This window comes from Perca fluviatilis, chromosome 18 (genome assembly GCF_010015445.1).
Source record: "Perca fluviatilis chromosome 18, GENO_Pfluv_1.0, whole genome shotgun sequence".
NCBI lineage: Eukaryota > Metazoa > Chordata > Actinopteri > Perciformes > Percidae > Perca > Perca fluviatilis.
Genome location: NC_053129.1, coordinates 23,583,777 through 23,826,941, shown reverse-complemented (window position 1 = coordinate 23,826,941; position 243,165 = coordinate 23,583,777). Strand labels below are relative to the sequence as shown.

General features: G+C 40.3%; 8 protein-coding genes across 30 annotated transcripts in view; 4 read left to right on the top strand and 4 right to left on the bottom strand.

Moving 5' to 3' along the window:
* Positions 1 to 66,371: 66,371 nt before the first annotated feature.
* On the top strand, positions 66,372 to 161,089 carry gphnb (gephyrin b). 16 transcript variants are annotated; one of them, XM_039781620.1, is made up of 26 exons: positions 66,372 to 66,506; positions 93,469 to 93,547; positions 95,158 to 95,208; positions 103,047 to 103,104; positions 103,227 to 103,319; positions 111,960 to 112,054; positions 112,562 to 112,628; positions 117,573 to 117,845; positions 119,465 to 119,599; positions 134,408 to 134,449; positions 136,558 to 136,632; positions 141,458 to 141,514; positions 144,247 to 144,289; positions 146,072 to 146,209; positions 149,549 to 149,641; positions 151,941 to 151,996; positions 152,643 to 152,891; positions 153,077 to 153,135; positions 153,602 to 153,755; positions 155,399 to 155,520; positions 155,676 to 155,763; positions 156,003 to 156,076; positions 156,758 to 156,825; positions 156,945 to 157,048; positions 159,046 to 159,142; positions 159,814 to 161,089. In XM_039781620.1, exons 1-26 carry the CDS (start codon positions 66,443 to 66,445, stop codon positions 159,945 to 159,947), a joined length of 2,568 nt encoding a protein of 855 aa, XP_039637554.1. In that variant the 5' UTR covers positions 66,372 to 66,442; the 3' UTR covers positions 159,948 to 161,089. The 16 variants fall into 16 exon arrangements, with proteins under 16 accessions (XP_039637554.1, XP_039637556.1, XP_039637559.1 ...); XM_039781630.1 differs by having other exon boundaries at positions 66,373 to 66,506; positions 152,643 to 152,762; positions 156,758 to 156,822; XM_039781629.1 differs by having other exon boundaries at positions 66,373 to 66,506; positions 152,643 to 152,762.
* A 2,209-nt stretch (positions 161,090 to 163,298) lies between these two features.
* Positions 163,299 to 181,921, top strand: mpp5b (membrane protein, palmitoylated 5b (MAGUK p55 subfamily member 5)). Of its 4 annotated transcripts, XM_039781495.1 has the most exons (15): positions 163,299 to 163,504; positions 165,829 to 165,964; positions 166,480 to 166,950; positions 168,507 to 168,715; positions 172,263 to 172,340; positions 174,696 to 174,815; positions 176,468 to 176,629; positions 177,161 to 177,238; positions 177,332 to 177,515; positions 178,281 to 178,349; positions 178,532 to 178,603; positions 179,296 to 179,457; positions 179,735 to 179,937; positions 180,220 to 180,330; positions 180,789 to 181,921. In XM_039781495.1, exons 3-15 carry the CDS (start codon positions 166,611 to 166,613, stop codon positions 180,963 to 180,965), a joined length of 1,965 nt encoding a protein of 654 aa, XP_039637429.1. In that variant the 5' UTR covers positions 163,299 to 163,504; positions 165,829 to 165,964; positions 166,480 to 166,610; the 3' UTR covers positions 180,966 to 181,921. The 4 variants fall into 4 exon arrangements, with proteins under 4 accessions (XP_039637429.1, XP_039637431.1, XP_039637432.1 ...); XM_039781497.1 differs by lacking the exon at positions 165,829 to 165,964 and having other exon boundaries at positions 166,480 to 166,938; XM_039781498.1 differs by lacking the exon at positions 165,829 to 165,964 and having other exon boundaries at positions 174,708 to 174,815.
* Positions 181,922 to 182,297: 376 nt separating this feature from the next.
* atp6v1d (ATPase H+ transporting V1 subunit D) lies at positions 182,298 to 186,067 on the bottom strand. Its single transcript, XM_039781493.1, has 9 exons — positions 185,835 to 186,067; positions 184,384 to 184,501; positions 184,214 to 184,293; positions 184,066 to 184,133; positions 183,913 to 183,957; positions 183,741 to 183,844; positions 183,288 to 183,354; positions 183,119 to 183,197; positions 182,298 to 182,991 (listed from the first exon to the last, which is right to left on the bottom strand). The coding sequence occupies exons 1-9, from the start codon at positions 185,873 to 185,875 to the stop codon at positions 182,847 to 182,849; spliced, it is 747 nt and encodes a 248-aa protein (XP_039637427.1). The 5' UTR covers positions 185,876 to 186,067; the 3' UTR covers positions 182,298 to 182,846.
* Positions 186,068 to 186,134: 67 nt separating this feature from the next.
* On the top strand, positions 186,135 to 193,726 carry eif2s1b (eukaryotic translation initiation factor 2, subunit 1 alpha b). Its single transcript, XM_039781492.1, has 8 exons — positions 186,135 to 186,288; positions 187,500 to 187,742; positions 189,694 to 189,773; positions 190,027 to 190,178; positions 190,308 to 190,414; positions 190,560 to 190,657; positions 190,838 to 190,981; positions 193,053 to 193,726. Exons 2-8 carry the CDS (start codon positions 187,502 to 187,504, stop codon positions 193,176 to 193,178), a joined length of 948 nt encoding a protein of 315 aa, XP_039637426.1. The 5' UTR covers positions 186,135 to 186,288; positions 187,500 to 187,501; the 3' UTR covers positions 193,179 to 193,726.
* A 9,077-nt stretch (positions 193,727 to 202,803) lies between these two features.
* On the bottom strand, positions 202,804 to 215,933 carry rbm25b (RNA binding motif protein 25b). 2 transcript variants are annotated; one of them, XM_039781487.1, is made up of 17 exons: positions 215,785 to 215,933; positions 214,919 to 215,019; positions 214,460 to 214,671; positions 213,954 to 214,011; positions 213,608 to 213,768; positions 213,242 to 213,427; positions 213,061 to 213,144; positions 210,160 to 210,425; positions 209,490 to 209,601; positions 209,116 to 209,205; positions 208,613 to 208,686; positions 208,073 to 208,223; positions 207,449 to 207,854; positions 206,059 to 206,354; positions 205,632 to 205,730; positions 205,487 to 205,534; positions 202,804 to 203,740 (listed from the first exon to the last, which is right to left on the bottom strand). In XM_039781487.1, the coding sequence occupies exons 2-17, from the start codon at positions 214,995 to 214,997 to the stop codon at positions 203,648 to 203,650; spliced, it is 2,415 nt and encodes an 804-aa protein (XP_039637421.1). In that variant the 5' UTR covers positions 214,998 to 215,019; positions 215,785 to 215,933; the 3' UTR covers positions 202,804 to 203,647. The 2 variants fall into 2 exon arrangements, with proteins under 2 accessions (XP_039637421.1, XP_039637422.1); XM_039781488.1 differs by having other exon boundaries at positions 213,617 to 213,768.
* A 2,023-nt stretch (positions 215,934 to 217,956) lies between these two features.
* hsp90ab1 (heat shock protein 90, alpha (cytosolic), class B member 1) lies at positions 217,957 to 224,307 on the top strand. Of its 2 annotated transcripts, none has more exons than XM_039781490.1 (12): positions 217,957 to 218,113; positions 219,124 to 219,267; positions 219,462 to 219,668; positions 220,008 to 220,167; positions 220,509 to 220,642; positions 220,726 to 221,031; positions 221,127 to 221,292; positions 221,455 to 221,645; positions 222,153 to 222,300; positions 222,482 to 222,750; positions 222,854 to 222,883; positions 223,328 to 223,439. In XM_039781490.1, exons 2-11 carry the CDS (start codon positions 219,124 to 219,126, stop codon positions 222,860 to 222,862), a joined length of 1,734 nt encoding a protein of 577 aa, XP_039637424.1. In that variant the 5' UTR covers positions 217,957 to 218,113; the 3' UTR covers positions 222,863 to 222,883; positions 223,328 to 223,439. The 2 variants fall into 2 exon arrangements, with proteins under 2 accessions (XP_039637424.1, XP_039637423.1); XM_039781489.1 differs by lacking the exon at positions 222,854 to 222,883 and adding an exon at positions 223,754 to 224,307 and having other exon boundaries at positions 217,958 to 218,113; positions 223,328 to 223,661.
* A 5,235-nt stretch (positions 224,308 to 229,542) lies between these two features.
* On the bottom strand, positions 229,543 to 236,974 carry slc35b2 (solute carrier family 35 member B2). Its single transcript, XM_039781485.1, has 4 exons — positions 236,717 to 236,974; positions 234,557 to 234,744; positions 234,251 to 234,411; positions 229,543 to 231,543 (listed from the first exon to the last, which is right to left on the bottom strand). The coding sequence occupies exons 1-4, from the start codon at positions 236,773 to 236,775 to the stop codon at positions 230,611 to 230,613; spliced, it is 1,341 nt and encodes a 446-aa protein (XP_039637419.1). The 5' UTR covers positions 236,776 to 236,974; the 3' UTR covers positions 229,543 to 230,610.
* Positions 236,975 to 237,252: 278 nt separating this feature from the next.
* The window catches only part of nfkbie (nuclear factor of kappa light polypeptide gene enhancer in B-cells inhibitor, epsilon), an 11,312-nt gene continuing 5,399 nt past the window's right edge, over positions 237,253 to 243,165 (bottom strand). The window contains exons 2-7 of one of the 3 annotated variants that reach the window (XR_005636956.1): positions 242,977 to 243,079; positions 241,466 to 241,676; positions 240,768 to 240,856; positions 239,686 to 239,934; positions 238,950 to 239,311; positions 237,253 to 238,398 (exon numbers count right to left, since the gene is read on the bottom strand). Coding sequence is in view for 1 of the 3 variants with exons in the window: in XM_039782077.1 (XP_039638011.1) it covers positions 239,243 to 239,311; positions 239,686 to 239,934; positions 240,768 to 240,856; positions 241,466 to 241,676; positions 242,977 to 243,079 (721 nt within the window). In the remaining 2 variants the exon portion in view is untranslated. Of the gene's footprint in view, positions 238,399 to 238,427; positions 239,312 to 239,685; positions 239,935 to 240,767; positions 240,857 to 241,465; positions 241,677 to 242,976; positions 243,080 to 243,165 lie in introns of those variants that run through there. The other 2 variants (XR_005636955.1, XM_039782077.1) reach the window with 2 other exon arrangements.

Below are 243,165 nucleotides of genomic sequence, written 5' to 3'. Positions count from 1 at the left end.
TTTAGTTGTATACTCTGCCATGCATTGTGCCTAGATTATTTTTTACTAAAAGACGGAAAAGATTACATGTTTATATTTATGAAACATAGTAATAGCATTCAATAAAGGTTCCACATATTGCATTCATCCTGCAAGTACAGGTGATAAAGGTTAAAACACTTTTTTTCTTCTGTCAGAAATATCAGCAGAACACGCTTGACAGCAGTTTCCTGAGTTGCATGTACTAGCAGTGGAGTTGTTGACAGTTTCATGAAGAACACAGCTGGCCTCAGAGCTATGCGACATCACAGATAATGGAGCTGCAGTTACTCGACTCTCTGTAGCTTCCTTTGTTGTAAAACAGACAAAGCGCTTTGTATTACCAGCCTGATGAAGACCAAGTGTGTTATTAGCACTGTGACTATGATGTCATAACAGTGCATATTAATACATGGTAATGATGGCAGTGCATGTAGTATTGTGATAGCATATGAAGATATTTTAAAGGATAATTGTGGTTTATTATAAAGTCTTATTTTCATAGTTTTGGCCATCACTATCAGTAATTGTTGAGATATGGGAATGCATTTTTGAGCAGTCAGACAATTATCCAATTTGTTTGAAGGCTGTGAGGTCTTCGCTTCAAATTTTAAGTATTTCTCTATAACATTGAATATTCATGACTAAACACAAATCAGAGTTAAAAAAAAAAAACATCAACCTGTGCGTTTTTACAGTGATAGTGACCAAACAAAAGTGAAAAAAATGTAATGTCCGCAACACTGCTTTAAACTCCCATATTTAATACAAAAGCAACGTTTCGACCCTGCTGGGTCTTCTTCAGGCAAACAGTGGACACGTTTGATGAAGGGATATATGTAGGCCTTACAATCAGCTGACCCACCATATGACTTCAATTAGTTTGATTAGGTCTAAAAAGCCTAATAGCCCCACTCATGACTCAATTAAGAGAACACTTTCATACAGGTTTTTAACAGACTTATACATCTCAAAAGAGGGCTCCATATATATACAAGCCTACCCCATATATGGAACTGTTTCTTCCACTGATTGTTTTTCCTTTTCTTTTTCTTTTTTGTGGATAGCAATGTTATGTACTCCTTTGGGGATATTGAATTTTAAAGCCCTCTTTTGAGATGTATAAGTCTGTTAAAAAACTTTTCTGTATAAAGTATTCTCTTTATGTAGTCATGAGTACTAGGCTTTGTTAGACCTACAAAAATATAGTCGAGTCAGCTGTTGTATTAACAAACTTTCATCAAACATGTCCACCATTTGCCTGAAGAAGACCCAGCAGGGTCAAAACGTTGCTTTTGTATTAAATATGGGAGTTTAAAGCAGTGTTGCGGACATTACATTTTTTCACTTTAGTATTTTTCATTTGTCCTGCACCTGTCAGAAGGTGGGATGTGCACACAAATACTTTTATGTAATATATATAGTGACCAAACAACTTACCAACTGATCCAAATGTTGCTAAACTATGATTAGTGCATGGAAGTATGTGACATCACATTTTTCCAACGAAGCCCCACCCACTTCAAACCTGTGAGAAAAGCACAGAGGAAAAAGAGAAATACAGAAATCTGATGTGAAAAAACACTGCTGTATGTAACTTTGGCAGAAAAGACTGTGCTCATGTAAGAACCTACTGCTCATAGTAAGACGCCAACTGAGAAAATAAAGTAGGTTGTTAGAGTCTGAAATCAAAACCCCAGTTCAAACTTATTTTGGAGAGAAAATTAAGGCAACCTGTGAAATGATTCCCCAAATCGTACATAGTAAACATTCATGATGGTTTCAGACCAACTGCACTTACCACTGTTGATTTTCCTGTGCCATGAGGGATAATTGCCATTCAAAGTTTAGTTTTTACCATTAAATAAAGTGGTTTAGATCAATCGCCAGGCAACAGACCAGTACGGGACCATGGATCATATGTTACTGGGCTGCAGGGAAACAATATGGTTGGGGAATAAAAGCTGAATACTAATTATATAACGTAATACACTATTAAGGGCAATTCATTTTTTCATGGTGATTAACTTGATGCAGTCTGTCTGTTCTGCACTTTTGCGCATGACTCCCTGTACACAGATTTCTAACAACAGTAGGTCATCAGCATGCAAGGCAGACAGTCTGTCAAAAGCATTTAGCAGATGAAATCTGTGATGACAATATCTGAGTGTTGTTGGGAGGTCTACCTGTATTTGGTTAGTTTGTTTGGTGAAATACAGACCTAATAACGGCTCTTTTTTATGCTCATCTACACTCTCTCTCCCTCTCTCTCTCTCTCTCTCATGCTATCTCCTTTCTCCCTGTCTCTTTCTGTAATTGTCTAACTTGATATTAAGGATTGTGTGTTGGGAGGATAAACAAAGAGAGGTCACATCTGAACTAAAACGTACATGATTGGTGAACCTGTGTATGAACCCAAAAACAACCTACTGAGTTTTCTAACTTTATCTTCTTGCATGAAAAATGACTCACGTTAATTAGCCACCACAACTGTTGCGCCTGGTTTAGTTTAGTGAGTAAAATATTATCATAACCAATTAAAAATGATGGCCAAAACTCTTAAAATAGAATCCAAGTTGTAACAAACAAGAAGATTCCTTTAAAGTGAAGTCTTTGATGCTATAATTCTGCCTGGACAGGGATGTCACACTTTACAGTGACCTAATAGGCTTTGTGTCCGTTGGACTTCGGCTCTACTGTACAGCACAAAGACTAATGTTGCTGCTGAAACATCCACTATCCCTCTGAGTCTCCGTGTGAAGCCTGCAGCAGCAGCTGTGGAGAGGAGAGTCCACAGCTCCATCCCATGCCCCGCCTCCCCCTGCTGCTGCCTGCAGGGTTCAGCCCGCTGTGATGACCATTAGCGTCTGGCTGAGGCTGCAGGAGATAACAGGTGATTTAGGGCCCTGTACCCCAACACAGCCAGAGAGAAATGGCCGGCTGCTGCTTATCTTCCCCTCCGCCATATTCCACACACTTTTACATTAGGCTCCCCTATTCAAAGCCATCTGTCTTCCCAGTCAGGGTTTGATAAAACCGCCTGCGTACCACGCGAAGGGGGAGGAGTGGGAGACTGAGGAGACACACACCGCCACTCCGCCTGCATACTTATACACACAGCAATGCAGAGGATCACGGTGGAAGTCGACAACATCGTGCTTGCTGAATACTTTATCCACGCTGACTTAGAGCCCGGGGCGAAACAGTGGGACTCGACAACAATAGCTGAGCGCAGCACACAAGAGATACTGTACCTGGTTGTAAAAGAGAGACCGTATAAAAGTATGTAATATCACCCCTGGACTAATTGCAAATCAATGGTCTTGGTGAGATGAATGTGGTGGGGATAATCATCGCCCAGGGCTGCAGTACATCAACTATTCATGCACAGTGCCAAACCATAATCACAGTAGGCACATCAATAAAAGCTCCGGAGATGTTATCATTCCTCAACAGAAAAAGACATTATATGTCGTTGAGGGCTTTCTACCTCGGAGCAGGGCAACGACAATGACAGAAATATCATTCCTACTGATTGCTCAGAAGTCTTTGACATGCCAATAGACTGGTGATTAAACCTTAATGCTATAACATATTTGGCAGCCTCCAGCCGGAAACGGGATTACTTCATACTTGTTGGTTTTGCATATGAGGAAATATCCGCTATCTCTAGGGCATGAGAGAAAAATGCCTGTTATCTTCAGAAAAACACACTGACGATCCAGAGGAGATTGGATGTAAAGAGACTGTTAAATTCAGATGTGGAGCAGGAGTTGTATAATTGCCCCTGCTTGCTGATTTTCACCACTGTGGAGGCTAAGTGGGCAGTGGCTGTCTTCCTTTAGTCCCTGCTCTGTAATTATGGTGTCATTGTGTGACAGCAGAATAGCCTCAGCAGCAGCTAAAGGACAAAAAGTTATTGTGTGTGTGGACATACACTGAGAGAAGAGTGGGCTGTCTATCTAGCGTTCTTCTCTACGTCCATCTCTTTCCTGTCTTCTACCTCTCAGACCTCCATCTCCCTTTACTCGCTTTACCCTTTGTCCCCTCAAAAGCTGATGACCAAGCACACATTAAAAGTGCCCATGCAATTAACTGTATTGCACAGGTTAATACTTTCCTCCTGATGGCAGATTAGGGCCCAAGTCTTGAGTGCTTCCTCGTTCAAGTCTGTTTGACCCCTGCACTCGGGTGATCAGGCTGGATTGGTGCCAGGGTGGCTTAGTAGTTGGAAAACCCATCGAGTAACATCAAGACGATAAGTGTAAAAAAGACTTGTTATTTATGTTCGGGGTAACGGGGATCAGCCAATCAGTGCCTTTGTTTCGGAGTCACAGAGAGGACAAGTTAAGTTAAAGGTCCCATGACATGCTGCTTTTTGGATGCTTTTGTATAGGTCTTATTGGTCCCCTAATACCAGAGGTTAAATTGGGCCGGAGCGCAGCTCCGCCTCCTTCAGCACCAAACATTTTGCCGGGGCTTCAGCCCCGAATGTTTTGAGTGTAGCCCTGAATGTATTTTGAAAAGCTGACTGACAAATATGAAACCGGACGTCGCTTAGTGTCCACTCTCGTTGTAAAAAGCTGTGCAGCTTAAGGTTTATGGATGCGCTCTGCTGTCGACATGCTGCGGCAGATGTGTCACGTTTGAGCTTTGTGTATTTCTGCCGTAGTTTCGGGTTTCCACCTCCGATGTAGAGCAGCGTACAGCCACTTCCCTAAATGTTGTCTCATCCAGAGACCAGAGTCTCAAACGGGGCTCTGTGTCTGTCAGGAGGTCTGAGATCTACCGTATCAGCAGAGCAATCACGTAATGCACAGCAGACTATGGTGCAGGTAGATTATTTTCTGAAATATAGTGACTTTATTCTTGTAATAGCCAATTTTTACTTTATTTTTCACAAAATATCAGGATTCCTCCAAACTTCAGAGAACACAGATGGGAGGAGTTATATTTTGAATGTGCCCAAAGTTTTGGACATGAGCAGAAATCTTGCTCAAACATCTGAAATATTACAGTCCAGGGATTTATTAATAAATTAAAATGAATAATGTATCATTGAGGTGAATAATTGTCATATGCACATTTAAGGAGCTACATCCCCAACAAAAGATGCAAAAGAGGAGGGAAGAATAAATGATGCCTAAGCATGTGTGCTGACTCAGATATAATTAGAAAAGTCAATCTAAAGGAGAAGAAATAGATGAAAGCAATACAGAATGCCTAAGAGCCTTATTGCAATATATTCCGTTATGTGTTTATATTTGGTTTGTAATGTTTCCCTTTACATAAAGATATTTCAGGCATATTGATTCCAAAAAAGGTATAAATAGGTGCATAAAAATTCAACAAAATGCAGGAAATGAAGTGTTTAATGCTAAAAGAATTCTGGAGGTGGACCCCCAGACCCCCATTATGTTTATATTTGCCAACCAATATTTTCAAACATGTTCAATTTCATACATTTTTCGAGGGTGAAATCCGTTTCCTGCCTGTTAACATTAGGCTAAAGGTAAAAAATAATAATAAGTAAGTGAATTGTAAAGTATTTCTTTTGTTTGAATAACTAATCAACCCTACCTTATACATTAATACTGGAAAACGAGCCCCTTTGGTGTAAAAACACATTAAGTCATTTTAAGGCGCGATTTTGAATGATGACCATTCACCGTAAATAAGGGCTCCCCCTCCCTACAAAAGCCAATTTAACCACTGCCTAACTCTGTATCTGAAGTCTCATTCCCGAAATTCAGCCTTGGTGCAGAATTACAGCCACTAGAGCCACAATGAGCTTTCCTTAGTATGTGCCATTTCTGTGTCTGTAGCTTTAAATGCTATTGAGGAGGAGAGAGGGGGGGCAAGGTGGAGGGTGGGGGTGTGGCCTTGACCAACTGCCACTTTGCTTGTTTCCTATGGAATGCCGTTTTATTCACAATTAAATAAATGAATAAATATATAAATAAATGAATAAATACATAAATACATGAATTATTAAATAAATATGCCTTTGAAATACATCGTGAAATAAATAAATGGGGCAATAAATACATAAATAATTAAATACATTTAATTATTTCATGGTACTTTTATTTCATAAGTCCACATTTATTTATTTCAAGAGACTTTTATTTTCCTAATGCCACATTTATTTCACTCTCTATTTATTTCAAGTTCTTATATGCAAATCAGGGGGCGTGGCTATCTCTCACATTCAGAATAAGCATAGACAGTATATAATGGACCAACAGAGCCCGTTGCTCTGGACGGAGACCAGTGAAGGATATTAGAAGCACTTTTCCGGTGATGGCCAGCTTTACTGCGCAGCCTCCAACTGAGAGAGACGACGTAAATGTGACGTGAGCAACGTGTCTGAAAGTTGTAAGTCTTCTGGTAGCTGTGCCAAGAGAAATCTCAATCATTCCCAATCTTACAGAGACGGAGAGCATAGGTATATGTAAGGAGATAACATGGGCACAGGCTAATTATTGCTAACTAAAATGCTAGTTAACATTAGTAATTAATCCTAAACAGCTCATGTAAGTCCAAACTGCCTATCCTGTACTATACGGTAATTCCTCTACTATGTGACACAATCGTTAGCCTATTTTTACAAAAACGTCTGCTACGGAGCCATAACGTGAGGTACAAGGTAATGGAGCCTTTTATACATTGTCGTGTTTCTTTAGAAATAAACAATGGACAAATGGAGTCTTTAAACACTTCAGATGTAAAGTTATTCACTGTCAAGTGACGTCAAAATGAATGCTAGTCAGTGGAATGCTAACGGGAGGTGATGGCTTTGTAGCAACAAAATGGCGCCATAGGAGGTTAGAGTTCTGAAGCGAAGCTTACCCCCTTGAGAACAAGTTCAATGGGACTTCTTTGGCAGACCACAGGACAATTTTAACAATTTTCGCCATCTTATTCATCACTAAATTCACTTCTGACAACGTTTTAGGCGAGAAATTAACTGTTAACATTTCAAATATAGGCAGTCTTGCGAAAATTGATGCCGAATTGACAATTTGCTTCAATGTTTTCGGAGGTGGGAAGCTCCATGAAGTGAGGCGACAATCGGCAGGCGCCAGTCGGCAGGCGCCTGCCCCGGCCGCTTGCTCTACGTTCGGCCAGTCCTGCTCAGAAACTCCACTGAAAAGCTGGAGGTCTCTCAGACCGCTCTCGTAAATAAGAGGCTTTTATTTCTCCATTGACGGTTCGTTTGTTTAAATATCACAACACATGTCCATCATAAGATTAACGGGAACCTGTGGTTAACTGTCTTTTCGGAGTTAAACTCCACAAGCATGCCCTGCGGGCTTGACAACCTCGCTGTCCGGCCGTCACACACACACATCCACAGTGCAGCCGGCAGAGGTGGGGGAGAAAGAGATACCCGGTTCTCTTCGGGAGACTTGTTTAAATTATGACAAATGTGCTATATACATTAGATTTAGTATTTAGTTCATACTTTTTTGGTGTATTTGTTTTCTGATTTTAACACTATAAAGACCGTTGCCGTGCTTGCATCACAGTCTTACCCCTCCTATAGTCCCTATGGCCACTTGGCCAGTGCGAATGCAAATGGAAAAAAAACGGTTTTGGGGGAGAGTATAGTAGAACTGCTTAGAAATGGACTTTTCATATAATTACGTTCCTGTAACTACTTGGTCGGAAACCAAGTAGTAGGTGACTGTGGGCTGGACACACAGCACCGCAAACTGCCGGTTGTGGTGCTCCGTCAGGTCAGAGCTAGTTGGTGGTCTAGTTACCCCAGAATAGATGAACCGGTCGTGCACTCTCACTTCGCCAGCCTTTTTTTGCCCACGGCTCTGTTCTGAATGTGAGAGATAGCCACGCCCCCTGATTTGCATATAGGAACTTGAAATAAATAGAGAGTGAAATAAATAAATGTGGCATTAGGAAAATAAAAGTCTCTTGAAATAAATAAATGTGGACTTATGAAATAAAAGTCTCTTGAAATAAATAAATATGGACTTATGAAATAAAAGTACCATGAAATAATTAAATTTATTTAATTATTTATGTATTTATTGCCTCATTTATTTATTTCATGATGTATTTCAAAGGCATATTTATTTATTTATTCATGTATTTATTTATTCATGTATTTATTCATTTATTTATGTATTTATTCATTTATTTAATTGTGAATAAAACGGCATTCCATAGTTTCCAAGCCATGATGTCTCTCTCTCATGGGCCAAATTCTCTGGGCGGGCAAAGCAGAGAAAGGGGAGGTAACCTTGCTCCTTATGACCTCATAAGGAGAAGATTCCAGATCGGCCCATCTGAGCTTTCATTTTCTCAGATACCCAGGGCTCGGTTTACACCTATCGCCATTTCTAGCCACTGGGGGACCATAGGCAGGCTGGGGGAACTCATATTAATGTTAAAAAACCAAGTAAAGTGAAATTTTCATGCCATGGGACCTTTAAGTTTTGCTTCTAAATTAGTAGTGAGAGTGGCCGAGAGAAACACACCATAGATATTTCTGAAGTGTAGCCTGTAGTTGTCGTCTGTGCCGCCATCTGTGCATGCGTGCGTTCAGAGACATGTGAGTACACTGGTGTAAATGTTTACATATGTGTATTTGGTTTATATGAATGTTGTCTGTTCTGGGATACAGTTGAAATGCAGTATGTTAGCATAAAGTTCGCTAGCATCATGCTAATACTTTGTATTATTACCTCTCAAGTCTCACGCATTGGATGTGAGACACACGCATTTCAACCCGTTCACACTCTCACACGCAACACCTTGTATTTCTCACGCAGAGAAATTACCAGGATAACGCCCACCAAGTTGCGCCGCTATTTTTTAAACAGTGGAACAGGTAGAGGAATCAAGTGAGTTCCCCACATTGACATATATATAATGGACCAACAGAGCCCGTTGCTCTGGACGGAGACCAGTGAAGGCTATTAGAAGCACTTTTCCGGTGATGGCCAGCTTTACTGCGCAGCCTCCAACTGAGAGAGACCGCGTAAATGTGACGTGAGCAACGTGTCTGAAAGTTGTAAGTGTTCTGGTAGCTGTGCCAAAAGAAATCTCAATCATTCCCAATCTTACAGAGACGGAGAGTGTAGGTATATGTAAGGAGATAACATAAGCACAGGCTAATTATTGCTAACTAACATGCTAGTTAACATTAGTAATTAAACCTAAACAGCTAACGTAAGTCGAAACTGCCTGCGAGCTTCTACTGTACTATACGGTAATTCCTCTACTGTGCGACAGTAAGTCACTTGGTTATGACACAATCGTTAGCCTATTTTTACAAAAATGTCTGCTACGGAGCCATAACGTGAGATACAAGGTAATGGAGCCTTTTATACGTTGTTGTGTTTCTTTAGAACTAAACAATGGACAAATCGAGTCTTTAAACACTTTGGATGTAAAGTTATTCTCAGTCAAGTGACGTAAAAATAAAATGGCGGTCAGCGGAATGCTAACAGGAGGTGATGGCCAGTTAGCAACAAAATGGCGCCATGATGGCTCGAGTTCTGAAGCGAAGCTTACCCCCTTGGTTCCCCATAGAGTTCAGAAGGCCCTGACACGCACCAGCTGAGTGAGTGCGTATTTCAAGTTGCGGCTTTCGTCGCTGTTTGTCACTTTGCCTAAGATTGAGTGACAAGTGTACTCCGGGTGTACTCGCCCATTTGTTTATCTGGTTGCCATGACTTTGCGAATGATGACGTCCTGTCACTGTTCCAGTTGAGGGGAGAGAGAGCCAAGGGGGTAAGCGAGCGTCTGGAATACGTAGCTCCTATGGAGCCATTTTGATGCTAACAAGTGATCACCCGCCGTTAGCATTCCATTGACCGCCATTCATTTTGACGTCACTTTGACAGCGAATAACTTTACATCTGAAGCGTTTAAAGACTATTTGTCCATTGTTCATTTCTAAAGAAACACAACAATGTATAAAAGGCTCCATTACCTTGTACCTCACGTTATGGCTCCGTAGCAGATGTTTTTGTAAAAATAGGCTAATGATTGTGTCATAACCATGCGACTTACTGTCGCATAGTAGAGGAATTACCGTATAGTACAGGAGAAGCTCGCAGGCAGTTTGTACTTACATGAGCTGTTTAGGTTTAATTACTGATGTTAACTAGCATTTTAGTTAGCAATAATTAGCCTGTGCCCATGTTATCTCCTTACATATACCTACACTCTCTGTCTCTGTAAGATTGGGAATGATTGAGATTTCTCTTGGCACAGCTACCACAAGACTTACAACTTTCAGACACGTTGCTCACGTCACATTTACGTTGTCTCTCTCAGTTGGAGGCTGCGCGTAAAGCAAGTGATCACCGGAAAAGTGCTTCTAATAGCCTTCACTGGTCTCCGTCCAGAGCAACGGGATCTGTTGGTCCATTATATATATATATATATATGTGTATATATGTGTGTATGTGTATATATATATATATATATATATATGTATGTGTGTGTGTATATATATATATGTGTATATATATATGTGTATATATATATATATATATATATATGTATATATATATGTATGTATATATATATATATATATATATATATATATATATATATATATATATATATATATATGTGTATATGTATATGTGTGTATATATATATATATGTATATGTGTGTGTGTATATATATATATATATATATATATATATATATATGTATGTATATGTATATGTATGTCAATGGAGAGAGCGGATGACAGTTCGCTTGAGTTCAGTAGAGCACACGGCTCTGTAGAGTCGAGTAATTATGACTTTATATACATGTACATAGCGGAAGCCCTGTTGTGCGTCTGCCCTATTTCTGATACTGTGGCGGCAGAAATCAACATAGAGGAAACACTGGGGATCTTTTTGCGCCTATTATTATTATTATTATTATTATTATTATTATTAATTATTATTATTATTATTATTATTATTATAGCTACATGTTGAATCGGCTGCAGGGCTGCTCTGACAGTTTTATATTTTTATAAAGATACCCATTTTATAATAGGCCGACCCATAATACTTTTATAACAATACCCATAATAATTTGGAATATTTTTAGTTTTTAGTTTCCTTTTATTTTTACCGCACAACCTCCCGGCCCCCATTGTGAAAACCTTTGGCCTAGGCTATTTCATTATATTTTATCCAGAAAATGCATAGTATTGATTATTGCACACAAACACACACACACAAAGTAATGCAGAATTAAATAAACTTTTTTATTTGTACGAATTTATGTGTAATTTATCAGATCAGACCCACGTCCCCACCGAAGCCCCTGCCGCCAAAATCTCACTCTGAATTCTGTTCAAAACTTGAGAGCCCTGTTATTAGTGTTACACTACTGTGCTTATATGTGTGCACTCACATGACACTGTATAATTATTATCGTGTTTACAATGGTTTTGTATTAGAGAACTATGTTTGGGTTGCTGTTACTGAGATCCCAGCAGTAATAAGGAGCTGATGTGTGTTATTTGGTATATTATTTGGTTATTTTGATATAAGCAGCTGTAGCTACTCAAAGTGAAAGTTTTACTAATTATCATTTATTAGCCTTTCTAATTGCATCTTGTCAGCACTGTCGTTTTTACTTGTATGCAGATATTTCCCTTTTGTATTTGATTATAGTAGAACTACACACACACTCACAAAGACACAGACAATCATCGGCTGGCTGCCAATAAATCTATTGAAGAGCATCAGAGCATTCGACTGCATTCTTACCGATGCACCACAGTGGTCACCTATTCCCAACCAGCTACAGTTAAAGCCCTAGTTATCAAGTCTCCGTTACACTAAGAGTCTACAGCCTTGCTAGCAGCTCTGTCCTTGCAGCTAAATGCTCAATATGCTAGCAATGACAATTGTTACGGCAGGTCTTTTGAGTAGCAGTTTGTTGATGTTATGATATCAGTTTAGTGTCTTTTGAGTGGTGAGCTGATAGGGCAAATACTGACATGTGACATGAGAGGGCCTGTGTGTGCGATGCTTGATAAGCCAGATGTGCATGTGTGGAAGGGGAGATTCATGGTGGAGATTGAGTGAGGGGATTGCTTCGGGGCTGGGAGCAGTGGCAGAGAGCCTCAAGTGGAATGATTGCCACACCACAGACACAGTGAAGAATAACTCTCGGAGAAAGACTGTTCCAACAGAAAAGACTCAGCTTTCTTGTTTTCCCACAACCAGTCTTTGGTAAATACACCTAAATACACTAAAAGGCTTCCTCTACGATGCGTTTTGGATGCACTTCTAGATATAAAAACTTTGTCCTGCTAGTGGGGATAGATGAAACTTCAGAGCGTCAATAAAGTCATTAGGATTCATCCAATGGGGACCATGGATATTAACATCAAATTTCATGGCAATCCATCTAATCATTTTAGGAATATGTCACTAAAATAAAAAATGTAAACCTCATTGGGAGGAACTCAGGCGATCACCAATGGGTCATCCTCTGAATTGCAATGCAATCCTTCAAATAGTTGTTGGAATATTTCAGTCTGGCCTAAAGTGTTGGGCTGACCAACCGACATTGCCATCTCTAAAGCCAAGCCACTTGCATGCCTAAAAAGATCACAGCTCTGGTCCCTGCAGCAACCAGACTAGCTTGTCCAACTCTGCCTTTGCTTATTTTATCCGCCTTTTAACATCTACTTTACATTTCTCTCTGTCTCAAACGAGTAATGCAGAAAAGCAAAATTGTAATTGCACAGCATGGAGTATGATAATTGAAGTGCTCTAAAAAATGTCTTCCATTAACACTAGGGAAATGATGGACTGTGCTTGTGACATTTCAATGGAAAAGTAGGCACTTTTGCCAGTTGGCACCCAACCAGCCAAAGACCTATTCATTAATTTCTCCTGCTATGATAAATTCACTGCCAGGCTTTTCTTAATAGACCCCCCAAAAAACTTAACTGGTATGAGTTTCAAAACAAAGGTTTCAGTGTCATTGTGATTATGCGTAGTTTAATCAAATGTTAATTCAGGCACATCTGACATCACCCCACAATTATCCAGTTAATATTAGAGGAAGCGAGCGTTTAAAGGAGCCTTGCATGAAAGGTATTACCTATAAGCCTTCTAATGAATAAGCCCTAATGTTCCCATCCATGTTAGTCAGTGGATGTTTTCTCCATGATTTAGTTTTGTTTCTCTTTTAGCTATTTACAAGGTGTAACTGTTTGATTTCAAATAACTAAAAACCTCATATCTGAGTGAGTTTTGTTGTCTTTTTTTGTGTTCAGCTTCTCCATTGCTCTCCATTGGTTTGTAAGGAATATTCTCCTCTAAGACACGAGCATGGAGTTCTGGCTTTTGAAGCTTGGCTCGGTGAAGGTTGTATAATTCCAAGTGGAGCTTTTTCTCCCCCCATGCAGATGGGTGATGTCATGGAGTCTGAAGCTTTGATTAGACACGCTGTTAGATTACTGCCTCAAGCTCCAGTCTCCCTGTGATGATATAGCCTCGCCCTTGACCCAACACTTACCTGCTTCCCTGTGATCCTAGCCACTGTCATCTCGGGTACAGTAAAGGCTGCTGGCTGCAGACTGTGAGTGTGCTTACATGCGTAAGGATGGACACGTCTGCTGGGCAGAATGCGTCACACATGGATGAGCTCTCGGACTATTTTGTGTTTTCTTTTTTGTTGACCTGGAAAAATGTCATATTATCGCTGTCTTTCATCTCACCCGCCTGATCCCTCCAAGTTGTCTATTGTTAGCCCTGCAGATAGTACATTGGATCGTATTTTACTGTGGCCTTGGTGACAGTGTTTTCAAGATCGATGGGCCTTTTTGCTCGCTTTGTGGACGCTGTTGAAAGGACATACAGCAGTATAACTTTTTATTCTCACTGTGGTGCAATTTCACTCTTGACACACATTATAGTGGGTTTCAAATCACATTTTTACATTTGCTCATAAACCTAAATGAAGAAAAAAAAATGATATCAATTAATTCAACATTAATGCAATAATACTTTGCCAACACTCACACATGGCGTTCGTGGTGTTTTTATTGTCACGCCCCAATTCAAAGCAGTGAGACCTCGCCAGCCGCCCCTGTCGCCCCCTCTCAGCATGATAGCAAGTCGAAATTATGAGCAAGCATTTATTAGGATGCCTGAGCACGCTGTTCATCAGCCGCACAGTGGGGGTTATTTCATTTCCCAAGTTTTGTGGAAAATTCAGGTTATTCATATCATCCCAGATGTTTGCCAATTTACTTAACCGCCATAATACCCCAAAGCAAACAAGCACCCCGGCTAATCACAGGTTACTCACTGAGAGGCTGAGTCTAGCGCTGTCAGTTTCCATGCAATATGACATAATTCTAATGTCACCCAGCCAAAGGGGCACACAGCGGAGGTTTGGTAATGAGTTGGAGTGTAACAAACTGCATGCCGCAAACACCTTTTTACTCGAAGCTCTTCAAAGGGTCGTTCACCCAAATTATATAAAAATATATTTATTACGCTAACCTCCAGCATCTTGCCATACGGATAGTTTTGGTTTTCTTTGTCCTGGTTTTACTGCATGGTCTGCATCCACCCAGACACAAAGGTGGTGAATGCAATTTTGATTGTGGTGCTCACTGCAGTGTTACTCAATCCTGACGTGTCTTTCCAGAAACAATGAGCCTCATTCAGTAACTACTCATATGAACAGATTTGTTCTTACAGTAAGATGCATGTACAAGTGATTTAAAAGGACTTGTGACATTTACCAACTTTCTTGTATTTAGAATATTGAATGAATTTAGACTTCATTATGTTACCGAAATCAACTAAAAATAAAATAAAACTTAACGTTATTTTAAAATTCTGTTTAGTGTGATTTGGCTTGCCAGTTTGTTTGGACTGTGACAGCAGGGCTTTTGCTTTCAGCTTGTATTGGCATGAGTATTTTGGCATGACAGCTACAACAATTTCATATTTCATACTAGCTAGGAGATTTCTCACACTCCAATAGCTGCCTCAGGGTCCTCTTGCAAGTTGCTGTCAAGAGGAACTGAGGACTGTCACGTCCCCTTGACCACCATCCTATCTAAATTATGGACCACTTTGCTTTAGCAAGACATTCTTGGCATCTGACTTAATGTCAAACCATTCCTTCTTTATTTCTGTCACAGAACAGCTCTGCAATGACACAGTGTTGACATCTTTTGTAGTGTTTTTTGTCTTTTTGTTCCCAAATATCATGACTGGCAGTGCTAAATTTGTTTTTCTTCTCTGTTGATTTCAGATAAGACCACTTCAACCTCCACTGTGTAAAGTTCTTCTTTTTACTCTTGGGAGACATTTTTGTGAATGAAACCTCACCACAAATGGAGCAGAACACGTAGCCTTTAGGGTTGGGTACCTTTCGCATCTGAACCAATACTAGTCCCTATACCAGTACCTGAAATTCGGTTCCTGGTACCCAACGGTACTTTTTTCGGTACTTTCCCTTTTGTAATTACAAAAATAATATTTCAGTTGTAAAAATAATTCCAAACCTATTTACTTAGAACATTATGTTATTTATTTAGAATATTTTAAACTGACAGAAATTAAACAAAAATAAAACCCCTCCCTCTCTCCTCCCAAACCCATCCCTACAACCTATTAAATTGAATAATTATTAATTTCTTACTCACTGTAACTTTTATTCTTGTATTTGTATATTATTATATTTTAGCCTGTTTTGTTTTCATCATGACCATTTTTAATTGCTCTTTAATGTTTTATGTAAAGCACTTTGAATTGCCTTGTTGCTGAAAGGTGCAGAAATAAAGTTACCTTGCCTTACAACGTCAGCCTATCAGTCATTCCCCTGGGCACAGAAACCACCGTTGTGCCTGCTCGTCTCAGAGGAAGTGTAACATCGACTCGCGACTGCTTTTGGCTCGTCATTAATATCCTATCACAGTGAATGGTGTCTGCGTGAAGTTTTGAAAAACTGTGACCACACTTGAAACCACTTAATCGGCATCGCCGTGACTCACTGTGACTTCAACAAAACAGCAGAGCCGACGTAGTTTGCTCCGTCCGCACCTCTGCGCGTGCGCGCGTGTGTGTGTCAGACCACTGCTCTCTGTCAATAGGCAGAGAGGACAGATAACCTTGCGCTTACTCTCAGGTACCGAAATTTGGCACGGTTTGATTTTACGTGAACCAATACTCTGTAGTACCGATGTGATTCAGTCTGTACCGGTGAAAGTACAGGGTTCGGTACCCAACCCTAGTAGCCTTATATAGCATTTTGTGGGTGTCGATCAGTGGTGGAAAGTACTAAGTACATTTACTCAAATACTGTACTTACGTACACTTTTGAGGTACTTGTACTTAGTCAATCTGCATAATGACTACTTTTATTTTTAAATTTATTTTGATGCTAATAATTTTGTACTTTTACTTAAGTAGGATTTTGAATGCAGGACTTTTACTTGTAACGGAGTATTTTACACTGTGTTATTGCTACTTTTACTTAAGTAAAAGGTCTGAGGACTTCTTCCACCAATGTTGTTGATTATGCTAATGACCAAAACTCACAATTGGGCACCTTCTTACGAACAGGTGGTATTCATCAAGTTGAAACGGGGAATTTAATTTGTGCTGTTAAGAGGCTTTTTGAATTTGACTTGGAACACTTTGACGTGCAAACCTCACAAAAAAAAGTAAGAGCAGTTTAGAACAATGCAAAAATACATGAGGTCAAATGTTCCTGTTACTCTGGATAATCCATTTATACTGTTAGCTCATTGTAAACAGTTTTCATGGAAACTACTACTGAAGCTACAGTCTCTGAGGAAACAGTTGACAGCGAGCTCCATGGCTGGCTGGATACCACTAGTGGTAAGTGAGAAAAATGTGTTTGTTGTTATTTAAGTGAAGTGACACTTTTTCCCTTTATGGTTGGAAAAACCATGTTATTTCACACAATATCAAAATAGGGCTGCACGATATGACCTAAAGTCAAAATCATGATTAATTGCACATTTTACCTTAGTAACGATAAATGAATGATAATTAATCACGTTCTAAATTATCTTTTCTGAAGCCAAAATGTTTCCTGACGACGGACACTGTGTTTTTTGGGCACAAGTTGCTCAGTTGACTCTGACTCGGTGTTTGAGTTATCCTCCGTTATGCTTTCCATGCGGCTGACTGGTCCGGGCAAAGTCACGTGACTACACACACGGTAGAATGATTTTAAGGAGAAAGTAGGCCTATCAACAGAAATAAATTACTGAAATTATCATCATGGGAAAAATACGTCTTCAGCTTCAGAATTTCGATGTTGATACATTTTCGATTAATCGTCCAGCCCTAATATATATAATGTGTATCGACTTGTTCCAGCTCTTCATCTTAACTACGGATGTTTACTGAGTGAAATATTCAAACTTAACACACAAATATTGTAGCATAATTTTATACACTCTTCTCCAAAATTTAACCTGACACATTTGGTATCTTTTGAAACATTGGGATCTCCTCTGTTTCTGTGGGTTTGATAATACCTTGGCTGCACAGCATGAGTCTGCAGGTGAAGATTAAAGGGTTAAAATATGAGTGTGTACAATGTTTCCACTTCTAACATGCCTCTCAAAAACAGGACAATGTGTATTGTATTTGCAGATCAACATGTCTGTGATGGGTATACATACTATATGTGGAAATGCAACTAGAATAATGAGATGCAAAGCAGTAATTTGCAGAATTGTGTCTTCAGATTGTGACAGGATGAACTTAGTTGAGCCTTTATATATCCAGGGAATGTTTTTTGCTGAGCGGGCATGTTCTTTTGCATACTTGTTCTTTTTTAGCTCTGCTCTACTTCACAGTCCGACTCCTATATACAGTAGATGCCCACTGCAACTACGGTCTTCCACTGTAGGATGCTGAGCAGCTTCACTTGGGCAATTCAGTGTCAATTTGTGGCTCAAAAGCACCTTTGAAGCAGTTAGTCACTTGTGCAGTGAGGTAGAGTCTTATTTGTTCTCTGACAGGTTTTTTCCAGCTGGTCTGAGGAAGCCAAGAATGGTTTGTCTAGCCTGTGGGGCTAGGACAAGACAGAAAGTAAGCCTCAGTCTCTTTCTAGATTAATAATGCAGTGACTCTATTCAGAGTCTCTACGACTAATCCAAGCCCCTGAGAGTCCCACAGTATGTTGGTACCTGCATGTAAAAGCTTTTCCTGCTGTGCTTTGTGGGCCACCAAGCTTGCTTGGAGCTCATAACATGGAGCTAAAATCCCAGTCTAGCCGTTCTAAAAGAGTTCCTGCTGTGTGCCGCAGCTGCAGAGAAAGGCCTGCCACACAAGGGTGTCATGATCAATATTCCTGAGAGTGCTTGCCAAGGCCCCTCTGAGATGAGGTAAAGACAGATCTTATCTACTGTGTGTGTGTGTGTGTGTGTGTGTGTGTGTGTGTGTGTGTGTGTGTGTGTGTGTGTGTGTGTGTGTGTGTGTGTGTGTGTGTGTGTGTGTGTGTGTGTGTGTGTGTGTGTGTGTGTGTAAGAAGGAGTGGGGGTTGTGAGACAGAGCGAGTGAGAAAGACAGATGGAGTAAGAGTTAGATGGAGAGAGAGAGTTCGACACCGACTCAGCAGCCAGGCTCCATCGGAGATAAATGTTGGGGGATGCAGTCTGAATAATTTATACACGCCAAAAATAAAATCAAAAACCTTGTTCTCGCTCCTTACAGATAGATGAGTTCACTGGGATCCCGGGAGATCTGCAGACAAAGTAGCGAGGGTGGGAGACTGAGCTAGGACACGGTAGCAAGCAAGTCTCGCTATTAGTGTGTGTCTCATAACTGGTTAATTAACATTTATATTTCATCATGGAATTCATTGTGGTTCATTTGGCCTAACTTGTATGGATTTGGAATTGAATAATACAGAGGTGATCATGCATGAACATAATTTATAATAAGCAAAAGCTCTGCATCAGCTGTATCGACAGACTGTGCAGAATGACACCAAGGTGTGTTTTTTATCTGTCAGCGCTGATACAGGGATGAACTAGTGACATGTAACAAGGTAGATACCACATTTAAATGTCAAAAAGAGTCATTTTTATAAACTTGGTGATCTCTTAAGAATATCTGTGAAAAGAAATACATTTTCTGTGTTATTTAACAGCAGTCAGTTGTGTACACGTCTACATTATTTAGAGCAAATGTAGAATGAATGCAACATAAGCAGCACATAGTGGAAAAAGGTGCTCTTATTTGAAAAGAGGCTATATTCTGTTATCAAAGTTTTATTGCATTTATTAAAAAAGTACAAGGCACAGAGATGATACGTGATTATCTACATGATATTTTAACCAGACAAAGTAAAAAGCTAGTAAAACTAAATTAAAGCTTCATGTGGTATTCGGCAACACTAAATTACATTTTAAAATGATTAAAAATTCATGGTGCTTGGTGAAAAAAGATTAATATATCTTTTTAGACTTGCAGGAACTTTACACTAGTTGGGGCATCTTTAAGACTTCCAGTATTTTGAGAAAAAACAAAGATAACCCATGTTATATAGGTATCCAGTGCACTCAAGACACAACGAGGCCCTTAGGTAACTGCAGGTCATTGACACATATCAGCCAGGTGTAAGTGGGATGTCTTGACCAACAACAAGCTTCATAGTCTCATGAATTTCTAACCAGGGATTCTGACCTTATGGGCATCTCATTGCGCCTTTTTGTCGCTCTGTCCAATTTCTCAGGTCACAAAAGGCCTGCACAGAACAACTGCACAGTGACACGGCCAGCACTACAGTCAGCTTGTCAAGGATATCTCTGCTGAGGATATTTCAACACTTTCACTTACACACAGTGGAATTTCCCTAACAATCTCATGGATCATCTTTCATTGTAAATTGTACCTGCAAAGTTGGACATCCAGTGGTGTCCATCCTCATTTCTTACACATAATCTAAAGTGAATGGGTTTCCCCTTGCCTCTTTTTGCCTCTCTGACATTGGTAGGTAACAAAACCATATTTATTCTGGGGTTTATGAAGTTAATGTTGGAAAAACTTACTCATTCACATTTATTTCCTCTGTCACCTGTATCTCTACGTTCACAGGAACCAGCATCAAACATACTGAGCGGACATTTTAAACTTTATAAACACTATCTGTTGTCAGTTAAGACGCATTTTACATCAAAACATGCTTAGATCATGTCACCTTTTCTTTAACTTATAACATGTAATACTTTCCATGTGATAGCATCATGTTTGGAACCATTTCCATAAGGCAACAATTTAGTTCCAAATAAAGTGCGCCCTCTAATCCTTATCACCATATTTAAATGTGTTTTTTTCCATTCACATGAAAAAATGATCATCCACATACAATGTTAATCACGCAATGTAGTGTTTGAACTCTCCAGCAGCTATTCTACACTACCAAACCCAGCTGGAATTCAAGTATGTAGAGAATGTTTGGTTTGTTTTATCTGCAAATCTGAAACAGACTAGAAAAAGACACTGAAAGATATGCAGGAGAAATGATGAGAAAAGTTACCAAGAGATTCAAATACCAGATCCCTAATTGTGCTAAAAGTTATCACATAAATACCTTTACCCATCGCCCTAGTCTACCGCTTATTTGAAACACACTGCACACACATCACACTGATGCAGGTGCAGGTAAACAAAAGTAGGCAAGCCATAAAATGTAGCAATCAAAGCAAAAGTAGGGGAATAAAAACAACAGAACCAGTAGTCTCATGCCTTGTTAGTGATCCCAAGAGGCTGCAATGCTCATTACACACCATGGAAACAGAATTGTTGAAAGATTGGATTTTAATCTTTACCACTAGTGGGGCAAAACAAAATATGTCATATTGAGGGTGCAACTAGAAATACTAGGAAACTAGAAAAGGCCATGTTCCATTAATTTAAGGCTGCACATTGATCAACTTTGGACATTGCACAAAGCTCTACAATGTCAACTTTCATCAGTCTAATAATAATATTAGCTGTACTTAGGCTCAGGTGAGTTGAATGTGCAGATGCGGAGATGCACATGTTATGGTTTTATGGTATTTTATGGCATTTTGTTGTCTAGATATTTCACTCCGGACTAAGCAACTGATAAAAAATTGGTTCAATAAAATCACAAAGTATTGTGTGTGTATATATATCCACATCTATATATATATATATATAAATATCAAATATATATAAATATCAAATATATATATATATATATATATATATATCTCTATCTTAGGGCCTCCATGCTGAGTTCGACAAGGTTGATCTGGATTGAAAACCATATCTGGTATATTTATGAGCAATATATCATATCTGGTATATTTATGAGCAATATTATCCGGAGTAAAAAAGAAGAAAGTTACTACTGAGCCATGGACAAATTGAGCTACTTGCATGTGACTCAATTGGTAAACATTTAATAAACCATTTTAATGGAACTGAGGTAATGTCCGTATCTTGGTTTTGCAGATTTGTTATATTTTACTGCATGTTTCTGCTGCCTGACGATAAGTCGCACTATAGATGCGTGCTAGTCCAGACAGAATTTCAATAACTAATGAGAAGATAAGATATAGAATATAGAAAAATTGTTGCTTTTGTTAATGGGATGGTAAAATGTCCAAATGGTTTAGCCTCAGATGAATCCACAAACCCGACAGCATCTTTTAGAATATCATTATGACTTTTTGTTTTGACAATATCCAAGTCAAATTAGTGTCTGAGTTGTACAACCTCAGACAGCATAAAGCCTGTTTTTACCATATATTATACCTATCTTTCTTATATCTCTATATCCCACTCTTTGATACACTGGGTCTGAGTTCAATTTGATTAAAGTGTTTTACTTGCTGAGTCCTAAACTGATGGAGAAATGCCTTAAGCTGTTTTTTTTTTTTTTTTTTATGGTTTTTTTTTTAAAAGTGGCCCCCAAAAAAAAAAAAAAAAAAAAAAAAAAGCCTTTTTTTTTTAAAAAATTCTCAATAATTGCTATAACCAGCAATACATATCAGTAACACAATCCATTCAAAAAAAAAAAACAAAACCAACCCCCTAAATTTTTTAACCTACATTGATAGTCATCAATCTTTCAATTTACCTTAGTATTACACATTAGATTTGTTTTCAAGATTTGGATTTGGCACATTCAATAGAGAGGTCGCATAGAAAATAAAATAAAAAAAATGTTATTGCATGACTAGCGGTAGTGGAAAATGAAAATAAATTAAACAACATGATAGCCAATAGACAGCAGTGAATTCCTTCTTCTTGCTTCTTTATTTCGATGTGTGTAAATGTTCCCTAGGCTATCAGACAAACCAGATTATCAGACAAAACATGTAAACCTGGGTTATTAGGTATATTATGTGAATGCTCTAATTGAGCAATTACCTTTAGTGTGGTTATGCACAGTAATCAGTTGCTGTTTTCCCACTTGTCATGTGTTTGCTTTGTCCTCCTCGCAGTGTCTATTTCACATTCGATTTTATTCTCCCCTTCAGCCTTAAGGGGTCACTGAGTCATTTAAATTTTCAGATTTTCAATATTGGATTTTTGTCCCTGAGGGAAAAGCAACATAATGATTTAGTGCATTGAGGGTTTTAACTGCTGCCTGCGTCCACTAAAACTAGACAAGTGTCACTGCCCTGAAAGTCTCTGACAAGCCTGCTTTTAAAGTGTCCTTAAATCTGATGTTTCACCATTTCTGAGACTGTGCTCGGGAAGTGTGTTCTTAAATGAAGAAAACTCTTCTAGTTATAATAGCTCCCTGTTTGGCAAATCACGAAATAGGTAAAAGAATTTGTCTAAATCCTCCTTCACATGGAAACCCTAATGACGCCCCCTCCACTCCACCCCCCCCCCCCCACCACTCTTCCTGGGATCTGCTGAGTGTGGGTACACGTGTATTCTGCTGACAAATGGGAATCCAATTATTTGATCTAACACTAAAGTGCTGACTTCACAGAGACATAGAGAGGCTAGCCGTCTGCTGGATCCTGGCCTGGGGACACACAGGGGTCCATCTGCTGGGGGCATGGCCCTGAGGTGTGTGTGTGTGTGTGTGTGTGTGTGTGTGTGTGTGTGTGTGTGTGTGTGTGTGTGTGTGTGTGTGTGTGTGTGTGTGTGTGTGTGTGTATATACTTGTATCAATCATGTTGTGGGGACAAGTATCTATTCCCACGATAAGGGTACTCAACTCCAATGTGGGGACAAAAAGCCTTAAGGTTAACTACATTTTCGAGGCTGTCCTCGCAAGAAAATCCACAGCATTTGTTTTTGTTCAAATGCATCCTTGTGTAATTGCTGTCTTCTTTCAGATGCAAAGGTGGCAGAAGCATGTGCCACAAAACCTCTTAGAGTTGAGGTCAAGGTGGACGTTGTGATGTGCAAAGTGCCTCACTTTGACACCAGAGACTAATGCCAACCTGGCCACATTACCATCTTTTTAAATTCATATGGTGAAGACGTTATAGCAAACAGTTGCCTATCTACACATCCAGCAGACATGAAGGAACATTAGCATTTATATATAGTCCTGTTTCTCGCAACCTGATGAATGTGAGCCTATTATTAATTATTTTTTCTACACTAGCTCTGTTTTGGTCTCAACCAACTCAGCTGATGTATGATACACTATGTTCACCAGCTAGTTGCTAACTTTGTCTGTCTGCCGTTTGGTGCTGGGTTGCTGCCTGATACATCTGGAAATAAGGGTTGAGCGAGGGCCTGGGTAAACCGTGACGAACTTCTGGCAAATTTGAGATTTGCTCTGCAAGTCAGTCTGGCGAAGAGCCCATTGAAACCCATTTCCAATGTCCCCAAAATCGAGGCACCAATCACAACCATTGAGGCGGGTTTTATAGCGCAGCGACGGCGAGCAGCTTCAACATGACGGTTGAAGCGCAGCGTCACCTGGATCGTTGGTCTGATTGGTTGGACTATCCAATGCGCCCAGAGGCATTTACTTTTTGTTTAAGCATGATGATTCATTGAATTTAAGGGTTAAGTCTTGGTTTTTAGTTAGATTAGGATTAGTGTTTAGGGTGTAGGGGTTATGGTTATTGTAGTCCTGTATACATGAAAAGTATTTGTTGTATTCAAATAAAGCATTGAATGCGTGTGTGAGAAAGCAAAGTTGTTGACCTTTAGAGTGACGACAGTTTTGCAAAATACAGAAAGGACCATTACTCAGTTGTTCAAGGCACGGTTTATTGGCTAGACTGGTTTACAGTTAGAAGACTCGGGGAGCATCCTCACGTGTGTTTTTAAGTGTCTGCATCACTTTAGGGGGTCACAGACAGCACTCGTGATGTGGGACTGGTACTGTGCATTAAATCCAACTTTTGAAGGTCAATACTAAAGATGTAAAATGTATTCTAATCATATCTCTGAGAGAAATTACAGCATCCATATGTGAACAGGTAAGCTAACACACTACAGTATTATATGAATCATACATCATTTTTAAGGTTATTGTTTAGGTTATAGTTTCACCAGCTGTCTGCTACTGTACTAGCTTCCCAGGCAAGTAAAATGCTTGTGGTTATGAAAGACTTAATGAAAATGTTATGACCGTGGTTCTGACCCAGAACACAGAGAAACCACACACTGACACAGAGTAACGATTTTAAACCTTTTAATGAAAGTTAAAGTAGTAGCCAAGGAAGGAAGGTACAGGGCTTGAGGACTCAGGACTGGATCGATACTGAAGCGGGCAGGCAGTGGTGCGTCCAAACTGTCTCTCTTGTATCCGAGCAGGGAGGTTGCAAAGTCTGAGCGGTGTTGAGCTGGCGGAACAGCAGACAACAGCAGCAGGTCTTGAGGCGTAGGTCTGAACACAGAAGCAAGGACTTAACATAAGCACGAGAAATACAAGTCAAGAACAAAACTAGAAACTAACAAAGTTTTAGACTTGGAGCCAAGTTACCACATGGGTAGATGCAACAATCTGGCGCCGATGGAGAGTTCTGCCCGGGTGTAAGTATTGCAGGGTTGATTAGTGGAACAGGCCACAGCTGTGCAGGTAGGAAGGTTTGAACGGCCACGCCCATTGACCTACTTCCTGGCGGAGTCAGCAACAGCACACACAGACACACAAGGGAAAAGGAGAGAGAACACACACAGGACAGGGAAAAACAGCTGCCCACAGCTTCCCCCATAACAGAAAAGTTATTTTCCAGAATATCTATTACCAAAAGTAATCTGCAGAGGCACATATGAAACTTTCTTCATTGCTGGTTTCATCTCTCTGTCTTTCCTGTTCTTATGTTTTTTAAATCTACATAAATCATCAGAGTTTCCCTGCTCTTAAATTCTTTTTTCTCTGGTATCTGCAATTTCTCTTTTGTGTAGTGAAAGCATTTGACTCTGTCTGACCATATCTCATAGAAAGATAAGCCAAGCACAAGCCGTAGAGCAACTTTCTGGCAACTCTGAAAACTGGTCTTTTTTTTTCTTTTTTTTTATCAGTTCCCTAAACTTCAAAAAACGAGCTGAGGAAAAAAGGGTGCCAAAATGTCATGTCATCCTTTACCATATTACACCAACACAGGTGCTTTCACCTAATGTGAAATTATTAGACCTTATTTTCCTGATTGGCGTGTCAAGAAAGACAGTGCTTGATTGGCCCTTTTCTGACTTTCTGTTAGCTTTGTTGCACCTTAAGCTGGGTCAACTTACACCTTTATCATTTCCATGGTGAAGTCAGATGGATTTAGCTTCACATTCATTTCTATGTGGAACGGGCCAAGAAATATGGCCTCTTATTCAGAAATATTGTCATGTTTTTTTGTTTCGTATTCCTGTTTTATAACTGCATGGCGAAGCAATACAAGCATCACAGAAGGAGAGATGCTGCTTGGATGCAGATTACAAAGACAGTGACAGAGGTTAATGACAATAAAGTGTTTGATTAAACACTGTAATTTAAAACTTTGATTGCTGTTGTTAGCCTGAAAGCTAGCCCCCACAATTTGTGTTTAAACCCTGACCACGCCATTTCCTGTCTCCTCCTGCTTTTATCTACATGCGAGTAAATGTCTCCAGGCATAATTCGGTCTGACTGCAGCTTTAATGATACATCTACTGATAACTTTACATAAGTCCCAGTATAGCTCTACCCAACTTCAACCCAAGCAGAGGAAGAATAAGTGAACATTACACTGGAATATTGGATGTCATACTGCATTTAATTTTGTGTCCCACCAACTGGACTTCAGTGGATTGCTGTATGGCACAAAACAACAAGAGGTGGTAGTGGCAGAGATGGAGGTCAGTTAGTAATGGAAAAATCAATTTCAACACAGAGAAAACAACACTATAAAATTGGAAAAGAGACAGTATCAACACCCTTTTTGCAGCTCCAAGGGTGTATGGGTGTGACAACACTCTGGACAGGTGTTACTACTTTTTCTTTTCTTAAAAGGATTTTTACCTTTTGGAGGTGTTATTGTTTGGTTTGGTTTAGTACAGTACAAGAGGAGTTAATAAAAATACATAAAATATATATTTTTTAATTATTCTGTCTCTGGTTTGTCATCAAGAAACTATTTGTAAATCAGTTCCTAAATACTTTACTTAGTATTTTGTGTTCCTTATTGTAATGTGTTATTGGTTTGGTTATTTGGATCAATTGCATTTTTTACTTTGCTGCACCATCTTGTTTTCACTTTTTCATTTCTCATGTTTTCTTACTAACAGTTGTAACTCATGTTTGGACTCAACTTTTTGTTATACCCAGTTGTGAACAATTTGAAAGGTGGTTACATTTTGAAAAAACACTAGCACTGGTGTGACAGGCTACATTTGTTTATGGTCATCACACCCAGTGTTCAAAGCAGACAATGGTAAATTAACATGTGAAAATTCTCCATGATACAAATTTAAATCAAATGGAAAAACACACTTTAACAAATGGAATTAGTTTACTTATTTGCCTTATGTATTTGCCCTTTTTATACTTTAATTATTAAGGTATAATTCATATAAATACAAATAAAGATTATGGTTGTTATAATTAGAATGTTTTTCTTAGATGTTTCCCTCTTTTGGGGGACATTTTTGACAGTTGAGAGTTGACAGGAGTCAAACCAGTATATGGTCTCTGTCTTGACCAAAAAGCCATTTGGTTGTCCCAAGAGAGTAGACTACCATCTGCCTACTTTAACACACAGTATATACATTGGGACGGCATGCCATGTGTAAAGGTTCACACTTGCTCCATCTGTGGATGGAGCTTACCTCTTTCTTGACAGTGTGTACAGTTGTTGTGTATGGATGTTGGCAGAACAATGGTACAAGCCGAGATCATTGACCAGCATGATGCAAGCTTTTTTAGAGCCTCCAGTGGCTCCTCTGTCTCCCTGTTAATGATGGCTGAAGACATTCGATGAGTGGGATTTGTCAGACATGGTGGAGGAGCCTGATGAAAAATTCACTTGTCTCAGAGCAATTAAGCTCTTGGGAAGTTGGTGTCACACCAAAAGGTGAAGTAAGAAGTTGCTGCTAGGCTGTCAGAGAGTTTTTGTTACAGTGGACTGCAGAGATGGCAGTATTGTTAGAATGTGAGGTAGACGGTGAGCATAAAAAACCAGTGGAGGGCAGTTAGAAAAAGATATGCAGGATACAGCTTTACTTGTGGGGGTGGAGGTCCCTCGGGTTTATATTGATGATGATAAATGAAAGTCTGTTGTAACAGAGCCTGAACACCAATGGGTGTGAATAGGGTGGAGGAGATTCTTGATCAATTCACTGTGTTGGACACTTTTATAAAAGTATCCTGAGAAGAAAGGGTAGTATTCAAGTGTAATTAGGTCTTTTAAGTTTTTCCTGCAGAGCAAACTGGAGCAGGGCCCATGGACCCAACCATTTGGATTATATATACTTTATAGGTTTATGTAGATTTTCTCCAATCTTTTCTCTTTTTTTAAGATTTGTGTTTTTGGCATTTTATTTATTTGATAGGACAGCTCAGTGAAAAGGGGGAGAGAGAGAGGGGGAATGACATGCAGCAAAGGGCCGCAGGTCAGAATTGAACCTGCAGTGGCTGCGGCAAGGACTGAGCCTCTGTACATGGGGCGCACACTCTACCAGGTGAGCTATCCAGGCGCCCCTTCTCCAATCTTTTCCATTGTGAAATTTTATATCATTTTAAATGTTCAAAACTCTAAAAACTATTAAAATATAATATTCTGATAAGGAAACATCACGCTTTGGTGAACTGCTCACAACTCTCACACATAAGCAACCTGGGACGAGGAATCGAAAGCAGATTGTGTCACTTTAAGAGGAACCACGGGTATAAAGAAAGCCATAGAGAAATGTTTAGAGATAAAGTCTCTTGAGTGCAAGGCATGGTAATAAACACATTTATGATGTAAAGGTTAAAGGTTAGGTTATAGCTATTACTAAAATCACATTCTTGCCTGGAACGCATGTATATCAGTGCAATCATCTATGAAGCCTCCTATTATAGACGTAGCTTTAAAGCCACATGCACCTTCCAATCATATATAACTATGACCTCACTAAAACAGCTAGGCTATCCATATAAATAGATTTAATTCTTCCTCTACATTCTTCACAGTTCTGCATCCTTTTGCTTCCGCCACTGCCTGCTTTCCAGCAGTTTAAGGATTTAGATTTATGTGAACTCAGCATGTTTGTCAATTCAGTATAAGATTATATCCATTTAACTGTTGTGGATCTCTGCCATGGGGGTATTTAGCTTAGAGGAAAGTGTGTGCAGACTTTTGCTGGAGTAACAAACAAATGTATGTTATTGTTGCAAAGAAAAATGTATGATTGTGTCTTGACTAATTACCTTCAAATTAATCACTAAGGTTTTTATATTTGTACCATTTGTCTACATTTCTCTCCTCCCAACATTTGAGTTATTCATTATTTTATGGAGGGTCACTTTGATTCATTGCTCATGGGTTTTATGAAGCCCTTCGAGACTGCATCTGTGATAAAGGGCTCCACAAATAACCTTAACTGACATTATCTGTGCTTGTGTTTGCACGCAGTCAAGCCTAGTTGAATATAACAGGGTTTCCCCTCAGAAGAAGCAATGTGTTTCCAAAATTATTTTTACGAACATACGAAAATCAAGTTTCACAGAGTGGAATAATTTATTAATTTTAACAGGAAGCCTTCGTTTGGCTTTGCCAGTGGTTCTGTGTCCTTGCGAACTGTGTTTACTGTATATCATTGTACACATCATAACACAATCCTTATTCTGTTATTCTACTGAAACTTGAGATGCAGCCTCCACCAAGAAATGATCCCTCAAAACTTGTTGCATAATACTTCACACACATTCATATTTTTATTTTTAGGGCATTTTTTGCTAAGGCAGCAGTTATACATCTCAAGCTGTTTTGACAGCATAAAGTTTGTATTTTGAAAAGAAAAAATAGAAATGCATATATATATAAAACAGCCTGCAGATGAATAATATCAAGCAAAAATAAATAAATGAGGAAGACCTACTGAGGAACCCTGGCCAGATAAATCTGTCAGAAACACACTGAGCTAAAGAGAGTAATTTACTAGTACATTTAAGTTCATTTACTTTAGTATTTCCATGTTATGCTCCTTTAGGCCCCAATCAGACAGAGCGCGTTCTCAGACAGACTTGAAGCAGTTACAGCACCTAAAAACTTGAGCATTGTGACAAATTTGGTCAGTTTGTCCCTTTCACACATTACATATTTCTTACATGTTTGTTTAGCCAGTACCACCTATGGCATTGCTAGCACTTAGCCCATGTTTGTTAATGTTTAGCATTCTATTTTTTATTTTTTTTTAAGTTATCATCAAACCATTTCATGAAAACACAGATACGTATTGTTTAAGCTCATTTATTGTTTATTGTTTGCTGGAGTTTAACACTAGCTTCCTTTGTTCTACATATGCACCATGATTTCCTGGAGGGAAAAGGGGAGGCAACTAAACACTTCCTGCTTTTATGCTCTTGATGGCATCAACAATAATGTCATGGATTAAACAAAGTATTGGGGAGGAGGGGAGGGGTGTATTGAGTAACACATTATGTTGATAAGAAGTTGTTTATCATTATTAGAGTTTTCTTTTCAAAATGGAGAAAAGTTGAAATATTTAACCAATATGTTGACTTAAACAAGTAACATTTTGTCATTTACCTGTTGCAATGTGAGAGACCGAGACACCCCTGACAGAAATATGGTTCTGACTAAACTGATTGTGTAGTCGATTGTAGGGCCTATTTAAGGGGAGATGTTTGTCGGTCCGGAAAGAAGGAAGCCTTTGTAGCTGTGTGCATGAGATGTCATGCTTGACTTGAGTTTTTCCCATTTAAGCCTAGTTTGTGATTTCATAGTTTGTTGTTGACTTTTGTCACATGTGTAGTTTGGCTGCTCTGCTGTAAAACATCACCCTTTTTTAAAAGTCTTTGACAACTTCTGAGTCAGCCTCCTATCACCTTTCTAGACTCTCTGGTAAGGGCTTCTTCACAACCACAAAAGCTTATTCTTGACATTAGAAATAACTTAAAGTCCACTTCCTTTTTACAAATCTTCAACTTCAACAGTCTTCCTGAAACTCTACCTGCTCAGAAAGGACTACTAGTCTTTCCGATAAAAAAAAAACTTGAACTTAGTTTTTCTGTCAACCACATCTCAGGAAAATAAGTTGTTGAAAGCTTTAATTTAGGATTGAGATGATTTGTCAAACACCTGAAAAATTGGTTTTACATTGTATGCATTTCTCTAGCAAGAGACTAAATAAGCAACAATCAAAGTTAAAGTTTGACTCATCATAATTGTGTGAGCGTGGTCTCCTTAGCAACACTAACCACAAATGTCATCAGATTCAGTCTAATAAACTCCTGCCCACTTCAAACCAGGCAGAAAAACGTAGACAAAAATACAGAAATCTTTCATGGGAAGTACCAGTATGGGTTTACTTTTAGCTGATAATTGTGTGTTCTTGCAGGACCCCGTTGCTTATAATATAAAGCTGATTAAGACAATGGGGTTTTAGGGTCTTTAAGCTTACCTCCACCTGGACCAGCTGCAAAATTAAGCTGCTGTTTACACGTTAAGACATCAATTATTTAACACTCTGACTGTAGCCATTTTTCACGAGGCGTGCTTGAAGCACAACACTTTAGTACACTTTGCTGCAAATACTGTTAAGAAAAACTAAATGCAAAGCTTTTACTTGTAATGCAGAATTTCTACTTTAGCTCAAGTTAAGCATCTGAATACTTCCTCAGCATACAGGCCTGGAGGTGAACTCACTGCCAGGGAAGAGGCTCCAGCTGCAGCAGCAAGAGCCGGGAGTGAGCTGTTAACTCCCACACTTTTCACGAGCTGAAAGGACTGCAATGTTCACTTCTCAGGTATACGCACAGGTATTTCCACTCTGCTGCCTTCCATCTATTGTGTGTGACAGGTGCTGAGGCGCTGGCTTATGATGACATTGGTGTACACCTAGTTGTAGAAAGGGTGTGGGAAAGGGAATTGAAAACACTGGGCCCAGTTCCATTATGGGAAAATATATGGGAAAACCTGAGTAGTGCTTCAAAAAGTCTTGCGCATCAACTCATACACATGATACATCAGGCATATGCTACCCCATTGAATTGCTTCAAAATGAAATTAGTCCCAAATCCTATTTGCACTCACTTCCCAGACCGGGAACTTGGCACAACAATGCACATGTTTTCACGTTTCTGGACTGATGTATTTTCTATAGTGTCATCACTACTGGATGTTGTCATACAACCTAGTCCCTCCCTCTGCCTTCTTAACGATGATTCACTGCTATCTCTCACTCTCAACCAAAGTAGACTACTCCTGGCAGGGCTTAAGGCAGCAAAAAAGACCGTCTTAAGGCTTTGGTTCCACCCTAATCTACCCTTAACATAATACTGGCTAACTGCCTACCAGTATATTACTTCTCTTGAGTGTACAACTGCATGCCTCAACAAGGCCAAACTAACAACCATCCAGGCATGGTCGCAGATTACACTGTCCATCCAAGACCACCTTGTGAAACAGAAAATTCTGACCTGAATGTAGATTTGTGGGTGTTTCTTTTTGTTTATTTTATATTTATATTTATTTTTAATTTTATAAAAAAAAAAATCTTCTTTTTTCTGGGGAATGCTTTATACTTACTAGCTAATTTTGACATTGTAATTGCTATCTTTTATCTCCTTCACCATCTCACTCTTGTCTCTCATGAGCTATGTATTGAGTGTCATACTGTAGTTTGTGCTGTGTATGTTCAAAGTAAATGTGACTGTAAATGTAACATTTCAATCTTTTCAAATTGTTGATTACAAAAAAAATTAGGACATTTTTGTGGGGCCTGAGCAAGTGACAGAGCACGACGCCCAATCTATCGCTCATCTCTACTCCCCACATTTACACGCATGCACACATATCCTCTTCGTTGTCATCCTCACCTAATCATCTGAAGTATACCACACTCTCATTTTTATCCCCAAATGGTGCCTCCTCCTCTTCCTCCTCCTCCTGTCACAACCAACCAGGCTCCCAGGTGGCTGCTGGATTAGCCTCATGATGCTGCTTTATGGCACATGAATCAGGAATAATATTACAATGAAATGCGTAGTCTTGTAAGTAATTTCACATCGGAGTGATTTATAACACAGTGGTGGATTGAGACAGATACCTAGAGGTTTGCATTAGGGGGTGTGCTGTACATGTAAATATAGAGTCGCAAAGTGGGAGGAGGCACTGTCCCAGAATTATCCCTACTGTAAATTAGCATTTTAAAGATTTTCAATTGACGAAGAAGCTGCGGTAAGCCATTGCTAGGAGCAATTAGCTTAGTGTTTTCAACATCATTAAAAGAAATATGTCGATTTAAGTCATCCTTTAAAGCTGCAGTCTCATCTATGGTAAGCCATTTTTCTGATGCTATTTTTCATGGATGTTGCTAGTTAGATACAGTAGCTTTCTATGTAGAAAAATGACGCCCCCATTCTTGATACTGCCGACTGAGTTCTGACTGACTGTTTCTCCAACCCGAGGTAACAACAGTCAGTGGGCACAAGACCAGACCTATTTGAATCACTGAACAAATCATAAATGGGGGGGCAGAGATTCAGAGGTCTGGAACCAGGCTATCAACTACCTGCCACCTAACATTGTCTATGCAGGAAATGAATGTGACCTTTACATTTTACCTCCCACGTTGTTACTCCTGGATACGGCAGACTTTTTTTCACTTTAGTTTCACATTTGATGAAGATGTAATTCTACGAGTTAGAATCCAACATCACTTCTGACTACTATTTGTGTGCAATGGGCATCAATGCATGCTTGTGTGTGTTCTTGTCAGTCAACAAAAGCAGCTTCAAAGGAACTCCCTGTGCTTATAATCCTTCATGGCCTGAGTACAAATCCTGGATGAAGCTGGCTCTAACCGCAGCCTACATTAGCTCGGCCAGACTTTGATCCTCCCGTACGATGTTGACGTGTTAAACGCTTTCCTATCAGATTGTGAACACTGGGGCCAGAAACTACAGATCACATTTCATATTCCAGACACAGACATCCCACATGCCAGCATTAAGAACATTGTCTGCTGTCAATCCTCGCAAAGTTATGGCTAAGGGTGGAAAATAAAAAGCCCTCATAAATTCCTAAATGAAAAGGTAGGGCGCCATCAGAGATGACCAATGCTTGGGCGAATGGAAGTTTCTTGTGCTTTGGTGCGTTTCATCCCGAGTAATGAAAATTAGGTCCCTCAACACAGAAATGACCCCAAAGATGAGAAAACCCTTTATCTCCCGCTTTCATCCGACAAGGATTATTGATTCATGAATGTAAATGATCGTTCAGGGTTTGATGTGCCCTTGAAGGTAGTCTCTCTCTCTCTCTCCTTTGAATCTTTTATCAAGTCCATGTTAGCTGCAGTTGGGGGTATTCTTCATATCCTGCAATATTCATACCTTACTCTATTATTTTAGCTTTTTTCCCACCTCAATGGGAAATCCACATTTGTGAGCTGGTGCCTTCCCTTGCAGCTCTGCAATGTTGAAGGACAACAATGAATCTGATTATTTTTTTGTGCATCCGTTGACTAATCTCCTAATAATAAGGTCCAGCTGCGGCAGTGACAATAAGAACAGCACCTTCAATTTAATACTCTATCTTCGTTGACACAGACGGCATCATATTGCAAGACTAATCCACTGTCCGATGTCACGGCATCGTAAATCTAATTTACCATTCCATTTGGGACCCAGATATTGCTGTTGCTAGTACACCTGTTGATTGCTAACACTGCTCCCCTCATGCACCTGCCTGACGGTACACAACACACACATACACACACCCCTGTACACACTGCTCACTCTCCTTAAAATGGTTTCTCCCACATAGTTTCCATAGCAACAGTCCAGTTTTAGTGTTCTGTTGTTATTCTACAGACGGAGAGCTAATTTTTCAAAATGAGGATCTTTGATGATAAAGAAAGCTAGGTTGTGAGATTTACATAATGAATGGATGCCACGCTAGATCAGTCAGCACCTAGCACTGATGATTGCTTTTTGATGAATTTCTTTCCTCCATGTCCTTAGGTAGCTCAGCTGCGGCAGCCCTTTGTGTCCTAAAAGAGCAATACAACCATCCATCTATTTAGGTCAGTCTGTGTCTCTTTGTGCCACCCTAGCCTTACAATTGTAGTCAAATTGCACATACCCTGAGGGCAAATGTCAATGTGTCATTTGGCGTCTTACACCAGAGTCTTTATATGAGAAAATGGCCTATGAGTTTCTGTTTTACGATGGGAAGTTGGGCTTTTGAGGTCACGCATACAGACTTTGTACCTTGGGGTAAACATAACACTTCATGCTAACCTTTTCTCAGGCCTTGAACTCCTCACATTTCTTTTTTCTCATCTGCCTCCTGCCAAGCGCAAAGAGTGTGTTTAAGTGCATTTCTGTGTGTGTGTGTGAATATGTATGCGATCATATATGTTTGGGGTGGGTGATGTCAAGGGAATGGGAGAATTTAATCACACCCTGACAGATGTGTGCGGTGTTGATTTGTGGCTGTTGTGAGCACTGCTCCAGGCCCTGTGGGAGGGACATAAACTCCTCTGTCAAAGCAACCTCCCCTCATGGTTTGCAACGCACAAACACGGCGCTTTCCATTTGTGTGTGTAAGCGCATGTGCGTGTGTTTTTTGGGGGAGTACAAAGGTGAACCCGAAGTTCTTGTTAAACCACTCCATCCCTCACAGGGGAAATGTATAGTTCTCTAGATGGAAATGGTCGATTCCTCCCTCAGAGAAAGCAAACCTTCTAAATAACCAAAATTGGGATTAGGTACACGTTTCAGGGCACAAAATATTACAGCAGCAGCTAGGGCTCACTGAAAGAATTCCAAATGGTTAGGGAGTGTATTTCTTCACAGGCAAGCATCCTGAGTATTTGGCCTGGTTAGTGCTGGCTTTGATAAAAGGTTTTTACTTCCCCCATGATGACTGAAATTACATGACCTCTAATGTGAACTGATGCCAGTGTGATTCGACCCTTCCTGTCTCTTCTGCGTTTGTCTTTTCCAACTCGCCACTCCTTCATCCACACCCAAACACACTAACACATTTTGTATTACTCTCTAGTGGTGCTCGCCTCAGCAGCCAGGGGGGGAAGAAATGAAAGCAAAAAGTGTGACCCTCCCTTCACCTCCTTGCTGCCAAATGGATCGGAAAACAGGACTGTGTTTACTGCCATGGTAAATATCCTCGTTAACACTAATCTATGGGGAGTGTGAAAGACGGAGAAAAGGCGGGATGCTGTTCAAAAGAGAGAATGAGAAGGGTGGTATGGATGGAGAGTGAAGGAAGAACCAGACCTATATATTCAATACACACCCTACCACACAGATTCCCACATACATGCAAACAGATATGCTCATTAGCAAGCTAATGAAGTGGGCAAGCATCCACATATGATCTATTTCTTCATTAGACACACACACACACACACACACACACACACACACACACACACACACACACACACACACAAACACAGAGTCAATGGATCATTATGCTAAGTATGTTCTCTGTCAAGCCTGAACCTTGAACAATAACGATCCCTGAGTCGTGCAGTGCCATGCAAAGTTCAGATTTCCACTCTCAAAAGATGGCCTCCGGGTTAGGTCTGTGGTCAGAAATAAAGTAGGAGCTGTAGTCTGTGTAGCAGGGACCAACGTTTTTTAACTTATCAGAGTGTAAAGACGCATCTGACAACTAAGATTTAATTAATTGCTCGGTTAAAATGATAAATGGCATAAACTGAATTGCTTGATACTTAAAACTACTCCAAACGCAGATAGAACTGTATAGACCCAGCCTTATAATTTCATGACACTCTGCAGTACTCAAACTTGTGCTAAGAGTCAAAGTGTGCATCTGCACGGAGGCAAAAAGTAAGCGAGGAACACTGTCAACTTGACTGGTCCTCCGTTGTCAACCATTTCTCAAACACAGCCAAACATTTTGTTTTCCTTGTCTCCCCTTCCTGATCGCATCTGTCCTGTCAAGATAGACAGCTATTATTCTTTCAGCTATGAATCATCCCTGCAGATCTCTGTCACAATTTCAAATAATAAATTGAAGTCTCGGACAGAAAATGTCCCCATGCAACCGTGTACAATCATAACGTCAACATGACTGCGCCCATCTAGTGCATCATTTACTGTTAAATTCCCAAACAAGTTCTTACAAACTGAATACACTACTAACAGCTCAAACTTAAACTTTGACTGCATGTTCAGTGGTCAAATAACAGGGTGCAAACATTAGTCACGCACATTAGTCTATGGTCACACATCACCGCCAGAGCCAGCTCGTTTGCTTTGTCATGTTATTTTTGTTGTTATTTTTGAGTGGCAAAGGTCTAATGACCAAGTGGTTGACATGGAAATCTGGTTGTGATTTATGGTCACATTGATGTCAGATGTATATTGTTCTGCACTTCAGATTGTGTGTGATCAATTACAAGGACAAGGGTGAAAATGTGATTGCCATGTTATAAAACACTTTGCTGTGCTTTTTCTTGCATGTGCTTATCGGTTTGTTGATGAAGGGTCAGGTAGAGGGAAAGGGGTGCAAGTGCCACACATAATGTAGCTTACTAATTATGCTGTGACATTTTGAATTTTAGCTTCTATTTTTTCAGATCATATACAAGAGATTTTATATAGCTGTAATGCATGAAACACAACTAGCCACTCCTAGACTGCTACTAAAAACTTGAGTCATGGACTGTATTAGCCTTAATTGCTTATTAACAACTAAATGAAGCATGAAAAACATTTGGTTTGTTTAAGAATTGAGATATCAGAAACGGCTGTGGCTTGAGAAGTCCAATTGACTGTTTCCTAAACCCCTTCCATCTGCAGCGATTGTCCAATCATAGCTTAAGCCTCTTTCCGACCAAGTAGTTACAGGAACGTAGTTATAGGAACAGTGCACTTCTAAACAGTTCTACTAACTACTCTCCCCCAAAACCGGTTTTGCAATTTGCATTCGCACTGGCCAAGTGGCTATAGGAACTATGAGGGGAAAGGGAATGACGCAAGCACAGCAACGGGCTTTATAGCGTCGTCACTTGACTTTAGCGCCACATACAACAACAAACCTGCATGGAGGAGGCCATCGGAATGTTCCTGTTGTGCCTTGCCGGGATCCTCATGACGGAGTTCGAACGACAGTGTTTAAAGACTAGGCTAGAGTACTTAACAGAGAAACACAGAAGATGAAGGCTCCAAAATGATCCTAATCAATATGATGGAAGAAGATAGAAGAGCAGAGCGCAACAGACAAACGAAACAACAGGTAAGTTTAACTAGCATTAACAATTAGCTGGTTGAATGCGTGATGTTGTCTTATGAGTTAGCATACGTAGGCGAATTGCAACAGACAGTGAAGAATATGTACTGTTTGTGTTTCAGACGTTGCTAGGTCACTAAGGGTTCCTAAAAGGGAAAAGACCCTGCCCTGAAGTAGGAGCTGAAAGAGTTACAGGAACTGCGGTCAGAGGAATTTAATAATCCCCAAATTGGTCCAGTCGGAACAGGAGAAAAAAAGGGTTCTAGAAACGTTATGTTCTAGGAACTGCAAAAATCCCTCCGGTTGGAAAGAGGCTTTAGTAACCATAAACAGACACAACAGGTGACACGCTTTGGAGCCTTCTCAACATGCTGAACTCGTATGTATGGGGCACTGAGGATGTTGTCATTTCTTGGCCTTACCACAACCACAAGAGCAAAAGTCTAAAGAATGAATTAAACTGTTATCTGCTCTAAGGTAATCTTCAGCTTATCATGTAGCCTTCAAAGCTGGCTAAGCCAACAGAACAAGAGGAAAAGTTCATTAAATAGATAAAACAGACTATTTGTCTTCTTAACGCTAATGTGAACATACCTTGCTAACTGGCTTACAACTGTAACTGTACCAGTACTAGCCAAGTTTTACTTAGGTGGCCAAGGTGGAGAATGTAATTTACTAGTACATTATGTATGTTTTGACAGATTACGTAACATCCACTGGTTTTCTGCTTTTCATTAAATTTGGGGAAGAACCAATTGTTTCAAAATGACCATGAATTGTGAGCCGTAAATCTGCCACCTAGCTGTAAGCTTCACAGGTGTAGCGACCTGGTAGCAACTGGAAAAAGGAGTAGGTCATTGTCTACTTGTACATCTTGTTGGTGAATTAAAAGCCTTTGTCATGAGCTTACCCTTTTAGAAGACTCACCAACATCATCTTCGATCTTCACACACTATTGTTTCTTTTTCTTATCATCACATTTACATTAGTGAATTAGTCAATAAATCTATGGCTATAGATTCAAATGTCACCCAGCCATGGGCTCCATTTACTCTTCATTTATTTCATATTCACTTGTTATTTTTATCTCATGTGGATCATTCGATTTCATGTCTCTCACTGATTTCTATTTAATGAACGTCATTGATTTGCCCTCATCAAATCTTCATTAATCACCATGAAACTGACTGTCTTGTGTGTTTATCATGATTACTCCACCGGAAAGCCTGCACACATTTTGGTTGACCGAGCAAATGGATGAAGAATATCTGAGTAAACCTTGTGGCATCTCCTTTATTAGTCATTCACTGTATTTGTTTTTTCCCTTCTGGCCTACCGCCTAGGGGTTTAAAACATGTCCAGCTGTGTGCACATGCATGCATATTAGCATGTATGGCAGGGAATAGGCCTGTGTCTTATTTAAGGCATGTGGGTGCGTGCATACTGTGGCTGAAAAGCTTGCAAACCACAATTACTTCCTCGCTCTTAACAGTGTTTCTCATGCAGCTTTTTCTGGGGTAAGAGGCACTAGCAGAATGTATATTAAGCTTCATCTTTCATACTCTGCATGCTTCAGAACCTGGAGGATGGGCCGAGCATCAGCTCCAGGGTTCTGAGTCAATATTAATCTGCCAATATAAAAGACTGGATTATCACTGGGGTCGATTGCCCGGGCCTCATGTAAGAGCAGCATATAATGGGAGGGAGAGTCGGAAGGAGGGAGAACGAAATGAACGGACTGGAGGAAGGCAGGGGGAGAGATAGAAAACTTCCAGTGCTTCTGCATGGTAAACCTTGTCACATGTCTCGCAAGTGGAGCGCCCTGAAATTGATTTGAATCAAAAGGAAAGAGTTACAGCAGAGGGCAGAATTACAGGAGGAGGAGGGGGGATATGAGCAGGGAGCCAAGGACACTGCAAAGGTGGCTGTCATAGCATGCATAGCATGAGCCCATCTGCTGTGTGTGTGTGTGTGTGTGTGTGTGTGTTTGTGTGTGTGTGTGTGTGTGTGTGCATGCGTGTGTACGGTGATGAAATGTTGCATGGAGAAGGTTGAGGGAGGGGGACAAAATATAATGTTGGCCTCAAGGCTTGAGGAAAAGATGCAGTCATTTAATTGCAATCGCCAAAGAAAAACCTAGAGGTTAAAACAAAGTTTCAGTATAATTTTTTTAAGTTTTAAAAACAATTAAGAAATAACTAGTACTGTTCTTGAAACCAAAGAATCAAATGTTTTATATAGCTCCACACCATGTGTTGCAGTTGTAATTTAAAAGTGTGCCTTTCCAGTTTGAATTGACCTAGTCTATATCCACGATGTTCCACTTCCGGGATTGCTCCGGTGCTGCCAGAAATTCTGCCGGATGTCACTCCTTTTGGCGGGATGTCCATTACCTTCCGCTTTCTTTGTGTTGGAATTTTAAACTACGGTCAATTTATGAGGACTATGGTTAACTGCTCCTCAGATCTCTGCAGGGTAAATCGAGACAGCTAGCTAGACTATCTGTCCAATCTAAGGCTATTTTGCAGTGGCACCGCTGCTCCGTCTGGTGCTTAGTGCCACCCATGACAATTGTGATTGGTTTAAAGACATGCCAATAAACTAGAGCACGTTTTTCTTCCATCCCGGAATGCTGTGTGGACTAGCCAGACCCTCCTCCGCAGCGCTGTGGAGGAAGGTCTGGCAACACAAGACTAGAATTGACCTATTACGTAGGGCTTCTAGCAGGTCAGCAAAAACTACTATATACCCTAAATTGCTCCTAACAACAACTGTTATGTTCATTGGTCAGCATAAACATGCTTGTGCCTTAAAAAATATGACTTACATTTTTCAGTATGACTTGTGAAAATGTGAAAGGGGTTGCTCGTGATTAACCCACAGAGAATTATCACCAGACTGTAGTTCCTCTCAGCTCTATCAAGTGTTTTAGCATCATTGTTTTGGCTTTCCTGGCATATTTACTGTTTTGGTTCACTCTCCTCGCTCTCGTACAGTAGTGACGTTTTTGGCCATCGCAGGCAACTACTTTCAGCTCTCTGTAAAATCTGACCTGATCTACCTGCCCAGCACCAAACAGCAGACAGATAAAGTTAGCGACCAGCTGGTGAACATAGTGGAGCATTTAGCAGCTATTGAGCAAGATATTTCCCTCAGGAGTTAGTGGAGAGCAAAGTAAAGCTAAAAGGAGAGTGGATGTTGGACTTACATTTATCAGGTGGCCAGAGATAAGACTCCAAGTGAATGCTAATGCAGCTCCATATCTGCTAGATGTGTAAATAACAGTTAAGCCATAACTACTTAAAAGGTGGTTATGTGTTAATGATTCTCTCGTCTCTCTCTTCTCGCTCTTTTTTTCATTCATCACATCACCACTTCCAACACTTTACAATATATGTTCAACTGAGTACAGCACCATCAATGCCTTTGAGAGATACTGTCCAAAAGTGTGAGCTGTATTTAAACAATTATCAAATCTTATCTCACTTTATGAATGCTGATTTATTTTTATTTGGAACAGGTTTAAACACGGACTTTCGATGTGGTCACACAACATTTAGTATGAAGTAGTTTGTTTCAAGTACACCCTGTCCTTTAGCATGTGGAGAGAAACGGAATGCACCAAAAAAATTCAATATTCATTATGTTTAGTTAGGGATTAGGTGCTTATTAACCGTGTGCACGTGCACATCTGGGTCTGTTTGTGTGTCATCCCAGTGTGCAGTGATGGCTCTAAAGAACAGTAAAACATTCAGCAGCACAGCCCAGATTGTGGCCTCTTTCCAGGCCTTTATGCCTCCACATCTCATTCCCCACAGAGATCACTTCTGACTCTTTGTCCTCCTTGACCTGCTGCTGAACTACCCCTCCATTATCCTCATCCTACAGCACCTTCCCCTCACATGCACACACTCAACACCGCAGGCTGTGGTTCCCCCGTCCCAGTCCTGCTCCACCTCCCCTCTTCACACCTCTTCTGGGCCACAGATCCAGCTCTAGCTCCTCGACAGCCCTCTCTGCACTGCGACACTTCGTTCCTGTCCGTTGCCTGCTCCCCGCCTGCTAATCGGGATTGGTGGGGAGGAACGGATCGCTGTGAGACATGGCCGTCCTCTGGAGCCCACAGAACCAGGCCAAGGTCATTCACATCACTCTTGCATTACCGCTGCCCACAGCAAACAGGGAGAAGGAGAGAGCGAGGGATGCAGGAGTTAAAGGAAACAGTGATAAGACTGCTGCTGAGCAGTGCTTTGCAGTTGAATGAGGTCTCGTGAATTGAAGTGAACAGAAGTCAATAGCAAGGCCGGGGTTCATTTTATCTTTCAAATTAGCGTTTAGAATGAAATCTTTGGAATATTATCATCATATCACATGCCTATTTACCCCTTTTGATTAAATATTCAGGCATGTCACTGTGTTTGAGGGTGAGCTTATAGGTAACCTATTTTCTGCGCTCCTTGATCAACACTCATCAATAATTCACTCTTGGCCCATTAGTTTTGAGAGAAATGCCGGGGAGCAACTTAAACTCGTCAGGAATTCATTTCTTATTTATTGTGTGCAGAAATATATGGCACGAGCAGTTCTCATTGAGGATGTTTAGAGAAGCTGAACAGGGCAGAACAGTTACACAGCACACTTAAGGCAAAACAGCTTGCAGTTAACCTTGAGATAATATTTACATAAATTCTAATCCAGTGCCACATCAGATTGTTGGGAGTGAGCAATAGAGCTCCACCCTGCTCTTTTTTACACATTTAAAAGACACACTTACAAAACGTATCTCCTAAGATCTCGATGAGGAGTTGTTATGGTGTGCTGTCATTCAGCGGCCCATTTCCCTTTAGAGCTGACGATGTGTTTTATAGAATAAGTTGAGAGATGGATACTAAAGTGAGGGCTTCTGTCACAAAAGCACACAGTGTTGTCATCAACAAGGCTGTTCTTTTTTCCAGCCCATTGCCTTTGCTGTAATTTGCACTCTCTAGCATTCTCCCCTCCCTCTGCCACCATTATTTTAGACAATGTTTTAGAAATCACAGCCGGTTTCCCAGCCAGTGTTCACACATTTGTCATTACATGTCAGCAGAGCCTGGGGATTTTGCTGCTTCACTTGGCAAAAAGCAATTGTGTGCGTCAAGCTGCGGCTCTGTCCAGAAAGCTGACACACACCTGGAATGAAAAGGGCTTGTCGGTAAAGATGCTTCTGATGTTATTAGGCTGCGTCCTTGGTTGTGGAGTCCAGACCATTTTACATGTTCCACCTGTGAGCGTGTCTTTTTTGCCTGGCTTTTATCCACACGTTTGTCTCTAAGCCCTCTCAAGGCCTGAGCATCCCCTCTTCTTTCTCAGCTAAAGCTCAAACCTTAACACGCTCTGGCTCTTTGCCGAGCCCTCAGCGCTGTTTCAGAAGCCCAGCTTCCAGGTCCTGTAATCCCCCTCTGGCTGTACACACTGGATTGTCAGAATGATTTCTGATTAGGTGCTTAAAATGATTGTATTTTACTGCTTAAAGAGAGTAGTGTTGCATAATTAAGTACCACTGGATAGGGACCAAGGCAGCGAAATCTCTTATGACAGAATCTCAGAGTTTAAAAGGAAAATTACAGTTTTTTACAACTTTTTGTTGAATAGTTTTGTCGTTTCTTTTGGTTATGATAACATTGTCCTCACCAATGCACTTGTTGAGATATGGGACAAGGCAACATACAACATCTCCGATATAGGCAATCAGAACTCAGATTCTTTACGCACAGTAGCAATGCCATAATTTAAAAATACTCTGTTACAAGTAAAAGTCCTGAATTCAATACTCTAATCGTTTTTTGTTTCATGGTCTGAGTTTTGTTCACTTTTCTGGTTAATTTTAGTAAGGCTATACTGAGGAAGGCGGTTGTATACGTATATTCGTAATTAGTAATCAGTTGTAGGCAAATGCCGCAAAGTGCCTGTCTAGTTTGGACACGAGGCCTTGACATTTTGAAGCAATTTATTTTGTAGCCTGAAAGTGTTCTTTAATTGAATAGTACTATCATCATCATCATCATTATGTAATTTTTCTATTTTATTTATTTGAAGATGATTAGCAAGAAAGCAGAACAGGAAAAAAGCAAAAGAATCTGAGAAGAGGCCATCATTCCTAAGTTGATCTGCTCATTGCTCGTACTGTATGCAACCTGTAAGGTGTAGTCGTCATTAGGCTTTGGCTATATAACAAAACAAAAAGGTTGGAAACCTCTGCTTAATATAAAGCAATGTAATTCAGTGCAATGTAAAACACATTTGTATATGTAATATTAATATTATGTGCTGTGAGGTACAATTTGGGTTACAAGTAGTTCAATGCCTAGGGGCAAACTTCATAATGGGGTGCCAAAAAAACAAACAAAAATGTCAACAACACTAATGCCACATTTCCACTGCGTGGTACAGCGCAGCTCTACTGAACTCGACTCACTCTTTTTGGGTTTTCAATGTGCAAAAGTTGTGTCAAATAGAAACGTCACTAGCAGGACACTGGACATCCTGCTCAAACTCACCATTTTTAAATTGCCAAGTTACTGTCAATAGCGACCTCAAATATTTTGTATGCACTCACCCCAAATTTTATAAAAATGGCTGTGCTGCCAAACTGCACTGCACGTACACTACTGCAACAATTGACAACGTGTATACATCGTTGCCGAGGAAATAATCATTGACATATATAAGAATGGACCAACAGATCCCATTGCTCTGGACGGAGACCAGTGAAGGATATTAGAAGCACTTTTCCGGTGAGCTCTGAGCGTTATTGCGCAGCCTCCAGCTGAGCTTGACGACGTAGATGTGACGTGAGCAACCTGTCTGAAAGTTGTAAGTCTTCTGGTAGCTGTGCCAAGAGAAATCTCAATCATTCCCAATCTTGCAGATATGGAGAGCGTAGGTATATGTAAGGAGATAACATGGGCACAGGCTAATTATTGCTAATTAAAATGCTAGTTAACATTAGTAATTCAACTTAAACAGCTAATGTGAGTCAAAACTGCCTGCGAGCTTCTCCTGTACTATACGTTAATTTCTCTACTGTGCGACAGTAAGTCGCATGGTTCTGACACAATCGTTAGCCTATTTTTACAAAAACGTCTGCTACAGAGTCATAACATGAGATACAAGGTAATGGAGCCTTTTATACATTGTCGTGTTTCTTTAGAAATAAACAATGGACAAATAGAGTCTTTAAACGCTTCAGATGGAAAGTTATTCGCTGTCAAAGTGACTTCAAAATGAATGGCAGTCAATGGAATGCTAACGGGAGGTTATGGCTTGTTAGCATCAAAATGGCGCCATAGGAGCTACGCGTTCCGAGGAGAAGCTTACCCCCTTGCAAATAATCCAGCAAGTGTCACATTGAAGATGATGTCATGCTAGTTTCCCGTGGCGTCGCTATGGCGATCAGCTGAGAATCCCGCCTACACTGAGGGTTGAAATAGAGCAAAGCACCTGATACCAAAAGTGAGTTGAGTCGAGCCGAACCATGCAGTACAAAATGAGGCATAAATAGTTCATTGTTGACGTTTGGGAAAAGAGTAAGAGCCACACTTGCTGAGACTGGTGCAGCAGTGAAGGCGGTGAACAGTTTAAAGAGCCCCTACAGGGTGGGATTTCACAGTAGCCTCCCTTCTTGCTATTTTTCAAGCAATGCAGCTGTCAAATGGGCTGGATGAAAACTCTGTAGATCGCACGTAGGGGAGCAATCTGTTCCACTTTGTTATTAAATGCAGATCTAATCCATTACTGCCACTGGAAGAAATACCAGAATAGTCTGATCACAAATGGAGCTGATTATTTGTAGAGTTACTCATAATATGTTTGGTGGAGAAAATTGTTTTTTAAATTGCGAGCATTTGGACGCGAACACAATCGTACACATCTTGAAACAATTGCTGCAGATAAGACTAATGAAGTTGCAGCTTGAAAATGGAAATAAATTGCTTTTCTGCTCTTCTGCTGTCTGAGGCAAAGAAACCCAAACATGAGTGAAAATGACCACATCTTGCCAGCAAGTAATTACGATTTTCAGCAGGTGATATTAGTCACGATTCTTAGTTGCATCCCACAATGACACAAGCTTTCAAAGAGCAGGACCATGAGGCAGATCACAGACATGTCAGATCTTCAGAGTTAATTAGAGGCTTGGATCTTGCGTCGGTAGTGGACATCACTCCACCTACTTGTGGCTAAGGCAACACATTAATTGGGTCAGTAAAGGACTTGTTGGTGGCAGCAAACACTTTCATGTTCATCAAAGATCAAACAGTCAAAATAGAGTCTGTTCACACTACTGGCACCACACATTCACCTCTACAGAACCCAGACTGTGGCTGTTATCTACAGGTTGAAACCTCCACTTTATCAGTGGTCACTGACATACGCTCAAAGTCCACTTTGCAAACCAACAGCAAGATAAGTGATGACTATTTAATGGAAAAGTCTTGTTTAATTTAGCGCCAGACAAGTAAATATTAAAATGGAATGGTATAAGTCACTTCACTCACACACCCATACACATATGAACATAAGCGATACATATTAATATGCTCCACCCTCAGCACGATCAGCGGCCGGCGCCATTAATATTCCCTCGTATTTCCATGCACACGGGCATTAAAATACTGCCATTAACATCATTACCGCCATGGAAATATATCAACAAGTCATGTTGAATTAGTGTTAATGTGCCCGCTGACAGGGCGTGCGCTCCCCTCCGCTCAGCTGAAATGCCAGCATGCTGTTCTCTGCTCAGCCTGGCAGGAGGCCTGCTCTGGCTGCCCACTCATGACCCTCAAACACTTGCTGTTGTCAGGGAAATGGATCAGCCTTTCTGGTGCGCTAAGTTCTTTTTTTTTCAAATTGGATTAATTGGAGTAATAGGAGCTTGTCTTACCCTCCCTGCCATGCTTTTTATCTCTGGCTAATTGCTCTCTACTTTCCTGCCTCCTTCTGTCTCTCTTCCTCCAGATAATATTCGTGCTTGGTGTCTCTTCTCCCCTTTCTTCAACTCCCTCCCGTCATGTCTTTGTCTTCCCTCTATCTGCTTTTTAAATTTTTTATATTCTGTCTGGCCATTGTTTGCTCCTGAATGACTGCTCAGTTTATGGTGGAAACTGGGCTTTTCAAACACTGGTATTCAAAGAGGTGCTTATCTCACATCCTGTGCAGAGTGCTGCTCTGCCTCTGCTCTTCCGGCTCCGTGCACAGTCGGTGTATTAACACAGTCCAGAATGACATGTGGACATTCAGAGCGAGACCGAAAGTACAACCTTACATACCTGCACACACTGTACAATACACAAAAACAAGACAGACACATGAGAACAATACACACCCATAGGTTGATCCACAGGATGTGAAGAAACTTGTTGCCATGGTGAATGCATGGATGTGTTAATCAGGGTTTGACAGTGGCATTTTCTTGTTACTGGTTTACATCCACAGAGAACCATCTTCATGTTCATGTAAAATCTATTTACATGAACATTTAATATCCAGCATTGTGTATTTCTGTCAAATTATTATTGATTTATTAACAAATGTCATACTCATGGTTAGAATGGTCTACATTAGCACACTACTGTTAGCCTGACAAGCCAGACCCACATCAAGTGCAATAGGATAGCACTACAACCAGGCAGGGCAACGAAGAAGGAAGAGAAGCTAGTTGATAGATTAAACTTTTGCCGTAACTCCGAACACATCTTCCTTTTTTAAGAATGATTTCTGTGCCGTTCTTTGTTCTTTTCTCAAAGAAAAGCTTAACTCCAAGTCTTCCAGAAGACCACTGTTCCCAGCAGCAGCAGGCATAAGCCCGCCCACCGACTCTATACACGATGTGATTGGCCTGACCAGAGTTTGGTTTTTCCAGCTAGCAAGTCAACGGAGAGTGCTTACCTTGCACGGCTGTATTCTCGCGATGTCACAAGATCACGCGAGAATCGTGGGTTCACATATCACACAAGAAACTACAGGCTAGAATCTACGTGATAGACAGATGGTTTAGCTTATCCATTCACCTGCCAGGTATTGTTTTTAAAGTGCCTGCCCTTTCCAATGACGGTTTCTCAGATGGTTCTGTCTAACAAACCATCTGGCGTGTAGGGTTAGGTTTCTGCCTTTTAAACAAATAAGTTTACTTTAAGACATTTTGGGAAATGTGCTTGCTGAAAGTAAGATGAGAAAATCAATACCACTGTCACATCTGTCTGCAGAATATGAAGCTACAGCCAGTTGATAAACTTAGTTTAGGATTAACACTGGAAACAGCTAGCCTGGCTCTGTATAATGGTAAACAGCTTTGTATTAAAGGGGTGATAGAATGCAAAACCGATTTTACCCTGTCATAGTTGAATAACGACAGTTCGGTGGGTAAATAGGACATACATAGAAGCTCAAAATCCCATTGACACCCCTTTACTATGAAAATCTCATATTTTGAAACTGCCGCTGAAAACGGGCGAATCTCAACAAAGCTGGAAGTTGACGTCAACCTCCCAAAAACCGGAACCTTGTCAGCCCATGGGTGTATTAAGAGAACGGTCACGCCCCAACATTTACATAGGCTACACAACTGACCTGAGATCAGGTAGTCTTCTGAATCTAGCTAGGTCACGCAGATCTCTAGCCTCGCGAGACCGTCTTAATCTCGCGAGCTCCAGTTTTCCACTCGCAGATCAGTCTGGCATCTTGAGATAGAGAACATTTGGAGCCGTTAGCCAAACGACCGGGCCAATCAGCGTTGGTTTTGAGGTGGGTTAGGTGGTGATAGACAGATGGCTAACCAGTATTTTCAGACAGCGGTAGCCCCAATTCTGTTAGCCACTCGCTAATGCTTTTTTTCTCTTGGATCCTTCTTTTGGAATATGGACCGGGAACCTGAAATGGTGCCTTTTATTCCTAAATTCTCGTTACACAAACGGCAAATATCCTTTACCGACATGTTGCTTGCATGCTGAGCTAACGAGCTATGCTTTGCCTGCAGCAGCAGGGGCTTGTGGTTGTATTTTCATACGCTTTGTGGATCTGATTGGTTGATTTGGCCCGTCTATCACCAACATAGGTGATAGACAGATGGTCATCCAATCAGCTAACCAGTATTTTCGCCCCTTCCCAAAAGTTCTCCAACGGAAAGTTCCCAGATGGATATGCCGAGCAAATGCGAAGCAATCCATCTGGCAGAGTCAGGTTAGCAGATCTCTGCTATTCCATTACAAAATTCACTTCTGAAACTTTTTTATGCGAGAAATCAACTATGTAAAGCTCATATATGGGCCGCTTTACGAAAATGGATGGCTAATTGGAAATTTTGTCCGACTGTGTGTCGGAGTTCAGCGCCGGTGCTGCCTGTGTAGCTGCCTCGCCGCCGGCCTGCCTTCCTTCACAGACCCCGGCCTGCTGTGAGGTACTTGGAGCTGCGTCACGACTGGCAGCCCACAGCACTCCATACGCGCGCAAAGTCACCGTCTCTTGGGCTAATGACAACCAAATGCCCCTGCCCTGACAGAGCTCCAGGGCCTGCAAGTCTCCTCTTCCTGCTAGCTAAATGCCCGGTGTATGTGAGTGAGAGCGCAGTCAGCGAGCTTGTTACGCCAGCAATCTCTTACCACAGGTTTCAGTTACTCTTTTAATGTGTGTAATTATAATGTGTTGAGTTATTTAAACAAACGATTGGGGAAATAAACGCCGCTTGTCCGTGAGTCTCATTGATAGAGCCTGCTGCTGGATGTAGCTCTATCAATGAAAGCTAGCTAGCCTCCTCTTAGAATTGCTCTGAAATTCACAAATATTCATTAACTTAGATGTCGTATACGTGGCGTGACGAAATTCAAACTGTAAATATACTCGAATTACGACCAAAAATGAAGCTAACTATCTGTGATTTGTAGCTAGCTACACAGGTAGCTAGGATTGAAGGGACAGTTGCAGCTAACGGAAGCCCTACTCTTCACAAATATTCATTAATTTGAAATCGGACACCGTTGTTAACTTTATAAGACATTTAGCTATATGTTGTATACGTGGCGTGACGAAATTCAAACTGTAAATATACTCGAATTACGACCAAAAATGAAGCTAACTATCTGTGATTTGTAGCCACACAGGTAGCTAGGATTGAAGGGACAGTTGCAGCTAACGGAAGCCCTACTCTTCACAAATATGCATTAATTTAAAATCGGACACCGTTGTTAACTTTATAAGACATAGTTAGATGTTCTATACGTGGCGTGACGAAATTCAAACTGTAAATATACTCGGAATGACGCCGAAAATGAAGCTAACTATCCGTGATTTGTAGCTAGGATTGAAGGGACAGTTGCAGCTAAAGGAAGCCCTACTCTTCACAAATATTCATTAATTTGAAATCGGACACCGTTGTTAACTTTATAAGACATGTAGCTAGATGTTGTATACGTGGCGTGACGAAATTCAAACTGTAAATATACTCGGAATGACGCCGAAAATGAAGCTAACTATCCGTGATTTGTAGCTACAAATCTACATCCAGCCGCAGGCTCTATCAATGGGACTCACGGACAAGCGGCGTTTATTTCCCCAATCGTTTGTTTAAATAACTCAACACATTATAATTACACACATTAAAAGATTAACTGAAACCTGTGGTAAGAGATTTGGCGTAACAAGCTCGCTGACCGCGCTCTCACTCACATACACCGGGCATTTAGCTAGCAGGAAGAGGGGAGTTGCAAGCCCTGGACCTCTGTCAGGGCAGGGGCATTTGGTTGTCATTAGCCCAAGAGACGGTGACTTTGCGCGGGTATGGAGTGCAGTGGGCTGCCAGCTCCAAGTACCTCATAGCAGGCCGGGGTCTGTGAAGGAAGGCAGGCCGGGCGGCGAGGCAGCAACACAGGCAGCACCGGCGCTGAACTACGACACACAGTCGGACAAAAGTTGCAATTAGCCATCCATTTTCGTAAAGCGGCCCATATTTGAGCTTTACATAGTTGATTTCTCGCATAAAAAAGTTTCAGAAGTGAATTTTGTAACGAAATAGCCCGATAAACAATGTATAACTTTGCAGTGTCTGAAATATGAGAGTCTCCCATGTGTTTCTATGTAGTTTGCTCAAACCAATCAGCACGTAGCTCATTCGGAATATTAATGAGCATACCATATTTGGAAGAAAAGCTCTTGTTCCAAATAGAGCCATATTCACAGGGTAGTTAAGGGCCTAATAAAATAGCATTCGGGCAATTTTCAGCCCAACCAATGTTACATACCCTATTAGGAGACCTTAAGGAACAGTGTAAAATACCCTATATAATCATTCTATCACCCCTTTAAGCAACATTAAAATGTTTGCATTTTGGCGCCCCTACAGTTTTGAAGTGGTACATACAAAAATGGTTGTAAATACAAATTGAGAATACTGAGCTAGCTTCTTCTTTTAGCTAGCTGGTGGTTTGTGACATAGTGCCGAAAAGCGTTATGCAATTCTCCCAGGAGATGAGAATGAAAGAGGCGCTATTCTCCCTATTACAAGTCACTGTACCATCAAAATGATTTAGAAGCTGTTAATTTAAAGTTAGAAACTTTTATAATGTTGTCTAAATACATAGAAAAACAGCAAAGAAAAAAATGACAACTTGTGGTTATGGTTAGCTAATCAGCTGCTACCTCTAGCTTTATACTTATTGCACAGACCCGGAAGTAATATCAATCTTGTCATCTAACTCTTGGCAAAAAAGACAGTGAGCTTATTTCCCAAAATATCAAACTATCGCTGTGTATATGAGGATTGTTTTTGTTTCTCTTTGCCACATATGATAGTTAATGGATATTTGGACTGTTGGTTGGACAAAACAGCAAATTTGAGGATGTCACCATGGAACTTGTCATAGGCATTTTAAACTATTTTATACATTTTATAGACCAATCAATCAGTTATTAAGAAAATAATTGGCAGATTAATCAATAATGAAAATAATCATCATTTGCAGCAATTTTATTCTTTATTTAGCCAGGAAGGTCCAATTGAGATACAAGATCTCTATTTCCAGGGATCCCTGGTCAAGGCAGCAGCAAAAGCAGTTTCACATAAAAAAAAAAATAATATCGCGTAACAACACATACAATACATCAAAGCAATTCAAGGGAAATAGTAAAAGAAGAGGGGCATACAGGTCATACCAGTGATATCCTTAACAAATTACACCTAAATCAAGGATTATGTGAAACGGCGAAATGTTTCCTTTCAGGGCAGTTTGTAAAAGTCCATTAAATGTGACTTCTTTAAATGTGGTAAACTTCTATGGTAATGATGTTTTGCAGTTCATTCCATGCCCAGGGTGCACTAAAAAGAGTTTTACCAAGCTTTGAGCGAACCTACTAACCAACGTGTGACTTTTATGAGCACCGAGCCTTGTCATTTAACCAGATTACTCGGCTAATCATGTTAACAAAGAACTTCTCTGTGTGTAGCCACTGGCAACAAATGACAAAGTCCACGCAGGAGCAGTTAAATGTTTGCATATGCAGTATAACCTGCCGCAAGAGACAGGAGCATATAACACAATAGTAAAACTCAAATCAAGTGGATAATCTTACAGTGTCGCTACCACTCTCCCCTTGCTGCTTGGCTCTGTGTGCACTGTGCTCTGATCCTATGTCTGGAGGTGGGAGGGAGGAAGTGTTTTATGACTTTAAAGTCTAAATATGGTTTTTTTTGTCGCACACACGCACGCACACACACACACACACACACACACACACACACACACAGTCTCACTCACTTGCCACAGCGTGTGGGACAAATTTATGTCCTGAGTATCTGTCACTTGCTGATGGTTAAAAATGAGTTATACTGAATGAGTTATAAGATGCTTGTGGGCCAGAGGGTCCATAAATCCCGGACTAGGCCATGTCACACTGCCCAGCCAAGCCTGCTCTTGCTTATTAATAGCAATTTACCCACCTTGTGTTTGATGCAGTGCGGCTCTGGCTGGCCAGTCCACTGCAGGCCGCTCCCCTCTGTACTCCACTCAAGGTTCAATCCCCATTTCAGTCTGCTATGGTCGGGGTTGAGGGCTACACCGACATCTGCTGGTTACTAGTGGTACTTTTGATGTAAAACAGCCTCGATCCCCATTAACCCATGCACTGATCCTTGTATAGGAGTGATGATAAAAATGTTACACAGCTAAGATTGCACGCCACATAGGCTGCATTCATATGGAGATTTGACCATTAGCCTATGACTTTGGACAAATGGCAGCCCATTATTAAGGTGTGATTGGGAAGGGCTAAGCCTTTAAGAGTGCCTTAAAATCTCCCCCACGACATTAAATCTCATCCTACTTTCTCTGATTCTTTTTTAAAAACACCATTGCCTTTCATGATTTACAAGACGGAGGAAGTCCTCAGTGTGGTGTCCTACTCTGGTTATAATACGTTTTGCTTACTCTCACTTTTTTAAACAGGCACCGGGTAATCACTCACTGTTAAATATGGAGGATTGTATCAGGACTGAGCTGCTTTCTCTTACTCTTACTTTCCCTGCTCTCCCTCTTTCTAACGTCAGTAGGTGTGTGTGTGTGTGTGTGTGTGTGTGGTGGTGGTGGTGGTGTGGGGGGGGTCTTGTAATGTAGGTACCAAGGTAGTTCAGAGCTATTTCCCCCCTAGGGCCTTTTCATCACTAAAATGTCTTTTGCCCTCCCCCATCATCTCGCCTAACACTAATTTTCTCTCTCCCTTACACACACACACACACACACACACACACACACACACTCACTCACTCACTGACTCACTCACTCACTCACTCACTCACTCACTCACTCACTCTCTCTCTCTCTCTCTCTCTCTCTCTCTCTCTCTCTCTCTCTCTCTCTCTAGCTCTCCAGGTAAATTAAAGTAATTGGCTCTGAGGCAAAATAGTAATATCAGTGTTTTTAATAATATCAGCAGGATTATATTGACGGAAAGGATTAAATTGTTTTACTCAGAAGATTATAAATCCTCGGAGGGGATGTGGCATTTTAAGTTGCTATTAACACTTAATGCAATCCCATCTCGCACTTAATGCATAGCACTGTCACCTCAGTTAATATACTGTAATGGTCCAGTGGTTGGAAAAATCCACTTTCACAGCAATTTCAAAGAGATTAATAATGAACATGCTGTATTGATCTTTCCATTGGGCCACCGTGAGCCACATTTGTGGTTTTGGTCATATGAACAGGTTCAGGCCCTAATGCATGGACGCAGAGTGCATGTAGTGCAGTTTATTGTTTATTAATAGCACATGCTCGCCTTGCAATGTTATTGACTTCATCCTATTGATTTATTTAGAACTGCAGAATGATCACTTAGTCTTGGCTTCATATTGATCTCCTCAATTACACCACAGAATATACATTTTAACAAATGATTAATGTAGAACTTAGTCTTAAAATCCACATCTATTCTTGGTGAAGCTCCTTTTCTGAATTGATTGAATTCAACAGGCAGATTTATATTGTTAGAGTAAATGTCTAACATTTCTAGCAGCTGCAGCTTTTGTGGTTTGAGGTTTATAGGACATAACTAGATACTGACAGACTATTTATTTCCACGTAATTGTTGCAATAAAGAAGTTGTTGAGTCAGTTGTCCTCATCCACCTGTACTGGGTGCACTGGCTTCGTGTGACCAGACTGCAAGTCAAGGCTGGGTCTGGTGCCTTTACGAAATAATTACACAAGGTGGTGCTCTTGTCCTCTGAAACACCGCCTTTTCAACCCGATGCTGGTATTGTATGGCTGGTGGGACTGTAACTGGCTTTTTGAAAAATTAAACAATTTAATTTAAATCTTGAAGTGGAAAGTGAAAGCCAAGTGGTTAAGATGCATACCAAATAATGACAATGTTGCCGGTTTGACTCTAGTTGGGGGAGTTTGTTGCACACAATCTGTTTTTTGTCTGTTTCTCTACTGTCACTATCAAAAGTAAAGACAAAAGCCCAAAATCTCTTTACAAAATGTGATAATACTAAATTAGTATTATATGGTTGAAATTTCACAGAATAACCACACATAATTGACTTATATAATCACATGACAAACAATATGCCTCCAGTGATAACTGAGGTGTAATATTCTCCTGAGAGACATTAGCCTGCTACTTTTAATGCCCCTGTGAAATTGATTTCAAACCTTAGCTATTTCTTGTAACATTAAATAGCCATGACTAAATAAACAACAATCAAATTTAAAGTGAGGAAAAAACAATTTTATGATATTAATTATGAGTTTAACACCCCACAAGTCAGAACTGTGTGGGTATAGTTTCATCAACAATTCTGATTGGTGTGCGGAAGTTCCAAGTGCTCAGACAAATATTTAAATATATCATGTGAGTTTAAGTTTGGCAGAAAACTGTGTTCATGAAGCACCCAATCATTCATAAGAAGCTGATTGATAAAATTTGGTTTTAAGGCCTTTAAGTAATAAACCTAGTTATTGCAGATGATTGTTATAATGTGGTAACTTGATGATGAAATTAAATGATAATATAACTTTAAACATAATCAGTGTAATGGAAATGTAAAGTTCTTATACTGACTTGAAAGTATTGTTTGATTAACTCATTCCAATAAAGACACTGACTACAAATTCAATGATTGTGGCAGATAAACAATATATTTTCAAAGCCACAGAAGAAAATAATTCTACATTATATATTATTGAATGCTATGATAATATTAGCTAAACAATACAGTTCCAATTAGGTTAGGAGAAGTACAGTGTTTGCATTCTCTTCCATTAGGCTGGCAGGGCTCAATATTAGGACCCAATGCATTATCCGTCTCAGTCGGAACAGCCCACGTTAAATTGTTTCGAAAATTGCACAGGGCTGTTTTAATGGGATTAACACACAAATTGAGCACGCTACCGAACTCGTCCTCATAGCTCCTCTGTCTCTGGACGATGTCAGCCATGTGTAGTTGGAAAACAGAGGGAGGGGAGATGCTGTGCAGAGCTCCCCTGCATCATTGACCCAAGTCAAGTGGGAACTACAGTAGAACAGCATCAAATCTGCAGAGAATAGTCATGTTAGGTGTGTATTACTCAACAAGGGAGTGTTGGTATGTAGCGAGTGTGAGGAGGAGTTGTGTTGTCAAATTGGACTTGTGTGTGTGTGTGTGTGTGTGTGTGTGTGTGTGTGTATGTGTGTGTGTTTGTTTGTTTTGAAGAGGGCAGGCAAAGCGGGAGCATCCCATAGCTGTGAGTGAAGCAAAGACACACCCCCGCCCTTCTCCCCTTGCATCTCTCTTCCTTTCTGCGGCCCTCTGTGGTCTCCTGGCCGTCCCCAAGTCATTTCAATCTAAATGCAAATTTCATCAACCTCCCTCTAAAAAGACTGATATTAGTATCAAAGCCAATGTGTTACGGCTGTGTCGTGTGGACATGTCATTCTCAATAGCATCTCCAGTGCGCAAACCTGCCAATCTTCCTCCACTACTGAGAATAGATCTCAGCTTTCTTTCTCTCTTTTCCTCTTTCTCTCTGTTTGTGCTTCTTTTTTCCTCTCCACCTCCATCTCCGTCCTCTCTCAGCAGCACTCTCTACGGCTTACATTTTTTCTTTCTGGCCACTGTTATACCTTGGTTTTCTCTTAACTCCGCCCTCCTGCATCCCCTTATATTTGGCCTCATCTAACCTTTCTTCGAGAAGCCCTCCAAATAGAACCTCATTAGTCCTCCATATGTTGTGTTCCGCCTCCCCAAGCCCTCTTGCCCCTGCTCTGCACTAAGCAGCTCACTCGGACTCTGCACATGCTTGCAGACCAACAGAGAAACACAGCAGAAACTCACTCAGCTCCTCTCTGCAGTCACACACACATCTCTCTTCTCCTCCTTCCATTTCTTTATTTCTTTCCCCTCTCCCTCTCCTAAAACACCCATCCTCCATTTTCCTCTCCTTTCTGTCCTCTCTCTGTGTTTGCAGTCAGGTTAAGCAAGGTGGAGTTGCGTGATGGAGAGATGGGTGGAAAGGAGGTCTGTGGAGCGAGGAAGAGGATGGATACACGGAGAGGAGGGAGGTGGGAAAGCTGAGAGAGGAGGCAGAGCACCCCGGGGAGGCTGCGCTCCAGGGGTTGTTAACATGCAGGTTGCATATTTCTGAATTGCAGAGCAGCCTTATCTCACAGTGCTGGGTCACTGAAGCACTTCCTTTCTCACTGTGTGCATGCCTGTGTGTGAGCACTGTATTCCTGCGCAAGTTAGTCTTGCATGCATGTCTGCATTTTAGAGTGTGTGTGTGTGTGTGTGTGTGTGTGTGTGTGTGTGTGTGTGTGTGTGTGTGTGTGTGTGTGTGTGTGCGTGTGTGTGTGTGTGTGTGTGTGTGTGTGTGTGTGCGCCTTCATGTGAATATGTGCATATGTGTATGCAACCGTGCTGGAAACAGCAGGAAATGTGAAGCTCTGATGGGGAGGGATTCTCTCCTCCCTCTCTTTCTCTCTCCCTTTTCTCGCACTGCAGCAAGAAACACTCATCAAACTGCAACACGCATCTCGCAGAAGCCCTCAGATACAGCAGCAGCAACAGCAGAGCCTGGGCCTCCTGTTAACACACAGACATGACACAGCGACAGCCAACAGCTTAACACTCTGCTCCCCAGCTGGCTCTGCTCTTAGGTGGGCCACTAAGGTCTGCCAGATAAAAGCTTGCACTGCAGGGTATTAGGCATTCTAGCCAGGGGGTGACTCTCTGTGTTGCTGCTGGCCCCCCTTTAATATCTGGTGTCCCTGCCAGCCTGGTGTAAGTTAAGGATTCTGTGTGTCCTTGGGAGGTCAGGCTCTGTTTAAGGCTGCGTTGCATGCTGGGCCCATACATCTCCAACATGTACCGCGCTCTAAATGAGCCTCCCTCCTTAACATCTTTGTCACGATCCCCTCCATTTGTCACAGCGTGGCAGCAACACTATTGTCATACACGTCGCTGTCGCCATTATCCAATAACGGAGTGCCGTGCAGAGGTCAGAGTTTAGATTGCGAGTTGTGTGTAAAAGGAGGATCACGTAATTGTACGGTGGGGATTTTGTGACTTCTACTGAATGCACAATTAGCTCGGTTTCTAATTTGGCATTAGTAAAGTGTGTTTTAGTGCAACAGAGGGACAGTGTCACGTAGAAGTATGCATGTAATAATGCCTTCATATTTGCAGTTTGCACATTCACGAGATACCAGTTACTAGATACCTTTCATCACAGGTTGCAGGTGTCTGTGAGCCCTCTGTCAATCATTTTATTCCATGCATTCTTCTTCCTTGTCAAAACCTGGTGCCTACATTACCCAAAATGCAACTCAATGTTCAGTCATAGACTCAAGTGTGTTATGCTAGTAGCAGCAGCTAATGTTCTAACACCCCCAGATTTCTTTTAATTTTTAAACTTGCAGTATTCAGTCCCAGCTGAAGCTGACTCAAGTGACAACAATTTATCAGATTGTGCACAGCTCCCTCTGAAGCCACAACCTTTTTCACATGTGAAGTAGTACTCCCAACAGATTTTGATGTGTAAAATCGGTGGAGTTCTCTATTGACTTGTTAATAATCTTTTGACCCTTCAGACATACAGCTTGTGACCCCTTGGAGAGTCCCAACCCCTATGTTGAGATAAATGATATAGACAAAACAAATGATATGATATAGAATAGTATTGCTCTGTGGATCCAACAAATACTGAGCATCCAAAAATGCATATTTTCATGTCACATCATTTGTTTCTGTCAAAACGTGTCTCTGTCTGCGCTCATGCATGTGTGTCCATGTGTGTTTGTTTGATTTTGTGTGTGTATGTGTGTGTGTGTGATGTATTTGCGTGAAGAGACAGGATCAGGAGAAACGCTGTGACTCGTCCCTGGGGTCTCTCTTCATGACTGAGTGGACTTGCACTTTGCAGATGCAGGTTCAAAACCACTGCTTATAATAGACACACTTTAGATCTTAGCACCGACATTGCTCTTGCCTTCAATGCAGCTCAAGGTTGAATGGAGTATGTACTTGTTGAGAATATAACATGCCTGTGCTAAACTACGACATGTGCATCCTGGGTCCTGGAGGAGCACTCTACCAGAGGCAAAGCTCTCTACTTCTGCCTCAGCTGGCTCCATTGTTGATCTCTGGCCCCTGCAAACACAAACGCATTACAGCAATATATTTGCCACATCCAGGCCAGTGTATTTTCTCAGAGGAGTCCTTTTCAGCTGCTGATATGGCTTAGCTTAAATCCCCTGGCTCTGTGACGACACACCAACGCAAATGGGCCAGACAGAGAAGGGTTCAAGGTTTAGAAAGCAAGGGATGAGTAAAGCTGTTAATTATTCTTGCCTCTTTTCTTTCTTGTCAAAGCTTGAAGTGATTAGATATGAAAAACAAAATCTAATCAGTATGTATTATTGGTGTCATCATATTGGTATATGTTTATTCATATACTGGATAGCAATTACTCTTGCATGTTGTTTGTTAGGATTAAATATTTAAAAAGATGATGTTTGCAAACTGTTATGTCAAATCTTTGATGCTCAATATCTCAGCATTTCACCCAGATTTTAGTATTGAAGCACATAAGAGATAATTTAACTCAACAGTGTGTGTTTTTGATTTCTTAAATGTTACAGATAAGGTCTCCAACAGAGGATAAAGGAACACTGTGAACCAAATGGGCAGATTGCACCTTTAAACTCTACTCTAAGTATAGCGTAAGGCAAATATTAAATGTGTAAAATGTCTTTCACATCATCTTCTACCTCTAGCTTTCCCTCTTTATTACCTTACTTTGAATTATGTGTTTGTATTGGTTGCGTGCCTTCCCCCTCTGCATCTTATCTCTTCTGCATGGCTGGCTCCTTTTTCCAACTGGCCTGGGTGTGAGTCAGGGTTCCTGCGGTGAAATCGGAGACCATGCAGGGGGGCACCAGGGGTGATAGCCAAGGGTCTGCATGCGAGCCGAACAGGAAGAGAGGAGCTGGTTGAAGAGTGGACCCTGAGGCCTCTCAAGTGATAGGAGCAGAAGATGAAAGGTGGGAGTACCTTGACCAGGGAGAGATGGGGAACTGCATGGCTGATTTAGTGAGTGACAGACTGGCTAGCTGGCTGGCTGGCTGATTGGCAAGCTAACAGGCAGAACAAAGAGAGTGTGGGTTCACAACTCCACGCTACTGCCAGCAGGCATCGATGCGGCTCTGAGGTCCACCAAAGGCCTGGATGAGTAATAAGTCATGTAGTGCTCACCCCCAACCCCCCACCCTACCCTCCCTGCAGCACCTTCACTTGGGCGATGGAGAGAGGATGAGGAAGAGGAGGATGAAGGCAAGCGTGACCATAGGAGAGAGAAGATAGATTAAGAGAGAAGAGGGTACTGTGAGGGAAAGGAGGGAAGTAGGGAGAACATGTACTGTACACTTATTTGTGCATGTATAAATATATGTGTGTGTGTGTGTGTGTGTGTGTGTGTGTGTGTGTGTGTGTGTGTGTGTGTGTGTGTGTGTGTGTGTGTGTGTGCGCGCACGCGCGCACATTGTTGAGGCATCAGGAGAGAGCTCTCTGCAGGAAATTGTCCGATCCAGTCAGGCTATGCTACTGATCCCAGGCCGCTGTCTCTGCTCCCAGGCCCTGTCAGATCCAGCTTCTCTCTCTCTCTCTCTCTCTCTCTCTTTTTTTTTTTTTTTTTTTTTTTTTTTTTTTTCTCTTCCTCCGAGTTTCTTACCAGCCCCCAACCTCCAACTCTGCCATGGAGCTGACAGCTTGGCCCTAACAGCGTGCTAACCACATTACCTGAACTCACCACAGTCATTATCTTGCACTGGACCCACTGGAGCTTGAAAGTCATTCCAACTTCTCTGCTGGTAGAGGTTAATAGGTGTGTGGGTGTGTGATTATATCCCAAAGGCTACGTAGTGCCCAGGCAAATCCTGGAATTCAATTCTTTCCTGGGACAGCTCGGAAGGACAGGTGCCAGAGGGTGTGTTTTTTTTCCTCTTTTCTTTTTTAATTCAGTTCACGCTTCCTGACTGCATGTCAGATTTGATGACAAGAGACAGCCACAAGTGTCTGGAACATTTCTCTGCATCTGAAGGCATAAATGCATCAGCAGTGCACCTCCACTCTTGGAGGAGATGGTTCTTTATGGACTAGACCTTAAACAGCTCTTTACATGTTTTTGAAAATTATTTATTGGTTTCGTATAGAACTGCATTTTTCTAATTTCCATAAGTTAATACTGCTTTTTATAGCAAGGAATACCTGTACCTAGAAAAATTTGTTTATTTTTTTAAGTATGCTGTTGCTTGTACTATTTATAAATCAGCTTAATGGCTGCTATTTTGTGCGCATCACCATATCTTTATATTAGACCATTTTCTTGCCAAACTGTTACAATTTGTTTAGTGTTTCTTGTCAGGGTGGAACATGTCTTAAACAGACCATAAAGAGACACATTAAACACTAAAAAATAACATTGTAGATAGGTCAGCAGCTCCTTCACACAGGGCACACCACCCACTGGTTTTTAGTGAAGCATCTATTGAAGCTTCTGTATACGTATATGTGCAAACTGTTTTTTATGTAGTTTTAGTTATGGCGGAATCTCCAATCATGTATTGGCAACATAACTGGCTGGTATCCAGTATTTAATAAAAAAAAATGGGGTGTGATAAATTGGCAGAGCAATATGTTAGTTGAACCCCATTAGCCAGCTGATTAATAAAGTTTGAACTCTGGTTGGACTCGCATAGTCTGTATGAAACTAAATCAGGCAATTCAGCAAAACCTTTCTGTATAGTCCTAAATAAGGATCTCATTTTAATAATTGGTCCAAAAATTTCAATGAAAGACATTGAAGACTTTTATTTATAGCAATTTCCCTGTATGGCTCAATAAAGAAACTCTGTAAAAATTGTTCTTATACTATATTGCCAAGAAAGGTTGCACAAATGAAACCCTCACTGGCTGGGTATCAGCTGTGGTGCTGCCTTACATACATTTTTATTCTCTATACTGCCAATTTGCTTGAGAATGCATGTACAGTATATGCTATATGCTGAATGGTTGCTTACACAAACATTACATCAGACATGTCACTATGAATAGGCAGAGATGGACGGACGTGTTACCTTCACTCCACTACAGTGCAGCTCAGACAAAATGAAGGCCAGGCTTGCCAGAAACACTGCACAAATTGAGACTCATTTAAAACAGATAAGTGGCCTCAGTTGGAATTGAAGGAAGTGTCACGTTGCAGACATGCATACAAGAGAGAGAATTTGATGGATTTAAAAGGGGAATATATATGCTTTTTGAGATCCATAATTTAGTGATGGTCCTTTCCTAAACTTCCAAAAGTCCAAGCTGACTGATAATCACCGGCAGGAATCTGTGAGTGCTGAGCCCATTAACAAGAGGAGATTTTTTTGCTTTAAGGGCAGAAAATCTCTATGTTTAACTCCTCTGCATTAGGAGCCAATTACACGGCTGAAAAAAAAATGACCTGGGGTAGTTTGGTGTCCAAGGTTGTTTGTGCTGACATTCTGCTTTTCAAATGCCAGTCTGTTAATTATGCAAATGGCCTACAAGGCCCCTGTATAAACATATACATAAGTCCCTTTATGTGTACATGGTCCCATATATCCTGCGAGTTATTAGAGACAGCAAGCCTTGTTTCAATATAATAATACAAAAATTGAAATATGAAATGACCCCTCCGGCTGCAGCGTGCCTGCCTCTCCAGTATCCCTCTCAGACTCTCAGGCCCTCACTCTCCTCCTCCCCTGTCCTCTTTTTCCTTGTGGTGCAACTCTTTGCGCAGCGATGCTATGCGACACCGGCCAGCTTCAGAGAAGGCGAGTCCACATTGCATTAATTCTGAGCAGAGAGAAATCCAGTATCAGATGTAATGGGTTTGATTCCAAAGCCCTGGGGCGATGTTCTGCGCTGCTGTAATGGTGGTGGGAGTCGGCAGAGATCCTGCACTCACCAGAAAGCTGCCTAACATACACACACTCCCATACATACTCCCTTCCCTCTAATGTCTGCTCTCTTATTCTTACCCTTCTTGTCTACTCTCTTCGTCTCTAGCCCTCCATTTTTGTCTCTCCTTGGATGACCAGAGGTGTACTCCACCCCGCTTTTGACTCTTTACCAAACTCCTCGCCACGTTGTTGCCTAATTACTGTCTCTAAACAAGGGGCTTTGTCCCCAGCAGTCCCGAATTAAGTGGCTGCTGCTCATTCGCAGATGGATAATTGTTTTTTTTTCTTCCTCGCTGACTTCTTCTCTTCAGCTGAGGCCAGATTTAGTCAGGTATTCTGGAGAAGGCATCATTGGATAATGTCGAATAAGCCCCAGGGTAAGTTTCCCTTTGTTTTTGCTTGTTTTTTTCTTATTTTAATTAAAGAGCAGTCTATCATTGTGAGCAGGGCACCTCTCCAAGACAACATATGATTGGTTAAAGGAGTGACAGGCCTAACTGTTTGCTCCAATCATTGCCATCACACTGTAGATGTCAGGAACTCATGCACTCCATCACTTGAACAAACTGATATACTGTTGGCTAATCAAACACACTTAATATTCAATGAAATATTTGACTATTATAAAATGATGAGGTACAAACTTGAAGCCATAAAGAGATGTTTAACTTAGTGGAACCCTTTGAAACTTGCAGTTGCATGCTTTGTCATGCATTTAACAACATTAGCCTGGTGTTTTCTTTTGAGGAATGGGGACAGGCTTGGGCTCATTGGGGTGGAAGTAAAGCTTTATGGCACTTTGGCGACCATGTCCTGCATGCTTTATGACAATGGATGAATGTGTACCCTTTTCCCCTTTTACCTTCTTCACAAGTCCAGAAACAAAAGTCATGAGACATAAGTAATAAAACAGCACCCTAATATATCTCCTGTAATGTCTGTTGTTGAATAAGGTATGCTCCTTGTAGTGCGTTTGCATTGAGGATGACTACAGCCTGGCCTCGTTTCCATATAGTTTTGGGGGAGATTCTACCTTCTGCCACATGTTAAGCACCTCTAATGTTGCATAACACAAACACCCAGAGCAAGTTGCTGTCCTTAGGCCGCCACACCTCTGCTGCATCTGGAGCCTTGGGGAAAAACGACGGGCTTCCCTGGGCGCACCACAAAAACGGTGAAGCATATGTTTACAGCTCCCTCTGTCTGCTGGGGCTCCCCTTATTATTGTGATGGATGGTGAGGGAAAAGGGGAGAGCGATGGCCCTTGCCTCCTCATCACCTATCCATGAACAGAGAGCCGCTCGACCGACGGTGAGGTAATTACACCGTCATTATAATGTGCACAAGCATATACACTCTCACACTACATAAACACAGTCCTCTACACACCAGATGGGGTCCCCGATGTCTTCAGCCTTGTGTATCCCTCCCTTCCTCCTCCATACATCTCTGCTCTACTATCTTCTCTCCTCAGCTCTCCCTCTCTGCACCAGCAAGGGAATTCCAGCCTTCCAGGAAAGCTTGCCAGTTCTGGACCGGGGAGTGTGCCTGTGTGTGTATGACTGTCTGTTTGCATTGTGTGTCTGTGCATGTATGTACACATGCTCACATGCATATACAATACCCATGTGCATGCTCAACATTAACACAGCCTGTTTAACATTGGGCCCTCACCATCATTGACAGGCTGACAGATGTGGATGCTGCCATGATACCACGCTACAGGGAGCAAGATCTCCTCACATGTTGGGGTATCTTTCCACAGACATGGTAAACCTAAGTCAGCTTAAGAACAGTAGTTAGTTGACCATACACATTTTATAATGATAAAAACATCTATCTTCTGAGTGACTTTTAAAGAGCAACTAAACAGCAGCTGGAAATGTTGTGGTGACCTCCAGTGCTGCAGTGATGTAGAAGTGTACTGCAGGTTAGGTATGTTGGTACACAGTGACATCACTGCTGGGTGTGGTTACAGGTCTGAACCCTCCAAACCACTTCAGTGATGGAGGTGCTACAGACTTGAAACTTTCAACCAAAGATAACACAAACACATTACTTTTTCAGCCTGCATGATATTAAAGGAAAAGTTAAATGTTTTAGGAGACACTTGTTTTTTTCATTGCCAAGAGTTAGACAAGAAGATCGATACTACATGTTAAATATAAAGCTACAGCCGGGAGATTGTTAGGCTGGAAAATGTTGAACGTTTCCTTTAAGTTACTCTTTAATTAATTCAGCCAATTTCTGTAAGACCAATGGGTGTCCATGCAAGTGTGTGCATATGTTTGTGTTAATATACTATGCATTAGTGCATATGGATATAAACATCCAATGAAATGGTTTGAAACAAGTTCCTTTGAATATGTGAATGTTTTTATGCAGATAAAAACATGTTTTTAATTAAACCCAGCAGGACGACCGGTACATAGCCTATAGGTTAAGAAACTAGTGTAATTTAAGCACAGGTGGAGATTCAGCATATAGCATATACTGTACGACAAAAACTACAACAAGTGCTTCAATTAGCTAACCAGACTAGACTTTTCATGGTAGTTAATAGGCCAAGACTTGATTGAATGATTCAAGTCCAATGAGTCAAAATCCAACTCAGGTTAAGACATCAGATAAGCTTTGAAGGTCTATTTTATGTCCATAACCAGTCATGCTGGAAGAGTTGCCCCATTTCTTGCCACGGCTACTGTGCTCATGTACGTGTGTTAATGAAATATGTATATTGATAGATTCCCAACAGAAGCTGGAGGATGGGCATATTCTTTCCATGAGAATAAACAAGAGAAATCATACACCATGGAAGCGTGCATACAGTCTATAAATGGAAGCGGTGCTTTTTTGCCTGGGGATGTTGCATTTTTACAGGTCAGACTGTGATCTTCTCTAGGCCTCTGCATTGAGACGCATCTCTGGGGTGCTGCTGCTGGCTCTTAGAGGGACCCTTTAATTTCTGAAAGCACGGGTGCATCTTATGGAGCTAAAATTGGTGGGAGGGTGAATGACTTTTATGAGGCGTTTCTGATTGATACAGAACTGATACTCTTATTTATTAGGTTAGGGGTCAAATATGAGGTCTCTAAGCAGCAGGGATCTAAAATTCTAGCTTCAAAGGTGGTATCAAATGACATGAGAAAAGTGAGTGGCGTCTGCAGACGTAGGCTACTGCTCGTCAGTCTCCCCTAAAAGCCTTCACAGGAAATCAATAGTGGTCTCCATAAGACTTAATCTGGGATCCACACTACTACCGTGGCAGGCGGCCAGCTGAGTGATGTGTGCGGTTTTAACAGCCCCCGCATCCTGCCCGCTTATCTGTAGGTGTCCTGATGACCGCTCGACTTTCTACTCATCTCGTCTGACTGTTTTTTTTTTTTTTTTTGCTGTATCCCAGCCCTCCTCCATCTCTTCCTCCTCTTCCTCCTCCTCCTCCTCCTCCTCCTCCTCCTCCTCCCCTCCCTTTCCCCACTAAGTTCGATGCGATCGGCTCTGGGCCCTGCCGTGAGTTCTCGGTGCGGGCGACAGCGCTGCTGAACATGGCGTCAGACGGGATGATTTTAACGAACCACGACCACCAAATCCGGGTCGGAGTATTGACAGGTAAACGCAGAAATTCCCATCGGGTCTCTCAAATTTTGCCCATATTTCCATGAATTCATTTCCGCCGGCTGTCCGCTCGGATCTTCATACATGTCGGCTGGTTTTTGCGTGGCGGCGGCGGCTCTCGGTCTCTGACTGGCGTTTGCAGCCCCTTGAAGGCGACGCTGATTTAAAGCTGTTTATTTTTTCATTTTACCGGTATGCATTAATGTACATGCTCTATTACATCCAGGGCTTATGCGGTGGAAGCGGTCGGCTAAATGTGGGCTCTGCATTGTGTCCGCTCATGTAGATTTCTTGAGCCGTTCTCCTTACTGAAGAACACGAGCTCAGTTTATGTGTATTGAATAATTCATGTCCTTATCTGCTTGTCAGAGCTGAAAATTACAGCTGACCGTGTGTTGTCTCGCTGCTAAAGATGCTCGGGCTATTGATTGCATTATTGACACCCAGCTGACCACAGCGATTTTTGAAGTGTTGCTCACGACAGTTGCTGAAGGTGGATGTGGTGATGAGCGCATCCTTGGCCTATTAAGAGCAGTGGACGATCTGAAAAAATCTGTAAAAATGCGTGTAGATGTCGGATGTGGCTTATTTTGTGAATGATAGTGCCGGCCGAGGAGTTTACATGACACATGATAACGGCTCTGGCTCGGTTTGGTGGGGCTGAACACACGGGTAAAACCTCCTGACATTCCTCTGAATGCAACGCGATGACGGCGCTTCTCTCACTTACCAATACTGGAAACATTATGCGCTTGGATGCAATGTGCGGCTATGAGGCGGCGGATGGTGTTAGATCTGATCGCCGCCGGCCTTCATTTTTGTCTGTGTGTGTGTGTGTGTGTGTGTGTGTGTGTGTGTGTGTGTGTGTGTGTGTGTGTGTGTGTGTGTGTGTGTGTGTGTGTGTGTGTGTGTGTGTGCGTGTGCGTGTGTGCGCAGCCTATTGCTTTGTCATGTTTCTGATCGTCAAGCATCATGCGAGGCGAATCCAGCTGTTGTCATGATCGGAAAGTAATTTTTGGACGATGTGAAGAGGGAGGGAGGGAGGTGGTGGGGCAGATGCATGATAAAGGCTATCCAGAGGAATACCCCCCTCTCAATCTCTCTCTCTCTCTCTCTCTCTCTCTCTCTCTCTCTCTCTCTCTCTCTCTCTCTCTCTCTCTGTCCATCCTGTGTGAGGCTGGGTCGATCAATATTTCATGAAAGCCGTGATCTCACACATACGGTATTCCTCCGTATGGAAATCCGGTACGGAGGAGGTGGTAGGCGATGTGTAGCGATGGAGGAATGACTGTAGACCCTCTCTTGCAATCTGCCAGGGAAACCCCCATCACCAACAACACCACAACCACCCGTCCTCTCCTTCTCCATCCCTTCTCTTCCTCTCCTCGAGCTGGAGAGAGAGGCAGAGCCAGTGGCAGAGGCAGAGCGCTGTCCGTGGTGCTGAAATCCAGCGTCACTCACAAATCAGTGCGGTACTGACCCTACCACGGTAATAAATACTGCATCAGATAGAAACACCCAGGATTGTAGAGGAGGAAAAAGCCATCTCACGTCAGTTTCTCAAACATCACTTTTTACTGTATGATGAGGAATTTGGAGTTTATGTAAAAGAAAATAGTCACAAACTGATGAGGATTTGGTCTTTTAAGGGGAAACAAACATGCCTTCAGATTGTTTTTTGTGGTCGTTGTCCATAGTCACCAACAAGAAGTCAGAATATAGCCATCATTTTTTGAACACTACATCAATGCCCACGCCACATCATAGAGGGTTCATTTCTCTATGTGTCATCAGTCACTTGAATCCCCAACTGTATCTCTAGTGTAGTGACAGATTGCAAGATTGATCTAGCTGTGCAGTATTGACAATTCGTGCATACATATGTCAATGTTGAGACGTGCAGGGACTCAACCAACAGGCTTATTTGTCTTTTTGATGTGTTTGTGTGTGTGGCGTAGGAGGGCTTGCACTGTCAGGGAAACAAAGCATCAAAGGAGAGAGAGAAAAAACGGGGAGGAAAGAGTGCACTGTGGCATTAAGTTGCCATGTTTTACCTGACCCTTAGCCTTTTAAGAATCTAATCGTGGCAGGATTACTCATGGCTACAAAGCCCGCTGTGTGATTTTTTTTTTATGACATGATGCATTTTGACTGCAAAATGTCCCCTGTTGTGCTGCCACAAGGTAGCAAAGCTCCAAATATTCAGGTTGGATCTCTCTTATAACGCAGAAACTTTGTCACCACACCTCAGTCTTATACATCCACTGTGTTCATGCCATTAGTCTGCTGTGTTATAGGGCCTGTGTGAGAAGAATGCTAATAGAGTTTGGAGCAGTGCTCAATATCCCTTCTGCGAGGGTCAAAGGTCAGCCGTCCACTCCTACATTCAGTCACCAGGGAGGAGATGAGACCTTGGCTCACCCTCCTCCATCACTTAGCCCCACATCCCTCTAGACAGGTGACAGTTTCCAGGGGGCATCTCTGTTTAGACACTGGACACAGTGCAGGGGACATGAGGCTGACATGGTCAAGAGTGAGTGTGTGTGTGTTTGTGTGAGTGTGAAATTATTTATGTATTTTGTGAAATGTTTGAATAAGAGGTGTGGTTTATTTGCAAGGAAAGGGAGTTGAAACTTGAAACAGGATAATTGGGCTAAACATGCTGTCACTTGTCAAAGATGTCACACTGAAAATGTGACCTTTGTTAGGAGTGGATGAAAGCTTCTCATGCTGTGCTCAGCCTATTGTGATGTATGTATTTGTGGGTTTTTTTCTGTCTACCTGTTTGTACGTGATTGTGTGCGTGTGTGTGTATTTTGATGCATGAGTGCTCAGTGCCCAGTTTCTAGCTGTCACTGTTTCTTCCTGTTGAGCATGAGTTTTAATTGTCCTGTGTCTCTCTCCCTGGGCCTGCCTCAGGGTATGGACACGCAGCTACACACTCACTCACTTCAGCTGAATATGTGTGCCTTAATTGCTTGATGCATGTGTATTTGTGTATGCAGAGACACAGTCGTAAATGAAGAGGTGGTGAGTTGTGGCCTCCGGTTTGTGACAGGCAGAGGACTATACAAACACTCCAAAGATAAATTGTGTTTTTAGACACATTCTTTTACTTTGTTGTAGAGATGTTTGCTAGTCTGGCTTAGTATGATGCGTAGTGTAAATAATATATAATGCAAACATCTGTCTTGACTTAAAAAGGTGTGTTTCATATAGATATTTCAAGATTTTTCTAGGAAACCCTCTACCCACATGAGAACCAGGCTGAGTTATAACACACCTTGGGCATACACCAGCTGAGCTTCTATGCATTTGTGTGTGTGTGTGTGTGTGTGTGTGTGTGTGCCCTTTACATGTGTGGTATGTGCATATGCATGTGACTCTGCTCTGCTCTTTGTCTTTCTGCACTAATTCTGAGCTCTGGCTGGAAAACACAGCTTAGCAAATCCCTCCAGCCCCAAATATAGAGCTGTATGCATACCTTCTATGATCACTGAGAGAGAGAGGGAGAGAGGGGCTGACAAAGAGAGAAAGAGCCCTGCAAAAGGCATCCAGTTTAATCTGTATAAAGCCAGTGTGTATGTGTGTGACCATACGGTATTATTATACGGCAACTCTCCATGCATGGGCCGCTGATGCTCTTGGATGTGTGGCTTGATTTACAGCCCATAGAAAGTCCCATTGATGCTGGCTGCTGAGAGTGTGTGGGTTAACTCCAGCCCTTCCTCAAAGAGATGTGGATACACACTCAGCACCGTGCTTCCAATGAGGAGGCATGGCAGAAAAGCTCCACTCTGCGACAGACAGCACACATTTTTCCCTCTTCTCTCTCTCTCTGTGTATAAATCGCTCCTTCTTTCTCTCTCTCTCTTCTATTTTTTTAGCCTTAGTTGTAACAACTGAGAGAGGCTCAGGGATGTGTGGGCGGCTTTCTAAACTCACATGTCTATCAGAAAGACATGAATCGACAGCAGGCAGGCTACCCAAAACAACCACATTTAGATCGCTCTCTGAACCCCTCTGTAACAAATTCTGCGACTCCCTGCAGAATGGATGTAAGTTTTTATCTGTGTGAGTGTTGGCCCATTTCTTAATCATTTGTGGTCTGCATTTTGTTGGTCTCTTAAAGAGGTGAAGGGTTTTCCCAGAAAGCGGTCAGAGAAAAGAGTTTGGTACATCAATATGTCTAGTTTGAGACAACACACAAAAAAACATAATAATATATTGATTAAACAGTAACACAAAACCCAACTAAATATGTGAATTTGTTGAAAATGATTCATCCTTGGCGCGCGTGTGTGTGTGTTTGTGTGTGTTTGTGTGTGTGTGTGTTTATTCCACCATTCCTTGTCATGTGTTTGTGTGTGTGAATGTGGGTTTGCAAACATGCGTGCCTGCACATGTGTGTACGTGTCTGGCTGCAGATAGGATAATAACTATTTAATCTGCTTTTCCACATAACTTTAATCTCTGGAGTTTGTCCCAAGCTCACCTTAACAGCTCAGGCGCTAAAGAGGCTCACCAGAGAAATAAGAGTCAAGTCAGCAAGAGGCGACCTAAGTGTGCCAGAGCACCTTGACCAAAAGTAGGAGGTTATGGAGCAATCTCCTCTCGCCATCTCTTGTCTCTTGTCCATCTACTTTCTACAATGCAAGCCAATAGTTTCACAATTAAAGGAAAGCTACAATCACAGATACAATACCATTTCAACATCATCAGACTGTGACATTTAGTATCGCAGAAGATGAATGTTTCAGTTAGGGATTTCAGAAATTTACCAGAATGCCTTTCGCTGTCTGTTGTAAGAGTGGATTCACAGTGGATTGAGTTAATTGTGATAAACATAAAGTTTAATTATGTCATGAATGTGTCATTTTGCTTATTTTTACTATACAGTGATATACATAGAGAGAGAGAGGGATCAGAAAAATATGTTTTGTTAATATTGTGATTTTAGCGTAAACTGCACATGTTACAGTACACTTACTGAGCTCCTCACTTTTGTGAAATGAAGAGCTGACTACAATTACTGACTACTAAGCACATAGCTGTTGACAGGCTCCTTTAGCCAACTGCATTTAGCTTTGACAGGGAACCATAGTAAAGGAACTTTCAAAACTGGGAGAAAAAAATGAAAAATCTTCTGCACTCAAACTCAATTGTAGTATTGGTAACATCATGTTGTCTACATTTTGCCCGTTATCCATGGGGAATAACAAAAATACACCATCAGACTATAAAGCAGACCCTGAAATGGACATCAAATAGATGTTATTTTGACAGTATTCAAGTGTTTTACTCACTTAGCTACAGGATCTAGAAAGATGTAGAATGAATGATGATAAGAGTTTAAAGATACTTCACCATTGAAATTACCAGAATCTAAAACAAGTACTGTACGACCACTCAGCCTATTGTGAAATCATTGCCAACTCCCTCATAGCCACTACTCTGTCTGTGCTTTCATTAGCATCACAACTTTATTATTCCTGCCCTTTTTCCACTCAACGCTAAGATAGCCAAACGTAATATCCTGACATAGCTGACATCATGACTGGATAACAAAAAACACAAAATAGATGTTAACATTCGGTTCACTGGAGATATAAAGATACGTGGCTTGGATGGGAATCAAAGAGCCCCAGGCGTGTGTCTACCCAGTAGCATGATTTTATTCCTCCTTTTTCCTGCTTTGACCCAACTTTCTGTGTCTGTCTATGGTTGAATCATCTCTAAGCTGCTACTGGGGTATTCCCTTGCAACAATATGTGGGCATCTGCTCAACAATATGCTAGTTTGAGAGGGATACACTTGGAACAGAAGAGCTAAAGGGGGGGAAGCACACACAAATTGGGCATACACTTGTTTCTGCCCCTTATTTCTTATCCAATTCCCATATTTTTAGAACATCTTTACATTTGAAGGACTATTTTATATAGACTTTTATAGATGTTGCCTGTATTAACCTTGATATGTCTGACTTTCAACAGACTGTGAAATCAGAAATATTGATAACATTGTAATACCACGGGCCATAAAGACAAAATTGTAGCATTGTTAGAGATTAAGCAAGCACCTGGATGATTTTGTGTGCTGTTAGTTTGACAAGAAATATAATTGAACTTTAGGTTTGCATGTGGTCAGACAAGGATTTATCTTTGGGTGCGGCTTATACTGTAGCAGCTGTTGAAACACAAACTGACCCTTTACTTGCTTGTTCTTTCTGTCTCTCTCTCTGCATCATACACACACACACACACACACACAGACACACACACACACACACACACACACACACACAGACACACACACACACACACACACACACACACACACGCACACACACACACACACACACACACAGACACACACACACACACACACACACACACACACACACACACAGTTGTGACAGCGGACAGCAGTAAGGCAGGTAGACTACATGACCAGAATAGACAATATAGGATCAGGGACACGGACACAGAATAAGAATTAAGTCTTCACTGCAAAGAAATTATTTTCAGCGTTGAGTAGTGGAGAGTGCTGTTATGCCAGGGCGGAAGGGGGGTGACTCTCCCCTTTTGCACACACCCCTCTTTCTCTCTCTCTGCTTTCATAGCTCATGGAAATGCTCCTCCTTTACTGTAAATAGTCTTTAATTGGGGTGCGAGTAAGAACAAGAGGCAGACAGTATTTGGTGGACAAGGAGCCTCCACTCTTGTAGGCTCTTGTCAGCTCTCCAGAGAAGAGCTCCAATGGGCTTGCCTGGAAAGCTATTCCCAGACTGCATGCGTAGGTGTCGTAGAGTTGGTCCGTTCCCACTCCCTCCTGGCCTAAAGCAGTGTTACAGTCTGTCATTTATTTGAGGTGATAATCACAGAAGGCTAACATAGCCAGAAAAAAAAGGAAGATTGCGCTTGATATTTTTGGGAGTTAGCAAAAGAGATGCTGGAGCATTTTAGTGTCAGCACTTGTCTTGTTTTGACAGAAAAACTTGCATCCGGCATGCAGTGCTTTAAGCTATTGTTTTCTATTTTTGTAGGCCTATTGGTGATAAACAGGAAAGACTGTTCTGAAGTGAGTTGTAACACCTTCCGGCAAGTGTTTAATAGGTGGTAATGTAGCTATGTCCAAACCCTTAGATTCATATGATGTGCAACTTCCCCGGTCATGGCAGGTGAAATTCTCTGTACATCCCAAAAGCTATTAATAAAAGTAAAATGTTGTTGAGCAAGAGGAGTCCTATTATATTTCTCTTATGAGAATAATGCTAATCCCAAAATCTAGAAGTTTTAAGTGCATGTTTAGTTAAGGGAAATTTAACATTGTTTCAATACTTTACTACACATGCTTGTTGTGGTGACCATCAGACTGCTGGTGCTGTCCACTTATGCTGTTAGCTTTCTACGATTAGCATATTTATACTGTGCTCCGTTGGTTAGCATAAATTATACAATCTTTCCATTCCCATGGCTCTCTTTCATGCTCAGTTGTACAGTCTCCTCCCTGAAAGTTATGATGACTGAAATGAGAGAATGCCACTGCCTCACACAATGTCTGCTTAGCCTGCGTAGCAAACGCAGCACAGTAGCTGAGTATCAGCAGCAGCTATAGTGCTCTGTCACTGTCTACACATGTTGCGTTCAGGCACAGTACTGCTTTGTGTCGCCTGTGTTTTGGCAGCTCTGATCACTCAAAGCCCAATACCCAATCACTTCTGTTTCACGCGTAAAACAGAAGAAAAACGTCTTAAGCATAAAAATATGCTTGGGGTCGTAGATTCTACCACTAGGGAAGGCGCCAAGTTCAGAAATGTTCAAATTCTACATATTTTGTTGGCTGACAGTAAAAAAAACAAACATGGAGATTAAAGGAATGCTAATACATCTTTTTTACAGTATTAATGCCAGACTTGCATTTTGTGATCTGGCAAAGCTATTTCCAATGCAAACTTTATCCTTTCCAAATCTATCACAAAATGTATGAACGAAGCAGTAGACTATAATTTGGCCTTTGTGTAGAGATTTTTGTAGTGTATTTTCAAAATCTTTTATTTTTCAGAAGTTGTAGGTTATATATATTTCACATCTAAATGCTAGGTCCTTTTACTAATTCATTAAACAAATAATTTCCTATTTTCACATGATACATATATTGTGCAATTTAGCCCCATAACTACAACACTGCAGCTGTTTCAAAGAACCTTTTGCTTTTCAGACAAAAGACTCTTCAATTTTTTTTTTACACTCTTTTCTGTAAGGGCCCCCCTCCTTTGCTTGGGTTGGCCCCTCACGATAACCTGCGAAAGCAGAGAAGCTGCTGAGTGATGGCGATACAGATCGAGATAAAAGATACGATGGTGCGTTTTAACTGATGAGTCACTTTTGTGGTCTGCTGCCGCTTTATCCAGCGTCCTGGCTTGAGGTGTTAATTATGGCTGGAGGGACGAAGGGGGGGCAAAGGATGCGGGGGAACTGAGAGAAAGAGAAAAAAGTAATTGATTCATCAGCGTTGCCTTGTGTGCTGCCATGCCACCTCACGTTTTTATCAGTCCTCATCTAATAGGTGTCTAAAACATATACCTCTCTCATGATTCACTTAGGGGAGGAGGTCAGCTCGCCTGTATCTAGCATCTATCACAGGCTGGTGCTGATGTCACAGGGAGCTCTTAATGAGAGCAGGGGCTAAGCTAATAATGCTAATAGTCTCTGTAGTACAGTGTTACCATTTTCAACCAAATTAAACCTTTTTAAAATGAACACACACATTTAAAGCAGTGACATCACACAAATTGTAAGAATTGAAAATATACATATTATATTTGGTTTATTTGGTTGTTTGGTTTCTTAGTGAGCCGAGCGGTGCATGACGCCAGGAGTAGCCCTTCCTCCGAGTTGTCTCCACCGCCCTCCCCATAGGAAAACAATGGCACAGCCAGCACAGAACGGTTGTACCGCAAATCATGTGTAGGTGGCTTTAGTGTGATCAGATTGCTCTTTAGCCTACACTTGATGTCTAACATACTGTACTAATGTAGATATAATTTAGCTGGGTTACACTTATACTCGAGAGAGTCAAATGTGTCAGACATAAACATTATAAATCCATATGTATCTATTTTTCTGTCCAAACTGTAGACTGCTGTAGTAGCGGAAATCCTGACAGTGAGCATCGTACTTATCCCCAGCCCATTGTTTGCTTCTTCTATTTTTTCACTTATCACCTGTTTGATTTCCATACTTCCTGATTAAATCCACACACATCATCGTATTTCAACACTTTCATTAGAGATGTGTATGGATTTACTCTGTTGTTAAAGTACTTCCAGAGGTGGATGGATCATCAGAACTTTAATGGCTCTAGGGTGCGTTGGATTCTATGTCCCGCTGTCAGATCACTAACATGTTAACACCAGGTGGTGAGATAAGACAGGTTGACAATCATTTACCAAGGAAAAGTCAATGTGTTGTTTTGTTCACAGGTATCTTGAATTCAAAATTGAGCATTACTCAGCCGGTGAAAACAGATGTGCACTTGTGGCTGGGTTGGCTCAGTGGGTAGCGCAGGCGCACATATACTTGGAGCTTTATGCCTTGACGCAGAGGTTGAGGGTTTGAATCTGACTTGTGATGATTTACTGCATGTCTTCCCCCTCTCTCTCTGCCCTTTCTCACCTAGCTGTCCTGTCAAAATAAAGGCAGAAAAACCCCCAAAAATATCTCTCTTTGGCTCTGGAGGAGCTTTGTCAAGTCTGAGAAAAATACTCAAATGACATCACTTGAGTAATCTTGGTTTGGATATGGATTTTTTTTTTAAATGATCAGAAAGCCTGTGTTACAAATGTTGGGCTTGGAGTAAAAAGGACATGGACATACCAGGCAGGGAGGGTCTAACAAAAGATGCTGGAAGGGTAAAATCTAGTTTTTCTGGAAATTGACTCATACTAGGGACTAAAAGTTAGGTTATCTCAACCTGTGCTGTTTTGATTTTCCCACTGTTTCTTACTTAATTACTCTTCTAACACATTAACACAATTTTGGATCTGGATCATCAGTGGTGACAAGAATCAGGAGCTGATTCTTAGATCAAGCAGCTATTAAATCTGGCTCACTGCAAGAAGAGACAGGGAACTTCATTTATGTCAACATCACTCAGGATTTCAGTATTTCGACATTTTGTTTTTTGCCAAACAGAGAAAGAGAGTTGGGTGTAGTTTGAAGAGGGTCGGGGTGGAACACAAGAGACAGAAGAAACAGAGCTTGTCAAAGTGAAGCTATACACAATATGTGTAGCTTTTTTTCCCAAAAGGTGTACATGACTGCAAACTTTAGCGCCTTTTAATTTTAATTCAAAAATGCAAATATCACCCAATAGAAAATCTTGAGGTTAGGAACCATCACAAACCACATAATATAACTGGGAATTCATAAGAACAGAGATGAGCGTCTGTACCAAGAAGGTGGAAAAGCACCGCTGGGAAGAGGTGTAGCGCTGTGTGACTTCTGGCTGTCACCCTTGGCAACGGCCCTTCCGCTCCTTCTTGACATGCTGCCAGAGTGTCCATTGGCTTGTCACTTGTTCAAACCCTTTCCCTCCCTCCCTCCCTTCCTCCCTCCCTTCTTCCCGAGGCCTACAAGACCGGCCATGTCGAGGTGCGATGCATTGATTGATGTGTGTGACACACGCTTCCGGGAACCACCGTTGCCTGAATTTGGGGAGAAACGTTTCTATTTTTGGTGCGTCAGATGCAAAGATGACACTGAGGAGGGAGGATATTTGGAAAAAGCTTCCAAAATTGTCATTTTTTTTGATGGTTCTCAATTAAAAAAAGCTTCTCCCTGCAGTGTTTACAGTTGCAATGGATCGAGCACTGCCATAGCATTTATAATTGATAGTAATTACATCAGTCATTGGCTTGCTCACACATTTATATTTATATCACTTTCACTAATCAATTCCCTATCAATGATAATTGAAATCGAGTTTGACGAGTGTTACAAGACTTGGGACTTCAGAGATAAATATAACACATTCGCTCTCTCTTTCTCACTTGTACATGACATTTTATCTCAAACCATCTTCCTTTTTCTCACTCGCTATTTTTGTCCCCGTCTCCTCACCTCTCTTTCTCCGTCCACCTTTCTCACATTTTTACCTTTGCTGTCTGTCTGCCCTCAACTCACTCCATCTCTCCGGCAAAGCTAGGGAGCGAGCAGTACGATGGGAGCATGTACACGTGAATAATGGAGGAGGCCAGCTTCTCCCTAACGAGGTGTGTTTGATGGCCGACTTCAGCCCGGTGTGTGTGTGTGTGTGTGTGTGTGTGTGTGTGTGTGTGTGTGTGTGTGTGTGTGTGTGTGTGTGTGTGTGTGTGTGTGTGTGTGTGTGTGTGTGTGTGTGTGTGTGTGTGGTCAAGGTGTTCTCCCATTCTCCTCCTCTATTATTCAGCGTCATGCCTTTACCGTTTTTACCACAAAATCCTTTCAGCAACTGGGAATCAAATGTTAATAGACACCTGCCCACACACACACACACACACACACACACACACACAAAACACACACACACAAGATCGAGTTTGATTGACATGACGTGGCATGGCTCGACAGCTTTGTTTCCCTTTTACATCATTTATTACTTACAACAGGCATGACTGGTGGTTTTTCAATCTCAGCACATGCTGCGTACCTTTGAAAGAGTGAGTCAGGGGTGTTCTCTCTCAGTTTTCTCTGTTCTGCTTCATTGCTCCACCTGTTCGTCTGTATTATATCTTCTCTTATTGTGGCAGGAGATTTATGGAGAGTAATAAATCTCAGTACTAGTGACCCACTTGGAAATTCCACATGAATGCGCTGAAAACCCAGACGTCAGAATTTGGCAACAGCACTTAAACGCACATGTATATACATGTACATGTGATGATCGGAGGACGTTTCAAAACTAGAGTTGATGATTAGTCGACTGACAGAAAATGAATCGGCAACTATTTTGAAAAATGAATAAAACAGTTTGACAAATTTTTCAGGCAATTTAGCTTTTCTCTGTTTTATATCACCGTTAATTGAACATCTTTGGGTTTTGGACTCGTGTTTGGAAAAAACAAGTAATTTGAACATGCTGACTTGGGTTCCAGAAAATTGCGATGGCACTATTTTCTGACAAAATTGTTAAGTGAGTAATTGGGGAAACGATCTACAGATTAATGTATAATAAAAATAAAAATAAAACTGATAAAAATAGTTTCAGCCGTAGTTAAAATTCTGAATCCAAATGTCAGTAAATTCATATGTCCGGTGATTCATGCTTGCATATTTTGAGAAACTGTAAATAACTACAAAAACCCTGAAAATGTTAGATGAATTAACTTCATGTTGAATATATACATGTGAATACACAGCATTTATTCAAGTTGGGTGGCATTTATTTGTGGATAGGAAAGCTGGAACAATTGGTCGATTAATTGATTTGTCAATTGACAAAAATGAATCATCAACTATTTTGATAATTAATTTTTAATGCAAAAATGTCAAACATTCACTGATTCCAGCTGCTGAAATGTGAGGTCTGCGGATGTTTTTTGTCTTATATGAAAGTTTTGGACTGCTGGTCAGAAGAAAAAAAACATTTGAAGATGTTATGATATCTGGGAAATCATAACATTTAGATTTTTATGGAATGATTAATACTTGCAATACTAACATGCCTTTTATGACATAAAGAGATGACATGTAAATGAGGGGAGACAGCTTCACGTAAATTAAGTAAACATGAACCGGGGTAACCCATTGTGGTTCATGGTTGGCGCCAAAACCACTATAGACAACCGGGGAACCCCAAAAGAATTCATAATAATAACCAAGAAAATAATCAGCAGATTAAGCAGTAAGGAAAATAATCATTATTTGCAGACCTAGGGGAAAGAAAGATGCATTTGTGATCACCATAATTCATCTTGATATCATCACATACATTTCTATATATTTGTCAGTAGTGAGACTTATTTCACTCAGTATCCATGATTAATAATTAGAGGTCACAGGTTTCAATTCCTTTGTGTGTGTGCATGTGCGTGTGCGTGTGTGTGTGCATGTGTGCATGTGTGCATGTGTGCATGAGCTCTGACAGTGGGAAGCTGCAATGTAATTGCTGACACTGTCCAGAGGATTGAATGTAATGAAGGTAGCTGCTTACAGGCTGCTTCATTAGTGCAGCCGGGCCCGGGGCACTCTCTGTGTGTGTGTGTGTGTGTGTGTGTGTGTGTGTGTGTGTGTGTGTGTGTGTGTGTGTGTGTGTGTGTGTGTGTGTGTGTGTGTGTGTGTGTGTGTGTGTGTGTGTGTGTGTGTGTGTGTGTGTGTGGGCATAAAACTCAGCATCCTGGGAAATAAGGAGAGTTGAATGGTTTGCATACACACATGTATTACCACCCACCCACTCACACATTAAAAAACACATCAACAAGCGATGGCAGCCCATGGAACGTGTTGATTCTAACTTTAATCCATAGGAGTTCATTTCCTCTGTGTGTTTGCTACTTTAGGTATGTCTTTTTCAACAAATGCTGCACTTCAGAAAATATTGCTGACCATATATGGGTGGTGATGGCGCAGTGGATATGACACATACCTTTGGTGTGGGAGATCCAGGTTCAATTCCCACTGCAATATGTCAACCAACATGTCCTTGAGCAAGGCACTTAACCCCTAGTTGCTCCAGAGGCGTGTGACCTCTGACATATATAGCATTTGGAAGTCGCTGGATAATGTAATATATCAGTACTATATAGCAATACTTCCTGCAAAAGGCCTGTTTTTCTTAGTGGCAAACCTACACTGCATTATTGAGGTGGTCATGCCGGATGTATTGGGGTGAAAGGGACTAAGGAATGTAGGGCTGCAACTAACGTGTCCGACACTGAGGCAATCTACCTGATGGAGTTGTTGTTGGAGTTGTCACTTTTGGCCTTAAGCAAGCAGTAGCAGGAAGTTCTTCCATAAGAAGCCACAGCTGGGCGCACCCTTAGCTTACTGCTGCCTGGTGAGCCGCTGCATAGTTTTTGGGTGCTGCAGAGTTCCGCTTTGCATTATTCCGCTGATTTCACGATGATCAGCGGCACAATGTGCTAAAGCCGCAGCTGTGCTGATCGGGCTTTTGTCTTGCCATTTTGGAAGCGTGGCTGGCATGAAATGGGATTTGTGGGCAGGGAGCTGGGGCTGGTCATGTGGAGGGTAGCCTGTGGACGAGACGATGATGAGGCTGCCATCTTTGCCACATGTGAACCCTGTGGAGATGCACTTTAGATTTAACTTTCCACTTAGTGAACAATGTGTCATTTACAATATGGTCGTGTCTCCAGCTCCAGAAATCGGACTTGACAGCTGCACCTGACAGATGTGTTTGTCCCAATCAGGGTTGTGGATGGATGTGCATTTGCTTCACCCATCAAACGAGTCCCCTGGTCAGCTTGCGTGTGATCCCTTAACTTTGATCAGAAACCTGCTATTGATTTTGAATGGCCATCTGCCAGCCTAACCTTGACCTGTCAGACTGACTAGTCACGCCATAACCTTTTACCTCTATCTATCCCTCCCTCTACCTCTGTTCTTCCCTCTCTTCCTTCCCTTGAGTGAGAGATCACAAAGAAGCAGAGAGAACATTAGGCGTCCTCTATGAAGACCAATCAATACCTGATCTGATTAGTCCTAAGCACATATGTTTTACTACAAACCCTAAAAGCCAACAGATAAAGAGCCCCGTTGCTAATGTTAGCCAATAGATATCCATTTCAAAGCCTGTCCCCTTTCCTACCCTTCTATCTTGAGTCATATCAAGTAAAGTAAAATGAATGAGCTAAGTGTTTTCCATGCAGATTCACCCAGCTTGTCCAAGGTTGCAAACTGGAATGAGCAGCAAAGCCGTGGTTGTACTGGTGCAGCCCTGGGTTTCCCTGCATCAGCAGCTTGGAAGGATAAAGAAGGAGGAGGAGGAGAAGGAGGAGAAGGAAGAGGGGGTTAGACGAAGGGATGTGGAGGCAGAAGGGGAGAGGAGGGAAGCTTCTAACGGGAGGTATCAGAAATGTGCAGCTATAATGATGCCAGTGTAAGCATATTTCTATTGAAATCAATAGAGCTGCTCTCAAGCTCATTTTGGCTTTTAACAGGAGAATGGTAACTGGCTCACTAATGGAGCAGCCATAGATAACACTCACAGAAGGAGCTGAGTTGGGAGGGGGAAGAGAAGGAATAAGCCAGTTAGGTGTGAATTTGTTTATTTATTTGTATTTCTGTCAGCCTGTAATGATGTCACCCTTATTATCTTAAACATATTATTTTTTTTCTGAGCTGCAGAATTCTGTAAACCAGCCAAATTAAAGGGTCAGTTCACACAAATTACACACAAACATTATTTTCTCTAGAGGTATCTTGCCTTGCAGACAGTTGTGGTTTTATTTTTCCCAGATGTTGAGATTTGTGTCTTTTAGATTTCTGCCTCCACACAGGGACACTTTTTCTTACGGTTGGGTTCCCTTGTTTACAATTGATGCAAATTCGATAAGCTCTGACAATAACAAATCACTTATCGAATCTCGTCTGGTTCCTTTCTATTAGTAAAGAGCAATGTACAAAACATTTAGATACATTATATTGGCTATAGCTAATTAAAGTTAAGTTAGCGGCTAAAATTAAACTTGTTTCTATTTTATGGTTCATCTCCTCTCTGCAAACTGGTGTCTGTGTTCAGCCAAAGATTGTGAATGTTAAGACATACCTCCATGACCTTCAGTTGATTGTGTGTTTTTGTAGTTCAACAAGATTTTTCTCTAGAGAAATTATCATGTCACGTCAAATATAGGAGAGTCTCTTAAACTTTTATACATATCATATCAATATGATATGAGCTAATGAAAGGTGATCAAAGATATTTGAGTTTATTCATTTATAACTTCAGTTACTTGAACATGTTGAAAACAAATCTATTTACTTGAACTAGTTTCAATACTGGATTTGATTTTGATTAACGGCATCAAACCCTAACCCTATTTTTTCTGGAAAGAGAGATAACTATAATGTGTACTATTAAATACTACTTTTATGTTTTGTTCTATATTGAACTGACTTCAAATGGCATCTACTATGATTTTGTAGTAAACTGCATCATATGAATGGCTGCACTCATGCACTGCATATACAGACCATGCACTCATGTGTTCAGAAAACACAGTGCAGATTAAGTTTGTGTGTACAGTACGTGTGTGTAAACAGCTGTTGGAAATGCCACGGAGAGCTGGCTTGCCGTGGGCCCTCTGCCATCGAAATGTCATGCTACACAGGGAAAAAGGCTGCGATACCTCTTCCACCCACAGCCACACATCCGCCCAGCCTTTGCATACTACATGCACACTCCTGCCTGGCTATATGATAATGCCACACCGAGCCACAGACACATTCATCACGCCTTTTGTCATTAGAAACCAGCCTCATTATACAGAGCCTGTGATTTAGGATTAATATTCACAAGGGGTGTGGCGGATCGTCAAGTCCCTTCAAATTCATTGATTTCATTCAACAAGAAACACATAGAAGCGCAGCAAGATGGGGGCTGTTGAGGGGGAAATGTTTGTGTTTGGGGGGGATGTTGAAGCTGCAGGGGCATTCCAGTCATAGCGTGGGAAATGAGATGAAGGAGAAGGAAAGTAGATGAAGGGGTGTAGGATGCCACATTCAAGGTGCCTGTATTCCCTTGCGCTAAATTGTCTCTGGAACTTCTTTTCTGTGGCTTCATTAGTAAGTGTCTTTTCAATATTTATGGCCGTGTTAATAAAACATCAATACGAGAGGCCTTTGTAGAGAGCTGCAGGCTGTTGGGTGCTGCAGTCTCGGGCTTTTCACTGATATTTGGATGACAAAGAGAGGTTCAGGTGAGTGTGTTATGCAGAGTGTGAGAAGTGACTGAGAGTGGGCTGACTCGGGTAGATCACGAAAAACAGACAGTGGATAGTTTTTGGACACGCACTGCATCATGAAATTAAGTTCATATGTAGAGAAGGTGAAAACAACATTTTCTGCTTTGATTGCTGGTGATTGATGTGTTGATTGTGGGTGGGTGTTTTTTGCGATGGTGGTGTGTGTATAATATTGGTTGCTGACAAAGTATGGTGGTGTTGGGGTTTGGCCTCTCATGTTTTATTTATTCTAGTAAATTACAGTAGTAGCAGGCCTCTGGAGCTGGGGTGAACACTCAGGGTTAGCACAATCTTTCTTCCTAATTCTACGATTTACGGCTACAATTATTGACTGAATTCATGGTCGATCCATCTATCAACTAGTTTTTTGATTAATCAATTAATCATCAGTCTATAAAAAGCCAAAAATAGCGTGATGTAATGTCTTAAATTGCTTGTCTTGTCCAACCAACAGGGCCAAAAACCCGAAGATATTCAATTACCAATAATATAAAATGGAGAAAAGCACATATCTGGGTGGCCTTGCTCAAGGGCACTGGTTAAAAAATGAGATGGCGGTTGTACTGGGCAGTGTCCAGGTGTAAATGTGTCCTGAAAAAGACAGCATTGCTCTCAGTGAAGCAGAGACCAGTGAATGTTTGCCAGTTACTGAAATGATCAATGCATTATTGTACATTGTTGTCACTCAATTTTCTGTCAATTGACTAAATGATTAATCATTTCAGCACTAGTCACATGCACACTTTCCATGTATGGATCCAAAGGCCTATTAAAGCCAATACTTGTGTGTGTTTGTGTGTCTTAGAGCCAACTCCATCTATCTAATCAGTCACAATGTGGGCAGAATTGAGATAACGATAACACTTATAAATAGAGGGTATAACTGTAACTGTAACTATAACGATCCATGCTTAGATACTATTATCCAAAATAACAAATCAACATCACATGTTAATGTCAGGTGCAAATGGGGTCTTAATGTTTCATATTTTCACATCTATATGTCCATCCATGACCTTTAATGTTACTCTGCTTTTTGATTTGAATTATGAATTCCCCCCTTCAACTTTTGCCCATTTCGGTACCTCTAATGTGAACGGCAAAGTGCCTAGCTGGTGAAAATATATCTGTATGCCATTTAAGAGGGAGGGGCTCAGCACTCAGTTGAACTCCCTATGGTCTGCCTGGGTTCTCCCATCAATTCCTCCTCTTTTTCACTCTTATTCCACTCTTATTTATGTTTTTATTCCACTCTTATTTATGTTTTTATTTATTTCCCTGTATATCTCTAATCGTAGCCTCTCCCTACCAGTCATTTCCCCATTTTCCCATTTTACTACTCTCTTTCCTATCCTGCTCTCTTTCTCTGCCCTCCCTCTTTGCCTTCAGAGTATTCCCAGCGCTGCTCCGCTCTCTCCTCTTCTCTCTGTTTCCCCTCTCATCCAGTATGAATTGCTCTCTTAATTCTGTCAGGGTAAGGTTCTTTCTCACCCTCCCTCAACTCCACATGTCCATCTTAGCACCTCTCCTCCTCATCTCCATTCAGCCTGAAGCTGCCTCTCCTCTCCGGGGAGACAGTGAGAGGGAGAGAGTTTGGGGAGCCGGGGCCATTGGTGGACCCTGCATGCTTGGGACACAGCTGTAAAGTGCAGAGCTGTCTCTCGTCTTTCTTTTTCTGCACATCTGGTGCGTGGGGGGGACTGGGCCATGTTGTGCTGTGTTGTTTTGTCCTTGGCGCAGCATGGTTGCCGGATTTTGGCCTGGCTACACTGGAGTAGGTTTGGATTTGAGATGCGGATCGGCCCACTGGTGTACCCACACGGATGAGCCGGGCTCCTTTGGTGTAGTAGGCGATGGTTATTAAGCTGATAGAGTAATTATTAGCTGCAGTATTAGCGTGGGCCCAGTGCATTTTTTTGGCTGTTTCCCTTTGTAGTGTTCTTCAATGGCTGGTTCGGCAGTAGCAGGTGGAGTGTCGCACTCCTTGCATTATGTAACTCCACCCCGATTTAGATCTTACTTCAAATAAATGAAAATCAAGCTGCTGGTTGGCTCCTTTCCCCGCGGATATAAATAGCATTTTCAAATCTTATCTAGAAACAGTGTTGTAGAGGGGAGAGGCTTTGAAATGCAGCCCGACGATTAGGATCCCATTGTTCCGCTCCACACCCCCTCCATTCTCCCGGCTGCTTACAGTAAGCCTGAGGATCTGTGTGTATGTGAGTGTGTAGCCCTGCACATGTGTATGCATTCATCTGCATCACAGTGTGATTGAGATAGTGGCTAATGGTAAGATAGCATGTGCGTGGTGTCGTGGGTTTGAGAGTTTGTGAGTAATTGTGTGTGTGTGTGTGTGTGTGTGTGTGTGTGTGTGTGTGTGTGTGTGTGTGTGTGTGTGTGTGTGTGTGTGTGTGTGTGTGTGTGCATGCGTGCGTGCGTGCATGTTGCTGCTGGGTGTGTCTTTGATGATGGATGCTGTGCTTCTGCTGCTTACCCCACTGCTCCTCTCAGAATTAACAAGGTTGCTAAGATACAGTGGTCTTATATTAGATTAGGTTATCTGATGTTATTGCTGTTACTATATTTTACCCAGCACCATGAAGCCTTTATTAATTTGGAAATTTACCCTGCCATGGAATGAAGATGCTGGTTTTGTGCACCACTGCTCCTTTCCTCTCCTCTTCTGGCTAGGAGGGGGTTGTAGTACTGAAAGCCCCCTAGTCAGATGTCTACCCCACCCCATTACAATCTGGAGGCGGGTCCATACCTCTATTCATCATTAAGCCCATTTAATCTGCGGCCTGGGGCCCAGTGTTTCCATTTGACACAGAACAAGCCAGTAAAATAGGAGACAGGAGGCAGTGATATCACTTTGGTTGATGCTTATTGGTGTGCAGAGGTGTTGTCCCTCCCACCAGCAGATGTCAGCCCAATCCAGTGTTTGACCTCCATAGTAGCTTCTCCAGGGCTGGAGGGCCATTGGCACTGCTGTTAGCGGATAAAGAACAGGAAACAATAGATATGCCAAGTGGGCTGTGATGAAGAAGGCGATGCGCTGCTGTCCCTCCACTGGTGGATTTGCACATTTTCCTGCACATGTATAGATGTATTCATAAATTTTTTGGACAACATGAATTGAGCAATTTAGTCAGGATGATCTACATTTTAACTGGCAAAGCATGTTTAAACATAATATAGTTGTATCCAAAACACCCAAGACAGCTAGATTTCTGTATCTTTTAAAAGCAGCAGGGTATATTGCCATAATGATGGATAAGCACTGTGATAATTGGGCTGGAAACAGACTTTGGCACAAGCAACTTTATGCACTCTGTCTTGTGCTGTGATTTGTAGTGCATGTTGTGTAAAATTGCTGATCCATGACTAGGTGACCAAGGCTGTGTGTAGGTGTGTTAAAAAAAAAAGTATGTGAGACTGTTTGTTGTGTGACATTTGTCTGAATATGTGAAGAAATGCATACACACGCACACAGTGCATGAAGACATGCTATAAGGGAAAACCCCATTAGTGTGGGATCCCAGGGAGATAATGAGTGCTGACTGCTTTATGTCCTGGAAATGATTGAGTAGAACTTTAATGTGGAACGTTTATGAATCCTCTCTGCTTCTGGCTAACAGGCCAGGAACAGACTGACAGCACAAAGCCTGCTAGCTAGCTAAGCTACTGTATTACAAATAGACTGCACCTAGATTAGGCTATCTGTATCAGAAAACGACACCTAGCCTGCATGCTAACTGCACTCACTAACTACATTTTACTGTGTCCCAGTTGCTATATGTTACTGGGAAGTGACTAAATTAAGTATGCTCAAAAAAGTCAGTATGCATGTCGCTTAAAAAGTGTGCTGTTAATATCCCATAATGCAATGTAGAGAGGATGAGCCACTAACAGCAGTAGATGGTGGTCAAACAGCTCCTGGATGATCTTTGAAAACAAAAAATAATAATAATATTCTGCATTCTCTTTAGGTTTGATTGGCAGGGTCATCCCAAAGTCGCTTTAATTTATGTCTGTTTGCACCATAGACTGTATATATTAAAGCGCCCATATTATGCTCTATTTCAGGTTCATAACTGTATTTTAAGGTTGTACCAGAATAGGTTTACATGGTTTAATTTTCAAAAAACACCATATTGTTGTTGTACTGCACAGCTCTCTCTCACTGCTGCAGATCCTCTTTTCACCTGGTTTCTGTTTTAGCTACAGAATGAGACCTCTTTTCATCTTCTTCTTCTGTACTATCTTTGATTGCACTCGCACATGCTCAGTAGCTCAGATGTAGAGCATGTCAGCTAGCTAACTCTAGAGACAGTAAAAGAAAGCCTGTTTCTCCAACTTTGGTCAGTTACAAGGCAGGATTAGCTGGGAGACTTCTAAATGAGGGCGCACATGTAAGTAGTTCTTTTGTAGATTATGGTGAACTTGTGTGTGTTGTAGCAGTGCTTTGCTATTGAGAACGACGTAGCATGCTAGCGTTAGCCGGCTAGCGCTAGCATTAGCCGGCTAACGCTAACGCTACGAGCTAACGGTTGTGGTTAGCCAGCTCATTTCGGACTGTGACGTCACAGTCCGAGGCCGATTTTGAACAGCTCACTAGGAGACTGAAAGCAGGACACATTCAGAAACCGTATCTCACTCAAAACAGCATGGATGGATTTTTTTCAAAGTTTGTAGTGGAAGCACCAGAGACACAAAAGAACACCCCAAATCCCAGAAAAAGTTTTTTTTTCATAATATGGGCACTTTAACAGTCTATGGTTTGCACACATATTGCATCACTTCCTTTTCTACAAAATGGTAAAGAACATGTTTTTCTTTAGTAACCTGGCTACCTTTAGGCTAGCAAGAAACTTGCTAACAAAGCTATCTGAATCACAAAATATCACATAACTAGTACGTTTTTTTAGCTTACTAACAGTAGACGCACCATCTGTTGCTACCCTCTATCACCTTTCCTCATGTTTGGTTAAAATGTAGCAGGAACAAGAAGTTATTTTTTACGATAGTTTTGCTTTAGCCTAATTATTTCCTGTAATTACAAACCTTACTTCAGCACTGAAAAGCAAATGCGACCCAACATTCAAAAATAAGCGTAGTTTTGAAATGAAATAAACAAACAGACATCAACCTGTTTCACACAAAGGGATAGCCTGCTAGCTAAATTAGCTAGCTTGTAGTCTAGTTACTTTAATTACTGGAGCTTTACTGTACCAAATGAAGTGGATAAATTTCATTCTGACGTTGATTTCCCACCTTTTGACAACAACATAATTTGTGCTTGGAAATTACATGAGGGCACACATACATTTTTTCAGTGGTGGAAGTCAGATTGTTTACCTAAAATACTCCACTACTAAGTACAAGTCCTGCATTTAAAACCTTACAGCAAAATGTACTTAAAGTTTTAAAAGTAAAAGTACACGTTTTGGGATTAATATACTGGTGCAATGCATTAATGTGTTGATGTTGCATTTTAAGGTTGTGCTTAACTCTTTAATATACTGTTGGGTAGTCAAATCTACAGCAATGCATAAATAATTCCATAAACTCAGAAGAAAGAGTTGTTTTCAGTTTTGTGATTATGCATTTCCACAGCTAATCCAAACAGGGTTGTTTTATTGTTTTTTTAGCTTAAAAAGTAGCAGCATTTTTATAACACTTTATCCTTCAGTTTTTAGAGAAATTCAAAATCACGGAGATACGTGTCTTTAACTGGACAGGAAAGTTATGAAAAATTGTAAAATTTAAAAGTAAATAAAGCTTCCAGACAAATGTAGTGGTGTAGAAAATACAATTACATTTACCGGTACATAGGTACTGTATTTCACTAAATGTACTTAGTTACTTTATTTTATTTTGTCTGAACTTATCATCTCTGTAAAAGGACAGTGAATGGACACTAGGATTAATTATTTGAATTAAAACAGCACTTGGTTATTGGTTTGTGCAAACAGCATTGGTTTTACGCTGAAGAGCCAGAACAGGGAAGCCGCGCTTCAAAATACTTTTGCTGTAAAACTTTTTTCTTTTCCTATTAATCTTTTCTTCCCCTTTAATTCCTTCTGTGTTTTTCCATTCATGTTCACTCTATATTGACATTTTTTCCTCTCTGATCAGTTCTTTGTGGTGTCTTGATGTCTTCCCCAGCGTCCCGAGCTCTCTTGCTCTGATATGGCTTAGTGATTAACCCTTTAGGAGCATGCACGATGGTTCAGTGTGCACGTCTAGATCCCATGTGTGAGTGGTGTTGCCCTGCGTAATGCTTCTGAGGCACAGGCCTCCTGCTCTCCTCCCACTGCTATAGCCTGGGGACTTCCAGGCTTCTGCACTCACACACTCACAGGTGGAGGCAAATATGAGATGATAGGAGTCGATACAGGCATATGCACCAGAAAATAGATATCAAATTGAAAAAGTAATAGTAGTAATGACAGAGATGCCAAATATGCCCATATGAATAAATACAGTGTGTCTTAAGACATCAAAATACTCTCAAGCACATAAAGTCAGAAAATCCCATTTTCTTTCTTAACTATTGCAGTTATTTTTCACATTTTTCTTTTTTTGACTTTCGTTATTGTAATTTTATAGCAAAACCCTTTGTAGCATTGTTTTTGAAAAGTACAAGATTAGGCCTATTATTATTCTGTATGTGTTCTTCCTTGACCTTGGAAACAATAGATTCAACAAAAATATCCACTTACTGACTTTTTCCGTAGCTTTCAACCACATCTAATTATTACTATTTAGCACACACAATTAAAACCTGATAAATAAAGGCAAACAAATCATACATAATAACAAAAAATAAACTCCCCGGAAACTAAATGAGGCAAATTGAAGAGAAGGTGTGCAGTAGAGGGCTGCATTGGGATTGGGTCCCGCCGGGTCCTGCGGGACCCAACGCAAATCTCGCAGGAGCGGGCGGTTTTAACTTTGCTGCGGGCAGGAGCGGGCGGCTAAAAAAAACACTGCAGGATCGGGATGTAGCCTGGTACCCCCCACGCCAGCAGACACCATAGATATACATATATATATACTGAGTATATACTGTATAGCCTATCTATGAGCAGACACCAGCGTGTCTGAGCCTCCCAGGACGGGGGAGCTCCAAGGCTCCGTCCACCGTCCGCCCGCTCTCTCATCCTCTGCTCCTTCCACCCCCTCTCACAGCAGCAAACACCTGTCTTCTTTGCCTGCATCTTCTCCCTATTAACCCATAAAATGACGTGTTTTCTCATGCGGGAAGGGAGAAGACACAAAATCAGTGGGAGCAGGAGCAGACGGGAGTGTAACACACACGTTGCGGGTGCGGGCAGTAATGGTCAGAAATTCGCCGGGAGCGGGTGGGAGCGAGATGAAGAAAACAGTCCCGCGCAGGGCTCTAGTGTGCAAGAGCAGTCTTTGGTTGCACTCAATATCAAGAATGTCAGATATGAAAATAGAATGCACCGGCCTGAATCAAAATTGCATTGCCTAGATATGAGCTTCTACTTGTCTTTAAATGTTTGACCCCAGAATAGCAGGATGACACTGATGTCTGTCTGGCCTTACAGTAGCTGACTGTAGCTGGTTGTCCAGCCATGTAGAATCATTGACCTTTAGCTTGCTATTTTGTATCTACCACCAGGAATAGCACCTTCTGGGGTGGGACGCGGTCACTGCATTGCAGCTTCATTTTCGACGTGACCAAGCACTAGAGTGGCGGCTTAGGGATCAGGTTTGACTCTAAACTAGTCGGAGGGCTGTTGTGATAATTAAATCCCTGATGTGATGCAGTGCACAGCGATGTTTTGGGAGAAGTTACGCTGCAGATTTACCTGGAGAAAGGTGCATGGGCGGAGCTCGCGAGATGGGAAGGAGCAAGCGTCATAAATTCTTGCGCACCTTTTTCCCCTCCCCTCTCATATTCTTCCTCCATCCTCCCTCCCTCTTCCCCCAGCTCTTCCCCTGTCTTCAGCTCTTGCACAGGATCACATTAATATTCCTTTGAAGCCTGTTTCAACTGCAGCCAGATCTCCCTCTCTTCCACTCTAACTCGTGTCCCTTTTTTGTTTCCTCCCTTTTCTCCCTCTTACTTTCTGAGTCTTTTCTCTGCTATTGTTTTGTAGAAAGGATCGCTTTCCCACCATTTCTACTAACCGATGCAGCAGGGAGGGGCAGATCTATTACCTTTACTCAGGAGTTCCCCTTGTTGCATACAGAACATACACACACACACACACACACACACACACACACACACACACACACACACACACACACACACAAGTATATAGAGGGTGGTGGGTACCGATGCCTTTGACAGAGCGTGTTGATTGGTTCAGAATGGTTGCTGCCTCTTGTAGGAGAGTGGAACGGCTATTTTTAGATCAAGGGGTAGCTGGGAGAGAAAGACTGAGGAGGGCTGTGTGTGTGTGTGTGTGTGTGTGTGTGTGTGTGTGTAATACTGCAGTCTTGAAGGAAGTTCCCTCTTCACACACATATACACACATGCACTAATGCAGCAGTGCCCCTTCTAAAGCCAGGGTGGTGTGTATTCCATGTGCTTGCTCCCCTTTTTCTCTCCTCCCTCCATTTTTTATTGCTACATCTCAACCCCGCAGTCTTTCTGTCTCTCTTGTTTCCCCCTCTCTTTCTCTCTTTCTGAGCTCGCTCGGTGTGCAAATGTCAGCACTCTTCCATTTATTTGCCAGAGCCCAGAGCAACGTCCTGCGCCCTCTGTTTACCTCTGTCTTCACAGCGCTGCCCCATCGCCACTGCTTTTCTCTTCATCACCCTTCCACCCCTCTTCCCCTCTTTAAAAAATCCTTCCATCCTATATCCTTTCCATTTTCCTCACCACCATCCCTCACTCTCATCCCTCCATCCTCCAGCTCTGTTGCATTCCTTTCCTTCACATCCCCCCTTTGCCATCCCACTTCCATTTTTTACACCATTCTTGCTTCACCCATCCACTCACCCTATCCCTCCGCCCCTCCTCTCGTTCATGGATCATGGCACTTCATTGGAGTAACATGACATTTCCAGTCTTGTCTAAAACTAGCACATCAAGTTTTTTGGATTAAATCCACTGCACCACAACCACCACCAACAACAATGTAAACCCTCCGGTGCTTCGTTTTGCATCTATTTTAAGACACAAGCATGTCCGTAAACGTTTGGCCCCGTCAGATCACAAAACACCTTGTCCCTCTCTTCATCCTTCTCGTCTGTCTCTTTCTGTCTCCTCTAATTTTATTTTTTTCCCATTTTCCTCTCCCCATGTCTTTGTCTTTCTCCCTGTCTAGCTCTATCCGTCACTTTATCCCTCTGTGATCAACATTGATGACTCATGTGGCTCGCACCTGCTCTGCAGTTGAGGGGCTGCCGTGATTTTATAAGGAGAGGTTGGAGACGAAGGTGTGGCTTCATATAGGCTCAGTGTGATCAAAAAGTGTGCAGGGTGAAGGTGATGTCAGTGTTCGTGTGTTATTACATTAGAAACTGACAAGTGGGGCTGCAACAAATAAGAGCATCCTATCCTCCCTAGTTTAGATGAGTTCTATATGTCCATGATACAGTTTATTTTTTTCACAAATGTGAAATGTGGATCAGAATGTAAGAATGAATACAGAAATGTTTCCTAAACAGCACAGAACTATTCAAGGTGTGCTTGGATTGTATCACCTTGGATGTTGACAACTAGTTTTTATCATCTGATCAAAGATCATTTTGGTGTGTTTCGTCATTTTTATCATCTGATAATCACTTCGGTTTCCCACACTGAGTACACAAGGGGCCAACCATGACACAGTTAAGAAAATTAGAAAATAGTAATTCATGATACCTTTTCGCTTGTAATTGCTCACATTTATGAGAAAAAAAATAACGATAGCAATTTGTGCTAAAGCCCTTCATGCATTTCATTTTAGATTGCTTATCAATTTGTGTGCTAATTTCATTTTCTTTTGTCTCTCTCTGTCTATCTAGTGAGTGACAGCTGTTTTCGGAACCTTGCAGAGGACCGCAGTGGCGTCAACCTCAAAGATCTCATCCATGATCCCTCCCTGTGAGTATTGGCCTTTTTTTAATGACAATTCAACTTACAGAAATGACAAAAGAAAACACCAGGCGTTACTTTTATGTACACAATCGTTTATTCCAGAGTTAAGTCGATCAATTAACCTTAAATCCACGACGCTGAGAAATATGCACAGGCTTTCAGTGTGTGTGCGCACTTGCGTGTGCAAGCCATCTTCTTTTTGTGCAGCTAAGAAACTAAAAATATCTCTTCAAGACAACATTGCGGGGCTCGGTGTCGCCCTATGGAGAGAAATTCCCAGCATGCATGGCAACAACAAAAGAGCTGCAGCACTCTGTTTAAGGATGACTCTCAGTAGCTGTAAGAAGAAAGAAGCTAAAGGAGGTGAAATCAACATTTGTTTCCACTAACAGGGATGTGAACCGTGACAAAAGAGCACTAAGAATGCCCAGGAAAACAATAATCTCCATCACAATTGACCTTTTAAGTGTATGTCCAAACAAACTAAAATCCTGAAGAAAATCTCATTGTGCTAAATGCATTAAAACATTGTTTTTGCACCTTTGCGGGAGCTTTAAAAGATGTTGGGTTCTCGCTATGCTCATTTGGCTTATTTCTAGTCTAAACAACTCAGGTGGTGGTTATGGGGTTTTCTCATTGCTCCAGTCATAAGAAATGACAAGTGACCAAATAAATTCTTTAACTAAAACAAAGCAAACTGTCTACAAGTGTGAAAGTAATAAAAAGGACAAGCTATTCATAAAATCCACTGATTACCTTGTAAAAACAAGCATCCCCTATAAGAGATAAAATGTGGCCAAAAGTATGTGGACATTGCATCTTTATGTGATTGCTTAACATCTAAAACTATAGACATTAATAGCCTGCTATAATGGACTCCACTCCTCTAGAAAGATTTTGGAACCTGGCTGCAGGGATTTGCTCCCATTCAGCCACAAGAGCATTCGTGAGGTTAGGTACTGATGTTGGGTGATAAGGAACTGGTTCACAGTTCCAGTTGATCCTAAAGGTGGGATTCAATACGGTTGAGGTCAGAGCTCTGTGCAGGCTAGTTAGGTTCTTCCAAAACGGAAAACTACTTCTTAATGGACCTGGCTTTATACACAGGAGCATTGTCATGTACAAACAGGAAAGTAAAAGGATCCTCCCCAAATTGTTGCCACAAAGTTGAAAGCAAAATATTGTCTAAAATTTGATTAATTTTATCTTAAGCATTATTACCTCAAAAGGAACTATGGATCCGAGCCCAAACCACAAATGTACACCTGTGTCCACATACTTTTGGCCATATAATATCAACTGAATATTTCAACCATAGCAGCCCACAGCAGAAAAGAAAGGATGCTATGTTTTATATCATGATGATTTTGTCACTAAGATTTATCAGAGGAGCTCGAGTGATAACTGTCTTTTATGTCAATGCACATCACACGTTGCCTTTCGAAATGACGCTTCAGCCTGTGACTCGAACACTACAAACTGTGACCCCCAACATGCAGCCTCTGACACGCTTCTCTAGACATTCGAGTCATTCTGCCTACAGCCATAGATTTGCTGAAGCTCCCCTGCTCCTCTGTCACAATATCACCCCAGTCAATATCACTGTGTGTCACCAGTTCCCCCGCTGTGGGACCCTGGACTGATCCACGCTTGTCATGTCCTTTACGGTATGTTTATTTTGAGGCTGATGTGTAATGTATGTGTCAAGTCTGTGTGAGAAGGCTTGTGCAGTTATGTCATGTGCGTCACGCTAGACAGAGTGCCAGTGATTAGGGATCCATTGCATGCTTATTTGTACAGTATGCACACTGGGGAACATTTGGAGTTGTTCTGTATTATGTTTTTTTTTTTCTTTTCTTTTTTGAAAATCTGTCCGTGCACACATGAACACGCTTCAATCCATGTCTGTGTGGCTTTTGTTTTACACAGTTATGTATTCTATAAGGTCATGTTTGAAAAATCTACTCCTCAGGTTGTCCAGTAAAAGCTGTAAGAACCATAAGAGACCAGCATTGATTTTAAGTAGTTTGCCAAGCTTGTGATAACATTATTATGGCACTTTTTTGCACACATCTAGTTGTGCTTGTGTATGCTTTATGTTTTTTGTGTATTGCAGTTTGCTTTATTTGCACTGGTATTTGACACTACTTATGTGCAAAATTGCATGTATTATGACATAGTGCTAGATTACATTTTTACCAACAGAATAATGTTTTTTAATGCAAGTATCTGCAAAGTGTCAGGATATCCGTACATTTCAAGAAACATCGGTTGACAACATCTTACATTTTTTACCCACAATACTGGTTTATTGCAACTAAAGCATGATAAACAGATTTAAAGGCACACTATGCAAGATTTGTACCTTCATGTAACAGCATTGAATTAATTTCGATGGTAAACGAACTCGTAGCAGGGCGAATCATCCCGATAGCAAAGCAGGGGGGGACGCCGGCAATGCAGGTTCGTGAGGTGGCGCCCCGCCAAAAACTCGCAAGAATCACGAATTGCTTTACTACTATCGGTTCTGTGAACATCCGCTACACCCACCAGAACCTTTTGGACATCGGTGACCAGCACCAGATATCTATTTCGAGTGTCTTTCATTATACGCACAACATCCCAGATGACATAGTGAGACCGCCGGGCTCTCCATGGATTGTTGTCGGGTCCAGGAGGCGGCGCAGACGGAGGAGGGAGAGGAAGAGCGGGGCCACTGGTCTGGTGTTATGCTAAGGCTAGCATAGCACACAAGCCATCTCTACCGAGCCTGTATCTCTCCAATGCCAGATCCCTGGTGCATAAAACGGACGACTTGGAATTACAACTCGCTGGAAATCGCTATGTTCTTGACTGCTGTGTTTTGATTATCACTGAAACCTGGCTTCACCCGGGGATACCCGATGCTAGCATGCAGCTAGCAGGCCACACTCTGCTCCGCTGGGACAGGACTGAGGACTCCAGTAAGAGCAGAGGAGGGGTCTCTGTATGTACGTGCTTGAGAACTGGTGTAATAACGGGACAATTATAGATAAACACTGTTCCCCTGACCTCGGGTACATGTCTGTTAGATGGCGGCCTTTTTTTCTACCGAGACAGCTAACAGTTGAGATCGTCACAGCTGTGTATATTCCACCCAACGCCAATGTAAACACAGCACTCTCTCTCTCCTGCTGAACACCATAAATGAATAGCAGCGGGCCCACCCCGACAGTGTTCCCATAATCGCAGGAGACTTTAATAAGGCCAACTTGAAGACTGTACTCCCGACATTTTATCAACATGTCAAGTAAACTTGCTTGCATTCTATGTTGTATGTTGTGCTTGCTTGTTGTATGTCAGTTTTTACGAAGTTGTTGATTCATCCATTGTTGATAATAAGACCAGTCCTACAGAGGGGGAGGGGATCAGGCCGTGAGTGCAGAGACGCCTCTGCGTGAGTGGTATTTACGACAGTAACATTAAATACAACTACTCCACAGCGACTCTAAGCTGTTTGACAAAAAAACGGAAACTGCATAGTATGCCTTTAATGTTTGTGTAGGCAACTCAAAGCACTTGATCTTGGTTAAGTATTGAAAAAGTCTGAAAACACGAGAAATGATGAGTTTACTTTTTCAATGTTTTTTTGTGATTAGCCCCTAACTCAACTTTAACCCAATGGTGTCAAAGACCTGAACTTCTAGCTGTACACCTACTGTACCACTCACCCCGAGCACCAGCCTATGAAAGCTCTAGTTGTGATGACTAATCTCCACCCTCATTTTTATTTACAAGTTTCAAATCGACACAAGATACATAAGGTGGATTTATATAATTTAATATTTGGATACAAGTCATGGCAAGGTTTTGGATTCCATGTTAATGTCCCCACTATACTTAGTTATAGAGAACTCTTGATTTATCCAATGGCTAAAATCAACTTATTGTCAATTTTACACTTTTCTTTTCTCTCTCTCATGGGAAGTGAATAGACTTCCAGTGATGGCTGGTGGTTTTGCTAACACTGGATGCAGGGTTAAGGACTCTAGAAGGCACTCTGGATGACAGTGTTGTATACCAGTTAACTGAGAGGGTTGCTCTCGGATTAAACAGGATGCTGTTAAACATTTAAATTGGACATTCAGACAGGCAGTCAGCATTAGCGTCCCTGTCTGCTCTGCTGTGTTGCGGTGATGGTAGCTGATGCAGATGGGCTTTGGCTGACCCCCTCTGGCCTGAAATCCTCCATGCCATGTTAATCCACGCCACACTACAAGTCAGCAGCTCCATCAGGTTGACCAGCCGGAACGCTGTGCCCTCAATGTGCCACCGCTGCTGTGACAGAGATACATAGACAGAGAGAGAGAGAGAGTGGGGGAAGGAAGGAAGGAAGGAAGGGAGGGAGGGAGTATGGGGCCACAACAGGACATATAACATAAACTATAATCACAGGCACACAAACTCACACACACACACATTGGCACGTGCAATCAATCAGTCTGCCCAGTTTGGCCTTCAGGAGCATCCAGAGGTGTGTCAGGTAGAGAAAAAAATGATATGTGGCAAAACAAATGATACCCAGACTCAAGGACACACAGATGAGGCAGGGGTGGATTTGTGTCTATTAGTTTGTTGTATGCATCTTTACCTTTCCAGTGTGAGTGAGTTCTTTTGTTTAAATTGATATATTGTGGCGTGTCATGTGTGTGTCTCTGGGTGTTTATGTTTACTTGGTGAAGGCTGAGCAAGCCTCGCCCCCCCCCGGGTTGTTGAGCCAACTCTGCGTCTCTGCCTTCCAGCGACTTGTGTTGTAACAACCTTTGTCAATTTTACAAATTGTCACAGCTAAGAATAGCTAGGAGTCAATCAGATGGGTGCCAGTGGGCTCAATTTTACAGTCAGGACAGTCAGCGGAGGAACACACACAGACACACACACACACACACACTCATAAACCTATACTGCCAGAGATCCAGCACCAATAAGCATCTTAATAACACATTTTTACTTGGATTGACTTTCTTATCGCAGACATATTTTGTGATTACTATGTGACTCAGTTGTGTGACAGTAAAGTCTCAATTTCTATGGCTCTACCAGAAGACCTAAGCAAAGGTGTCGTTTACATTGCAAGCAATTGAACCACACATTTGAGCAGTGCTTGCTTTGCCACTGATGTTAAATTTGTTGTTTAAATATATAAAGTCCATTTGATATGTGGTGTAGCCGGCACGGTTTAGAAAAAGAAATGGGAGAGGGACTGTCAGCAATGGCAGATCTGAACCAGGATGACATTTATTCTGTAAATAAATAGAACGCTTGTGGGGTGGAGTGGTCTGCAGAATACTCAAGTGTGTATGTGTTTGTTTCTGAGGCGGTGTGCGTGTTTAGTGGCTGTGAGTGGAATCATGAGAGTGGAACCCCTCGCTGAGCACTCAGAGCTCTCATCACGGTAGGGGTTTGAAGAGGTGGGCTAGTCCGCTCCTCCTCCTCCATCCTTCCCTCCATCCTTTCCTCTATTAGCTAACATGTTGAGAGGTGACCCCTTGAGAGCTTTCCTACATATGGACAAACCAACAACCCAGCTGTAATGGGCTCGACTCCATGCCACTACTGGTAGTGTGTGTGTGTGTGTGTGTGTGTGTGTGTGTGTGTGTGTGTGTGTGTGTGTGTGTGTGTGTGTGTGTGTGTGTGTGTGTGTGTGTGTGTGTGTGTGTGTGTGTGTGTGTGTGTGTGTGTGTGTCAAAAGAAAGAGAGAGTGGGATTGAGTGCCCTGTACAAAGAGTTTGTATTATTAATGAAATCACCCTGGCAGATGGGTCTTATCTTGGAAGTGTCCCACTACCACCGAGATTTGCAGCTGGCTCATATGCACCCACGTACACACATACTTTTCCTCTCTCTTGTTAAGTATGCCCCTGACAGTCTATCCCTCCTTTTTCTCACTCTTTTCACTCTGTGCCTCTCTCTCTCGTCCCGTCTTTCTCTCGTTATCCTCCTCTCTGTGCTCGTCTTTTATTCATAGAAAGATTTGGCTGAGGCATCCAGGCTTTCAGGCCAAAACTATTGCCATGCCCCCCCCCCCATCTCTTCCCCCTTTTCATTCCTTCCTCCGCCTGAATCAGGATTTGTCCACACCTCAAGCAAAAAAGCCTTTATTCCAGGCTGACTACCTCTGGCCTGCAGTTTGAGGAAGAGCTTTATATGTCGTAACTCCCTGCAGTAGAAATAGACATAGATGGGTGTTAGAGATTAAAATGTTGCACGCCCTTTCCCCTCTAATAGGCTTCCCTCAATTCAGAGCACACCCACCCAAATACAGCCAAGCACTCTATCTGCAAAGAAGCCAGTCATGCTGAAACACACATTTATGCACATACTCATTATGTAAAAATACCCATTCACATCTATACATGGATACATGCAAATATGCACGCATGTGCACACACTTGCACAAATATACACACGTGTGGATACAGTATGCATGTACGTTCAGATGACAACGTGCAACAAAGGTCCCCCGGGTGCAATTGAACCAGGGACGTTGCACTAAGCCAACTTGGTTGTAGTTATTTCTGTAAATCAACTGCAACAGCTTGTGTCAATTTCATCAATTTTTCTGTCGCTATTTTTTTTTTTACGGATGTAGCTATGTATCTAGTTAGCTGTGAAGTAAAATCACAATTCCATTCTTATTCCGCCTACAAAGCTCTGATAGGTTGTTTGTTTTCCCGGGGAAACATCTTTCATCAGTGGTCACAACATCAGGCTTATTTGAATTGCTGAACAAATTGAGATTACTAGTGACAGTTGACTAGTACAGTATACAAGCATTCACATACAGTATACTGTACATATTGTTGTGCATGCATGCAAACACAAACATTATATTCACACAATTATACATATTTTAGATTCTACACAAACACAATTTATTAGGTACACCTACCAAAAAGTACAACAGTCAGCTCAGCGCTGGCTCCCCCCCCCGCCCCCCCCCACTCGCTTTGTATAAAACAGTGGTTGGCGTATTTTCTGGACATAGTTATGCTTGAGCTCTCTACTGCAAGGATTAACAATGCCAAATCATCGACTATAGACCTGTGGAAAGGTGCAGCAGCACAAATATCAGACCTAATGACCTCAGCATCACAAGAATTAGAGGAGGGCGACTACTGTTTTTGTTGTTTAAATGGAAAATAAATAAAAAATTGATCTTAAAAAAAAACAGTCAGGGAGGTGTTGATTTAGTCATAGTGGAGCGTTTTTCTGTCAGAACTGTATCTATGATGCTAAACACGTGTTTCTATTGTTTTGTTACCTTTTTTTGAAAAACTTTTCTTCTCCCCCCCACAAAAAAACAAAAAAAAAAAAAAAAAAAAACAAAAAAAAAAATAAAAAATAATTTAAAAAAAAAACAAAAAAAAAAAAAAAAAAAAAAAAAAAAAAAAAAAAAAAAAAAAAAAAAAAAAAAAAAAAAAAAAAAAAAAAAAAACCATAAATAAGAATACCATGCATACAATACATACAGAAATATACACACGTTCATGCCCACTTGTAGTGTGTACCGCAAAACTCCACATATATAAATACTGCAGCTCTTATACACTGTATAACAAACATGTCTGCATACATAGATACATTTTTGTGTTTGTTGACATGGACATGCACACATGAATACACATATCATACCTCAAAGATATTTCCTGAACATGCAACACACTCAAAAATGTCCAGGCAACAACATATTGCTGTCTTCGCACAGAAATGGCATCCCCGATAGTGAAACAAAAAAAAAACACAAACATCACCGGCACACACAAACTCTCACACACTCACGATGAACAACACAGCAACTAGAGGCTTCAGGCAGGAGGGGTTGCCTAGGAAACGGTGGGAAGGAACCCTAGTTATTTGTGTTGAGCATATTTTCATTTGGGCTGAAACAGAGAGGCATAAAAACCCCAGGAGAGGGAGAGAGGTGATTTGTCCTGACAGCTCCTTTACTCTCCCGAGGTGTAACACAGACACACACACACAAACACATAAACGGACGAATGCACATGCATGAACACAATCACACACACACACACACATACAGAGATGCCAAAATCCCCCCTCCCTCCCAAGCACATCAAGAGAAGTAAACCATCACAGGAATGTCAGCAGGGGTGTGTGTGTGTGTGTGTGTGTGTTGTGTGTGTGTGTAAGTTAGTGGATGCTCCGAATAGCCCTGCATGTGCAGTGTTTCATGAGAAAGTACTTTTTAAAATAATACTTTCTGACTTTTCTGCCTCTTTTGTCAGAACCAGACAGCTTCCCTCATCTCCATGCATGCTCGCTGCAGTATTTTGGTGTTGTCTTGCTTAGCATGTCTCTCTTGCTGCTCCATTGCACAGTTTGAAAACCGAGCAGAGTCGATGAATATGGTGAATGGTGTTTCCACGGTGAAGCATTTCTTCTTTCTTTCTTTTTTAACTCAGTGTGTGAAGAGTGAGAGTTTCCATGTGGATAAAATCATCATAGAGGCAGAAAAAATAGTGGATGCTTAAATGTTGAGTTCATGGGTATTTGTCTAAAGAGAGGGTATCATGTTGTCTAAGTGGCTGACGCGGAGGGGAAACATGATGCAGTAGTATCCCAAATATAGCACTTCTTTAAAAAAAAAAAAAGGGTTACATAAGGGGGTGTCTGTGCAGAGCCTTCACCTTGAGCCTGGGGTTGTTCTTTTTGGAGTGTCATATCTGGTCTGGCCACAGGAGGTCGCCATGGCTCGGTGTTTAGCAGCAGCAGCAGCAGCAGCAGCTCTGTCCTTGTCAGAGCTCCCTCTTCAGTGGGCCGTCCTGTGGAAAATCCTTTCAGCAAGGGATGTTCAAGGGCATTCTCTCTCTCTCTCTTCCTTACTTGCTGTTAAATCTCAATATCTCACTCTGTTTCCTGTCTCTTGCTCAACTGTCTTTATTTCTATCATACTTTTTCTGCATCTTCTTCGTCTCTGTCATCTGTTCTTTTTTCTGTCCATCAGTGTTTTCACAGGCCTGCATTGTCTTAAATGACAGATGTAGGGTTGTTTCCTGTGAGACCAGGAACTGAAGAACAGGCATTTTTTCAGTCAGACAAACGCCACATTTACAAGCTTTTGGGTGCTTGTCTGTGTCTTTTGTTGAGGGGTATTTTCTGCTTTATTACTTTGAGAACTATAGAGGTGAGCCCACAATATCCCAGGTCTCTTACCTGCTAACCCACTTGGATACTCCACTTGTGGCAGCAGGACGGTGCATATAAACCAGAGAGAGACTTTCCTTTTACTGGTCATCCTGAGTTTTAGCTCTGCACTACTGCAGGGTTGTTAAAGAAAACACTGACGGAAGGTCCACAGTTCCTTAGTTGACCTTTTGACCTCCCTGTAGAAAGGTAGCCAAAAGAGGATTTTTTTGTATTACAGGGATCAATGAAGTATCTTGTCTGGAATGTAATACTTTAAAAGTGTATCTGTAAATGAATGGCTTTTTTCCTTTCTCAGATTGGGGGGTATGATCACGGCCTACAAGATAGTGCCAGATGAGATAGATGAAATCAAGGTATGTAATCTATCTATCTGTGTATACTGTATCTTTCTGTCTGTCTTTCTTCCTTTTTTATCTGTAATGAGGATTTTTGTAATTATAATTAATCGTGTCTTTGTGTATGTGTGTGTGAGCAGGAGACTCTGGTGGATTGGTGTGATGAAAAGGAACTTAACCTTATCCTAACCACCGGAGGCACCGGCTTCGCCCCGAGAGACGTTACACCAGAGGTAGGTTTGTTTTTTGTTGTTGGAGATATATAGACATACAGAGTAGCGCCGTTCATTGTTTGTTGAATACATTATGACACATTCTAGTGTTGGAACTGGTTCAAAAGAGTGACAGCGAACAATGTCCTAAGTCACGTTTTATTTTTTGCAGTATTTCATAAGGATGCAAACTGTGATAATGAAGTTTGAGAGTAAAATAAAGCCAGACACATGTTATATAAGAATCAACAAGGACAGCTTGGGGTGAAATATGCACGCTGTTTTGGTAAGAGGTCAAGCGGAGGGAAGTAATATTATACAACTACAATAGAAGTATGATGGCTAGTATGTGTCTTAGAGGGAAAGGCTGTTGAAAGGTAGATCTCTCTCGTTGCTGCCTGTGCTTCATTCAGAGAACCTCAGCCTGTTTTTGCTGATTACACACGTGTTGCAGCACTGATTACCACACAGTGTAATAAGCCCCATGGTCACATGGGAAATAAAGAGGCAGAAGTTAGATCCTTATTGATTCACTTTTATGAAAAAGATATGGGTAGCACATGTAACAAGCCATTAAGAGATAATGGGTGGCAGGTGTGATGGAATAATAAATAAACTACGAGAGAGGTCAACACACACTCAGATTTCCTATTTCTTTATTATATTGACACGTTTCCAAATTGTTCACAAATTAACTTTTTACACTACTTAGAATCAGATGAACTACATATTTCAACCTCAGATCATAAAGGTTGTGTACACTGTTCTATCTTAACCAAAATGATTGTGGGGAGTTTTAGGTAGTAAAACAATCACCCCATGTTTTGTACTATATTTGAATTAATATTTTTAAGTTAGATGCCATATTTACTTACTTTTTATTTTTATTTTAGAAACGACAACACGCATTAATTAACATTTCTGTAAATGTGCCAGTGTTAGCCAGCCAGCTAATTTTCAACTGTAGTCCTTTGGCCAGATGTTTTTAGACCACTAGGTCAGTAACAGGGGAAACTCTAGGGTACATTAACGTGACCTTTTTTATTTTATTTTTTAGATTTATTTATTTGATTAGGACAATGCACATTAATCAACATTTCTGTAAATGCACCAGAGTTAGCCAGTTGCCTAATTTTCAACTGTAGTCCTAGTTGCATGCATGTCTTTATGGTGGGAAGAAACCGGAGCACCCGGAGGAATTAAGGATTTTAAAGTTACATGAAACAAATACATTGTCATTGCAGGCTTCTCAAACTGGAGTAATGTAGTTGTGGTCACATCTAGTTTCACATAACTTTGGATTAGGAATTTTTTGGATTTACACAGCTATACTATTCTGGTACATGTACTCAGCCAATCTCTCTCTCTCTCTCTTTCTCTCTCTGTCTCTCTCTCTCACACACACATACACACACACACACACACACACACACACATACACACACACACACACACACACACACACACACACACACACACACACACACATGCAAGCAAGCAATTTGGCAGGGGATGAGCTGTGGTTCTCAGCAGTATCATTGGTCCTCATCAATCATGGTAGACAGCAACCTTCCTGGAAGTGGAAAGACACGTACACACTGTAGTCACTGATAATACCTGCTATCTGATTCAACCCTGTGTGCTGGAGACAACAATAGCTCTCTGTCTGTCCCTGTGAGTTTGGAGGCCGTACAAGACGCATATAACTGTATTCTGTTTTAGCTGAAAGCAGGACAGAAGTAACAGATTACGTGTCATGTCTTTACTCTAATCAAAGAGCTCTTTGTATACTCTCTGGAATATAAATGTTACTTTACAGTTTTTTTCGATTGCTAAACGACAGTGGTCACAACTGAAGCCACTTGTGCAAAACTCTAACTACACTCTGCATTACCAACAGTCACCTGAGCTAAACAGTTCACATCACCTGCAAAACTCATTCACAGCAACACAACTCTTCACACACGTCTCAGAACAGACTCAGTGCAGCCAAACACTATGAACAATCCTCACTGAGATAACACACACTGTCACTCAGAACACACTGAGAGTAAAAACACTAGCATCAAACACCAATACAGAAACTACAAACTTTCTCATCTTTACAGTTTGAGCAATTTGAGTGACTTCACAGTACTCAATAGTTTCTTTAAAGAAAAGATATAGATTTTATAATTATACCAATTTTACGTAAGGTAAACAAGAAAGAATGAAAATCAACAATTTGCTTCAATATAGTATTTTGTCTCTGGTAATTTATGGAATTACTAGAAAAAAAAAACTAAAGGTGCATAACAGTAACAAAGAATAGTGTGACTAATCCTGCCTCTCTCCAGCATCATGCGGCAAGTTTTCTTCATCACATTGGATGTCTGCATAATCTCCAAATACAAATGAATGTGGTGTTTCCATTGCTTTCACCTCCATTACTTTCTGAAAAACAGTAAGTCGCAGTTTTACTATAGTAAAGGAAGTGTTTTTTTTATAGCTGTGTATATAACCTCAGACATCTTACCTGGACATGTTGGTATCTTTGCTCTTTTACCTGATTCTCTCAAACGGTACAGTGTATAATTGTTTCATTCTTATTTGTTGTTTGTATACAAAAAAAGGCTTTCTGAGCATTCTCTGTATAAATACCGTATGTATATATGTGTATGTTCACTAACAAGTCTAAAACAAGACACCTGCTTAGGCTTTCAGTTAAGATTGCAATCAGCAGTGTTTGATAGGCACCAGACTGAAATCTATTCTGTTTTGAATGTGTGGTTAAGAGTTTTGACAGCAGTGTGTTAGCATTTGAACAAAGTGTTTTACAGTTTTTTTCGATTGCTAAACGACAGTGGGCACAACTGGAGTCACATGTGCAAAACTCAAACTACAGTCTCCACAGCAGCAGTTCATGTGGACCAAACTCTAGTTCATTTTTCATTGCTTGAACACAGTTTTCAAAACTCTACACACTTATCCCATGACTTTAACCACAACGTGCACAACACTGTAGATTTACAGCACTTTGTTCAAATGCTAACACACTGCTGTCAAAACTGTGAACCACACATTCAAAACAGAATAGATTTCAGTCTGGTGCCTATCAAACACTGCTGATTGCAATTTTAGCTGAAAGCCTAAGCAAGTGTCTTATTTTAGACTAGTTAGTGAACATATACGGTATTTATACAGAGAAAGCTCAGAAAGTCTTTTTTTGTATACAAACACCAAATAAGAATGAAACAATTCTACACTGTACTGTTTGAGAGAAACAGGTAAAAGAGCAAAGATACCAATATGTCCAGGTAAGATGTCTGAGGTTATGTACACAGCTATAAAAAAAAGTGAAAAACACAATATCTTTACAATAGTAAAACTGCGTTCTTACTGTTTTTCAGAAAGTAATGGAGGTGAAAGCAATAGAAACACCACATTCATTTGTATTTAGAGATGATGCAGACATCCAATGTGATGAAGAAAACCTGCCACATGATGCTGGAGAGAGGCAGGATTAGTCACACTATTCGTTGGTACTGTTATGTACCTTTAGTTTTTTTTTTTCTTTTTTTTCCAGTAATTCCATAAATTACTAGAGACAAAATACTTTATTGAAGAAAACTGCTGATTTTCATTCCTTCTTCTTTACCTTATGTAAAAATTGGTATGTTATACAATCTATATTTTTTCCTTAAATAAACTGTTGAGTAGTGTCAAGTCACTCAAATTGTTCAAACTGTAAAGATGAGAAAGTTTGTAATTTCTGTATTGGTGTTTGATGCTAGTGTTTTTACCCTCAGTGTGTTCTGAGTGACGGTGTGTGTTATCTCAGTGAGGCTTGTGCATACTGTTTGAGACGTGTGTTAAGAGTTGTGTTGCTTTGAATGAGTTTTACAGGTGATGTGAACTGTTTAGCTCAGGTGACTGTAGGTAGTGCAGACTGTAGTTTGAGTTTTGCACATGTGACTCCAGTTGTGCCCACTGTCGTTTAGCAATCGAAAAAAACTGTAAATGCACAGTGTTGTGCACATTGTGGTTAAAGGGATAAGTGTGTAGAGTTTTGAAAACTGTGTTCAAGCAATGAAAAACGAACTAGAGTTTGGTCCACATGAACTGCTGCTGTGCAGACTGTAGTTAGTTTTGCACATGTAGCTCCAGTTGTGCCCACTGTTATTTAGCAATCAAAAAAAATTTAACTTCATGTGCCTTATTTGTCTATTACAGTAAGTACAACATGTTGCTGTATTTGACATTGCATCCATTACTGTAACAAACCAACTGTCTGAAAGTCCTTATCTATCCTGTGTCCTCCCTATCTACATTACCAATCAAGATTGATTTCATCTTTGAAATCAGTATATCTTCTTCTTAGTCACTCCGTGCAATTTAACAATTTAATTTTAAGTGCGTCTGCAGTAATAACGTCCATTCCTACCACACCTCTAAATTTCTCTCAAAATTGTAGGAGATCATGCTGGTTATCTTCATCTTAAGACTCCACCATACGGCCATATATTTTTTTCTGTACATGTGCAGCTGATATTTTGGTGTTAAGTAGCAAAGTTTCATACAGATTCTACTCTGCCATGAGTAAAATTGCTCTTGTTTTGGTTAGACATGAAAGCTGCACCCCATATAAACCCACAATATGGCGTTGGAGCTTAATCTCTTCTCGTTAGTTGCCATCCAACGGATGTATTCTCGGTTGATTGCTTTCCTCATGCAAGTACATTGAATTCTGGTGATTAGCCAATGGCAGAAGAAAGGATGTATGGGAAATGTCTGCTCCAATATTTAACAGGACTAAACCTTCCTTAAAAATGCATACAATGGGTCATATCATACTGAAACACCTCAGTAATTACCTAAATCAAAGCAGTTCCTACTTCCCTTTACATGGGTGTAGCATGCTTGCAGAGAGAAAAAACAAAAAACATTCTCTTCTCATTCTTCTCACTTGACCAGTGGAGGCTTTTTTTCTGATCATATTTTTTCATATTTCATCTCATACACTCAAAGTCCTCACTCTTCTCTTACTCTCATCATACATATAATAAAGATCCTTTTTTTCTGCAATAACCCAAGTATATCACTCTGAAACATACAGTCTGTCTTTTACACTTCGTCCAAATGCATGCGTTGAATCAACCCCTCCACCCCTCCTTCCAATCAGTGACTTTGTATGATGAGGTATAAATCCAGCCTTACCCTTCCCTCTCTCTCCGTCCTTCCCTCTTGTTTTTCTCTCACCCCTCCTCAGTCCCTCCCACACTCTTTCCCTTCTCCTCATCTCTCTCCCCTCCCTCCATCTCTCTCCTCTCCTGAGTCCAAGCCCACGATGCTCATCAGTGGCTCCTCATCTCTTTGAAGTTTTTCTCTCTCCTCTCCCTCGCTAATGGTGCGTTTGAAGTGTCACTCAACTCAAGGGCACCCAACACACAGCTGGATGAGAGTGCGCTATCTTCTCTATCTGTCAAGAAAGTGCCGCTTCAACCGCAGTCCCACAAATGTACATACGCTCGCACCCAAACAAATGCATTTGTTGCACGTGTCCCTGAAATTGGCAATACCACCATCCCTGGAAACCATATGTACCCTGCTGGGATTTATTCAACATTAAACGGTTTAATTCCACAGGCCGACCAAGAAAAAGACTACTATATTTCTGTATTGATTTCAAAGATTAAATCAATCGTGATTGCTAATGGGGGTGCTGGATGGGGAGGAGACAGGTCAGATAAGGATTTTTCAGCCTTCAGAGATGGATTGTGCAAAAGGGATTGTAAATCAATATTTAAAGGGCAGTCCAGGGGTCTCATTTCTAAACGTGGCGTACGCACAAAATGGGGCTGAAAATGTGTAATCTCAAGATAATCAGTAACAGATTGTGAGGTGTAATAAATAAAATAAAAAAAAAAAATTATTAAAAAAAAAAATTTTAAATTTTTAAAAAAAACCCAAAAAAAAATTTTTTTTATAAAAAAAAATAATAAACATATAATCAACTTATGATGATGACGTAATTCCAGCAGTGTTATTTGCGCTTGTACTGAGTACGGAGTACTTGTTCCATAAACACCTTGTAAAATCCAACTCAAATCTTTAATAAAAATTCTTTCTTAATGTATAATCTGCGCTCTCTCACCGTCACATTGTCTGCTAGGAGCGCAGGAGGAGGAGATGGCCCGAGTGCATGGAATACAGGATAGCATCAAATACCCTAGCATTAGATAATGGCAGAACACAGTGTAAATAACTAAATATCTGTCTTTAATATGGTGCATATATCATCAAATGTCAAAGTCTGGAAATACAGCCTATCGTGCAATCGTTACACTTAATGTCCTTGTTATCAGTCCAAACTTTAATACTGTTTGTGACAAAACCTGCATGAAGAAAAGTGTGTTTGCCTATTACACTTTCGTCTTTAAATTGTATCTCGGGGTGGGGGATACCACTAGTTGATGCTGTGACTTTGGCAAGGTGTTAAAAATCACAAATTGCTGTAAATATATATATACTGCGGTGACCCCCGTGCGTAATGCTGCATGATGGCACTGGTGGCCCTGCAGGAGGACTACGCCAATGGAAGAATCAGGAGAGAAAGAGACTTCAGGGATCACGACGATGACTGGCTAATATGCCGATTTAAATTCCCTAAAGCTGAGCTCTTGGATCTATGTACTGAATTGGGTCCAGTAGAGAGGGCAACGCACTGGAACCGTGCCATCCCGGTCCAAATACAGGTCCTTGCCACTCTGGGGGCAACCGGCTGTTTCCAGAGGGAAATGGCAGACAGCTAAGTGTTTTTATATATAAATATTATATATAATCTTCACCTTTATCACTAAGGCTTGTTTGGATATAATATATAGTTCTGTTAAATCTAGGTCTGGTATATTGAAGCTGTCCCTGAGTGCCGTAATGACTACTGTTTTGAAAGGTATTATTAAATTTAGGTAGTCTATAGATCAGGTTTCCCTACACTGCGAGAACAGGCCAAAATTATAATTCAATTTGCAGCAATTCCCGAGCATCTGAGAAATTTTTTGCTTTTTCCCCGCCCGCCAGTCGTCATGATTCGGCATAAAGAACAACTGCCAGGGTCATTAACATACTGATCAGCATTCATGAGGTGCTTTGTATTGACTATTTATGGTTAAAAATGGGCGTGTACAGGGCGGGATAAGAGGCTGATTCACGTACGCATACTGTGGGTAAACCATGATTTATAAAGGGAACATTGCTTACAGATGTGCGTACGCACGGTTTTATAAATCTGAATGCGTACGCCAATTTTGGCTTTTAGGCGTATGTACACTTTTAGTAAGGATCCTACGTACAGTTTTATAAATGAGACCCCTGATTTTTAGAATCAAGACATGCATTCAGGAGGTTCCTGGTCATCTGCCTGACAACTCTTTACCTACCATGATCTTTTTAATGAGGCATCATTCTAAAGTGTTGATTTCCTGTGATGTTGTTGGTCAAGTACGTTCCATTGTTTTTCTCTATCGTTGTAGTCATTGTAAATCATTATTTTACAGCCTTGGCTAAAGCCACAAATCCTTTCAAGATGTGACAAAAAGGACATTCGGTCAAAATGAAAACTATCAGTATCCAGGTCCTTCAAAAATTATTAAAATATTTTTTTATTTAATGCCTTAAATGTTAAAGGTCTTTTTAACCATACAACATAAATACACAACAGATAGGTAAAATATTTAAAGAATATCGCTTGCTAACCATATTTAGTTAGTTAGTTAGTTGACTTTTTTATCCCCACGAGGAAATTAAGGTGTCTTTGCAGCCAGGTACTTAAATACAGTTACAACATAAAACACTACTATTAATATAGTACAATACATTAAAATACAATACAGTACAGTCACGATACAATACAAATGCACTTGCGCTTTGTAACATGCTGCTGGACCCAGTGGAAAAATTTATGTCCTGTTGTTCTATTGTTTATATTGACATTTGTAAGTGTCACTTCTAAAACATATATACCAGAAATAGTCAAGCTATAATAACACCTTTTATCATTTTAGTCTCTAGTCTAGCAGCAAAATGGAAAGACTTCCAAACTTAAAGTAAATTTAAATGTGTCTCCCTGAAATCACAGATACACTATTTAACTTTTTTTTCATTTGCTCCCATCTGCTCTATGTTTTGTAATGTTTTTAATTTCTCTTCTAAATGGTCAGATGTAAATTTACCCTGGTCACGCACATCACTTCTCACCTCTGCATTGGTTTACTTGGTCGTCGACCTTTCGCTCACAAGGACCTTTCTCATAACATGTAATAGATTACTACTAAATTAAAGTACCTGAAACGGAAGGATGGATTTTTTTCTGTGTTCAGTTTGTTATAGTAGCTTTTCTAAGCATGAGGAATTGCTGTCCATCAAATGTCAACATCAATCTCCTTATATGACCCTGTCCTGTGATTTAAATTTGAGTACATTATCACCTCTAATGAACAACACTATAGTGATCTTAGGAGGAGGAACAGTGACAATGTTTGTAGTTCATGTGGCTGCCCAAAACTAACGTACAGTAAAATCTACAGCTTTACAATAAAGTGTTTCAAAAATACTTCAGATGGAGACATGCTTATTAGACTATGGTCACACTAATGACCCTCCTCTTTATCTCTCCTCTGCCAGGCCACTAAGGAGGTGATAGAGCGCGAGGCTCCAGGGATGTCTCTGGCGATGCTGATGGGATCCCTCAACGTCACACCACTAGGCATGCTTTCCAGGTCAGACACGCACTCTCATGTACGAAACAACCAAAGCACACATACTATTATTGACATAATTTTCATTGAATTCCTTTATTTAATCCTTTATTTGAACAGGCAGCCTGATTGAGATCAAGATTGAGACACGGTGCTCAGGATTAAACATGAACTGTATAAACATAGACAAACACACAATCTACATAGCATATGTGTATATGTATGCTAAAGTTAAAATGTCCTGTGACCTAACATTATAATCATTGTGCTACTACTGCCAGTTATTCCAGTAGAGCCTAATAGATAAACAATGTACAGTGCGACTCCCTTCTGTTGGTTAAAGAGGACCATCCCACCTTTTCGTGTTAGAAAAAAAACCTGTGATTAAATGCAGTGCATTGTGATACATAGAATCAAGGCTTTAAGGTGGAGGGAGAGGCATATACGTATAACAATAATCAAGCATACTTTGTCGCACTTTCTTCCTCTGTATTAATATAAACCTTCCCCTGTGTTTGTGTGTTGCAGACCTGTGTGTGGTATCCGAGGGAAGACGCTCATCATTAACTTACCTGGAAGCAAGAAAGGCTCCCAGGTATGAAACACTGCAAAGAAATGTAACAACCATAGACTGTTAATATTAATGAACAGAGCATGTGTGACGTCACCCATTGGTTTGTGGAGATCTGTTATGAGTCATCGAGTTTGCCGTTATGGGCACAGCCATCCTGGTTGCAGATGTGACGATTTTAGACAAGAGGGAGGAGCCATGTTACACTACACACTTTCACTGGCAATCACATCATAGCCATGCCCTAAAACATTTTAAACAACAAGACCATAATTCAAAAAATTAACATAGTCATCATTCAGAAGACTTAAAACCAGTGATTGAAACCATAAACTCATTATGAAAACGTTTACTGAGGTAATAAATCAAGTGAGAAGTGGGTCCCTTTCTCATAGACTTCTACAGAAACCGACCTCCTTTTGCAACCGCATGTGTTGCCCCCTGCTGGAATTCAGATAGAATGCAGGTTTAATTAAGGTAGCCTGACAAGCCAGACCCACATCAAGATGTTGGGTCTGGGAACTCACCATTGACAGGGCTCAATCCAAGGGGCGGGATAAACGGTTGTCTTTCAAATTCCCTCTGCACGCAATAGGATAGCGCTACAACCAGGCAGAGCAACGAAGAAGGTAGCGAAGCTAGATGATAGATTCAACTTTTGACGTATCCGCTCGGCAAAACTCTGAACACATCTTCCTTTTTTAGAATGACTTCTGTGCCGTTCTTTGTTCTTTTCTCAAAGAAAAGCTGAACTCCAAGTCTTCCAGAAGACCGCTGTTCCCAGCAGCAGCAGCCATAAGCCCGCCCACCAACTCTATACACAATGTGATTGGCCTGACTAGAGTTTGGTTTTTCCAGCTCGCAAGTCAACAGAGAGTGCCTAGACCCCCCTGGATGCAAATTAAATCTGCTGCCGCTAGGGTGTGTCTAGATTTCTAGCTAGGTTTAAGGCACTTCCGCATTTGCAGCACTTGCAGCCGAACCGGATGCTTTGTCCATTAATCTATGGTAACAACATCACTGTTTTTCTCCTGTGTATGTGAAGATGTAGGTGTAGTTAAGATAGAAAGAAACCGACCGTCTCTTTCTTCTGGATAAATAAAATTGAATTGAATTAATAGATTCACCTGCTGACTAGTCTTGCATTGCCAGACCAATCTCCACAGCGCTGTGTCAGCGCTGCAGTATGGTCTGGCTACACCATCTTTCTATTCCGGGATAGAGGGTGGGGAGAGAGACAGAGAGTGGCTTGTCTGTATTTCTTTAAACCAATCGAAATCGTCCTGGGCGGAGATTGCGACAGGGTAGGAACATCCAGCGCGGATGTCAGCCTTTATCTCAGAAATCCATTAAAGCCAGACTACCTGATGACAGATCAGGTGCAATGCTTGTTTTTGTGATTCAAATAAATACCCATTTAGGTTGGGGGGTTAAATCCCCAACTTCTGTCCTGCTGTCAAAGTGTCCTTTAGCAAGACACTAAACACCTGATGGTTAGGCCAGTGACTTGCGTGGTTGCTTGGGCGCTCTGGAACGGTGACTCTGTCGTCAGTGGTGCATCTAGTGTAGCTATGACCTGTTTGTATGGACAGCATTAGCTTAGCATTGTGCTAGTAACATGACTCTTTACGTTAAGTTCAACTTCGCTTTAGACTCTTTCCTGCACATCGTTAGTGTTGCAGCATGTGTAAGGTGTCTGTATGGAACTGAATGTGTGTGACTGAGTGTGCATTCATTTGAATGATTAATTGATGATGTATGTGCCTACAGCATAGATCTGTGTGTTCTTTGTTGTTTCATGGTACATTTGTACGTTTCTGTGTTTTGATGTATTTCTATCCGTACAAAGGCATAGATGCAGAGTGGGTTTGTGTTAGTTCTGGTATGTGAGCATCTTTGTGTATGGTATACCTGTGTGTGTGTGTGTGTGTGTGCGTGCGTGCGTGCGTGCGTGCATGCGTGTGTGCGTGCGTGCGTGCGTGCATGTGTGTGTCTCTGTGTCCCCCTCCATCTGTCTCCCTCTCTGCTGTGCTGACCTGCACATCTGTCTCCGTCTCGTTACGCGCCCGCTTCTCCTGATCGATTTTAGTATTTCTTTTAATCAATTACGCCACCTCTCCCCCATCTGCTGCCATATTATTGTCTCCCTCATCAACCTCCAGTTAAAGTTAACTGCACAAGCCACCGATTGCAGGCTTTTATTACGACGATCTCCTGTCATAAAGATAACGGTGAAGTCCAGCTGATCCAGATTGTCGGCTGTGCATCTTTTAGCTGCTTGTTTGTCTCTTTGGCCTCATTTACACTGCAGATAAAATACACTCTATATCCATGCTGTTCAATTCATTCACAGCTTTGTGTACTTTTGGCATTTAATATATGTCCTTGTTGTTTGCGTTTTGTCTATATTGTGATAAGATCTCAGTTTTTGGTATAGGAGTCCTTGTATATTTATAAATTGTTTGAACATTTAAATTGAAAGCACTTTTAAAGGGGTACTTCAGTGTAGAATTGGACAAACATAGTTTAATTAAGTGTTGGTACTCACCAGAGAGAGATTAACACATGAATCGTCAAATCGAAGCAGCAGAGGAAGAGATATTCTGACTTTTTTTCGAGGGTCAAGCTCTGCAGGATCCTACATTTCCAATAATGCAACTCAATAGCATATTTTGTTAAGCCTTTGTTGCCTGGTTAATACTTACATCTTTCAAACTCTATGCCCCAAATTCACAACTCAAACTTTATGTTAAAAATTTGAAACCTCAATCCCAATCTGAGCTCATCCTGATGACATTATCCAGGTTTTTAGTACTATCATTATACTATTTACTGTTAACAAGGATACTGGTATTTTAGCTACTTAATCTCTTATTACTGTTGCAACTAGATAAAAGGCCATTATAACCATTATTTGAACCCACTACACACACACACTGTCAGCTGGTCCATAATTAAATTGTCAATTTAAAAACGGCCCTCTGGGACCTCTGATGTAAGGGCTTCAAGGCCCTGACTTTTGCACTTGTTATTTCTGGTTTCTTACGATGTAAGTGATCTAGAAATTGAAGCATGTTACTGGCCATTTATTTAGTCTTTTTCTTACTCTCCACCACCTATTCTCTACTGTCCTTGTTTCAGTATTTTTCTTTCTTTCTCCTTCACTTTTTATGTCTATCTCGCTGTCTTTTTTTCTCTGTTTTTTTGCTCTCTCACTGAATCTCTGTCCGTTTCTCTCCAACTCTGTCTCTCTTAATCTCTCGAGATCTTATCCTCTCTCTCTCTCTCTCTCTCTCTCTCTCTTTTCTCTCTCTCTCTCTCTCTCTCTCTCTCCATGTCTCTTTCTCTTTCTGTCTGTCATCCTCTCCTCATCTCTTGCAAGCCCCTCTCTCAGAACAGCAGTGCCTTCCCATTTTCCTCCATCCTTCTCTTTTGCTTGGGTTTCTCATCCGCTGGCAGTATATCCAGGGATTCTGCTCTTTAGTGTTCTTGACAGTTACTCTCCTCTAGGACAAAACAGAGAATAGGAACAGAGATGTACCTAATAAAAAAAATTCACGGCACGCAATGAATGCACAAAACGGGAAAGGAGGAATGTCTCCAGGCTCTTGACACCATCCCCACTCCTTCAGCCATACACACCCGACCCTCCTTTCCACGTCTTCCAAAAATGCTCAGATGTGGGCTTCAAACACACCAGCAAGAGGCATAAACAGTCAACTGTGTGCTGATGGGTTTGGGATGTATATGTGTGTGAGTGAAGGGGGAGGTATGGGGTGGAAAGGTTAGCTTGCGGCTGAACAGCAGGGCCGGCGGGTGTCCTTCTGCTCTCCTTTTGGTATTTTTCATGCTCAGTGGTGGATGATGCTTTTCCAGCCATGCATGCATCCTAGTGTGGATCTATGGGATTTTAAATTCTGTCAAATCAAGGTTAACATCGTCACATTAAAGCCTGTGATATGCACACATAAATCGGTATGGGAAATGGAGAGGTTGCTCCGAAAGCCAGTTCGCAGCCACGGTAGATACTGTAAAGCGTGGGGGCGATTAATAATGTATCTTCTCAATGCTTAAAATACACAGGAAGATAAATAATTTCACAGATTAGCTCTTGTCTTGGGAGTGAGGAGAATGGAGCATTTAGCATTGCCGAGGAGCCCACAGGCACACTGACACACAGAAAGACACCAGAGAGGGAAACAGAGATGCAGGAAAGAAGGAATGAGCACAAACCAGAATGAATGTGGCCAGAAGGAGGCGCTGTGATCTTCTGAGGTTGAGGAGGAAATCTCTGCTTTGATTTTACTGCCTCAAGCAGGGTGTATGTGTTACATAGAACTGAGTGCACGACAGTATTCATGGTTATAGTCGTGTACTGTAAAGTCTTCATTTGAAACAGACTTACTGCATATTAGAGAAAGTCCTTTATTTCTATATCTATATTTTCGGATTTCCTTCTATTTTATTTAGCTGTGCATGCTCTTTCCTGTAAATCTAAACTCAACACCTCCTCTATGTTTACTTGCTGCCTTGATAAATCCAGGATAATCTAAATTTCCTAGCACTTATTCCATCAGTAGTGATGTCATACTCAACAGTTGTTCTTCCTCTTTCTCTTGAACTGAAATATATTTTTACTCCCTAATTATTTCTAGTTCTTTATGAGAAGGGTTGTGAGGCTTTAAATGTGAAGCAACTGCAGGAAGTGTTGAGTTTCATTGACAGTAGCTCTACTACAATTACAAATGTTTTTTTAAATGGCACTGTTGAAGAGTTATAAATTAGTTAGTGAGAGAAAACATTTTTTTTTTGTCAAAAATAGACTGTAATGACATTTTTTTTACTGGCTTTCATTCAGTGCCAGCTTTTATTTTGTTCATGCTGGCTGCTATTTTTTGAATATCGACCAAATCCCTCTTACTGATGTTATCTCCCTCCTTGCACTCCTCTGTCCTTCTACCCTTCCAGGAATGCTTCCAGTTCATCCTGCCGGCCCTGCCGCACGCCATCGACCTCCTGCGGGACGCAGTGGTGAAGGTAAAGGAGGCAGCCGATGAGCTGGAGGACCTGCCGTCGCCACCACCACCCCTCTCGCCGCCGCACAACAGTTCGCCCTGCCGCCAGACGGAGGACAAGGGCGTGCAGTGCGAGGAAGAGGATGAGGAGAAGAAGGACAGCGGTGTGGCGTCCACCGAGGACAGCTCCTCCTCCCACATCACCGCCGCATCCATCGCCACCAAGGTACTGGGGCGTGGGAGAGGAAAGGGAGAGGGGAGGGTTTGCTGTTGAAGCTTTCATCTGACTCCATGCTTTTTCAAACGGTCATCTATACACGTTCACACGTCATTCATACAAGCATGTGTTAAAGGAGCTGTATGTAGTATTTTAGCATCAACAAGTAATTTGAGAGTGACGAAGACTTGCAGCATATACAGTACACAACCAAGTGCCCCTCTAGAGACAAAAGGTTCTACTTGACTTGACAGTACATCATCTACATTGAAATTTACAGTTTAGATTACACGACAAAGCTGGGCTATAAAAATGTGGTCACAAAGGGATCGTACAGTTTTTACAATTTGTCCTACTGATACGGAATGATACGGAATGGGACAATTCAAATGCGTTGTGTGCAGTTTAAAGTTATTTTGACCAGTGAGACTAGTTAACAGTAGTTCAGATACATATAGAATCTGTTCAAAGAGAACTACACCATCTCCAACGCTAAGGGTTTAATATTATGAAATTCATTATTTCTCCTAACAACATTTTCACAAATAGGTTGACATGCAAAGTACAAAGATACTCTAAATTGTTGTTTTGATCCATGGCAGATGGTTCTACATGTTAACAGGAAGATACTGTACTGTAGATTGGATGTTCGCTCACACTCAAATTAGTTAAATGTGTGAATTACTTTTACTTTTCTTAGATCTGCCACCGATCTTTGAAAAAGTTCAAATTCATAGCATGTGCGCATAATTGCTGCTGATGCAGGCTGCTAAATTGGCTGTCATGATGTTATTATACCAAAGGTACACCATTACAAGACATATTGCTGTTTAAAAATACTACAGGTGAAACTGAGCTTCATCATGGTAATAATAGCATCTTGAGTTGAAAAAGAGTGACTCTTTTCCTTAACATAAGTTTGTCATGTATCTCTGTATATCATATATCATGACTGTGTGTCTCTACATGCATCTGTGTGTGCGTGTGTGTGTGTGTGTGTGTGTGTGTGTGTGTGTGTGTGTGTGTGTGTGTGTGTGTGTGTGTGTGTGTGTGTGTGTGTATCATGTCTACTGTGTGCAGTCACATGTAACATCAAGTATCTCTCCATACCCATCATCCTATCCTGCCCTGTCTGCAGCCTGGACCCTGCTTTGTAGCTCTGTTGTCAGGGTAACATCCCACTTCATTGTCCAGTCACAGAAGGAAGTTGGTAAGACTCCGCCCCCCGATATCTCATTATTTGCATCATCATTTCACATTTTTAAGGTCGTTTGTCTTTCATCTGCATCAACCCCTGTGAGTAGCCGTATAGTGGTTTAAGTTTAACTACACATTAGAGATGTTGAAATATGTGTCCTCTCGGCTGGTTTTTGTGTTTGTAGCGTCTGGAAACTGTATATATACGTGTTTGTGTGTGTGTGTTTGTGTGTGTGTGTGTGTGTGTGTGTGTGTGTGTGTGTGTGTGTGTGTGTGTGTGTGTGTGTGTGTGTGTGTGTGTGTGTGTGTGTGTGTGTGTGTGTGTGTGTCTTCCTGGATCTTTAATATCAGTATGTGCTGCCTATGGGTATATGGTGTGTTGTGTTTACAAGCACGTTTCTCTGCCTACGTTTGTGTGTGTGTGATCTCAGATCCCAGACTCCATTATCTCACGGGGTGTGCAGGTGTTGCCCAGGGATACAGCCTCTCTCAGCACCACGCCCTCGGAGTCGCCCCGCGCCCAGGCCACATCCCGCCTCTCGACTGCTTCCTGTCCCACACCCAAAGTGAGTACACGTACAGTAAACACACTCATGCTCATACATTTCATTGGACAAACACAAATTTATCATGGTTGTACTTACATGTACATGGTTGTACTATATCCTTGTGAGGACTTTACCTTGCCAATATTGATTTCCTAACCCTTTATGAACTCCAACACAATGTTTCATTAGCCTGAATCAGTGGTACCCAATCTGGTTGAAAGTAAATAAATCTGATGTGTTGTGAGAAAAGTGTACTTTGATGCTTAAAATTCAGTTAGTTCTTGCTTCCAATCTAAAGCCACAAGTATGCATTTTATTGTGTTGTAATGGGCCGATTTAATCTTCAAAGTACCCTTACATCTGATCCTAATTTTAAATGTAAACCACAATCCTAAATCAAAACCTGCCCTAACAAAAGTGCCAAAACAGTGCTTGTTCTTACTCTAAAACTTAAACAGGTTTTCACCAGGATAGGAGTGCAAGTAAATACACTTCCAGCAACACACAGACTGCACAGATTATGCTTTCACACACACACACACACACACACACACACACACACACACACACACACACACACACACACACACACACACACACACACACACACACACACACACACACACACACACACACAAGCCTGCCCTAGTCCATTTTCTTGTCTGCTCAGCCCTACTATTTGTCTCCCACAGCTCAACTGCGTTTACTTCCACAGACCATGGTTATTGTAGCTATACAGTTTGCTATTTTGTGTACAAACATATATGGTTTCCAGTGGAATCACTGTCATACTCAAAAGACAAAGATTTCTGATTGTAAATTCATTGTTTCATTGTTTTTCATTTGGGAGAAAGGTGGTACTGCTTTTTTTCTTTTAACTTGCATTTTGCATGGTTGAAATGTGTTATTTATTTGTATTTATGTCTTAATATGAGTTCAGGTTATTTAAAATCAAACAAACATCACACACACACACACACACACACACACACACACACACACAACAGTCTTGACCGATGTTCTCTTTCAGTGTCTCAACTTCGCAAAGTGTATGTTTTGTGTCTGTTTCAATGTGTTTTATATGTAAAACCCCTGTTGTTTTTGTGTGTGTGTATTTGTGTGTTAATGGAGACAGCAGGTTGTGGTTCTCATGCTTGGATGTGTATGCCTTTAGAATTATTTCCCAGGTTCAATTCAACACATTGGAAATTTCTTTTTACAATATACCCTCAGTCTGCTTTGTCAGTCCCCGCTTTTAATGGGATACTTTAACATTTTGTCAACTTGTGTCCCTCTTTTTCCTTAAAATATTTTTGTTGTCACTCTTAGCACTCATTTTGTAACCCATATTCACCACATGTCGACAGTAATGGTGCCAGTTGGTTATAATGAGGAGTGCTAACTTGTTTTCTGTTTAAGTGACCTAATTTTTGATGCAAAAAGGAACACATTGTACCATGAAATGTCCAAGTATCCCTCTATGTTTTCACTCATCTCTCCTGCAGGTTCTTAAAATGCAGAATGGCGTCGACTCTCTCTCTTTCTGTCTCCTGTCTCTCTCTCTCTCTCTCTCTCTCTCTCTCTCTTTCACCTCATCTGTCAGTGTCACGTCTCCATGTGTCTCCCGGACAGCAGGCAGGTGCTATGGGAATGTATGAGGGGGTTGCCATGGGAACAGAGGGATGGGATGTTAGTGGAGGAGGGAGGGCGGGTGCATAGGCGAGTCATGAGACAGAGGAAGCAGTCAGAGGAGAACACTCTCTCACTCTCTCTCTATCTCTCTCTCTCTCTCTCTGCTCGGTGTTAGCAGAGCGATGAGAGGTCAGCACTAGAGAGACGGCTTAACCCCATCAGTACATTTTTAAAAGTCTGTTGAAAGTGTAGATATTTAAATATGCAGTTTAGCCATATGTAAAAACAATCTGTCAAGATGTGAAGAACTTAGCAGCAAGTAATGCAAATGAACACATTAGCTTGAAGCTTGAAATGACAACAGCTTAGCAATATTGTTTCCTCTCCAGCTCTTGTAAAAAAAAAAACTGGTACTGATTTCCCTCTTGGTCTTAAACCAAATCAGTTTAGGATCTGATTTGTCACCAAAATGAATCTTTGATGTTTTCTTGATTTGTCCCAAAAATCTAATAAGAACGGCAAAACACTACGATTTTTGAATGTGGTTGTGGCTAATGCATGAACAGTGGCAGAATTGTTGTGTGCTTGTTTGAACCATTGTTTTCTGTAGAGAGAGCAATGACGCTGAACATTGCAGCAACGCTACCTTGGGTGTGGCAGAATTTTCTACGTTAACAGTGCACTGAAAGTTCTTTCAGGTAAAGCTATGACCTTGTTTCTCAGTGATGTTTCAGTGAGTGACCAATAACCTGAAAATGACACGTGACAAATATAATGAAAATGGTCCTTTATCCATTAGCTTCTTTGCAGTCTTCGCCTCTGCAGGAGGATAATTGCTGGTGTTTTATTTTGTACTAAATGGAAATATATGATACTACACTTTTTACTTTTCAAATTTCCCAGCGCTTTACAGCCACCCGGCCCATGTTGATGACCTAAACCTATGTAACTTTTCTCTCTACACTGTGCTCCATGCCCTACCTTGCGGTGATCACAGCTTGTATGACTGATCATGGTTAGAGAGCCTCAGACTTAGTCAAGGTGTTTTTGACCTCAGCTGAGCTACAGAGTGTGGAGCTGTAAATAATTAGACAGTGGGGAGCTTTGTTGCTTCTGCTGTTGTCCCAGTGCAGCTACTGGCTCCACTGATGCAGTGAGGTAGTCCTGTCCCATCAGCCCCCCTTTTCCTTGCCCCAACATTCAAAACCACACTCACACCTTTCTTTGTTATTGACCCAGTTTGTGCATCGCTAGCCTGTCACGATCACATGCCAACCACATTAGTTAGCGTTTGTGTCTGATGTGCGTGTGTGGACATGTGTGTCTTTGTGCGTGGCAGATAACAGACAGTTAATGGCTTTTCTAGGTATAGCTCTTAGCTTGTTTAGATTCAGTCACAGGCTGTTTCCCAGCGACAAGCTGCCATATGTTCTTTGAAATTCCCACGTTGCAAGCGGCTGCCGACAGTATGTACACAATGTCCCCGGAGCCAGAGCCAAAATGGCTCTGTTCACCGATGCATTTCATGTGCAACTGTGGGCTGTGTTAGTTTGTTAGCTGGGTCTTGTTGGCAGCATTGCGTGTTGGCTTTGAGAGTAGAAGGTATATGGAGTAGGTCTTAATCTTGTCACCACCAGAGCTGCTGCTGCGGTTCCCATACAAGCAGGGCCGACACCACCAGTACACCAGTAAAGCACGAGCTAGGAAACGCCAGATAGAAACATGCATAAATGCACACACAGTATGTCATGTATCAGCACTTCAGTTCAAGTAGCATTTGTCAAGTTACAGGACTGTATGTGTTTTCAACTGGATGGCATGTGACACAAGATAAGCCTTTGTGAAAATGTTGTTTGTGAATGTGTATATGTGTATGTGCCAAAGGAGCGCTGTAGTTTCTCATAGGTTTTGCCATTAAGCATAAAGCCTGTGGGTGTGCCTCTACACCAAGGAGGAGCGCAGACTCACAACTGATGTCCGTCTGTCTGCAGTGTGCAACAACTGCAACACAACACATACAAATATACACATACAGTAAATTTCACAGAGTCATCCTCAAGGGAGAAGTGACTGTCTCACTTTCATATGCCACACACACACAGCCCACAGCCCACAAATGCAAGCCGATACAAAAGGATTACAAACTGAGCAGCTCTACAACCATTCACGTAACCAGATTTTTTTTTCTCTGTCCCTCTGTCTCTTACTTGTGTACGCACACAAGAAAGCACACATGGGCAGACGCACCTAGACACAAACACACACACACACACATGCACAAGATACAGAGAGGGTAGTTGTACCCTTCCACTCCTGTGAGCATTTAGTACAGTTATGTAATGCTGAGTTTGGATTAATGAAGCATATGGGAGATGGGGCTTTGACTCAGAGGATGGTTGACAGTTTGTTTGTGTGTGTGTGTGTGTGTGTGTGTGTGTGTGTGTGTGTGTGTGTGTGTGTGTGTGTGTGTGTGTGTGTGTGTGTGTGTGTGTGTGTGTGTGTGTGTGTGTGTGTGTGTGTGTGTTTTATGTGCAGTCATTTGCTGAGACACAACTACAAAAATACTTTTGCCTTAGTTGGGTGTACTATATATTAGTATCTGGTCAAAAATATCGTGATATTTGATTTTCTCCATATCGCCCAGCCCTAATTTGATTATTCAGATTCTGGCATTATTTAGTTACTTATTGAATACCTTCCTTTGTCAGTTGATAAGTCAATATGAGACCACACAAATTCAGTTTTACCTCATTTTTAATGTGAATTTAAGGCCTAAAATAATAATGCCTCTTAAGCCTGACTGCTGTATTTTCCATCAGAGCGTTCACCTTGAAGCATCTGCAGGTGCTACCAGTATTTATGCTCCGTCTATACTGTTCTGAACATCCCATCAACTTGACTGATATTGGCATTTATTTTGATTAAAGTATTCAATGTTCTCAATCTCCCATGATGCCATTGCACAAACTCTTTCAGGTGCTGGCTGTGCATCTAGAGGACACTGCCTCACTCTGCATTGGTCTTGTAGCATTTTGTTTTGTTTTGATTAATGACTTGATGTATGGCTTTGGAGCCAAGGCCAAGGCTTTATGGAAATCATTCTCCTTCTTCACTGGAATGTGGGAAATTAGTCACAGTGCAGTCGTGCAATTCAGCACACGCCACTTCACTGACCTTCACCATGAATGTATTGCCATTCTGATCACTGCCACAAGCCAAAACATGCACACATCCAACTATTTATACATGCACACCAGACCTATAATACATATTAATGTAAAATAAGAGCATTTAAACCTGTTTTCAGTATATGGTGGAGTGGGTAGTATGTTATATAATGCTATAATGTATATGTATGTATGTATGTATGTATGTATGTATAATATGCTATTATTTTGGTAAATTTTTGACTCAGATTGACTCATCTGACACTATCTGAACTAGGGCCTAAAAAAGTTTATCTACATTACCAATTAATATGCCAGGTATTTTTTCAATAATTGATTGCCTAGTCAGAAAATTGTAAAAAGAAAATAAGGTTTTGAGAAGAACAGCAAATCCTCATGTTTTGAGAGGCAAAAATATAGCAGATGTTTGGCATTGTGCTTAATAAGGGACTTAAACAAGTAATACATAATTTAAATCGTTGCTGACTGAATTATCAGCTTATTTATTATTTGAAATCATTTCAGCTGCCTTTATTTTGTAAAGTTTAACCACCTGCTACTTAAAGTAGATTATGGGCACAATGACACCATTTGCTCAAAGTCACAAGTACAAGCTTGTCTATTGGACAGTTTTCTGTCCCTTGCAGGATTTTCCCAGCAGTCATAACAAACGGGATGTCATGGTGTGTGAATATTGTACATGCTGTTTGGCTTGAGCTGGATCGGTATGCAGATCGCAGAATCATCACTTGCAAATGAGTTGTGACAGAGGATCATTGACAGAGTGAGGTGATCAGACGGAGGGCGATGAATGATTTATGCCCTGGCTGTACGCGTAAGCATCGTTTCAATGTCAAATCAGCCGGCTGTAGTGTGACGGACCAATGCTCTACAACCTGTATGGCAGCTTCTCTTCCTGCAGTCCAGAACAGTACAGGAGAAATAAGTCTGTTATAATCAATAAAGGGACTATCTTTTGGAATAATTGTGTTAATCCATCAATAGAGTTCTAAGGACTTGTAGGAGGAAGCTGTTCTGGAGGCTCACGGTGGCCCAGAATCCTACCAAGATACTTTATGGTGGTTTTGTCCTTAAGGTAAAGGCTGACATGGTGGTTTTTAAAAGTAATCTGGATGCTGCAGGGTCTAAGTAAGAGAAAAATGTACTGAATGTTTGTGCTCTGCCATTTTCTCTTTATTTCCATGTCACTGTACTGTGTTTATGTGTGCATGTATTGCATTGAGCGAGTGTGTGACTGGATGGTTTTGTTGGTCTGTTCCGATGAGGACATTGAAACCTGGCACAGTGTGACGCTCAGGCACTTTTTTACAGCCTGTGTCGTCATTCCTTACAGGTTTATTCCCCTGTGGAAACGATAGATAAGACTTGTTATATGCTTTTGTGTTCCACTGAAATTATTCACATTTTGTTTTACAGCAGTATTGACCGTGTGTGTGTGTGTGTGTGTGTGTGTGTGTGTGTGTGTGTGTGTATCCAGCAAGCAGCAGCACTACTAGATATGTGTTATTGTCCTCCAGTGCAGTAAGGCTCATAAAAGTGACTCCTCATCTCCTGGCCCGCTGGAGGTGTGGAGGATTTATGATGTAGTGAGTGGGAAAGAAAGGCAAAGAGAGAGAGAGAAGGAGAGTGGGAGGGAGTGAAGGAGAGAGAAAGGGGCGGAGAGCTAATAAGTTAGAGAGGACAAGGGAGTGAAAGAGAGAGTGGGAGGTGGGGAAGGAAAGATGGATATAATTGAAAATAAAGGAACACACAGGAAACGGAGGACAGTTTGGCTAGCTAGGACTGTGCTGCACAGTCTGTCTCTCTGTCTGTTTGTTTGTTTATCTATCTGTAGCCATCTGTCCATCCCCAAGGGCGAGTCCTGTAGCTCACCTCATATTAGTCTCAGCACCCCCCCCCCCATGATAGAGAGAATGTAAGAGTTGAAGGGGCAGGAGAAAGAGTCACATCCGTCATTTCCCACACAAATACCCACACAGACATGCGCGCACACAGACCTCAGTCATGCGTTTATGATTTAGCGCAGCACCGAATGTACAGCAACATACCCTCCTCCTCCTTATTGTCTCTTTGGCTGTTGAATTTCCTTCCTGCTCTTTCACTCTCTTGTGTGTCCTTCTCACTCCAGCCTTCCCTTCTTATCTCTCTCTCTTTCTCTCTCTCTCTCTCTCTCTCTCTCTCTCTCTCTCTCTCTCTCTCTCTCGATTTTCCTCTTACTCTCTTGCTCACCCTTCCTCACTCACTCTCTCCCAGTTAGTGAGTGTGTAAAAGTGTGTGTGTAAAAGTGTGTATGTGAGTGTGTGCGTGTGTGTGTGTGTGTGTTCTTGTGTGTGTGTTCTTGTGTGAATGTGCCGGGGAGCTCATTCTGTTCCGACTCCAGGCAGAAGATGGTAAGTAATGTCTTTCCTCCTGCATATTTGAGAGAATGTTTACAGGTTTTTTGAGAGAGTGTGGTTATGTGTGTGTGTGTGTGTGTGTGTGTGTGTGTGTGTGTGTGTGTGTGTGTGTGTGTGTGTGTGTGTGTGTGTGTGTGTGTGTGTGTGTGTGTGTGTGTTTGTGTGTGTGCAGAAGTAATTTGTGCGCTTGTGTAATAAGTGAAGAATTTTGTATTATTAGCTGAGTGGAAATGGTGGTGAATGCATTGTGTGTACAGCGTGTGTTTGTATATATAAGTTCAGCTCTTGCTTACATATTTGTGCATGTGTGTGCTGCTGGTGATGATGATGATGATGATGATGATGATGATGATGATGATGATGATGATGATGATGATGATGATTATGCCTAAAGGAGGTACGCATTCAGGCCATGCATGAATTTAGGGAGTAGAAGGGTGAGTAATGAAGCGATGGGACTGTTGTTGACTAGCTTAAACTAGCTAGGGGCTGCAGGGTGAGGAAGAGGAGGTAGATGAAGGGCTTGTGTGCCTGATAGTGTGGCCGTGGTGTTTCTGCAGTGTTAGAAGGTGGTGGACATTACACATTCACAAAGAAAGGAGGATGAGCAAGTGTAGCAATCTCACAGGACTCCATCAGTATCTGAGTCAAGCTTCTCAGAAACAGAAGCAACTCCATCCACATTTCCCCTCCTTATTTAGCTGCTGCTTTTACCCAGAGCACCTTACAGTAAAATTCATGCAAGAGAGGAATCAGAACCCCCTTGATCCCGATGCCTACGTTGTTGTTCCTTTTCCCTGGAGTTACCATGTGCTTCCCTCCAGTCACTAACATAGCAGCTTAGCTGGGGCGCTACTGCAAATGGAAATGAGGGCAAAATGGATGAAGAAGTGTGGAAGCAGCACCTTCAAAATCCATGATGGCTTTAAACAGCTGACAAGGAGAAGCAGCAGGATATTGATGTAGCCATGGAGACTCTACCGTTAAAAATGTCAGGTACAGCGATACATTTGCAGCTTTATCGATTGCTAAGTTACACAAAGGTTCCAACCGTGTGTGAAGAAAAGATCCACGCAGGGCTAGTTAATGCCTTTTGTTCCTGTTTTCACTAAAGAGTTGTTGATTCCTGCTGTTTTACACAGACACTAGATATAGATGATCTCAGGACAGGCCAACGAAATATCAAATAATAATAATATATATATAATAAAAATATCAAAATGATATGTTAGGATTTGGTTTGCCAAACTGCACTTGTTATACTGTTAAACAATTGGCTGAATGCAGTGACTTCCTGTAGTCTCTGCTGGTTTTCTCAACAACAAAAAGCAGATAATGAGATATAGTCCATCACATTACCCCCAGTAAAACCACAAGGTGTCATTTTTACACATTGTTTAATGTACAAATTAAACAAATGAGATATAATGTGTTTATTTGTGAGCTTTATGAGCTGATTTTTTTTACCTTTGGACTAGTCTCACATTGCCAGACCTTCCTCCACAGCACTGTGGAGGAGGCCACGCAGCATTCCGGGATGGGAGAAAAACATGCTCTGGTTTATTGGCATTTCTTTAAACTAATCACAATTGTCTTAGGCGGCGCTATGACGTTCCCTCTCCAAAATAGCCTCGGGAAGGAACTCAAAGGTTGTTTTAGTCGTTCAACAGAAAACTGAGATTCAACAGATAGTCTAGGTAGCTGTCTAGATTTCCCTGCAGAAATCTAAAGGAGTAGTTAACCATATTCCTCATAAATCAACCGGAGTTTAAAATTACAACACAAAGAAAGCGGAAGGTAACGAATGGGACATCAGGATATTGACTACCTTTGGACAGACCGTTTTCTGTTTTTTCAAGTTAAGCTAAGCCACCTGGTTGCTGGTGGGAGGTTCATATTTGCCATAAAAAGAAACAACATAGAAAACATATAAAAAAAACAGTGGTATCAATCTTCTCATCTAACACTTCTAATAAGATGATTTTGAAAATGTCCAACAATCCCTTTAAAAATATATATTTTAGAAAATACATGAAACAAGCACACTGGCATTGGAGACTCTGGAGAGATTTTTTTTTCACTTGTTTTAAGAAAATAAGACTTTAAAGTAACACAGAACGACTTTATACGGACATTTTTGCAGTGTACTAGTCTTTTTTCCCTTTTTGAAAATCTGCTTTGCCCGAGTTTTACATGGCCTGGGGGGAAATATAAACATGCATGTCAAGCGTGGAGCGTGTATCCTCCTCTACATTAACAAGAGAGACAACAGCTTTCAATAACTGGATGTAAAAGGCAGTTTGAGCAGTGAAGAATGATCCTACCCTATTAAATGTCAGGAGCAGAGGGATGGCTGTGATGGCTGCTGGGTCGTATAGGACGCAGGATGTATTATAATGTGTTATATATTGTTGCAGAGACCAGATGAAAGTAGCCATGGCCTGAAAGAAAGTGCTCTTTTGTCTCTGATTAATGTACACACATTCAGCCACCTCCCTTTCTTTATTTGGCTCGTAGCAGCCATAGACCATTTGGGTCAAGTTGCTACAGGCTTTAAGTCAAAAACACTTCAGCTGAGTCCAGTGTGCTTGTTCATGTGTGTATAGAGTGTGTGCACAATTTAGGATTTTTGTTATTAAGATAGATGATGTAGATATCTACTTGTGCAGTATATATCAGTGTCATATGCACATACTTCCCCACACATGCCTTGTGCATCTATATGTGTGAGGTTTGCATGCATTGTATGTGATATCATATTTTTCTTGAGTTACTCATGCCCACTGACTCAGTGAGTTTGCCTCAAGGGTGATGGAGAGAGAATGGAAAGACTACAAGAGAGCTTTAAATAGCGAGGCAGAAAGAGACAGACAGACAGACAGAGTGGAGGAGGAGAAGATAGACAGGAAATGAAGGGCAGTAAGAGGAATGGATGAGTCTGTCTGACCAGCTGTACTGAGCGTGCTTATTCACCATGTGGGCTGCTGTTGAGAAGCCTAAAGGGATAGGGGGGTGGGGGGGACTGGTGAGCAGCATAACACTGGCCTGTCAAATCAGCTGTGTTAGCTCTCACTCTCCGTCACGCTGGCAACTCACATAATAGCTCATTAATTTCTAGTTGATGTAGACACGGAGACGGCCATAGGAGGGCAGTGATGAATGATCGGGGCTGGACGATAGGGCATGCAGCACATGCTTGTGGTCAACTATAGTTTCTGGTTGTTTGGCTTTTTACGGTGTGGATTCTTTCTTGCCTTTTATTTATTGATAGGGGAGACGTTGGGGAGCAAGTTTGTTTTCCTTTTCAATAACTTGCTGCTTAAAGCACTGACAGCACACAAGTTTAATTTGATAGCAAAAGACAGCAACTCATCAGAATCCTGCACAGTCAGAGTGTGTGATATCATTCAAAAGACGCTGATCAAACTGAATCTATAATTCAGTTAAGATATGAGGATCTGTAATCTAATAACACATATTCACGACTGTGAGTGTGTTACATTGTTGTTTTGTATGCCAAAAGACTTGTAAAATAACTGCGTACTATAGGAAAACAGAATGCAATGTTGTTCCTGTGCCAGTTTAAGGAAAATGCTGGTCTATTTCTCATAATTGTTGGTTTTGTTTTTCATAATTGTGGCCATTCTTACTATGAGTCATGTTGACTTTGCACGCAGAACCTCCATTGTGGAGATTTAGAAAATACAAACTCCAGCAAAACAACATGTATATGGCGCAAGCAGCCCAAACCAAAGTTTTCTAAACCAAACTAAAATAAAAATAAACTAAAATACATTTTACATAAATCATTCAGTCAGAATTAAAGTTACACAGAAATTATATGCATCTAACTGCATATGGATCTACTTGCCTGCAACTTTCAAGCTAACTAAAAGCTGCCAGTTGATCTATAGGTGGTGGTAATGCACCAAGATACGCAGAAATGCAACAACATAAGGCAGTGAAGAAGATAAAGAACAAGAAAAAGAAAATGAAGAAGAAGAAGACTGCATGCAAACAATCATAAGCAAGATACAGATACTTTAAAAATCCCCTTTGCAAATGTTTTATGAGGAAAGACATTTGTTAGACCTCAAAGATTCACATAATGCATTTTGGTAAGAAACAATGAATGTAAACAGAAACTTTGTTTCCCACAGGACACCTTTAATGGCTTTAGTGTACAGGTACAGAGTGAGGTCATTTGTAATCTGATCACATTTGATATCCAACAGTCTTTTGTGAAACAAGATGGCTCTGTGGTAAATGATGGCCTGGACCAAACATGATGCAACATGTTGTGGTTTGAAGTTTGCTTTTCATTTGGTCAGGTAGTGGTGGTACGAGATTATTCAAGATTTTGCACTAAAAGGTTTTATTCCAAAACATAGTATAGGTCTGCATGCAGTTTTTGCTGTTGCCCATTGCCCAAAGTTTTAGAGCTTAACTTTGGCACCCCACCCTAGTGGTACTGTAATATAAAAAAAGACACTGTGGCAAACCCCCCTACTACACATGTGCAGTAGGGGGGTTTCATTCAGAATACTTCAATGTAGAATTTGGAGGATGTCAGTTTCCCGAAATCATGTAAAGTAATGTAACTGTAAACAAAATATATTGTGTGATGAGACTGGAGAGGACAAATGGTTTCGATGTTGGTGAGTTGAGCTTTCTCTTAACAGAGTGCTGCCTTACTGCTACAATGTTTAGGAGATCCTTGTGTAGTTCACTCCTGAGTTTCAATTTGTAACCTCCCATGGTTTCCTGCCAGTGTCAATTATCTGAGCAGTGAGTTTAATGAGGGCAGCTACAGTGAATCTTCAGCATTTCAATGATTGGGGATGGGATACTCATCCCTTGACAGCCCCACTTTAAAAAGGCAATTTATTATATAATCTGAAATGTTACTGTTTCACGAGGAAAGATTGGGAATCATCTAATGACTTAAGTAATAATTCATAGTGAGCTTGGCTTTCATGATGGCCATTATTTTTCTGGGAATAGATGTGATATCTTTTTTTAAAGATTCTTTTTTTGGTGCTTATCCACCTTTATTTGACAGGACAGTTAGGTGAGAAAGGGGGAAGACATGCAGGAAATTGTCACAGGTTGGATTCAAACCCTAGACCTCTGCGTCGAGGCATAAACCTCCAAGTATATGTGCGACTGCTCTACCCACTGAGCCAACCTGGCCACGATGTGATATCTTTTACAAGGATTTCCCAGTAATATGCCATTTCTGAGCTCGACGGCTCTGGGAAATACCACATGGATAAAATGCTGTACAGACGCTGTCTTGGACATAGTGAATTACTCTCCCTTTATTACCTCTTTCCAACCTCATTAGTGTAGGTAATAAAAGTCTTCATGTGCCTTTTTGTGGTGGCATTGTTATTAGAAATGCCTTAGCACAGCATGAATGAGAATGCTGCAATCATGGCTGACGCCAGTAGAGCAGTAATAGGTGATACTTTTGGGTGCTAGAAATAGATTACGTTGTGTTGTGTATTTTGGGCTACTATACGATCCGTAGTGAGATACACCTGATGGATTGTGGTTAACTTTAGCTACCGTGGTTGGTGTTAGCCATGCTGCTGTAAAGACATGCTGTTGGGCTAATAAACAGTTAGTATTCCGGGTTATCATTGTTATATCTAGTAACATGAAACCGTGAAGAATATAACACATTGCAATTCCCGGCTCATTTTATTTCCCGTGTGATTTCTGCTTTACATGTTGTGTCAGATGTCGACATGATGGTGATGAAGGGATATTCACATGGAGACATTTTGGATCAATGATTGACACCGGCATTGATTGCAGGGCTTACATACAGTACTGTGTTGTAGTGAGGCATGCATCCTTAATCAGTTGCAATTAATCTGTATTTGTGGGAACTTCAAAACCATTGGAAAGTATGAATTTCAGTCAATGTATGAAAAAGTGGTAAATACTGATGTAAAACTGCAGGTTTTCTGTGATATTGCAGTTGATTTCAGTGGTATAATTTGAAGGCATGTCATGTTTTGCCACTTCTGAAAAAAAACTGAAATAAATACGTGTAATAAATTGATACGTTAATCAGGACTTGAAGCACACATTTTATTACCAAGAGAGCATGCTACACATGATACATACACTCACCTTAAAGATTATTAGGAACACCTGTAAGATTTCTTGTTAATGCAATTATCTAATCAACCAATCACTTGGCAGCTGCTTCAATGCATTTAGGGGTGTGGTCCAGGTCTAGACAATCTCCTGAACTCCAAACTGAACGTCAGAATGGGAAAGAAAGGTGATCTAAGCAACTTTGAGCATGGAGCTCACCAAAATTGGACAGTTGAAGACTGGAAAAATGTTGCCTGGACTGATGAGTCTCGATTTCTGTTGAGACATTCAGATGGTAGAGTCATAATTTGGCGTAAACAGAATGAGAAAATGGATCCGTCATGCCTTGTTACCACTGGGCAGGCTGCTGGTGGTGGTGTAATGGTGTGGGGGATGTTTTCTTGGCACACTTTAGACCGCTTAGTACCAATTGGGCATTGTTTAAATGCCACAGCCTACCTGAGCATTGTTTCTGACCATGTCCACCCCCTTATGACCACCATGTACCCATCCTCTGATGGCTACTTCCAGTAGGATAATGCACCATGTCACAAAGCTTGAATCATTTCAAATTGGTTTCTTGAACATGACAATGAGTTCAATGTACTAAAATGGCCCCCACAGTCACCAGATCTCAACCCAATAGAACATCTTTGGGATGTGATGGAATGGGAGCTTCGTGCCCTGGATGTGCATCCCACAAATCTCCATCAACTGCAAGATGCTATCCTATCAATATGGGCCAACATTTCTAGAGAATACTTCCAGCACCTTGTTGAATCAATGCCATGAAGAATTAAGGCAGTTCTGAAGGCGAAAGGGGGTCAAACACAGTATTAGTAGGGTGTTCCTAATAATCTTTAAGGTGAGTGTATGTCTTCCAGATTCAGATGTTTGAGTTTACAAGGAGCGCTTACATCCTGGATTAGGACGAGAACATTCACAAGAATGGGATAGTATAGTGGCATTGCAAACAGTCAATTTAGCTCTCTTTGAAAGGACTCAGCAGGAAGATGCTCCTCCCATTAGGCTGATTTTCTGTATCTGTCTTCTTAGAGCTGCAAAAGCTTTGATGTTCCGGTATAAACAGAGGGCATGTGGAATCTATTTCACTATCAGGTCTCGTGAATATAAAATATAAATGTAGGCTGCATTTGACAAGCTGAAGAATTGACGCAGTGTTCAAATTGTGATGTTTCCTGTGAAACCTGTTCTCCCATTGTTCTGATGGGGAGTGAATCCCCATGCATCTCCTACCTGCTGTCCTGTCCTGTCCGTTCCGGTCCCCATCCTGTCCTCGTCCTGTCCTGTCCTGTCCGCCATGCCCTTGGCTGCCTTGGCCCATCTGAGACAGTCACACAGAGACATGTCATGCAGATATCCTCCTGAAAGACAGCTTCCCTCGTCAGTCTCTGTGTAACTCTGTCCCCCTGCTCAACCCAGCTTTGGCTCTGTTAACCCTCTTCTCTTCTCCCCTCCTCTCTCTCTCGCGGCACCAGGCCCGGCTCCCCTCCTGTTCATCCACCCTAAGCATTGCTGAGGTACTTCTGCATGTGTTCTAATGCATTGTTACGGCCGTCATCAGCATTGGTTTCTACTCCCTCCTTCTCCAACCACACTTCTTACTTCCTGCCTGAAATTTTAGCTTCACTCCCTAAACTTCATATCCTTTCCCTTGTGTGTGTTTGTGTGCTATCCTGCCTGCTGCCCTCCTGCTGTCTCTCTGTGGTTTTCAACACACGTTCTCCGTTCCTCCTCTCTGGTTTTGTCTGGATGTGGTCTTGTTATGTTTTGCTTCGACATTGTCTAGTAAAATGCCCTGTTGCCCTCACTCTGAAATGCATACTGTATCTAACCCTCCACACTCACATTCTCCAAAATAAACAAACCTCCATCATTGGGCATCTTCCTCGACTGCGTTTCAACCTCAGAATTGAAGTTGAAAGATGCTTGAATTATGCATTTGAATGAAAGTGATATTGCTTGCACAAACAAAGTGTGTAGCTACACACCTCAGTTCCTTGAACAGGGCCTCTCTCTCTCTCTCTCTCTCTCTCACACACACACACACACACACACACACACACACACACACAGCATCTTGTAAAAGAGAAAAGGGCTGATGAATGTGCTGAGCCTTTGCAGCTCTCCTGTGCTTGTTACTCTGGTCAGGCCCCAATGACTCTGATCTGTAGTGATAAAGACGTGGCCTCAGTGCAAGGGCGTGGAAGAGTGCTGACACTTGTCCAATGTGATATCGGAATCCATTGATTACCTGTAATTGTGCAGTAATGAAATCTGTGCACAATGTGCAAGAAATCATCTCTTTTTCCCAAAGGAATTGTCATGCAGTTACTGTCCTGTGTTTATTTATATATATATATATATATAGCAAATATTTTTTTAGACCACATTATCTTTTTGCACATATATTGGTATTATTGCTTACATCAGCTGTAATTGAAGCATAAAAATACAAAATGCACTACATTGTTGTATGGTAATTTAGAAATTAATTAAAGGGTGAGGCTATTTGCACCCCTAACCTAAACCTAACCAACCCAACCAGAGCAGGCAACGAGTACTAGCCATTCAGGGATGAGTCCCCTAATGAATATTCATGAGTCTTCCCCTACCACCCTGCAAAAAAAAAAATCGCGTTCGTGGGCCCTGACTTGCGCAATGGCATGCAAATTATCCAATCCAAAATGAAAAAAAAAGATCACTTCACCAGGGAATCAAACTCCAGACTGCCAGACCAAAGCTCAACATTCTAACCAGCCCTTACAGAACTTTGTACAACTGTTTAGCACTTGGTGTCTTCAAGCCTCGGTTGCTAGGTAACCATACTGTATACAAAAAATAGGTACTAACTAACAAACTAACAGTTGTATGCTTTCACTGAAGACAGAAAGTGCAACTGTAGTATCCATTTTCTGCTAGAAATTCAATTGTTATAAACTTTAGAGACAAAACTTTCCTAATATGCCAGTTTCTGCTGTCATGGAAAATGAACGTCCGCCATGATTTCGGTGCACGCGAGCAACATGTTTTTGTTGTTACGTCACAAAAAGTCCAAGCATTGTCTAAAAGTAATTAAATTACTGTGCTTGTAGTAGTATGATTGGAAGTTCAATCACTGTAACTGGATTACTGTAGTGCCATTACTTGTACTCTGTATCCTCCCGCCAGCTGTTGCCAGACAGAGGCATTGGGTACTGCCAGGGGTCAAGCACTCACTTGGGTTCACTTATTAACTTCCACTTGCACACACAGAGAAATGTGTCCACAGCAGGAGCACTCTACTGAAACGGTCAAATGTACTAAACTGGTTCTGTTCTATCCATCTTTGCTTTATTGTGTTGTTGGTGGTTAGTGTTTTCTAGTTGTTTGCCACAACTTTTCATTTTGAATTTCCTTTGATTCGATTGCAGAATGTGTGTCAGGTTAGTACTGGCTTAGTTCTGGGATGTGTTTGTGTGCGCTTTTGGTGCGTTAGTGTGCAAAATGAGGAAACCGCAACTGTGTTTTAAAAGCACCACTAACTGATATGTTGTGTGATCAGTGTGGTTGTGCATGCCTGTTGCCTGCATCAGCGGGAGAGTGTGTGTGGCATGAAGGTGAGTGACTATCCTGTGGCTTCCCCCAGGCCTCACGGAGAGAATTCAGGGCTCACCTGGATGAGGTCATCACGCTCAAGTCAAGGTACTCTACCTTGGACCAGGTAAACCCACTAACTTACTACCAGCCTCTTATCTACCGGCATGCAGGCCACTGGCATCCCACATAGCACCTCACCACACTAGTGACACACACATACACACAGGCAGAGAGAGGCACACTTAATATTTGAGACAATATCGTACTGGGCAACCCCTTGCTATGGCATGTAGCACTGGAACAGCTTAGCAAACCTGGTCTTACTCTAGTTCATTATCTTTGCTGATACTCCAAGAACAATAAATATGATATACACAGTATATGGTGGCTGTAGTGGGAGATACAGGAGAAACAAAAGTTTAAAATCCCAAATGAAGATGTCACAGTGCGAAAGATCAAAGCAGGGTGATATTGGTAGAGTAGACCCTATTTACACGTGTTATTAACATGTGATCTGTGTCTGGATATTTTACATTCATACATGAACACACAATCCTTTTGTTAGCAAATAAGCAGTTTTAAGTATTTCACATTAGAGATTTCTGTGCTGTATTTTCACTGCTCCTCTCACTTGTTTAAGGTGGTCATGTGTACTTCCATGCACCTATAAAGATTTAGCAATATTTGAATCAAAATGTAATGTCAACTGTGGGGTTGTTTGCTTATTTAGTCAAGAATATTTAATGTCACAGTGAAATAAGATTTGAAACCAAGCTTTTAGAGGCTCTAAGAAAATAAAGTGCACCCAACAAGTTGAAAGGTCACCTATAACCTATACAGCAGCATCCCTTCGATTGACTCGGAACATGCCATGTTTGTTAACAGGTCCTACCTAATTAGCATATTGAGATTGGATCACAATGTGGGCAAAATTGAGATAACAAGAATGCTTATGGATAGCAGGTCTAAATGCAAAGGCCAAGCTGATATCATTATCCAGATACAGATTGCATGTTAATACAATGTGTAAATGAGGTCTTAGTCTTGGTTTTTCAAACACAAACACACATTTTACACTTCCTCATATAACAGATTTCTACAGGGGGAGGTGTGTAGTGCGTGGTTCATCCAGAGATAAGTTTTCAAGTTAGTGTGGTGATACACATGGCAATAAAAAAAAAAAAAACATGATTAAAAGTCAAAAGAAATAAAGCAGCAATTGAGTTGGACAGTGTTGCCCCTCAGAGTTGCTCTAGAAGATGCCCTGTGTATCACCACCTTTAGTGGTCAGCAGCATTCCTCCCCATCTCCACCAGCACTCATTCTCTTTCATTCATCACCCATCTGATCATTTGATGTGATTTGTGTATCAGTGGATGATGATATTGTAGTGTTTTGTTTTTGCAGAAAAGTGTGTAAGTATCTGTGTGCATGTACCTGGTCTGAATTTGAGCGCAAGTGTGTATGTGTGTATGTGTGTGTGTGTGTGTGTGTGTGTGTGTGTGTGTGTGTGTGTGTGTGTGTGTGTGTGTGTGTGTGTGTGTGTGTGTGTGTGTGTGTGTGTGTGTGTGTGTGTGTGTGTGTGTGTCTGGATTAACAGATGATCCATGGGGCAGTAATTGGGTAGCCCTACAGAAGCCAAGATTGCTCGGCAGTCAGTGGAGAGAGCAGAGGCCTTTGCTGAAACACATTTCCTCACCGCTGTGTCACTCTCTTTCCCGTTGTCATTTCCCCCCCTCAGGCTCTTTCCTCCACTCCCCAGGGAGGAGGGCTTGGCTCTGGATTGCCACAGTAGCATTTTGTCCTGCCCTATACCACTCTGTCGCTATCACTCCAGCGTTTTGTCCTCTACTCCATTCCATCCCTCTCCCTCTCTTGCCACGTCCAGCGGGGCGAGGCGGTTGAAGCCGGTTCAAACGAGCCTCCCTTGCCCTGTCAAAGCCCTCTCCTCCTCACGGCGGAAGGATAAATCTTCCCCTTTTTGCATAATTTGTGTGACAGCTCCTTTGTTTTGTGCTGAGCTCAGCACCGCAGCGGTTGCATCCCATCATTTCCTGGAGCATCTCCTCAGCCAGCTGGTTATTAGCCCCATCAATTTTCCCCCGGGGGGCTCGCAGCCCTTGGAGCCACGTGTCTCTCTGACCTGGCCACGCTCACTATTCTGTGTCTGTAGACACCACTGCCACTGCCACACGCTCCCCAGCCCAATGATCTTGCTGGCAGATCTCCATGACAACCCGTCGTCAGACTGTTTCCGTGGCGACGGCGGGTGTCGAGTTATTAGAGTTTCTGGCGTGGAGGCCACCGTTTTTTTTTGTGTGTGTGTGTGTATGTGTGTCTGCATTATCAGCATACTAGGATGTGCCATTAAGACGAGTGAAGGTGTAAAGCCCAAATCCTCAGACACACACACTCACACAGATGTGTCAGTGTTCACTGACTTTTTTTCATATTTCATATATTTTTGCTTACTGAGGGAAACTCTTTGTGTGTGTGTGTTTGTGCGTGTGCGTGTGTGTGTGTGTGTGTGTGTGTGTGTGTGTGTGTGTGTGTGTGTGTGTGTTTTGTTGCAATTGTTTTGTATCCCTCATTTGAGCTCATTCCTTTCTTGAACTTGGTCAGTCTCTCACCAGTAACGGGGGGTTTGCGGTGAAGGGTAGATTAGAAATGAGTGTGAGAGTGTTTGAAAGTCTGCTTTTTTGTCTCCCCCTACCTCACTTCCCCCTATATAACCCAAAACACCCCATTCTGCTTCTGCACTCATTCTCTACACACTCCTCACTTCCTAACACACACCTTCCTGTAGCTTTTCCACTGTGTTCATCTCCATATGCAAACTGTCTCCCCATGGCTCTCTGATGGTATGATCTTTTCTACTAGCTATTTTTTATTTTGCCATACTGAGGTTTTCCACACGTGTCAGTCTTAGTGTCATCACTCCACACTGCATTAAGGTTTTTAGCTGTTTCTTAGTTATCGGTGACTGTACACTTACTGCATTAACCTTAGCTGCAGGACAGATTAATACTACAATAGAGGCATATGTAAAACTGGTAGTAGAAAACTTGTGATTCTTGTGGTATGTCTGTGTATTTGAAGAGACTAGCTAGGTAGTGAGCTTCTGATGTAATTGTTATGCGTTATTAGTGTCTTTTTTTATAATTTTAGATGTCTTTTGCAGTTCTTTTTTAGCAAGGCACACCTTGTACAAAAATGTCCTAGCTGTCGATCGTTAGTTTTCATATGTGCTTTTCAATGTCTGCAAGTTTGATCTATGTCTTTCTGTAGCTGTATTTAGCTCCCTTAATCCCCACCTTTGTACTTTTTCTGTCTCTTTTTTTTCATCATACTTCTCCCTCTCTATATATGAGGGCTGTGCAGTTGTGGCACAAATCTCCTAGCAACCACAGCTAGTGCCATGATGGAGGTCCACTGGAAAATAGGCTGTATACAAAAACAAATCAGAAATAACAAGTAAGCTAAAAGAACAGATAGCAGATTTCAAAATCACTATCATTCTCATACATATGTACTTACCTGCCACACTCATTCAGTCATTTAGGTTTAGTGAAGCTGTGAGGAGTCTGAAAAGTTAGATTCATAGTCATGTCTTCCTCAGGTCTCGTCCTTCTTTATCTCGTCTCTACTCAAAGTCTCAAACTACATCTCAAAGTAGTTGTAGTTTGAGTAGCTCAGTTAACCTCAACAAACAGCTACCTTTTGGTATTGTTAGCCAGCTCACAATGCTTATTGAAGCAACGTTACTCTTATTATACAACTACTAGATGCTACAATGCTTCTAACAAATGTGTTAACTAGTGCTCAAATCAAAAATATTGAATTCATCTGGACTGTGACATGTACTTGGTCAGCCCATCTACTTGACAACCCATGCACTACCAACTTACATTTAGAATTAGCATTAGCAGGTTAAAAAATAACGTTATACTGCTACCATCATGTTAAATGGAAAAATAAAAGGCATATTTTCACCTAAACAACTTAATCAAAATAATATCATATTTGGAGTAAAAAAAAATAAGGCATTATTCCATGTTTTTTTCTTATTGGTAACAAAAGTTGCCTCTCAACACCTCTGAATTCTGCCACTTTCTGGTGGCACTCAGTCCATTATTTCACAAATATGAAAGTACATTTATAAAAATGTCCCCTAAATAGTAATTTGTTGGGGACTATTATCAGCAGTGGATTAATACACATGTAGTTTACTAGTGAGCAGCAGGATTGTGTATGTGGGATTGGCATAGAATAAACAGAGTGTGTGTTTTCATGGTAATGAAGGAACATGTCACCCCATGCAACAATGTGGCTTACTGATGTGTTTATAATAGTTTTTGGACAACAATGGAGCTCTATGCACAGAGGAATAATCTATATGAGTCTTTGTAGAGGCAAGGCTTGTTAGTATCAATTCATTGTGTCAGTCCATTCATGGGATTTGTTGGCTATAAGAAAGAAAAAAAAATATCACAAGCCTTATTGTGACCAGATAGTTAGCTAACCGGATAAAGTTATCTCTGTCCAAGATGGCACTTACGGTTGGCTGTGTTATAACTTCTAAGACACAAAACGGCACTAAACTTTACCTCTGAACACAGAACTATATTTGGGAAAAAAAAATTCAAAATGTTTTCAGCTGTTTATCTTTTTAGCTCATAGGGCCTCCAGTATGGCTGCCGCGGGGATGCCACCTGAAAGCCCACTGCCCTTTCTTTCCTTCTATCTTTTTCTCTTTCTTTCTATCTCAGTTCGCTCCTTGCTGCTCCCTTCTCCTGCTAGGGTTGCTTGTCGTAGTGGATGCCTGTCTGTCTGTTTGTCCCTACGTCCGTCTGTTTGTCTTGTCTGTCTGTCTGTCTGTCTGTCTGTAGTGTTGTGGTTGCCGGGACAGATGCACTGATGCCTGTGATTCGATGCTTTATCTCCACTAGCTCCAGTGTAGGTTGGAGGGGCTTAAAGATGATCGCAGGAGGACCTTCAGCTCTCGAGTAACTATCCCGCCCCCCTCCCCTTCTTGCCTTTCCCTCACCCTCCTCCGAGGAGCGCGCAAAACAAACGCCCCGCTCTGTGTCCCCCCCCCCCAAAACCCTCCTCCCTCCTCGCTTGCCTCGCTATCTTTCTAGCTCTCGCTCACTCTCTTTCTCTGTTTGTCTCTCTATCTGTCTGTTGCCGCTGGTCTCTTTCTCGTCCTCAATCTGTCTGTCGTTCACTCTGTCTCACTATTTCTCTGTCCGGTCTGTTAGGAGTCTTCTTAACTCCGTCCCCCACGCACACTTTTCTCAGTCTGTCTCTCTTTCTCTCCCTCCATCTGTCTGTCTGTCTCTGTTTCTGTCTTTCCGGTTAACATGCTCTGCTTTCAGTAGCTATGTCTGGTGTGCTGGATGTCTGTTAAGTAGATGCCATCAGGCCGCTCAAGTGGTCTTTATTGTTTTTGTTCTTTTCCTCCTGTTTTCCCTTCTTTCTGCTGTGTCTCGGCTCTGTAGTTTAGTGAAGTCTGTCTAGTCCGTGCTTCCTGTTTTTGTTTGTTTCTTTTCTTTCCGGGCTGTGGGACCACGTAATGCTGATCCTCATCCTTCCACCCTTGTCTCTTTCTGTCTACCTACCTGTTTTTTCTATCTTTCTGTCTCTCTCCATCCCTACCTCCTCCACCATCCCACCCACCTTGCCCCACCTCCCATCTCCCACCCTCTCACCTCGGCTGTTTGGTGCTCAGTGGTGTCACAGTATTAGCCTAGTAATGATGGCGGTGAGGGAGGGGAGGAGGGAGAAAGAGGTGGGTGGCTGGGCGGGTGGGGTAGAGAGACCTTCACCATGGGTGTTTTGGTTCTCCATACACCGCACACTGCCCACACCCAACTTATGTGTGTTATTGAGATGCAGCAGTTGCAACAAAGTAAAGGAGGACTGCCAGAAGCCACACAGAGTAAAAGACATGTAAGGGCAGACTGAACATGACTGACAATTAGTTATGCCAGTCAACACATCTGAAAAAAGGTACATAGACAGGCCAGCTAGGAGTCAGGAAGACAAATGGAGAGCTAAAAATCCCCCAAAATCAAGCCCAACTTACAATTGTCCAAAAGACACTTAAGTTTAAATACCTGCCATGATTTTGCCAAGACTTTAAAATATTGGCATCAGAACAGATTTTGCCTAGATGTATGTACTATTTCTGTATATTGGTTTAGTTTTATACAGGAATACTTGTATTCTGTGCCAATCTTGCAGCCTGATAACTTGCAACTTGTGATTCTCCTTCCCTTATTAAGTCATTCCCTAAAGCTGAGCTTCACAAAAGCATGCTCATATTGTAACACAGCATCTTCTTTATAAGACGTTGTATATCGTTTTAGTGCTGTGTAGCATCTGTAACAACAATGCATCGGTACTATGTTCGTTTTCTATCAATACCATTAACAAACGATGATCAGCAGGAGGTTGGCTGCTTCTGACAGCAGAGGTGAAATGAAAAAGGGACCACTGGTATGTTCGTGTTCCACTTCTACTTATACCTGTCGTATAGGCTCTTTTTGTTCTTGCTTTCATTTGCCGCTAATTGTATTCCACTGTAAATTATGTGCAACTGATTAGATTCCATCAAGAAACTTCTTGCCAGGAAATCTTTCTTACCATATTAAACAAGATGATGATAAGCTGTGTGTCCCAAGTTTGATTGATGTCAGTCGGTGCACTTTCAGCATCAGTTCCTGTTTGTACAGAACAATAAACTACATTGATTTCTTGTAATTGTAAAAAACAGTATTCAACTGTATACAACTGTACAATTTCACGCTATTAGTATTTTGTGTGAAATTGGAAAATATTATTCATGGCTCCATGGCTTAACTGCCTCCAACATGTTTAAAAACTCAAGAAATGGCGAGTACCAATATCCTTTTTTTGACTGGAAGAAACAGGGTTTATGGGAAATGTAGTCTTTATTTTAAGAAGTGCTAAAATTAGAAAGATAGAGGCTACTAATTGTCTCCAATGTGGTTTCCTTTTGTTGTACTGTTGCAATTAATTTGGCAAAGATATATTAGTTACAAACTATACCGGCACCACTTTCAGTTTATTTGTTCTCCATTCACTCACCATTAACAACAGTTAGCAGCAAGTCTCAAGATGCTTTTGGGAAGCTCAGCCTAGTTTTAACCCACTCTGCTCTCCTCCCCACCTTGCCATAAATTACAGGTAAAGCGCTAGTGCAGCTATCACGCCGCATCAGCGATCTCCAGAGAAACCTTACCGTCCTGCACCACATCTGAACAGCCACTATCTATACTCGACACTACATTTCCACTGCATTTGATGTTACACCGTAGCACAGTTTATACATCTGTTATGACCTTGTGATACAATATTGTCACTCTGTATGTTGTTGCCTTTGTCCATATATTCCCTTTTAGTGCTTCAATCTAATGTGACATGTCAGTGTATTTATCAGTGTGAATATCACCTGTGATGTGATGATGTAGTGTACAGGAAGTGATGATAATAGTAATACAAGAGATGTAGCCATCTCCCAACAGCAGGACAAAGTGCACAGTGTAGTGTGACACGGCCTTTGCCAATTCTTCTGACTGTTGTTTAAATAGCTTCTCATCTCAAGCATGTCAAAAGAGCAGCCCGGTTTATCTCAAATTACCACTACCTCTGCTCTCTCTCTCTCTTTCCTTTTGCCCTTCGTCTTTCTCCCAACCGCCCTCCCCATCTTTAGGTGCAGTCACGATGCAGCAGCAAAGAAAATATCCTAAGATCAAGTGAGTACTCAGTTTCCAATTCAAAAGCTCTTTCCTGTGTGTCATATCTGTATGTCACTCAAACACGCATAAATAGATTTTAAATGAGCTGTGATGTGACAATGAGAGCACTGTTTGGCCATAGGTGGCTGATGTGTGGCTGCTGTGTTGCGTGTGTGTGTGTGTGTGTGTGTGTGTGTGTATGTGTGTGTGTGTGTGTGTGTGTGTGTGTGTGTGTGTGTGTGTGTGTGTGTGTGTGTGTGTGTGTGTGTGTGTGTGTGTGTGTGTGTGTGTGCGTGTGTGTGCAATGTTTTGCCAGAGGTTGTTAAGCCTCATGTTAAGCATTAGAATATGCTGTGGAAGCGAAAGTGTATGTTTAAAGGAGAGAAATTGGGTCAAGGGAAATCAAAGCACAGCAGGGCCTATTCTTTGCTGTGAGGCAGAGAGAGATAAAGAGAGAAGGAGAGAGAGAGAGAGCAGATTACATATTAGTTACACCTTGCTTTGTACCTTCTACCTTTGGAATTATTAGAGAGGTATTATTAGACCAACATGGCTGCTATCGAGCACTTCCATCATCCAGCTGGGTTCCATAGCTTCTGCAAACAAACAGGAGTATTTATTGCCAATCCCTCCTCATGGTGTTTAAATTGTGTTATTGCACATATATACGGACTGAAAAAATAAATTAATCCAGTTATCTCGGTGACAGTGATATGGAAACATATTCGATTACATATGTTTATTTATACAATTGTTTTGCATGTATGCATTATCATGTCCTGAGTTTTGGAATTTGACCTTTACTGCTGCAAACCCAGTGCGCTCAGATCAGTTTTAATTTATCAACAGATTTTTATTTGAAGGTTTTTCTGGGGCTCTTGGGCCACAAAAGAAAATTCTTAAAAATACAGTTTTTGTCTCCAGAGATAGTTGAGTGTTTTCAGTTCCTTGCCTTTGGAGCCATGTAGATCCCTCCACTGTCTCAGGATTGAGTCCCAGCAGAGTTCTCTCCTCTCTCCCTCCCCTCTGTGTTTCTCTCAACTTTAACACTGTCTAAATAAAGAATTAAAATGCTAAAAAGGGTGAGTGGTCTGAAGTTTTTTTCTGATTCAGGCTGGGCTAGGCTTTAATTTCAAAGCTTTGGTCTAGAGCTACGTATGTATGAAATCACTCCCTGTTCTCTACCAAATGCACTGTATTTACTTTACGCCATTTTATGTCAGTATCCGGATTCTACGTGTAAATATAAGCACTCCAGTGGCCATATCATGTGCATTAGTGTTTCCTTAAAATCCCGCACTGCACTTTGATGCAAATAACAGAAATGGGATACTACACCTGCCAGTGATGATAGAAAATGATGACGTTTCATACATTATTCTGATTAAGTAAAACTATTGAATATATTTGGCGATATTAACTTATTTTTTAAATTGCAGTACAGAAAAGGCAAATGTATTTTAGTAGTAGTTTAAAAGCAATATTGGTCAAAGTAATTTCAGGTGATCCATATCAAAAATGTTTCTTTTTGTTATGTGCTTAAAAGATTTATATTAGTCGATATATATTGTTATTAGATTATACTATTACAAAAATGTTACATATCGTTATCTGCCCAATATATGTGAGGCTCTACACTGTACTAAGTGTTTATTATGTTGACAATACTGAATGAATGAATGTATGAATGTAATGTAATTTCGGACAGAGCAACCACAGTACTGTTCCTGTTTTGTGATGAGATTTGATTTTGTGACAACCATTTCATGACAGCGTATGTAATGTCACATATCTTCCCAGGTCACAGTGCAGTGGACATCACCAAGGTGGCCCGGAGGCACCGCATGTCCCCCTTCCCCCTCACCTCCATGGACAAGGCCTTCATCACTGTGCTGGAGATGACCGCCGTCCTGGGCACTGAGATCATTAACTACAGAGGTGAGGAGGACAGAAACCCTGCTGGTCGAGCACATCTGATTCACACCCACTTAAATGTCCTAAATGTGTTAATCTCACCCCTTGACATCTCCAATTCACCTTCCCATTATGCCTGCTGACATCAGCCACTCAGCATGCTGGGATGTTAAGGTGTCACACTTTTCAGATCGACGAAGCAACATACGCTCGCTAAGATTACATTACAGCATTTAAACACTCTCTGTCCACAACTGGACTGTGTCTGCATGCCACAGTGTCATTCACACACACAAATATACTTGGCTACATACACAACAGACAAACCAATCCTAATGATCCATGTGTCATTTACATTTACTGCTGCAAAAAAGGTTATTTTCAATCCAACACATGGCCTCTTTCATGGCTTTCTATTGTGGTTTTATGTTGAGAAACATTTGTAGAACAGAGTGGGAGTCACTTTAGGCTGCTATATATAGCAGAATTTGTTCGTCACATGCAATCATACAGTTCAATGTAGTGAATTTCAATCTGTGCATTTAACCCATCCTAAGCATTAGTAGCACTGGGCAGCCACATTGCAACCAGGGATCGAACTTTCAATCTTAAGTGCAGTTTCCCTCAGCTCTGAGGAGCATTTTAGCATCTTTCAGATTATTGTTTTGGTTCTGTGGCCTGCAACTGTACTGTTGTAATTCACTGTCATCAGGTTAAAAAAGTGAAATAGAAAAGAATTCTGATTCACATACATTCTTTAACATTTGTTTTTATAATAATTCACAAGGTTGTTACATGTTTTAGGTCAGTGTATCTTTTGGTCATTCGATTTTCATTTCATAAACAGGTATTAAAAAACAAAATCACTTGAAAATAGAAATATTCAGAGACAGGATTTTGTCATTTCCAATGCAACAGCCAGTGTACCAGTGTTGCTTTCAGCACAGGCTAAAATGACTTTAATTTAGGCTTAGGGTTCGGCTTCGGATTTTGAAGCCTGCCGAACCCTATATATATATATATATATATATATATATATATATATATATATTCGGCTGAATATATAGGAACCCTACCGAACCTTATATATATTTGTCCGAATTTATATAGGGTTCGGCCGAACCATGCCGAACCATGCCGAACCATGCCGAACCCTGTATATATTTTGCCGAATATATATATAGGGTTCAGCCGAATCCGAAGCTGAGCCCTGCCGAACCCTATATATATGTATATGTGCTGTCAAACGATTAAAATATTTAATCACGATTAATCGCATTAATGTCATAGTTAACTCGCAATTAATCACAATTAATCACACATTTTTATCTATTCTAAATGTCTCTTGATTTCTTTTTGTCCCATTATTTTTTTCTCAACATGGAAAAGTGGATCTGCTTGCTTTGTGCTTTTGTCGCCTGGCTTTGACGAGGGGGACGGAGAATTGGCATCAGCTGTGTACTCGGCATCAAGTGGTATTTCAGACTGGACGTGCTGCGATGATGGCTCAGTTCACAACGACAAAACGCAGTAAAAAAATGAATATCAAAACATATTTTTAAATATCTCTCATCCCCTTTTGACCAGGAAAAGGAAAACACGCCTTGTATTTCAATTTCAAATTTTTTATTTTTAAACGAAAATCAAATTCGTTTTTTGTTTTTTAATACCTGTTGAAATGAAATGCAAATCAAATGACCAAAACATACACTGACCGTTTTACAACACAGGGGTGCACAATGAAATGTATGTCGAAGACCCTACACACTACACACACACACACAGAACATATATACAAATACTTAAATTAGAATAGAAACAATAAAATAAAACAACATATACAGTTACTTATATATGAATTCTCCTTATTATAATGAGATTTAATGCATGTTTCAATGCATCTTTGTAGCTGTATTTATGAATTTGCATGTCTAAACAGACACAAAAGACACAAACATACAAACATACACAAAGATGTTAGTTTAGCACGCATGGGTCTCGTCAGCCTTCTGGCAGAGTGGCCTCATCGCCAGCGGAGGGGGATACAGAGCCAAGCTGAGGGCCAGAGGGGAAAACACACTCTTTAATTCATCTCTAAATACGGGGTAGCGAGGATTGGGGGCAATAACACCCTGCGGGGCACATGACGTCTCGATCAATGATGGTAGAAGGAACACTCTTTCCTTTCCCAGGTGTAAAGTGATGTTTCATGTTCTTGGAGAGGGGAGGGATTTGCAGGAGCACAGCTGGGAGGAGGACAGTGGGTAAGGAGGAGAGGAAGATGGGATATGGGAGATGAAATATTTAGAGAGACAACAGCTGGAGCAGCTCCCCTGCTGGATTTAGAGGTGTGTGTGTGTGTGTGTGTGTGTGTGTGTGTGTGTGTGTGTGTGTGTGTGTGGGGGTGTGTGTGTGTGTGTGTGTGTGTGGGTGTGGGTGGGTGGTTGGGTGGTTGGGTGGGTGTGGGTGTGGGTGTGGTGTGTTTGTCTGTGATGTGTCATAGTGTGTTGATGGTGTTACCGGTTGTGAAAATACACCAGAATATCTCGGATGAAATGTTGTTGACTAAAAAAGATGTAAGGAATGGACAAGTCCAACAGGCACAGCTGTGTTATCTTCTTCTACAACTGAGGTGCATTATTTACAGCAGCTCGTTATGACTGTCATCTAGTAAGCTGTATGCATGCATGTGTGTGGGTGTGTGTACATGCATATGTTTCCCCTTCAACTCATTGATATCAAAGCTTAGATCTTCATATTAACACCAACATAATCATAGCATAAAGGCTCTGAGATAAGCTTTATATAGCCACACAGCAGCTTAAGGTATTTTTAGTGCCAGGATTTTTCTCCTCCACCCACTCTGCCTATGTCTTTTTCTGTTTTTCTTTCCTTCCCTCACTCTCTCTGAGCTATTGTCTGTGTGCAGAGTCTCTGTTCTTCCTACACAATGTTTCCTGAGTGTCTTTAAGTTGTCTGGCTGGTGGAAGTGGTTAAGAAATTTGGATAGCGACACTTGCAAGCCTCCACTTGTTATATGTGAATCAGTAAAGCTAAAATAGAAAAGGAGTGTGTGTGTGTGTGTGTGTGTGTGTGTGTGTGTGTGTCTGTGTCTGTGTCTGTGTGCTGGTCAGGTGGTGAGTCATGCAGAGAGATCCTGATGTGTGGTGTCACACTCTGTCTCTCTTTAAAACACACTCGAATATATACATACCTCCGGCGCATATGCCTCTCTGGATCTTCATCTGAATCAGATGCACTGTCTCCCTCACCCACTGTCTCTCTTTCTCTCCAGCTGTCACTCTCTCTTTGCCCAACTTCTCCTCCTCTCCTCATACCCATGTTCTTCCTCTTTTCCCACAGATGGGATGGGTCGAGTCCTGGCTCAGGACGTTTATGCCAAAGACAACCTGCCACCCTTCCCTGCCTCTGTCAAGGATGGTTATGCTGTGAGAGGTAAGTACCGTACATTATGGCAGGTGATTTGAAATATACTCCTGTCCCGCCAATCTTAGATCAATTGAATTATTTTCTTATGGCATTAGAGTCAGTTTGCTGAAACAATGTAGATTTGTTGCAAAGTGTAGATGTTAAAAGCTGTGAATCAACCGTTTAAATATTCAAGCTAGTATTCAAAAACATGTCATCGAAAAAGAATGGGGGATATTTTCAAATAACATTAGGACAGGTTAGCCGGAGAATCTGCCATGGATGGATTCAATTTCACCCCAGTAATTTACACCCTAAACTAACATTTACGCAGTTATATGTAGAGCCCATGTTATGTTCATAAGGTAAAATAATTGTTCCCTAAAACTAAAATAGAAAAGACAATGTTTAATTCAACACTGGGCCTTTTTAGGTCTTTTGGTCATTTATGGAACACAGTGGAAGCTCTACAGCCGGTTGCACCAGCTGTTCATAGTTAAAATGTAGCTGTGTTATAACGTACAAGTTTAGTACTATATGTGGAGATTTACACATCACTAAATTAAAATAGGTTCCACTAACAAACTAGATCTAACATAGAGATTAGTTGGTAAGGGTAATTGTCAGGTGTAACTGTTTCGTAACCAACTGAACCAGCTAACTGACAGAATTAAGGTTAGATTGCCATATGAACGATTTGACTAAAGATTAAAAGAGGTAATATGGATGTTCCACATGTCTTACCTTACACTTGATTAAATAGTAATAAATAATACAAAATACCTGAATACTGTACATTTCATGCCAATAACTTATCCTACCCTATGCCAATATCTTAGCACAGAGAACATAGAAAAGACATTACACACAAACGTAGTGATAGATTTATGAATCACTGGAACGACCAAATCCAGTTTACCATTTCTTGGGTTTTCTTAAAAAGGAAGTTGCAGAACATAGATAAAGCTGAAGAACTAACCAGGGCAGTGTGTCTTTCCCCCTGTATTAATGACCTGATTGTCCTAGTTAGAGATAAAGACACTGGGGCAGTGGAGAACTGCCTCAGGAGCCATGTAAGGGCTTCTTCTGCCAAGGTGAACTGAAGGCTCTGCATTGTGGGACATGGAGGGGGCTGTCCTCCATAGCTGCCAGGTGGAGACGAGTGGCAAGACATATGGGTTTATCTTTGCTCAGAGAGATGTGTTTCATTCCAATGGCTCTACCAACTCCTTAGAGTTTTTTTTTAAGGTGAGATCCAGGCAAATTGAGTTGACTTGTTTTGGTCAAGAAATCAGTGGCTGGGCGTCCTGTAAAGCGTTGAGGGCCCTGTTAACCTGGAGAGCAGGGTGGCAGCTTGCTGGCTCCAGGCAGCTCAAACATTCTTGAATGTAACATCTGCTGTTGGCTCTTGTTGATGGAGTAGGAGGAGCAGAACACCACAGGTCTCTCTGGATTTTATGCATCTGTCCTGAGGGCCTGGCGTCCGCTGAGGCATACATGTGCAGATTTTAGAGATTTTAGTGCCTAGACTGTGGGTGTGGAAGGAGCCAACAGCCTATTGCTTAACCAGAACACAGTGCATATTTTTGCTCTTTTACAAACCTGTGACCCCCAAAAACTGAATGAATTAATCTTAGTTAGATAGCTGGATCTCTGGATGGGAAATAGTGGAAACATTACATTTCCATTGTGTCAATTTGGGAAAAATGTAACAAAAGAAAAATGTGGTTGTTTTTAACTCAACCATAGATGTTCATTGTCATCCAGTGGTGTTTTCCAAGTGTTTCTCAAGGAAAATAGTGGCAGGTTTTCTTTCATAAGTGGGGAAGCATTTAATCCTTTAGTTAAGATTACATGTTAAACCATGAAATTAAAGTCACAGGTTTTTCACTCACCAAGGACATTTTGCAGTGTCAAAGGATATTTTAAAGTTTGTAATGAGCTTCATTTTTGGTCTTGTGTGTTTGGTCTGTAAAAGAGCAGAATGATAAGGAGGAATTTTCGGTTTTCCCATTGGCTCAAGTCAGCTATTTGGCTGTAGCAATGCTGAAAGTGATGGTTTCTGAACACCTAAGGGGGGAAGGCATGATTTGCAGAAGGAGAGAGTTCATGTAAACTGTGAAACCTGCGAGCATTAAAAATACTTTGTATGTCTGTTTTTGAGATGTTTAATTAAAAAACATCAAATGTTGATGTCTCTCTCCTTCTTTTCATGTGTGTTCATAGGCCACTGAAATAAAATGACTCAACTAAATGGCACACTCCTACACATTCACGTTTTCAGCTGCACACATGTGAATGCTATTAAATCTTTCTTTTATTTTAGCGGCTGACGGCCCAGGCGACCGCTTCATCATTGGAGAGTCCCAAGCTGGAGAGCAGGTCCGCGCCCACGATGACACTTTAGACACACACGCCTTTTCTAGCTCACAAAAAGACCCCTACACACACCCACACAACCTGTATATGAAAATAAAGTACTTCACTTTTGTCCTTCACCTCACACCTTGACCAGCTGTAATAGCTCACCAGTGTGTTCCCTTAGCAGGTGATGAAAAGCCCTTCGCCCCAAAGCAGGGCTCGAAAGTCAAAGTACTGCCAAACTATAAAACAGATTAGACCTCTTAGACAAGAGTAGGCTACAGAGATTTATTGACTACCTCGACCTCTCATCTTGAACAAAATCAGCACACATGCAAAGACATACTCCATATATGCCCCCTTATATCGTTTATTAGGCCTACACATTTTTTTACATGCAGTTTTGTTGTGTTTTTACTATAATTTGATCACTGTTTTGGCCCAAAGCCGTCTTCAGTTTGTGAGATGCTTTTGGGGAAACTTTGGGAAAGAGTGTGTAAGTTATCTGTCATTTCACTTTATTCTATTTTACTTGAGGCCATTGTGTGAAATGAGCCACCATATTAAAAGGCATTGCACGTTTAATTTTTTTTTGATAGGACAAAATATATGACTACAGTTAAAGGATAAACCATGACACCATTTCTGTGTCTGTGTCTCTCTGCAGCCCACCCACACAGTGATGCCTGGCCAGGTGATGAGGGTGACGACAGGTGCCCCTATCCCATGCGGGGCCGACGCTGTAGTCCAGGTGGAAGATACCGAGCTGCTCCGCGAGTCTGAAGACGTAAGTCTGACTTCTGGTCTTTTACCCGATGAAGAGGCAGGGAGATGTCAGAATCAGGGCTGTGGTCAACTCAACCCAACCAGAGTTTACCCTGTGAAGGGCATCAGTAACTTACAGCAACTTGTACAGGTATTACATACCAGAGTCTATACCAACACCATAGCAACTGAAAATTGATTCTGGTTGTTTTAAATGTCACAGAGAGTAAGTTTAGCCCAGAGATGAGCAAAATGCACAATGCATTTTGGTCTAGTATTTTTTTTTAAACTGTATCTGTTCACATTGATGGATCTGACAGCTGGTTTGTCTTTCAGGGCACAGAGGAGCTGGAAGTACGAATCCTAGTACAGGCTCGCCCAGGGCAGGACATCAGGTTAGTGTGTTATTGTGTTGCTATTGAGAAGAAAACCAGAATTACCATTTTATTTATCAAATACTGTAGATTTGGTAGACAGTGTCAATCACCCTCCTGCATTTTTTGTTTGTTAGCCCGTCTCTGATACACATTAGTGTGAATAGGGTCTTAAAACTGAAAAGATTGAAGGCATTATGAAAGCACAGTTGATTTTTGGTTATGCTGCTGGCTCCTTGCCTTCATTTTGATCATTTTGATCCTACTTGATATTTTATTAACCTCATTACTGGATATTGCAGTACCGGTACTTAGAATACACGTCGATTTGTGCTACATTTGGGGTGTTTGTTTGGTTCCTATTGTACCTTTACCTTAGACAGTAGGCTACAGTATATACAATATTGAATTGAAGTGCATTTTTCAACATTCTTCCCTTTCTCTCTTTCTTTTCCTCTGAACCATCGTCTTTGCTGTCCTGCCATAGGCCCATCGGTCATGACATTAAGCGTGGGGAGTGTGTGCTTGCAAAGGGCACCCACATGGGCCCGTCTGAGATCGGCCTCCTGGCCACTGTGGGAGTCACAGAGGTGGAGGTCCAAAAATTCCCCGTGGTGGCTGTCATGTCCACAGGAAATGAGGTAAGGGGTTAAGAAAAACGTGCATGCTTTCGTCAAAAAGTTTTATTTTCATTTGGGAAATTATACCCATTGTGCACTCAACCCACACTGTATCTGTATTTGCCAAAAAAGGTTCGGCCTCAGCTGCTAAAGGTAACAACCATGTGCCATCTTCTCTGACAGCACACCTCGTTCATATTTATGCACAATCAACATTGTTTGCTTTGACTGCGGACACCAGAACAACATTCAGAGCTGAATGCGCACTCAGCCGTTGCATGTGTGCTTTCAGTTGTGAAGAATGTTTATATCTGTGACCAGGTGGTTTCTTTTAAACGCTGGGATCATATTTGTGCCTTTTTTGTGTGACTGATGTGCAGTTTAAATTTCATGGGGTGTTTAACCTTCATGGAGATCCTCAGCAGACTCTAGATACCCATAACACCTTGTTCTTGGTGCTGTGCAGATACCATATGTCTGAATTGTGTAAATCAGAGTCTGCTACTCCATGGCCACATCCCAAACCCCAAAATGAAGTGGTAGATTGTCCTCATCTCCCCTCTTTTGAGCAAGTCTGATGAAATAGAGGATTTGTCTTCTCAGTTTTACACACTCTACCTGTAGCAATGTTAATTTGACCATCTAGATTTTGAGTACATTTGTACTCTGTACTAATGAACAAAAAACTGAAATATCTGTGCAGAGCTGGCTTTTACAACTGAAAGTATACAGTATGTCTGCCCGCAAACCCACTGTGAACCTGCTGAATTAGATGCATGTTCATTTGTGGTGTTGCTTTCCTTCAATAATTTTAGTATTCAGCAGTGCTTGTTGACGTTTCCTCATCCCGAGGTCTCCTCATCTGAGAAACAGAAAGTTCAGATTTGTAGTTCTAAAGTAGGGAGGTCAAAATGTATCCATAAGACCTTCAAATAACTGATTTAGCAAGTTGTTCTTGGTTTTGTCTGAAAGTAGGACTGCAAGTAATGATTATTTTTATTTCATATTTATTATCTATTACTTTTTTCAATTAATCGATTAGTCATTTAGTTTAATGTTACAAAGTAGTGAAAAATACTCATCACAAGTTCCCAGAGTCCAAGTTCTTCAAATTGCTTGCTTTGTCTAACAAAAAGTTTAAAATCCATTCGAAAAGCCAGAACCAGAGAATGAATGGCGTTTTTCGCTTGATAAATAACTTGAACAATTAATTGATTGTCAAAATTAATCGACTAATCGATTAATCATTTCAGCACTATCTAAAAGCACAAGCTACACCAAATGATGAAATGTTCACTTGAAACTAGTGTTACCTCACTCAGTCACCGTAAAAAGATAATATTTTTTTAAACCAAGTCAAATTTCTGGCAATCGCTTTATGGTCCTATTTTTCAGAACCAACCCATTTGGTACCAAGAGCAGGCTAAATATAGTCATAATATGATAGTAATAAAAGGATGTTTGCCAACAAGAGACTTGTCTTCCAGCTGAATAATTATATCTATACCCACCAGACTTGCTTCCACCCAAAGAGATGCTAAGAATATTTCATATAACTTTTTAGGCCACATCTGGTTTTTACTTGTACCGACTTAAAAAATAACGGCTGTTTAATGTATAAGGAGTGTTTCTAATGTTTCATTTCTCCCCGTGTGTTGTGGTAGCTGCTGAACCCGGAAGACGACCTCCATCCTGGGAAGATCAGGGACAGCAATCGCTCCACCCTGCTGGCCACTATCCAGGAGCACGGCTATCCAACCATCAATCTGGGCATCGTGGGAGACAAGTATGCCTTTACGTATATACTATACTTGTTACACCTTCAATATAATGTTCATCATCTTGCTATCCTCCAAAACTAGCTCTCTATTTTCCTCTATTATTTCCTCTCCTGTGAGTTGATGGTTCACATAAGTGTGTGTGTTTCTCTGTGCCCCACAGCCCCGATGACCTTCTCAACGCTCTGAATGAAGGCATCAGCCGTGCTGATGTCATCATCACCTCAGGAGGAGTGTCCATGGGAGAGAAGGTATGATGGCAGAACACATCCTCAATCATGGTATTGTCTTTCACTGACACCCTGTGGTGAAGGGGGGAATGACAGTCTTTATTTTACAGGAAATTATGATTAAAAACACCAAAACTAACAGATACTATTTATGGGTTGTCTGAGTTAACTTAATTTATGAGATTGATATAGTAACAGAAATATAATATTGCTCTTGTATGTTTTGACAAATGTCTGTGATTTTAATATCTTTTTTTTAGGACTACCTTAAGCAGGTGCTGGATATTGATCTTCATGCTCAGATCCATTTTGGTCGTGTTTTCATGAAACCAGGGTATGAAAATGAAGCTACTTTATTCTCATGCAACTTTTCACAGCACAGTTATCGAATGCTTAAAGGTCCCATGACATGGTGCTCTTTGGATGCTTTTATATAGGCCTTAGTGGTCCCCTAATACTGTATCTGAAGTCTCTTTCCTGAAATTCAGCCATGGTGCAGAATTACAGCCACTAGAGCCAGTCCCAGAATGAGCTTTCCTTAGGATGTGCCATTTCTGTGTCTGTAGCTATTGAGGAGGAGAGAGGGGGGGGGGGCAAGGTGGAGGGTGGGGTTGTGGCTTTGACCAACTGCCACTTTGCTCGTTTGAAAGCCATGATGTCTCTCTCTCATGGGTGGGCCAAATTCTCTGGGAGGGCAAAGCAGAGAAAGGGGAGGTAACCTTGCTCCTTATGACCTCATAAGGAGAAGATTCCAGATCGGCCCATCTGAGCTTTCATTTTCTCAAAGGCAGAGCAGGATACCCAGGGCTCGGTTTACACCTATCACCATTTCTAACCACTGGGGGACCATAGGCAGTTTTTTAATGTTAAAAAACCTCATAAAGTGAAATTTTCATGCCATGGGACCTTTAACAGAAAATTGAAATAGAGTTTTGAGTTTAAATATCAGATGTACATTTACAGCAGTGTTGCATAGAATATTCAAATATGCTGAAAAGTTCTTCTTCTTTTTCAGTCTCCCAACAACATTTGCCACGTTGGACATGGACGGTGCTCGCAAACTTATCTTTGCCCTCCCAGGTAGTGTGTGAAGTTGAGAGAAAGAGTGATTCATTCGCTGTTTCTGAAGAGGTGTTACTCATATATTTCTCTCCCTTTTTTCTGTTGTCGCTGTCCTCTCTCTCTCTGTCGGTCTGTCCTAGGAAACCCCGTGTCCGCTGTTGTCACCTGTAATCTTTTTGTCATCCCTGCCTTGAGGAAGATGCAGGGCATTTTGGACCCTAGGCCCACCATCATCAAAGCGAGGGTAGGATGCACAGGGAAACCAGGGAAGCCTGACTCTCTGGTCAAGACACAAAAAGTCAAAGTTGAGGCATTGGTGGTTACAAGAAGTGGAGTTTTTTTCTGTTGAATGACCTGACACAAGGTCTCCACTGAGTCTAAAAAAGTAGAAAGACTAGTTCCTATTTTACTTTCTCCTCCCATATGTGAACATTTGAGTGTAGATGCAACAAACTGCAACAGAGAGGAAAATAATCGTAATGTTCCCATGAACATTACGATTATGTTTGTACTAAAGTTCCTGCATGAATGATTGCAGTCCATTGCATCTTAACTCATGATTTAATACTATTTTCATCATCCGCTTGATACATATTTATGAACACCATGTTTTGCTTTGACTTGGCAGAGGAACCAATCTCAGCCCACACTGACCTGAAGGCCTGCTCCCTGGTCATGAATATTCATAATTGTAGAACAAGAAAAGTCCTAATAATATCACTCACACTGAACAGCCGCTGCTTGTGTCCGCAACTAGCATCATCAAGTGAGAGGTCTGGTCCCCTGCCATCATGAGTGCTATCCAGAGAGCTATGCTACATCATTTGCAGTTAGAAATCAACTTGAATGTATTACTGCCACTTAGTGGTGGGACTGATGGCCTGGAAGCACAGATGTAGCCAGATCATTTCCCTGAGCAGATGGCATCAGACCCAGGTCAAATATTAATCTGGAAAAACCTTTGCCTTTGCCAATAAAGTTGAAACAATGTCCACTGCCTTCTGGTTGCCTAACATAAAAAGTTTGAAAATGTACAAAAGTATGTGGCAGAATTTGGGTGGGCAGTTAGCCTTTTACCCAAGTTAATTATATTTTGGTGAAGGTCCAGATCTGAGATTTGTGCTATTAGAATATTTCCAATTTACTACTACTGTGCTGGAAGGAAAGTTCAATGTCTAGGACCTCCCTAATTCAGGCGGAAAAATCAATCCTCTCCGAGGATACATGCTAAACAAATGCTGAAATGCTCCAAAGCTTTGTAGGGATTATTTCTGGCACCATTTTGCCTACTTCTAAGGTAAATAGACAAACGTAGATTAAAGTAGTTTTATAAAGAACAACAAGCACATTTTAGCTTGTGTGGCCTTCATAAGGGTCGTGTTTTTTTGTAATAGTCTGCACTTGACCAAGGCTTGGTTGGTGGCTTCGTAAGTGCCAGAATAGTGGGGTTTGTGTCATTGGACAATGAAAAGAGTGCCAGGATTCTAGAAAATGATCTGAAAGCCTATTTAGGGGTGTGACGAGACACTCGCTCACGAGACAAGACGAGACACGAGATTGGGGTCACGAGAGCGAGACGCGATTTTAACACTAATTTAAAGAAAACTTCAGTTAAGAAATATGACTGGGAAAAATAGTCTTTACTCAGAGAACCAAGGTTACAAGCTAGGGGTGTGACGAGACGCTTACTCCACGAGACGAAACACATCACGAGATTGGGTTCACGAGAACGAGACGAGATTTCTCGTCGCGGTGAAAAGTTGTCTCGTGAGGCGATGTGATGTCAGCGTGATGGAGCGTGGAATTACTATTGAAAATCCCCCTGCCACTTTTAAATCATTTGTGTGGCAACATTTTGGTTTTCCTGCGGAAATAATAAACGGCGAAAGAGTGACAGACAAGACGAACACAATATGTAAACATTGTAAGAAAAAATGCCGTACTACTAACTACTCCACCCGCGAGTCGCGGGTGCAGTAGTTAGTAGTACGGCATTTCTTTCTTACAATGTTTACATATTGTGTTCGTCTTGTCTGTCACTCTTTCACTCTTTTCACCTCGACGAGAAATCTCGTCACTCGAGATCTCGCGAGATCTCGTAAAACGAGATCTCGTCACACCCTTTTATTATGTATCTACACTATATGAAATTTATCTGAATTACAGACAAATACCCAGGGTGATGAAGAGGACTTGTTGACTTACGTCATTATAATTTCCGCTGTATGTTTTTTTCTCTAGTTGTCTTGTGATGTGAAGTTGGACCCTCGCCCTGAATACCACCGCTGCATTCTGACATGGCATCACCAGGAGCCTCTGCCGTGGGCACAGAGCACAGGTACCAGAATCAAAGCTGGTAGCAAATAATGATGTGAAGGATTGTTTGGTAAGCCACACATCCAAATAAAGCTCTAACTGTTCACAGCTTGGTGGCAAAAGTTGTTAATTTATCTCTTCATGTCCAGCAAGGAACTCAAGGTTAAAAAACAATTATAATAATTTTGAGATATACAGTTTTAAATACTAAAAATAAACAAATTCACTCACTGAACTGCAGTTAATTTATATAATATCATAAATACATGTTTTCATGCAAATATGTGGTACAGTTTGGGATATTTTAAAGTTAATATCATTCCGGAAAAGAAAACATTCTTCAGACACAAAGAAAAGTTACGTTAAAAGCCTTAATTCAAGGCATAATTGCACTTGCAACGTCAGAGGGTCTTCATTAGGGCAGAAATAATAAAGTAGAATGATTACATCTGTTAATCTATAAAGACACTCTGGAAGTAAACATTATTCTATACCACAACCACCTTAGGTTCTCTGCATTTACTGATTTACACTAATTAACCTAGCGGATGCCCTTTTAGTCTTTTAATGTACAATATAAAATCATAATGAAATAATGAATCGTGTTGAGTTTCTTTATGATGGGATAAAACAAAAAATTTCCTTCATGGGTTAGAACCTGATTTAAAGTATGTTGTTCTCTCTCTGCTGCAGGGAACCAGGTGAGCAGCAGGCTGATGAGCATGCGCAGTGCTAACGGGCTTCTGATGCTACCTCCGAAAACAGAGCAATACGTGGAGCTGCACAAAGGCGAGGTGGTTGACGTCATGGTCATCGGTCGGCTATGATGTCATCACAGAGGGACGGAGCGTCGGCGTCATATAGCGAGGGATGGAATGGGTGGTTCACGGTGCATGTCCACATATCATTGACTATTCTGTAATATGCAACGGCACAGCTAGTTTTTATTGATTTGGATAACGTTGAGGTATAGTCAACATCTTGATCACAATCTAGATACATATGAAAAAAAATAATTTAAAAAGATTATAGTATTTCAAACAAAGAAATATAACTTTTAATGAAAAAAAATCTAATTATAAAAAGAGATTTATTCTGTAATATATTATTATGATTATTCTTATTCTTATTATTATTATTATTCTTATTATCATTATTATATTAAGGCAACTTCGTTCCTTTCATTGCAATTGCTTTGTGTGTTCAATGCTAGACCTTATCTATAGCAGTAGCATTTTAATAGACAGCTGTAGGTGCCTGCCAGGACAAAAAAAAAGAAAATTATTATTTTCTCATCTTTAGTGAAAAAAAAAAGAATCTGTTTTTTGAAAATGAAGAAAACATTGAGGAAGACTCCAGATTTCCCATGGTGCTCAGCTATAAGGAAGAGGGGGCACAACAAGACCACTTCCTCTTTTGAGCGCCCATCAAGGTGACACTTCTGTTTTTCTCTCATTAGTATGCATCATAATGGCTTCACAAAGAGCTTTGCTTGTTGTTTATCTTGTGAGTCTTGTTTATGTGCGCAGTGCCAAATGCCTGGGCAGGGAAGAGGTGATGTTGGGATGGGGAGGTGGGGGGTGGGGGGGGCACAACCCAGTCTGCCCAGACCCTGAAGCTTCCTTATTTTCACAGTGACTGGGTGTAAACTCTGCCCCAAACCCCTCCCCCCAGGGGCGAGCTTAACCTTGGAAAAATAATCTTTTATTTGATCAACTATTTAAGAGTTTAAAAAAAAAAAAAGAAACAGCTTCTTTAAGTGCTGACAGCCTTTTTAACCAACTTCACAAAAAATGTACAGAGAAAATAAGAACCATATTGTACAGATATATGTGACCAGCACTCCTAAGGAAATTATTAAGCAATGAGGAGACATTGAACAACGCTGTACTATAACATTTTCTGTAATGATATGAAACTGATGAAAGAGACTAAGATAATAAAAATCCTTGATCATTATGTAAAAAAAGTTCTTGTTGGGTTTCCTTTTTTAATAAAATATATCTAAAGAAAAAAAATTTAATTAGTGATTTTCTTCTTTGGTGCTTAAAGTTTTGCAGGTGGTAGCCTGAAAGTTAGAGAAGTGCATGAATCACGAACAGATACCTTTCTTACCAACCATTGTCGAGGTCCATGGGAATACATTTCCCAAATGTGAATGTGTTTAACTGCATTAATATGAAGGTTTTCTGAGATTTACTCAGCAATTACAAGTAAATATAACTCACGTACTGAATTGAGTACAGTTTCAATTTTTTTAACCTTATACTTTTAGTCTATGTCTATATTTCAGAAGGAAATATTGTACTTTTTACTCTGCTACATGTATTTGGTAGCTATAGTTACTTTTCAGATTAGGTTTTCCATAAAAAAGCTTATAAAACAATACATTTTTAAAGATTAAACCAACGGTTTCCAAACCCTTTTGGCTTGTGACCTCTTACAAAAAAGCAGCGACCAGTTTGGGCCCCTTGTCATGTTTCAGATTATTCTGTCAAGGAGTTGTTTACAGCTTTTCTTCTTTCTTCTCCCATAAATACTTATCTCACGACCCCCCAGATTTGTCTTTTATTTTTGGAGGGGACCCGACCCGAAACTGGGCTCATGTCAACCAGCTATAACAGTAAAATGCTACTTACACATAGCATAATATAAGCATAATATAATCTAATAATGTCATATATAACTGTCAGTCACAGGGGCTATTTTTCGACAGAACAAGTACTTTAACTTTTGATATTTTAAGTACATTTTTGGTGATATTTTACTTAAGTAAAGTATCTGAGTACTTCATCCCCCACTGCTTCTTAGATGATAAAAGACAAAAAAAACAGCTGCATTTGAATGAAGCACTGCAAAGCAAAGAGGGTTTTAACTGTCTCTCTTTCTAGGAAGGTAAGTATTTAAGAATTGGGAACTGGCAGGAGAGAGCCTAATGAGGAAAAGAGGTTAAGCACAGCGGTGTCAGAAAGGATTAACCTAATAGAAAATACAGCAGGAAAAAGGCAGCTTCAAGCTTTAGTAGATATTTCTGAGGCTGCATGAGATTAGACAGTTTCTGTTCTGCTCTGCAAGGTGAAATGACAGTAGATCCCATTAGTTGGTGATGATTATGCTGTGACAAGAACTTAGTTCAATTTATCTATGTGAATGGGTGGAATGTAAGGGGATCAGTGTGAAGATGATTGTAGAAAATAATGGAAAATTCTTCATACCCTCAAGTGCAATAAGTGTATGTTTATTTATTAGAGGATACACTGACAGAGTAACAAGCATTTCTGCTCTGACTTGCTTCATGAGTTTCAAATTTTACAAGAGACGAGGCTAGTGGGAAACAAAATAGATGGCAGAATAATTAGTGATAATTTAGGGTCTGCATGCATGAGAAGGAGGAATGTATGAATTGCAGGTACAGTAAATTCACCAAATAAAGGGTTTGACTATAATCTGTGTTTTGCATGTGATAATCTGTAAAGAAAAGCACTAACTAGCAAGTGTCACTATTTATCATTTGTAATTCCCACCTGAGCCTTCAGTAAACGTATCTACCCTTTATAACATTGTCTGCGGTCAGTTGTTTTAAAACAAAGTTATCAATGATAGGCCTGAAATTCAATTGTGTAGTTATTCATGTTTGCAGGTTGTGATTATTTCAAATTTTCATTTCATTTTTATGTTTTTTCTAATACCTTGAAGCTGACTTACCAATATTATTGAAGTATACTTAACTGGTCTCATACTAGTGTAATGTGTATATTCATTTATTTTTACATAAATATTTTAATAGAAAAGAATGTCAGTGGCTCAAATTTAATACCAAAATGTATCGCTACACAAAACACACATGGTACACCTCTTAATTTGGGATTTTAGTGCTTTTTCTATTTTACTGTATATATACTGTACATGTTTTTCTCAATAATTAAATGTGATGTAGCCCAGTGACTCAAATGCAATAACAAAATGTATCACTATTGAATCCATGTGTGCCTAATAAAGTGGCGAGGGTATAGTTTAAGTAAGATTGTGAATGCAGGGCTTTTATGGAGTGTTATTATATTGTGGTATTCCTAATATTTGTATTTATCACCCTTGGCTGTTATTTGGGAGATGTGGTCATTACGTGTCTGGCAGAGGGGGCGCTGTGGAGCCCAGTGTTGCCAGGGAGACGACTGAAAACACAGTTTCACAGCATAGGCCACAAGTGTCCCGACTGTGCCCGGACAAATGTCACTACAGCGGCTGAACGCGGTCCTGTGAAGACCGAGAGACACCTTGTGCTTTTCCTCACCGTGTGTGAATAAAACACACATTCCAGAGCGTTGAATTATAAAGGAATAACTTCTTATTGCCTAAAGCCGTTCAGCTTGCTATCTTTGAAGTGGTGAGTACACGCAGTATGTTACGGGACAGCTAACGTTAAGCTAAGTTACGCAGTTAGCGGTACCAGGCTGCTAAGCTAAGTTGGTTTCTATTGTTAGTACAAGTTACATTTTACACATTTAAATTAACAACAGTGGGTTTTAAATGATAAAAGTCTGATGTTGCTGCTGTGTATGAATGTGCTACAGCATTGCTCTTTTGTAAAGTTGCACGAAACCGATTATTATTCCTACACAATAGGAACGACTGTAATTTCTCTAGTGACTTAATATAATAACGTTACGTTTAACGTTACCCCAATAAAACGTTACCTCAAGCCAAGCCAGCAACTGCTAAATTTTAAACCACAGAACTAACGTTATGACTTATGTATGAGAATATTTTCTATTTTCACTTTTAAGATGTAGCTATGCATGTAGCTAATTATAGCCAGAGACCTGGTGGTGGAAGGTAAACCAACCGCAGCTGAGTTTACCCATCACTTAGGTAGCTTTTAGTGATAACCCTTACTTTTATGATAGCATATTCTAGTAGCCTAACAACTTACTTACTTCTACTTTAGGAGCTGTAACTGATTGACATTTATACAAGTACTTTTCTGAGAAAATTCTAAAATCAATAACTCACTGAGTGGACTTATGAGTGTATCTATTTAATTAGAAAGTAGCCTAAAGTAATGCTATCATGACACAAACAGGAGGATATGTCAAGCCATAGCATGAAGATGTTTTGTACTGTCTGTATCTGTATGTTGCTATGTGTATATCGGTATGTTTCAGTGTTGTACTGGCTGTGAAAACAAATCTTCCTCTGGGACAATAAATCAAAATCTTAGTTTCAGAGGAAATAACTTGTTAGGACATTTAGGACACAAATTAAAAGAGTGTTACCACATTGAGGGGCATCACAAAACTGTAGGGGAATAGTTCCAAAAGATTAGAATAGATTATAGTCTTTAGATAAGAATTGTTATATTAGGTATGCCAGCATAGGAAATGCCCCTGTCATAATTAACTATAGTAACTGTTTAGACAAAGTAGTCTTTGATAAGTATGTTGAAACCTACCACTGGACTATCCGTGAGGAAATATTCTAAACTCAAGGTTCACGGCATTATCCAGATCTTTCAGCCATATCCCACAGCCTTATTCAGCAACTAAATACAACTTGAGTTGTTTTCAACAAAAGATAATCCTTTATTATTCCCACAGTGGGGAATTTTGCATAAAAAGTGAGGTAACAGCACTGCTTTCAAATTATTGATAGCCTAGCACTATTTTCACTCATAAATTCTGGATTTATTGTACATCTGAGTGATTGACGTGAAATGTGATGCACAATAAGTTGTAGGTGGACAGGGTATTATCAGGACAAGATGGTACTATGTTGGTTTATTTTTGAAACTGTAATGGAGGTCCTAGTTTACCCAATTTAACTTGAACTCTAAATAGATCCTTTTCATTTGGCATAGTTTGTGCCTGTGTTTTGGTGCATCTCTCGCCAAACCCGCTTCAGTCAGTTACTTTGTAATTATTTTATATTTCTGACCTTTCAGTGTCACCTCACACGGTTCATTTTGTGGGCTCGCTGATATGAGTTTAATTTTCGCTGTCTAATTTGACATCACATCACATGATTAGCTCTTATTTAATTTTGCAGACATATGTCACCATTTCTGTAATCTTGTAAACTTGTTCAACATATCTAACTGACACCAAATTATTCTTATTGCCTCGTTAGTTTGTTGTGTGTGTGTGTGTGTGTGTGTGTGTGTGTGTGTGTGTGTGTGTGTGTGTGTGTGTGTGTGTGTGTGTGTGTGTGTGTGTGCGCGCGCGCGCACACGCGCGCTTCCATTCTCTACCTAGGTCCCTTATGTACCGTCCCAGCATCTCTCCCATTGCTGTTGTGGCCACTGAGCTATAGTAGGGCATGAGATCCCAGGATTAATTAAGCCCACAGGAACAGATGGCCCACCGGCAGTCTCTGCTGTTTGTCAGCTGAACACCGCCACTCTAAACGTAGCTAAATGCTTCCGCCGGGGAGGGGTTTGGGAGCTTGGTCCAAAAGCTGGGGGATAGACCTGCCAAACGTAATTAGCTGTGGGAAGTAGGTAGAAGAGGGGGAGGGCCACCATGAGGTAGCAGGTGACGTGTGTATGACTGACTATATGACATAAGATGGCTTTCAGTGAGAAAGCCATGTTTATCCTTTTGGGACTTTTTTGTTGTTGTTTTTCCTCCATGCACACAAAAGATGTCTTTAAATGTTAAGTGGTAATGAGGGCAAATGTGTAAGTTTTTATCTTTTTCACAATTCTGCTTCCAGGAAATCTTGGGGGCATCCGTATATACTGTAGGCTACAGTTGGATATTTTTTATTAAGCTGTTCATGAGGACGGGACAGCTGGGAACAGGTGTACCCAAGTAAATGGCTGGATGATGCTGAACTGAAAGGATTTAAGGTGACTGAGGCCACTGGCCAGGGAACTTTCCATGTTAGGAGTTAGATTAGTGGTGTGATATATAAGAGGAGGTAGGAGTAAATGTTGCCCTGGTCAACAGGTAGCCAGCTGGAAGGGGAAAAACACATTTATTAATGTAATGGGAAAATAAAATAACCCCAGATTCACCCTTCACTGCCTCTAAAGTATAAAAAGGGGAATGTGTTGGCAACCAAGGCTCCAGAGTTCTCCAGTATCTTTATTATTGTAAATTAAGCTATCAATCACTGGTGCAAACTGAGGCATATCTTATGTTATCCGTCAATGACAACCTTCAACTTCTGTTTGTTTTGTCAATAAGGATAGTAGTTTTCTTCTAACCTTTTCTGAATTTTGTTTACAAAAGAGTGCACCTTTTATTTATTTATTTATTTTTTTTACTTGACTGTGTTTACCATGTAAACACTTATATAAAGTAAATAAATGTGCTTAAAATAACAAGGGAAATACATTGTAACCCTCTGTTTGTATTTCAGGATCACAGAAAGAACATAAAGGCTGACTTCCTCCCGTTGGCGTGAAATGGCCTCTGTTTTGAGCAGTGCCTTGTATCGCTCAAGCAGATCTCAGTAAACGCTGGTTTGAGCTGGATGCTGCTGCAGCAGGGATGATCATGTCCCATATGAACGGTTATGTGCAAGAGGCCTCTGGTCAGGCCAAGAGCCACAGGGAAAGGGCAGTGGACTGTCCAGGAGAGGAAAGTAGCCTTGTCAAATCTCCACACTGCAGTGCCCACATGGAGAGGATTCAGCACTACCAGGAGGAGCTTAAGAAGAGGAGAGAGGAGGACAGCAGGGGGAAGCACGACATAGACCCCAATGCTTCACTGAGGCTCAAGAAGCTGTCACAGAACCCCAAGGTGGGCATTGACAATCCTACCTTCGAGGGGAAGGAAAAGGCCACCAAAGACACATGCTCCCAGGAGGCTGTAGTCGGTGAGTTGAAAGGTGAGGGTTGGAAGTTCTTTACTGGGGTCAAAGAGGGTGGAAGGAGGAAAAAAGGTCACAGAGAAGGAGAGGAATCTAGACCTCTGAGAAGAATAGGGAGTAGCGAGGTTTTACAAACATTTAGTGAAAACAAAAGGAGTAAATACAATGACTATTGAGGGACAGAGCAGAGGGGGTGGTAGTGGAGGAGGGTGATGTTATTTAGGGGCTGTCCACCATTTCCACTAGTTAGTGTCTTGGTCTTAACTCTTTACTGAAGAGAGCAGAGTCCATTAGTTGCCACAGGAAAACATTTCTGAATGAATTATATTGATAATACAAAAGGGTATTGTATGTACATTACATATGTACCACATATTTATATCTTATTTATATTTATCACATTTATCTATTATAATATATATATATATATATATATATATATATATATATATATATATATATATATATATACACACACATACACACACAAACATACACATACCTCACACACTTCAATTGTTAAAGCCCTCCTCTCTCTCTCTCTTCTAATATATGTAAAGAAATTGATTAATTGTGTACACCAATAAATTGAAACAAGTTGAGTGGTTGATTTTACTTTATTGCCAAGAGTGTCTAGTGAGAACAGGGTTGAGAGTCGATTGTCATGCAGAAGGTCACATTTGATTGTCTATAGCCCATACAGCAAATTACTCACATCAGACCCCTTTTCTTACAACGTGATGTGTGATAAACACATGTTTGCAGTCGATCTGAATGACTTTGTGACCATGAACATGCGTTTCTGTAGGATTACTATACAGTTCATACTATTATTATACCATTGGATTATTACAATAGTATTAGTGTAGGGTCAACCTCAACTATGAAATCTGCTCATCTCAATCTAATACATGATGAACATTACTGTAGAGTGTATGTTGTTGCAGAAAATAAATCCTATAAAATGTGTACATACTGTCTGCTATGATTAATCTCCAGTGTAAACACTGCAGCAACTCAAAGTCACTTAAATAGAAACACAGACTCAGGTGGCACAAGGTCAGCATTCTGGAGCAAACCTCCACTGCAGACTCACTGTTTGATTTCTCACTGGAAGAGAAAAATATCCCCAAAATAGACAACTCCCACATACTGGAAATCTTCCACTGCAGCTCTTAAAGAAAACACAGTTTTACCCTACATTCATGATGCACCGATCAGACAGATGTGGACAGGCAGGCAAGCACCACACCTCGGAAAGCAGCGGGATAAAATCTGGGTGCCTCAAGAGCCTAAGTTTAGTTTCCCTAGACTTAACAAGTTTGCGCCTCCAAAAGTCATCAAAAACTCTTCATCAACCTCCTAAATTTGGATGTCTGCATATTATTTGTATCGTCACTTTCTCTTAGAAATAATATGGTTTTAAAAATAACAGACAATTGGAACCCTTATTAGCAAAAGCACACCCATAACTCTTAGTGTTTTGAGTATTGCTGAATTACGAGATGGAAGCCCCTGTGTTTCTTTGTATTGCCTCTGTACTGTTCCCATCACTGTCTCTGCCTCTTTCTCAGAACTGGTGGAACTGCTTCAGGCTCTGAAGTGGGCGCAGCACTGCCTGACTGATGTGCAGAGCCAGCAGGATGCAGAGCTGATAATGCAGCTCCTTGCCAAGGAGGACTTCAGGAATGCCTACACCATCTACAGTGCTGTATCCCAGCAGATGACCAGAGTCAGTCCCACCTCACCCCTCACAGCACAAGCAGAGGATCTCTGCCAGGAGGTACGCATCATGGTCATTTTGAAACTGAAAACATGTGTGAAAGCACTTTGACTGAACCAGGGAATTTTTTAGACATTTTTAACCATATCACAAAATCTATTATGTTGCTCATGAGACGAGCGGTGGTCTCCACAGATGAGGCAGTTTGTGCATACAGGCATAAAGGCACTCATATGGTATTTGACAATTTGTGTTTTGGACAATGGTTAGCTTATATTTAGAGGCAAGTACCTCTGTTGATGAAGTATCTGAACAATATCAGTGAAGCATGAAAAATATTTGCTTGAGGTGATGATTATTTCAACAAAGTAGCCCAAAAGACAGCCATGCCAATTATGAAATGTAAATTGTCTTGGTTAACAAGGTGAGTTAAAAGAAAAATGAGGGATTTGTTGGATGCATGCCATGCATGCAAATTGGAGGGGGAAAAAAGTTGGCAGAGGGAAGAAAATGTTTACATGGAGATTTTATTAGGGTGAAAAGATGGTAAGATGACAGGGAGCTACTCTACATTAGAGATGGACAAGGAAGGAAAAGGAGGAAGGCATGAACCAAAGTGTAAATATATGGTTTAATTTTCCACTGGTTTGAAAATACACTGTAAAAAACATCACAGTGTTTTTATTTGAGTCCTCTGTACACCAATTGCTGTTTCCTCTTTAAATAACGGTTGGCAGTGCTGACTCCTGAGCCCCAGTACAGAGAGTGACAGAGAGCAAGAAACCATCCTGGTAGTCACGTTTGAGTAGGTGGGAATGTGCCACACCTGACTTCCTTGTTGACAAAACACAAGCCATTTGGTCTCTACTGAAGCAAAGCGACAGTAATTGACTTGTGCCCCTGCAGAGCTGAGCTTTTGCATGTTGAGTGTTCAAATGCAGCCTGTAACACAGAGCTTGGTTCCCGTAAAAAGACAGAAATTGTGATATGGTTTGCTATGAATTAGGTAGAAGCTCTATACAGCAAAGACAGGCTACATCCACAATAGGCACTTCATTATGATTAGTGTCAACTTTTGATAGGTATAACATGAAAATATGTTATACAGGCTAACACAGTCAGGCTGGTGCGGTATAGCTGGGCAATATATTGATGTTATATCGATATTGTGATATGAGACTAGATATCGTCTTAGACTTTAGATATCGTAATATCGTAAATGGCTTAAGTTGAATCTTTTGTTGGTTTTAAAGGGTGCATTACAGTAAAGTGATGTCATTTTCTGAACTTACCAGACTGTTATTTGCCTATTATATCCACATTATTGATGATTATTTATCTAAAATCTAATTTAAGTTATTTTGTTAAAGCACCGATTGTCAACCCTACAATATTGTCACAACATCGACACAAAAATATCGTGATATCTGATTTTCTGCATATCACTCAGCCCTATGGTGCAGTGTGATTTTTAGCTGATGGCTAGATGTGTAAGAGTCAACTTTGTTCTGACGAAACAGGCTGTTGGAGTTCATTCAAAGGACACCAAGCAGTACTGCTATAGAATTTGAATTCCAGTCTTGACAGGAGTGGTTTAAGGAAAGAGTCGCTGAGTAAGATGATCTGTTTTGCTTCACACACACACACAACACGTCTTCCTGGGTACAGTAAATCCGTGTGTGCACTCGCCCACGAGGCACAGCTCCCGCGCTTAACAATGCGTAATAGTTTGAGTTGCAGTGTGTCTAAAGTAAGTGGCTGTGCTGTGTGACACTCCGATTGACTGTTGGGTAAACTAATCTCCCAGCAGCCCTTGGTGCTGGCTGAGCGGTGCAGCACACTAAAGAAGGAGGCCAGGATCTGGGCGGCTAGAAAAAGAAACTCCAGCAGCTTACAGCAGTGTGGGCCGAGGTACAGTGCTGCTGGGGGGGGGGCGTCATCTTGTTAGTGAGAGCTTCGATTAGTGTAATGGATGAACTAAGCTCCAAACAGGCGATGAACAGGAAGAGGCAGAGGCAGAAAGACAGAGTAACAGAACACCAAAATGCCTACTGTTGTTATTCAGTACACAGTCCATGGCACAAATAATAGCATCTTCCCACTAAATGACAACACAATAACCAAATGATTAAAATAGAACCATGTAACAGAGAGGAGAAAATGAATGCAAATGCAGCAGAGTGGAAACTCTGAAAAGCCACGGAAGAGAAGAGAGAGCTAAAGTTTAGATGTGCTTTACAAGTTTATGCTTGTTTAATCTGGTTAAATACAACATTCAGGTGTAAACACACAATGAAAATGAATCCTGGATTGTGTTTTAGTTTTTTAAGTGTCAAAGGCAGCACCTGTGTAAGTGTAACTGTGTAACAAGACAACATGATTTTTATTTATGTCTGGGTTTAGTTTACAATAATGTTAGTGTCTAGACTTCATATAGATATTTGTGCAGCCCAACTTTGGGAATGTGTGGCCCTGAACGTTGATTGATTACTATACAGTTTATACTGGTATTATATAGGATTACTACAATAGGTAGTTGGTGTTGGGTCAACCTGAGCCTCTCAACTATGATAATATATAGGTTCTTCTCTATTTAGTTCATAATGGACAGTACTGTTGAGTATAAGCTGTTGCAGAAAATAAATCCTGATAGAAAGTGTTAACGTCAGCAAAATGTTAAAGAAATGTGAAAAAAGGTACTCAGACCAAGCAAGGGATACAAGCAAAGTAAGATGAAAAGATGGTTTGCACCAATTGTCGAACCTGTTATACAATTAAAAACCAACGCACACATCTGTGTAATAATTTCACGGGGAGAGTGGTGCTAAAGGAAAGGTTATTATCGTGAACCACTCTTGAGGTTTTTGGATGTTTTGTGTTTGGGATATCTCAGCACAAATAGAACTGAGATATGATGTGTAAAAAGTTGACCATCTGCCCTGAGGTTTGTACTAGTAAATGTGTCATTGAGTCACCAAAATCCAAAGAATGCATCCCGTTAATGTTTTCAGATGTCAGATGTGGGGACATGGAGACACATGGCTTAAGGCCAGGTAGTGCCAAAAAAGAATAAAATAAACTAGTTTGTACGATGTGTTGTCTGACCACGTCGGAAAACAAATGCGTTTGTACCTGTTCCACACTCCCAGACAGCTGAAAAGCCAGCTGTCATAGAGGGGGGACGTCACGATAATCGTTAAATACAGGGGCAGAGGAACACATTTTCCCATTCGTAGTGTTGCACTTGGTTGTTAACATCGCACGTTGTTTGTTAACATCACACGTTGCTTGAGAGAGAAGTTCAAGCCCTGGCTCCTTTCTCACCTCCACACAGCTGGCCAATCACGAGTGAAGTGTGTGTGAATGTCAGATTAATTGATTGATTGAATTTCGGAAAGTTATAGAAAAACTCGGACACTCGGTTTTCAAAGCTATTCGACCCTCTGACAAACCATAGCAGCCATAGAGTCAAATCTGACTTGAGTAACAGTTTTATATACAGTAGTTTTCTTAATGTTTTAAGAAACATGACTTCTTGATATGACTTTGGTTCTAGTGACTTGAGACTTTAAACTCACTGTAGTTCGGTGTCTGTGTTTCTGTTCAGGTCCAAAAGATTCTCCAGTCAAGCCAACAGATGGAGGGTTTGGAGCTCAAGGCTCTGCTCACCAATCCTCATCTCCAGGTCAGATGTCAGCTTGCCAATTTTGACTTATAATAATAATAACAATAATATTATTATAAGACAACACCAATTAGGCTCAGCAGAACCTTATAGATCACCTTATTTATTAAGTTAATTTGCTAATAATTGGAATACTGGAAATATAATTATTGTTGTGCTTTACTTATTCCAATAGGATAATTGTTTCTATTGCACCTTCCACTGGTATGTCAGAAGTCAGGGTTAAGTATATAATAATATATAGACTATCAGAGGAAAAAATGGGACTTCACTTTGCCACCTTGTGCCATCATAAATACTAACTGAAAAGGTAGACCAAATGACAGATTGCTTCATTATGATACAGTATACTGTACATCAGAAAATAATGAAAAAATGGAAAGGCACTTTATGAAGGAAGTCATGAGTTTATGTCATGTTGGTGTACCATAACCTGGCAGGAATTTGTTCTTGCTTTATGGATGAAATCTTTTATGACAAATTCATTTGATCATTTGTTATTATTAGTTATTTCAGGGTATGAAAAAGTCAATTAATTAATCTAGTGGGTCTCAAGAAAGGCCATTATGTAAATTAGGTTGTAATGTGAGCAAATTCTCTTGGTAATGAAAAAGCATGATTGGTGTGTTCTTTCAGCAGAGTGCATTTCAATATTTTTGAAATTAATTTGTTATAAAAGGCAATAAGAAATGTAAAAGATCCTGCTGATTTATGTCCTGTGTATTTGTGTTGAAGACAGTCTGTAGATTTGTTGTTTTTAACAATTTCTCTGCAATGATATACAATAGTTTAGTCTATATAAATAAAAGCCATATTTAACCTTTAATAAAATGCAATCCTGTGGGTGCAAATATTGTCCTGTTGACAAAGTCTCTTAAATACAGTAATGTTGCCAGACAGTTACAAGATGTAACTTATGTCTTTTTGTCAACTTGTTTAGACACCGTGCATGCTGATAGTTGAGTTTAACCAGGTCCAATTTGGCTGTAACCGGTTTAGTAAGGATCATACGATACATTGCCTAGGCTGCTGCTGGCACAGCCGTCTAGATGGACAATTAAGATGTTCCTCTTAGGTGCCCCACATGCTCCATCTGTACAGAAACGATTAGACATCACAGGTACAGACAGGCCACTTCCACAGCTGTGTAAGTAGTCACATAAAAAAGACTTACCTGTGCATCTCTTTAGTGGGACATCTGTTTAGCATTTGGTATGTCAACATGAAAAGAATCAAACAGAAATCCAAACTGCATTGCTTTGAGGTGGCTTGAACTGCTGAAGCTCTACATTTGTCAGTTTAAGCTTCAGTGATTCTTCTGTAGAAAAAACTGTTGCCACATTATCAAACATCAGCGTCTATTAGGAAGGCAGCAAGGTGAGAAAAGCCCTCGGGTGGATGATGCTGCTGTGATTTTATGGTTGAGGGTTTTGACAGGGGAGCGCCAGGGGTCTGATGTTAGACCTACGTGACTGTGAACTACCAATTCTCTCATTGCCCTGTTAACCCCTCCACTTAGCTGGATCCATGTAGCCAGCGGGGGCAGTATGATGTGATGCTAGCCTGCCTTGTGGCACAGAAAGTGGAACAGATTGTGTTGGTTTCTCTGCGGGGGAGCAGTGAGTCACCCTGTAGTCTGTACAGGTAAACAATCTCATACCCAACACTAACGGACAGGTACATGTGTGAGAGGAATAGGGCCCCCTCAAGTCCACCTGTCTCCATTTCACAATTTTCTAGGACAACGTTTTCTCGCGAGCAGGGAAACCAAAGGTGTTTGATGATTGATGGCGGTGGATCCTGACCCCTAAATGCATGTGGAGATTAAAACGGATTGTGTGGACGCCAAAGCTTAGCCTGGCCTTCGCTCTTTTAGGTCCCCTGCGCTGCAGGATAGAAAAACTAATTTGGACCGACGGTTATTAATTGTGGGGTACGGAGTGCTTGTCACATTAAATAAAGTGAAGTAGCATTCTCTGTATTATTTCTGGCTTAGAGGTGGGTTTGCTGACTGGTCTTGTTAAAAAGATGGGGGGTAGGTAGGCTTCTGGTAGCAGGTGCGTGTTTAAGGAGAGAGTTTTTGAAATTAGTTTTTCAGCCGTTTACACTGGCAAACGTGTGTAATGTTGAAAACCATGCCATGATTTATGATCATTACCAACCATAGTCACTATAAAGGACAACATCTATACAGATATCTATTCAGAATCCAGTCGTGCATTCATTCTCTGTACCTCACGCTGCCTCCTTTATTTTTCTGTCTGTGTTTCTGTCTGTTACGTGTTTGTAAAAAATTCTGTGCGTCCGTACTGTTTGTCTCTATGTGTCTCTCTCTGTGTTTGTTTAATGTGGCAGGCACTGATGCAGGCCCATGACAGTGTGGCAGGGCAGGAAATGTCAGAGGAAGATGTGGTCGAGTACCATGGAGAGACCGTTAAACTGGTGCGGCTGGAGAAGGCCCGCGACACGCCACTGGTAAGACGCCATCTATTAGTCTTTTTGAGTCACTGCTGCTACCTTCTGTTATTGCTGTGTACATGCGTATAACGTCTTTGTATATTTTTCCACAGCTTCACAACCAAAACAAGGATAGTTGTGTACACATCCAAAAACCTAAGTTGGCACTGTATATATTAAGGGAGGGAGGCAAGGCAAGGCAGCTTTATTTGTATAGCACATTTCAGCAACAACATTATTGAGAAATAATTGATTCTTAGATGCATCGCGATTCTCTCTAGAATGATTTGATTCTCGATTCAGATAAGTTAATAATTGATTTACAAAAAAAAATATATATATATATATATATATATATATATATATATATATATATATATATATATACAGTGTGTATATATATATATATATATATATATATATATATTACGTGTGTATATATATATATATATACACACTGTATATATATATATATATATATATATATTTGTTTTTGTAAATCAATTATTAACTTATCTGAATCGAGAATCAAATCATTGATTTTGAGAATTTTTTTTTTTTAAATGTGTTGATTTTTATTTAAAAGTTACTGTCTCCAGACAAGTACAAATCAGAAAACCGAGTGACTGAAAAGGAATGGGATAATGGACAAAAGTTTAGGCAAGAGTGCAGAAAAAAAACACACAAAAATGGCCAAAAGGAAAAAAAAAAAAAAAAAAAATTCATGATCTAGTAGTAGATAAGACATTAAAATAAGACTTAAAATAATTAGGCAAAACACATATAGGTTGTTCATCTACTTTATCACATTATATCTGACACCTTCATGTTCTAAAAAGCCAATTATCCACCTTTAAACATGACTGAGCCTCTGACATGGAAGATTACTGGGAGAGAAGGTGACTTTCACAAGTTTAAGGCATAAGTAGACAAAACATTTCATTAAAACTTGTGTGTGACAAATATATGTCAAAATCTAAGCTTTGTTTAGCTGCTTTGTCTAGGAAGTGATTAGCAAACTCTGAGTAGCAAACTCTGATTTATATGTATATTTTTAAAAATCACGCATGGAAATGTACATAAAAAAAATTGTTTCATCGATAATCGGTTTAGAATCAAATCTTTGGCCTCTGAATCGGAATCGATTCGTGAGGTGCAAAGAGATTCCCACCTCTAGTATATATAACTACAGTACAATGAACATTTAAAAACATCGATGCAGCATTCAATTAGTGTTATTTAAAGGAACATATATGGATCCTGAGCATCTGTGTTATTGTGTTATTTATTGTTTTGTGTGTATTGTGTGTACATCCAGTGACAAAGCCTCTATTGTCAGTGTTCACCATGCTCCACCAGTCACATTTATCATGTGGGTGTGTCAGTGTCAGTGTACCCACAAACCAACAGGGCAGCAAAATGCCTGTCAGTGTGAGCTCCAAAGGGACATTTGAAAACATTGAGCAAGACACAATGATGTTCACCGTATGGGACATATTTCTTTGTATTCAAGCTGTTGCCTCTCCTTCTACTGTGTGTGTGTTTGTGTGTGTGTGTGTGTGTGTGTGTGTGTGTGTGTGTGTGTGTGTGTGTGTGTGTGTGTGTGTGTGTGTGTGTGTGTGTGTGTGTGTGTGTGTGTGTGTGTGTGTGTGTGTGTGTGTGGCCATCAGGGTGCGACAGTACGTAACGACATGGACAGTGTGGTGGTGAGTCGTGTGGTGAAAGGTGGAGCAGCAGAGAGGAGTGGCCTTCTCAGTGAGGGAGATGAGATCCTGGAAATTAACGGGATTTCTATTCGTGGGAAACACGTCAATGAAGTCCACGACTTACTGGTGAGGACCAGAAGTTATCCACTAGTCTTTTATTACTTACAGTGATTTGTGGGAAATTCACTTTATTTTAATTCATGTGAGGTGCTTGAAATGTCTTGAAAACTGAAAGTATGTACATAAAAGGCATTCGAATTTATTCAAAAATGGTGGTCTCACTTGTACCGTCGACATTAGGTTTCACAGACAATGTATATTCACTTCTAGATTAATGCAAAATGACTGTAGTTTGACAAACATGTAATTAGGTGGTTGTTGTTGGTAGTGTTTGTGGGTTTTACTCTCACAACTGTTCTTCTTATACTCAATATAGACACACTCACTGCATTTATTTCTGAAAAAAGGTCATTTATTTTCTTCTGTGCCAATTATAATGTATTTGAACATAATTTAACATAAATAGCGGAGCTGTTGTTTTTTAATAGATGCACTCTCAAAATAGACTGCAAGTTTGAGGTAAATACAGTTCATATTGTTTTATGGAAATGTGATCCCTGTCATGTTTAATTCTTTGCTTCTCATCTTTCCCATCAGCAACAAATGCAAGGCACTCTGACCTTCCTCCTCATCCCGAGCTCTCAGATTAAACCTGCCCCACACAGACAGACTGTGGTAAGTCTTTAATGATGTGGTTGTGTGCGTGGGTAAAAACACCTGTCTGCATGCATGCAAAGCCAACCTTGACGTTGTAAACCCTGTCCTCAGATGCACGTGCGAGCTTACTTTGACTACGACCCCTCCGATGACCCCTTCCTGCCGTGTCGGGAGCTGGGCCTATCCTTCCAGAAGGGGGACATCCTCCACGTCATCAGCCAGGACGACCCCAGCTGGTGGCAGGCCTACAGGGACGGAGATGAGGACAACCAGCCTCTGGCTGGACTCATTCCAGGTAGGGATCAGACCAGGGCTGAATATGTAGTTTATTGCTTCACAAGGGCAGATAACAACTGCAGGGACAAACACACATCTGCATGATAGTAACTTTTAAACCTGTGTAATTTACATGTAACTACAAACTGTAAAAATGGCTTATGTCTTAAGATAAAAAAATCATGATACGACCATAAAATAAATGATACTTGATACAAGCGTATCAATGATATACAGTAAACCACACAGGACTTCCCCATCCATCCTTAGTAATACGTCAGAATACAGTCACAGTAAAGTACATACGTTGTCTGTGACTAATAACAAACTTGGCACTACTATCCTGGCAGGAAACACCACCCATCTGGCACATCAAGGAGATTTAAAACAAACACCTAAGAATTATTTGCGATTACTCTGACTCTCTGACGTCTGTTGTGGCAAATGAAGTTAAGCACTGGAAATGGAAAGAGGGCCCTCTTTTTACCTGCTCAACACGTCTGGAAAGTCTAGGAAGATTATGAAAAACTGTTGTAGGTAGAGAAGTTTTAGACTTGTTGGTAATGTTTTCAATTTTCAGCTCCTGAGTGTTGTGTTCCAGTGCCTGCAGCTGTGCATGTTGTCCATCTATAGACACATATAATTGAACACCAACCAAAATGTTCAAGTCCATACATTTTTAAATATATATGGGCTTTTGAAATGGAAAATACACTGGATTTGTGTATCTATATTTACAGTGTTGGAGAGCTGATCTGCTTATCTTTGCTTTTCCCTTTTTTAGGGAAAAGCTTCCAGCAACAGAGAGAGACCTTGAAGAAAACTATAACAGACAGGAGTCGAGAGCACCAAGGTAAGCGGAAAATGTTGAGACGCACACTATGCGGTGAGAAAATACAAGATATAATTTGCAAACATTTTGCATCCACCCTGACTCACATAAAAATAGAATTTGTGTTGTCTAGATGGTTGTAACAAAGTGAAATGATAATACCCCTTTTTAAAGCAAACATTTCCGACTTGTCATTTATTCAGGGAAGCTTTGGTATGCAAAGAAAAACATAAAAAAGAGGAAGAAGATCACGTCTACCTTGAGCAGAACTGCTGGTAAGAATAAATCTACATGTTCTTTCTTTTTTCATCTCTATGTGCCTCTTCAGAAGCTTAACATTTTGAGAAGTAGGTTGCATGTTTGAGATTGTGCTCCCTCTTCTTCAACAACCACTGTTAAGAAGCTACACTCTTAACCCACAAAACTCCAATTGTCACTTCTCATTAACCACCAGTAAAAGACCATCCTGGGCAGCTTCCAAGTGTCCACACATTGTCAGTGTTAACCCCACACGCTAGCCGAAGTTGACATGTCTTGCCAGTCTCGCAGCAGCTTGTCCAGACTCGGTTTGTCACAGGTCAGATTATTCCTGTCTTCACAGAGGATCAGAGGAGGCACCAACAGGTGCCCAGCAGGTGCCTAAATGGCTTGAAGGGATGTGTGATGTTGTTGGTTAACACATAGAAACACATACGTATACTCAGACAGAGACACACACTGCTCATTGGTCAACAGCAGCAGACTGGGATTTCATGTGTCTCTCAGAGGGTCGAATAGGAAGCAGGACATTGTTATAAAAGACAAAACCTTCACACAAACACAGGAATGATAAATATAATATGTTCACCCGCCTCCAAAGAGAGGCCAAAGGTCAGAGTTAGTTACAGACCAGCAGCCCAAGAGCTAGAAAGGATTTAGTATGCTAGTCGAGGTTGTTTCATTAATCTCTCCCAACTGTCTTCTTCAGACTACGACGACATCCTGACCTATGAGGAGATGTCGCTTTACCACCAGCCTGCTAATCGTAAACGCCCCATCGCTCTGATTGGTCCTACAAACAGCGGTCACGATGAGCTGCGTCGGAGGCTTCTGTCCATCGAACCGGAAAAGTTTGCTGTTGCTGTTCCACGTAAGTCCACACTTTGTCAAAGCATGAGGGACATTGCAATATCAAATATGCATCAACAATTAATGATTTCAGATGAGAAACATAATGTGTTTTAGGGTTTGATATACCACCTTTCTTCAACTGTGACTGCAAAAAATCTCAAATTTCTAATGTCAAAACATTTCACTGACAATTTAAAAATTACTTACTATGTATTTTTTAAGTGCCACTTAGTACAAAAAAGCTAGAGGGATTTTTTGCAATAAGTCAAATTAATCTGTCCTTCTTCATGGCTCAGACACAACTAGAAACTCAAGGATTCATGAGCGGAATGGGCGCGAGTACCATTTTGTGAGTCGGCCTGCCTTTGAAACCGACTTAGCAGCAGGGAAGTTCATTGAGTCGGGGGAATATGAGAAGAACTTGTACGGCACCAGCACTGACTCAGTTCGACACATCATCAACTCTGGACGCATCTGTCTGCTCTGCCTCCACACCAGGGTAGGAGACTGAGTAGTCTTACTGTCTGGACAATTCCCAACATTGTTTCTGTCTAAAATGTTAATTACAAAGCACATTTCATCCCTCTGTGTTGATCTCAACCATTGTGGCTTGGCCAGAACATGATTAAGCCTTTTCAAATCCCATAAATCTCATTGTTTTTGGATTGATAAAAACTCATTACTGCTGTCTGATAGAGAGAAAAATGTATAGTCCGTAAAGAAGACGACATATTAGTATTTCCTTCCATTTCATATATTCATATGTTCTTCCTCTTGTCAGTCACTGCAGATATTGAGGTCCTCCAACCTTAAGCCCTATGTCATCTTCATCGCGCCTCCTTCTCAGGAACGACTACGCACCCTGCTGGCCACAGAGGGGAAGACACCAAAGGTACCCACTACATACAAGATGAATATGTACTTTGTACATGTCATAGTTTGTACATAGTGTATACAGGTATTTGCATTACAGAGGCAACATCTTTTAACAAAATTAAGCATTTAAGATTTATCACAGAAAGGAAAACTTTTACATCTCTTAGGCACTCTTAGGCAAAGCAAGGAAATAAGTTTTATTAAAAGCTTTTTTTAAGTCTGGTTTTTACCTCACAGGGTCTTTATCAGGCAGACATACTTTACTCCTGGTACTCTAAATACACTGTATAGAAACAATAATGAATGACATGAAATAACCAACAGATAAACAGCTATCACAATGATATCAAAGTATTCATGTGATAAAAAGAAAAAAAAGAAATAATGACCATATAAGCGTTTAAGATTTGTGTCCAATACAGATCATTCATTTTCAAAGAGTCTTAAAAGCAATGTCTCGTTTTCTGTGCACAGCCTGAAGAGCTAAAGGAGGTTATTGAAAAGGCCCGCGAGATGGAGCAAAATTTCGGCCACTTCTTTGATGCAACCATTGTGAACATGGATCCAGACCAGGCTTTCCACGAGCTGCGCAGGCTGATAGACAAGTTGGACACTGAGCCACAGTGGGTGCCCACCTCCTGGCTGTGCTAGACGTCACGGGTTGTCATTGCACGGCGCCTCAGGGTAATAGGAGTGGGAAAAATGAATGTTCCTGGAGATTTAAAATTGAATGGACAGTGGTGATTGTCACTGGATTTTCACTTGCACATTCTCCTCGTTTATAGAAGTGGTGATGTTCACCACATGTTGCAGGGATAGACTCAAGTTTCTTACAATTCTTTATGTTCTTTATGTTGTGTGTGTGTGTGTGTGTGTGTGTGTGTGTGTGTGTGTGTGTGTGTGTGTGTGTGTGTGTGTGTGTGTGTGTGTCATTATGAGTGATTTTTTTCTGTTCATTGTTGATCTCAGTTGTATGCAAAGTCATCTATCAAACACATAGAAATGTTTCTATCCTATCTTAATAGTTATTTATAATTGTAAATATATATTTTCTAGACAAAAGGATCAAATATTTTATTGTTATATTGTGTGTGTGTGTGTGTGTGTGTGTGTGTGTGTGTGTGTGTGTGTGTGTGTGTGTGTGTGTGTACAAAATGGTACACTCAACTGGGATGGTGTTATTGTCACAATTGTTAAATGGCTTTCTGATGAAGCAGTAAGGTACCAAACAGAAGAGAAGCACTTGTGCTTGGAGTGGCTGCAGTGTAACGTCTTCCATTCAGAAACACCGAACAATCTGCTGTAACCTGCACAGTTTTGGGCTACTTCCTCTACACCAGTGTCAGTATTATTTTATTGTCTCATTTCTCATTTACGCTGTGATAGCAGACCTCAAATCTAAGGTATTGTCTCTAGCTGGTTATTGTTACTATTAGTAAATCATGCTGCAAAGTACTGCTGCGATTGTATTTTTCTACAAGTATTGTATGAACAAAACATCTTGGTGTAACTCAAATACGGATTGCTTCCTTGCAGAGTACATATTAAATAATAAGCACAATTCTGGAAAAGTGTTAATAAAATCAGATACATATGTGAACAAGTGATGTACATACTGAATGCATTGATTTCACTCGCCTTGTAACGACATGTTAGAACCTAATTTTAAATCAGTTGGTAATGTTGGTGTTATAACACAAACGTGTAATCATTTCACCTTGCAAAGTCCTACAGTTACTAAAAATAATGTGTAAAATGTAGCATTCTGGTGCAAAATGGCTGTCATTCCTCATCTAGCTGGTTTACCTAAACACGTGGACAAAATGTTTCCCAGCACATGTTGAAAGAAATAAGATCCAGCAGTCTTACCCCTTCGTTTTTCTTTACATATGGAACTTAAAAGCGTATACATTAGTGCAAAACAAAAACCTATGAGTCTGACGAACTGTTGCTCTAATCTTAGCAAGAAATCCAGGCAATAGGTGGATGCTGATACCATCTTTATTTGGATGAAGTGTTGGGTGTTTACTTGCACACTACATTTTACAGCAGGGTCACTTTAGGGTTTCCTGGGCAATGGTAAACATCCTCAAATGAGGTAACAACAACCTCCACAACACAGACTCGCACACACTTTGAAATCTACAACCACCTTAAACTTTACAGCATGCAATGGCTCTTAATGTTGTGAGGAACCTAAAATATCTACAAGTTGATCAGTCACACGGAATGCTTCTTTAATTTGACTCGCAAACCATGTGTAAACATACTTATATTCTTATTGTTTAGATCATTTTATAATAGTGAACTGACTCCCTTGTGGGTAAACAGCCAAGTGTTTGTTCTGTACAGTGACAAAATCTGGAAACACACATCATCCAGCACTGAAACAATAGAACAAATCATCACAGACAAGTACACAAAAAAACAACTTTCATCATTTGCATGAGAGGACATAGACATGGCCTGAGAGGCACAGAATAAATAGGATGTTGGGGGGGAAGTCAGTGACTCGTCTGCCATGAGAGCGCTTCACTCGAACAGCATGTCTTCATCCCTCTCCTCCATCAGCATGTTGGTGGGCTCTGCGATGGGACCCAGTTTAGCCAGACGTTCGGCAATCTCCAGTTCTGTTCTTTCCCTGAGCTGTTTCTTCTTCTCTTGGATCTTCTTAAGCCTGGCAGAGGAGGACATATTTTCAGTGGTATAACAAAAATAGAAAGGTTAGAACGTGTTGCTTTGTTTAAATATAAAAGGTTAAAAAAAAAGATGGGCTTTATTAGACTGCTAGGAAACGTTTTCACCTGTAGAACTCCTCTCGTTCTCTCTCATCCAGTTCTGTGATGATGTAGGTGAGGGTCCGATCAATGCGGGGAATAATCACTGCAAAGTGGGATCAAGATGAGCTTTAATAACTGTCTTTGTAATTCTTTGAGGAAAAAGGCAACAATTCTATGATAAGTGTGAATTTACCATGCTCAATAGCGTTGACACGGCGGTTGGTAATCTTTATGGCTTCATCCAGCGTGACAAAAGATGTCTACAAACAGAAAGTTGGCATTTTGTGTCAGAATTTCTCAAAAACACTAATTTACTTATTTTACTAACTCTTTAACAAAATTTATTATTATTAAAAACATTCAATTTCCATTAATGAAACAAATGTTCAAAAATTTTATATTTTCTTATAAACAAAATCTAAAAGTGTTACCCTATTTTATGAATATACAGTATATCATATTATTGAATCATTATTATTGATGTATTAACATGTAACAGCATTTTAGTGTTGTTGGTTGACGTGAAGCCAATTTTAACTGCTTTATGGTGTTGGGTAGTTGAATCTTTGTTCCATCACTTTCCATTTAACTTGAGAAAATAACTAAGATGAATGAACCTCAGTATATGTGTAACAGCGCCCCCTACCTGTAAGGAGGCCAACTCCACCAGCAGCTCAACAGCTCTGGCGTAGTTCCTCTTCAACCTGGAGAGCTGCTCTCCTCCTCTGGCCAGACCAGTCAGCTCATAACCTGAAAGACAGCGAGGGTGAAAACTCATGTCACTTGTCACAAAAACATTTTATTTAAACGTGACTTACTGTCCCCGCCTTCTTGGTAGTGTTCAAAAACTGGAAGGGTGACACCTAAAAAGAAGAAAAACATATAAATTAAATGTCTAATGAATCATATAAGAACTTGTCTCATCAACAGTGATTGTAAAAGGTAGAAAGATAATATTTTTGTAGGCTAACCTGCCACATTGTCTTTCTTGGCTCGGACCTTCACTTGGGCTTTGTTGACATTCTGGATTACAGTTGTGCTGTGGTTAGAATTACAGATGTGAGTTACAGATGCACCTGAACATAACGCCACATCATATGAGCTTTCTCGGATTCTTACGTAAAGTCTCCAGCTGTAAATTTGGCTTCAGCCAAAGAGAAGGCCGCCTCTCTCATCACCTCTCCCATCTTAGTCTTAGTCTACGGAAAAGAGATAAGAAGACCACGGTTAGTTAAGGAAGAAATAAATGCACGGAGAACAAATTCAGTTATTAATCATTTTCAACTGACTTCGATAATTTTGCGGAGGATCTGACGGAAGCGCATGGAGAGGGCGTCAGATTTCTTCTTAAGCAGGTTGCGGCCGGTCTGCGCCCCTTTGAGCCGAGCCTTCATGATGGTCTGAGCCCTGCAAACCCAAACAAAACATTTTAATGATGTATTTGAATCTCACTAATTACATATACATATGTTTACAAGTATACAGGATTCAAATATTTACAGAGTATATGTACATTCTTTGACACTCATGTGTAAAGAAATCGCTACCTGCACCACACAGCCTGTTATTTCAGCTGCCTAGCTTTTTATTGGTGTTTCATGGTAACCCACTAACATGCTGCCAAATATCAGGATCCCTAGTCTTGACATCAGTGGTTCTGATTACCCCCCCTCAGCCCTATCAGATGGGCCAAAGTGCCCCTCATCATACCCCTCTGACAGATGGGATGGCCTCATGGAATTGTTTGATAGTATTTGACTGCAGAGAAAAACACGCTGTATGGGAATCTATACAAGACATATTTAGCTTGGTATTGTTGAGGTTAGGGCTTGGTCTTTTTTGGGTCATTTTTGTGACAGAAAGTTGATGATTCCACCTTTTATCTTTTACTTTTATGGTGTTTTTTTTTTGTTTTGTCTTAATTGCTTCACTTGCTGTTAAGACTGACCCAGGTTGGTGTGTCTTGTACAGTCGGATCACAATTGGTAAGCAATTGTTACATAGGCCTACACATTCGACAGGAGCTTTTGTGACAAAAAATATACTTAAGATCATTATCACACATTTGTAATCATATTTGTGTGTTGATTTCCCTCTAAAATACATATGTGTGTGTGTGTATATAATCAAATCACAGTACATTTATTCAAAGTGGCTCAGCTACTCCATAATCTTCCCATGTATCCCTGGTAACTACATAAATAATCCTGGTTGGGAATTACTGATCTACACATTTGCAATCAAAGAGTGGTACTTCATCCATGTACAGGTCAGAAACACGTCCCATCTCTAGGATCTAAACTTCTCTTACACACACAAAGCCTTGAAAAAAATTGTTTTTCACCTCACACAACACAGGGAGCTCCATTGCTAAGTAGATACTACAATTACCCACTGTTACAGTGAATGTTACAAGACTGTTCAGTGTGTCAGTATGTTTCAGGCTGACAACTCACACTGGGATCATGCTAGAAATATCACATGATAAAAGGCATCTTCCTCTTTTAAACAGCAACCTGGGACTGATATGAACTACATATAGGCTTGAATCACACCGCAGAACAAGACTGTGATCCCTTCATATGAGATTAAGCTAACTTCCCAGCAGATAGGTGCAGGAAAACATCAATATGAGAGACTGGGAAGCAATACGTCAACGAAACGACATCATATTATCTGAATAAGAGGCTACAGTGGGTTAGGTTAGCAACTAACGTTAGCTAGCAAACAAGCTGCTTACATTCTGGAGGGGAACACGTCGATCCTCTCTTTTCCAGACATCTTCTCGTCCTTTGGTCGATGATTGCGGTCTTCTGTTTATTTCCTTTTCCTAATATTAACACTCAAACGTTAGCTTGTATTATATTGTATTAAACTATATACCTAACACAGAAAACACGTTATTTTCCGCGCAGGTTTAGAAGCCTTGATCGAGCTGATGTTCGTGATCTTGACAGACTCCGTGATGATCAGCTGGCCTCTGGTCATGTGACTGAACCGAACGCGTTCTGCACAAGCGCGTGTCGAAAAGCTCTAGCGATCTTTTCCGGGTCGAGAAATTAGCACACCCATGAATGTGAGCTAGAGGGCCCAAATTGTTCATTTAAAAATCCACCGAAGGATACATAATCGGACATTTAAACACTTCCAGTACAGAACATTCAAGTGTATCGTTCTGTGACCATATGACACAGGTGAGTGTTTTTTGATGAAGGTGATTTTTACCGGGGAGTAGTGAACAAACGGAGCTGCTAGCTGGCTAGCTAACTGCTAGCCTAGACAGCAGTACATGTGCCGCATGTGAGTTGTTAACCGGGTCATTAGCTATGAAGCTAACGGATATTAAAGTAATAGTTTTGTTTTTAGATTTAATTGTCGTCTCGTGGTATTTTACTTCACAACGGTTACTAGCTACAGTCGCTGTTAACATGCTACAGAGCGGTTTCCGTCTTATTCGTGTTAATGTCAGCTTTCGCTCCTAACTATGGAGAATGAGGAGATGTCGTAAAGGGGCTTCGTGTTTATCTGCATTGCATCATCCAATTCACAGACAAAAATGTGAAATAACGCTGCCAGTTCATTTAATACCACTTCATCTATCTCTCTCTTTGTAGTTATTTTGGGGATATTTTCCAGGTTAAACTCTGTTATTTGACCTGTTAAAGTAAAAAAACACACACAACTATTAACAATGTGTCATTCAGATGGTTTTATACTGCTCAATAGATATTCAAGGGTGTTTCTATTATGCCCAACATCTCAGAAACAGAAAAATGTGCCAATATCTGTCCATTGTGTTGCTGCATTATTTGCTTTCTATGGCCTGTAGATCGATCAGTGGTTTCCAGCCTTTATGGCTTGTTGTGACTCATTTAAAGATAAAGCAATATATACATTATCACAGGATATGATACTACAAACAGTGGATTAATTTATTTGATAAAAAGAGAGGGAAACATTTTATGGTTAAAAGATGTAAAGTTATGAGGTATGTCACACACAAAAAAAAAATGACAGAAAAAGGTAAGCATATTTTGTGTGACAGCAATGTTTTGTTTTTTTCTTCAATCATTTTGTGAGCTCTCCGATATATCTCTTGGGACCATTTAGGGCATCCCTCACTGCTGGAGATAGATGTTAGACTAGATGTTAGCATATCCTCATCACATTTACAAATTAACACTGGGCTGTACAATATTGAAGATGTAGAAAAAAAACATATCTAATAAAAAGGGGTGCACAGAAACACAGTAGCCATTACTGAAATTAAACTTTTTTTACAGGCTGAGTTATATGTTTAATGATATATCAAATTGGTGGCTTGTCCTTTTTATAGGAGGATGTGTGACCACACTGTCTGCTTCAAATATTTTACCCCTGCCTCTCTTTGTTTCTATTCTCTCAGCAATGCCGGGGCTCAGCTGTCGATTTTACCAGCACCGGTTCCCAGAGGTGGAGGATGTTGTGATGGTGAACGTGAGGTCCATCGCCGAGATGGGTGCCTACGTCAGCCTGTTGGAGTACAACAACATCGAGGGCATGATCCTCCTGAGCGAGCTGTCACGTCGACGTATCCGCTCCATCAACAAGCTCATCCGTATAGGCCGCAATGAGTGCGTGGTCGTCATCCGAGTAGACAAAGAGAAGGGTAAGTGCAGGCCGGCGGGTACTAACCACTAGAGAGGAAGGTCATTGGTGGTGCGTTTAGTGTTGGATCTAGGCCTGCGTGTAGGGCTACACAAAGGACAGGAAACATGTTGGCTGCAAGTGCCAAAGTGGCAGGTGGAAGATACATAATGTACAAATTACAGCCTGAACTTTAATCCATATAATGACAAGATAAACTGGAAAGAGAGATGCCAACCTTTTCCTCTGTTCAGCAAAACTCTTCTTAACCTTGGATTGTAATGGCCACTAGAGTATTTGTAATGTTGCAATGTTCCTTGATACAGTGACGCTTGTATACTACAGTATAGAGTAGGATGTGGTCGGTGTAACATCATCTTGGGCAGCTAATGACATAATCGATCATTGTCAGTCCATTATCAGTAATCCATCAGTATTGGGTTAAAGCAGTGTGGAAGTTTTTCATATAAACATCTGTTGCATTCAAGCTCTTGCCAACAAGGGAACACAAATGCTGATTAAGTCTGATGATCGCCGCCATGGAAAGCTCTCTGTGGTTTTTATGGCGATATTCCCGTGCTGGCACACCGAAAGGCTGCCAAAACAGCTCATTTGTGCTCAGAACGAGTAGTTTATTAACTCCACAACATGAGCAGCACACAAAGTGGCGTCAACAAACCTTGCTTACTCACTTACAGCTCCTCATCTAGCATCGCTAGCGTTAGCCTTAGCTAACTCCTTCACCACTAACGGAGCGAGCTGGAAAATCTAACTTTTCCCGAACCCCGTGGGGAGGAGGGCCACAACATCATGGCCACCAACACAACTTAGCAAAGGTTGTTCTTGCTCGGGCTTTAACTTCTGGATATTCGGCAGCGCAGCCACAACGGACCGGATCTTTCTCCGCCGCCATTACGGAACTAGCCGAAGGTTACCGAACCTCAACGTCATCGTTCTTAGCCACTCTCTCTGTTCGCTGATTGGACCTGTTAAAATTTGATCGGCGAAAACCCAAGAATATAACGCAAACCCAGACATAGTACTGAAGGAAAATGAATATTGAGCGGAAGTACGTAGGAGGGCTGAACCAGGCTACATAATTGTGTCGATCTGAATAAAAATAGGCTTATTTTCCATTCGCTAGGCTGAGGATATAAAACAATACAAACTACAGTACAAACAAACTGGCTCATACAATTATCAAGTGCCGACGTGAATCCAAATAATTGAGAAGAAGTGTCCTGCAACCTCGCGATGCGCATAGCCCTCTGCCTTCCCCAAGGCAACTTTGCCGCACTGTTTTGATGCGGATCTGCAGGAAGAAGCCTCTCTGCTGGCACACTGGATACAGGTTTTACGCATGCTACCCTGGCCAGTTTGACCCACTCTGGATAGCTTTTACTGTAATCCCAATAAGTACCTCGCAGGCTGTTGAGAAAGTCAAGCCTCCGTAACCGCGGAGAGCTGTCAGCATATGGCAACTTGATGTGCGTCTGTGTTGTTAACGTTAATGAGAGGGGCTGTAGCTGGTGCCGACTCGTCCTCGCTGGGAATTTCTTGGCTTGATATACGTTAGACCGGCCGCTGCTTGGTGTTATGAAGTAATTCACAATATTTCCCTGTTTCGCTTGGGCTTTGACTTTCCCGCTTGCTTGTCGCCGTTTGTTGTAAATCTACGGTAGTCTTCTGCATTCAATCAGAGCGAGAACGCAACATGTACTTTTTCCTTTATCGCATACGCTATTTCTAAATGAAAAAATATGACTGTTCATTGTTTTAATAAAACAAAAGATACGAAAATCACTGTAGCCTATTTTAATTCAAATTGTGCAGAGGGAATTATTTCCTCCGGTCATTCTGAGCGGAGACAATTAGAATTTTCGGACCTCATCATTTTTTTTCCGGTCAATGACCAGTAATTACCGGACAACGGAAACTCAAATCACAGCTTCTCTTCTCTATCTTGTCTTTAGGATACATTGATTTATCAAAAAGAAGAGTTTCACCAGAGGAGGCCATCAAGTGTGAAGATAAATTCACCAAATCTAAAACTGTAAGTCAAATTGTGCCTAAATGCCTTTTTCTGTTTTGTTAATTAATTATTGATATGATTTTCAGCATCATTTGTGTTCAGCATTGTAAAAAAATGAGTTTTTCATAAATACACAAACCTATCATACATTTCTGGATGATTCAAAAACCACTACCCTCAGGTTTTTCTTTTCATTGATCTCTCGTGAACTTTTTGTAAATCTGACCTTTGAGTCAGTATTCTCCCTGGGCTGATGCGGTTGTTGTGTTTGTAGGTGTACAGCATCCTGCGACACGTGGCAGAGGTGCTGGAATACACGAAGGACGAGCAGCTAGAGAGCTTCTACCAGCGCACCGCCTGGGTGTTCGATGAGAAATACAAGCGGCCAGGATACGGAGCCTATGATGTCTTCAAACAGGCTGTATCGTAAGTGGTTGTTTTGAGCGGTGTGCGTTAATGTTAGGCTAATCTAGAAATTTAGGAACAAAGAATGTATTCAAAGAATGTCTTATTTGATGAGGTCAAATCAAATGGTAAAAATCTTCCCTCCACTAGAGATCCTGCCATTCTGGATGGGCTGGACTTAACAGAGGAAGAGAAGAATGTGCTGATTGACAACATCAACAGGCGACTCACTCCGCAGGCTGTCAAAATCAGAGCAGGTAGCAATAGACTCTAAAGCTAACATTTGACCTTTTTTATTTATTTTATCTGTATCATGATAGCCTCTCAGCTGGACTATGAAGTATGTGAAGATTTGACCTACAACCACAATTCCTGTAAATCTCTCTCCTCTCCCACCGGCAGACATTGAAGTGGCGTGCTACGGGTATGAGGGCATTGATGCTGTGAAGGAAGCTCTGAGGGCCGGGCTTGGCTGCTCCACAGAGGCCATGCCCATCAAGGTAATAGGCCCATTTCAACCACTCTCAGCCACATGTTAGTGCACTGATGCTGAATGGTGAAACTCTGACCTCTCTAACTGATAACTAATATTCGTTTTTTGGGGGGGGGGATAATAGCTGTTAGTGTAAATGCATGTGATGCAGTGTTAATAAGACAAACATTGTATTGTTTCTTGGCAGATCAACCTGATTGCTCCCCCTCGCTACGTGATGACAACGACCACTCTGGAGCGCACAGAGGGCCTGTCTGTCCTCAACCAGGCCATGGCTGCTATCAAGGAGAAGATCGAAGAGAAGAGAGGTGTCTTTAACATCCAGATGGAGGTGGGTGTCTTCAGTGTCTTTTATGCGAAAGCCACTCCGTTATTTGTGTTTCTTTTATTATTTACAGTTTCTTGAAGTTTTAACATTTTAAAAAATGTGTATTAAAAGTTCTAGGTAGGCTCAGATGAGCAGTGATTTTCACTGTTCCACCACTGCAATGAATGTAACTGAAGTTAAATTTTGAGGTCCTAGTACTCCACTAAATTAGTTTGACAGCTTTAGTTACTTTTCAGATTACAATTTTCCATACCCTTTTTATTATTTTTTTTTATTATTTTATTTTTTAAGTGAAACCCATGTATTTTCAAATTTTGGTAATTTATTTTTGATAAACTGATGGATGAAGTGTTAGGGCTGATTTTCATGAAAAGTTGACTTTTTAGAGATACGTGGTTTTCGCTGAACAGTGACGCTGCAAACGTATGAAGATCTTATAGAATATGACTCATTGCTGTACAGTCCCAACGGTATATAAAGGAGTTAAAATTGGCACAACCTTAAACATCTACAGCAGTAACACTTTACATACACACATAAATGCAGCAGTAATGTTAATCAAAAACATAATAAAGCACTGACAGCGAACATTTTACTGCAGAATGAGCAGTTCGATTTTTTTTATTTATTTTTTTTATATACTTTTAAGTACATTTTGCTGAATATACTTACATTCTTTTACTGAAGTAAGGTTTTGGATGCAGGATTTTAACTTTTGGTCGAGTATTTATCACATTGTAGTAATGCTACTTTTACTTAATTAAAAGATCTGAATACTTCCACCACTGACAGAGAGCCTTGTTAACAAGGAAAGTGATGCAAAAGTCATTTGCTTTTTAAAAGGCAAAAATATTAAATGAGTGTTTTATATTCCTGAAATGAGTGTTTTTCTCACTCTCATGTTATAGTCCTTACTTGTAACGGTGAGACCATATCTTATATCTTGACTTCTGGCAAATTACACATTTTTCAATTAGTATTGACTATGGATGCACGATACATCGGCAATCACATTGGTATCAGCAGATATTAGTCATTTTTTATGCATCGGTCCAATGAGCAAAAGTGTGTGTTTCGCAGAGTTTGTAATGCAGTGACGCAGCACATGCTTTACATGCTTTACATGCTGAAGTGGAGACAGTAATCTGTGGTTTGAATGTTTTTCGCGGTGAAAAAAAGACACACTAGTGAAGTAATCAAATCCTTGATCACTGATTTGAAGAACCGCCATCCAAAAGTTCACAAACATCAGGAGCAAGCTTCTAGCAAGCACCCTAAACGCACACAGCAGCTGCAGACCACACTCTGCGTGAGTGCATGCGTGCACGCTGTACAGTTTATCGGTCTCTTAAAACCCCAAGCCATGGGGCGACCTCTAGCTCACCCAGTAAGAGCGTGCGCCCCATGTAGGCTGAGTCCTTTGTAGTGGCCCGGGTTCGAATCCGACCTGCTGCCCTTTGCTGCGTGTCATCCCCCCTGTCTTTCTCCCCACTTTCCTGTCTATCCACTGTCATTATCTAATAAAGGGAAAAGCCCCCAAAAATAATCTTAATAAAATAAAATCACAAGCCAAGTTCCCTTTATTTATTCTCCCCCAAGTAAAATAATTTTCTTTTTTTCAGGGGTGAATGTCTGTCTACATTTGTAAAAATTATACATTTATGGTATAATAATGTTATTTTGTCTTGTTTAATGTTTGTATCTACAACAAATGAGAGTAATAGGGGGGGGGGGGGTAGTACAGGAGAGACTTATTTTTCTTTTCAGTGAAATAAAACAAGATTTGTATATATCGGCATCAGCCAAAAGGAGTTTGACAATATCGGCATATTGATATCGGCCAAAATCCAATATTGTGCATTCCTATTATTGACAGTTCTCAAATTATGACTTTATTCTTAAAACATTGTTTGCTTTTTCTTAAAATATGACTATACTTCTCAATTTTCTTTGGTCCTTACCAAGAGTGGCCAAAATAAAGAACAGAATTTCTCAGTTTTGACATGTTCCTATTTACTCCTTATTTTTTTTTGCATTGTACAAATACCTAAACAGTGAACTGTGTCCCCTTCAGCCTAAGGTGGTGACAGACACTGATGAGACAGAGCTCGCCCGGCAGCTGGAGAGGCTAGAGCGGGAGAATGCTGAGGTGGACGGAGACGACGACGCAGAGGAGATGGAGGCCAAAGCAGAGGACTAGACTCAGTCCTCACAGGAAGGCTGATGGGGAAACAACGTCAATACAGAAATGTGGACAGACCTGGCCACAGTCATTCAGTCCAACAGATGTTAACTTTCACATTGCAAACATTAACGGGCGTTTATAGTTCATTGGCAAGCGTCCCGGTTTGTTCTTTAGCAGAGTTTGTTTCAGAAGATGGTAACAAGAGAAAAAGCTGTCTTGTTATGCAGACATGGAAGAAAACTAAACGTCAATGTAGTTTATATTTTTAAGTACACCAATTCGAATAAATAATAACTCTAAGACAACAAAAGCTGTTTACAAGCAGTGGCCTTCACTTACCTCTTGCTTAAGAGCCCAGTGTCTTCAGTTTCCATGGCGCTTCAACTCTGGCTGGTCACTTGATGTGATTGATTTAAAGGGGAAACCTAGGCTTGTCTGTCTCAACACCGGTCAGTGGTGACTTTTTGTGCTGTTTCTCTTCCAGTTAAAGGGTTTTTACTGGCAAGACCTGCTTTTGTTTAGCTCACATGGCATCAATAAAGTTCTGGAAGTTTTGATCTCAATGCGTCTTTGTCCACTGCTGTGACTACTTTGAATTAAAGTGCACCAGACCTAGCCTTTTAATTTAAGGATTGTTTTCCTTTTGTAATAAGCATGTTTCAGCAATAAACATAATGTACTCTCACTACAAAATAAGAAAGTGATTGCAACCCGCTATCACTCTAAGTGATTTTGGGATGAATTAAACGACAACGGTAAGATTTTTTTTTTTTTTAAGTCTGTAATGTAACTTTTTAAGCTTTGTTTACATCAAACATGTAAAAGTAGGGATGAAGCAGACTCAAATCTTTAATTGAAACAACCAAAAATGCTGATTAAGTTAATAAATCAAAAAAGTCATAGTATAGTATGTCGAAAAGTCATAGTATAGTATGTATACTATGTATAAAAGTCATAGTATATAGCATGTTGGGAAAAAGGAAAAAAAACTCAGTATAGTATGTAGAAAAAAGTCGTATGTCCAAAAAATCAGTTTATAGTATGTCGAAAAAAGCCATACTATGTTGAAAAAATTCATATAAGTCATAGTATAGTATGTCAAAAAAGTCATAGTATAGTATATCAAATAGTCATAGTATGTTGAAAAAAATTCATATAAAAGTCATAGTATAGTATGTCAAAAAAGTCATAGTATAGTATATCGAAAAAAAGTAATATTATTGTATGTCCAAAACAATCATAGTGTATATAGTATGTTGAAAAAAAGTCATATTATTGTATGTCCAAAAAAATCATAGTATATAGTATGTTGAAAGAAGTCATAGTATAGTATGTCGAAAAATGTCATGGTATTGTATGTCGAAAATGTCATAAAATATTAATAGGATATGTCAAAAAAGTAATATCATTGTATGTCCAAAAAAATCATAGTATATAGTATGTCAATAAATTTCATAAAAAAGTCATAGTATAGTATGTCCAAAAAAGTCATAAAAAGTCATAGTATAGTGTTTAAAAAAGTTAAACATTGGTGATGTCTTTAGAGCAATATACTTTTAGGTTGAAAATGTAACCTATTTTATGTAAACTGCCGTGAGTGACACTGCAACTGAGCTGAAAAACATTGTATCAATACCAACTGCCTCACACCAGACTTAATCAGCATTTGACTGCATCTCACCATCACAAGTTTCTAAAGAATTAATTAGGTCATGTCTGTTATTTAGCATATAGGTAGAAGCTCCTTGTCCCCACACAGGAGACCTATTAACACAGCTTTGAGAGCCATCCCCTGTTGGGCCAGATTTGATTAGGACAAAGAATGAGTATTCCTGTAGTTTGGAAACAATTGACACCGACTTGGTAGGATCCTGTGACCAGGTGTGGCCTCAAGACACATGGATTGGGAAATAACACCTTTTCTTTTGAACACATCTGACCAATAAGGAGGGAATTAATTTGAGGAACTACCCAGGTGCAGGGAATAAATGGTGATCCTGAGAATGATTCGGGACTGGTTCTTATGTGACTCCATCAGGGAGAAACATAGATCCATGGCCGCTGCTGGCAGTGTTTAGTGTTTTATTTTTAGTATATTTTTGACACGTCATTTTCATCAATTCTGTTTCATTAAATCTTTTGTTTAATCTTCATTTGGACCTCCTCAGAAATCAAACGAACATGTCTTTTAGATTTTTCTAACAATAGTATGTCGAAAAAAAGTCATAGTATAGTATGTTGAAAAAAGTCATAAAAATTCTTAGTATAGTAATCAATAAAGTTCATAAAAAAGTCAGAGCATAGTATGTCGAAAAACGTCATAGAAGAAGTGGAGAAAAGTGATAAAAAAAGTCATAGTATGTTGAATAAAGAATATGAAAGTCATAGTACAGTATGTTGAAAAAAGTGATAAAAAAGTCATAGTATAGTATGTCGAAAAAGTCATACAAATTCATAGTATAGTATGTCGAAAAAAGTCATAATATAGTATGTCGAAGAAAGTCATAGTATAGTATGTCGAAAAAAGTCATAGTATAGTATGTCAAAAAAAGTCATAAAACATCATAGTACAATATTTCGAAAAAAGTCATAGTATAATGTGTCGAAAAAAGTCCTTGTATAGTATATCAAAATAAGTTATAGTATAGTATGTCGAAGAAACTCATAGTATAGTTTGTCAAAAAAAAGTCATAAAAACTCATAGTATAGAATGTCAAAAAAGGCATCAAAAAGTCATAGTATAGTATGTCGAAAAAAGTAATTAAAAAGTCATATTATAGTATGTCGAAAAAAGTCATAATATGTCAAAAAAGTCATAAAAAAAGTCATAAAAATGTCATAGTATAGTATGTTGAAAAAGTCATAAAAATGCCATAGTATAGTATGTCGAAAAAGTCATAAAAATGTCATAGTATAGTATGTCGAAAAAGTCACAAAAATGTCAGTATAGTAAAAGTCATAGAATAGTATAGTGTATACATACACATAGTGTATGTATGTGTATGTATGTATGTATGTAAATGTCTATGTATGTATATGTGTGTGTGTGTATGTAGGTGTATGTATGAATGTCGATATATATCTGTATATGGATTGTACATTCAAAACACCAAACTGTATGTGGTTACATGGGAGTGTTCCACAGTACTAAGGGTCAGGAAGGGAAGTTAAAAATATTTTAAAATAAATAAATAAATAAATAAAATAATAATAATAAGAAGAAGAAGAAGAAGAAGAAGAAGAAGAAGAATTAATTGCTGAGCTATGGACAAGGGGTAGGATTAAATAAGTGTCTATGTTGGTTAATGTTTCTTATTGTTTATTAAATGTTTTGCTTATATAACTTATTTGTACATTTCTTTGATGTTTTGTTTGGTTTATTTTTGACATAAATTTCTTCATTCATTCATTCATTCAGTATGTCGAAATAATTTATAAAAGGTCATAGTATAGCATGTCGAAAAAAGTCATGGTATAGTATGTCGAAAAAAGTCATGGTATAGTATGTCGAAAAAAGTCATAGTATAGTATGTTAAAAAAGTCATAAAAAATACATTGCATAGTATGTCGAAAAACGTCATGGTATTATTGTATGTCGAAAAAAGTCATAAAATATTAATAGGATAGTATGTCAAAAAAGTAATATTATTGTATGTCCAAAAAATCATAGAATATAGTATGTCAATAAATTTCATAAAAAAGTCATAGCATAGTATGTCGAAAAACGTCATAGAAGAAGTGGAGAAAAGTGATAAAAAAAGTCATAGTATAGTATGTTGAATAAAGAATATGAAAGTCATAGTACAGTATGTTGAAAAAAGTGATAAAACAGTCATAGTATAGTATGTCGAAAAGTCTTAGTATAGTATGTCGAAAAAAGTCATACAAATTCATAGTATAGTATGTCGAAAAAAGTCATAAAAAGTCATAAATAGTATGTCGAAGAAAGTCATAGTTTAGTATGTCGAAAAAAGTCCTTGTATAGTATATCAAAATAAGTTATAGTATAGTATGTCGAAGAAATTCATAGTATAGTTTGTAAAAAAAAAGTCATAAAAACTCATAGTATAGAATGTCAAAAAAAGGCATCAAAAAGTCATAGTATAGTATGTCGAAAAAAGTTATAAAAAAAGTCATAAAAATGTCATAGTATAGTATGTCAAAAAAGTCATAAAAATGTCATAGTATAGTATGTCGAAAAAGTCACAAAAATGTCATAGTATAGTAAAAGTCATAGAAGAGTATAGTGTATACATACACATAGTGTATGTATGTATATGTATGTATGTATGTAAATGTCTATGTATGTATATGTGTGTGTGTGTGTATGTAGGTGTATGTATGAATGTCGATATATATCTGTATATGGATTGTACATTCAAAACACCAAACTGTATGTGGTTACATGGGAGTGTTCCACAGTACTAAGGGTCAGGAAGGGAAGTTAAAAATATTTTAAAAAAATAAATAAATAAAAAAATAAAAATAATAAGAAGAAGAAGAAGAAGAAGAAGAAGAAGAAGAAGAAGAAGAAGAAGAAGAAGAATTAATTACTGAGCTATGGACAAGGGGTAGGATTAAATAAGTGTCTATGTTGGTTAATGTTTCTTATTGTTTATTAAATGTTTTGCTTATATAACTTATTTGTACATTTCTTTGATGTTTTGTTTGGTTTATTTTTGACATAAATTTCTTCATTCATTCATTCATTCAGTATGTCGAAATAATTTATAAAAGGTCATAGTATAATATGTCGAAAAAAGTCATGGTATAGTATGTCGAAAAAAGTCATAGTATAGTATGTCGAAAAAAGTCATAGTATAGTATGTCGAAAAATTCATAAAATATTAATAGGATAGTATGTCAAAAAAGTAATATTATTGTATGTCCAAAAAAATCATAGTATATAGTATATCAATAAATTTCATAAAAAAGTCATAGCATAGTATGTCGAAAAACGTCATAGAAGAAGTGGAGAAAAGTGATAAAAAAAGTCATAGTATAGTATGTTGAATAAAGAATATGAAAGTCATAGTACAGTATGTTGAAAAAAGTGATAAAACAGTCATAGTATAGTATGTCGAAAAGTCTTAGTATAGTATGTCGAAAAAAGTCATACAAATTCATAGTATAGTATGTCGAAAAAAGTCATAAAAAGTCATAAATAGTATGTCGAAGAAAGTCATAGTATAGAAAAAAAAGTATAAGTATTTAAAAAGTCATAAAAATCATTACAATGAAAAAAGTCATATTAAAGTCCGTAAAAAGATATCAAAATAATTATAGTGAAAAAGTCACAAAAATGTCATAGTATGGTAAAAGTCAGAAGAATATAGTGTATACACATATACAAGATTGTATGTATTTATGTATGTATGTAAATGTTATGTATGTATATTGTGTATGTAGTGTATGATGAATGTGATATATATTGTATATGGATTCAAACACCAAACTTGTTACATGGTCAAACTAAGGCAGGAAGGGAAGTAAAAAATTTAAAATAAATAAATAAATAAATAAAATAATAATAAGAAGAAGAAGAAGAAGAAGAAGAAGAAAATTAATTACTGAGCTATGGACAAGGGTATAAATAAGTGTTATGTTGGTTAATGTTTCTTATTGTTTATTAAATGTTTTGTTATATAACTTATTTGTAATTTTTTGTTGTTTTGTTTGGTTTTTGACATAAATTCTTCATCATTCATTCATAGTATGGAAATAATTTATAAAAGGTCATAGGTATAGTATGTCGAAAAAAGGTCATGGTTAGTATGTCGAAAAAAGTCGTGGTATAGTATGTGGAAAAATATAGTATAGTATGTTAAAAAATATAAAAATACTGATAGTATGTGAATTTTTGTAGTAAAAAAAGTTAAATAAGTTTGTGAAAAAGCATAAAATATTAATAGGATAGTATGTCAAAAAAGTAATATTATTGTATGTCCAAAAAAATCATAGTATATAGTATATCAATAAATTTCATAAAAAAGTCATAGCATAGTATGTCGAAAAACGTCATAGAAGAAGTGGAGAAAAGTGATAAAAAAAGTCATAGTATAGTATGTTGAATAAAGAATATGAAAGTCATAGTACAGTATGTTGAAAAAAGTGATAAAACAGTCATAGTATAGTATGTCGAAAAGTCTTAGTATAGTATGTCGAAAAAAGTCATACAAATTCATAGTATAGTATGTCGAAAAAAGTCATAAAAAGTCATAAATAGTATGTCGAAGAAAGTCATAGTATAGTCGAAAAAAGTCATAGTATAGTATGTCGAAAAAAGTCCTTGTATAGTATATCAAAATAAGTTATAGTATAGTATGTCGAAGAAATTCATAGTATAGTTTGTCAAAAAAAAGTCATAAAAACTCATAGTATAGAATGTCAAAAAAAGTCATAAAAAATACATTGCATAGTATTTCGAAAAACGTCATGGTATTATTGTATGTCGAAAAAATCATAAAATATTAATAGGATAGTATGTCAAAAAAGTAATATTATTGTATGTCCAAAAAAGTCATAGTATATAGTATGTCAATAAATTTCATCAAAAAGTCATAGTATAGTATGTGACGTCATAAAAAGTAAGTGGAGAAAGAGTGATAAAAAAGTCATAGTATAGTATGTTGAATAAAAGTAATAAAAAGTCATAGTATAGTATGTTGAAAAAAAGTCATAAAAAGTCATAGTATAGTATGTCGAAAAAGTAAATCTTAGTATAGTATGTCGAAAAAGTCATAAAAATTCATAGTATATTATGTCGAAAAAAGTCATAAAAAGTATAAATAGTATGTAAGAAAGTAGTATGTCAAAAAAGTAATATTATTGTATGTCCAAAAAAATCATAGTATATAGTATGTCAATAAATTTCATAAAAAAGTCATAGTATAGTATGTCCAAAAAAGTCATAAAAAAGTCATAGTATATGTCGAAAAAAGTCATAGTATAATATGTCGAAAAAGTCATAAAATATTAATAGGATAGTATGTCAAAAAAGTAATATTATTGTATGTCCAAAAAAGTCATAGTATATAGTATGTCAATAAATTTCATAAAAAAGTCATAGTATAGTATGTCGAAAAAAGTCATAAAAAAGTCATAGTATAGTATGTTAAAAAAAGTCATAAAAAGTCATAGTATAGTACGTCAAAAAAAGTCATAAAAAAGTCATAGTATAGTATGTCGAAAAAAATCATAAAAAAGTCATAGTATAGATGTTAAAAAAAAGGCATAAAAAGTCATAGTATAGTATGTTGAAAAAAGTCATAGTATAGTATGTCAAAAAAAGTCATAGTATAGTATGTTAAAAAAAGTCATAAAAAGTCATAGTATAGTATGTCGAAAAAAGTCATAAAAAATACATAGCATAGTATGTCGAAAAACGTCATGGTATTATTGTATGTCGAAAAGTCATAAAATATTAATAGGATAGTATGTCAAAAAAGTAATATTATTGTATGTCCAAAAAAATCATAGTATATAGTATGTCAATAAATTTCATAAAAAAGTCATAGTATAGTATGTCAATAAATTTCATAAAAAAGTCATAGTATAGTATGTCGAAAAAAGTCATAGTATAGCATGTTAAAAAAAGTCATCAAAAGTCATAGTATAGTACATCAAAAAAGTCATAAAAAAGTCATAGTATGGTATGTCAAAAAAAGTCATAGTATAGTATGTTGAAAAGTCACAAAAAGTCATAGTATAGTATGTCGAAAAAAGTGTATGAAAAAAAAGTCATATAGTGTATGCTTACACATATTGCATGTATGTGTATCTATGTATGTATGTATGTAAATGTACTGTATATGTATGTATATGTTTGGATGTAAGTTTGAAAAAGTCATAGTATAGTATGTAAAAAAAATCATAAAAAGTCTTAGTACAGTATGTTGTTAAAAATCATAAAAAAGTAAAAGTATAGTATGTCAAAAAAGTCATAGCACTGTACAGTATGTTGAAAAAAGTTATAGTAGTTTGTAGTAAAAAATCATAAAAAAGTCAACGTATTGCATGTCAAAAAAAGTCATAGTATAGTATGTTGAAAAAAGTCATAAAAAGTCGTAGTATAGTATGTTGAAAAAAGTCATAAAAAGTCGTAGTATACTATGTTGAAAAAAGTCACAAAAAGTCATAGTATAGTATGTTGAAAAAAGTCATAAAAAGTCGTAGTATAGTATGTTGAAAAAAGTCATAAAAAGTCGTAGTATAGTATGTTGAAAAAAGTCACAAAAAGTCACAGTATAGTAAAAATCATAAAAAAGTAATGTTTTATTGAAAAAGATCATGAAAAAGTCTGCATTGTGTCGTGTTTCATAGTGTCATAAAAAGTCAGTCATAGAATCTCGTAAAAATGTCATTAAAAGTCAAAGTGTAGTACATCATAAAAAAAGTCATAGTATAGTGCGGTAAAAGAAGTCATAGTATATTATCTCATAAAGAATTATAGTAGTGTCATAAAAAGTCATAGTACAGAATGTCATAAAAATGTAACTGTATAGTTTGTCATAAAAGGTTAAAGTATAGTATGTCAAAAAAATTGTATAGCATGTCAAAAGTATAAATAAAAAGCCATAGTACAGTAGGCTATGTCATAAAAATGTTATACAAGTCATAGTATAGTACGTCATAAATGTCACAAAAAGTAATAGTATAGCACGCCATGAAAAAGTGATAATATAGTGAGTCATAAAAATGTCATAAAAGTAATTGTAAATTATCTAAATTTTTGGACCCAAAATGCAGACTTGTAAGACGAGGAGGCAGTAGGAAGTTCTTAGATTTATTTAATGAAACCGGCTTGCAGGAAGGCAATCTGGCAACAGGAAAATCTAACACATTTAGAAAACTTCGAAAAGCAAAACCAATAGTAAGCAACTATACTGAGAGAGAGACAGCGATCTGACCGTAAACAAAGGTAGCACACAAGGCAATGAGGGTTGTAATGAGAGACAGGTGAAACACATCAGTGTGGGTCAGACAATCACAAAGGTGGGAAAACACAAGGCAGGAAGTCAAACGAGACATGACACAAGAGAAACACAGACACTACAAAATAAAACAGGAAACTAAACAAAACCCAACCAGGCTGACAGGGAGGACTCACAACAGGTGTACAAGGCAAGACATGCAGGACAGGGCTACATGGACACGTAAGGTAGGCTACACAAAAAGCACAGAAAATTCAAACAGAATGAATGAAATAAGGAACAGAAAACCCTAAAACACAAACTCCTTAAAAAACTAAAGAAATACGGTCACACTGTCTTAAAATAGTTCTATAAACAAAAAGGCCTCTGGCCATAGAGCAGGACTGTGACAATAGTAGGTCATAAAAGTCATTAAAAAAAAGTCATACTATAGCAGGTCATAAAAAAGTCATAGTATAGCATGTAATAAAAAAAGTCATAGTATAGCATGTAATAAAAAAGTAATCGTATAGCATGTCATAAAAAAGTAGTATAGTATTTCATAGTATAGTAGGTTATAAAAAAATACTTTTTAAAGACTCTGCAGACACCCTGGGTTTACTATTTATAAAATTTTGTCAAAATCTAACTTTTGTCATCTGCAGTGATTTGTGGAAAAAACAACTAATTGTGGGTAGTGAGAAAATCAATTGGTGATACACAAACCGTTATAAAAAAATCCATTTTATTCAAATGTTCACCAATACAAAAACAAATGGAGCATCTTCACAACTTCAAATATTTTTTTTCCCCGTTCTTAGCTCATTTTCCTATAGTGGTTAGGTGTGTATAGCTGCAGGGATGTAGCCATCCAAGATATATTCTGTGGGTCTTGTCAGTAGACGCATTTCAAATGAAAACTACGGTAGGTGCTTTTTGAGATGGTCTGAGGACAATGAACATGCCAACACATTTATAAGGAATGTGATAAGGAAAAATGAAGAGAAAACATCTGTAAACCCGATATACCGAATAAATAACCCTGTAAAAAAAGATTACATCCGTGTAGTAGTTAAGGAACCTTTTATAGGTTCCTTGGTTGTAGTTATGCATACTCTAAAGTCCACTTAACATACCCTCATTCAACTGGAAGCCAGACTTACACCTTACAGACTTTAAATAAAAGTTTGATTGCTGCACGACTCTTCCCATAAAGTGTGTTGGCATGTATACAAATAAAATAGGACCAATAGACTAATCTGGCAACAATGGTCCACGGTCTCCTCTCAGAATTATTTCATCATAGTCAAACAATGACTACTATTTACACAATAGCACACCGACACAGTCAGCACCTGCTAACAAAGAGGGGAGGGGGGGAAAAACCCGACACGACCTGAACAACTGGTGCATTTGTGACAACGAGCAGAATCTGCAGTTACAGTCGGTACTGATATGGACACGTCGCTTGGTTTGGGGTGACATAATTGTGCTACACTATTATACACGATGTATGAAAAAAAAAAAAAAAAAAAAAAAAAACTGTTGATCGTCATTCGGTGGTTGTTTTGCTTATTTCGCCAGTCCGATCTTCTTAGCTTCAGTTTCGTAAATGAGTAACCTCCACATCTTCACTATGAAGACTTCAGCTTCTTCATCAAGAACCTAAAGCAGAAACAAAAGGAAGGTTTACTGAACTACACATGAACAAGGTGTGTTTTACATATTTCTTTTCATAGCTTCACTATCGCTGCCTAATTAAAAAGGTGCCCTGAACACACTATAAAAATAAAAAAATAAAAACGCGGTCTCTGTAGACCGCCCAGGCTCTACAAACGGCAACAAAAAAAAAACTGTGCCAACCTGCACCAAGAAACATAACAGTGTTCCAGCCAATAACCGACAAGGATTTGGGGGTGGGGGTTGGGGGGTTAGTGCGCCGAAGGGAGGGGGAGAGGACGCGATGAGGAGGAGGGAGGGGCGAGCTAGCCTCGGTTTTGTTTGACAATACTTTGAACGTCAACAAGAAGTAACGTCACCCAACATCGCTTAGAGCACCTTAAAAGGCATGAAATGCTCAAAAATAAAGACAATAGTAAATCTGTAGGTCAGTTTATTTTAAAAGACTTTGTTTTCGTCAATACGATTTAGGGCTGTAACTATCAATTTTGGAATTCTTAATTGATTCATCCAGTGATTATTTCCCTGTAAGGTCAAAAGAATACCGAAATTTCCCCATTATAATTTGTCAGAGCCTTATCAAAGCCCGTCTACGGAAAGCCTTTTCACTCCCTATTTAGCCTCCTTTGCACTGAATTTGGTTGTAGTTCCACCAGAGTTCCACTGGGGGTGATCGCAGGCAAGTGCAAAATGAATGGGACTTTATGGAGCTAGACGGCTAAATTTGTCTCTTTCGCACGATTGTCGTTGAGAAATCTCAGATTTGATTGTAGTTTTTGCAAGTTCAACATAGGTTGAAAGTTGAATGAACAAGTACTTATATCCTTTCAATTTCTTACAGGTTGAGTTGTTGTTGCCCATAACACGCTAGCATTCTGCGAATGAATGCCGATTGGTCAGTGAAGGACTGATTACGATCAGAGAGCCAGCTTGACGGCATCCGAAGCGGAACCAGAATGTCAGATTAAATATTTCGGCGAAGTCTTTAAAACATTAGCAAACCTCTTTCTAGCACGTGTATTGACAGGGAGTCTGACATGTCAGCTGTGTTGTCGATGCCTCAAGAGAACAAAGGAAGCGACTCAGAGCTTGCCGTGAAGCAGCATCTCTGGCCGTATATGTGTATGACGTCATTGACGTTTTAAAAAGGCTTTTTAGAACAAAAAAGCCACTTTAAAAAAATTTAACACCCAGCAGTGTGTATTTTCTTAGCCTTCCCTTTCGAATGCAACATTCAAATTACTAGACAAAAAATTATATCCTGAGAAAAGTGGATTTTGAGGGGTATAGCTCCATAGAGTCCCATTCATTCTGCACTGGCCTGTGAGCCCCTATAGTGGAACCAGAGTGGAACTGCAACCAGTTCAGAAGCCCGAAGTATCGAGAGAGTGAAACTTCCTCCCTTATTAGAAATTCTTTGGCCTTATATTGCATATTCAAATGTCTGGTTTTGTCTGACCAAAGTGTCAAAAAACCCTAAAAATATTCAGTCTCACATTTAAGAAAAATGTTTGGGATTTTATCTTGAATGACTAAAATAGTTGCTAATTAATTGTCTTGGAGTTAAAAAAGGTAAGCACCCACAGACTTTTCATCATTTGATGATGACAAAAAAAACATTTCAATGTTAGAACTATCTAACTGCTACCATGACATTAACATAGTCAACATTAACATAAAATAAAGACAGCAAGCAGTGTGAAGAACTAACTCATCCATTACATTACTCACCATAGCAACATCATCCAAGATACTCTGTGGCATACTGTGAGCCATCACCTGGGAAAGACAAAAACCATCAGGATCAGCTCATGTTTCTCTTTCCTGTCAAGTGTGAATGAAGTCAACTGTACAAAACCTCATATATGATCAATACCTTGGAGCAGACAAAGTCCACTAACGTCGCCTCTTCTTCTCCAATGTACTCAATAATCTTTTTATTGATCCAGGGTCGAACACGCCGTTCCATTAAAGTCTAAACAGGACAATAGATGAAGGCACAGGTTTTGTGTTAGAGGTGTTAAAATCTGCTTCCACTTCCAAATGACTTACAATATGCAAATGAAGAAAAAAAAAAAAATAATCAAGGAGGTAGGACTGAATAAAATCTTAAAAAAAAAAAAAAAAAAGTAACTTCTCAGGAATACACTCATCATGGTCCTTATTAAACCACGTCACTGTGCGGATTCTCCTGAAGGCCAACTTTGTAAAACATAATTTACTTTTAGTGAACATGTCTGCTTAAAAACAGATTATTAAGACAAATTCAATGACATACAACACATTCTTCCTTCTCTCCTCACCGTGTCAACCATAGCCCAGTCCAGTGGGTAGGAGAACAGCTCAGGTTTTGCGGTGGGAATTTTTTCTATCAGGCTCTTGATGTGTTTACGCTTCTCCTCGGTGTTGTCCCCCTTTATGCTGGAGAGCCCGGCCCCGTCCACCCCGAGGCTCTTGTCATCATCGTAATCCAGGGGCACCAGCTTCCTCTTGCGAGGCTGTTCGTCAGCCTCTTCGTCATCAAACTTGTCGAAGACGCTGTCCACGGGCAGCTTCTTCCTCTTACCAGTGTTGGGCTGACTGGGGCTTCCTGAGGCACCTGGAGAGGACAAGGAGCTTCATGAATAGTTTTTATTTGCAAATCATGAAGTTCACTTGAATTACACAGCTGGAATTACTTGTCTGCAGTAACTGTTTTGCCAGTATCGGTTTCAATAAAAAAAAGGGAGAAAAAAAAAAAAAAACTTAATGGAAGTAAAACAACCAGCATTCACTCTCAGATATGTTAGTTATATCTTATGAATCTTTGACTTTTGTAATGTTCTTTTGCCATTCCTTTAACCTTTTTCTTTGAACAGAGAGTGCCATCTAGAAAGCTCAGAAAGTAAAGACAATTGTTCACGACGCTTCATTTGACCATCACTAGTTCTTTGTGCTCCATACATATGACAAAGAATGTTTTGTAAGTTTTTTCCAGTCGAAGTAGGTGTGGAAGGAGAACAACTCTGGTGGGAGGTGGATGGTTGGTAAAATGATGGATGAGAGGTTTTATCGCACAAGCTACTGACAATAGATATGCAAGCTGTGCATTGTGGTCCACGTAGGCTACTATCAGTGCAGAAATGTGTGCCGTTTCTCTGACTCTTGAAAATGTCTCACTATTTTGGTTATTGAACATTGTAACAAAATCTAAGGCTACACCATTACATTGAACACTTTATAAAACAGAACAACTAAATCGGTTAAAAAAAAAAAAAAAAAAGAAAAGGGAAATCTGCCAATATTTTGGTAATTTAATTTCACATGTTCCTAATTCATTTTTGGAGGAGTTGACTGTGTCAGCATACCACTGCTGTATACAAAGTAACAATGGACATATCTCAATAACTGTCCTGTGAGTAGGGCTGCAACCGAGGATTATTTTCATAATCGATTTATCTGCCTGTTATTTTCTCGAGTAAGCAATTAGCCTTTTTTTCTCCAAATAAAATGTCGGTTAATAGTTACAAATGCCGTTGCAATTTACTTCCAACTGTTCATTTTGCAGACCATTTACATAGGATATAAAACAGAAAATACTGACATGTAGAAAGCTAGAACGAGGTATGGTTTGGTTAGAGTTAGAAAAGTTATTCATCAATAATCAAAATTGTTGCAATTACATTCTTCTTTTTTTTCATCTTTTAGACTCACCCAGTTTGAGACTGAGGCCGATCTTTGGCCGGTGTTCCTCCTGCGGCAGAGCCTCAGGGGGAGAGTTTTCGTGGGGGATGATGATGCCGCAGGGCGACTCGTCCCCGGGTGTGTTGGGGGACGCATTGCCACTGGCAGACGACACTGAGGGTGCTGCTGTGATGGGCCGCATCGTGGGCTTCAAGCATGGTTTTGAGTCAGGGTTATCTTCGTCATTGTCATCTTCCTCACCCTCCTCCACCTCGTCGTCTGAGTGGACAGGCCGTGCGCGGGGTTCTGATCTCTCCGGTTCCTGTCGGCACTCCCGGTGGTCTCGTGAACTCCTGTGGCGTTCCCGTACCTCCTCGGGCTCCGGCTCTTGGATGATGGGAGGTTGTCGCAGACGCTCCTCCTCTTCCTCCTCCATCTGGACCAATAAGAGGCAGATATGCAGAAGATTAACACTCAATTCGTGTTTGACAGAAAAGAAGGTCAGCAGACAATGAAAGCTGGACACCACAGATGTGCAGAAATGCAGAGACACTCTAATCATAAAGTGACCTTCACAAAGACAACAGACATGCCCACTCCCTATAGATATAAAGGCAAACACACAAACATTATTATTATTATAAATAAACATACCCTGCGTAGCTCTGCGTCTGGGTTTGGATGTCCCTCGTCTAACAGCCTCTGTCTGATCTCCTCCAGCTCCTCCTTCTCTCTCTTCCTGTCACGCTCGTCCGCCTCCATCTCCTTCTCTCGGTCTCTGAGACGCTTCTGCAGTGCACTGCCCCTAGGGGTCACACCAAAAATAACAGCCTTCAGAACAATAGCCATAGCTGCAGTACTGCATCGACTACTACAAGTCAGATCTGGGTCACACAGCATCTGCTGTGATTTTTTAACTATGATTTTACAGATTTAGGTGGAACGATAAAATTAATACCTAAAAAGGTTAAGTCTTCATATGTTTAGTTAAACATGATTTTTGACAGTTTGAATTGGTTAGATGTCATAAACATCACACATCTGCAAATTCCAAATATATTGGCATATCAGTGGCTGCATGTCAGATACAAATCCTACTTACAAAAGGCACATGTGTGCTTTTATTTTTGATTGACAATCTACTTGGCCTAGGTAAAGAGAGCACTGTAGCATATTTGTTTTAATGTTGCTCACCTGTAGTACTTGGGGTCATCTCTGTCATCGTCATAGTCTTCAAGAAACTCTTTTAACCGTTTGCCCTCTTTCACCTAAAGACACACAAGATCACGCTATTTCTTTGGGATAAAAAAAAAAAATCTATTTCTGCTGACAAATTGTATTGTCTGACTTATTAAATTAAATTCCAATCAGTTCATATGAAATTATGCTCATATGAACACAAAAAAAAAAAAAAAAATCTTGTCAACAAATTACATATACACATTTAACAATGCTTTTCATTTTGCACTGACACTAATAACTTCCACGTCCAAGTTTTAAATTAAACTCAAATACATGAGTAGTACTACACATATGTAGTGGAATTAAAAGTGAATAATGAAATTTGCTAAATTTAAAAAAAAGGTAAAACATTGGCAATATTCGGGCTTGTTAAAAGAGGACAATGTGTACATTAAGTGTTCAAAGTAAAGTAGGACACCTCTAGGAACATCAGCGGTCATTCAATGTGCTCTCACCGTTTCTCGTCTGCGCTCTTCTTCCCTCTCGGCCTCTTTGGCGTAATCCCGTGCCTTCTTCCGCTCCCTGAGCTCCCAGTTTTTTAAACGCTGTCATCCAACAGTATCAGGTAAGCCACAATCAAATACAATCATGTTCAATCACGTCAAGCTAAAAGAGTAATACACGTCATTTTACTATAAGTGCGCCTGTGATAAAGAGACCCAGAAAAGTAATGCTTAAAGATTCCAGGATTGCCTCATTTGGACATAACCTGCAATTCATCTCCCAGTTAATCTTCTATCTTGGGGGTTCCTAATCATTTTATACATCAACATTTAGAAAGGAGCAGTGATTTCAGACACTGTCCAGGTAACCTCCCAGCCTTCCCTACCTCCTGATAGGCTGCTTCCTTGTCTCTTAGTTTTCTCTCCAGCTTCCTGCGTTCATAAGCCTCCTCTTCATCCTCTTGGTCTCGTTTCTTTTCTCTGTCTCGACTCACTTCCCTGCAAAAACAAAAAAGGTAAAAATATATTATCCTTGAATATACTGTAGATTGGAACCAAGTGTTAAGTTTAAGTCGGAGAAGAGGCAGCAAGATGTCAATAATTTTCAAAACCAAGAGAAGTGCAGATGGCTCAGCTTACATATTTTCTTTCCAGGTACATCGTAGTTCTAAGATTCATCGTACAATCTGGTTTGCCACAATATTGGTATTGTGTAGTCTGACATAAGACTGCAACCAATTTATTATCAGACCCATGTCGCAGGGTGTCGCACTCTGCGACATTGGTCCTGCAACATTGCTGTTATCGCACAGTGTATAGGCCCCTAGACACTAATGGTCCTAAACACTTTCCTAATGGTCCTGAACACTTTCCATGCTGTGATTGGTTTCCATCAATTCCAATGTAAATCACCAAAACACAAAACTCGCTGCAGATAGATAATTCATCACAATCAAAACTGAGCAAACTGTGGACTATATATTTTGTGTTTATCAGTTTCTCTCCCAGCTCTGATGGGTTTGACTGAAATCTGTAACATGAGGTTTTTCCCTTCACCTGGATCGGCTGCGTTCGGGGCTCTTGTCACGGCTTCGGTCTCGATCCCAGTCTCTGTCTCGCTCTCTTTCTCTGGTCCTGCGGTCGCGGTCTTTGTCTCTCTCCCGTTCCCGCTCTCTTTCCCTCTCCCGTTCCTTCTCTCGTTCCTTCTCCCTCTCGTGGTCCCGCCGCTCTCTTTCCCGCTCTCGCTCTTTTTCCCGCTCCCTCCGTTCCCGCTCAAACTCCAGCCGCTCCTTCTCCCTCTTGTCCTTCTCTTCTTCTAGTTTCTGCAGAGCAAAACACAGACAGGTTCAGCCGATGCCAAACAAGGCCCAATGAGTCAGTCAACTTTCTACTGTGCACAGATCAAGTGGTTTCCAGATTTTTAAAAAAGTTTCATACGGGAACATGCCCTATACTAATCAGTGCAAGAACACATAAGAAAAGCTGGAATCGTAACTGGGAAAACCTGGAAGGATCAAAAAAGCTCTCCCTCACAAGAGACAGCTTCATCATTCATCTAAAGCAATACAGTGTACTTTGCTGCTTTAGACTTGCAGTATTAACTACAGTTTAGCAAGAATGTAACTGGAAACCACTTTAATGGTCAAAAACATCTGTGGAACATGTTCAACTTGAGGCATTCATAACGAGAAAAAGGCGCTGCAAAAGACAATGCTTTTTCTCTCCTTAAGATTCCTCCTCTCAGAACAAGGAAAACAAAAACAGAAAACAGGCGTCAGTCGTTTGTTGAACTAGTTGTTTGTGACTTACAGGTGTTGAACTATGGATTCAGCCCTTCGCTGCCCCTACAAGCCTTTTAAGTTAGGCCTGGGAGGAAAGCAGGTCACACGGTATACAAGGGAAAAACGTTATGGGATTCTGTCTTGCTTAAGCATCATTATCATCAACAACAACAACCTTTACTCCAATGGGTAACATGGCATTCGGTAATCAAGAAATGAACATAATGAACATCAGTTATTTCTGCACAGATAAATGAAATTGTAGAAGCGGTCTTACCCTTGCAGAAGTCTTCAGCAGCTCTTCACGACTCATTACAAACAAACGCATACACGCATCCCAATTCTGCCTTTATGGGCATTACACACAAGGCTTTGAGGGTAATGTGTTTATGGTTCAAATAGAATCTGACACAGAATGAGAGTACTGAATACAAAGAATTGTTTCTTTGTATAATGTATAATATAATGTATAAATTGTATAATACTAAGCTTGGGAGTAATTCCATTACTTTTAGGGCACATTTTATACCGAGTAATGTAGAGTAAGTGCGACAATAAAATTAACTCAATTTTATGTAAATTGCTTAACTACATCCGTCATATGCAGCCACAGGCTGTCAGCTGGTCTTCAGCAAGACAGACTAATCTAAAAGCCTTGGGTGTAACGCAACTCAAGAGAAAGAAACGTATGACACGAGAAAGAAGATAGGAGACTTAAGCAATAATTTTAGAACTTTATTAGCTGAGGTTAAATATCATTACGTATTATTTATGTGCCTTGACTCAAGCACAAATCATGGCAAGTGTCCAATTTTGCATCAGTTTTGTGTCTTTTTACTTACCTCTGTAGAGTGTCTACCAGGGCTTGCTAAATAAATACTTGACCCAAAATTATTTAAACATAATTGCTTGTCTTATTAATGGTTGCAGCAGCGGTTTCTTTTTTTCTTAAAAATCTGAGCAATACATTGGAAAAGGGAAGTAAGAAACAGTACTGGTATTGGACTTCAAAATATATTTTGTTCGGATATAACATTGTCAAATCCTCTAATTGTGCAGTTCTGCTGTTTTCTGTTTATGATTTAATCTTTTGACCTGGTTGCAGGACTTTGGTTTTAGTAAAACTTCACCTTTTTCTTAGATAAAGTAGAAAACATGGGACTTTGTACTTGGGTTTAATTCTGTACAGTTTTGAAATGGATACATGAACTCACTGATCTGTCTTGCAGAGGAGAAAAGGCAGAGAGTAAGACACTGATGAAGGGTAAGAGTTGGAGGAGAGAAGTCACACAATAACACATACAGAGAGCACGTACCTCGTCAGTCTTCAGATCAGCGTGCTGCTGTGGAGAGGGCGCCCCCCACACTAGCATAATAAAAGCTACAGCCAAAGTCACTGCAGTGGTTATTGACAAGAGTCCTTGTGCTTTGACATGAACACCATTAAGACAGACCATCATTTACAGAGGACTCGCACAGGTTCACCGACTCAAACTTTCAGGGCACCACCAATCATGTCAGAAAAAATGAAGGTCAAAAGGTTTGGGAGGAACTTTTGCATTGTCAAATGGCTGGCTGAAGAGAGAGCATCATAAGCTTTGACCAACACACATATAAGTGCAGTACAGTTGCCCCTATGCAAGTCCTCAAGAGGGGGACGCCCAGTATATGTATATAGTAAATAAAGGCTGATACTTACATCCTATCCTCGCAACTTTTTCCAAAGCTCTGAGATTCATCTTGCTTTAGTCACCATATGATCACTATCATAATGGTGGGGTTTAATGAATAGATTAGCTTTTAAGTAACTTTACATCGTCTCCATGCATTTTTGTGTGATGAATGAAGAATGGATCTATAATAGTCACACCTATAATTTCACTACGCAGGTGTCAAATCAGGCCTGAGAAAGGTGACAAAAATACTAGCTGTCTGCCTACTTGTGGTGTTTGAACATTGAACATGAAACATTTCATATAATATGGGGCAAATTAAGATGTTTGGTAGTATAGATTTTAAGGAGTGCCAATTTGTAACGTAGTATGCATGTTACTGAGATCAAGAAAAGCTTGGTAAATGTGTTGACTATATGTGCAAGCTCTAGGAGTGAACTATGTAAGGAAGCTGCTGTCCAAAACCTGTAATGTCAACTACAAGATCAAAGGAGCCACTTTACCTTGTGAGTGTCTCGGAATTTACTAATTTCTCTGGAAATCAGGTCTCTCTTGTCGTCCTCCATATCAATAGCGTTAATGTCGTCCTAAAGAAAAAGAAACGCCAATGAAAAAGTCAAATAACACTTCACATTTTAAGTTTCAAGAGTACAAGTCAGAGAGGAGTAAACATTGTTTATATACCTCTTCTTTTTTCTCCTTTTTTCTTTTTCGTCGCTGGGAGTCCTCATCCTGGGATGGCGCGTTGAGTTCGGCAGCATATTCCCGCATCAATCCATCAATAGCTCCTTTGATAATCTGATCCTTCTTCTTGGTCTCCTCGTCTAGAACCTCTTCCTCATCATCTCCACCATCTTCAGCCTTATTATTCTTCCAGTACAGAAAAACATCCTAGTTCAGTTTCACTGCAATAAGTAACCATTTATTTGAATCGCTTAACAAATCTAAGATGTGAGCAGCAATTCAGAGATCAGGAATGAGGCTAAATCGATTCCTGAGGCAATGAATACAGGCACTGATCACCAGTAATTCCCTAAAACTGAATTATACCCCATTCACAGTGTTTTTCTTGGCCTTCCACTCGTCCAGCTGAGCTTTAGTCTTGGCATCCACCTTCACCAACAGATTTTTTTCTCCAATCTGCAGGTCATGGAGCAGCCGCAGTGCTCGCAATGTGGACTCTGGCTCCTTGTACTCACAAAACCCAAAGGCTGCAACAGATATTGAAATGGAAATAGACAGGACGACAGATTTATCTATGGTCATGTATAGTTTGATTGGATAACAATAGAAATGAACTGATTTCTGATTGATTTTATGTGTGAATCACCAAAGTTAGCAATGGATGGCTATATTTCCTGACCTAATGAAGCTTGATGTGTGTATTATGAATTACCTTGAAGCTTGCCAGAGGCTCCTTGGACTCTCTTCCAGCTCAGAACAATTCCACATTTCTGTAACATGAGCACAAAGAGAAGATTCACAACTAAAGTAGAAGTGAATTCAAAATCCAACACAAATGCTACAGCACAGGATTCACAGTTTCAACAGGTTGCCGACACAATTTGATAATCAAATTCCATGAGAGGGAGAGAGAGAGAGAGTGAGAGATATAGATAGATAACATATGTGGCAAGAGTGTTACAAAAAAGGCATGTTATTTGATTTGTGCTGTGATCAATAAGATAACTACATCTATTAGAAACTAACCATGGAGGTGGTAGATTTGACTGCTTGAAAAAAGGATTATAGAATAAAATGTGTGTAATTTTAGAGAACTCTTGGATGCAATTACCATGCCTAGAAGACTTCTTCTAGGCATTCTTTTTGGATTACATAAATATTCCATAACTGTGCGACCTGAGTGCATGTAATATTTACAAAGCCTCTCCTTTTCCTTACCGCGAGCAGCTGTCTGATCAGCATATCTGAAGCTTTCTCTGATATGTTCCCCACAAACACTGTGGTAGTAGGGCCGCTGTTCTCATTGTTGTCTCTGACTCGCAGTATTTCCTTTTTATGAATTGCAGGCTTACTGATCACTTGCACAGAAGGCAGCATTACTGCAGAAGTGGGGGTCATGATGCCCATGTGAACTGGGATCATTGGAGCTCCTGCAACAGCAAAAGGAATTGTGCATTATCAACTAGAGACAAATCAGGCTGGAATTAAATACTTTGTTTGAAAGTAGCTGTATAATATTTGTAGATTATTGTAACTTCCAACACTGTATGTGTCTCTATAATCTAAGAGGCTGAAGGCTCCTAGTAAAACATACTAAAAATAGTATGTTTAACACTGTAGTAGATAAAGTGAAAGAGGCTGTCATATACATTTATGGTGGAACAGGTGGTTGCTTACCAGAAGGGAAGCCAGCAAATTGAGGGGGCATCCCAGGAGGGGGCAACAGCGGCCGGTTTAAATGAGGAGGGAAGGACATTCTGGGTGTGAATCGGACCAACCTGATGAAGGAACAGTAATGGCCATTAGCAGTCTATCTTAATCTTAATGTATGAGACTCACACTTGGATAAAGTCCTCCAAACAATGTAAATTTAAAATTAGAAATACGTTTCAAACATATGCAAGTGTTATCTTGTTTTCGTTAAAAGGACGCTGATGAAAACACTGCCATGTTGTGTCGGTAGTTTGGCATAACAAATCGGGCATAGATTTATGACACTTGCTATCCAGCTGTAACGCTACTTTAAGTTAGCTTTGCTCGGTTGACTACGTCCGCTAACGTAATAGCATTAAGCCCCACCGTTGATGTATTCATATTTTTGATTTATCGCGACGCATTGTGTTGTAGCTAGCTAAGTAACTCAACCCTAATTTAAGTTACCGAAAAAATAGCAGTTAATCACGCTACCGTAGTGAGTTTTTTTTTTTTTTCCCCAGGATGGGGAAGGCATGTCCCGCCCTAATCGGCCTCTTATTGTCTTACCCTGACATTCTTACCCTAACCCTAACCAATGACACTACTCTTGCCTAAACCCAACCAGAGCAAGCAGCGGGTACTAGCCAATCAGAGGGAGAGTAGGGCGGCTCATGCCTTCCGAATGCCTTCGTTATCCTAGGAAAAAAAAATTGGCCTACCGTACCCGGCACAACTAAATTGGACTAAGCTAACATTAGCCAGAGTTGGTATTACTTAACAAGCAAAACTCACTTTAGCTGGCTTAATAGGAGTTCGGAATAAACGTGAAAATGTCCATATATACATACCCAGAAATAGGTGGCGTAGAGGGGGATAAAACCGCTTTCAGAAGGTGATAAATTATGAAATTCTTTGTAACGTCCCGAATGTTGGATTAGCACGCTGGCTAGTCACGGGCCTTCAAACACATTTACGCAAGCGCTCTACGTACCAGACTGCAAGCGCGCTTGTTTTATGTATCGGGACGTGTCCGCTGGACGGAGCTGGAAATTGTTAGTACTACTTCTTCTCCTAGAAGTATATTATTACTTCTAACAATAAAAACACCAAACTTAATGTGCATAATTAATACTAATAATAATAATAATAATAATAATTAATACTACTACTAATAATCTCGTATTGTACTATCCTATAATATGTTCTCCAAAAAGTATGGCAATTTCAAGCTTTATACTTTAAAACCATTATTAGAGTAACGTTAGATAGAGAGATAGATGGATCTGGACGTGGCAGCTGGACGGAGCTGGAACATGTTAGTACACAACAATAAAAACAGCTAATGTGCATAACTACTACTACCACTACTAATAATAATGTCGTATTAGTATGACATTAATATGTTACCTAACAAGTTCCTCCAAAAAGTGTTGCAATTTCAAGCTTTACTTGAAAACCATCATGCAGGTAGAAGCGCCAGGAAGAGCTAAACACCAAACAGCTCATAAATAAGTGTTTCAATTAACGTTACCTATTTATTATAGATTTGATCATTGATTGAAGGCCCATGTTAAACATCTTTTACCTTTAAAGCTAAATGGATATCATAATGCCTGCCTTATGTTCCAAATTGTCAACAGGCTTAACTCTAGATTGAGTAGGCTAGTTTTGTTCCCATCTCCAGCCCTCAGCAACGAGAATCAAACCACTTATATCAGGAAAATGTCGCTGACATGTGCGCGCCAGTATGAGTGTTGTCTGTAGGGGGCCGCAGATCTGGAACGGGATTGATGATGGCCTCAAGGTGTTGCCCTCTATCGTCAACTTCAAAAGACAAAAAAACATTTCTTATTAACCTATATCTAATATAAAACTGTTCTTTCGTGGACTACTGGGATGTATGTGTATGATTGTATGTGTATATGTTATGTATGTACTGTTGCGCTTTTTGCGTGCATTTATTCATCATCATCTGGATACAGGTGGCTGTGTTTTTTATAGTCTGTACCACTACCCTTTCATGAATCATGGGCCCCCACCTATAAGCTTTTCTAGCTTCTTTGGGGGACCCATTCACTCTACCCAATTGATCTTGTACCCCAACTGTATTTGTTTGAAGTGGTATTGTGAATTAAAAAAGAATAAACTCATAATCCTAATATATCTGTAAGGTATTTTCATTTTAATGTAGGAATAATCATATCATTCGTCCAGGTATGTTTATTCGTACATTAATACGCTGAAGAACGTTAAAGCGGTTGGTTACCATGGTGTTTTTGTTGTAGGTAGAGACAGCTGTGCCGCGAGGGCTGCATCTGACAAGCCGTGACGTCACTTTAGGCGGGTTTTTCATGGAAAGTGCTAGAAGGAACGAAGCACACCCTGTTGGTTTGGAATATTCCTCCATCAGATTAAAAAGATCCTCATCCTTTGCTATAAAATAAACGATGTACCTGGACTTTTGAATGAACATGTTTATTAGGTTGGTGCAGATATTTCTGCCTCAATAGTCTATAGTGGCTGCTATGGGACCTAGTCCGTCACCAAAATGTTGGTCTATTCAGTATCTATCTAGCACTATCTTTTGCATAAACTGCCACGAGGTGGCAGCAATGGTGCGCTGGGCACAGGTATTGACTTTGTTAGTGGAGTACTGCAGTATTTTCCAAGATACAAGGTGTTCCTTTACAACCAGCTGCTTTTGGGTGCATTGCGCTGACCTTTGTATTGTTAAGTATACATAAACACTTTTAGATTTGAAATATTACTATTACTAATTTCAAACGGCTGCACATCACCTCGCGCAAAGGGATTTTACCTTAACGTTACATTTTATTGCAATTCATTGAAGTCTTCCAAGGTTGTGCACCTGATTACTTTAATAATATTATGTATTCAGCATCTCTTTATGCGTTCATATCAACACTCCCTTTGATTTCAAGTCAATATATTATAACAGTCGTTTTTGTCTGTTTTGTACCCAAATAGAACCATCTAGTAGCAGTAGAAGGTGCTAGATGGTGCACCGCGGATGGATACGGCCGCACACTGAAACGGTTGTGTATAAAGATTCCTGTCTATTAAAAGGAAGTCCCTTTCCATTTCCCTGCGTCAGAGAGCAGAAGGGACGACGAATTGGTTGTATTTTGTTCAAGATTAGTCAACGGAATAAATAAGGTATGGGCACGAGTATTTTTGCTCACAAATAGAACACTTTATGCTCCTTTAATATGTATGTTTTGCTAACCCATCACTGAACTACGGTTGGATGTAACAACGATGCGAGCTCATGAGTCACGACGATAAACCGTAAAGTTAGCTAGCTAGCTCCAGAACGGTCTCATGGACTAACCGGCATATAGCTAGCTATTACCCAGCATATTAATGTTTACCCTGTATGCTCTCAAATCCTGTTACATAACGTTTAATCCGTACACGGTGGGATTTTCGTGTAACGTTACAGATAGCTAGATACTTTGCGATGCTGAGCGGTGTAGCTATATGAATGTGACACTGTGCCGCACTGTTAAAGGCCGGGCTTGGGTTGCAATAAGGCAGGTGTGGCGAACATGACCATGCTGAACATTCGCTCTGACTAGACCAGATCACAGAACAAGAGTCCCATTATAAAGCCAAATCCTTCCACCTCAAAACATTACGTTAAGTCTAAGGTAAGGGTAAAGGTCATAGTTTCTCCAAGCAACGTTATAGTATGTCGTTGTCACCCAGTGTCTTTTAACGTTACACATAATAACGTTTTAATTACAAGTGACCTTATAGCGCTGTATTTCCTAAAGGTATCCTTATTTTTGTCTGTAACGTTAGCTGTTCCCCAGCACGTGTTTGCGGAGTCCATTGTCTGTCAGTAGACGCCATGTTGGTTAATGGCTACATCCGCCGATTTGTAGCAACACTATGGAAGCGGTCCAATTTTACGAAACGGGCGTTTTGACACGATTGAATTATGATCCCGTTTTATGTCTAATGAAACCGAAATAATTAGCGCTTTTAAGTGGAATGAATCTCACACTTAAAAATTGCCGTTTTAGCCTTTCATGGTCTATGGTTGTCTTCTGTTGAGTCATTGTGGTGTTTGTCATCCATTTAATTTTTTTTTTAAATGATGTACACTTTCTGTTTGCCATTTGGACAGTTTGCTCAAACATTGCGTTTTTCTTTTTCTGCAGATGCCTGAAGAAATGCACCAAGAGGAGGAGGCTGAGACCTTTGCCTTTCAGGCAGAGATCGCTCAGCTGATGTCCCTGATCATCAACACCTTCTATTCCAACAAAGAGATCTTCCTCAGGGAGTTGATCTCCAATGCCTCTGATGTAAGTCTGCAAGAGCTTGGTGGCATTTCCTGATCCTAAACAATAATTCAGTTTCACTTTCACATGCCTATTTTGTGATACATGTAGTGGTAGTCTTCATAATTACGATGATAATGCTTCAAAATTTATTTTAGGACCTTGCATACTTTCAAAATGGTATCAAAGTCTTGATGTATTGTCATTGTGTTTTACAGGCTTTGGACAAAATTCGCTATGAAAGCCTGACTGATCCCACCAAGATGGACAGTGGCAAGGATCTGAAAATTGACATCATCCCCAACAAAGCTGAACGCACCCTGACCATCACGGACACTGGAATCGGCATGACCAAAGCCGACCTGATTAACAACCTGGGTACCATCGCAAAGTCTGGCACCAAGGCCTTCATGGAGGCCCTACAGGTACTGCAGTGGAACATGATCTAGATTGCAGCATGTGGAAAATGAGGACAAATGACACAGGGCAAAAAACCTTCATTTAACCTTATATTTAGTCTTAAATTGCTCTACAAAGAACCGAATAATAGGAATGTCCTTTTTTTTTTTTTAAATTATTTTTGGTCTTTTAATATGAATATGATCGGATAATTATTGCCTAAATGTTTTAAAATGCATCTGCATTTAAAAACTACACTGTAGCCTTCTGACTGCTGCAAGCCTTATTCACAAACCGCTTAATCAAAGTCCTGGTTTAAAACTTTTGACTGTTATATCCTGAAGTTTTAATTGTGTTCCCTCTAGGCTGGAGCTGACATTTCCATGATCGGTCAGTTTGGTGTGGGTTTCTACTCTGCCTACCTTACTGCTGAGAAGGTGGTTGTCATCACTAAACACAATGATGATGAGCAGTACGTGTGGGAGTCCTCTGCTGGAGGTTCTTTCACAGTCAAGGTTGACAGCGGTACGTTTCCTGGCAGTTACACAAAGTGCTCGAGATTGGCAACATTCGCATAATCCAAAATGTTTGCAAATAAGGTCTGTTACATAGAATTATGGCCTGTGCGATACATCTGGAACATTGTTTGCATCATTTGCTAGTTGCTGTCACTGACATCAGGCCCTATGCACACTTGTTTTGGCGTGGCGTTATTTATCTAGTTCCATAAGTTAACTTTGGCACTAGGTGTGAAAATTACTATAAGGGTAATTTACAGTGTGAAATTACGATACTTTAACCTTTGCATCTGACACCATTATCGCCTAACATTAGATTTACGTGTGGCTGTACAATTCTGTTCACAGGCGAGCCCATTGGTCGTGGAACCAAGATCATCCTACACCTGAAGGATGACCAGACAGAGTACATTGAGGAGAAGAGGATCAAGGAAATTGTCAAGAAGCACTCTCAGTTCATTGGCTACCCCATCACCCTGTTTGTAAGGATTACATTTTGACTATTTATTTCAGTCTAGTTAAAACTGTTTCCAGATCAGTGAAGTTAAACGTTTTTGATTCACAGGTGGAGAAGGAGCGTGACAAGGAGATCAGTGATGACGAGGCAGAGGAGGAAAAGGCAGAGAAGGAGGAGAAAGAGGAGGGTGAGGACAAGCCAAAGATTGAAGATGTGGGATCAGATGATGAGGAGGACTCCAAAGACAAGGACAAGAAGAAGAAAAAGAAGATCAAGGAGAAGTACATCGATGAGGAGGAGCTGAACAAGACCAAGCCCATCTGGACTAGGAACCCCGACGACATCACAAATGAAGAGTATGGAGAGTTCTACAAGAGTCTGACCAATGACTGGGAGGATCACCTGGCTGTCAAGGTAAATGCTACAAGGCAATTTCAGCTGTTGACTGATATGTGCCAGCACTGTGGCTGAAAATAAGTCAAACTAAGGTGAATTTTCCTCTTTTATAGCACTTCTCCGTGGAGGGCCAGCTCGAGTTCCGGGCCCTGCTCTTTGTTCCCCGCCGTGCACCTTTTGACCTCTTTGAGAACAAGAAAAAGAAGAATAACATCAAGCTGTACGTTAGGCGAGTCTTTATCATGGACAACTGTGAAGAGCTCATCCCAGAGTACCTGAGTAAGTTCGCTTGGCTTTTTTTTCCATCTCGGACAAAGTGTGTGTGTGTTACATCACTGCACTGACTCTTACCTCCCCTACACAAAGCTGTTTTGCTGGATGGGATACAAAGGCTAAATGTTGAGATGGTTCCAATAAGCAATGTTTTGTGTTGATCTCCAGACTTTGTCCGTGGTGTGGTCGACTCTGAGGACCTGCCTCTCAACATCTCCCGAGAAATGTTGCAGCAGAGCAAGATCCTCAAAGTCATTCGCAAGAACATTGTCAAGAAGTGTCTGGAGCTCTTTGCCGAACTGGCCGAGGACAAGGAGAACTACAAGAAGTTGTACGAAGGTTTCTCCAAGAACATCAAGGTAAAATAAATATTAAGTATAATCATAAAGTTCTTAATGGAAGTTCCTCTTTCATAATGCACTCCTCCTCTTCAGTGCACCTCCATGGATTCATTAGTCTTATCTTTTTTTAAATCTAGCTGTACCTTCTAGCTTTCTAAGGCAGCCTAGTCATAGATTTATTGGCCAGACATTTTAAAGGCCCTAGATAGCTGGTGCAACTAGTTGTAGTATATTGTCAACCATTTAATAATCTCATGGAGTTGTGCTAAGTGTACGTACCTCTTGGTACAGTCACTTAATGCTGTAGTCATGATTAGTAACTCGTAACCTGATTGGAGTGTGTACTATAAGCGTATTCATTTTAAAAAGATGGCGTTTGTATTTGCAATGCAACATGATCAGTTGAGTATTTAATAAAGTCAAATGTTGCTGGTTAATCAATTTAATCTTGCATTGTGATATAGGTTACTGGTGTATGAAATTTTGTTTTTGAATGGGCATATAATCACAATTTGTTATCTATAGCTGGGCATCCATGAGGACTCTCAAAACCGCAAGAAGCTGTCTGAGCTGCTGCGCTACCACAGCTCCCAGTCTGGAGATGAGACAACCTCCCTCACGGAGTACCTGACTCGCATGAAGGAGAACCAGAAGTCAATCTACTACATTACTGGTGAGTTTGTCTTTGAGAAAAGCATTTTATTTTATTTATTCATTTTTTTTTTTCCCCTCCCCCTACCTGATAACATACTTGTTTTGTAGATTCTAATTTTTTTCGTAGACGGTTGCACCGCACTCAGGAACATAAGTAAAACTAGTATTAAATTGCCTTTCACTCACTTGACTTCTCCTAGGTGAGAGCAAGGATCAGGTGGCCAACTCGGCCTTCGTCGAGCGCGTCCGCAAGCGTGGCTTCGAGGTCCTGTACATGACGGAGCCCATTGACGAGTACTGTGTCCAGCAGCTGAAGGAGTTTGATGGCAAAAGCCTGGTCTCAGTCACCAAGGAGGGGCTGGAGCTGCCAGAGGATGAAGAGGAGAAGAAAAAGATGGAGGAGGATAAGGCTAATTTTGAGAACCTCTGCAAGCTCATGAAAGAGATTCTTGACAAGAAAGTGGAGAAGGTCAGTAATCCTAATGAGCCAATATTCATGTTGACCAAATGTTCCTTCATTTAGGTTCTTAGGACTTCACAACTACAGTTGACAGTGTTTTGTTTGGAAACAGGTGCCCTAACTGGTCCTAACTTGTATTCTGGTGAGTTCAATACAGCTGCAAGGAGGTCCCTCAAGTCTTTGTCCTGAATGAGTTTTTGATTGACAAATGTGTTTTGACGAGTGACCGGTTCCAAATGATTGTGGAGATGTAAAGCCAAGAACCTGAAGTAACTTCTGAGTGTGATCTAACATGCCTGTTTTGTTTTTTACAGTTTGTGAAACTAGAATTATGAGCTGAAGTTTACCCATTTGGTCTAAATATTTTACTGGTCACAATGTGTGTGTGTGTGTGTGTGTGTGTTGTATATGAAATTTAGACAGAAGATGTGGTGGAATTGGCCATGCTGGTGTGTTAAGCATTTATTTCTAACATGACTGTTCTGCATGGTTTTTATTAACTTTAGAATGGGTCTGCCTGTTGTCAAGATGCCTAATTGCATGTTGTGTTGAGTCTAAATGTCCTCTGATCGGCTGTCTCTACCAGGTGACCGTGTCCAACAGACTGGTGTCTTCCCCCTGCTGTATTGTGACGAGTACTTACGGCTGGACGGCCAACATGGAGAGGATCATGAAGGCCCAGGCACTCAGGGACAACTCCACCATGGGCTACATGATGGCCAAGAAACACCTGGAGATCAACCCTGACCACCCCATCGTGCAGACTCTCCGGCAGAAGGCAGATGCTGACAAGAACGACAAGGCTGTGAAGGACCTAGTCATCCTGCTGTTCGAAACTGCCCTGCTGTCCTCAGGCTTCTCCCTGGATGACCCACAGACCCACTCCAACCGAATCTACAGAATGATCAAACTCGGACTGGGTAAGGACGCGCAGCAGATCAATATTGGTAGCTTTTACATGCACGTTACTTGAATTGATATCTAACAAATGACATAATTGTCGTACCTGCAGGTATCGATGACGACGACGTCCCCGCAGAGGAGGCCACTTCTACAGCCGTCCCAGATGAGATCCCTCCCCTAGAAGGCGACGGTGAAGATGATGCTTCACGTATGGAAGAAGTTGATTAAACAACCCACCCCCCCAGATTTCTAACACTTTAGCCTCACTTTTCAATTGTTCATCCTTAAAAAGGCAGTTACTGCAAAACAAATAGTCATTCATGTTATGTGGTGGACCGGTGTTGCTCTTGCGTCCAGAGTGTTACTCTGCGAGACCTTAAGAAAAGCGGTTTTGGTTTTTGCTGTATAAGTTCATGGTGACAACACGTATGTTTTAACGAGTACCCTGTTGCACTGAGTTTTAAATGTTGGAGTGGTAAATGTGTGAACATGGGAATGGTACATTCCATTATCAGATTAGGTCTGGAGGGTTTGGGGAGGTTCTGCTCATGTGCAACACTGCACGCTGCATGGAGAGAGGACTGTATGATTCCTTTGCCTGAGTCCGGGCTTGTCTGTATTCCAAGTCTTGTTTTGCAAAAAAAATTAAAGATGTAATACCTATGTTTTGTCTTGGATTGTATGTGTTCTATGAATGGGACTTTTACACCATTTTGAAAGATTCACCGCAAATTTGAGAATTTAAAAAGGAGCTTTTATTTTTTTATATTGGACTAACATTTGGGATGTTGACTTGAAACTTGTGTTTGGGACTGTTCTTCCAGGTGACCACTAGGTGGGGACATGCTCCACAAGTTGCATATCAAAGTTGGTTTAAAAAGGCTTTACAGAAATTTGATTTGCAATTGTACATTTTGTATAGAGTAAATCATAAAACTAAGCAGTTTGGAGTGTTCACACTAGAAAAGCAAATAGCCCAGATTTACAGAAATTCAGACTTGTTTTATAGTATGTACCTTGTAAAACTAGTATGGAACTAGGTCACAGCAAAGGTAAAATGGCCTCTAAAGTTGAATGTAGTCAACAGCCCCTCCATGGTCACATCTGCCTAAACTTTGTTTTCAGTGTTTATTCTCAAGTTGATAGAAAATGCAATCAAACACCAAAGCTGTGAGCAAAATTGAAGTCCCTTTTACATAGCCTAAAATCACAAATCTCCCAAGGACTTCACAATATACCCTTGGTTGGTGTAAGGGAATCTCCTTGAAATTACCTTTTATAAATGGTTATAATTCCTATGGCAGTCTGGTGCTAATACTTTGACCTATCATTAGGCCCTGCAGTGGGTAACGAACTGACTGCTTGAAGTCTAGTGAGGTGACATTCTCTAACCCTGACCTAATGTACCTTTTTCATTTTTCTTTGAAACCTACTCTTGCCCAAACTAAAAGCAGATGCTTGTTAAACCATGCCTTGTGCTGCATTGTGTTCCCACTGGCTTGACAGGCAGTTTAAAAAATTAGATTAAAATGTTTGACATTAGAAATTGGGTGTCATGCAAACATGTTATACAAATCGTATCATTTATCAGGGAATGTAGAAATGCTTGTTTATTCACAAATGTGTTGTCAGCTTTAACTTGCAAAACAAATACAAGCGTTACCAGCAATGTGACAAAAGCGCGTGGGCAGAATCGCATTGTAAAATACAGCCATAAACTGAATCCGTGCGTTTCTTGAAAGTGTGAGGCATCATCAGCTGAACTCTTTGGGGGAAATGTGAAGTATGTCGTCTTCCTGGAAGTCGTGTGTTTCGTACCGAGTGTGAGGGGGCGGCAGCAGCTTTTCTGCTCACACCAGTAAAAACTAAAGTGTGGGTGTCTGTCCCTCCTGAACACACACACACTCACACTCGCTCCAGTCAAAGTGATATTGGGGAACTTCAGCTGTGTCATTCAGAAACATGCTGAAAACTATGTTTTTGTGACACCTCTAAAGCCTCCTGAACTTGACCACCTTCTTAATTTGCTGTATCTATGAATAATTTGCATAATAGAGGAGAATTTGTTATATCTGTGTATGTATCCATGACGTTTAAAAAAACATATTGACCTGAAACACTGGCAAGATTGTGCCTTTTTAAGAATAATGCGCTGATAGTCTTGGTAGTTATGTAGCAATGTTGGTTAGATACAGGATGCTGGTCTCTGGAACCAAAAGGTCACACCATAAAAATGAATAGTGATGATCCTTCTGAAACGAAATTAATTTAAGTGCAACTGTTATCCTCTAATTATGTAATTTAATTGTTGTGCATTTATCCTATTTTGGGTCTTAAGAATATTGAAATTACTTGCAGCAAATTGAAATTTGGTAGTTACAGAGAAGATTGTGTGTTTATTTAGAATACAAAAAGTCAAATGCAAATTAGACATACAGGAAATATCCTGATTGGTGACTTAAAAGAGCTATCTATGTCTGTAGTAAGATCTGTCTGGGTACACTGAGGCAAAATTCCTGGTTAGGTTCCTGGGGCAGGGTTCCCTCATGAAGTTAAAATGTGCATCTGGTCTGACTTGTTTCAAACAAAAGACTTCCTGTGGAAACATTTGACTCCTGTGTGTAAATCTGCTCACAACCCACTAATGCTGAGTGTGTTACTTTGGGTGGGGGGTGGTTATTGTGACCTTTGTATCACTTGTCACCTCCTCTCTATATTGTGTCTGATTTGCAGAAATGCCAACATATCTGCTTAATGTGTTGATGTCCTACCTAAAGAGTTGTTCAGTCACACAGACTTGTCTCTATTATATGTCTCTGCATTATTTTATAGTAAATATATACCTTAGTGTGTTAGTGATGATAGCGTTGTTTGAATGACTGAAGACCTGCAGATAACATGAGATAATAAGAAGATGTAGCTTGGCTTACTGTATATGCGGCAACCACACCATCCTGCAGGCCTGTATGCAAAAGAGGCGTGATCAAGTTTCCATGACATTTACAGTGCAGAAATAACTCAATTACTACTCATAAACTGAAACAACTTTGTTGCACACATCATGCATAGCATTACTTCTCATATTCGACAGCACTTGGTAAATACTAGAGACAGGAACAGGATTAACACCCCCGCTGAGTAGGAAGGAAGCAAGATGAAGAAAAATAAAAAAACAATCATGAAGTTTAAAATGCAGCGATACACGATAACCTAGAGAGTCACACATGGTCACACTGTTTGGGTTACACATGTACAGTAAAGCATTGGGTGGTGGTGGCCTTAAGGTTAGAAAGGCGTTCTTGTGGTTCCAATGCTGCTTATATAAAACTATTTAAAGGAGAAGTTCAACATTTGGGGAAATAGGCTTATTCGGTTTCTTGCCGATGATTAGATGAGAAAATTCATATTTCTCTTTCATGTTTGTAGCGTTTTTTTTGAGGGGGGCTTTTTTCCTCTTATATTTCAGAGTGAGAGACAGTAGATAGATAGGAAAGGTGGGAGATGACATGTAGCAAAGGGCCACAGGTTGGACTCAAACCAGGGCCACTGCAAAGGCCTCAGCCTACATGGGGCGCACGCTCTTACTGGGTGAGCTAAAGGTCACCCCTGTTGTGTAAAAATTAAGCTATCGTTAGTAGCTGACTAATTTAGCTTAGCACAAAGACTGGAAAGAGGGGCAAACAGCTATCCAGGCTCTGTCCAAAAGTCACAAAATCCACCTGTCAGCACCTATAAAGCTCACGAATTGACACGCTATACTTGTTTAATCCATACAAAAAGTGTAAAACTGACAAACTTGTGTGACAGACTACTTCTTGTTGGGACCAGTTACCTGGCAACAAGCGGATACCCCCAGGAAATTACTGGTCCTGGCCAAGAAGTAGTCTGGTTCAAAAAAGACGATGTTGTGCACATCCATGTAGTTGCTGGTGCAGGACAAAAAAAGTGAATGTTCAAAGAAGGTAAAGTCCGCACAACAGCTTAATGCTACAGAAAAATACTTTAACAGAACTAGTCTGGGACATAACCCCCGTAACCCCAAACAGATCAAGTTAACATTGGACTAAACCAGGCTAGCTGTTTCCCGTCTCCAGTCTTTGTGCTAAGCTAAGTTAGCTAACAGCAGCCCCATATTTAGTGTACAAACATGTAAAAAATTCCACTAATTAACCCTGACAAAGCACACCTGTGAAGTGAAAACCATTTCAGGTGACTACCTCATGAAGCTCATTGAGAGAACACCAAGGGTTTGCAGCGCTATCAAAAAAAGCAAAGGGTGGCTACTTTGAGGAATCTAAAATATAAGACATGTTTTCAGTTATTTCACACTTTTTTGTTAAGTACATAATTCCATACGTGTTCATTCATAGTTTTGATGCCTTCAGTGAGAATCTACAATGTAAATAGTCATGAAAATAAAGAAACACATTGAATGAGAAGGTGTGTCCAAACTTTTGGCCTGTACTGTATAAATCTCAGCAAAAAAGGCCAATACGTGCATTAACCAAAATGTCTAACTTTTCTTGCCCTTAACAAAGCCATGAACCCCCCCGTCTAGCTTGTCTGCTCCGAGTCATCCCGGGCATTGCCAAAACAGTCAGAACCTCATGCTGGCTAATAAAACCCTCATCCCTGCAGTCAGAGCGAGAGCCCAGACTGACTGGTTGTTGGGGGCTGGAACCTGAGGTCCGCGGCCTGTCTCAGCCCTCCATATCTCGTTTGTCATTTGCATTATTGAAAAGAGGAGAGGACCGGAGACACTCACGTTGTGACGCACTACTCCAAACTAGTTGGGGTGTAGGACGTTGAAATGAGAGGTGCGGGGAAATTCCCCCATCGAGCAGCTGTGAGATTAATAAACCAGGGGAAAATGTTTTCTCGCACTTCACAGTCAAACACGATCTTCAGTTTGATGTTAAGTGAATCATAATAGTGGTCGGGTTTATGAATCAGTGTAGCATGCAAAGAGCAGCTTTGTTTCGAAAAAAACACATGCCGTTTTTTTTTTTTTTTTTGATAAGACTGGAGAGAGCCGAAGAAATATGGAGAGATGGCAGAGAGGAATACTTAGAACTACTAAAATCTATTTGCAGATGACACCCAACTCTGTACAGTTGTTCATTTTGTTGACCGGAGCCCCCGTTACTCCCTTGAACACCGCATCAATTTATGGATAACCCAACATTTCCTCCAACTGAGATTCTAGTTATTGATCCAAAAGAGCAAAGAGAGAAACCTAGAATTTACCACACCATCTCATCACATTACAGCTCAGACAAGAAACCTGGGTGTTATTAACCTTACCAGCCAGACTACTGCAATGATCTTCCTAAAAAGTCAGTAAATTAATTACAGCCAAAATATGTTACTACTACTGTGCTGCCATTTTTAGGCACATTAGCACTGTCTGTTGGTCCATCCTACTTTGGTCCAGACCGCCATTAGATCCATCCATAACATTTTGTACATACTTTCATTGTCCCTAGAGAATGAATCCCAGTGACTTTGGTGATCCCCTGACTTTTGAAGTAGTGCCATAATCAGGTCAAATTTTCAATTTGTCCAATACTTTGGTTTATCTAACGGTTTTTGTTTTGTTTAAAGTATAATTCTACTAAATCTTTGAATTAAGTTGTGAAGTATTATTTTGGTTATTTTACTAGCTTCTTTTTGGATGTATTTTAAAGTTCAACCGGTTTTATTGTGTGCCCTTTCATTTCTTTGTTTACAGTCATTATTCCTAATGTAAGCACTTTGAATAGCAGTTTGTGTATGAAATAATATTATCATTATTATTAGTATTGTATTACCTGCAAAGCAAACAGCACTGACCACAAGGCAAATCCTGTAGCACAAGCAATGTGAAACCTTAAAATCAAACCTCTACACTTCATAGTGTTCATTTAATTTAATGTTTTATTATTAATCCAGTTACCAGAGGAAATAGTATAATGATAAAAACAAGTTACCAGTAACACTACGATTCCCTTGTATGCATTCTTTTCTGCAAACTCCCCCCTGGGCCTACATTATCTTCACATCCTTGTGACGGCCATGAGCATCATCATCAATTCAGTATTCTTCCAAACATTCACATGTAACGGTGAAAACACATGAAGCAGTCCTTATACAAAAGTACACAATAGACGAGTTGGAAATAAACAATGACTAAGAGATATATTTACAAGACTGTTTAGTCCGAAGTTTAATTAAGTAAGAAACAAAAACTTGTTTTCCTAAAATAATGGCGTGCAAAAAGTACCCACAGCAGCATCTGGTTCACTGATGTCGGCGTAAAATAATATAATTTGTAAGTAGTGCGCTATTTAATAAGCAAACTGTTACTTCCCACCCTCTATTACACATGGTAGCCATTTCAATATACCTTGAATTAAACAGTATTGTGTGCAGGCTATGTTGACAGCTTTACAAGATAAAATCCCACGACACATAAGGGCCCCTGCTCTCTAACATAGAGGACTGTGAGATAAGCAAAGTGTAGGGATAAAGTTAAGTAAGGGGCAATGTCATTAACGCTTTAAAATGAATGCTTAGCCATACAGCTCACATACATTTTTCAGGGTCACAGTAACCTGTAATTGGCTGCACAAGCCACGTACGGTGGTTTAGGAAAAATATTCTACGGTTTAATTGCGAAAGAGGTAAAGAGGCAGTTTGCAAAGTTTAGGGTTTGGGACTCGTGTATAAGACAATCTTACAGGCACTCAAAAACTTCTGTGACTGCTGACCTGACAAATCACATGGACCCCCTGGGGGCATCTTGGTGTAAGAGTCAAAACTGCAAAATCCCTTTCTGTACCATTGCAGAAGAAGAAAAACAAAAACCAACGGAAAAGAACAGTAAAAAAAACCCAAAAAACAACAACTATAAGATACACACAAATAGACAAAAAAGCACCACAGAAAACGTGGTCTCAGTTCCCAGTTTAGCGTGACTTCGGAGTGCTACACCTTCTGTGGGAGCGGCTGCGCTGACCGCCGGCCAGTCTTCATGCGGCTACGTGCATACACCCGTAAGAAAAGTGCCAAGAAAACTACCCCAACACCAAATCCACCCACTAAGGTGACGGCGTGACCGTAGAGGAAACAAGAGAGGAGAATGGCGAAGGCCTGTCGCAGGGTCATAATGATGGTGAAGACCGCAGCACCAAACTGGTTGATGGTGTAGAAGATGAAGAGCTGGCCGCATGCAGAGCACACGGACAGCAAAAGGGAGTGTAAGGCGAATTCGGAGTGGCGCGTCATGAAGGCCAGCGAGTCGAAGAAGGCCCCCTGCTCCAGCAGTGAGCCAACAGTGAAGAGGCAGGAGAACAGGTTTACCCCGAACATCATCTGCACCGACGACATCTTGTACTTGAACAGGTTGTCCTGCCAGTTAGAGGTGAAGCTGTCGAAGGCGATGTAGCCGACGAGGATGATGACCCCGCTGAAGGTGGTGACGGTGGACGGGTGCTTGCTGGGCGTGCTGGACAGCAGAAACATGCTGACACCCACTGAGATCAGCACAGCGGTAAAGTACTCCCAGTATTCGTAGCTCTTGTGGGAGACGATCTTACCCATGAGCATGACAGGGATTACCTTGGAGGCCTTGGCCAGGACTTGAGTAGGGAAGCTGATGTACTTGAGGGCCTCGTACTGGCACCAGCTGCTCATGATGTTGGAGAGCGAGGCGAAGGAGTACTTAAACATGGGTGCTCCATGACGAGGCTGCTTGAACAGGATGCACCAAAGGCCCGACACCGTCAGAGCCAGGATACGGTTCATGAAGACCAAGAACTGAGAGTCCTTGAATTTCTCACCCTCCTCTTCTGGAGTCGTGGCTCCGTACGAACGTGTCATCACCCTCTCCTGCAGGACTCCCCATGTCAGGTACGATACCTAAGAATTAGAAAAATGACTTTACTTTTTCAAGAGTAGACTTATCGACCTGTTATATACAGTATCTCACAAAAGTGAGTACACCCCTCACATTTTAGTAAATATTTCATTATATATCTTTTAATGGGACAACACTGAAGAAATTACACTTTGCTACAATGTAAAGTATTAAGTGTACAGCTTGTATAACAGTGTAAATGTGCTGTCCCCTCAAAATAACTCAACACACAGCCATTAATGTCTAAATCGCTGGCAACAAAAGTGAGTACAATTGAGTTAAATTCCCATAGAGGCAGGCAGATTTTTATTTTTTCATGGATCCAGGATACTATGCATCCTGATAAAGTTCCCTTGGCCTTTGGAATTAAAATAGCCCCACATCATCACATGCCCTTCACCATACCTAGAGATTGGCATGGGGTACTTTCCATAAAATCATCTCTCAATGCAAATCAAACCTAACCGACATAAAACCATGCCAATCTCTAGGTATGGTGAAGGGCATGTGATGATGTGGGGCTAGCAAAGTTTAATTTCTTCAGTGTTGTCCCATTAAAAGATATAATGAAATATTTACTAAAATGTGAGGGGTGTACTCACTTTTGTGAGATACTGTATGTATGTATGTATGTATGTATGTACAGTGCCTTGCGAAAGTATTCGGCCCCCTTGAACTTTTCGACCTTTTGCCACATTTCAGGCCTCAAACATAAAGATATAAAACTGTAATTTTTTGTGAAGAATCAACAACAAGTGGCACACAATCATGAAGTGGAACGAAATTTATTGGATATTTCAAACCTTTTAAACAAATAAAAAACTGAAATATTGGGCGTGCAAAATTATTCAGCCCCCTTAAGTTAATACTTTGTAGCGCCACCTTTTGCTGCGATTACAGCTGTAAGTCGCTTGGGGTATGTCTCTATCAGTTTTGCACATCGAGAGACTGACATTTTTGCCCATTCCTCCTTGCAAAACAGCTAGAGCTCAGTGAGGTTGGATGGAGAGCGTTTGTGAACAGCAGTTTTCAGTTCTTTCCACAGATTCTCGATTGGATTCAGGTCTGGACTTTGACTTGGCCATTCTAACACCTGGATATGTTTATTTGTGAACCATTCCATTGTAGATTTTGCTTTATGTTTTGGATCATTGTCTTGTTGGAAGACAAATCTCCGTCCCAGTCTCAGGTCTTTTGCAGACTCCATCAGGTTTTCTTCCAGAATGGTCCTGTATTTGGCTCCATCCATCTTCCCATCAATTTTAACCATCTTCCCTGTCCCTGCTGAAGAAAAGCAGGCCCAAACCATGATGCTGCCACCACCATGTTTGACAGTGGGGATGGTGTGTTCAGGGTGATGAGCTGTGTTGCTTTTACGCCAAACATAACGTTTTGCATTGTTGCCAAAAAGTTCGATTTTGGTTTCATCTGACCACAGCACCTTCTTCCACATGTTTGGTGTGTCTCCCAGGTGGCTTTTGGCAAACTTTTAAACGACATTTTTATGGATATCTTTAAGAAATGGCTTTCTTCTTGCCACTCTTCCATAAAGGCCAGATTTGTGTAGTATATGGACTGATTGTTGTCCTATGGACAGAGTCTCCCACCTCAGCTGTAGATCTCTGCAGTTCATCCAGAGTGATCATGGGCCTCTTGGCTGCATCTCTGATCAGTCTTCTCATTGTATGAGCTGAAAGTTTAGAGGGACGGCCGGGCTTCGTAGATTTGTAGTGGTCTGATACTCCTTCCATTTCAATATTATCGCTTGCACAGTGCTCCTTGGGATGTTTAAAGCTTGGGAAATCTTTTTGTATCCAAATGCGCTTTAAACTTCTCCACAACAGTATCTCGGACCTGCCTGGTGTGTTCCTTGTTCTTCATGATGCTCTCTGCGCTTTACACGGACCTCTGAGACTATCACAGAGCAGGTGCATTTATACGGAGACTTGATTACACACAGCTGGATTCTATTTATCATCATTAGTCATTTAGGTCAACATTGGATCATTCAGAGATCCTCACTGAACTTCTGGAGAGAGTTTGCTGCACTGAAAGTAAAGGGGCTGAATAATTTTGCACGCCCACTTTTTCAGTTTTTTATTTGTTAAAAAAGTTTGAAATAGCCAATGAATTTCATTCCACTTCATAATTGGGACCCACTTGTTGTTGATTCTTCACAAAAAATTACAGTTTTATATCTTTATGTTTGAGGCCTGAAATGTGGCAAAAGGTCGAAAAGTTCAAGGGGGCCGAATACTTTCGCAAGGCACTGTATGTATGTATATATAAGCAGTTAAGCTTTGATGTTGATTCTTGACTTTTGAGCTTAGATTATTTTGTAACAGAATATTGTTAAAAACAGTTCCATTGGGTGGTTCAGCTTTATTTTGGGTATTATTCTCATTATTTATGTCACTATGTACTTGATCCCTTCCTAACGAAACAACACTGTATTCAAGGTATCTTCATCCTGTTAGTCGTGTAACTACCAGGACCTATCCCTCTGCACCAGTTTACCAGCACCTCCCTTTATACAAGCTTCACATAAGCATCTTTTAATTAGCGAATGAGCTGAGAGCAAAGCAAAGTGTAAAACAAACCTCCCACAGCTACACAATCAGACAAAAAAAAAATACATATAGTATTATCCATCTAATCCCTTTAGACCACACAGAGCTCAAGGACTGTATTCCCTAGGAGGATCCTTACCTGAAGTCCAACAGCACAAAAGATTAATTTGACGACCTGTCTGACTGACGAGCCCGAATCACCCTCTTTCCTGGGTGCAACCGACACGTCATCCAACAGACCCGTTTTGGCCTCACTACCAAACACGCAGGTCTTTATGATAGGGAAGCAAAACCCACTACCTGAAAGAAAAGAAAACATACATTAAAAAAAAACATGAAGGAATTGGTTTTCGAGGTAGATCAGGAAGGAACTACAAAAACAAGTTTGAGGTCTTTAACTGGCATGCATCTCCGCATTACATGTCAGAATCATACAAGTCCAAACCTGTTTCTAAGTAATTGGTGCGCTTGAAGTAGCTAATGAGGAAGTAGCCAGGGATGATGATAGTGAAGTATCCCAGCATGTTGACGAGGAAGCGCAAGGGCCAGACATCATGCCAGCCTTCCAGTAGTAATGACTCGTCAGCAGCCACAGTGGAAGTGAAGAGAAGCAACACAAATGCAGGCCAAACCCTACAAGGCAATACAACATGGTATATCAGGCTACATTTTACAGTACATAACAGAAAAAAAAAATAAAAATACTCAAAATTTAGCAAACTCAGGTTAATTTCTCTTTGTAATATACAGTTAAGATTATCAATACATCAAGACAATCCATCACTATCATCATGACAATGCTGATGTTGATAAATGGGTAAAAATATGAAAATGCTTACACTATTGTTGTCTGTTTACTACGTTCTTAAGCTCATCTGAACTCATAATAAAAAGCATAAACTAAAGTAGCCAATACAAAGGTTTTAAAAGGAAATTTGTTAGCATGTCAGCTCTATTTCATGATACCTTCTTCCTCCCATAAAAAGGGCATTTATTAAAATATCACAGTTGAAAACAATACATGACAATACAACAATAAAAATGTCTGCAGTCCAAAGAGGTGTAGGCTAAAGCTATAGCGAACATCAAACGGAAAGGACAGAAACGTACAGTATTCTGCACCTTCATGCATTCATATTTTTGTTCAATTAATTATTTTTAACTTTTTAAAACGTACACAGCTACTTTTTTTTTTTCAATTCCTCACTGTTCCATAAATGTCACCCATTCAAAGAAATGCAATGATTTCCTCCCATTTGTTTTGTAAATTCCTCTCAAATCATATTGACTTTCTCTCCTGTTATCGTGCTTCTAAACTGAGGTCTTGAAGCAGAAGCCACTGCAAGGTGCCTCCTTGAACAGACATTTTGCAATCAGACCAATAATGATAGCAAGAGTTAAACTGCTACTCCAGCAATTATGTAATTATGTAGTACCTGTACTTCCCTGTCTTCATGCACAACATATGCTAGCCAAAGGGACAGTATGAAAGGTACGGAATCACGTAAACAAAACGTAACCTGTGAAACTAATCAGGAAGAATTGAGAGGAGATTCATCACCCGCCCCCACAAGCAACCTAAGTAACACTGATAACTCAAGCACACCTGTGATGAAACCCTAGTTTCCTATGAAAAAGGTGTGCTCCTTGCTGTCGTGGCACTGAGAGTGCAATCCCATTTAAAATGAGGCCAGGTCTCCTCCCAGGGACTCACACAGAGCCTCTTTGTGTGGGACTCTGCTGTGGCAGCAGTCCACAGCAGAGAGAGACCTGGGCTCCGAACAAGCAACTTATTACATGGAGGAATGCATTTCACTGCACTGGCTGGGCAGCCAACCCACAGGCTGCTATACCACCACAGGCAGAGAGAGAGAGAGAGAGAGAGAGAGAGAGAGAGAGAGAGAGAACTAGGGAAAATGTACCTGAGGAGAGTATGAGTGCCTGTGTCTTGTAAGAGTACATGACAGCAGATAATATGGAGTGAAAGCACAGCATTCCCTGGTTAAAAAAGAGAATAAGATGACCCAATCCCACATAATTAATATTATTACCTATGCCGGAGGGTGTGGTCTGGATAAATTAGCAAACACGAAATCCTGACCAGTGTTCCACCACATTCTGTGACCCATTTGATTCAATGACCTGTACCGGACTTTAAGCCATATTTCTGCTTCACAGCTATCAAATTGTGTGACTCTCGAGTCTCCGTATCCAATATCTTACAGGGTAACATCTAACATTGTTCATTCAGCTGTAGCCATTTTGACCCTACAGGGACAATATTTTATATGTTGACACATATCAAAACACAGTAAGTAATAGCTTTAGTATAATGAAAACATGTGTATGGAAATATATAGCTAACTTAGGATAGCTTCTATTCGTTCTAACACCGGTTCGTGTACACAAACCGTTCAGTTTCACTTAGCCAGCAGGTTGTTTGCAGACTTCAAAAACACACTGACAGTCAATGTAATTATGAATTACGAAAGTTAACGATTAATTGACTTCACTGCCACACTGACAAGTATACAAGTCAACAGTCAACGGAGCTTGTCCACATATCTAAAACTCATCTTTAGCATGACATATTCTCTAACGGTACCTCCATGAAAAAGATGGCATTTTCCCACACTCTGTGGCCCGACACCTGGCGCAGCACATACGCCGACAGACTCAAACGTCTCCGATGCAACAGAGCATCAAGCCGCGCGGATCTGGCAGGTAACGGTATTTTAATGATTATGTTAATTGTCTTCTTTTGGACTAGTCGCCTTCAGCTCTGATGTCTTCTACTTATCTTCAATGGCCGATGTGTTCACTTGAGTAGGAAAGGCCCCCACCTCTTTGCTCAAAACCAACAGAGGATGCCGGAGACTGAGAACAGCGCCCACCCGGCGGCCCTGCCCCCTTTCGGTGTGGAGGAGTAACTGCAAGGTAAGAAAGCACATTTCATTCACAAAGGTGCTGTACATTATGCATTTATAAATCGAAGAGCAAATACAGCACAGAAACCATGTGACATTTTTAAAATACTAAAAGGATACAAAAGAGAAATAAATAGCAGCCATACTTTTAAGTGATGATATAAATAAGGAAACTTAGTTTGCAGTAAAGCAAAGGTAAAAATTCCAGAAACACTTGTCAAATAAAGAGCAACTTTATTGTGAGACCAACACGTTTCATTCAAGAAGTTTTCTCCATGCACCTTGAAAGTAGTTGAAGCTGTACCAGACACTTCCCAACAGTACACAAAGTAGTTAAAATGAGTTACACCTCAAGCAGCTGCAATGTTAAAATGCACACATTAAGGCAAGAGAAATAATAAAAGAATGACATAATACACATAAGAATTCAACAGAATAAAAGTGGCCATTCTGCATAATGAGTATTATTACTTTTCAAACATTAACTGATGCAGGAATTGTACTTGCAATAGAGTGGATTTTACATTGTAGTATTTATACTTTTACTCAAATAAGTGAAACTAGCTTATATAACTTTTTCACAACACCTTTCTGTTTTTAACAAAGCCCATGGCAACACCAGCATGACCTACAATACACTGTATAAAACACAGATAGCTTCAGGCCATAGTCTCAATAGGGAAGTATGTATAGTTTCATAACTCTCTGTCCTAGCTGTTTAGAAGCCGTCATCAAAATAAACTTGTTTGTGCACAAGAATCAGAGGAAAATATGATTGGCTAAAGATTAAGTTAAGTGTATTTACTGTTGATAATTATTCTGGCTAATATACCTACTTGACAGTTTCCATCTTATTCTAAACCTTATTAAACCTGCTTTTGCTTTGGTATGTGCTTATACTGTAAGAGATGGAGCCAAGTGGAATTTCCCATCACTCCACAGTCATTGTATTATAGGAGCCATGAGGAAGAAGCCACTTACAGGAAAACAAAAGATATAGGTTACAAAGGCAGCTGACAGGAAACAAAGAACAGAACTTGGTGTTTTCATGAAAGAGCCTTGTCATGAAGTGAACTTATTATTTTTACTGTATACATTTATAATAGGATGCATTTGCTGTAAACAACACACAGTAGTGATTTTCTGTATATGCAGAGTTAAAATAAAAAGCAAAGAACAAAAAAAAAAATACAGATTTATACAGGTGAGCTAAAAAGGGCTCATTAAATTACCTAACTTCTCCTTTTACTAAAATGGCAATATACAAGTCATATTGCTTCTTCGGTCTCTGTTTGCAAGTCTTTTTGACAAACCTGGATTTGCCAGTGTAGAGCAGATGGTGGATGGCCCCAAAAATTCCCTTTACCCAGAAAAGAGTACAATATGCAGTGAGTTTTTTTTCTTCTTCATTTTATTACAAAATAAACACACTGCTTATATTAACTAGACAGGGCAGTGCAATTACACACCAACGTACAGGAACAGTTTACTGCAGATTAAGGATAAGATGAGATAAATAGAGAAAACTGCTTCACAGCATGAAAGCAAACCTAAAAAAACAAAAAGATGAAGCTGCATTTTTTTTTCTTAAATATTACATTTTATTTGGGCTACATGTTTTGTAACAAATAGCAGGGATGTGATTAGTTTGTCTTTGTAGAATTGCAGGTCTATTTGTGACAAACAGTTTTACATTTAATAAATTTTAGTTCTGCCTCTGATTGCATTCCTTCAAAAGTCTTTCTGTGGCTGTGGAAATAAAATGCAATGATAGCACTGATTAAGTTTGAGAAACTGTGAAACAAAGCAATTTGCATGTTCAATTTCTAGTCATTAAAACTAGGTTAATGTGATAAAGAGGTAGAATTTTTTATAGACATTGAACATGTTTATAGAAAGTTTGGCACTCACATTGAGGTGGCTTTTGTTGCAACCCCTCCATAGGCATGTGAAAAGAAGCAGAATAATTTAACCAATGACTCACAAACAGATCTTTTTCAGTGTTTGATTAAGCAAAATCACTTTTTGTCAGAGGGAAGAAAGATATGGTGCACATATTTGTCTAAATAATGGTTAAATACAGATCAAATCAGAATGTATTACAAATAGAGAAACTATTTTACTGAAAACTTTTTTTTCCAATCAAAAGGTTCCAGCCACAGTGAAGCTTCAGACAATTCCAAGGTTATCTGTTAAGATTCAGCTTAAAACTTCACACTGACCACCGACCTCCCGGAGATCTGGATATCATCAAAAGGAAATAGAGCCAGAATCTGAAAGACAAGGATACAAAAAGTCCCATTTTACTGATGCATTCTCCAATTGTTCATTGCAGTCCTTACCAGATGATAGGAAAAACAAAACATCTGACACCCATGAAAAGACCAAAACAATGTTTTAGTCCATCTTTTATGAATTCTCTATCCTTTCTGGTGCACTCAGTCCTAAGCCCATTTCCTTCTCCTGAATCCATAAATCTTTAAATGACATCTTTAGTGACATATAGTTACATTTTCTAAAAAAACTCAGTAGTTTCCTGAAACAGCAGGGCACTTCACGTGAGTATTAATTAAAATACAAATGGTCTATGTAGGATTGAGAATTAACCACAGTGCTCATGTTCATTGTAATGAAGAAACTAACTTACATCATCATTGCCGTCGGCCAGATCCAGCGCCGTTTCGTCCTCCATGTTTCGTAGCATTGTGTCAGCGCCAGACTGGCAGAGGAGGTTGGCGATGGCGGCGTCCTGTCTCCCAACTGCAAGATGCAGAGGTGTGCAGCCGTTAAACATGGCAGCATCCACATTGGCTCCCTTGCTGAGCAGCAGCTTTACTGATGTGACATCATGCAGCTCAACGGCGAGATGAAGAGCTGTTTTCCCACTGGTTCCTTCCTGCACGGGGTGTAGATGGAAAATAGTTATGAAAAACTCCATCAAAGAAGGTCAAGATTTCTTCTGTTTGTGAGTACATATATCTTTAAATTTTGCAAGCTTGGAATAAAAGGATGCAGCAAGTCACATAAAAATAATAATAATAACAACAACAATAATAATAAACCAGAGTGAGGCACAGTGATAGGTTTGGCCGGTGATTTAAACTGAGAGGAATGTCTGGGGTAGTTTTGGGACTGACTGCCATGTTCCCTTCCATCAATAGAAAGTTAAGAGTGGCTGGCCAGCCCAGCCTAATCATATCTCAAATCTAATTATGTCTCCATGAATCCTGCAGGAAGCCCTGAGCTCAGCTCATATCACTATCAGCAGTACACAGTTGCAGCAGATTTATAGTCAAGAACGGAACATAAGGCCAGCCACAGTAAACACAGTTTGAAAGTGTGATTATAAATACTGGCGCATTGCTGGATCATATGAAGGATAGTGATGGGAAAGCCTACCCAGAGACTAGTTACACAAACTGTACTGTTTTCTCATCTTCTTTACTCTTTTTCTTCAAAACGTGTTGAGAGAGACAATGTATGATATGTAGCTTAAATCTTATGAGTGGCAAGCCAGAGTAACGAGTTTGAAATCAGGGACAATTTAAAGCTTATTTAAAAGGGTAATTTTACACTGAATTACGGGTACATAGAAACAAAAATCTTCTACTTTCTATTCTGTGAGATGACAGATTCAGTGTGGATTGACCCTTTAAGTAGAGCCTTGTAATTAAAAACTATAATAATCTATATGATGCATTAAAGTAAGGAGCCATTTCACAGACTAACCTGTATATTTAGGTCTGCTTTCTTTTTCACCAGGAGCTTCATAATCTGATATTGCCTGTTCAGTGCAGCCAAGTGAAGACAGGCAAGACCTGCAAGTACACACCTTGTTTGAAATGTGGAACATTGGGTTCAAATTGAGGTCAAAAGAGATTGAAATATTCATTTAAAAAAGTGAGATTTTCCAAATAATAAAATCAAACTGAGACCATTAAATCATACTGTAGATCAACTACAAGTTGTTTCGCAAACCAGCCACATTTATGCTACCCTTGCAACAGTTCTTCAACATCATTTCTAAACAAAGCTGTGGGACCAGAATATACAGCCTCACAGTCTCACACCCCCCCACCCCGCATTTAATTTGTCCCAAACTGTTGAAGCTAGACAGTTTACAAAAGTGAATTTGGAAGATTGCGTTTAAAATTGATTACTTTAATGCTATACTGGTTGAGTAATGGCAACCAAGTTAATTATTTCTATATTACAAGTCTTGGCCTAAACCCAACAAAAGGCCATGTTACATTTGGACACACTAAAAAATCTGAGTTGCATAATGTGGGAAGTTCAAATTCAGCTACCCACAGACAAATAGTCACACAGATGATACACATAGATCAGACACATAGAAATGGCTTGAAATAACAGCAATACATTGTTGGCTGATGAGGCCCTGCAGCAGTTAGTCTCTTTTTCCTCACCTCTCCAGTTCTGGGTCTCGAGGACAGGTGCCAGCTTGCTTGGGGAAACCTCTCTGGTCATCTCAGTGGCACACTCTATCTGCCCATGCTGGCAGGCCACATGGAGCGCAGTGTTCCCCTCCTGGTCCTGCAGCCCCAGACTGGAACCTTTCTCCATCAGGCCCTTCACCACATCGGTCAGGTTCAGGTAGGTAGCCAAGTGCAAAGGGCTCTGAGGATCACCAAAGATGATCATGTGCAATGTGTTCAAAACTGCATGTCTCTGGTTAAATGAAATACCACTTAGTCATCATAACCAATGCATGCCATATTTTGTTTTTCACCAGTTAGTCAATTACTTGATTGAGTGATAAATTGGCAAAATCTTTAATAATCTAAAACTACTTTATCAAGCAAAGATATTTACTTATGGCATATGCAAGGATTTGCCGTTTTCTTCCGATTTATAGCATTATAAAGTTAATATTTATGGATTTTGGACTGTCTGTTGGGCAAAACAAACAACTTGAAGACTTTTTTCACCATTTTCTGACATTTAAATCAAAAGAAGATAAATACATTTGTGTAGCCATTGTCCTTTAACCCTGCCACTTCATTCACTGCATTTCCCAGAGTGCTTTTGAACAACGCAGAGAGAACAGGCCTGTACCTGTTGTCATTCAGCTGTTGTTATATTGTTATAGGTATGAATAAAGACACTAACAGAGAACTATTCCAGCTGACAAAGTGAGAGTTGCACCTTTTGTCCAAAAATAAACACAAAGTGATTGTGGTCGCACTGCAGTCTGATCCAAAGATGCTACTGTAGGTGTAGAATTTGAGGTATATATGATGTCTTGATTTTTCATAAACATTTATCGTCAGTAAGACTGAATTGCATCTGTGCAACAAAAAATAAAACTGCAAAAAGGGCCCAAAAAAATGCATTGCCTGTTTTTAATCAGTATGCAAATGTCTGAGAGGGGATTTTCTTTTAAAAACCTGAAGGGGTAAAGAAGAATTCTTCTTGGTAATGTCACCTAATGTGAGGTCTTAGAATGACTACTGAGAAGGAAATTAGGCAACCAAAATGGCTCAGGCTGAGTCACTGCATGAAGTGCTGAGTCTTAACTTCAGATGTTTCCTTTTGACAGTTCTGTCAGTTTGTCTTCATTTTGGTTTCTACATTAGCAAGACTTTTGGTCTGACATCTTGAAGGACTGGAACAACTCCTCCACCCACATCCAGACAAGGATACACTCCACAGCTCCCTGTGGTTCAATTTCTACAGGAGGTAGAGGAGGGGAGTTTCCATTCAAAGTCCCTTATGAGCTAACGCTGGAACCACCCACAGTGAGAGAGGACGGACTGCAAATAAAGAGGAACAACAGCTCTCTGGAAGTACTGAGATATAAATAATGCCACTGTTTCCACAATCAAGATACTGACTATGAGGAAGTCACTTTGGATTAAAAAATTCCAGTAGAAGCTGCAGTATGCTTGTGTAGTGGAAAAAGCCACGTTGCACTTACCTGGTATAAATTGTTTTGGATGTCCAGGACTTCTTTTGGGAATAGCTGTATCAACTGTTGGGCGATAAATTCGTCTTCATGGATGATTGCTAAGTGCAGGATTCTACAGGAGGAGCAAAGAAAAATAAATATCTTTATCCATCATGCTTGCACAAACATGCACGCTTACTTACTTACGCTTATTTTACA

Excerpts from the sequence above, each read along its gene's own strand:
- rbm25b (XM_039781487.1), bottom strand. The coding sequence starts at position 214,997 with ATGTCCTTCCCTCCTCATTTAAACCGGCCGCTGTTGCCCCCTCCTGGG. Across the intron at positions 213,769-213,953 it reads AGCCTCTGGCAAGCTTCAAG|CCTTTGGGTTTTGTGAGTAC; the intron begins GTAATTCATAAT and ends TATCTGTTGCAG. Across the intron at positions 213,145-213,241 it reads AAAAGGAGAAAAAAGAAGAG|GACGACATTAACGCTATTGA; the intron begins GTATATAAACAA and ends CTTTTTCTTTAG.
- atp6v1d (XM_039781493.1), bottom strand. The coding sequence starts at position 185,875 with ATGTCTGGAAAAGAGAGGATCGACGTGTTCCCCTCCAGAAT. Across the intron at positions 183,845-183,912 it reads CTACCAAGAAGGCGGGGACA|GTTATGAGCTGACTGGTCTG; the intron begins GTAAGTCACGTT and ends GCTGTCTTTCAG. Across the intron at positions 183,355-183,740 it reads TGGAGTTGGCCTCCTTACAG|ACATCTTTTGTCACGCTGGA; the intron begins GTAGGGGGCGCT and ends TTCTGTTTGTAG.
- mpp5b (XM_039781494.1), top strand. The coding sequence starts at position 166,611 with ATGATCATGTCCCATATGAACGGTTATGTGCAAGAGGCCTCTGGTCAG. Across the intron at positions 172,341-174,695 it reads TCACCAATCCTCATCTCCAG|GCACTGATGCAGGCCCATGA; the intron begins GTCAGATGTCAG and ends TTAATGTGGCAG. Across the intron at positions 179,458-179,734 it reads GTTTGCTGTTGCTGTTCCAC|ACACAACTAGAAACTCAAGG; the intron begins GTAAGTCCACAC and ends TTCATGGCTCAG.
- gphnb (XM_039781620.1), top strand. The coding sequence starts at position 66,443 with ATGGCGTCAGACGGGATGATTTTAACGAACCACGACCACCAAATCCGG. Across the intron at positions 141,515-144,246 it reads GGAGGACCTTCAGCTCTCGA|GTGCAGTCACGATGCAGCAG; the intron begins GTAACTATCCCG and ends CCCCATCTTTAG. Across the intron at positions 151,997-152,642 it reads AGTCCCAAGCTGGAGAGCAG|CCCACCCACACAGTGATGCC; the intron begins GTCCGCGCCCAC and ends GTCTCTCTGCAG.
- eif2s1b (XM_039781492.1), top strand. The coding sequence starts at position 187,502 with ATGCCGGGGCTCAGCTGTCGATTTTACCAGCACCGGTTCCCAGAGGTG. Across the intron at positions 189,774-190,026 it reads AATTCACCAAATCTAAAACT|GTGTACAGCATCCTGCGACA; the intron begins GTAAGTCAAATT and ends TTGTGTTTGTAG. Across the intron at positions 190,179-190,307 it reads GTCTTCAAACAGGCTGTATC|AGATCCTGCCATTCTGGATG; the intron begins GTAAGTGGTTGT and ends TCCCTCCACTAG.
- slc35b2 (XM_039781485.1), bottom strand. The coding sequence starts at position 236,775 with ATGTGCTGCGCCAGGTGTCGGGCCACAGAGTGTGGGAAAATGCCATCT. Across the intron at positions 234,745-236,716 it reads ATGCCATCTTTTTCATGGAG|GGTTTGGCCTGCATTTGTGT; the intron begins GTACCGTTAGAG and ends ATTGCCTTGTAG. Across the intron at positions 234,412-234,556 it reads CACCAATTACTTAGAAACAG|GTAGTGGGTTTTGCTTCCCT; the intron begins GTTTGGACTTGT and ends CTTTTCTTTCAG.
- hsp90ab1 (XM_039781489.1), top strand. The coding sequence starts at position 219,124 with ATGCCTGAAGAAATGCACCAAGAGGAGGAGGCTGAGACCTTTGCCTTT. Across the intron at positions 219,268-219,461 it reads TGATCTCCAATGCCTCTGAT|GCTTTGGACAAAATTCGCTA; the intron begins GTAAGTCTGCAA and ends TGTGTTTTACAG. Across the intron at positions 223,662-223,753 it reads AATGATCAAACTCGGACTGG|GTATCGATGACGACGACGTC; the intron begins GTAAGGACGCGC and ends TCGTACCTGCAG.